The sequence below is a fragment of the Cynocephalus volans genome, chromosome 11 (genome assembly GCF_027409185.1).
Source record: "Cynocephalus volans isolate mCynVol1 chromosome 11, mCynVol1.pri, whole genome shotgun sequence".
NCBI classification, from domain to species: Eukaryota; Metazoa; Chordata; class Mammalia; order Dermoptera; family Cynocephalidae; genus Cynocephalus; species Cynocephalus volans.
In genome coordinates, this window is record NC_084470.1 from 56,240,027 (window position 1) to 56,528,384 (window position 288,358).

At 42.5% G+C, this 288,358-nt stretch overlaps 4 protein-coding genes, 1 long non-coding RNA gene and 1 other non-coding gene across 7 annotated transcripts; 2 read left to right on the forward strand and 4 right to left on the reverse strand.

The window, feature by feature from the left end:
- Positions 1 to 10,813: 10,813 nt before the first annotated feature.
- LOC134390385 (uncharacterized) lies at positions 10,814 to 29,963 on the reverse strand. The gene is made up of 3 exons (XR_010024858.1): positions 29,852 to 29,963; positions 12,375 to 12,524; positions 10,814 to 10,908 (listed from the first exon to the last, which is right to left on the reverse strand). It is a non-coding gene; the product is annotated as an uncharacterized LOC134390385 (long non-coding RNA).
- A 421-nt stretch (positions 29,964 to 30,384) lies between these two features.
- Positions 30,385 to 95,392, forward strand: LIMD1 (LIM domain containing 1). The gene is made up of 8 exons (XM_063114748.1): positions 30,385 to 32,465; positions 64,826 to 64,927; positions 84,289 to 84,356; positions 87,371 to 87,433; positions 92,456 to 92,586; positions 93,221 to 93,272; positions 93,802 to 93,870; positions 95,157 to 95,392. The coding sequence occupies exons 1-8, from the start codon at positions 31,067 to 31,069 to the stop codon at positions 95,292 to 95,294; spliced, it is 2,022 nt and encodes a 673-aa protein (XP_062970818.1). The 5' UTR covers positions 30,385 to 31,066; the 3' UTR covers positions 95,295 to 95,392.
- An 8,540-nt stretch (positions 95,393 to 103,932) lies between these two features.
- TRNAR-ACG (transfer RNA arginine (anticodon ACG)) lies at positions 103,933 to 104,005 on the reverse strand. Its single transcript has one exon. It is a non-coding gene; the product is annotated as a tRNA-Arg (tRNA).
- A 347-nt stretch (positions 104,006 to 104,352) lies between these two features.
- SACM1L (SAC1 like phosphatidylinositide phosphatase) lies at positions 104,353 to 174,899 on the forward strand. Of its 2 annotated transcripts, XM_063114524.1 has the most exons (20): positions 104,353 to 104,442; positions 132,237 to 132,334; positions 135,227 to 135,301; positions 136,622 to 136,749; positions 137,401 to 137,550; positions 140,207 to 140,266; positions 141,115 to 141,148; positions 146,926 to 147,027; positions 149,362 to 149,447; positions 150,237 to 150,323; positions 153,019 to 153,087; positions 162,203 to 162,282; positions 165,522 to 165,620; positions 168,065 to 168,203; positions 170,131 to 170,200; positions 170,323 to 170,395; positions 171,143 to 171,236; positions 171,353 to 171,445; positions 172,137 to 172,194; positions 174,478 to 174,899. In XM_063114524.1, the coding sequence occupies exons 1-20, from the start codon at positions 104,411 to 104,413 to the stop codon at positions 174,612 to 174,614; spliced, it is 1,764 nt and encodes a 587-aa protein (XP_062970594.1). In that variant the 5' UTR covers positions 104,353 to 104,410; the 3' UTR covers positions 174,615 to 174,899. The 2 variants fall into 2 exon arrangements, with proteins under 2 accessions (XP_062970594.1, XP_062970595.1); XM_063114525.1 differs by lacking the exons at positions 104,353 to 104,442; positions 136,622 to 136,749 and having other exon boundaries at positions 132,260 to 132,334.
- A 7,956-nt stretch (positions 174,900 to 182,855) lies between these two features.
- Positions 182,856 to 216,738, reverse strand: SLC6A20 (solute carrier family 6 member 20). Its single transcript, XM_063113386.1, has 11 exons — positions 216,618 to 216,738; positions 203,860 to 204,000; positions 202,013 to 202,104; positions 197,742 to 197,969; positions 195,095 to 195,205; positions 193,882 to 194,156; positions 192,748 to 192,910; positions 188,351 to 188,555; positions 186,527 to 186,686; positions 183,688 to 183,853; positions 182,856 to 183,005 (listed from the first exon to the last, which is right to left on the reverse strand). The coding sequence occupies exons 1-11, from the start codon at positions 216,736 to 216,738 to the stop codon at positions 182,856 to 182,858; spliced, it is 1,812 nt and encodes a 603-aa protein (XP_062969456.1).
- Positions 216,739 to 239,979: 23,241 nt separating this feature from the next.
- On the reverse strand, positions 239,980 to 257,418 carry LZTFL1 (leucine zipper transcription factor like 1). The gene is made up of 10 exons (XM_063114566.1): positions 257,287 to 257,418; positions 250,764 to 250,888; positions 248,784 to 248,978; positions 247,430 to 247,490; positions 246,079 to 246,150; positions 244,701 to 244,766; positions 244,537 to 244,614; positions 242,405 to 242,581; positions 241,487 to 241,590; positions 239,980 to 240,413 (listed from the first exon to the last, which is right to left on the reverse strand). The coding sequence occupies exons 1-10, from the start codon at positions 257,287 to 257,289 to the stop codon at positions 240,395 to 240,397; spliced, it is 900 nt and encodes a 299-aa protein (XP_062970636.1). The 5' UTR covers positions 257,290 to 257,418; the 3' UTR covers positions 239,980 to 240,394.
- Positions 257,419 to 288,358: the final 30,940 nt, after the last annotated feature.

Genomic DNA, 288,358 nt, shown 5'->3' on the forward strand with positions numbered 1-288,358 from the left:
TTATGCATATCTAGATGGAACTAAGGAACTCCCTTGAGGAAGAAAAGAGTCTTTAGACATTGTCTTCCCATCACAGAGATCTGGATAAGAGTGGAGGTGAGCAGCAGGTGACCCAGAGATGGCCTTCCTCACTGACCAACAGCACAATGGCACCAGGCTCGTATCACTTTGTAAATTTGTTTCCGATGTGAAATCAGCACATGTGCCCGAGTCGTAAGCCATATGTGATGAAAATCTGGGTGGATGGGTCACCCATTCTACAGGAAAAAGATGGTCCCCACGTCTGAATGATGGGTCCCTGGGAGTGGTTATGAGTTCCCCTGGCATGGGAAACAGAAGCAGATACAGCAAAATGATGCTCAAGTGAAATGGTAAGAAAATGGATTTTCTTTGGGGAGACAATAAAAACTAACGGGTGTCAATCTAAATAACAGAGAGGGGGCTCTCTAGAAGAAAATATGCAGGAGCAGCATTGCAACGGGAACATGCATGCCACAGTAAACTCTGTGTGTATTCAGGGAGGTTGAGACAAGGGGAAGTTTTTAAAGGCAAAATGAGGGGCTCACATAAGTAGTTTTGAGTCAATGATCCTTGGCTACGAGGGTCAACAGCAAGAGTGGCATCAGTCCAAGTGTGGACAGGCAGTTGCCAGACAATCATCCTTACAGAAATATTTTCTGTGTGGTGGCCTTCATGCAAGGCTGTGGTTTTTGCAGCGTCCTCTGTGATAGTTCTTGTTATCAGGCGTTATACATACTTGAGAACCCTCCCTTCAAGGCCTTCCCGGCTCCATTTGTCAGGACTTTAACACAAGTGCCTTCACTTTGCTTCTGACAACTGTCACAGGGGACTGATGGAGCTCTATGGCTTCAGAGGATGGGTGGGAGTGCGTCAGATGAAAACCAGGAGGTAGGGCTAAGCGGTGGGAACGTGCTCAGCATCTCTGAGGAACCAGAAGGCAAGTGTGACCATAACGAATAGTGGCTCAATAAACCACGTGAGGGAGTGAGTGAATAAGTGTTATCAAATGAAGAGAAGAGAGGCACACGGGCATAAAGATGGAGACTCAAATATTTCTTTATTAAAGAAGGAATAGTGAGACCTTCAATCAAGGCCAGAGATGCTGAGAATTTGTTTCCTGGGCTGCACCGTGGAAATTCAGTGTTCCTGGCCACAGAGAAAGCCTTCACTTTCCCAGGCACCGGCCTGTTCCTTAAAATAGGCTCAATGTGAGGTCTCTACATACAGGCTTGAAAGAGGGCAGAAGGGCACATTTTCCTGCCAAAGTGACCTAATGTCCCCCAGGATATGACAACCTCACTTTTGAGAGCATGCTTCAGTGTGGCCCCTCCCACCTCCTCACATAAACTTCATTTGTGAGAATGACCGCTGGGGGTGAAGGTTTAAACACTGTTTCTCACTGACTTTAGAATTGATCCAGAACCCTCAGCAAGGCCCTGAGGCTGCCACCCCTCCCTGGCCGACTCCCGCCAGGTGCTTTCAGCTCTGGGCTGGGGAGCCTCACCTGGGGCCTGCCTCAGTTCTTTCCCTCTTGACCTCCAACACATTCCTGGTTTAAATGTTGCCTCCTCACAGAGTTCCTCCCTCACTGCCCCTCTGCTCACCCGGGCCTGGCCCTCCTGCCCTCTTGCCCTCACAGGGCCGTGTCCATCCCTTCCCCAGCACTTCCTACAGCATGTGACATGCCTGCCATGCACCTGTCTCATGAGCCAGAGGCTCTGTGGGGTAGCCAGCACATGGGTAGTACCCAGCACACAGCACAGGGCCCTGCACCGAGTAGGTGCTCAATAAATATTTGTTGAGTGAATGAAATGTTATTGTAAAACTTCTCCAGATCTGTCTCACTGGAAGATTCTGAATATTCATGAAGGGGCTGGTTGAGGAAGGCTAAAGGACTGCCACGTGCCACTCCTGCCACTGCGCTGGGGTCTTGCATTCATTTCCTAGGGCTGCCTTAGCAAGGTACCTCAAACTGGGTGATCTAGTTAGCCTCTCAGTTCTGAAGGCCCAAAGTCCCAAGTCCAGGTTTTGTCAGGGTCATCCTCTCCTACAGTCATATTTTGGGGTGCCGTGTCCTGAGGACCAACACGTGGCATTCTTCTCTGTCTCTGTGTCTGCCTCTTGGTTTTATAGTAACACCAGTCATATTGGATTTAGGGCCCACCCTACTCCAGTATGACCTTTTGGGGTGGCATATTCTGGTCCTCTGGTAGGAGAACAGCATATGCCACCCCAAAATATGTCACCTTGGCATAAGAATTATTTTGAGCCAATTATTTTGAGAAAAAGCAGACACAGGCAAAGCTCTGAAAACAGAGCATACGTTTCCCTTTAGTAAGGGAAAGTTACATTTATAAAGGAAATCTCTGTAAGGGTGTCTCCCTTTCTGTACCAGGAAGAGAAGGGTGACTCTTGATCACAAGGGACACTCATCAGTGGAGAAGGCACTGACATATCTGCATAACAAACCTTACCCTTGTTTATCATCCTTTTCCTGGTCACCATCCCATAACTTGCCTCCCTCTCCCAGAAGCCTAAAACCCTTTTCCCTTTATCCTAAAATAGTATATAAGCCTACATTCTGAATACCCCTTTGAGTTACTCATCCCTGAGTTTCTCCCATGTGTATATGAGACATACTTGTTAATCAACTTACACTTGTTTTTCTCTTGTTAATCTGTCTTTTGTTAGAGACCCAGCTGAGAACCGAGAAGAGTTGGAGTGAGCAGGAATGAAACCATGTTGGGACCTAAAACCACATGGGCTCTAAAATATTTTTAAAAGACCCAGCTGTTTCCAGCATGCATTTCTCTGAGTTCCCTGTTTTCCCATGGTTATTTGATATTTTGAACCTTGGTTATGGGGCAAAATGGCATTATTTGCATAAATGTAAAGTTGTTTTCTAGCCAGCCTGAAGCTGCCGACTTGCAGCTGACACACCAAGGAAGACATCAATAAAGCTATGCTGATTCCACCCCTCCGGCTGTACCCTGAGATAACAGCAAGGACAGGGGCACAGACTAGGGGCCTTGGTGAGACCTTGCACCTGGCTCCTTGCACAGAGCCCCTGCAACTAACTCATGTCCCCCTCCCTCCTGCTTTTCATTTCCATTCCCTCAGCCCCCTCTTTAAAAACCCCTCATCAAATCTGAGTCAGGGAGATGGCTTCAGTCTGGCCATCCTTCTTCAGGTTTACCAGAGAGATGGGTTAGCCTAACATCTCTCCTCAGGTCATCTCCAATATTCCTGAATAAAAGCTGACTTCCATTTTCACCAACATTTGTGATTGAATTGTTTTTGAAAGGGGGCAGGCAACCAGATCTGTGCCTGGTAACAGAAGGGTAGAAGGAAAAGATTGATTTTTCCTTCCCGTACACCTCATCTTAACTAATTACATCTACAACACCCCTATTTCCGAATAAGGTCACATTCTGAGGCTCCAGAAGGACATGAAGTGGGGGGTACACTGCCTCACTGGGGGGTTCTGAATATTCATGAAGGGGCAGGTTGAAGGGGACCTTCAACCCAGTGCCGATCTCCAGCCGCTCTTTCTGCCGGTTTTGCTAACTTCCCGCCTGTGTTCCACCCCCTTCACTCCCCACGTCTCCTCAAGAAGGGATCTGATCAGTTATCCTTGCTGAGATGTAGGTGGCAACAGGACTTTCCAACCCATTTAGAAAAGTGAAGTCCTGTACCAATTTCTTGGTAAATGGTAAAATTACTCCAGTACCCCACCCTCCCTTCTTCCCTGGTTCCCTTCTCTGTTCTCTAATCTCACGGCACCCAGAATCCCTAGTGAAGGTTGACAAACATCAGGACGAGCAGAGGAGGAACTGCTGACCACACCCCAGTGCCCTTTAAGTTTTTCAGTGTGAAGTCGTGTGTGGCCTCGCGACCGAGCGTGGGAATCGTCAGCTCATTGAGACATCCATAATGGGGACACTCAGCTACTTGGACATGGATTAGGACAGCTGCAAACACAGGCCCGGCCCGTGTCAGCACTCTCCAGGGGGCAACACAAAGGCGTGGGTGTGATGAGCACCTCTTGGGAGGGCATCTGTGTCTCTTCAGAAGGGGATGGGGTGATGGCCCCAAATCCAGACAGGCATTGGCGTGAGACTGTGCACAAGGCTAACTTGCCTTCCAGGCAACAGACACTGGGCCTGTTTGCCATGCTCCCTTTCCTAAATTTCTGGAAGCTCCAGACCCTCTGAGAAGGAGATACCAAGATGAGAAGAAGTTTATTGGAGAACAAGCCTGTGTGGGAAAATGGGGAGGGAGATGGAGGAGGTTGCAGAACCCCGTGAAGGAGAGAATGAAGGAACGAGAGAAGGAAGGTCTCAGATTGCTGTTTGAGGGAGACCTTAGGTCAGAGCTGCCTGTTGGTGGAGTTACTCATCCCTGATTAACTGAGAGATTTACATATCTCTCAGGAACAGGCCTGCCTTATCCCTGCCACGTTCAGCCGTGGGCCTGGTGCAGCCACTGGGAGGCTTGGCCTCAGCGTGGATGGGGTGATGGATTCAGAGAGGAGCGTCTGGACCATCAGGCAATCCCCCTCCACAGTGGGAAATGGGAGGGCCTGCTGGTGGTCAAGAGGGCTGGGCTCAGTCCCCTCCCTGTTCTGCCATCAGCTCAGCCCCATCCAATCCCAGCTAGGTCAGCTCCCAAGTGGGTGGGGGCTATGGGAGGGATGCAGCTGTCCCCACCCAGGCCACTCTGCCTGCCTGGAGAGAAGGTGATCCAGGACAGATGACCCCACAGCAAATAGAGGGTCAGTAGGGCACTTTTGCATTTTGAGGGTTGGATGTCCTCAGAGGAAATCAAATCATGAAATCATCTTTGACACAAAAAGCCCATTTATTTTGACAAGGAAAAAAGTAGTGGCTCCAACCTGCTCTCAGATGTGGCAAGTGCCCTGTGGACATCTGCTCTGTCTTGTGCTCCATCCACAGCTCTGTGAGGGCATGGAGTGAGTCACTTCCATGTTTTTTGTTTGTCTTAACAAACCTAGAGAATTGTGAGTATTTTATAAAAGAATAGAACACCATGGTGTTGGAGTGAGCAGAACTGAAGCCATGTTGGGACCTAAAACCACATGGGCTACAGGAAAACTTTAAAAAGATACAGTATTTTTTTTTTTTTTGGCAGGCATTTCTCCGAGTTCCCTCTTTTCCCATGGATAGTTGATATTTTGAACCTTGGTTATGGGGCCAGATGACATTATTTACATGAATTTATAAAGTTGTTTTCTAGCCAGCCTGGAGCTGCAGACTTGCACGTACTATCCGCACGCTGGGAAACCAAGGAAGACATCAATAAAGCTCTGCTGATTCCACCCTTCCTGCGGGACCCTGAGAGAACATAGAGGACGGGAGCAGAAACCAGATGAGTCTTGGCGAGGCTGCACCTAGCCCCTTGAATGTCCCCCTCCCTCCTGATTTTCATTCCATTTCCTTGGCTCCTCTTTAAAACCTCCCTGAAACCCTAAAGCAGGGAGACAGTTCTAGTCGATCTCCTCAGGCTCCTGATAATAAACTTCCCACCTCATACCAACGTTTGGGACCGACGAGTCTTTCGGTCTTTCATTTCTGAGCGGAGAGCAGCCGGACCTGGATGCCGGTAACAATGGCAGCTGCAGTCTGTGTGCGCACCTTTAGAGGAGGAACGCTGGGGAGTATCCCAGACTCTTGGCCCTGCTCAGTAGTGTCGCTGAAACAGCAAAATTTAGGCTGGTTTTTTATTTTTCTTGTTGGCTGGCCGGTACAGGGATCGAACCCTGGACCTTGGTTTTATCAGCACCATGCTCTAGCCTACTGAGCTAAGATACATTCTGGCCAGCCCAGAATTTAGATTTAGAAGCCGTTTTCCCAGGGAGACAGGACTGAGAACATGTACGTTTGCTAGTCATTCTCCAGGCTCAGCTACTTGCTTCTCTGAAGCCCCAGGGAGGGTTGCTGCACTTGGTTTCTCTCCATGTTCCAGCTGAACGCCACTGTCTCAGCTCCCCAGTAGATCAGCCTTGCCACATTGACCGAGTGTGATACATAGCCTTGGCCTCAGGGCTACGTTTTTATCTTCTAAATGGTTGAGGCTTAGAAGAAGGGGAGGAGGGTGGACAGAAACATGTCAGCAGATGTGAAATCAGGCAGACAAAAATAAACAGCACTCTTGCTTCCTGTCTGTAGGGCTCACATTCTCTAAGTGGTGGGTCACTTCTCCTTGCAGGTAGCAGATGCGGAACTGCTTCACATCCAGATCCTCAGTTCACAGTTTCTCCAGGAACATCTAGGGTTTTCCTAAGGCTGCTCTCAAGTTGTGAGGAGCCTCTTGTAGCCCACGCCCCAACCATGTGGATTCATGAAAATGTCACAGGGACTATTTTCTTTTTGATGTTGCTTTACAAATGTAGCACAAATGTCCACAAGTCCTGTGGCCTGTTGGAGTCACCCATTTCTTTATTACCCAAATAATGTAGATCCAGCCACTAATCCCATGAAATCGGAAGAATTCATGCCCCTCTGTTGGGAAAATAGAATAGTTTGGTCAGGGCCCTCGCCTCGGGTCCAGTTGGGTGTGGTTTTAGCACATCCATTGTAAGCAAATTGTGTGTGTGTGTGTGTGTGTGTGTGTGTGTGTGTGTGTGCGCGCGCGCGCGCGCACGCATGTGCACCAATGTACCTTTTTAGTTTTGTTGCTATTCTTGTGTTCTGGTCTAGAGACCCAGCCTGGCATATGAAGGGTTTGTGACCCAGTCTGTGAATGGGCTTGAGGGGTCTGGGAGCTCCAGATCCAGCCCTAGCTCAGCAATTGGCCCAGTTGGTGTGGGATTACTGGCAGGTAAAAGAGCCCGACAACTGGCGTGGTCAAGTAGCTAGACAATTGGCATCACGAACCATTACAATTAAGAGCTCTACAATTGGCGCTGTCGGCAGGATTTCCGACATTAGCCATAGCATGGCTTTACACCCTCCCCACTGAAAATGGCCCTTTCAAGGCCACCAATGACCTTCGTGTTGCAAAGCCAATGACACTTTTCCACCCTGATCTTAATTCCACAGACACACTCTTTCCTCTCTTCTCCTCTTACCTCATGGCTGCTCTGCCTCAGCCTCATCTTCTGGCCCTTCCTTCTCTTTGAACTGTCTGGGGCTTAGTCCTGGGCATCCCTGTTCTCTAACTACAGTCTCTGCCCAGGTGAGAGCACTCAAGCCCTTGGCATCAAACCAATGGCTCCAAATCTCACGCCCGGGCAGACCTGCTCTCTGACCGCTCAGCTGGCTTCTTCACCTCTCCTCTTGGTTTTTCACTCCAACCCTGTTTCTCCCCAAATCTGTCCGTTTTTAGTAAATGGCCCATCACCTGTCACCCAACCCTCCCAGTTGCTCAAATGAAGAACTTATGAATTCTTCATTTCCCACACCTCCACCCACAATCTCTGTCTGTTCCACCTCCCAGGGCACCTCGAGTCCATCCACTGCTATCTGTCCCCAGTGTCACCTCCCTGATCTCAGCTCCAGTATCTTCCCTGTGCTATGACTACCTCTCCCCTTCTCAGCTGCCTCCCAGTGTGGTATAAGAGGAAATACATATTTGGTCTTTGTCCCCTGTTCCTGGCACAGAGCCCCTAAAATCCCTGGAATTACCTGAGTAGAAAAGTGTCTTTTGTTATTCATTTATAAGCCCCTTTCAACCATACTTAAGTATAGGCTAATAAGATGACTGGGTGGGGTGGGGTGGGGGGGCTGGATAGATAGCTTCAGGATAGAGGCTGGCTGCCAGAGAGACCAAGCAGTGATTAGAGTGTTGCAGTTTGCAGCCTAACTCCTGACCTCCAGGGAGGGGAGAGGGGTTGGAGACTGAGTTCAATGACCAATAGCCAATGATCTGATCAATCATGGCTATGTAACAGAACTGATACAGGAGGTGCTCAGTTTCCCTGGGCTCGGGTTTCAGGACACACATCTGGGTTTCCAGCCACTCCCTGAGGTCTCAGGTCCCCTCCTCTGAGCTCTGCCCTGGAGGACAGTTACAGTTGCAAGTTAGACCAATTTTCAGTACCAACAAGGGGAAAATGAGACCAAAAGGCACTGGCTTATGCAAATCAGGTGGCTGGGCATGCTCAATAGAGAACACAGAATATTCTTGAATATGGCTGGTTCATGTGATAAGGTCTGACCAATGAACATGCTCCAAGAAGAGACCAACGAACTGAGCATGTGCAAGACTAAATGTCACATAACTGGGAGCCAGCCCCTTAATTGAATATTCATTGCATAGAGAAACTATAAACACCGAATCCCAGCAGAAGGTGGGGTCATTGCTCACTTTCCTGGAGGAAACCTGCACTTTGCTGGCTGGAGTGTGTATATTTTAGTTTGTTATCAAACAGTTTTAGCAAGCAGCTGCTCACTCTCTTGAGCCAGCCTGTACTTTGTACTGAACTTTAAGTATGTTTTTTCTTGCTTTTGTGTTAGACTCGATGTCTATACCAAACTTGTTTTTGTGTTAAACTTGGTGTGGGCCCTGCTCAGTCTCTGGAGCATGCCACACTCTCTCTGTGGAACCTGTGTTTCTTATCTGTTATATTAAACTTGGTCTCACTTTCTATTGAGACTCTGTCCTTGAATTCTTTCCTGTGGTGGAGTCAAGAACCTGGTGAGAGAGCAGGTGGGTTGAGGCCGACTACCAGAGTCCCCTAGACCCTACCTCCAACATCAGAACCTCCATAAAAACCCCTGAACAGTGGGATTTGGAGAGCTTCTGGGTTGGGGAACATTTCATGTGCTGGGAGGGTGGTGTGCTCAGAGCGGGCATGGAGGCTCCATGCTGCCCACCCTACATACCTTGCCCTGTACATCTCTTCCACTTGGCTATTGCTGAGTTTTACCCTTTATAATAAACTGTTAAAACATAAGTAAAGTGTTTTCCTGAGTCCTATGAGTCATTCTAGCCAATACTTGAATCTGAGGAGAGGCTCATGGGAACCCCCAAATTGGTAGTCAAGTCAGACAGAAGTGTGGATAGCCAGGGACATGGGACTTGTAGCTGGTGTCTGAAGTGACGGCAGTCTTGTGGGACTGAGTCCTTAACTTGTAGGATCTGTGCTAAGTCTGGATAGTGTCAGAATTGAATCGGATTGCTGTGTTACATACAGGACCAGGTTCTTTGACTCCAAGTGTAATAGAAATTAACACAGAGTCAGTCAGTGCACACAAGCAAGGATTTTGCAGAGTTTATCCTGGGCACAAAGGAGGTAGTGCAAAGGGAGGTTTCCTCGAGCTGCTTCCCAAGGGGGAGGACGGAGAAAGTTTTAAAGGGGCTTGGGTGGGATGGGGTGACGTCTAAGCAGGTGGAGGTGGGGATTTCTTGGTGCTTGCGCACTTGGAGGTCATGCTTCTTCATGCATCTCATGTCTCATTAGCATGTTAAATCTCCACCCCTGGGCATGATTTTTAGTATTATAATGAGGGGGAAAGTTGGTGAAGGGTCAGTACTGGAGTCCGTCTTGGGACAGGCTGGTTTGGTCTGGTTCTCACAGCTGGGTCTTCTCCTTTGTGTAAACATCCTGTTCCCACATTCCTGTAAGACATTGCTTAAGATACATGGCTTAGCCCCTTCTCTTCATCTGGGTATGCGTTGGATTCCTATGGTTGGGAGGCAGCTTGCCTCAGCCCTTTGTAGTCAGGGGTGAGGGGAGCCCGAGTCTAGTTCCTATTCTGTCTCAGTTGGATACCCAGTTGGTGTTAGAGAATTGGAGAAATGCTTGGAAAAACCACACATTTGGTGTCAGACATCACAGCTGGCTTCCCCCTTGGCAGCTGTGAAATTTGTCAGAATTAAAATGAAGTCACTTATGCCAATCCCTAACAAAATGGAGTTGAGAGACCATAAAAGAGGGCTCTCATGCACACATGCCTACGTAAAAACTATTACAAACTATCTGAGAACCACAACCTTGCACAAAGGCTTCCATATCTTTACACAAAGAATACTTCTGCAAGGATGTCTGTCCAGTAACTGCCTGTCCAACCTTGGACAAATGCCACCCTTTTTTTTGACCCTTATAGCCAAGGATAATTATTTCAAAATAACTGTGGAGACAAGGGTGATGTCTGGAATCCGGTTGACATCGCCAATTGTAGCACTCTTAATCCTGTTCGTGATGCCAGTCGTAAAGCTAGGCAACCACGGCAATTGTCGGGCTCTTTTACCTGCTGGTAATCCTGCACTGACTAGGCCGATTGTTGAGCTAGGGCTGGGTCTGGAGCTCCCAGATCCCTCAAGCCCATTCATAGACTGGGTCACAAACCCTTCATATGCCAGTCTGGGTTGCCAGACCCCACACCCAACAGGCTGGGTCACCAGACCCCTTCACACAGGTCTATGAGCTAGGTCACCAGCCAAAAGGTCCTTGGAGCCATAGGTTGGAAAGCATGGCCACGCAGGGTGGACGCCCGAGGCAGACACCCACCTGCCTGCTTCACTCAAACTCCTCTCTCTCTCTCTCTCTCAAGAACACAAGAATAGCAACAAAACTAAAAAGACACATTGCGCACGCACGCACGCACACACACGCGCGCGCACACACACACACACACACACACACACACACACACACGATTTGCTTCCACCAACTGGACCCGAGGCGAAGGCCCTGACCAAACTATTCTATTTTCCCAACAATCCACCCCTTCAGGGTCCTCGTCATACAATCTATGTGTTCATAATCTTCTGTGATGTTCCCTTAGGGAGGATAAATGACCCTTACATTTACATACTACACATTCCATCCCAGTCCCAAAAGTCTTTAGCTTGTTGCGGCACCAACTCAAAAGTCCAAAGTCTCCTCTAAGACCAAAAGCAAAAGTCCTTCCAGCCGTGAACCTGTAAAGAGTCAAAAACAAGTTTATCTACTCTCAAGATACAGTGAGACAGACATTGGGTACACATTCCCATTCCAGAAGGGAGAAATAGAATGGAAAAATGGTCCCCAAACAAATCCGAAACCCAAACAGGGCAAATGTGAAGCACACTGGGGCACCTGGACCCCCAAAGCGTTGGGCAACCTTGTACCTACAGCTCCACCAGGTGCAGTCCATTGAGATGTCCTGTTGCCTGTGGCTTTTCCAGGCCAGCACTTCATGTTGCCAGCAGCCCCATGGTTCTGGGCTCCTGGTGGCAATCCCGCTATCCTGGCTCCACTAGACATTTCCTCAGTAGGGGTTGTCTGTGGGGACACTGACCCCACTTTTCTGCTCCTGCTCCATAGATGATCTCCACAGCAGCTCCACCCCTGCAGCAGGTCTCTGCCTGAGTTCCCAAACTTTTCCATGTATCTTCTGAAATCTAGATTGAGGCTGCCATGCCTCCACTGCTTTCACATACTGCTGGCCTGCAAACTTAACACAATGTGAATGCCACCAGGGTTTTTGTCTTTTTTCTTTGGAGGCGCTGAAGCAGGATTGCTCCAACCAGAGCAGCTGGGATGCAAGGAGCAGTTTGCCGAGGGCAATGACACCTCAGGTCTGTCCTCCCAGACAACTCAGTTCTCCTAGGATGGGAGGGGTGCTCTCCCGAACTTCTCAAATGCCCTCAGGGCCTGTGATGGGTGGGGCACCCTTCCAGACTTCTCAAATGCATTTATGGCTTTTTTCCCCATTGTCTTGGCTCTTAGCATCTGGCTGCCTCACCTTCAAGATAATGTCTTTAGCAAACAGTTTATCTGCTTCACTCTTGCATTATTCTCCCACTCTCTACTATTTTACCTCATGGCCAGGCTGCAAATTTTCCAAATCTTTATGCTCTGCCTCCCTTTTATATTCTGGCTTTTGAAGTACTTCAGTCAGCTCAGCTTACACCAGCTACTCACTCAGTCTCAGGCAATTTTGCAGCATTCACCCACAGTTCAAACAGCTGCATTTTCCCAGTCCATCAAGGAGTGGCTTCCCTGCCACTGTGCATGTCTGCAGCTATCCTGTAACTGCTGTCACAGAGACAGGCTCGTAGTAATGGAGACTAACTTTTCCACCTTTTCACCAGGTGAAAACATACTTGAAATTCTGCAGGGACACCCGTCCTTGGGTCATCTTGCCCATCTGCATGCAGCACTCTTTTCTCAGGTTTTACAAAACCCAGCTGGCCATTGGGTTTAAGTGGCACCCTCTGAGCTTTTTGTGTTCAGACAAAAGCAACATGCACTTACTGCATCGTCTCTAGAGCACGTTATACCATCCACCCCTAGGTCTCATAGTTGGAGCTGCCAGGGGCTCTCCCTGTTTCTGCTGCTTTACGTCTCAATTTCTCGTGCACAACAGGTTGTGCCTGGAGACGCATAGTTGCCCCCAACTCACCACTGGGTTGATTGTCTTCCCTGGTGTGATAGGCAGGAGTGGCAATTCACTGCATGTTGTCCTCCAGGACATTCATCCATGCTTCCAAGGACTCTGCTTTCTGCCGCAAGTCTCGATCAGTCTGCAGCACAGTGATCAGCAGCCAGGCTCCTGTCAGCAGAAAATTGGCCAGCAGGCACCACATGCTCAAGGACAGCCACATTTCCTCCCCTTCCCAAGGGGTTTTGCGCTGTAGTACCTGGTCTGTGCTGCCTTGCAGTACAGTGTGCAGCAACCAGATTCCAGTCAACAGGAAAGTGGCCATAGGGCAAGGCATATTCACAAGTAGCCACATTTCCTCCTTCTCCAGGGTCTTTTGGCTCCTGTACCTGCTCAGCATCCTGCCACAGACTATGCCAAATGTGGAGCCAAGGCTAAGGCCTGGAATCCTGTCAACATCACCAATTGTAGCACTCTTAATCCTGTTCATGATGCCAGTCCTAAAGCTAGGCAACCACACCAGTTGTTGGGCTCTTTTACCTGCTGGTAATCCTGCACTGACTGGGCCGATTGTTGAGCTAGGGCTGGGTCTGGAACTCCCAGACTCCTCAAGCCCATTCACAGACTGAATCACAAACCCTTCATACGCCAGGCTGGATCACCAGACCCCTTCATGCAGGTCTATGAGCTAGGTAACTGGCCAAAAGGTCCTTGGAGCCATAGGTTGGAAAGCATGGCTGTGTGGGGCAGATGCCCAAAGCAGATGCCCACCTGCCTGCTTCGCTCAAACTCCTCTCTCTCTCTCTAAAGAACACAAGAATAGCAACAAAACTAAAAAGATACATCGGCATGTATGAGCACTAACTACACACACACACACACACACACACACACAATTTGCTTACAAAGAATGCAGAACCACACCCAACTAGACCCGAGGTGAGGGCCCTGACCAAACTATTCTATTTTCCCAACACAACTTATATAACCTTCCTCATTTTGCCTTCCTTTGCCTCCCTGGATACACCTATGGCCCCCCATGGTTCACCATGGAATGTGTATTTCTGGATTTCAATTTCCTATCATTCATTCTCGAATAAACTCATTTATTTGGAGGGCCTCTCTCTCTGTTGTTATTTAGGTTGACACAGTCAATCCTACTCCCAAGTCCATTCTTAACATGGCAACCATGGCCATCTTTTCAGAGCTTAGCTCAGGTCATTTCCTTTCCTTCTCACTGATCCACAACGTCAAGCCCAGTAATGAGTGGTGAGACACCCCCTGCCTCAGCCCCTGCCCAGGTCAGCCCACCACCCCTACTATCCCAGTGCTCTCTGTACTCCAGCCACACGGGCCCTGCTTGCCCACAACTGAGATACTACCCTCCCTCTATAGGAATGCTCCTCCAGTGCCTGGGTGCCTGGCATGTCTCAAGCTTACATCTTCTCCTGCCCTATGTCACTTCCCTAAGAGGCTGCCAGAAAATCTCTATGATTCTCTTTTATGGAGACCTGTTAACTCCCCCTTTTCTTAATCTCCTTCTAGAACATGAGCAACATGATTGTGTTAGTGGTTGAGGGAGGGCTGTTTGTAACCAAAAGACTGATTGTTTTTCTAGGCCAAAGTGCCACCTGGCTTCTCTGTTAGCAACACAAAGAACTGGCTGAGCAATTAGATTAAATGACACTTGTTCTCTTGCGGCTACACATATCTCCTGCCAAATTCTTGGGTGGAGCCCAATGTCAGGAACACGTGCTTCTCTCCCAAAAGGCTACTTTGTGAGCTGAAGAGGAGCCATAAAAAATCCTATTCTTTCCCTTCCAGAGCAAATTTTAGGAGTCATGGCATTTCCTCTCTCTGGTTGTGTAGAATACTTAAGTGTTTGGAGCTCCTGCTTTAATGCAGGGCAATCCACCCCCTGCAGCGGTGATTGAGCTAGAAATGGTCGCCTGACTCAAGCTGGGCCAATCAGAGATCCTTCCCAGGAATGTGGATGTGGGACAGAAGAAGTAGAGTCAATCTTTGTATGAGTGCCTGGACTCTAACAGGCAGGACTTAGGAGTTCAAGATTGTCCCCATGCAGCCTGAGAAGCCAGTGCACCCCAACTGATCACCTTTCCTCATACTCCTGGCACCAGCTGTATTCCTGGCCTTGGGCTGCATGACACAAGCCCATTGTATTGGTCTATTTCTGTTGCTTATAACAGAATACCTGAAACTGGGTCATTTATAAGAAAACAGGTTTATTTATTACAGTTTGGGAGGCTGGGAAGTCCATGGTCCAGGGAACACATCTGGTGAGGGCCACCTTCTCTGTGGAAATGCTCTACGGGATCCTGTGGTAACCAGGGTGTCACATAGGAAGAATGAGATGAGCAAGAGAGAATTAACTATCTCACTCACTGTCCTTATAAAGCCATCAGAACCAGGCCCATTTCTCCATGAATGGATCAATCCTTTCCCAAGGGCACAGTCCTCACAATCTAATCACCTCTTACAGGTCCCACCTTTCAATTTCCATAATAGGATTTACCACCCTCTTAACACTGTTATAATGGAGATCAAGTTTCCAACACATGAACTTTTGGAGACCACATTTGACCCATAGCAGCCATATACTGTCATCAACTTCCTTTTTCCTTAAGCTAGGTTGAGATGGGCCCTGTCACTTTCAATCAAAAGGATCATAAATAATACAGAAAGGAAGTATTTGAAGACTCAGCCTATTGATGGTTAAATAATGGGGGCTACCTCTTTATGAAAAAACTTCCCCCTAGTCCAGCCTCTTTGGAACCAGACAGATCTGAGTTTGAATCCCAGTTTAGACCCAGTGTGATGATGGGCATGTTAGTCAACCTCTCTGAGACTCATACATGAAATGGGATAATAATGCCCACCAACACTCTGTAGGAGATAAAGGGTATAAAAACATCATAGGGGCTAGGCTGTTTCAACCAGCAGGATTTTCTGTTCCTCCAACTAAAGCTCACTATTTCCAGGCACCAGGTATATCTGGCAATAATATTAAAGGCCTTAAAGATGAGGCACATTCCTTTTGACTCAACATTGTTCCTGTAGTAATTTATCCCAAGGCAATAATCATATTGTGCTAAGACTTATGAACGTCAGTGTTCATTATGGCCAGGAATTGGAAACCAATCAATAGTAGGGGACTGGTTTTATAAATCATGGTGTGCCACTGCCATAAACCATGCTTTACATTAGTGGTTCTGAATCTTTTCTGGATCCCTTAGAAGATGTGCCAAAAACTACCAGCACCCTCTGGGAAAATGCTCATATATGATTTTTCACAAAATTTAGCAAATCATTCCAGAAATCTTAGTACCCTAACTCAACCATGGACCATAACTTTGAAAGAATTATCTAATAATATGTGCCCGTGTACTCAGTGAAATAATTATTGGAAGTGGAAGAAAATTACACTGCCAAGTAGTACGTACAATAGGATTATAACTTTGTAAAACAAAAACTGTACATACATCCATGTACAAATGCATGTGCGCACACACACACACACACAGACACACACACATACGGTGGCCATGGAAAAGTGCCACTCAGATCTCCCTCAGAGCACCTGCCAAGAGGAGCCAGCTGCAATACCTTCGTGATGAGCAGCAGCAGGGAAGCTGAAGCCACCTTCTCCCAGCAGCCCTGGCAGTGACTGAGCCTAGGGGGGTGCTAGGGCCTGGTCATTTCTGCCCAGTACAGGCTACTTCCCAGCAGTCTTTGCACTGGAGCTCCATGTTGGGTTGGCCAAAACTCTCCCATAGCTGCACTGCAGCCTGAGCTCCTCCTACCCGATCCTCCTCCGTACGCCCTCAGCATCTGCAGGCTGTAGGCTCTCCTGCCTAATTCTGCTCCCTCCACCCCTTTATTTCTCACAGGTGTTATCCCAAATAAACCACTCAGACCTTAACTCTGTCTTTGCTTTTGGTGACTGGCTTTGATTTTCTTCTATATATTTGCCATGCTTTCCAATTGTTGTCAACTAAAATGATACTATTTTTGGCATCAGAAAACATGTTTTCTTATACTTGAGATAAATATATATAAAGATCATATACTTATATTCAAATATGGTCTGCAAAATCGGAGCCCCATGGATCACAAAATGCATTTGCTTAGTGAAATTGGAGATCTCATTGACTTCCAACAGCTGATCTCACAAACAAGGCCTGGAGAATTTTTAGCAGCAGCAGCAGCAACAACAAAGCTTCCTAGAGGCACAGGACAGAATGCCAGTCTTGGACAGCCTGGATGAACCCTCTCTGTCCCACTGGGGTCCTTGTGTTCATGCTGCAAATCTTTCCCTCAGCCTGACCCAGCATGATAGATTCTCTTTCCAAGGACAGGGCTGGACAAAACGGATACATACTCTTTTAGGCTCCCTCTGTCCTAGACCCCAGGAAGACCAAGAGAGGTCTCAGCTGCTTTGATTTGTTGAGACTCCCGGTATATATGAAGATAAGTAAAATCAAAATGTAGTTCAAAATTTGTAGTGTATTTTATATTTTGGGTTTTTTTCTTGGTGGCTGGCCCTTATGGGGATTCAAACCCTTGACCTTGGTGTTATCAACACTATGTTCTAACCAACTGAGCTAACCGGCCAACCCTTGTGGTATATTTTAAATATTTACATTTTACAAGTGTATTAGTCCGTTTTGTGTTGCTATAACAGAATACCTGAGACTTGGTAATTTATAAAGAAAAGAGATTTATTTGGCTTATGATTCTGGGACAGCTGCATCTGGCATGGGCCTCAGGCTGCTTCTACTCATGGCGGAAAATGGCAGGGAGCCGGCGGGTACAAGCAGATCACATGGCGAGAGGAAGCAAGAGAGAGAGAGGGGCGGTGCCAGGGTCTTTAAACAACCAACTCTCACGGGAACTAATAGAGTAAGATCTCACTCAGGTTCCCCTCCCCCAGGAAGAGCATTAATCCATTCATGAAGGATCTGCACCCATGACTCAAAAACCTCCCAACACTGCCACATTGGGGATCAGATTTCCACATGAGTTTTGGCGGGGACAACACATCCAAGTTCTATCAACAAGCTGGTATGTTTAACACACCCACATTCATATAAAACTTCCATGTTCATAGCATGATTATAGAATTGAAAAAAAAATAACTTTCACTACACAATTCTGGCAGTGTGGCTCACAGTGGGATGCGGGTATGAAGTTGTGTAAGTGCAAGTCTCCCCCAGACCCTTTCCCCTGCCTTCAGGATAACCAGTCTTAACACTAAACTCTCAACATGATACTCCTTCAACATGATAAATAATTATTTAAAAATTTTAATTAGGAAATATTTGATACGTATAATTACATCACATATGTAGGTTGTGAAGCATAACATTAAAAATCATATTCAACTTAAGAAATGGAATATTCCCCTCATTGTTAAAGCTCATGTGTTCCCCTCTCCAGTAACACAAGGAGGTAACCAATACCTGAAGTTTATTTTTTACATCATTCCTTTATATTTCCTTATAGTTTTGCTTGTTTCTGAACTTTATAAAAAGTCTCTTGCTATAAGCAGTCTTCTGGGTCATTACGATGCACCCACAGTAATGCACAGAGTTCATAAAGTGGGTGAACGGAATATACACATATATTCACCCATTCTACCTTCTGTGGGCTTTGGGGCTGTCTGCAGGATTCTGCTATCACGCATGGGACTGCTATGAAAATTCTGTACCTGTCTCCTAGTACATAAACTTCCCTGGGGAGAGCTGCAGGAGTGAAACAGCTGGGCACGGTCTACACGCGTGCTCTGTAAGATGTCTGTTTCTGAAGTGGTCCAGCAGAGGAGGGGAGCCTTTTCTGCTTCCCATGCTCCACAACACCTGGTGTCATACGGCTCTGCGGTCAGTGCTCAGTTGGTAGTGTGTGCCGTGGGCATTTCCTCTCTCTCTATGCCAGTCCCAAAGGTGGGGCTGGGTGTTTAACTCCTGATGAGTCAGCTCCTGAGGCTGCTTTCTGGGACTTGTTAGAGGGCTGAAGGTTTAAAAGTGGGGTTCTTGGTGTCGAAAGGAGCTGGGTCTGCCTACCAGCTTCCCCACCAACAGGCTGTGCTACCTTAGGCAAATGACATGACCTCTCTGAACTTCAGTTTCTATAAAATGGGGGTAGCCCCTACCATGAGGGCTGTGGACAACTGACCAATTAGTAACTTGTAAAGTTCGAAGCACCATGCAGTGACTGTGGTTTTCTGTTCAACCCCTTTGTCTGCCTCTCATGGGTATCTCATCTCCAGGTTCTAGAACTGCCATATTTCTGCCCTCCTGACACTGACACCAGTTGTTCGTTTTGGCACATCTGAATTTTGATTGTTTCAAATGTCTTTGTCTTTTGTTTGTTTTGTTTTTGGCAGCTGGTCGGTGTCCGAACCTGTGACCTTGGTGTTACCAGCACCACGCTCTCCCAAGTGAGCTAACCGGCCAGCCCCGTTTTGTTTTGTTTTTGATGGATCAAAACAACTGCTCAAAGCAAGGATCAGTAGGGCAGAAGGAATCTTGTATAGCAAAGTCCTCTCTAGTTTTGCTGTCAGAGACGAAAGTCTGGTTCTGTCTGGTTCAGTGACATGGTTGATATGGGGCGTTTTTAAGCCCAAGTGACAAAGCTGGATTAGCAGAAGCTCTGCTAGCTGGTTCTATGTGGACATGACCTTGATAGAAGTGCTGGTCTGACGAAATGCAACTGCCTGACAAAGAGGGTGGGAATACAAGTCTTCTTTGTATGTTTTTTTTTGCTATCTGGGGGTTCCTAACTCATTCATAGAGGGGAGAGAGGAGGCATGGAAGGGACTGAGAATTGGTCTGAGCCAGTCCGTCCTGAGCTCAGGGCTTTACTGGCCATATCTCAAGGGAAAGGCGGATCTCACCACATATTCTAAAAACAGATGGAAGATTTATTTCAGTGACTTTTCAGAAAGAAAGAAATCCAGTAGTTCTGCAATGGCTTTGTTTTCTGACCTTCTTAGAGATTTGGAGAGGTCAATTTTCTTCATTAGCAGAGAAATCAGATTAAATCCCAGTGGGATACCTCTTCTCCCTGGCCAGACAGTTAAAATGAAAAGACAGATGATGTGAAGTGCTGGTAAGGATGTGGCCAGAATTCTCCTGCGCTGCTGGTGGGTGGAGCATAACCGTATCACCCCCTTGGAGCCCTGGTTGGCAGGGTCTGCACCTTGCACCTATCAATACCCTATGACCCAGGAATTCCACTCTCATGCCTACATTGGTTCACCAATGGGCCTGTCCTGGAATGTTCATAGCCCCACTATTCAAAATAGCTCCAAAGTGAGAACCACCCAAATGCCTGTACAGTGGAATACCAACATGTGGTTTACTCACACAATGGAATACAGCAATAAAAATGGACTCACTCTGATGACACCCAACAATGTAGATGAATCTCACAAACACCATGTTGAACAAAAGAAGACAGACCCAAAATAACACATACCGTGTGATTCCATTTATATGAAAAAGAGAAATAGGCAAAACTAATCTATGCTTTTGGAAGTCAGGATAGTGGTTATCCTTGGGAAAAATGGTAGGCCACGGGGGCTTCTAGAATGCTGGCCATGTTCTATTTCTTGATCTGGGTCCAAGTTAGAGGGGTGTTCAAGTGATGAAAATCAAACATACTATATCCTTTCTATATAACACATTTCTATCACAAATTTTAAAAAAAAGACATGGCTATTTCTTTCAGGTTGCACCCAATGGAGGTCAGTTTCGGTGGGAAATTCATGGATTTACAAACTTAGGTGCAGACAGGACCTCAGACATCACTCAGGACAGACAGCAGACATCCAGGTTTTAAATCCTCACTCTCCTGCTTACCAGCCATGTGTGCTTAGGCAATTAACCTCTCTGAATCTCCCTTTCTCCATTTGTAAAATGGAAGTAATAATGGGATTTATCTCAGAGAGCTGTTGTGAGGATTAAATGAGATAATGTGTGGCAAATGGTTAGTACTTGGTAAATATCAACTATTATCAGTGTTTTTATTATCTAATACAATATTCATTCATGGGCTAGCCGGTGAGCTAAGTTGATTAGAGCGTGGTGTCATAATACCAAGGTCAAGGGTTCAGATCCTCATACTGGACAGATGCCAGAAAAATGCATTCATTTATACAACAATAATGAGTAGAGCACTGTGCAGAGTAGACCACACAGACCTGGTCCTTGCCCTCACAGAGCCTATAGTCTAGTCCGGCCTCCATTAGGGCACATAGTGATGGAAACAGCAGACATGGTGTGGGAAAACAGCCTAAATAATTCATTGTCAAGAATAGCTTAACAAGGGTCGCTTGACTAACTTGTGGTGTGATAACCTCTGAAAGTGCACTTTCCCTATGGGGACTTCTCAAGAGGGTGGCTGTCAGCTTGTTCTTCTTACTTCCTGGTTCTTCTTCCTCCTCAGGACTTCTGGCGGGCCTTTTTTAAGGGCTTGTCCTGAACCCACCCCTTTCCACCACAGGGAAGGGAACAGTACATGCCTTATAAGGAAGTAATAAAACTTAGATGACATTTGGGAAGATTGTGCACTCCATAGTACTCAGCCAACGAGGAACTGGGGGAGAGACTTGCACACTAGGGAATAAATTGCTTGATGTAACCGTTTTGGGTGTGCCTGTTCCCATTCACAGACGCCCGGACCTTGCAAGGCTGTTATTAAAGTCTTGCTTCACTGTACCTCGTGTCTCTATGTCCATCCTTTGGCATTGGATGGGTGAGGTCATTTCTCAAAATGGTTCACATTTGAGCTTTGCAGGCAAGCATCCACTGATAAAACACACTCTGGAAGCAGCTCTGGGGGCTTCTGTAGCCAAGCAATTGCTCAGATCATTTTGTTATGAGAGGTGGTGTAGCTTAGAGCCAGGCTGCTTGGATTTAAGTCCCAGATCCACCACTTCCTAGCTGTGGAATATTAGGACAGTTCCTAACCTCCCTGTACCTGTTTCCTGATCTGTATGAAGGAGTGGATAACAGAATGTGCCTCATGAGTTGTTGGGAGGATTAAACACTGTAATTTGCAAAGTGTATAAAATGGTGCTGGGTGCAGAGTAGGTACTATGACATTGTTGATCTTGTTATGACCAATCAATGGTTCTGACACTGACCGCTGCTGAGATGGTAATCAGGGGAGAGCAAGGCAGACGTCCTTGGTGCCCATGAAGAAATCCAAGTCATTTCAGCAGCATTGTGAAGTTCTTGAGAATAAACCTAACTCATGGGTGTCTATCCTACAGCTATGCTTGCACAGGTGTGAAGTGGTTTATAAGTCATCCATTGCTACAGTATATGTAATAGCAAAAACAGGGAAGCAGCCTAGATGTCTGTCAATAGGAGCCTGGTTAAATAATTCATGACTCACCCAAAGGGAGAAATATTAGCCCTCAAAAAGAACAAGGCAGCTGCATGTGAAATGATGTGAAAAGATATCCAAGAATACTGTTAAGTGCAAAAAGCAAGGGGTAAGTACACTTTTACTTTCTGTGTTTAAAAAAAAAAAAGGAAGGTACACACCCATGTATTTTGGTAATTCGTGACAGTGGCTGGCTCTGGAGGAAGCACTGGTTGGCTGGGGCTCAGGGGTGGGAAGGATGGCTTCTTTTCAGCTCATTTGCACCTTTCGAATTTTAAGCTATATACATGTGTTATTAAAAAAAAAAAAAAAAGTAAGTCAGAGACTGGGGCCGATTCAGAAAGCAACACTCCAGTTCATTGTGTCCCGTTAATCATCTTTCCTGCTCTCTGAGCAGATGGCCCTGGGAGGGGCTGGCCCAGGGCCTGTGGGCAGCCTCCCTTCCCTGTGGGTGTGTGGGGAGCCCTGCAGGGCCTGTGGCCAGGCACATGCCTCCAGCTGGGTCTGCTTGTGTGGCTGAAGGGCTGGGGTGCAGGACTTGGACTGGCGAAGACAGTGGGCTCCAGCAGCCTGGCAGAGGCCACACATAGTGCAAGGTCATGGTCCTAATACCCGTGTCTGGCCTGGGCAGCTTTCCAGGCAGAAAATCATGAGACAAAGGCTCATTACAAGCACCAGGAAAGGGCCTTCATCGCACCTGCTTTTCTCCATTCATGAGGCAATTCCACAGGGAAACCTGGGGCCAGAGAAGCCCAATGTCCGGGAAACAGATCTGGAGGGGCCAGGCTTTCCTGGGCTGCTCTGGGCATCAGTGGGATGGAAAGAGCCCCAAGGGACCTTGGTTCTTAATTCTTCATCCATCTAGATGAAGTATAAAGATTCTTTTCAGAGCCCTCCTTGAAGTGGCCCTACATCTTTGAGACACACATAGCATTGTGTGCAGGGACATTTCCTATAGCCAAGCAAAAGCAACAGAAAGGCCCTTTCAGTTTATTGCAAAATAAGCAAGGCTGTGTCCCAACACAGGGGCTCTTTGCTTCATGAGTCCCTGCTAATTCATAATTCATAGGCTGCCTGAGCACTGTTTACTGTCCACTGTCTATTGGAGTAGGGTTTTTCAAATGCCCTTTAGTCAACAATTCTTTATACACACCTATATGAGAAATATATATGTATGCATGCAAATATTCTTAAGTCAAATATCTTTTACACATTCAAACACACACACACATTTATATGTAGTCATACTCTTGACTAAGCTATATCACGAATATTCCTTGAATATGATGTAGATCAAGTATTTGGTACAAGATAATCACAAGATCTACAGAAGGTTGGCAGAGACATCCAGAATTACAAATGTGATAATACAGCCTCCATTCTTTGTTTCTCCAAGTCTGGGTCACCATTAAGACCAATTAATTTTTTCTGCCTATAGATAGCTACACCTGTGCTCCCTTTTCTGGTGCAATTCATTCACTCATTTACCACACCTCTTGGAGGCCCCTACCATGTGACAGGCACTATTCTGGGTCCTAGGTTACTACAATTAACCAAATGGTCAGAGATTCATAGCCCTGTGAGATTTGCATTCTAGTGAAGAGAAAGCAAACAATGAAATGGATGTTTACTGTGTGTCTGGTAGGAACACGGATGGAGAGACAGGTGTTGGAAAGGACTTCCCAAGGAAGTGACGATTCAGTAGAGACCTGGGGACTGTAAGAGAGGGAGGCACGTGGATATCTGGGGGAGCAGGTTCTAGGCAGAGGAGATGGCAACTCCCTTGCCCACTCTAGATTCGTTGTCCTCGCTTGGCAAAGGCCAGCCCTGGTTAGACCCAACTCTCCACCTACTCCACACCCACATCTGTGCAGCTGAACCTCGGCTAGAGAAAAACCTGCCACAGTGCTGGCTGGCCTCACTGAAACTCATGCCCAGCATCTCGGGGTGGGGCACGGGGAGTGCAGGGAAGCCTCATGCTTGCCTGGGCCATTCACTCTTCCACTCCTCCAGACGGCCAGTTCCTAAGAGCAACTTTGCCAGCCTCACTGGCTAGCCTCCTTCCTTCCTAGTTCCCTGACAAAATCAAAGCGATCAGAAGAGCTACCACGCTGAGTCCAACACCTTATGTGCTCACCTACCTGATTCTTGCCCAAATCCTTCCTCCCTGTTACCATGGATGAAATGTGCATTGGAATCCTGGCCCTCTCTGCTACTCAAGGATGTCACTCCAGAAACTCTGTCCTCTCCCTCCTTCCTCAGCAAGGCTCCTCCCCCAGCCCGTACCTCACTGGATTGCTCCCATCAGCATTGAACATGCCCTGCCATCTCCCATATTTTAAAGAAATTACAAAACCCTGTCTTGATGGCACTCCTCCCGCTCCTCTGCTTTACCCAACACGACTCCTGGAAAGAGTTCTTTAGATGGCTGTCTCCCATGTGTTCTTCCTGTCTTTGCTCAGGTGTCACTTTCTCAGTGAGACCTTCTCTGATCTTTGTGTTTAAAATTGCATCCCTCCTTAGTCCTCTTCCCTGCTCCATTCTTCTCCATGGCTCTCATCCCCTTCTAATATATTCTATAAGGCATGTAGCTGTTTTGTTTACTGTTCACCCTCCCCATCTACACATGCTGGAATGGAAGTCCAAATAGGACAGGGGTGTTTATCTATTTCGCCGATTGCCACATTCCCATCACCTGGAAAGAAGGCCCAAGGGCATCACAGGTGCTCAGTGACATTTGTTCAGTGAGTAAATGAATGCATGGTAAGGGCAAGGGCAAGGAACAGTGAGGAAGTCAGTGTGGTTGGAGGTGGCAGAGGTGGCAAGGCCAGATCACACAGGGCCAAAGGGACGGTCTTATTGCAAGTGTGGTTCAGGACTGCTGGAGGGTTGGGAGCTGGTGAGGGACATGATCTAATTGATGTTACTAAGATTCTGGGCAGGTCGAGCTGAAAATTTCACATTCCATGAGTGTGTCCACGTGGCAGGCAGTTTTTACATCTATGTGCTTGTGAAAACGGACTCTAAGACTAAAGGAAAGCTGTACCTTGCTAATGGCACCTGTTACAGAGGCAGGGCCATGCGAGGGAATGATCACTGCCCTGGAATGGCTCCATGCTTTACTGGTTGATACGGACGGAATACTTCTTATGCACCTTCCCCCCCACTCCAATTCTTATGTTGAAATCCTACCCTCCAAGGTGATGGTATTAGAAGGTGTGGCCTTTGGGAGGTGACTCGGTCATGAGGGTGGCCCCTCATAAATGAGATTAGTATCCTTATAAAAGAGGCCTGTGAGAAGGGGCTGGCTGAGAAGTTGGTGGGGGACCTGGATGCACTGGCCTTTGATGGGCGAACCTACATCCAGTTCTCAGTGCTGTGGCAGAGAGCAAGAAGGTGCCGCAGAGCAGCAGCTCTGAATTGAGCCTGCGCACTGAGGCCACACGGGCTGGTGCTGTGCAGCGGCCAGGCCACGAGTGGGCGGACTACGTGGCGCTGGCCATCCTGGACTGTGCCCCCCTGTGCTGGTCAAGACCAACTGGTAGTTAAAGGTCAGAGTACACAGGGAGCAGAGAGAAGGTTCTCTTCAGGAGGGCAGCAAGGCCCCTGTGACTGGCTTCTCCCTGCTGGATACCATGCAGCTGGACAGAGACAGAGCCCTGTGGCTCTGGAGCCTGCAGAAACTGCCCCTGGGCCAGATCCTGCACAAGTCCCATGGCACAGGCTTCCTGGGCTGCCTGTGGGTCTGGTGGTGGGCCAGCACCCTCTGCACCTGCTGGAGGATGCTGTCACCAGGCCAGAGCTGCGGCCCTGCCCCACCACTTGAGCTGGCACTGGAACCCACCGCCCACTGCCCAACCTGCTGCAATTATTTTCTATTTTTGAAAACTTGTTACTTTTTGTTGGCTGGAGGGACTGCAGACCTGGCTTCCCTTCCTTCCAGGCAGCCATGCTGCAAGGACAAACCTGGTGACAAGTACTCTTGGGGTGATGTAGCCACGTGGAGGGCATGGGCCAGACTGCAGCCTCAGAATGTGCCCTCTGCCTCAGGGTGCCGAGTTGCCACCCTGTACACTGTGTGTCCCCCTGTGTCCACCTATGTTGGTCCCTTGTGTCCCCTGGCAGACCCTGCTCCCATGTCACCCACACTCCATGTGACGAGTCCTATGTCCCAGAGTGGGAAGGCACTGCTGGAGTTTGATGGGGCCCGTCCTCCATGCATGCCCCATTGGGCCTTTCTAGGTTTCCACCTGCACTGCTCCTCCCTCTTGTGTGTGCAGTGGGCTGCACAGCCTTACCCTTGGCCAGCCTGGACCCCAGGGCCAGCCCAGCCTGGGCCTCCTGTGCTAATACTGTGACTTAGGAACAATGTTACTGTGGGGCCGCACAGACCCTCCTCTTAGCTGTGTCCACCCATTCCAGGGTGCTGGTGAGCAGAGGCCAGGCCCAGCTCATCCAGGGTGCCCTGACCCTCAGCTGGCCCTGAATGCACCATGCCCTTCCCCTCCACAGCAGACCCCATGAACAGCCCCAAGAGAGAATGGCCACTATGGGTGCTGTGGCTGACGTCCATCCCCTGCCTTCCTGAGTGTCCAGCATTGATTTTATTTGACTTCTGGAGTGGTGGGGCTGTCGTCTTTCCTGTCCTGACCTGAGAGCAGCTGAGGGCGGCCTTGTAGCAAACCCTCACTCCAGTTCCAGCGTAACGGGTGACTATCCTTGTCTGAGAATGACCAGGGGCCAGCCTGACCACGTACGGTGAAGGGGTGGTACAGGGGTGCCAGAGATGACTGCAAAGCCAGAAATGCCTTAAATTGCAATGTCCCATTCAATCCCTTCACCTCCCAACCCCCAACCCAGTCCTCTTGGGAGCAAGACCAGATAAAGCTGGTAGGGGGGCTGCCCTGACCCTCCCCGTGCTGGGGCTGGTACCGGGGCTGGAGGGAGCCACATGGCGTCACCTTACTAACTCCAGTGAGTGTCTGTGTCAATCACCATGAAATTAAGTCTGAAAACTTAAAAAACAAACAAAAAACATAAAAGAGGCATGAGAGAGCTCAGTCACCCTTCCATAGCAAGAAGGCACCATCTGTGAACCAGAAAGCAGGCCCTCACCAGACACTGAATTGGTCGGCATCTCCACCCTGAACTTCCCAGCCTTCGGAACTGTTAGAAATAAATTTCTGTTGTTTATAAGCCACCCACTCTATGATATTCTGTTATCACAGCCCTAATGAACTAAGACACTGATAAAAATAGAACACTGAACATTTCTCATTGAACAAAACAAAACATTATTGGTAAACACTGAAACAAAACCATCCATACTCTGATAAAAATATTGGGGCTCGCTGGTTAGCTCAGTTGGTTAGAGCATGGCGCTAATAACAAGGTCTAGAGTTTGATCCCGAAAAAAAAAAAAAAAAGAGCTCTTCAGTATTTTGCTTTTTAAACAACTGGTGTGCAAGTATGAACACATTTTTTGAGATGTTAATGAACAGGTGTTTCCAAGCATATGAAAAAGACAAAACCTATATTAAATAACTATGGCTGGGATTCTAAATGTTGTGCACAGAATTTAAAAGATCTCTTTCTCTTAAGTCTTAAACAGCATCAGTAAAACATCCATGGCCTCCTGGCCATTTCTAGCCTTTCTAAGTACCCTTCATAGGGGCATAGTATTTGGTTTGATGTCCATGGGATACCACTTTTATAAGCTATTTTATAAAGCTGTAAGGTGCTCCACTGTAAGAGGGGACAAGCCAGTTGGGGCAGGAAATACAGGGACTGTGGATTCAGGTATGTGTTTAGTTGATGAAGATGGTGCAGCTGTTTCTAGACTGGCTGGGGGTGGGAGGGAGTAAAGTTCACAGCTCTGGAAGGCTGAACACTCCAGGTGCGCCAAGGTGGGGGGTGGCAGGAGGGTACCAAGGACTGTGGGCTGGGTGGGTGCTAAGCCTAGATGAAAAGAGAAGACTAATTTGTAAGAGGGCCTTGCTGGTGTCTGTGGCTCCTACACTAGGGTCCCAGTTGTCCTAACTGAACAGCCTAGATGCTGGCTCCAGGCTTGCTAGATGTTGCACAGGGATGGCCACATGTTCCCAGGACTTTGTCAGCTACAGGCAAAGTGGGCCACAGCCTTCCACTCTGACAGGTATACTCACCCCTATGTGTACCCAAGGCCATTGCCACAGTGCCTCATGGTTCCTAAAGTGTGGTCCTGAACTACCAGCATCATCATCACTTTGGTAACTTGTTAGGGGTACAAATTTTTAGTCCCCACCCTAGGCCTGATGAATTAGAAACTCTGGGGGTAGGGTCCTGCAACTAGTATTTTAACAAGCTTCCCAAGGAACTCTGATGCATGTTCAGGTTTAGGAATCACTGGTCTAGATCAGTTCTAGGTAACACTGCTCCTGCTTTTTCCAGAATCACACTTTGAGAACTACTTTTCTAAAAATTTCATAAGCAAATTACTCAGTTTATGAGTAAATCCAGTTATTGTATTAGTCCGTTTGTGTTGCTATAACACAAAGAACAGGCTTATTTGCTTATGATTCTGGGACAGCTGCATCTGGCATGGGCCTCAGGCTGCTTCTACTCATGGCAGAAAGCGGCAGGCAGCCGGCAAGTACAAGCAGATCACATAGCGAGAGGAAGCAAGAGAGAGAGGGGGAGATGCCAGGGTTTTTAAACAACCAGCTTTGGTGGGAACTAATAGAGTGAGAACTCACTCATTAATCCCCCCTCCCCCAGAGAGAGCATTAACCCTTTCATGAGGGATCGACCCCCATGACTCAAACAGCTCCCAACACTGTCACATTGGGGACCAGATTTCCACATGAGTTCTGGGAGGACAATACATCCAAACTCCATCATTAATTAATAACTATTACTGAACAACTAAGGGCTGTTTAATAATGATTACCTCTGATCAAGAGGATTGTGGGCAACTTTAAAAAATTTTGTATATATCTGTATTGTTCAAAGTTGTTATCATAAACATGTATTACTTTTGCAGATAAAACTAATTAAAAGTTTTTTTTTTTTTAAATGAAAATACTCATCCTAGTACAGTGCTTTACGGCACTGCTTCTCAGTCTTTATTGTGCAAACTCCCCAGGAATCTAGTTAAAAATTCAGATTCTGATTCAGTAGGTTGGGGGTGGGGCCTGAGATTCTGCATTTTCAACAAGCTCCCTAGTGATGTGGAGTATACTGGTACATGAACCACACTTCGGATTTACGGAATGCAAAGCACTTTTATGTATATTATCTTGTTTGTTCCTTGTTACAACCCTGGCAGATAGAAATTCACTAATAAACTTATTCAACCATTAAGTTCTATTATACTGGTTGGTACATCAGGCACTGGCTATACAATTATGGTCTAATGGGGTGGAAAACCAACCAAACAAAAAATGAATGTAAACAAATAAATTATTAAAATAGTTATCAGGTGAGTAGGAAATAAAGAGGGTGCTGAAAAAGAAAAACAGGGATAGCTCCTGGAAGGCCTCTAGTAGGAGGTGACTCCAGCAGGCATGGGAAAGATGAGCCAACGAGAAGTTCGGGGCAGGCTCTGGGCAGACACCAGAAAGCTCCTGCAGCTAGAGCACGGGCGTCGGGGGGGGGGGGGGTGTCCCTCAAATCAGGGAGGGGAGGCAGGTCCGTCAGGCCTGTCAGGCAGTGGTGGGGGGGGGGCTTTCAACCTAAATACAGGGTAAACGTTGAGGGTTTAAGCAGGAAGTGGCTGGTCTGGATTGCCTTAGGATCACTCTGGATGCTGTGTGGGAATTGAAACCTCTCCAGGGTCACCTCGCAGCTGGTGTAGGGAGTGCCGGGCCATGCGGGGGCGCCCAGGAGTCGCGCGGATCTACCTGGGGATCAGGAACCCCCATGTGAATAACGGGCCTACCAAGAGTCCGTGTTATTATTGCTGCACTGAGGACCTCAAACGCGCGCGCACTGGGGCATAACATGACTTTTTCCTTTTCCCCTTTCTCAGAGGAACTGGGCTCCCATCCACGCTTTGCTGGTCACATGGCATCTTAGACATTCCCCCCTCTCTGCCTCAGTTTCCCTACCTGTCCAAGAGGACGTTGGGCCAGCCACTGGTGACACACCAGATTTCCAATCGTACCTTTCGGGCAAGCCGAGCGTCGGGCACAGCCCGGGCATAGGCAGTTTCAAGCCGCACACAGGATCGGCTCTCCACCCTGGAAACTGAGGCATGGCGGGGCGAGGAGCGCACGCCCTCGAAACTTCGCGCAAACTTCAAGTGGCCTGACTCGGGCCCTCTCGCAGCCTACCCAGGCCGCCCGGTTGTCTCGGCGCGGAGGCCCCCGCCCAGCGCTGCCAGGGGTGGCGCCGGGTTGAGCGGGGAGCGGGGCGAACTCCGTCCCGTGCGGTACTCGCAGGCGGGCGGCAGTGGCGGCGAGGGACTCCCGCGCGATCCCGGTGCTAGAGCGCGGGTAGACGCGCGGGACACGCCTCCGGGCGCCGCAGCCCGGCCCGGATCCCGCCCGCGCGCTGACCCCGCCCCTCGGCCGCCCCCTCCGCCTCCGCCTCCGCCTCCCTGCGGCTCCGGGACGTGTCCGGCCGGCAGGCGAGCGGCGGGGACTGCTCCGGGCGCACTCACTTCCGCGTCCCGCCGATCTCCGGCCCGCGCGCGCCGAGCCGCCGCCGCCATCGGACAATGGGCCGCCGGCCCCGGCTGCCGTGACCTTCCTGCCGCGGCCCCGCCGCCCGTGCCCCCCGGATCGCGCTCCCTCCCCGCGCCGGCCAGGATCACAGCTCCGGGGCCCGAGGAAGCAGCGGGAGGATCGAACGCCCGGGACGTGCCTGCGCCTCCGGCCGGCGGCCTCTTCACTTTCCCGGCCGGCCGCGCTGGCTCTACCCGCCCCAGGCCAGCGGCTGCTGCCTTGGTGGGGAGTTCCGAGTTTGGTTGCTTCAGGAGGATGTAATTTTTCTTTTCTTTTTTGCCTCTTTTAACTTTTATGATTTGAAAAAGAGAAAAGAACTCCGCAGAGCAGGCCGGGGATAGCGAAGCGCCAGCAGCTGCCCCCACGTGGACACCCGGAGAGAAAAGGGAGTGAGAAGCAAACTTGACTCAGCTGGCCTTGAGGCTCAACTTCTGCTGGACTCTAAGTCCCGGGGTAATGACCCTCACGCTGGCCAGGTGGAAGTCTTTACCTGTCCTGAGTGGGACTTGAGTCCCTGCCTTTCCCAGTATCTCTCTCCGCCCCCCGCCCCCCCGCTCCCCTCAGCCTTTGGGCTAGGCCCAGACACCTGCCAGCAACATGGATAAGTATGACGACCTGGGCCTGGAAGCCAGTAAATTCATTGAGGACCTGAACATGTACGAGGCCTCTAAGGATGGGCTCTTCCGAGTGGACAAGGGTGCAGGCAATAACCCTGAATTTGAGGAAACACGCAGGGTGTTCGCCACCAAGATGGCTAAAATCCACCTCCAGCAGCAGCAACAGCTCCTGCAGGAGGAGACCCTGCCCAGGGGGAGCAGAGGCCCTACCAATGGTGGGGGCCGCCTGGGCCCACAGCCTCACCGGGAAGCTGGTGTGGGCAGCAAGCTGACCATGGATGGTGCTGCCAAGCCCCCTCTTGCTGCCTTGACAGTGGCACCTGGGGCAGCCACTGCCATCACTGCTGGACAGCCCTTGTACCCACCACAGGAGCAGAGGGCCAGGCCATATGTCCATGGCACAAAGCAGGACTGTGGTTCCAGGGATATCCCAGCGAGTTCTGAGATGTCTGCTTTCCACCAGTCGGGCCTCTGTGAGGATCCTTCCTGCCTCACTCACGGGGACTATTATGACAACCTCTCCTTGGCAAGCCCAAAGTGGGGAGATGAACCAGGAGCATCCCCCAGCATCAGCCTGGGTGTAGGGAGTGGGTGGCCCTGTGCCTCAGGGAGTGACCCACCACTGCCCATACGCTGCGGGGACCATCACCTGTACCAGCCGCAGGTCTCCCGGAGCGCCAGCAGGTCTTTTGAGAGTGGTCTTGGTAGCCAGGATGGTGGCCTTGGTGGCTGCAGCAGTGAGAAGCCAGCAGGCCTTTGGTCCACTGCCTCCTCCCAGCGGGTGAGCCCTGGCCTTCCTTCCCCAGGCTTGGAGAATGGTGCTCCAACACTGGGGCCTGCTCAGACCAGGACCCCTTCTATTGCAGCATCCCTGGCTCTGAGCTGCCCTAGTCAAGGAGCCCTTCCAAGAACAAACTCAGGGCTGGGGAATGAGGTTTCAGGCATGATGTCCAAACCCACTGTGGTGTCTCAACCCTGGTTCCAGGATGGGCCCAAATCTTACCTTTCTAGTTCTGCCCTGTCATTTACTTCAGCTGGCATGGACAGTTCACAGCCAAGAGTGGTCTCTGGGCTGGATCCTAAGCCTGGCTGTACAGACCTTGGCAGTGGTGCCAAGCTCAGCTCCACCAGCCTTGTCCATCCATTGGTGTCCACTCCGCCTGAGTTATCTTGCAAAGAGGGTCCCCCCGGCTGGTCCCCTGATGGTAGTCTGGGACCTGTGCTCCCAGAGAGCCCCAGCTCTCCCAGGGTGAGGTTGCCCTGCCAGACCCTTGTCCCGGGCCCTGAGCTCGGACCCTCAGCAGCCGAATTGAAATTAGAAGCCCTCACCCAACGTCTGGAGCGAGAGATGGATGCTCACCCGAAGGCTGATTACTTTGGTGAGTTAGAGGCTGATGGAGTTGCCCATGGTGGGGGTGATGGGTCCTGAGCTTGAGGGACATGATCTCCACTAGAGATGCTGTAACTCTCCTTGAGTGGCTTGCCTTTTTTTTTTTTTTTTTTTTTTTTTTTTTTTGGCTTTCTCTTTCAGCTGCTTTTCTGATTCAGAAACTGGAAAGCATCCCTGGGCAGAAAGCAGTTCTTGCAGCTGGGGGTTACCCAAGTGTGAAGGGTGCAGCAGGGTGGTATTGCTCATGACTGCTCTCAAAAAAGGGAAATGCTGTAACTGGATTTCAAGGGTTTCCAGTATGATTTTAGAGCCTGTCTCCACACATCCCTGAGCGTTCAGTATGTATTTGGTCAGGCAGGTCTGGCTATCTGATGACCAGTGGTCAGGGCAGGGATTCTCAACTTGTGTGTGTGTGTGAATGTAAATTCTTGTGTGCAGTTGCGAGAGGTGAAACATTGTCATGGAAGACGGTTATAGAGCAGTGGTTCTCAAAGTGCAGTTCCTGGACTAGCAGCATCCCCTCACCTGGGAACTGGTTAGAAATGGAAATTCTAGTGCCCCCTCCCAGACTACTGACTCAGAAACTCTGGCATGGGACCCGTGAGCAGCATTTTCATGAGCCAGCCAGGGGATCCTGATGTTCGGGGAGATTTGAGCCCTGCCGCCTAACAGCCCACGCCCGGTACCAGCCAGCAGCCAGGTTGTGCCACAGCCATGGCTTGGGATAGGATGGAAGATGTTCCTGAATGTTTTTTTCAAACTTGCAGGTTTTGTTTTATTCTCTTTTTTAAAACCACAAACTCTTAGAGACTGCTGGCTTCAATTTTTTTTCTCTGCACAGAGTTTGGAGGCAGCAAGAAGGTAGCTATATTCTTCTGTTGAGTAATGATTTAGGTGTCTCATAGGAGAGCTAGGTAGAAAGCCTGTTCTTAGAAGAGTCAGGTTTTTTTTCATTTTTCAGTTCTGGATAATTGGGGTCATGATTTCCCCATAGCCTGAGTCCCACTGGGGTAGCAGCTCTGCCAATTGCGGAGAGGGCAGGGCAGGGAAGACCCTGGGAGGGAAAGATGGCTGGCTTACAGCTTTCAGTCTACTCTCATTCTCCGTGAATGAGAATGAGTCTGTCCCGAGGTCCTCGGAGGGACAGGAGTCTGAGGCCCCTCGCCACTGGACATACTTAACCCATGGCGGCATTATGTTTTTGCTCCTCATTGGAACTGGCTCTTACCCCACAGCCAGCAGGCAGAGGTTTGGGTTACTGGTTATTGGTTTATTTTTTAAAGCATGTAACACCATCTTACTGTGAACTGTCCCTTCTCCTTTGCAATTCCCACCTTTGGAAGTAATATTTAGCTGGAGGTACTATGTGTCTTTTAAACTTTTGTTTAGTTTTCAATTTCTAGCTCATTGAACAACAAAACAGTGGTTGTATTTGTTCAGGGATGCAAGTTTACACCCCAGGCCAGAGCAGGGATATTAGCTAACACTATTCATTCATTCAACATACGAGGGTACTTATTTTTCCACAAACATATTGAAGTAGCCTTGTATATTTATCGAGCACTTATCTTGGGCTGTGCTCTGTTCTAGGCCTTGGGGATACCTAGTGAAGAGGACAGACAGAAACCTCTTCCTCCCTGGAACAGACAATGTAGTAGAAGGAGGCAGGAAATGGACAAAGTCAGCAAGCAAATACTAGGAGGGAAATAAGGTAGAGGAGTGGGCTGGAGCTGTGGGGCTGGGGGTGGCAGGGAGATTTCCTGTTTTAAATCTGGTGATCAGGGAGTGTCCCACTGAGAAGATGGCATTTGAACAAAGGCTTGAAGGAGGCCAAGGACTGGACCATTGTCCTTCCACGAAAGGGTGTTCTTAGCAACAAGAACGGAGACCCTGGGGTCTGGGTCTGTGCCTGCACTGTGATAGACCCTTGATACTGACTGTTCAATTTAGGGTCACAACAAGTCTAGGAAGCAGGTTCTGTTGTATGCCCATTTTGCTAAAGGGAAGACTGAACTGGAGTCTCACAGGTGGTACTGATGTTGCTGGGACTTGACCTGCCCGTTCAGCCTCATTGCCCTGCTTCTAACCACCATTTCCAAACTGCCTCACAAGCACAGATTGAAGACCTATTTTATTCATGTATTTCTATGTTTTTTTAATTGAGATGAAATTCACATAATATAAAATTAACCATTTTATTATTTATTTTTTAATTTAATGTTGTTTTTTTTTTGGCAGCTGGTTGGTACGGGGATCTGAACTCTTGACTGTGGTGTTATAACACCAGGCTCTAACCAACTGAGCTAAACAGTCAGCCAAAATTAACCATTTTAAAGTGAACAAGTCAGTGGTATCTAATACTTTCACAGTGTTGTACAACCACCACCTCTATCTAGTTGCAAAACATTTCCATCCCCCCAAAAGGAAACCCCGTACCCATAAAACAGTTGTTCCCTATTTCCTCTTCTCCCCCAGCCCCTGGCAATGACCAATCTGCATTCTGTTTTTATGTATTTACCTATGTGGGATATTTTATATAAATAGAACTATGTATTTCATTTCTTTTTTGATTAAGCATTACATTCGCATGTAGAAAATCAAAAGATACACGAGCACACGCAATGAAAACTGAGTCTCCGTCCTGCTTCTGGTCAAGTGTCCTGGGAATAATGAGCTATATGTGTGTGTCTGTCAGTTCCTGTGGTGGCATGCTTTCTCTGCTCTTTGCTCCCCACTGAACAGTGTGTCTTGGCAGCTCTTCTACATTAGCATGTGTTGGGTTGGCTCCATGTCACTGCTGTGGGTCATGCCCAGGTCACGTAAGCAGCCCTCACTGATGGACCTTTAGAATGTGCCCATCTGCAAGGCGTAGCCATAGATGTAGGCTAAACTCTCAAGAGTGGGATTGCGGGGCTGGGGGCTTTGTGTCCTTTAGATGTTGTGTAATTTCTCTCCGCTGAGCTCACACCAGGGACTGAGCTGTAGGAGAGGGTCTGCCCCACACCTGCTGTGGCAGCAGAGCTTGATCTGGTCTTTTGTGAGCACCCATGTAGCAAAGGAGGAAGTCCTTGCATCTGAGCATCCAGCAGTCTGGGCTTGGCCTGGCCCTGCCCTGGGACCTTGAATGGACTGTGTGCTCTTCTGGGCCGCACGTTGGTCATCTGCAGAACGAGGGGCTGGACCAGCGGGGGCTCACAGCCATGGATGCCCTTCCCTTCCCTAGATCTGGTATTACTGGAAAGATTTCGTCTACCCAGCACACTACATTTGCTAAATAATGGTTACTTTTTATTTCCAAATAGAACATTTAATAGTACAGGGCTTTTGCCAGAGAGAGTCAAAGTGATATAACAGTCACCATCGGAGTCAATGTAATTCTAGTCAAAATCAAAGAAAAGTAGATGTTTTGGTTAGTTAGCCTACGTCCCCTTCCTGGATCAAATAAAAGGTGACCCTTTGGGTGTTTGACATTGCGAAAGAGTGTGAATCCCTGTTAATCCCTGTTGCTCCTTTGAGAGCCCTTAGGGCTTGAAGATGCCTGGTTTCCAGTTATTGGTTAACTCATCACTGAGGACTCTTCTGGCACTTCATGGCGGTTTCTGTGGGCTTAGTAAGATAAGGTCCTAGGGAAGCATTGTTTCTTTCCCCTCTTCCTGCTGGGCCTACTTCCTTCTCCAGGACTCCTCCGTGGCCTCTTTGTGTCTTTCTGTCCCTGAGGAAAGAATTAAGGACACACTCTTGGCGCTGTTTGGGGAGTGTTGTTGGGTTGCTTGCCTTCCTAGGTGTTGCTAAGGGAAGACGCTGCCCGTGCAGCGTGGCTCCTGCTTCAGCACCACGGTCTGCACTGCAGCGGGGAGGCAGAAGGGCCTCGTGCCTTTTCTTTAGTTGTGCCCGGTCTTTTCCTCCACGGTGCTTTTTCTTCCTCACAGGGGTCCTCTCCTCCCTTCCTAAGGAAAAAGGACTCAAGTCAATCATCTGTCACAGGCTGGGCTTCCTGGGAAGCTGATTCTGAGACAGTTGAGTGTGCAGGGAGCGTATTCAAGAGTGTTCTTGGGAACACACCTGTGGAAAGAGGGGAAGGAAACAGGAGTGGGCCGAGGAGGGCTGAGCTGCAGGGAGCCCAGGAGCAGGAAGAGCCCTTCAGAGTCGCCCGAGTTGTGCTGACATGGCCTAGCCTTCATACTGCTCCATGGATCAGCCAGAGGATGTGGGCTGCCCTGTGATAGTAGTGGCCCTGGGCTCTGTGCAGCTGGGGCAATCCCTGCAGGGGATGACAGTGAGGACCACCTGCCGGCTGCACCTCAGCAGCTGCGCCACAGCTCCTTCAATGAAGGGAGATCTGGGCGGCCTTCGCAGTGTCTGCCATAGTCCCCCTTCTCGGGGCAGTAAGAGCATATGACTTCAGGTGTCATGGTTCTAATAATAGCTGCTGTTGAGTGCCTGAGATCTGCCAGGCGTTGGGTTAAGTGCTTTGTGGGCATTGTCATCATTTAACCTTCATGGCTGTTATGACACAGGCACCATTATTCTCTGCTTGCAATTGAGGAACTGAGGGAAGAAAGGTTAAGTGACTTGCTCAAGATCACACAGCTATGCGTGGTGGCACTTCTACACCAGTCTGACTACTTGCGTGGTGGGACTAGGTAGTCCCTCAGTCCTGAGCTGGAAGCCTTCTGTCTGCCCCTCCAGATTCACTCTCCATCCAAGTGCCATGGGGGGCAGCAGTGGGCTCCCTGCCCTTTCCAGACCTTCTTCACCCACATTCAGGACTCTGTACTTTTGTGTCCTTTGGACCCAAAGCCCCCATGCCCTCCCTTCCTGCTGTGATGGGTCTGAGTGATCAATCACTGCTGAAGCTCCCGCAGAAGAGGGCCACACTTGGCTGAGGAGGCTCTGCCAGACTCCGTTAGGCACCAGAGGGGTGAGAAGGCAAGAATAACTTGGTCCCAGGGTCTTCTTTACCCAGCAAGTGGATGGATGCCCTTGCCCCACCCACATGGACAGAAAGAGGCAGGCTTTGTCTTTAGTTTTCCTGTTTTTGGTGCATGTTCCTGCTGCAGTATTCTAACCCAGAAAGTTGCAGTGCAGATCCACCTAAGCCTGGGAGCCTGAAAACAGGTGTGACTTCTGGGAATGGCCCTGCCCCTGCCCCTGCCAGGGACCAGGGAGCCTGTCTCACCTAATTTCATTTTACTGGTAATGCCCGAGCCTAAATGAGCAGTTCAAACAAGGAACATGTAAACGTTCTGTCTGCTCCTTCCCATCTGAGAGTCTCCTAAACACACTGAGTGGCTCCTTATCTTCATGACCTTTTAGGCACTTATCAGACTTCGTTAGCAATAGGTGCTTGAAATATGGGGCTTAGTTCCAGCCTATATTGAAAAATTGAGCATTTTTTTTTTACATAAAAGGAAACAACATGGGCCAGTCCTGTAAAAGAGCCCCTTCAGAATTCTAGGACAGGACTCTGGCTGTGCATCCCCGAGGTCCCGGCTAGCCCCCCACCCCAAATAGCAGGCATTTCATTCAACCCAAACAAAGTAATGGAGTAGAAAAATTTGGTATAAGCTTCATTAGCCGTCTGGCTCTGTCCACTGGCGTGACGGAGTGTGATTACCTAGGAACTTCTACCAAAGTGCCTTTTGGAGACATCATGCCATAATTTGGACCTACTGAATCCAGGCTTCATTGATATGGAAGGACATTTCCGATCCTCCAGGTAACTTTTATAAATGATATCCAAGATTCCAACTCTGCCTGTCTAGTCCTGCAGCTGTACGGTCTCGGATATGGGGATGCCCAACCCTTTAGAAATCAGGCAGCCTATGTGTGTTTCTTAATGGACTGGGCAGTCTTTCCCTTGAAATTAAAAAGGCGTATATTTAAACTTTTTTATTGATATGTAATGTACATGTCATAGATGTTCATAGAGTGAACATAACCATCACCTGAGAAGCCCCCTGTACCCCCTACATCCCTCATCATCCTCCAGAGATCCCCAGTTCTGACTTCTAACAGCACAGCGAATTTTTGAGCTAGCATGTGATTTGAAGTAACTTTTAAAACCTTTTAAAAATGTAAAAACACATCATGGTGCTTCTAAGCGAGGCTTGGGCTGGGGACAGCAAGGAGTCGGTGGCTACTCAGCACGCCCTATAATGGTGGTGGCTCATGTGTGGCCAGTGGTCAGGGCTCAGACACCATTTTGGTCCTCTGTGTTCTCTGAAGGGACGTGACTTCATCACAAGCATTAGCCTCATCTCCACTGGCCACAAGCGTTTCCCTATAGCGATTTCAGGATGAAGAGGAAGCTCCCCAATTTCATTCACAGTGGTTCAGCTTGTCACTCAGTGGACAGATCAGCAAGACATGCACGTCAGGTCCCTGCCGTGTCCTCAGCATTGGGTGAGAAGGTCAGGCTCAAGCCTCGCTCTTGTGATGAAATCACACTTCTCTCACTGACCTTGGAGTCCTCACGTGCTCTGGCCATCCCTCCCATGCCCTTGCCTTGCCCCCTATGCTCCCATCATGCCAACCTCAGTGCAATGTCCTTCTGGCCAGCGTGATGCTGCTTGGGCCTGCCGATCCCCTTCCCGGTGGTCGGGTCTGCAGGAGCTATAGCCCTGGTGCAATCTGATGTGGGTTTCCCACGACACCTCCCTGTCCTGTCATGCTTTCTCTCTAGGGTCCTCCCTTCCCTGGGATGGTTTGTTTCTGCTCTGTTCCTTTGTCACCAGGAAAGAATGACTTATTTTTTTCCAACCAGTCCTCCTGCTTTCTTCATTAACAATCCAGAGCATGAAACTGATCTTTTGACATGGCCATTTTTGCCAGAGGTTTTTAAAAAAGTTATGTTTCTTTACATTTGTTGATTTATGTCTTCCACAAAGGAGACAGAATTGTGAAAGAAAAGCACACATTTGGGAGTCAGGAAATCAGATATTCTGGGCCTGATCCTTCCAACAGCCCAAGGTGTGATTTTGGGCAAGCCCCTCTGCCTCTACAGAGCCAAGATGACCTTTGAGGGCCCTTCCAGGCCCAAAGTTCTGTGACTGTCACATTGGGAATGAATCTAGTTAACCAAGTAACAAGGGACTGGCAGCATCATTGTTGGCCGTGGCAGAGAGCCTATTTATTAGTCCATTTCTGTTGCTTATAACAAAATACCCGGAACTGGGTGATTTATAAAGAAAACAAAATTTATTGCTTACAGTTTTGGAGGCTAGGAAGTCCAAAGTCCAGGGAACACACCTGGTGAGTGGTTTTGGTGGTGGCAGCAGTGACACAGAGTATCACATTGTGAAATGGTGGAGCAGAGAGAACAGAGAAAGACAGACTCTCTTTCTTCTTTTAAAGCCTTCAGAACCATGTCCCTGACCACCATTTTTAGTCCGCAAGGCTCCACCTTTCTGTTACCATAAAAGGACTTCTCACCCTCTTAACAGTCACAGTGGGGGCCAAGTTTCTAATACATAAAACTTGGCGGACACAATTCAAGCTTCAGTGAAATTTGGGGGGAACGTAATTCAATCCACTATAGCCTGGAAAGGTAGGGGCCAAGTGGTCTAGCCCTATCCCCTTTCCAGACCTCTACAGAATTAAAGAACAATTTTTATTTTCAGTTATGGTTGCATTTTCAATTGCAAATGGCAATTATTTTTATTTTAGATATTCTGGAAAAATACATATATTAAAAGAAGAAACATCAGTCACTCATGTGCCTCCACCCTTAGGATAATCAGTGTTCAGATTTTCTGCAGAAAGTTTCCAGTACAAAGTGGTGGCAGAGCCTATTGGTGATGCAGAATGTTTCATGAACTGTAATTCTTGGATCTCTGGCCAAATGTGGAATCATTTACTGAGCTAGAGGCAAATTTGCTCTGAAGAGTGTGTCTAATTAAAATGAAATTAGAAAGGACTGAAGGTCTCCTTTAAGAAACAGCCAAACATGTTGAGCCACTGGTATTGCAATGATCACCAACTCTAAAGGCCTTTTGAGGCTCTCATTCTAATTATAGTCGGCATCCTTAGTGCGGGGAATGGCTAGGAGCTTTAGTTTGTGGTGCTCACTGTCCTTGTTCTTACTGGCATGTCCCAGGCCTCCTCCATGGGCTTCTGTGGCGCCCTAGAGTATTGCAGGGTCTCAGGCCTGGTCACTCAAGTCAGGACAGTGGCCTCAAGCTCAGCACTGTCTGGGCCGGTCTTTCCCTTCTCTCTGCCCCATATCATGTGGGCTCAGTGCATGTCTGTTCAAGGAATGGAGGACTTCAGCTAGGGTGTGAAGCGGGAGGAGAAGGGATTTTTAGCTGGGGTTATGGCTATGAGATAGTTTGCTAAAATATGCTGTGCTGTTAGGTATTCTGTGCCTGGCAATTTTCTAAGCATCCACACGTATTAACTTGTTTAATCCTCTTGACAACCGTGTTTTGTTATCCCTATTTTACAGATGGGGAAACTGAGATATACAGATGTTAAGTAACCTGCCTGATACATTTATTAAGTAGTTTTGCTGAGTGTGGCTGCTGGGTTGGAGATCTTGACCACTGTGCTGTGCTGCCTCTCAGCTCCTGGGAGCGCAATGGCTTTCTGATAAAGGGAACTTCAGGGGGCACTGTGGCCACGAGTAGGTCAGGGCTGGGATCACCTGGTTCTCTGGTGGGGCCAGGGCTATGCAGGGAGCAACAAACAAGGCAGGTGAAGAGGTGCCTGAGCTGGCTGGAAGAGCTGGATCTGACTTTTGCAGCCCCGGGGTGACACTCAGGTTCCTCCTCTGTCCAGGAGCCTGTGACTGTATGAGTACCTTCCTGCCAGGCAGTGACACAGCCACAGAGGCACAGAGGCTCAGAGACACGTGGGCTGCTCAGTGGCCAGGCCCCTGGCTTCTTTTGTTCCTCGGAAGGGTGTGGGTTAGGGTGAGTGCTGCCAGCATGGGTAGAGGTGTGCCGGCCCACACTTCTCATGGGGGCAGCCAGGTTCAGTAGCAACCCCAGCCTGTATGCAGAGGTGCTAGGAGCAAATGTTGGTTGAAGCTTTGCTTAGAGTTCATCTGGCAAACTAAACAGAAACCTTACCCTAAAACAAAACAGTTCACCAAAATTTCCAAGGCACGTGAACGGCAGGATAGTACTTACCAGCGAATATTTGTACCTACTCCAGTTTTTGTTTTTCATTTTTCCCCTCAGAGGGAAACCAGCTGGACACAGGATCTCAGGGTCAGGAAGGTGGGAGACTTTCTGCTTGAGCATTTCAGAGGGAATACTTTAGGATCCACAGCCAGGTTATTTTTAAGTCTGGGGAGCTGTGAGTTTAGAGTTGGCTAAGTTCCTTTCTCATCTTTCCTGTTCTCTGTCTCTGTGTGTCCCAGGAGAGCAAGGACGGGTTACTCCCGGTTATTGCAACCTGGCTGGGAGCATATCAGAGGCCTGTATCTCCCTTAGACATGTGTTTGTAACATATAGAAAGTTCTGGAAGCCTGCCATTATCTGTCTGTCATTCAAGGGGAGGGAATTTGCGTTTGGCAGGAGGCTGCCCTGCAGCTCTTCTGGGAGGTGAAATGACCGAGGTACGTAGAAGACCTGGTGGACAAAGCATCCCCTTATGATGCAGGCCCTGAATCAGGCAGGCCCTGGGGCGCTAAGCATGTGACGCTAATTCCAGATAAGTCAATAGCAAATTTGTTTTTGTTGCCAATAGCCCTCTCTGAGCATAACAGCAGTTTCCCTGTTCTCCTGAGCCTCCCTATCAGCTGAGTTTATAGATTTCCTTTGAGCAGGGTAGAACCAAGTTGGCGTGTGTTTGTTCACATGACAGGGCCTGCCCTGAGGTTTTGCATGTGCTGAAATGTCTTCTGTTCCCTCCCGGCAGCTCAGTTTGCATTGCTTCCTGATGATGCAGTAAGGTATTGAATTTAGGAGGAGATGGATTTTGGGGCAGGCCAGCTGCCGGCTGTGGCTGGGCTCCAGGACCTTTGCTGACAGTTATCTTTACATTAACAGTGTGCAGGCAGCAGGGAGATCACGTCTCAGGCCTGATTGTGCTGCTTGCTGGCTGTGTGAGCTTGGGCACCTTGCTGCACTTTTCTGCCCTCAGTTTCCTCATCTTCTGGGGACTGAATATCCCGTGCTTATTATAATTCTGTTTCCTTTCCTGTGCATGCGAGCCTCAGAGTGAGTTTTGGACATGGGGCTGTTGGCTGGGAAGGAGAGGACTCTCAGTTCTGAGGGCTACAGTGGTTTGAAGCAGAACCTGCTTCAGACACCGTGTGTGTTTGTGTGTGTGTGTGTGTGTGTGTGTGTGTGTGTGTGTGTGTCACAGGCAAGAGCATCAGTTGAACTTGGAAGCTTTCCCTCGTTTGCTTGCAGAGGAACCAGCAAAAGAGCGGAGGAGCCTGCAGTAGGGAAGGTGTGAAAAACACATGTGCAGTAGCAGAGTTTGCATGGAAGCAAGTGAAGTCACACTGGCTGGGTGCCCTCCCAGATCAGCTCCATGTATGTTCGTTGTGGGCCTGCACGGGACCAGGCTGTGTGTTGACACCTGGGGCACTGGCTGAGTGAGACAGTTGCCTGTTCCTGGAGCACTAGGAGCCACTTCTTGCATTTCTCTAGTTCTTTACGGTGTCCTTTCAGTGGTTACCAGCACACAGTGAAGCAACATGCTCCTTGGAGTACTGAAGGGAGTTGCTGAGAGGTCCACTGCGGAGTTAGGAGGTGTGGGGGGCGAAGGCAGATCTGGGCTTCAGACTTTCCTGGACATTGCTCTTTTCACTACACTCTGGCCACCTCTAAGGTCTCATAAGCTGGCTTAGGACAGATTCCTGAAGCTGCACGTATTGGGTGGCTCCCTAGAAACAAACTCCAGGACAGAAGTTTGTGTGCAGATGATTTCTGAAGGATGTGCTCCCATGAGAGACTGGTCAGGGAGGGGGATGCTTTGCAGAGGGATCAGGAAGTAAAGGAGGGCCAGTCTCAGGCAAAGCTGCAGAGGAGCAGCTTCTACCTGCTTCCATGGAGAGCTCTGGAGTGTGAGCTGTACCCCAAGTTGTACAGGTCTGGCGACTTGGCCTCCACATTCTCCTGTGACTGGGGAGGTGCTTCCTTGGGTGACTTTGAGAAGGGCTTAATCTGCTTGTCCTTCCTCTGTGATGAAGATGCAGTTCTCCAAATCGACCTGCTCAGGTGGGGAGTCTCAGATGTGTTCATGAGGATTTTTTATGACTCGAAAATCACTTCAGTTACTGGCAAGGAGTTCACTGTCTCTTCAGTCTCTGGGATGAGTGTACCTTGCTTTCTAATTCACCCTTGCAGATGGGTCTTGATTCAGAACAGAACCAAGAATCCAGAGGTGGCTTTGCTCCAGGCCCAAACAAGTGGCTCGGATTGGGAGGGCCTGGATTGTCCATTGAGTGTATTGCCCACTGCCCCTTTCCTTAGCTGGCCGTCTCTGTCCTGGGTCCATCACTCCCCATCCTGAAGACCCCCTATCCCACTGTTGTCCAGTAAAAGTGGATTTTATTCAGACCCAAGACCTCAGACTAGGATACAGATGCCATCCCAGCTCATGGCTTGATGGTTTGCTAGAGTGTGTCGTGGGCCTTTATTGCCACCCCCAGTGATAATGTGTGCAATGGGCATGACCTGGGCAGCCAGCGAGTGGATGGAGGTGGCAGGCACTTCTGTGAATTGTCCTGGCAAGGTCCCTTCCGTGGGATCATCGTGTCCCCGTAAAGATGACTCTGAAATGCCCTTTTCCCACTAATAGTGCTTGGTTGTTCATTGGTCTCACTCATGAAATCAAAACTACATTCTTTTGGGGGAAAAAATTTAAGCTATTTGACAAAGTGGCACTTAAGAAATAAGGAAAATGAAGAAATAAAACCAAACACTGAATTAGTGATACTATTCAAAATATGAAACAGAGGACCTGGTGTTTGTAAGTTACTCATGAAGTATTTGTTGAATGAATGAGTTGTGTGTGTATTTATAATGTTACCCAATCAGAAGAAAAAAAATAAAATGTTTTGGTGGCAGTGCCACTATTTGCCCAGCAATAGTGGGCTGAGAAACCGTGGATGCTACACACATATTTTCACTCTAACTTGTGCCCGAAGGTAGTGTAACAGCCTGTGTTGATTTTGCTCAGACCCTGACCACCTGTCAGAGTTCTGAAGGATGAGCTTATTGGGTAATGACTTGCATGATATCGCCTGTGGCAGGCGGACCAGACATGGAGTGGAAGTTGAATGTTGGAAGTACTGGATCTCCACATTCTATAAACTTGGAGAAGTCCTGTTCCTTGCGGTAAAGCTGAGAGTTGACCACATTTTGAGGTGAAGGGAATTTCAGAGAGACAGCGTGTAACCTGGGTGAGTCTCTGTGTAGTTCCATGTCTTGCCTGGGTGGGTGGAGCTCCAGGGTTCAGAAGCTGGGGCTGTGGGTGTGAACCTTGAATGGGTCACAGTATTCCTGCTGGGTTCCATGGCTCTTACCTGCCCCTACCCCAGACCTTTTTACCCACCTCTGTGCATCACCACATCCAGAGAAAATAGTTCCAAGCCAGAATGATTCATTTCTTATCAGCTGTTATTGGGTACCTACTATGTACAAGAGACTGTATTAGGATTAGTGGGGTCTTCCTTTTATCACAGACATTTATGAGGTACTTCAAAAAAGTTTGTGGAAAAATAGAATTGAAAGATAATACAAATCTTTCCATGAAACTTTTGAAGTACCCTCATATTGTCTAGTTTCTCCTGCTGTGTGGGAGTGGGACTGCTGTTTATTTTGTTCACTATAGTATCACAGCGCCCAGAGCCCAGGCAGTGCTGACACACCGCAGGTGCCCAATAAGTACTTGTTGAACGAATGAACACCCTGGCCAAATGGTGGGAGGCAGATAATCCCTGATTTCCTCCTGAGCGTCAATGCTTTGAGCCGGGACACACACTCTGGGGTCAAGCCCTACCCCACACTCACGCGCCAGGGACACAGGGACACTGGGCTCACTGTCCACATCCCCCACCCTGAGCAGGAGTTACTCAGATGAGCTCTCCGATGTGGGTAGAAGGTGCCTTGGTAGCTGAGGGCTGTAGGGGTTGATACACCATGGTTTGTCTGAGTGGAAACTTTATGAAGTTCCAGTGACCAGGTCCTCAAAGTCCTGGGCAAGTTTGGGTGGGAGCAGGGAGACAGGCCATTGGGCACTCGTGGTCTTATCTGATAAGACCTTCATATTACACTAAATCAGGATTTGAGGAGCTGTCCGTGGAAATGAAAAGCCTCATAAGCATGTGGATTTTGGGTCTGCCACTAACATCCCTGTGCCTCAGTTTCCCCATCAGTAAAATGTGCATATGTTTGTTGTGAGGACTGAAGTAGCTAGTATATATCTAAGCTGTCCTATATGGGAGATGGGCCACATGTAGCTCTTAAGCACTTCAAAAGGTGGTTCGTCTGAACCGAGGTGTGCTGTAGGTGTGACGTACACTCTGGACTTGAAGACTTGGTATGGAAAAAAAGAATGTAAAATAGCTCCTTAATATTTTTATATTGATTCTGTGTTGAAATGGGACTATTTTGGATATATTGGGCTAAGCAAAATATATTATTAAAATTAGTTTCACCTGTTCTTACTTTTTAAGTGTGGCTTCTTGAAAATATAAAATCACACATGGCTAGCATTATTTTTTTGTTGGGCAGGACTGCATGTCATGAAACACTTAGAATAGGTTACGGCACATGGTGATCGCTTGCTGTATAAGCTCTTGCTGTTATTTTCTCAAAAGTATCAAAGCCTTTTTACCTTGTCCCATCTGAAAGCCAAGTCCGATTGATTTGTTCAGAACCACAAACGCTTAAACAAAAAAGGAGACCGATTTCATGACTGCCACCCCCCAAAGGAGCCCGTGAAGGCCGTGTGCTGGATGCCAGGGATGGCCAGACCGCTGGCACACAGCCTTAGAATGTGTGTGTTCTCAAGAGGAAGAAGGTGCGGTGGGGTCTGCAGCTGCTGTCTGCAACAGGGCACGATGGAGCAGCTGTCAGCTGTAGCTCAGCCAATTTCCTGGTACTTAAAAACACACTCAGTTTAGAGAGTATAGGCAGAGTGTCCAGAGGGACCACCCATCCCCTCAAGGTGGTTAGAGAAGTGAAAGACAGTGTTTCCGGTCCAGGGAGGCAGGCGGAAGGTTGTTCAGGATTTGGCTCAGCTGGGGTGCCTGTGCCCTGCCTCTTGGCCTGTGCCCTGGAGCCCTGGCCTGGGCATGGGTCTCCCCAGAGACGTGTGGGGAAGTGTGGTCACGTCAGAGGCAGGCTGGGGGGTGGCTTTCCAGGCAGCTTCCAAAGGCCTGTTTGTCTGAAGCTTTGCTCTCAGGGGCGGGGGCTTAAACAGAGGCCCTTTGTTGGCCAGCCACGGAGGTCAGTTTTAGAAGCTGTGAATGGTCCAGGGCTGGCAGCCCCTCCTCTGCCCATGGCCGGCGGTTGCCATCTGTCTGTGTTACCCAAGCCTGATGTGGGTGTGTGTGGGGCGGGGAGAGACAGTTCTGCCCAAGTTTACAGCCCCAGAGCAAAGGAAGTGGGGGGTAGGGGCGGAGCAGGAAGAAAGGAGACAATGCTGAGTAAATCAGTAGGGCTGCAGCCAGACAGGCAGTTGTCTGTGGGGTCTTTAACCTCTGCATGGGCTACTCAAGGGCAGACCGGTGCCATTGCTGACCCAGCGTGGAAGTCACTTAGTGTCACTTCTGCTGTGCTCTGTTGCTCTAAGTAGTCACAGGCCCTTCCATACACCCACATCTCCATGGGTATGTCTAGGAATTTATGGCTGTTTTAAAAGGGCTGTATTTGCATACAGTGAAATGTGTAGTTTGGTGAGTGCTAACACATGTAGGCACCCACGTAACCCATGCTCCTATCAAGATATACAATTAGCTCGGTTGCCTAATTAACTCGGTTGGTTAGAGCGCAGACTTATAACACCAAGGTCACGGGTTTGGGTCTCCACACCAGCCAGTTGCCAAAAATAAATAAATAAAAAGATATAGAACATTTCCATCCCCAGAAAGTTCCCTCATGCCTCTTCCCAGTTAGTGCACAACCCCAGGCAACCGCTATTGTGATTTTTTTCATCATTTATTAGTTTTGCCTATTCTGAAACATAATATAAATGAATTCATGTAGTATTCACATACAGTCGATTCTCATTATTTGCGGATTCCATATTTGCAAATCTGCCTACTTGCTAAAATTTATTTGTAACCCCAAAATCAACACTCATAGCACTTTTGTGATCATTCGGGGACATACACAGCATGGTGAAGGTCCCCTAACACGCACCTTCCTAGCTGTGGTCGAACATGGCGATGCTCTGCTTTGTTTCAGCTCTCGTGCTGTACACACGAGTCCTTTTCGTGGTCTGTTTAGTGCCAGGTCTTTTGCATTGTCATGCTTTTTGTTGGTAATTTCACTGTTTAAAATGGCCCCTAAGCATAGTGCTAAAGTGCTGTCTTGTGTTCCTAAGTGCAAGAAGGCTGTGATGTGCCTTACAGAGAAAATATGTGTGTTAGAGAAGCTTTGTTCAGGCTTGAATTACAGTGCTGTTGGCCGAGTGTTCAATGTTAATGAATCAACAATGTATATTAAATAAAGTGTCTTTAAACAGAAGCACACATACTAAAGGGTTACTTATTGATCAGTTGGTGAAAATGTTGTGGCCAGAGTCTCTCAGAAATGTAATCTGTATTTCTGCTGGGAGCGATGGTTCAGTATTCACTAAATCAGTATACTTGTCTATTTTACAGAACATAACTACTGCAAATAGTGAGAATCACCCATAGTACTCTTGTCTGGCTTATTTTCCTCAGGTAATGTCTGTGAAATTCATCAATGCTGTTGCATTGTTAATTGTGCTTTTTTTTTTTTTTTTTTTTTTTTTTTTTTACTGCCAACTAGTATTCCATTGTATGGACATACCAGTTTGTTTTCCCATTTCTCTATTGAGAAATGTTTGGTTTCTTTCAATTTTTGACAATTAGGAATAAGTCTGCTATGATTGTTTGTGTACAAGTGTGTGTGTATGGACATGTGCTTTTATTTCTCTTAGGTAAATAAATACCTAGGAGTGGAATTGCTAGACTGTATAGTAGGCCTATGTGTTACTTTTTCAGCAACTGCCAAAAAGTTTTTTAAAGTGGCTGTGCCATTTAATGTTCCCACCAGTGGTGTGTGGTGGTTCCTTTGATTCTTGGGGGCTCTGCTTTGCTCATGGCTTTCTAATGCACCTGCCCTCTGAGCTGGTGATGCTTTGCTGATACCCTTCCAATTTCTTTTTCTATTGAAATATTATCTTCACAATAGATTTTCATTCCTTTTATGATAGCTTCTGTGCTCTCCTAAGAGTTTAATTTTTTTTTACCAGCTTTCTCTATTATAGAAGTCTTCTGTGGTTTTTGCCATTTTAAAAAACTTAAACACAGCTAACTGTAGAAAAGTCAGAAAATAAGACAAACAAAAATAATAAAATTCACTCATTATTCTACTCTACGGATAATGACTGTTAAGGCAGACTTTTTTTATACATAGACATTTAATTTTTTTTTTTTTTCATAGACATTTAATTTTTAAGACTCAGTGAATTAAAATTAATTTTGTTGTAGAATTGGAGACTTTAGAAAGCTGTGACTATAGAGGGTATAGGGGAGTCAAAACTCTGTTTCCTCCTAGGGTGCCGGCTGGGCCTGAGAAGAAAATTAACATAAGATAAACAGGAGAAAAACATACCAGTTTAATAAAAGTTTTATGTGACACAGGAGCCCTCATAAGGAAATGAAGTCCCAAAGAAGTGGCAAAACTTAAAGCTATTGGGGCCAGCCCGTGGCTCACTCGGGAGAGTGTGGTGCTGATAACACCAAGGCCACGGGTTCGGATCCCATATAGGGATGGCCGGTTAGCTCACTGGGTGAGCGTGGTGCTGACAACACCAAGTCAAGGGTTAAGATCCCCTTACCGGTCATCTTTTAAAAAACAAACAAAAAAAAAAAACTTAAAGCTTTTGTATTAGGTTGAATAAGGAGAGGTAATTGTAGAAAAGTAACTAAATTATGCAGAGAGGCTAAAGGAAGGTAAGAATTATTTTAACAAGATTTGTTTGTACAGAATCTTCTCTGCTATGATCCCCCCATTGAAGAATGTTTCTTTTCTCCTGGTACAGGGAGGGCATCTTTTACACAGGAGTTTTTATCTCCTGTTTGCTGGAAGAAAAAGGGAAGATTAAGATGCCCTCTTAGCATCCGCTCTTTTTCAGGTGCCTCTAGCTCAAAGTAATCCTTATGTGAAAGTGGCATATTTGGGGATGGCCTATTCTGCCACCCTTCAAGGGCCTCTAGGGATAAAAATCAAAGTTCAGAAGCCAGTGAATGAAGCATTTTCCCTTTTAGTCGCTTGTTAGAAATGCCACTTCCATTTGGTTTCTGAAAGTTCCTGGGAGACTATGTGTCACCCTAGTTGCTGTCTTTATTTTTTGCTGGGACAGCCAGATTCTAATTTTATATGAGTAATTATTGAGTCAGAATTAGAGCTGGGCCCCCCTCCCCTCTCCTCCCAAAAGGAATCTCTTGCCAGCATCTTCCTGACAAACCCCTGTTCCTTCCCCTTGAACACTTTCACTCTCTCAAGGGGCAGCCACGATGAGTGTCAGTCGATTGTGATTGTTAGAAAGGTTTTCTTCCTAAAGATCGGACCCAGTCAGCAGTCAGATTGATACTATTAAAACAAAACCAGGTCACACCACTCCTGTGCTCAGAAAGAATCCTTCAGTGCCCACCCCCACCCCCATTCCTCACTCAGATTGGAGCCAAAGTCCTGGAAATAGCCTTGGAAGGCCCTGCCTTCCCCTCCCACCCCTCCACTGTTCTGATAACGGTGGCACCCAGTGTGTTCAGTGGCTGTGAGCTTCTTTCCCCAGGCAGGGGAGTTGCTCAGGCCCCTCCCTGAGAGATGTCTTGGTCCTCAAGATTCCCAGGAAAATCATGTCTGTGTGTGCATTGCAGAGAGCTCACTTTACAGATTTTAAGCGAGACTGTCTTAAAAAGTTGTTTCTGTCTTTTCTAAGAAAGGGCCTTGATGACTGCCCCGAGTTACACTCTCAGCCAGGCGTAGAACTGATGTTATAATATTTTTTGTGACATGAACCTGGCCCAGTCTCCCCAATTCTTTCCTGCCAAGCTCATGACCGCTTGTTAATGAGCCTTTTGAAGATGGGGAAACTAAGGTAAGAGCAATGAAGTAGCTTGTCCAAGGTCGCTGACCTGTAAGCGGTAGGACTGAGGAGGCTCACTTCCCAGGCTTTCTGTTTGTTCCAGGGAGAAGGTCGTGGGTGGGTGTGCTCTCCCAGGACGCTGACGTTGGAGACTCTCCGCACGCCTGGCTGGGTGCTGGCAGCAACGTCTTCTGCCCCTATCTCGCTGGGGAGGGGGAGGACGAGGGAGAGAAGGGCTGTCTGTCCGGAAACCTGAGAGAGTGCACACATTTCCCCTCAGCTTTAGGAGATTCTACCAGGAACTTTTCACCTTGTCTTTTTTTCCCTTCTCTGTCACACCCTTTTCCCTCTTTGATTAATGCATATTTAAAGCGTCTCTAAAATCAGCCTCATGTTGCTTCTGAGGAAAATTCAGGATTTTGTTTTTTTGGAAAAAAAAAATGGATTTTCATTCTTGTTCCTTTCTGGTTCCACAGTCAGCGGTGGCTGTGGGGAGGGGGTGTCTCACTGGGATGGGGGCTTCTCACTGCCCCTGGTCACTCACCCGAGAGCTTTTCGACATCACAGCAGTCACCTCTCTGCTGCCTGCTGGAGGGAGGCTGAGGGACTGCTGAATGGAGCTGTGGGAGCCAGAGCTGTGTGGGAAGGGGAGGGGCCAAGGGGCAGATTGTGGGCTTCATTCATTCATTCATTCATTCGTTCATCTGCTCACTCATCCAGCAGGCATTTGTTGAGCACCTACCGTGGGCTGGACATCTGCTCATGAAAAAGGTGTGGCAGAGTCCTCAAGGGCCTTGCTGTCCTGGGGGACAGTTACAACACCCAGAGGAGGAGTAAGGATGTGAGTGTGGGCCCAGAGGAGAGAGGTCAGTTCTAGAGCTGGGGGTTCCCCGCAGGAAGAACTCAGGCATGTGGGAGCCACTGTATTTGGAATGCAGGTGTCTGTGAGGAGAGTAGTTGATATCTTCATTAATTCACTGTCCTCAGGCCTGGAAGGAAACTAGGGAGGAAAACACCTTTGCTGGAAAGGAAGGGAAGGAAAGGAACTTGTGTTGGGTACTTCTGTGTGCCCTGAGCAGTGTTACCTCATCTCACCTAATCCTCAACCTTACCGCATGAAATGTGTATAATTTTACAACCTGTCTGATGGGTGAGAAAACGACGATGGTGCTCGAAGTGGGATGTGAACCCGGTATGTGTGCCCAAACCCACTCTTTGCAGTTCCCCTGCCAGAGAGAGGCTGTGAGCAGGGTAAAGAAGGTCTTGCCACTTGGAACCACCAAGACTGCTGGGTCACCCTCAGGCTCAGCAGGAGTGGACCCTGGTTCTGGAGCTGGCGATGCTGTAACTCCTGATCTACTCAGTGTTTACACAGCAGTGCTCATTTTGTGAAATACCATTTTGAGTCATAAACTTATGATATTTGGGCTTTTCTTTGTGTATGTTATACTTCACTAAACATTTTTTTTAAAAACAGCACTCTCCAGAAAAGGATAATGAGATAATGTTTTTAGAACTCTGTAAAATGTTTTAGCTGTTTTCCTTCTCATGTAAACTGGTTACCAATTGTGTGCATAATAAATGCTAGCTTTCTTTACGCTTGAGCTTAGGTTGCCAGATTTAACAAATAAAAATATAGGACACCCGGTTAAATTTGAATTTGAGATAAACAACAAATAATTTTTTAGTATAAATATGTACCATGCAGTATTTGGGACATACTTTACTAAAAGATATTTGTTTACTGAATTCAAATTTACATGGGACATATTTACACTAAAAAATTATTCATTGCTTGGCTGAAATTCAAATGTAACTGAGCATCCTGTATTTTATCTGGCAAACTTACTTTAATCTGAGAGTCGAAGGGAGAGAGAAATGCACTGAGCCTTATTTGAGAAATCAGAGGGTTCTGAGGCCAGATGGAAGAAAATAATCCAGGAGAGAAGTGGATTGGTGGCAGGCCATTGGGTGGGGGATTCTGATACGCTAGAGGGAAATTGAACCAATGTCGAGAAGGGGGTATGTGGAATAATCTGGCAGGAAAGGGAGCAGTGATATAAATGGCCTGCATAAGGGGTTTAAGACCCTTTCTGCTAGAGGTTGATATTTATTCTAGTAGTTTATGTTGATGCAAATCCTGGGAAACATGCACAATTGTGAGCCTCTCACACGGGAGAGTGCTGATAGAAGTGAGATAACTTGAGAAACTGGCTTCAAAATCTAGGAAAGTTTAAACAACAAAATAAATGATAGAAATCAGTTATAACCCAGAGAATAAAATAAATATCCATGAGTACTTACTGGTATAAATACATAAATGGGGAGAAGGGAAACTCTTGTACAGATTTTACTAGTAAAATATAGAAAGAATGGTGAAAATAGGTCACCGTTTAGAAAGACCACTGTAATAATTGTTTCAGGTGAGAAACATCAATGGATGCTGCATACTGGGCAAAAATATGATGAAGAACAGGATATTTATTCGATCTCGTAGTATTTCTTTATGAAGTTCTTATTCATTACAAAGAGGGAAAGAGTAACTTTATAGTGGAGAAACCTGACAGATACCAGCTTACCCAAGTGATCAAAGTTAACACAACCGGTTAATGGTTCCAGTCTGCATGTCAACATCATATACACCCTGACACAAGGTGTTGAGGTGGACATGTGATCACTGGGGTATTATGAAGGTAGTTTATCTTTACTGTAGAATATTCAAAAAATGCAGAAGAGTTTAAAGAATAGAATCAATATCATCCATAACCCTACTTCTTAGCAGTAACCATGGATAATAATTAACGTCCATCTTTGTGGTCATGTCTTTATGTATTTATTTAAAAAAAAAACACAAAGTTGAGAACAATGTAGTACATACTGCAGGGTGGTCCCCTCCCCCCTTTTTTCATTTAACATTTTATTATGAATATTTTTTATGTCATAAAATAACTCTAGAACGTGCAACTATTTAAAACTAAATTAAATTAACTAAAATTAACTAACATTAAAAATTTGCTTTCTTCGTTGCACCAGCCACATTTCCAGTGCTTGGCAGCCACTTGCACTATCATATTGAACACTGCAGATAGATTATTTTCAGTATCACAGGAAAAGTCCTATTGGACAGCGCTGCTCTAGAGAATGATTTTTTAAAGTCGTATAGTATTTACTTAACTTCTGCATTTGAGTATTACATTGTTTCCAATTTTCCATATTTAAGTGTTTTAATGTTTCGATGAGTTCTCTTGCACATTCTTTTTAAAAAAAAAAATAACAGCTTTATTGAGGTATAATTCACATACTGTAAATCCATCCTTTGAAAGTGTGCGATTCAGTGGGTTTTAGTATACTTACAGTGTTGTGCAGGGCTTGCTCCGGGATACTTCGAATTCCTATTTCCTCTGGAGAGTGGAGGGTGGGAATCATTCAGGCCAGGGAAGGTTAGTGCCCTCGGGCAAAAGGACACCTGCAAGTAGCCTGGCAGGACAAGCTCAAGCTTACAGTGATTATGAAATTGCTTTAGAAACTTCATTTCTCATTGCAATGAAGTAAGGCCATCACTGATTTTGAGGCCATGTGTGTTTTAATGGCAGAGTGAAGAAAGTAGACTGGCGCAATGACCCCACAGCCCAGAATGACCTTAAATACTTCCTTTGTGGCTTGGTGATGGCTTTACTCATTGACTCGGGAACTGCAGAGTGTGTGAGAGAGAGGGCAGAGGCAGGGGATGCCCAGCATACAAGGTAGGATGCAGAGTGTTGCATTGTCTGCATCCATGGTTCTCATCCTTGGCTGCATGTTAGAATCAACTGGGGAGCTTTGGCCCCACCCCCCACAATGGGAACCCGACTCTGGGTAATGCTGGACATCTGCACACTGATGCTGTACAGCCAGACTTGAGGAGTGGTCGTCTGATCTGCTCATTAGCTGCCCCTGGGGATTTTTATGAGCTTGTAGGGTGGCTAAGGAGTGGACTGTTGCTGGGATCATTGGTCCAGCTCTGCCTCAAGGGCTTGGCTCCTCTTCCAGAACCCGTTGACACCCAGAGCTGCCCAGAGCTGCCGAGGTGTATAGGCTGCAACCTTTGGCTGAGAGAGAGCCTTGCCCAACTTGTGCTGAATAACTCATGCAAACATGCCACAGGCAGGTCTCCCCCTTCCATCATCCCCACAAGTCTTGACTGGGCGCCCTGGCCCTTGCCTCAACCCTTTTTGCACACACCGTAGGTGGTTCATGTCTGCACCCCATAAGATGTCCAGTGGGGGTGGGGGACAGCTCCAAGAAGCCTCCAAGAGAGAAGTGGTCACCTGCACAGAGCCGAGGTATGGGCCCGGGGATGCAGGACCATGGTCATTGGCTGGTCTGATGGAGTCTTTATTTAAAACTTTTTTATCACAACAAAAGATGCTGACCTGGCCATCGCCCAGGCTGGCTGTGGATGCAGTTGAAGGAGGGCCACCAGGTCCCCAGGCTGGCTGTGGGCGGAAGAGAGGCTGGAATTCTGTTCCTGCCTTTGTGAGTGAGTGAGGAAGGTGCCATGGCCCTTAAACCAAATTTGTTTTTTGGCTTTGGGTGTGCAGGAGATAATTTAGTACCAATTTGTGATAACTTATTTCTTGTGGAGCGCTGCCCAGGCCAGGCGGGTTGTATCTGCATTTGATTGGTTACGCTGTGTTATTGGTTTTTAATGAATCTTCCTGGAACCACTGCAGGGGGCCGGCACATTCCAGGAGGCAGAGTGGGCTCTGTCCCACCCTAAACCATAGTGGTTTCCCTTTTGTCTGTTATGTATATTGTGGTTCCACTGCTACTTTTTTTGAGAGAAGTTTCTACCCATTTAAACAGTTTGAAAACCACTATTGTGCACAAAGAGAGTTAGACCAGCCTGATTTGTAGTTCACCAGTGCCATTAATATGGAGCCGAAACAAGGACAGCACTGATGGCAATAGTGATAATAAAATGTCAAATTCCCTCTAGAGTAAAAGTTTTTGTTTACTTCTGGGAGATGGAAAAGCTCTTTGGAAGGCCTGTTACGTTGCTTTGGCCTCTTAAAGGCCATTACATTACAACAAATCACAGTGTTAGCAGTGTTTGTACTTGGTACCCAGTTTTTCTTCCCTGGCACATGGAAGACTGTATATACAGCTCTGGACAGCTGCCCAAAGCCCTGGCCCACCCATCTGCAGCCTCCTGGATGATAGCCAGTCAACATGGGAGGGGCAAGTTGAGCGTGAGGCAGGCTCCCTGGCTTCCAGGAGGTTCTGCTTGAGAGTGGCCTCAGCAGACCTGGGCCACATCAGTCAGTGACAATCTTGGGGCCTCTCAGGGGGAAGCCTTGGCCCTGGAAAACTCTGCAGCCCTTGGTCAACCCTGCGTGCTGCCCTGAGTGTGCAGTCTCTCTTCCCAGGGGTCACTGCTGTCACATGAGCCATCCACATTGTGCATGTGCCTCTGGCTTTCCCATCTCTGTGCCTTCACTTACCTTTCTCCTGAGCCCAGAACACCCTCCCCTGACTCTGGCTTTTGAATGTGTTCTGTGCTTAGGTGGCATCTACTGTGTGTGAGGCACTCTGCTTTTCTTCTTTTTTGTGGGGATACTATAATGAGGTGGGTCTTCAAAAAGTTCACGGAAAGGTTAGTATTAACTTTTAATTCCATTTTTCCACAAACTTTTTGAAGAACCCCCTGCCCTCAGCAAGCTTATTTTTTGATAGATGAGAGGAGACGTCTACTGCTAGCCCTTCTTGGCAGAAAACCATAAGCCTCAAAAGAGAGGTGGGTGAAGTGCTTGAATAGTCCTCGGGGCTCATTGCCTCCTGTTGTTGATTTTTTTTTTTTGGTGGCTGGCCAGTTTGGGGATCAGAACCCTTGACCTTGGTGTTACAAGGTGGTGCTTTAACTAACCGAACTAACAGACAGCCCCTGTTGTACATCTTTTAAAATAGGAAGGTGTCCCTAGTCCTTGCCCTTTCCTGTGGGAATCTTACAGGTTTTAAAAGAATCTTGTGCAGTTACTTTTTTTTTTCTTTATTTTAATTTATCAATATACAATGAAGTTGATTTTCATGGCCCTTTACCAATTCCTCCTTTTCCCCCTACAGTTACATTGGAAGACAGTTTGGCAGTTTCTTACAAAACTAAACGTACATTTACCCTATGATCCAGCAATCATGTTCCATGGTATTTACCCAAATGAGTTGAAAACTTATGTCCACACAAAAACCTGCATGCAGACATTTATGTAGCTTTATCTTAATTAAGTGAGTAGATATAAACTGTGGTATATCCAGACAATGGAATATTAGTCAGCACTAAAAATAAATGAGCTGTCAAGCCATGAAAAGCCACGAAAGAACCTGAAACGCATACAAGTATCACTAACTGAAAGAAGCCAGCCTGAAAAGGTTAACACACTGTATGATTCCAGCCTTATGACATTCTGGAAAAGGCAAAACTATGGACACAGCAGAAGGATCAGTGGTTGCCAGAGGTTTAGGGGAAGCGAGGAATGAATAGGTGGAGCACAGAAGATTTTTAGGGCAGTGAAACTATTCCATATGATACTATAATGCTGCATAAATGTCATTATACATTTGTCAAAACCCATAGAATGTACAACACCAAGAGTGAACCCTCATGTAAACTGTGGACTTTGGGTGATAATGATGTGTCAATGTAGGTTCATCAGCTGTAACAAATGTACCACTTTGGTGGGAAATATTGACAGCAGGGGAGGTTGTGTGTCGGGGGGAGTTGGGGTATATGAGAATTCTCCATACTTGTATTTTCTGCTCAATTTTGCTGTGAACCTGAAACTGCTTTAAAAAGTATATTTTATTAAAAAAATACCAGAAGGTAATAAACCAAAATGATAAATGTCATGTTAAAAAAAAACACAACCCACCCTACTCTATTGACTACTAGTGGTCTTTCAAAAACCTACTCAGTTCCCCAAGCTCCTTGGATAATCCCATGAAGCAGATGCCCTTGGCACACACATGCTTTCTTCTGGGGTCCCTCCATGTCCAAGACCCCCATCTCTGTGGGGAGAGGGCTGGGCTTGGCCTCCATCTCAGAGCTGCAGGCAAGAAGCAGCTCTGTGTGCTGAGTGCTCTGGTATTTGTGGATTTGCTGGTGCCCAAAAAACATAAAGATGCTGAGTTTGGGGGATGAGCAGAGACCCTTATTTTCTTTTTCTTCTCCCTTACTCCCATAGCCCCTCTCGTAAGTGCAGTAGAGTGGACTAGAAAGGACACAGGTGTAGAGTCAGCCGGACTTTGGGCATTCTTAATCTTTGAACTTCAGTTTCCTCATCTGTAAAATGTTTTCTAGGGTTGTTATTAAATGAAGAAACACATGTAAATTGTCTATTATAGTGCTTGGCATGTAAGATATTTAATAAATGCCCATTCTGAAGATGGAGCAACAGGGACTGGATTAAATGCCTGCTGGAAACAACCAAAAATAAAAAATAGAAAAAGAATAGACAAAATATACAAACCAAAGGTTTTTAAGACACTGGATATCCAGCAAAGAAGGACAGTGATTCCTGAGAGACAGGAAGCAAACGAGGTGAGCCCTAGGATTGCCCCAGCTTATTGCCTGGAGAGAATTTCCAGGCCTTGGCACAGGCAGGGAGAAGAGAAGCAGAGCTCTGCAGGCTCCCTGAGTTGAAATGGAGCTGCGAGTCTGGGAAACCAGGTCAGCTAGAGTTTGTAGGACTCTAGCAAATTCTTTGCAAAGCAATTTCTGATAAAGGACTTGTATCCAGAATATATAAGGAGTTCTCAGTACTCAACAATGAGAAAAAAAATGGGCAAAAGATTTGAACAGACACTTCACTAAAAAAGGTATAGGATGGCAAATAAACACATGAAAAGATGCCCATGCACAACATTAGTTACTGGAGAAGTGAAAATTAAAACCGCAGTGAGATACCGCTATGTAACCTATTAGAATGGACAGAATTAAAAAGACTGTCCATACCAAGTGTTGGCAAAGATGTGGAGAAATCGGAACTGGTGGTTGGAATGTAAAATGACAGCACTTCTTAACAAACACAGCTGGCAGTTTCTTAAAAGTCAACCACACATCTATTAGAAGATCCAGCCATTCCACTGCTAGGTCTTTTCAAGAGAAAAGGAAATATACGCCTGTACAAACTCTTGTACGCAAATGTTGGTAGCAGCTTTATTTGTAATAGCCTAAAGCTGGAGACAACTCACACATGCGTGGCAGGTGAATGGATAAACTGTGGTACATCTGTACCGGGGAGTACTACATGGCCAGAAAAAGGAATAAACCCTTGACACACGCAGCAACACAGATGAATCCAGAATCATTATGCTGAGTGAAAGAAACCAGATAAAGAAAAGTACATACTCCAGGTTCCATTTATATAAACTCTAGAAAATACAAACTGATCTGTGATCTCTGATGACAGAAAGCAGATCAGTGGTTGCCTGGGGATGGGAGGAGGACGGCAGAAGGATTGCAAAGGCACGAGGACGTGTGAAATCTTTGGGGTGGTGGCTATGTCCACTGTCTTCATTGTGGTGAGGATGTCACAGGTGGATACAAATGTCAAAACTAATCTAATTGCACCCTTTAAAAACATGTGTTTATTTTACATCATTTAGACCTCGTTAAAGCCGTTTTAAAAAAAGATCACTCTGGCTACAGTTTGGAGAATGGATTAAAGGGCAGAACGTCTAATTGCAGGGAGAAAAAAGCCCATCCCTTCCTCTCCTGTCCTGTTTATTCCTTATTCCCTTCACTTTCCTCCTGGTTTTTGAGCTTGGATATGATAGTGATATGTGATGACATTTTCTTACTTTCCTCTTTTGGGCATTTCTTTAAAATCCTGTGGCATAGAGGACCTTGTGAAGGCAGGGGGTGTCTAGTAGCCTGTTCTTTTTCTTCTTGTGGAATGTGAGCCTCTCCTCAGCCTGGGCCACTCAGTGAACTTACAGCACAGGACTCCAGGTGAGATCTGGCAGCTCACCTGGTGGTAGTGGGGTAGGGTCTGGTTTCCGTGAGAGCTGGGCCAGAGTGTGGTCACCTTGCTCATCACCCCCTTGCTGGCATCTGGAGAGAGCCTGGCTCCTCCCGCCAAGTGACAGAGAAGCGTTTGTGGGTGAACAAGTACTTGCCTTTCTCATCAAAGGGCTGTCAGAAGGCACTCAGCCTCAGTGTCCCTGGCAGAAGGGCAGGAGGATCTGAGGGTCACTCGTCTATGTGGGAGAGCCCTTGTGGTTGAGGTCCTGGGCAGAAAGTGGGCCTTGTGTGTGTGGGACAAGGCAGAGTGGGAGGTGGGCCAGTGGGCAGTAGGAGATCCAGGACAGGGCTGGTCTTAGGTTCTGAATCCCTGAGCACGTAGTGTGTTGGGTGAGGAAGGAGTCCTGCCTCTCTGTGGGGGTCCCCTGTATATGGCAGGAATAGCCACAGCTACCAACCAGGCAGGGATAGCAGGATCTTTGATTTAGAACCTAGGCTCAGATTCCGTCTCTCAAACCCACCAGCTGTGCAGCCTTCAGCAAATTACAGGACCTTTTTAGAACTTGTGTTTTAGAAAGGAGATGGCAACAGCTCCTTCCCTGGGTGAAAACTCCCAGCCCAGGGTCTGGCCTATGTAGGTACATTGTTTCCTCGAGTGTGAAAATTGCTTTTTTCCCCCCTACCTTTTCTGCCCATGAAGTACTTTTCTTTCCGTTTACCACACTCCATAGGATGAAATATTTTCCTACCTGCTCAGCTTCCTATGTGATCCTCCTCACGCGGTAACTGATGGTTTTGAGCACAAGTGGCTTCCCTCTCGCTCTGCATCTGGTGGGTGATCAGAGCGGTGTGAAGGATGTCAGCAGCCCGGAGGACTCACTCCAGCTGCAGGCACAGAGAGAGAGAGGTGGAGGCTGAAGGCCACAGGCTTCGGAAGAGTGTTGCTGGATGGGTGCAGAGGAAGGAGGAAGGCCTTATGTTGAGAGATAAATTAGCAGGATGTCCAGGGAGGCCTGGGCTGGTGTCACAGTGTCCACTAGAAGATGCTGTCTATCCTGCCGTTTGCCTTATGAGCAGGGCTAGGAGAGGCTGTCGAATTTTATTCCCTAAACCCCAGCAAGATGAGTTCACTGTTCAGTCTGGGCCAGAGCGTTGCACTGGCTCATGAGATTCCTTTCACCTTTCCTTTTTGTTGAGCTGTCTTGGAGGCTCGTCCCCTTCATGTGTTCATCCTGTGGATGGGTGGAAAGGGGTGGTCACACCCCACTAGACTGTCAAGCCTCCTCTCTGCTCTGCTGTTTCCTGTGCTCTTGGCAGCTATCATTTCTACCATGGGTTAAGCAAAGAGCCGACAGTGATTAGCAGGGAGAAAGCGGTGTTGCCTTTGGGGGTGGTTATGCCACGTTCGTGAGCAGAATTATATTCGCCAGTGCATTGTTTTGACGTTACGTGCAGTCTGTTTGGAGTGTGCCTTGGTTGCTGCCTGACAAACTAGCTTTTGTTGCTTGTTGTAAAGGTTGAGTCAAGTCAACCAGGGGACTTGGGACAGGGTGGTCTGGAAGTGGACCTCAGCATGACCAAATGGTATAATTAATATCTTGCCATGGCCTGATATGTGATGTTTTCTAGAGAGATTTCTCCCCCGTCATCACATTTGAGTTATGCTGTAGCCAGTGTTCAGCAGACTTCCATGTGATCTGTTTCTCTGTATTTCTGTATGTATGCTGAGGGCACACTAAGCATACTTTGTCAATGTCTGGGGGTGTTCAGAGATGAATAAGACCCTGAACCTCTGTAAAAGGCACTTATGGGGGGACAGATGTGGGTGCCCAAGTTACAAGGGAGCGGGCACCAGGGAAGAAGTTGAGGAGGAAAGGGCTGTGTGAGGAGCCACGCGTGATGTGATTCAGCTCAGCAGTTCTTTGGGCGCTGTGGAGACCACAGTTAAGATACAGCTCCTACTCTGGAGGAGCTCACGGTTCATAGGAGAGGCAGGCAGCTGCCAGGCAACCAGTAACGTGCCATAGCATGGAGGTGCCATGTCCAGCGTGAACTTGTCACTGCCATCACTTCTAGTCCACTCGATCCCAAATGCCAGAAGCCCCACCTGACCTGGCTGGGTCCAGCGGCCACTTTCCTCTGGCTCTGAGTAGCAGCCATCAGCGCCACTGGTTTCCAGAGCGATGAGCCTGCTTCATGAGCCTTCCAGATGAGTGTTAATGACAGAACCCTGCCCTGCTCACGCTTTGCTGCTAGGTGGGTGCCGACAGCTCTGAGTGTGCCAGCAAAGGAATGCAGTTTACCCTGAATTGATGTGTTTCCTACCTTGAGAGCAGCTTAAGTTGTATGTAAAATCACTGGATAGGAAGAAATGCTGACGTCTCTGAATTACTCGATGCTTTCAGTTTCCTGGTGATGGGGGTTTTGAACTCTGAAACACAGTGCCTGTTGAGATTGATGTTTGCTAGTTACAGAAATGCCTGCTTTCCGGTAGTAGTCTCATTCTACTCACACATGCATGCACACATGCACACGTGCATTTCGTAGCCATCAGAGAGAAGATGGAAAGGAAGAGGCATGTGGGAACTTTCTGGGGTTGCTGGAAATATTCTATATCTTGATTTGGTTTTGTGTTACATAGGTCATTTGTCCAAACTCATTGAATGGTAGACTTATAATTTGTGTGTTTAACTATGAATTTTACCTGGAAAAAGTAAGTGTAAGCAAATAAATAATGAGCTCTCGGTATTGTATGGAGGCTGAAGTGTTTATGGGTGAAGTGGACTGCTGTCTGCAACTTACGTTGAAATGCATCAGAAATAAGATGGATTGTTGGACCGGTCAAGGGGCGGATAGCAAAATGTTAACAATTGTAGAACTGGGGTGGTGGGTATATAGGTATGTCCTGTATGATTCTTTCAACTTTTCTGCATGTTTGAAAATTTTCATAGTAAGATGTTAAAACAGAAGAAGAACTGCAAATAACCCATACTTGGGCTCTTTAGAGCTTTCCATGAATGCTCCCAACAGTCAGTTTTTTTGGCTGACACAGTACTGTTTGCACAGACTGCTTCACCCTGCTTCTTAGTGTTGGTGAGGGGCTGAGGGTCCTTGGTGCAGTGTTTTCTCCTTGTACCTGTTGGTGTGGGGCACATTTCACGTTAGTGTGGACTTCCTTTGATGGTGATGCAGTTTATCAGTTAAAGATGGAATGAACTCTGAAACACAGTGCTTTCTACTGTGACGGCAGAAAGCTGGGGATTTGCAGCCTGAGAACAGCCTGACATTGGAACCGGAGTTAGAATTAGAAAAAGATGCCTGAGCCCCTACTGACCAAAGGACACGAGCTAGTTACCCAGTTGGATGCTGGGGGAGCTCTTTTATGTTTATATCTATAAAGATGATTTTTCAAAAATTTTAACATGATACAATATATGTAAACATATTCAATTTTTTGAGAGTAGACTTTTTTGCATCTATAAAGTAACACCTGCTTTCTTGTAAGAATTTTTTTTAAAATACTAAATGTAAAGAAGTAAAACCAGCCATAATTTTACAACCTAAAGAAACCACTCTTTACATTTTGGTATATTTCCTCCCTGAATCTTTTTTTTATCTTATGCATTATCTACATAATTGTGCTGCCTTTGATTTGGCAGTAATGGGGGAGTTCTTTGGAAGGAGACTCCAATGCCTCCTTCATGTGGACTGGCCTAGAGCCGGGCTGCTGTTGTAGGGATTCTGGGCTGGCTAGACAGAGACTTCTGACTTAGTCATGGAGCCTAGGTGAGATCCTGGGAGGCTGGAACTTCTTAGAGATGTCATTTTATGTTGGAGCAACTTCTTGCTGAATGTGGCAACATTATCATCATCTTTATTATTTACATGCCTGTTAATTGAGCATTTCCCAAACGTGGGAGCCTGCACTAAGCTCTTTTCGTGTATCCCCTCATAGTAACCCTACAAGGGGGCTACTGTTGTCCCCATTTTATAGAAAAAAGCCTGACTTCAGAGAGTTTAAATAATCTGCTCTAGTCACATAGTACATTGTGGAGTCATACTTCAAGACCAGGTCTCCCAGTAGGCACTTTGTAGTTGAGGCAGAGGAACTCTTTAGAACTTTTTGGTTTACAAAGCAACCTTTTTTTAAGCACTGCTCCTGGGACCATGCCATGTGGATAGAACTAACCACCATTTCCTAATTAAGAAACTGACACTCAGGGAACTTACCAGGTTAACCCAAACTGCATGGGCAGTTGAGTGGGTAGGAGGCTCAGGGTTAGAACCTGCCTCTTCTAATTTCTGGCTCATCCTGTTGCCAGAAGGAGGGGAAGGAAGAGTGGAGAAGGCTGAGAGGAAGGCCTTAAGGACTTGAATGGACAGAGGGTGGGAGTAGGATATACCAGGCAGGGGGACCATCAGCAAAGGCTGAGAGCTGAGACCCAGTGGGGCTTGTTTGGGGGCGAGGGGCTTGTGGTGGAGGGGCAGGGGAGAGCACTGCCCTTGTAGTCTGACACACCTGGGGCTTGGGTCCTGATGCTTTTTATAAAAAGTGAGGATAATAAATCCTAGTTGGTGGTTCCCACTGAGGATTAAAGGAAATAATTTAGTTGAAATTGCCCGATTTACATGCTTGGCATATTATAGTCATGGTACAGCTTTTTTTGACTATGTCTTATAAACAGTGGAAGCCTTTGAAAGCTCTGGGCAAGGGAGTAGGTCAACCAAGCCAAGGCATTCTGAATATGACTATGGTGTTGTGGTGGACAGCGTGGGGCCAGAAATCCAGCCTCATGGCTTTTTCTGCAGTTGAAAGGACTCATAGCTGAAAGAGTGGTAGAGGGAGAGAGAGAGAAAGACATTTCAAAGGAATAATCCAAGGAGCTGGCCAGTTAGCTCAGTTGGTTAGAATGCAGCCTTGTAACACCAGGGTCACAGGTTCAGATCCCCATACTGGCCAGCTCAAAAAAAAAAGGAGTAATCAATGGGATTTGGTGACAGGCTAGTTATGGGAGGAATGGTGACTTGCTTTGCTCATTGGCTTTTTTATGACTCCATTTACACTGATTCCCTCCCGACTCACTGGTGTGTTCTTGCCTTTGCAGGAGCCTGTGTGAAATGCAGCAAAGGGGTGTTTGGGGCCAGCCAGGCCTGCCAGGCCATGGGGAACCTGTACCATGACACGTGCTTCACCTGTGCAGCCTGCAGTAAGTGAGAGAGGTGGGGCATGGGGGGGTGGGGGCAAAAGGATCATGGGGACTGAGAAAGAGAGGAGAGGGCAGATCATCTTTCCTGGAGACACTTGGCCTATGGCCCTCTATGGTCCCACAGAAAGGCAGGACAGCGTCCTTTAGAGCAGGATTTTTTTTACCACCAGCATAAAGCCAATCAGGGTAAGGTGACTTGCCACAAAGTACCAAAGATTGCCTGTGACTTTGGTGATAGGTTGAGTGGGTTCCAAATGATCCCTAATAACATCAGTTTGTAATGCATAGCAGAGGTCTTAGAAGATTAGCGGGGAAGTACTGGGATACACCACTAGTCTGCCTATTACCAGCTGTCTCCCCACTGCGGGAGCCAGCCAATAAAAGGTGTGGGGCGGGTCACTGCATAACTCCTTTACCCCCATCTCTGGTTTGGAGGCTGCTGTCTGAGCATGAGGTCAGAAACCTGGCAGGGGAGCTGCCACCATAATCCAGGGCTCCTGAATCCAGGCTCGCCTTGTACTTCCCCGTTTTTCTGGTTCTTCCTCCTATAATTTGTTTCCACCTAGCCAAGCAAAAAGAAGGGTGTATTCTTTGCTCTGTATCATATTTTGATTGTTGATAGAGAGAGCCTGGTTAATGTGTGTATAGCTAAGCATATATGTGCATGCATGTTTTCTATTTTCCCATTTCATTTATTAAAATAATCTAGCTTAAAGCATGAGATAAGGGCTGGCTGGTTAGTTCATTTGGTTAGAGTGTGGTGCTGATAACACTAAGGTCCAGGGTTCAATCCCTGTACCAGCCAGCTGCCAAAAAAAACCCCCACAAAAACTACCAACAACAAAATAAAAATTTTAAAACACCATATATATGGAATTAAAATTAGATTTATATATATGAGGGTACTTCAGAAAGTTTGTGGAAAATGGAATTAACAGATAATATGAATCTTCCCATGAACTTTTTGAAGACCCCAATGTACATATGTATGCATCTATATGTATATGGTGTATGTGTGTGTGTGTGTGTGTATATATATATATATCTGTAGGTATACACGCACATTTATTGGATTTTGTTGATACTGCATTAAAACATATTGTTGGCATCCTATCAAATTCACGTACATTTACAAGGCAAGGCCAAGGCCTGGCTGGTTTGACTAGTAAAGCTATAACAAGCTACTTCTAGGTTCAGGTGGTTTATTACTTACATAGACAGCAAAATAAGAATATGCCAAAGGTGCCAGCTTCCTGGGTCCTTGTCCCATACACCAAACAGGATGACACTAAAACAAAAGGGGCCGATGACTGCAGTGCAGGTTGTGGGATCCTGCCAAGCAATTTTGGACTGCAGCTGAGTGGTCTCAGAGTCCACGGTTCTGTTCTGAGGGGGCAGGCAGAAAGCCCCATACCTCAGTAGAGGTGAGAAACTGTCAGCTGACAGGCTCCCAGGGGAGACAGAGAGGTGAAGGGAGATGTCCTCACCTCCTTTTGTGTTCTGGAAGGCCACAAGGTGTTCCACCAAGACTTGGAAACCTTTGCCTATGTGGATATGTGCAAGTTCTCCTGGGTACCGTGGTGGGTTCCCCTATACAGATATGCCCATATCTCCACCCACTGACAAGAAGCAGTGATGGTTAGTTTCTTTTTAGCTGTGAGAACAACGCGACAACCAAAAAGAAAATTTTAAAGACAGAAACCTACTATGTTAGCATTGTAGCACGCTATTTTCACTTTCATATTTTCCTTTCCAGTTTTTATCCAAGTTTATATACTTTTTTTAGAGTTATGATCATGGTATATAAACAGTATTGTATCCTTTTTGGTTTAACGTCAAGTCATAAATTTGTAATAATTGTTTTAACAGTTACATGGTAATTGACTGAGCTGCACCACGGGTTTATGGCGTTTAGCTCATTTTGGGTTTGTGGGTGGTTACCTATGGCCCTGGTGATGTCTTTGTGCCTGCATCTTTTTTTCCCTCTGCTGAATTGTTTCCTTGGTGTTTGTTCCCAGAAGTAAGCATTGAGGAGGCAGCGTGTGGGCGCTGTGTGGTTTGTTAAAGTTCTCTTCTCTGGACGTGCTCCTCCGGCTGCCAGTGTTTGGTTGCCATGGAGACGTCTTGCGTGCTGTGGGTCTCCTTTCTCCCGCTGCGGGCTCTGCCCACCTGAGGTGGCCGTGCCCCATGCTGGACGCTCTCAGGAAGGTGTTGGCACACCCTGGAGTGGGAGGGAAGGTCGGTGGAAACGGCAGGAGCGGACTTGGCCAGTGGCCATGCACACTTGTGTGTCGAGTGGCCAGTCCGAGGAGGGGAAGCTGGTGCCCATGTGTGGCTGGAGAGAGGCGGAAGGAGAAGGAAGGAACAGTGCTCAGACTGTGGGGTCAGTGGAGTTCTCCTTGGCACCTTCCAGAAGAGACTGTGAGGGAGAAAGTAAGCAAGGGCCTGTGTCCTCATTCCAGGCAGTTTCAGATCTAAAAACGTGGTAGTTTGTTCATTTTGTAAAGAGTAAACAAATCCCATGTTGGAGTCAGGGTGAAGCCTGTTTGCCCTGTAAGTGTTCTCACAGTCTATCATTTTTTGACTGTATGAGTTGGAGAATGAATGGACTAGATAAGAGATGCCACATGCTCTCCTCCCCAGCAGCCCCTGGAACAGAGGGCGCCCAGGACGTGGGGGTGGGGGTTGGGAGGCAGCCAGGCCTGCGGCTGGTGGAAGTTACACCCAGTCCAGGCCTGAACTCAGAGGAAGGCGGCAGAGGGCTGGACCCGGCCCACTCAGGGGACAGCGCTGGGACGTGCAAGCCAAGGCTAGAGTTAATTTCAGTGTCATAACCTACCGCTCATATTCCTGGGTGGGGGAATGCACTGTGACCTGCCAGCCATACCTTAGAGGGCATAATAAGAATGAAACTAAGAATAATACCTTTTCTCATCCCACTTTCCAAAAACCAAACGCCCGTGCCCAGTAAAGATTGTGAATGAGTTTTATAGAGAAATCTCACTCATTTAGACCTAGTTGGGGGCAAGTCTGTCTGAGTTAGTGAAAAGCCTACATCTAGAGCACTCACAAAATGTCCTTTCGCTACTTGAGGTAAATAAAACAGTGAGAACTAGCCTCACGCGGTGGAACAGAGATTCTTAGTGAATGAGTAAGTGGTGACTGGCCGAGCAGTAAGTTCACATCTGGAGTGTGGGAGGGTTCTTGCCGGCTGTTTTGTTTTCTTACAAGGTCTAAATACTGCCTCTGAAATCCTTTCCTTTAAAAAAAATTATTATTTTTTTAAATTGACAATAATTGTGTGTATTTACAAGGTACAATGTGATCTTTTGATCCATGTATACATATAGAAAGATTCAGTCAAGCTAATTACCATATCCCTCCCCTCACCAACTTATCATTTTTTTGTGTGGTGAGAATGTTAAAAATCTATTTTTTCAGCAATTTTGAAATATACAATACATTATTATTAACTGTGGTCACCATGCAATGCAGTGGGTCACTAACACTTATTCCTGCAGCCTCACTGAAACTTTGTACCTTTTGATCAATAGTTCCCTTTCCCCATCCCACCCCGTCCCTGCCAGCTTCTAGTAATAACCTTTCTATTGTTTCTATATTGACTTTTTAGGTTCCACATATAAGAGAGATCATGCAGTATTTTTTTGTGCCTGGCTTATGTCGTGTAGCATAAAGTCCTTCACTTCCATCCATGTTGTCTCGAATGACAGGATTTCCTTCTTTTTTACAGCCTGAATAGTATTTCACTGTGTATATACATAACATTATCTTTATCTGTTCACCCGTTGATGGACACTTAGGTTAATTCCTCATCTTGGCTATTGTGAGTGATGCTGAAATGAACATGAAGTACAGAATCTCCTCAGCATACTGATTTAATTTCCTTTGGATATATACCCAGAAGTGGGATTGCTGGATCTTACGGTTCTGCTTTTAGTTTTCTTGAAGAATCTCCATGCTGTTTTCTAAAATGGCTGTACTAATTTACATTTCCACCAACAGTGTACATGGATTCCCTTTTCTCCACATCCTTGCCAATACTCGTTATCTCTTGTCTTTTTGATAATAGCCATTCTAACAGGTGTGGAGTGAAATCCTTTACCTTTTTCTTTTTTCTTTTTTGGTGGCTGGCCTCTTTACCTTTTTCATTTAGATTGTATATGACCTCGTCAACCCGGCCTTTGAAAATGCTCACTCATTCTCAATTAGAATCGAGCCTGAACTAGGGAGGTCTTCCTTTAATTCACGGCAGGCTTGCTTCCTTAAAACAGTCTTCGCAATATTTATGGGTTAAGTTTTCTAGCTTACTGTGGAACCCACACCACATAAGCCCTCCACCCACAGCAGCTCACTAAATCCTTGTAACAATCCAGTGAGTTCGGCATTATCATTACCCTCATTTTACAGATGTGCAGGGAGAGGCTTGGAGAGTTTAGTTTGCTTGTGGTTGGTTACATTGCTGTTAAGTAGTGTGCTTGGCACTTGAACCCAAGACCATATGGACCCACAGTGCTTGCTCTTAGCTACTGTATTAAATACCTTTGCTTAGAGACAGTACGTGACAAAGAAGGGAACCTGGCTCTGGGCTTGGGATTTTGCCTTGACCACTGGGTTTTCGGCTATCTTTGAGTTGTGAGTGCGGGGGAGTCACCTGGGACTTGGAATAGGGGATGTAGAATTCAGTAGTGGAGTAAGGGCTTTGATTGGAGGTTTGTTCCTTAAGGCCTTTGATCCCCGAATTTCTGAGCTGTTGAGGTGTCCTGATATTTCTCACTGTATTCAGCATTTATACATGGGCTGAGTAAGTCAGCTAGATGTAAGGAAAGAGCTAAAGGTCAAGAATGTGAGAAGGGAAGAGTGGGCAGATACTAGAGGAAATCAGTAGGTGAGGGAGAGACCAGGAAACAATGAAAATAGACTGGAGCTGGGCGAAGGGCTGGGCAGCTGGGAAGAGAGCAGAGGGGCAACTCTTATTTGGCATGTTATCAAAGGGTCTCTTGTGTTTGTCCCTAGCAAACCCAGTTCTGGTGCACTGGAACTGGGACCAGACTTGGTTTCCCAGGTCAGACTTTGTTGGTCCAATCAGGCCATGACATCCCTAACAGTGGGAGGACATCAGATTCTCCATGCCTATCACATGAAGTGACTCTTGTGGGGAGGAGTCTGAGGGATGTTGGACTGTACTGTAGAGGGCAACTTTGGTGTGACCTATGCCCTTATATTGCCATGTCTACCTTCCAAACACCTGATGTTGCACAAGCATGATTTTGGTTGGAAATCTGTACCTTTTCCCATCAGTGATCCCAGCCCAGGGGTGATACCTGGTGGTGCCCAGTGTGTCACCTGTCCCCTCAACTCTAAGGGGAGAATGACCATGGGCACTACACCCTATTTAGCATGAAGATGTTGCACCAGGTGCCTCATCTCAGAGCCAGAATCCTGGGTTTGGGGAGTAAGGTCTTTTTTGGAGGTCTGAACTTTATTCTGGCATCAGAGACCCTCCTCAGGTTTCCTTGGCTGTCTCGTCTTGCTGAGAGGACGCTTTCTTCCATCTGTCTCTCAAATGTTCTCTTAAATTCTGTCTCTAGCTCTGGCCCCTTCTGCTTCCTTCTCTCCCTTTCCTGCTTACTCCTCGCTTCTCCTTCTCCTTTCATCGACAGTTCTGTTGCACCGTCAGCTTGTCTGTGCCTGTAATGCCTGTGGTCATGTGAGACACTGTTTGGGAGTGTTGGCTCTGTCTTCTCACTTGCCCCCCCACCATGCTAACCTTCCATGGGAGGACGTGGGTCTCAGAGTGGTCATATAGCTGGGGCGCGGGAGATGGGAATCACACTCAGGTCCTGTGGCCTACAGTGTATGCTCTTGCCACCGCATCCACAGTGCTCAACCTTTACCATCAGCCACAGCCATGAGGAGCCTGTTACTGGGCAAACTCCAGGCTGCCTGCAGAGTTGCTGGTTCTGAGGTCTGTAGAGACAGGCTGAGGTGTGCACATGTGGGATGAGCATCCCAGGGGATCTGATGCAGGCGACTGGGAACTTGCCGGTGGCCCTGCAGTTGGCTTTGCCACCTACCACTCTTTACCGTCATTTGGCTGCACCATCCAGTACAGCAGCTACTGACCACATATGGCTTTTGAGCACTTGAAATACGGCTAGTGTGACTGAGGAACTGGATTTTTAATTTTATTTCGTTTTAATTAAAGTTTAAATTTAAATAGCCACATGTGGCTAGTGGCTACCATATTGGACAGTGCATATAGTCTCCAGTTCCTAAATCTTTTGTAACAAGAGTTCACTTAGTAAGAAATCATCAGTGAAATGTATTACTTTTCGTACTTTATACATCACATAGTCAATATCGTCACATTGTGAAAAATAGCCACATGGGAAAATAAATAGCCAAAAAAAAAAAAAAGTACACTGTACCTGCATAGACATTGTTTCTGCCTGGCTGTCATCACGGTGTATGTTTGCTCTTATGCCCTGCTTTTTCCACATAGACGTATATCATAGCCTTTCCCTCATTGCTCCATAGTCTTTATAACCATCTGCTGCAAAAGAGAAATACCACATGTCCTCACTCATAAGTAGGAGCTAAAAAAAAGAAATTAAAAAAAAAAAGGAAAGAAAGAAAGATATGAGGATCACAATAATACATTGAACTTTCAAAAGGAGAGAAAAGAACTGAGGTTACCAGAGGTGGGAAAGGGGGAAGAGGGTTAGTGAGAAATTGGTAAAGGGCCATAAAAGTGATTACATTGTATAATGTTGAATATAATATTTATCCTGATTAGAGCATCACATATTGCACACAGGTATCGATATTTAACACTGTACCCCACAGATATGTACAATCAATTGTTTCAATTAAAAAAAAAAAAGTGGTAGGGTCATGAGGGCGCTCACAGATTAATAAATTAATAGGCTAAAGAATTAATGTTTTATCATGGGATGGGTTCATTATCATGAGAATAGGTTTTTTATAAAAAAGCCAGTTTGTCCATCTCTCATAAGCCCCCTTTCCATGCAATGCCCTATGCTGCCTTGGGATCCTAGAGTTCCCACCAGCAAGACGGCCCTCATCAGATGCAACCCCTAGACCACAGACTTCCCAGCCTCCAGAACTGTAAAAAATAAATTTCTTTCTTTTTTTTATTTGGGTGGCTGGCTGGTCCAGGGATCTGAACCCATGACCTTGGTATGGCTGTGCTCTAACAAACTGAGCTAACAGGCCAGCCCCTTCATTCTTTAGAAGTTAAAAAATAATGATAATAATAACCATTTGCTGCATAAAATCTTGTTCACGTAATGACTCAAAACCAACAACCTTCCCACCAGTTAACATTTAAAGAGAAAGAGAACTCTTACCACATGAGCTCCTGACTCTTCACAGGGGCCCCTGTGGCTGGTTTTCAAGGACCAGCTACTCCTTTGGGGTACTGACCAGTCTGGAAGGCTGGCAAATACAGTGCTAGGGCAGGGGTGCAGTCCCTCCTCTGTGGTCAGGGCTGTGGGGACAGCTGTGCCTCCACACTAGCAGCAGCCCCTGCAGTGGTCACTGCTGGTGGCATTTGGATGTGGCAGGGTCCCAGGTGCCCTATTTTGGGTAGACCCTTTCTACCTCTTGTGTGGGTCACTGCTGTCCTCTCCTAAGTGGTCTGTGGTCCTGTTTGCTTCCCTGCCTACCTGTCCCTCCATCCTCACTGGTCTTGGAGCACAGCAGTGAGGAGGCCACTCCCCATGTCAGAGACCTTCGGCCGCTTCTTGCCTTGACATCGTAGTCCAATTCCTTCACTTGGTGTTTAATGTATTCCTTAAGCCAGTGCACCTCCCACTCCCAGCCCCGGAGTTGCACGGAACATCTCCTGCCCTCCGTACCCCTTTGCTTCGTCACCCCCCGGCTTCATCACCACCCAGGGAGGTATCACTCTCCCTTCAGTGTCCGCCATCACGGCTCCTCTGATCTTGGGTCTCACATACACCTTGTTTATTTACCTGTCTTATGGCATTTTAAATTATAATTAGATTGAAACTGTTTGCAGGGATCTGTGTCTCCTCCTAGATGGTCAGTTTCAGGAGAATGGGGACAGTGTTTAACTGCCCTTCATTTACCTCCTGCTTCTCTTTAGCACCTTTAGTGTAATTCTAGACACACAGTTAACACTGACAACATGTTGGAACAAATAAGGGTGGCGTTTACCTGGTACCTGGTACCCATTAGCTTCACTCCCTATTACTCAACCCCCTTCAGTGCTAAGCAACCACTAATATACTTTCTATCCCCTTAGATTTGCCTATTCTGGACATTTCATATAAATGGAATTATACGATATGTCTTTTTTAGTGTCTGGCTTCTTTCGTTCAGCATAATGTGTTCTAGGCTCATCCACGTTGTAGCCTAGTGTCAGTACTTTATTCCTTTTTATGGCTGAGTAATATCCATCTTGTGGGTACCCCTCACTTTGCTTATCCATTCAGCAGTTGGTGGATGCTTCTTTTTACTTTTTGACTATGATAAGTAATGGTGCTATGAACATTCCTGTACAAGTTTTTGTGTGAACATATCTTTTCAGTTCTCTGTGTAGATACCAGGAGTGGAATTGCTGGGTCATATGGTAACTCTATGTTTAACTTTTTCAGGAACTGTTTTCCAAAGCCGCTGCACCATTTTACATTCCCACCAATAGCGTGTGAGGGTCCCAGTGTCTCTACATCCTTGCCAACACTTGTGATTATTTAACTTTTTGGTTCTGACTATCCTATTGGGTGTAACTTGGATCTCAATGTAATTGTGATTTGCATTTCCCTAATGACTAATGATGCTGAGCATCTTTTCACGGGCTTATTGTGTGTCCTATTTAGAAAAAGTCCATTCAGATCCTTTGCCCATTTTAAAATTAGATTCTTAGATTATTGTTATTAGATGATCTTTAAATTAGATTACTTAAATTGGATTTTTATTATTGACTTTTAATAGTTCTTGATGCAGTCTACATATAAGTCTCTTATCAGGTATATGACTAGCAAACATTTTCTCCCGTTCTGTGAGCTTTCTTTTCTCTTTCTTGATGGTGTTACATGCAGCACAAAAGTTTTTAAATTTGATGCAGTGTAATTTATCTGTTTTTTCTTTTGTTGCTTGTGTTTTGGTGCTTTATGTTAGAAAACATTGGCTAACCCAAGGTCACAGAGATTCATGTCCATGTTTTCTTCTGAGTTTTAAAAACATTTAACAAGTAAGAAAATATTTGTGCATGCAGTTACCATTTCTGATCCTCTTCATTCCTTTGTTTAGATCCAGATTTTCATCTGGTACCATTTTCCTTTTGCTTAAAGGACTTCCTTTAACTTTTTTTTTTTTTTCAGTGTTGATCTGGTGATGAATTTTTTCAATTTTTGTATGTCTAAACTCATCTTTATTTCACTTTTGGTTTTAAAAAATATTATTTGCTGGGTATGTAATTCTAGGTTGATTGTTTTTTCTTTGAGTTCTTTAAAGATGTTTCACTGTTTTCTCGCTTGTATTGGTTTCAGTGAGAAATCTGACATCATCTTTATCTTTGTTTCTCTGTAACGTCTTTTTTCTCCAGCTACTTTTAAGATTTTCTTTTTATTATTGATTTTGAGAAATTTGGTTATGATGCCACTTGCTTTTCATGTTTCTAGTGCTTGGGGGTTTGTTGAACATCTTGGATCTGTAGGTTTTAATCTTCATCAAATCTGGAATAGCTTTTGATTATTATTGAAATTTTTCTGCTATACTGTCCCTCCCCTCTGCTTCAAGGAGTCCAGTTACCCCTTGTAAGGCATCTTGAAGTTGTCTCACAGCTCACTTACACTCTTTTCATTATTTCAAAAATTCTTTTCCTCTCTGTTTCATTTTGGACATTTTCTATTGCTATACCTTTAAATTCACTAACCTTTTCTCTGGCAATGTGCAATCTGCTGTTAATCTCACCCATTTTTTTTTTCTTTTTTTTTTTTTTTCACTGGCTGCTACAGAGATCGAACCCTGGATCTTGGTGTTATCAGCACCATGTTCTAACCAACTGAGTTAACTGGCCAGCCCCCCCAATGTATTTTTCATCTAAGACATTTTAGTTTTCATCTCTAGCATTCAATTTGGGCCTTTTAAATATCTTTCATGTCACTATTTAACTTTTTGGACATATGGAAAAGAGTAACAATAACTTTTAATGTCCTTCTCTGCTAAATCTGTGTTAGATCTGCATTGATTTTCACAGATGGATTATTCTTTTCCCTATGGATCATGTTTTCTTGCCTCTTTGCATGCCTGGTAATCTTTGATTGGATGCTAGACATTGTAAATTTTTACCTTGTTGAGTCTTGGATATTCTGTATTTTTAAAATCTTCTCAAGCTATGGTCTGGGATGCAGTTAATTTGAGTAACTTTGTGTCATTGAATTGGATAATAACTACAGATGGGGCTTGGATTTTATGTTTCATTTTTCTGCATTATTATATTTATTAATTTTTACTTCCTTTTTTAAAAAAGCTTTCTCATCATTGGGAAAACCATGCATTTTTTTACTTTTCAGGGAGGTATTTGGGAACTGAAAATTGTGGTGAAGTCTTAACCGTTATCATTTATTTTTCCAGAATAGGTTATAACTTGTTTTTATTTCTAGAGGGAAGGGAGAATTGTGAGTATTATTGCAAGTTTAGTTTTATTTGTCAGAGTAAATGGCTGGCCTCTCTTTGTGACATCCTCACTGGTGTTTCCTTCATTAAACTACATTGGCTTTATCAGATCCATTTTTCTCTTTTCAACTGAAGATGCCCTGAAGGCAAATATTAAGTATTCGTTTACTGCATTTACAGGAAGTATCTTTCTGGAGTAAATTCTCCTTGAATCTGTACATTTATCAGTCGATATTTTATAAACTCTTTTTGGAGTAGATTTTCTTTGAGTCTGTACATTTATAACTCGGTATTTTATACACTATTTTATAAACTATAGTAGGAAGTTAAAGAGCAACTTTGACTACCGTATTCCAAAACTCGGGTATATGTTTAGTGAGCATATCACCAGCTCTTTCCTGATGGGAGGAAGTCCTCTGCCGGAAGCAAGATGATCCTGAAACTAGAATTCTAAAGATGTAACACTGACACCTACCCCCCCAACGTTTTTATGTTTAATGCTAATTATCCAGGGATGGTCTAGGTCTTAGCACTTTTGTTTGACCAAGATAAATTACATCAAGTGGAATGCCTCTAACTATGCACTGCCATAAGAAGTGAGTGGGGACAGTGAAATTCATCCCCATTCAAGGGAGTGGACTGGAGATGATATTTGACTGGGAATGCTAAGAAATCCATTTTCTTCCCTGCAATGGCCTGAGTGTTTGTATCACCCCCAATTCATATGTTGAAACCTTAATCCCAATGTGATGGTATTTGGAGGTGAGATCTTTGGGAGGTAGTTAGGTCATGAGGGTAGAGTTCTCATGAATGGAATTAGTGCCCTTATAAGAAGAGGCCAGAGAGCTAGTTAGTTCTCTTTCCACCATGTGAGGACATGGCAAGAAGATAGCTTTCTGTAAATCAGGAATAAGGACCATGCTAAGAACCTGATCCTGTGGGCACCCTGATCTTAAACTTCCAGTCTCCAGAACTGTGAGAAACAAATGTTGTTTAAACCACACAGTTTATGATATTTTGTTCTAACAGCTCAAACTGTCAGAACATTTCCCGTAGTCTCAGAGATATTCCTTTTGGAACTGACAACAAGAGGGACAGTAATAGTGTGGTTGAAAGGCTGTTGACGAAAGACCACGGTTCGAATCCCAACTATTCTTACTTTAGCTACATGGGTAAGTTTGACTGACCTCTTTAGCTTTTGTTTCCCCGTTGGCAAAATGAGGATTTGGTAAAACTCTACCATAAAGTGATAAGTGAGGTTCAACTGCCTGCAGTGTGGGGTCATGTTATCGACACATTAAATGACCCAAGCCTGCTACCTCAATCTTTCTGGTCATGGCTGTGGTTTGGTGCCACCTAGTGGTGTTTGGATGTTCTAGCTTAAAAGTCAGTGAGGCTTCTGGATCTTGCACTTGATTGAATAGAACGTTCGGGACAGTGGCAGTGATTCTAGGAATTTCCAGGTTAGTTGGTGTCTGTTTCATTGGCCAGATCTGGAGTGACTCAGCCTGGAGAAAAACTTCTCTCTGCCCCACTGCTTCTCAAGACCAGGTTGCTTGCTGTTTCCTGCCTGGCCTCACCCTCCCCTCGAAGTCCCTTTTCTTCAAGGAAGCTCTACATTTTAGCCTGTCTCCACACCAATCAAGTTGTATCCAAATGGGTGACATCACAAGGTATCTTTACAGAATTGTTTGTGACACTTAATTGAGATATGAAATAAGTAAAGGGCCCAGTACATAGAAAGTGCTTTAAATTATGTAAATTCCCTTCTCCATTTCCTGGTAGGAGAGAGAAACTGGGTTCTGCATAGAAGTGTGCATTCACATGCATTGAATAATCCTGGGCAGCCTCGTGGCACAATGGAACAAGCATAGACTGAAGAGTCAGACAAACCCGGGTTTCCAACTTACCCTCTTACCCGGGTGAGCCTCTCTGAGCATGGATTTCCTCACATGTGAAATGAAGTCAGTAACAGTTAACTCATAAGTATCATGTTTTTTTGAAGAGAAAAGGACACTCAGAAAGTTGGGAGTAATCCCAGGGTGTGATTTCGAAGTATTCCCAAGAATAATCGATTGCTGTATCCTTGTGCTGCTCCATGATATTAACATGGGATGGATTTCATTTCTGCCTAACTCTTTGGTGACTCTTAGAGTAGGTGATGACTTTGAATGCAAAATGACCTTTGGACTTCTCTGTAAAAGGCATGTGGCAGTATAGGTGCAGAAAGCAGTGGCTCATGTTGCAATGACACATGCAGCAAGGTCTTCAAGCATTTCCTAAAATACATGAGAGCTCTGGATGTAGTACCTGAAACATGGAATCAACAGATGTTAGTTTTTTCTTCCGTTCTAACAAAATACAAACAAACAAATATGAACATGGTATCCAGTTTCTAAACTCAGGTGATCTTTTAAAACTGAAGTAAAAACTAAAGTGTGACTCTGGCAGAGCTAAGCCCTGCCCTTTCGGGTCTGTGGGGAAGTCCTTAATTTTTAAATTTTGGAATAAAGGAAAATCAGATATAATCTCTAAGCCCCTCTCTTGGTCTCTGGTGTCTGGGCTTGGGACTCCTCAGCTCAGGGGACTGGCAGCAAGAGGATTTGTCTAGCCAGCTGGGCAGTGTTTGAAATGATGAATCAAAGTAATATCTGCTCATTATTAAACTTTTGGAGAAATGCAGAAAAGTATAAAGAAACAAACAACTAGCAAACAAACTACCCCCCTCCATCATGCAGATACCAGTTATGGCCACTCAGAGGCATTGTCACGCGGCAGATTTCCTCTCCAGTCTTTTTTCTTTGAATTTCTTGTTTCCATAGTTGAGATACACATTTTTAAAATCTTGCTTTTTTATTTCTCACATTATAACATAGGGGTTTTCTTTTCTTTTTTTTCATAGCACGAGTGGCATTTTTTTATGACACAGACTCAGAAACAGATGTGGTAAAAGAATGATTTGTAATTGCCAAAATAACCAAAAAAAATCTTTGTTTATATTAAGCTGCCAGTTTGGATCTGAGTAAATATTTATCCACAGTTTTTATTCTTTCCCCAAGCTAAGTCCCAGATAGCCCCACTGAGTCAATGTTTATCATTTTGTACTCTCATCAGTAACCTACGAAAATAAGCAGTGACAGCAATCACAAAGACTTAAAAATCTTTGTTGATCTCATACGTTAAAAAGCTCTTGTTTAATTTGTGTTTCTTAGAATACTATAGGGTTCCATACTTTTGTATGTTTAATGATCTTCCGCTATGATTTTTGAAATAGAGGTAATCTGCCCCCTATTAAAACAAACAAAAAAAATTGGTTTTCAGCTCGGATTGCTTAGAACTTCCTAAACTCCATTCCGAAAACCAGAGTGTGCTGTTCTCCTTGCATTGGATCAGAAGCCTCAGTTCTCTGGGAAGTCCTGGGCCATTGCCTGGTGTCCCTCACTCTCTCTTGTGGCCCTACCCGCAACTGCAGCCCCCCTCCTTGCCTCGCATAAGAAATGGTTCATCCTGTGGGAAGTCCAGGAAGGGACAGCCAAGCAAGGAAACACCGCGGATGGGGCTGGACTTGGACTTTATTTGTGGCCAGTGTGTGGATTGCTTTCCTTTCTGGTTGTGCAGCTCCTCTTACGGTGGTCTGTGTCCTCGTCCTTGGTCCTGAGGAGGGACTGAGGGTTGAAGGTCAGCTCTCACCCAGGTGTCTAGTAGGGCCAAAGGTGGAAAAGTTACTCTTGTTAGTTCTCATTTTCTTTTCTAAAACTGGGGCTTTGGAATCCTTTTATAGAGAGGAAAGTTTAAGTAAGTAAAATAATTAAAATTAATTTCCATGGCTGTCAAGCGGGTTCTGTTTATGAACCCTGAACTCATTTAGCTGTAGATGGTCGTTCTTGTTATCTAGTTTAGCAGACTGAGGAAACACTTGTGAAGGTTCTAGGATGGGAACCATCTAGAAGAGAGGTAACTTCGAGGGAAGGACAGGAGAGCTAAAGAGTTGTAGCCTTCTACATATGCTCATTGCCCTTTCCACATTCCCCTACTTTATTAAAATTCGTTTTAGATTATAAAAATAATATATAGTCATTGCAAAAAAAAAAAAACTAATTAAAAATCACCTATTTCCTACACTCAAAGATAACGACTATTAACATATGATATACAGGTGATGTGTATGAGTATACATGATCGTATATGTGATGTGTATACCCACAACTAATGCACATGTACAAGTGCTTGTATACCTTCTTTAAAAGTATTTTAAATATTTTTCCATGTTATTAAGTCTTTTTTGAAAACACAGTCTTTTTTGTGGCTGCATAATATTCCAACGTGTATATATGCCATCATTTATTTAATAGGAATTGTAAATTTGGTTGTTGCTCATTTTTGATGAGCTGTTATAAATAATGCTGAGTTGAGAATCCTTTAAACAATCTAACTTTGATGATTTTCCTAGGATAAATTCCTGAAGTAGAATTTTGGGGTTAAAAAATAAATCTGAACTTTGTATATTCTGTTGATATTTAATACTAAGTTTTTCCTCAAAAAGCTTGTTGCAGTTTCTACTGTCCCCTGCAGAGTTTGAAAGTGTCTGTCTGTGTCATTATTAATGCTGAGTGTTACCATTCTTTTTAACCTTTGCCAGTCTGATAGGTAATGCATAGTATGTTATTTTAATTTGCAGTCTTTTTTAAATCATGGGAAAAGCTAAAGATTTTCTTTTATAGTTATCGGTCATTCATACTTATTTTGTGGTTTGTCTTTTTCCTTTCTATACCCATTTTTTATAGAGAGCCATTAATTGAGTTGTTTGTGTATTAGGGTTAAGTCCTTTTCTGTCACATAGTGTAGATGTTTCTCTGGTTTGTTATTGCCTTTTGGTTCATTGTGTTTTGCCTAAAGAAGTGTATGTGTGTGTGCATATTTTAAAAACTATAGGAAAGTACTATAGGAAATAACCTTTATTTACTTACCACCAGAATGCAAAGACATTTATATATGTTGTCACTTTGGCTCTGTATTTTTTTAATAAAGGAAATAAAATATAGATAAGTTGGGATCATCATGGTTCCCCTTGCCATCCTATCCTTTCCTTCCTTAGGGCAGCAATTATTATGAGTTGAGTGTGGCTCCTTCTGGTCCCACTTTTTCTATTGTTACCAATTAACAACTATCAGTGAAAACATACAGTGCTAGTTTGTGTGTATGCTTGGTTACATATACTCTAGACTATGATATCGATGTATCTCTGGGTAATTTGCCTTATTTGCATATCAGTATGTTTAGTTCAGTTAATAATGATATGTATATATCTAGTCCCTTCATTCTGGCTGCCGTGTAGTATCACATCCATTTAATGTTACTCCAGATTCTTCCTCAATTTGTTTATCGATTCATCTATCTTGGTGAACACTGAAGATGCTTCTAGTTTTTCTGTTAACAGTGTTGCCAACGTGCACCTCCTTGTGTGTATTTGGGGAGATCTTCTCCAGGAGCAACCTTAGGACTGTGTTGTGGGTTATGTAGATTTTCAGCTCTATTGGTCTTGACAAACTGTTTCCAAGTGATCATCCCAGTTGACACTCCCACCAACAGTGTGAAAGGTTTTCTCTCACCCCATACCTTCACCAAAACATGGTAGTGTCAGACTTAATTTTTGCCAATTTGTGGGAATGCAATAGAATCTCATCCTGGTTTTAATTTGCAAAATCCTGATTGCTAGTGGGATTGAACATCTTTTTATTGTATTATAGATATTATCAATCGCCTTGGTATTGTCCAAGGTTTAATAGGTCTTCCCTTCTATGCACTTTCTCTTTCTATCCTTTGCTCACTTTTTCCTATTGGGTTACTTATTTTTTTTTTTTTTTCATTGTACATGTATATGGGGTACCGTTTGTTGTCTCAATGCATGCATATATTGTATAATGATCTAATCAGAATAGTTAGTATATCTATCACCTAAACATTTATCATTTCTTTGTGGTTCTAACATTCAAGATTCTCTTTTCTGGCTATCTTGAAATACATGATACAATATTATTAGCTGTTGTCACTCTAGAGCACCAGAATTTATTTCTTTTTATCGAACTGTAACTTTGTAATGCTGTGTCTGTATACCAACCTTTCCCTGTCCCCCCTCCCACTTCCCTGCCTCTGGTAACCACTGTTCTACTATTTGTCTCTCTTTTTTTCTCTTTTTAATTTATTTTTCTTAATTGACTCATGGTAACTATATATTTATGGAGTGCAGTATGATATTTGGGTACAGTTAAACTGTATACAGTGATATCAGGGTGCTTAGTGTATCCATCATCTCAGACATTTGTCACTTCTTTGTGTTAGGAACATTTGATGTCATCTAAACAAGCTATTCAAAGATACACAGTAATTTGCTGTTAATTGTAGTCTCTTTATATTGTCGTAGAACAGTAGATCCCATTCTTCCTACGTCTACTATTTTGTATCCACTGGCCACTGTCTTCCCATTCCTCCTTCTTTTTCCCCCCACCAGTCTCTAGTAACCACTTGTCTACTCTCTGCTTCTGAGATCAACTGTTTTAGCTTCCACAGATGAGTGAGAACATGTGGTATTTCTCTTTCTATGTCTGGCTTATTTCACTTAACGTAATTTTCTCCAAGCTCGTCCATGTTGCTGCAAATGGCAGAATTTCATTCTTTTTTATGGCTGTGTAGTATTCCATTGCGTATATGTACCACATGTTCTTTATCCAGTCATCCGTTGAAGGACATTTAGGTTTGTTGCAAATCTTGGCTTTTGTGAATAGAGCTGTGATAAACATGGGAGTGCAGGTATCCCTTTGACATGTTGATTTGGGTTACTTTGTTGTTGGTGTTCTTTACATGTTTTCAATACCAATACCATGTTACATGTGTTGTATCCATCTTCTGATCCACGGCTTGCCTTTCCTTTTTTGTTCAACTTGGCATTTGTTGCACTCTTTCAGTCCTTTGCCAAGCCCTCCTAGTAGGACGCTGACTTGAGATTACAGAGTATTAAAAAGTTCTATAGGAACCAGCAGAAGGGTTGGGGAAGCATTGAGACAACACTAGCTCTGGCAGCAACAAACACCACAACAAAGAAGGGTCTGACCACTCACAGAAGGGCAGGGCCTTCCAGAAAAGTGAAGTAGGGAGGTGTGATGGGGGTGGTCACCAAGAGTCTCCGATGTTCCTTTCCTACCCTGAGCAGCCAGGAGTGGCCTGCAGTGCACGCTTCCGCCCCCATCTCCGTCACCTCCCCCATCTCCGTGGCTCTCTGCGTGGCCTCTCACCCCTGTCCTGTGAGCCTCTCCTTCCTCCTTGCTGAGAACAGTTTGGCTTTGCAACAGCTTTGTCAGTTAAATTTACGTTGTTTTTTTTTTGTACAGAAATTTAAATTTTTGATGTACTTATTAGTCTTTAACTTTATAAGATGTGCTTTTTATTTCTTACCTAAGAAATCTTTTCCTTGCCAAAGCCAGACTTTATTTCCTTATAATAAAAATTTTTAAAAAATAAAATACAATATAAAATATAAAACAAAAAATTTAAAAGCCTGTACTGATAACAATTTCTGTTTTTCACACAGATCTTTAATCCAGCTGGAGGGCTTTGTTTTTGTAGCTTGATTTATCTCTTTTTCTATGGCTTTTCCTCTGCACTGATGCTTTCAAGGGCCTCTCTGAGCTCCGGCGAGTCTCCCTTGACCTTGTCTTCTCCGATAGCCTGTGCCGCTTTGTCTGCTCTGGGCGTCATGAGGCAAAGGCAGTCAGTGTTTGTCCAAGGGACACATCTGTGTCTTGAGGACTGTTAATGTTGGTGACATTCATGATTTTGCTTTCCTGTCTGGACCCTGGCCCCAACGGGCTTGATTTCATTCAGTGCTGAGAATTCATTCAGTTTCTGAAACTCCCATGGAGTCTATTGAGGATGTTTTGATCCTGGCACTGGAAATGTTCTCAAATCTGTGAATGCTGCTGAGAAGTAGACCCAGGGACTCCCAGAAAGATGCTCCTGCTGACCTTGAACATGCAGCCCCCTTGTGTTTTTTCATAAGAGATGAAATGGGTTGGTACAGTATGTTTTTCTTGTCAATGTCTTAGCCTTATGGAAACTAGTTACATCTAAGGAGTTGGGGTGCTTTGAATTTTTCTCACTCTTAGACACCCCATTTAGATCAAGAGAAAACAAAAAGCATTATCCTTCCAACAATGTGTGTTTTCTACAGTTCAGGCAAAAATAAAGATGTGAAAGTAAGAGTTAACCAATTTATAGGACATCCCCTGGAGAGCATGTCAAAGGTGACTGTCCTAAATGCTTGTGGGAAACAGCAGCTTCATAGAACAATGTTGCCTGGCAACCCCACTCTTGTCATCCTGTCACCATCCTGTCACCAGCTTCTTTCTAAGCAGAGAGGTACTAGGAGGTGAGCATAGGATGATTTCCAAGTCAGCCCTGGGTCTTTCTGACAAATAGCACCTGCCAGGGGACCCTTCCTCCTGGCCTCAGCCTGCCCAGTGCCAGGGGCCACAGCATCTTTTAGTAACCGGAAACTGTGACAGATAGTTGGCATTTTTTGCATGTTTATTTCTGCTTTAAAAGATTTTGTCTTTCTTTTCACTGTTTTCACTACATATGAACATTTTTCTTTTTATTCTGCTCTTGTGTTTTTTTCTTAGGCCGAAAGCTGAGAGGAAAGGCATTTTATTTTGTCAATGGCAAAGTGTTTTGTGAGGAAGACTTCCTGGTGAGTATGTCACAGCCTCCCCTCCCCTGTCCTGGCCAGTCAGAGGGCAGAAGCCTGGAGAAGTCTGTGCCAGCATCATTTGGAAGCTGTACTGATGGAGAGAGGGGAGTTTCCTTCTGTAGGTGCATAGGGTTGGCCCATGTTCCTGAAGCAGATGATAAACTGCAGAGCTTTGTGCTTTGAAGGCACTGTAGGGTCACTTGGCCTGTCCTCTTGCTGCTTTCCCCAGTTCTGCCTCCTCCACCCATCTCTTAAGCCTCTGGACTTGGACCCTGCCTCTCTTTTCTTCTGCTGCCTACTATCCCTGGGAATCCAGCCTTTCCCATGGATTGAAAGCCCATCCATATGCCAATGACTCCCAATCTGAGCTCCAGCCTGATTGCACCTCTGAGGCCGACTGCTGGCATCTCACTGCCCACTGGACATGTCCCCGGGGCTGTCCCCCAGCCTGTCACATACCACTTGTCTGAGGCAGAGAACATCACCTTGCCTTTGGTCCTTGTCTCTGAGAACTGTGACCTTGGTTCCTTTTCAAACCCATGTCCTTCCCTGTCTCTGCCAGAAAGCAGCCAAGCATTGAGCTTTGTGCCATGTGTCTTCCATGGTTCTGCCCTAGTTTACACCTTCAGTGTGGCTCAGCTGGGCTGGTCTAACAGCCTCCCACACTGCCTGTGTGAGGAGGCCTGGTGCCTGCTCAGCCCAAGGTCCGTGCCCTGCCCTGCCTCAGCCACTGTGCAGTCTCACACCTGTACACCTCTGTGCCTTTGCTTGTGCCAGTTACCATGCTGCCATGGTAACTTTCTTGGCATGGATCACTCTGACAGCCTTCCTGTCCCTCCTGCCCCCACAATGGAGTGCCCTCCTCTGGCAGGGCAGTTGGTAGAGCAGCATGTCTGTTTACAAGTCCTTCTCCCATTGACTGCAAGCTCCTGGGGAGGAAAGAATGTGCTTCTTCACCTTGACACCTGTAGCTCCTGACTCACTGCCAAGGACAGAGTGGGTGCTCAGTTGAACTGACCCTGTCGTCTCAGGGATGAGGAATGTGAGACCCAGAGATGGGCTCGGGGCTGCTTCTCTGTGGACGTATGAAGCCCTTTTCTCCCTGTCTTCTCTTGGAGAAAAGCTGTATTTGGTTTTCATGGAGAGTTGATTCATTGTGAGTCTTGTTTGCCAGTAAAACAAGCAAATCCAAACTGGCTTAAGCAAAAAGGAAAATCATCCAGCACTGACTCGGGAGTCATTTTCTCTCCGGTTTTTGGCTTTGCCTCTCAGTGTTAGCTTCAGCCTCAGGCACTATGTGATAGCTAGATGTTGGCAGCACTCCAGAGTTTACATTCTCTCAGTTTTAAATCTGATGGGCAGAGTGCCCGTTTGTCTTTGAGAAGACCCTACAAAGGTCTCCTGGAGTCTCATTGGCTCCTGTTGGGTCACATGCCCACCTCTGGACAAAATCATTGGTGCTGGAGAAATGTAGGATTCTGATTGGCCAGGTCTGAGTCAGTGCCCAGCCTTGGCGCCAGCCTGAGTCAACCCCACAGGAATCATGGGAACCACAGGGTGGGAGTGTGGGAGCTGGACCCCAAATGAAAGTGAACCGTCACACCTAGAGTGGGGGTTGGACTGGGCAGCAGAAATCTCCATGACATGGGGTAGAGTTGCAGAAAGCTTCACTTTTCTTTTTTTCCACCTTCCTTTCCATTACGTTCACCCCCACCCCATTAGGTTGTGTTTGTAGTACATAAGCTCCTAGTATTTTCCAGTGTGTAGTATCAAGTATGTTTTCTGAAGAGTTTGTCATTTCTTTAAGACTTTGTGTGTGTGTGTGTGTGTGTGTGTGTGTGTTAGTCCATTTCTGTTGCTTGTAACAAAATACTTGGAACTGGGTGATTTATAAGAAAACAAAATTTATTGCTTACAGTTTTAGATGTTAGGAAATCCAAAGTCCAGACAACACATCTGGTGAGTCTTCCTTGGTGGTGGCTTTACAGCAATGCAGGGATCTCATACGGCAGATGGTGGAGCAGAGAGAGAGAGAGACTCTCATGCACTCTCCTTTTAAAGCCCTCAGAACCATGCCCCTGACCACCATTATTAATCCATTCACTACAGCATGGTCCTGCAGTCTAATCACCTCTTCAAGGCTCACCTTCAATTACCATAATAGGACTACCCACCCTCAACAGTTACAGTGGGAATTAAGCTTCTAATATATGAACTTTGGGGACACAATTCAATCGATCCACAGCTGTGTGTGTGTGTGTGTGTGTGTGTGTGTGTGTGTGTGTGTGTGTGTGTGTGTGTGTGTGTGTGTAAGGTAAAGTAAGGTAAAGTAGCTAATACTTATCAAGTTTCTTTGAAGCTAACTGTAAAAAGCATTAGCTTTTAACCAGAACCAGGTTTGAATTTTAATCCTGTCTTTACTCTTTTTAGGCTGTGTTACCTCGAGAAGTTCCTTTAAACTCTCTGAGCTCCCCTTTGCTTCCATTTGAAAGATGAAGATGATAATACATACCTTGCAGGATTGTTTTAAGGATTAGAGCTGTGGCCTCAAACTTGAACATGCGTCAGAGTCCCCTGAAGCGCTTGTGAAAACACAGATTGCTGGGCCACACCCCCTGAGTTTCCAATTCCGTAGGTCTGGGGTATGGTCCAAGAATTTGCATTTCTTATCTTACAAATTTCCAGATGATGCCAGGGAATCCCTGTTTGAGAACCACTTCTAGATTGAGGATTAAAGCTTCTCAAGCTATAGTCTCTTACATCAAACCTGGCACATTTTGGGTGCCCAGATACAGTCGTTGCTAGGGCAAGTGGTATTAGTACTTGTAATGGCTTTTGTGGCAAGGATATTCTATGACCCAGCACACACCTCTCTTGTCCTCAGGGGATATGACAGATACCTGCACAGAGTGACATGTCTTTCTGAGAAATTCCTTATAATCTTTGTGACTGGCAGAGAAGTGGTTGATTCATCTGCTGGCCCGGGTTTAACTTTTTTTCTCTTTCCTCTGCAGTACTCTGGTTTCCAGCAGTCTGCTGACAGGTGTTTTCTCTGTGGACATCTGATCATGGACATGGTGAGTAGAGCCAGCCAAATAAGATAATAGCATCTTGGGAGGAGGAGACATTCAGAGAAAAGAGAAATTAATAATTGAGAAGAGTGTTTCCTATCTTGATCTGTGGTTACCGTTGATTTTATTAAAAGAAGTCCCTATGCAATTCAGCTTGCTGGCACTAATAGAACCCCCCTTGTTGGTTTTTATTGGTATTAGCATCTTTTATTTTTTATTTTTTAAAAATTTTTTGGCAGCTGCCTGGTGTGGGAATCTGAACCGTGACCTTGGGGTTATAAGGCTACACTCTAACCAATTGAGCTAACCAGCCAGTCCCCTTGGTATTAGCATCTTTAACTGTCCAGACTGCATGATGTCATGTTTCTGATAATGCTTTCTCCTCCTCTGGGATGTTTGGATCACACTGGCTTCCCTCTGATTTCTCTGTGATCCTTGTGTCATGCCAAGGGAGGTGCCAAATGCAGCTTGTTTTTACTGCAGAAATCTCAGCTACCTTAGAGTAGAGTGCAGAAAGTTAGATGAACATCGTTGTTTCTGCACCCCCACCCCATGTTCTGGCCAGCTCAAGCCATTGCTAAGATGGGTTTTTGTGGCCTGTCATTAAGTCCCGAGACAGCAGAACAAAGACCAAATTTTATACATTCCATTCCTCGCTCAGCCACTGGCCTCAGTATCTTTATCTCTTCAGTGGGGACAACTTTTCCTTATAGAGTTAGGTTGTGAAGTTAATGAATACAGGGATTAAATTGTTCACCACCAGAAACAAACTTTTAAGAATATTTTTATTATACTGCTCAGAGAAAATGATTATATAACATACTTTTAGTTGGAAATAGTTAAATCCGTCTTTAAGCTGACCCGTTAATTCCATTGTGGAAAAGAGAATTGCTAATCATTGCTATTTTTTTCTTTTACCTTTTTATTGAGAAATAACTTATAGAGTAAAAGGTGAAAATCTTAAGTGTACAGCTGAATGAAGTTTTACATGTGCATATACCCATGTAACCACCACCCAGATCAAGATGTAGAACATTTCCTCCCACTCAAGACCCCCCTCCCACAAATGCAACCACTATTCCAGCTTGTATTGCCACAGATTCATTTTGCTGATTCTGAAACTTGATATAAATGCAATCATATAATATAGACTCTTTTGGGTCTGCCTTTTCTCACTTAGAAATATGTGTTTGAGATTCATCCACGTTGTTCCCTGTATTGGTAGTTCATTTATTTTTATTGCTAAGTAGAATTGCACTGAATGGATGTAGCACAGTATTCCTTCATTCTCCTGTTGATGGGGGTTTGGATGGTTTCCAGTTCGGGGCTATTTACGCATAAACCTGTACTCTTGTAAGTTTCTTTGATGGACATAAACACTGATTTCTGTTGGTTATATGCTAACATTTATAAAATAACAGTGAACCAGAGCCCTCCTTATTCATGAAGATTACCTGCTGTCATCCAGGCTTTGACAATCCATAGCAGAACTAAGCCCTATGAAGGCTATATCCTCATTAGCAACCAAGGCCTCTCTCCCTGGGAGGCTGGCAGGAGCCACATGCCCTCACTCCTACTTTCCCCAAGTGCCTGCCAGACTCTAGAGTTCCATTTCTTTAGCAGAATTTGTCCTTGTTTTAGAGTCCTTCTGACAAACCCACTGCATGTGAGGTCATTGTCTAAATTTATGAGTATGGGAGGGCCGACCTGTGGCTCACTTGGGAGAGTGTGGTGCTGATAAATTTATGAGTATGATTATACCCTATTCTTAGTACTGGTTGTCCTAAGACTTCTTCGGATCTCAGGGTATGTCATTTATCTATTGCTGCTTGACAAACCACCCCAAAACTTAATGGTTTAAGATGAGGGTGATTTATTATTTATTATGATACCATGGATCAGGAATTAGGTCAGGGCTTAGTGGGGTGATTCTTCTGCTCTGTGTGGCATTGGCTGGGTCACTTACTCAGCTTTGTTCAGCTGGTGGCACAGTTGAACTGGAACATCCAGGGCAACCTCTTACCCTCCAGGCCTCTCTCCCTATGGCTTCTAATAATTCAGTAGTCTAGTTCAGACTTCCTTACAGTAAGAGAGAGGAAGTGGAAGCTGCTGGTCTTTTTAAGTCCTTGACTTAGAATCTCAGAACATCATTTCTTCCTCATTCTGTTGATCAAAGAAAGTCACAAGGCTAATCCTGATTCAAGGGGAGAGGAAATATTCTCCATCTCTTGATGTGAGGGTTAGCCTGTGCATATACAGGAAGGGAAGGTGTTGATTTTTGGAGATGATTTCTACCATATGGGCTGATGCAAAGTTGAACCTCCAGTCTCAGGTCTTCTCTACTACTAGAGCACTTTTAGCAAATGACTGTCTGGTAATGACACCCACTTTTAAAGACATAATTAACTGCTGCCAAGAATTTTAATAATGCATGGAAAGATAAATTCAGATACCACTCGATTCTACAGCAGAACCCAAACTGTCCAATGCTTGGTATAAATTGTCTGTGTCTGCCTTTGTTTATAGAGGGGTATGCGTGGACTTGCAGGTTGAAACGGGGCATATTCCCACATAAAAATATTATTACAGCTAGGCTGAATGCAGCAAAATGGCATCTTTTTCCAACCTTACTTCAGGCACAGCATGGGTTAAATTTATTTAGGAGTCTATTTCTGCCAAGACAGCATTAGTATGGGGGTAAATGTATTCTATGGTCCAAATTGCCAAATGTACTTTGGAAGCCCAGCTGATTGTTCTTCCTATTTTGGCAGCTTATTGCAGATTAAGAGGGGCCTCAAAGGTAGTAAAACCCAAGAAGGAATGAGGAAGCTTGAAAGCTGAGCTTTCATAGGAAAGCTAGAATAGCACAAAGTTCTCCTCTTTACTGCTTGGCTGGAGTGTGTGCAGCATGGAATTAGCTTCCTGTGGGCTTCCAGTGGAAGGAGCTGGAACACAGCACATCTTTCCCACGGCTCTCACAATGTGCTGACAAGGCTTTCCTAGATTCTAAGTCCCCTTCCTTCAGCCTGTTCGAAGGCCTTCTGTGTGGCCCCCACTGCTGGATGCTGCCATTCTGTACATTCTCTGCAGCTGAGTGTTTTGGTGTGGCCTTGCTCATGTTGATCCCGTAGTTTAGCTGTTTGTGCTAAATTGCATGGTACAGGTAATTGCAGAAATGAATCTCCTATTGAGTCAGTGAAGATGCTTTCAACTGCAAATTATAGAAAAATTCAGACTTATTTAATTAATTAATTTATTTTTAAATTTTATTTTTTTCCAAAAATGATTTTATGAGGCTTAATGTTAAAGACATGTGTACAATAAAACCATATGTAGATAGATAGCTATACATAGATACACATGGAGATATAAATATATACAAATATATGGTAGATGGAAATATAAATATAAGAAAAATCTATGCTAATATATGTATCTTTTTATTTTTTATTAGCATATTCATTATAACAAGTCATACTTATTCTGTATGCCCCTTATCCAATCTCTCCCCATCCCCCTCTCCCCCCAGTAACCATAGATTTGTTCTCTCCTTCTGATAGATTAACTGTTTGTCTGTTGATTTGTTGCCTAGATGATCTGTCCAGTAATGAGAGAGGTTTGTTCAGGTCCCCCACTATTGTGGTATAGGAGATACTTCTTCTATTACTCTTCTGTTACTCTGGAGTATGCTTTATGGAGAGAGAGGACCTTTCTTTCTTTTCTTTTTTCTTTTTTTTTTTTTTTTGATTTCTGCAGGTGACTCTCCTTGTGTCAATGTGGTCAAGTGTCTAGAGTGCCATCTGCATGGTAGTTGTGACTACTGCTATAGCAACTGGCTGCTTTTGTGGCGGTCATAGCAATTGTGGTGGCTATGGTGGACTACCTGCATGGAAATGTTGTTTTTGGTGTGCTCTTTACCTGGTTGCAGCTGGATTTGGCTTCCCCTGTCTCCATGCCTCAGGACCCCTGTGGGGCCCAGACTTATTTTAACTTAAACCAATGATTCTCAAGTTTTAGCATTCCTCGAAATTACCTTATTAAAACACCAACTCCTGGGCCTTATCCCCAGAGTTTCTGATTAAGGAGGTTTGGGATGGGGTCTGAGAATGTGCATTTTTAACAAGATCCCAGGTGATGCTGATGCTGGCCCAGAGACCATACTTTGACTTAATATACTGACTTAATAGGAAGAATATTTTATTTCACCTAACAAGAGTTTGGAGGTGGGCAGTTCCATGGTGAGTTAATTCTTGTAGACATCACCAAGGATGTCCTTCCTTCTCTTCTCTGTCCTACCTTTTGTGTCTCAGCTCTGTCCTGGTTTCAGGATAGCTCTAGTGGTTTCAAGTATCACATCTAGACCAAATGACGCTGAGAGGAAGAAGGTTTGTAGGGATTTCCTTCATTATTTTTAAAAACAACAGCACTAACAAAAGGGCTTTGCTTGTTAGGCTTAGATGTGAGATGATCAGGGGTCAGGTCATGCCAAGAGTCAAAGCTGCATAGAAGGGGCACTCAAGAGGTGGAAGTGAAGAGGGGTTTTTCAAGTTCTGCCATTTCCATGTGGAATTTTCTTTAATTTTTCCATGTACTTGCTGCTTCCCAAATCTGGGATGGATCCTCTTGTGGCCCCACTTTGCCTCGTTTCTTGCTTTTCCTTCATGGATTTTGGGTGGAATTGGCCCAGCCCTATCCCAGCATATCTTTCTGGGAAAGAACTGTGAAAGAGTTTCCTGCTCTGGATAAGGGATTGGAAGGGAGGGCTCTAAATTCCCTCTAGCTTACAGATCTGTGAGAGGCTTAGGAAGTACAGCAGAAGTCCTCTTTGACCTCCTCCTGTTTATACATGTAAATAGATTAGCCTTTCCCACCCCCATCATCTCTTGACCTTCGTCCAAGTGAAACTCTGGGATGAGTGCTCCAGGCTGAGGGACATTCATGTGACACTCATGTGACATTCAGCCTGATGTGTTTCTTTCCCTTCCTTCCCTAAAATCCCAACTGGCCTCTCCTCCTTTACGCCCCCAGATCCTGCAGGCCCTGGGGAAGTCCTACCACCCTGGCTGTTTCCGCTGTGTCATCTGTAATGAGTGTTTGGACGGAGTGCCTTTCACTGTGGACTCAGAGAACAAGATCTACTGTGTCCGAGATTACCACAAGTAAGGAGGGATGGGAGCAGACAGGGACTGCATGTGTAAGCCACGCTGATCCCAGCAGAGTGAAAGGCAGAAACCAACTGGTGTGTATTTGCTAGCTGCTTGTACCATTCGTCCACAGTCCAGCAAGGGCTTAACAGGTTAGAGTGGTGCAGCGGGGGCCACAGGAGGTCAGCTGATATCAGTGTAGACAGGAACTGGCTAAAGAAACATGTTTGGTGACAAAACAGAACAATAAGCTATAATCAGATTCCTGGCTAGGCCTCAGGAGGAGTCACCAAGCCCTGTGGCTCCAGCTTTACCCCATGCCACAAGGCACCACGTCAGTGTTAGTTTCCACCACGCTCAGCTTGCCTGGGCCTGTACTCACCACCGTGAGGAGAGTGAACAAACAGGCCAGTCTCCATCCCTAGTACAGCGAGAGGCAGCTGGATGTCCTTGTTTCAGCTGGGGAGCAATCGCAAAGCATGCCGAGGCACATTCTGCAGAGGGAGGCAGGCTGGAGGGACACGCAGGGGAGGATGGGCAGGAGGCACCATGAGGACGGCTGCACGTAGGCTGCAGGTGCCAGGCTTTTGGGCGTACCTCCCAGGAGCAAGGCAAAGTACATTTCACTGCTTCTTCGTCTTTCCCCCAGGGTGCTGGCCCCCAAGTGTGCAGCCTGTGGGCTTCCCATCCTGCCACCTGAGGTAAGGTGCTTTTTCAGATGTGCTCCTGGGGTCCGCCTAGACACCAATATCTCCCTGGGGTAATTTACAAAATCTGTGTCCTGTCCTTACATCTTAAAATATGCTAAGATCTCAACTCTGAGATAGCATCCTCACCCTTTCTCATTGGCTTCACCAGCCCAATACCCTTCTTGTGCCTGTTTGTTTCTATAATCAGGTCAGACTCCCTTACTTGATACTAATTCTTAGATCAGAAGATGAGCAGAAAAGCTTGTCTTTTATTCATTGTTTTAAAAATAAATGTCCATGTAAGTCTTATTTTCAGTATTGACTCTGACATTCCAGACTGTAATAGGACTACTGTCCCTTCTACTTCCTCTCTCATCAGCAAATCTATTCTTTTTCCTGCAAGCACTGATTTTTATTCTTCTTCTGAGGCTTCCAACTTGTTACCCCAGGATTCTCTTCCCTCCCCACCTTATGGCATGTAGAACCTGATGGGTCCCCTAACTGGTCTCTTTCATGTGTTCTTGCTTTTCTTTGGTGCCAGGGCTCAGATGAGACCATCCGTGTCGTGTCTATGGACAGAGACTACCACGTGGAGTGTTACCACTGTGAGGTAGGCGCCTCCCTGCCCAGCCCCCAAAGGCCATGGTAAAAGACCAAGAGAAAAGCATACTGAGTTGACTAGGGCATGAGATGGTCAAAAGATTCTGGCAAGGGTCTTCCCTCCAGAGCTGATGTAGGAAAGGGGAGGAAGGCTGGTTTGGAGAGTAGGTAGGAAAAGATGCAGATGCTTGGGGTATAAAGGTCTTTACCATTTGTGCACAATTGGAGCTGTCCAGTCCTGAACCTCTCAGCTGCTCTCCCTGAAGTTGCATGGCGAGGAGCGTTGTGTGGAGGGTGGGTTTCAGGTCCTGTGTAAGGGTCAGATTGTCAGGCAGGTGTGTGATCTGGGTAGAGACTCTCTCCCCTCTAGTTTGTAGGCTTTTCTATCTGCCAGGAGCCCCTTTTTCAGCCAAGCCCCAGAAATCATGAAGAAACCCCTCTTGAAAACAGATACGTCAGCTGGGTGGTGTGAAGGTGGGTGGGGGCCCATCTGCCCCTTCTCTGCCCTTTGTCACCCGCAGGTTGAAGGAGCTGCTTACGCCCCATGACTGTCAGGAAAGCCAGGGGTGGGCCATCACCAGCCCTTGTGAAGAGTGCTCATGGGGTTTCTGCCACAATGAAGTGGATTCACCCATGAAAGGAGATTAGATTCATTTTGTGACTTTTTGGTGGTGAGAACAGGGGTTGTGCTGACATATAGATTGGTTCCACTGCCAACACTGAAGAAATAGGTGGGAATCATTGGGGGTTGTCCCTCAAGGGCCTAGAGAAAAAAGTGAAGACTCCACTGTCCTCTCCGCACATTCCCAGCCAGCACTGTCCAGTAGAAACAGAAGAGCCACAGATTCAAGTCATGTGTATCATTTTAAGTTTTCTGGTAGCCACATTTAAAAAGTTAAAAGAAGCAGGTGGGAATTAATTATTTTATTCAACCCAATATATCCAAAATGTTACTATTTCAACATCTTATCAACATAAAAAATTATACATGAAATATTCTTACATCCTGTTTTTGTCCTAAGCCTTGGAAATCTGATGTGGGTTTCTGCTGATAGCAGCACATCTTATTTCCTGCTAGCCCCATTTCAAGTGCCCCATAGTGACATGTGTCCAGTGGCTTCTGTATTGGACAGTACAGTCCAGGTCTCCACTGAGCAGGACCGTGTGTTTCTGCACTGGCATTTCCCACCTGTACAGAAACACGCGGCACCCTGTGATGATCTTGGGGACTGTGCCCTTCGCATCAGTCTTGCAGTCTTTTGTTTCACTTCATGGGGCATTTTTGCCTTCCCCCAGGACTGTGGACTGGAGCTCAATGATGAAGATGGTCATCGCTGCTACCCGCTGGAGGATCACCTGTTCTGCCACTCCTGCCATGTCAAGAGGCTGGAGAAAGGCCCCTCGCCTGCAGCCCTTCACCAGCACCACTTCTAGCCAGAGCGTCTTGTGGAGCTCAGAGCGGGATGAGGAGCCATGGCTGCACAAGGACGAGTCTGCCTGTTACTTCTGGTGGCCCCTGGTGTGGAATTGGGGCGGAGGAAGAGGAGGGGCGGGTGGGCGGGTTCCTGCGGGTATGTGTGGGTGACTTTCCTTTACCAGGGAGGTGGACAGTACCTGTCTGGTACATGTATCTTCTGAGCGCTTTTCTCCATTGCTGCACCCTCATCAGGTTACTCAGGAAGACGCTCCAGCACATGCGTGGCATATGACACAAGGTCACGTCGGTGCAACAGAACAAACCTCCTGTCCCCTCTGGGACCAGTTCATGCTTCAGAGGGAGAGGTTTGCGTTGAACGTATTTCACAGTATCCCCTGAAGAGACGGTTCAGTTGCTGATACATTCAACCCTTTCCCTTCCTTCAGGAAAAAATATCTGCACTCAACCCCCCTACCTCCTGCCCCTCACACCACATCACAGCATGGTGTAAGGCTTCTTTCCACCCCAGAGCTTCAGTTCTTCTATAGAGTGGTTTCAAATTTTAATTGCATTATGGCAAGAAAGAAGCTCTATCTAACATGTGCTCTGTATCCTAAGAATTTGCTTAGTAAGCCAGAGCCAGGATTTGAAATGAGAGGGAGCGTTCCCTCCTTGTACACCGACAGTGTGCTTTGTACCCCTGCAAATCCTTACTCCCCTAAAGGCAGCTGGGGCCCCAGCGGAGAATTGCCCTGTCTGAGTAAAGTGTGCTTTGGGAGAGCTTGGTGCAGGCACCAGGACTTTTTTGCCCACCTGTTTGTGTTGTTTTTCTCTGGAGCTCTCCAGTCTGTGACTTCGGAGCCACTCCTGCGAGGCAAGTCTCAGGATCGCATGTGGGGACATTTCTTGAGCCTGTTTTAGTTTATTTAATGATGGGCTTTTTGGAAGTCCTGCTCGCATACTGAGAGCTCCTTATAAGCGAAGAGAGTGTTTGTGTGTGTGAGATCTCTAAGCCAGCATGGGAGGGCATGCTTCAGAATAAGTTATTATATTCATTTCATAGGTTTCTGTCTTGCCCAATTCTTGGCACAGGCATTACGTTTGAAGAAACCAGTATAAGGTACACTGCTTTTGTCTGTTTTTTTAAAATTGCTTCCCTCTACTTTCAATATTCCACACATGAAAAATACCTCACAGAGCCTCACCAAATCACAGATGAAGGAGGAATTCGGCAGTCACTCTGGACTCAGATACCTTCCTCCGTGTGTTAGAAGTCACGGGCTTCACACAGGCCATACTGCAGCAGGTCAGGGCAGTGTGACCTTAACTAAAAGGTCAGCTGGGAATAGATCTGATTGAAATTCCTTACCGTTGCCTTATGCATCTCAGTATGCTGGCTTCTTGGGGTGGCATGGGCTAAGGGAGGGCCATGCTGGCAAGATTTCAAGACCACCTCTGCACCAAAGAGGCAAAATATGCCCTGTAAGTCATACTTCTGAGGCCGGAAGTCAATATCCCTTGGTATTTCAATTAGAAAAAGCTGCAAGAAAGAAAAAGACTGGCTGCCATTTGCCCTCTTGGCCTGTGGGGAGGGCTCCATGGCCCTGTCGCAGGAGGGCCAGGCTGTCTCACCACTGTCGACCAGGCTGGGACGTGGCAGCTGGCATCTGCACTCCACCGCCTCGCATTCCACCCAGAGCGAGAGGATTGGGCACTGGGGCTGTGGAGCACAGTCAGTGGAGCCCCTGGCTCATGTGAACTCAGACTTCTCACTGGGCCTGCCTCGTATGGTAGCCACTGCCTGTAAGAAGCACAGAATTGATGCCATGGATGGTCCATTTTTATGAATTTCATTGGAATACTTTGGCCAGATGTTACTTCAGCTGGGCTGTGTGCCTTCCTCTGTTCCTTTTCACACTCCTGCAAACCCATGGATGCACTGGGTTGGGGAAGTGAACGCTTGGGTTGGGCCTCTCCCTTCCTGTCAAGCATCCAGCTCAGCTTTGGCAAGGCTGGTGGTAAGTGAAGGCAGCCAGTATGTCTTAACCTGTCTTTGCCAGTGTAGGAACACTGGCCTTGCTGACACACCTTTGCTCCACTTTCAAGTCACACAGAGTGAAGAAAATTACGTTGGAGCTACCATCAGAGGTAGCAAGGGTTTGTTTGCAAATTGGATAATTAGTTAAATATGTGATTAATTTTTAAATGAATTTTTTAAAGTGGGTTCGATGGAGATGATTCAAATACATTTGCAGATATAACATTTTATGTTGTTGAGAAAGAACAATAAGGGAATTTCCAGATGTTCTAGAAATCCTAGCAGCGGACTTCTCTAGTTGTCAGTTTCCCTGGAGAGGGCACCGGGTAGGAATCTCAAATGAGTTTTGCTTCTCTCCCCTTGCACAAAAGCCATGAAAAGATTTTCACCTACCTGGTATTTTAAATGTTCTATAAATTTTAGCCAAATAGAACTGGAATGGGGTTGTATTTATGGGCACAAGGAAAACACAAGGAGCTGATAAACCAGGATGAATAAGTTTATTTTAAGAGTTAAAGCAAATAGCTGTTCCTGAGATTCCTGGACAACTCCTGGACTTTAGATAAAACAAGGAGGATTATGGCCTGATTCCAGACCCCAAAGCCAGCCTCCACCCTTCTCTCCTGCCTCATTTTACCCTTTAATTTTTTTCCACCATCTCCTAGTTTGTTTTTTTTTCCCCTTCCCCCTAGCTTGGGACATTCAAAAACTGCCTGGGTGGTCTGAGAAGAGCTGACAACTCAGGTTGGTTTGCTACATGAGGCTTCTCTCTCTTTCTCTCACTGATGTTATTCCTCCAGCTATCTTTTTGTAAAGAGTGGTTCTGTGGTTTATCTCTCACCACACAAGAGCATTCAGTCCTAACTGGGCACATGGCAGCAGGACGGGACTTTCCATTTCTCTGTGTGTAGAGAGTCTTCTGAGCTTCTGCTGTTGAGTACTGGGTGGCTGATGGAATGCTCAAGGAGTTCTGATCACCTTTACCCAGTCATCACCCTGTTTCCATGGGCTTTGGTTATACTTACAAAATGAAAAACAGAAGTGTTAAGATGAGAGAATTATTTAGAATTCATAACCCTTTGCAGTCCTTTAAAGGTGTGTGTAGAAGTGGGAGGTGTAATGGCTGCTATCCCCGTGCAAAGAAAATGTGTGACCTGACCCCAACTATTGTTGCTTGATGCCCTTGTCAAAACTGTGCCAGGAAACCAATTTTTTTTTTTTATCTCTCCTTTGTGCCAAGAATCAGTCCTAATTTCCCAGTTACTATTTGAAGTAACTTTTAAAAGTTATTTTAAAAAGTGAGTAAAATACATTAGCTATCTCTTGAGCCCAACAGATGTGGGAAGTCTCCATATAGTGTATGAAAATTCACTGTACAGGGAAACTATTTTCCTTTGTGTCTCTTTTACTATAAAATTTTTGAAAATTTTACTGTTACTATAAAAGTATTCAAAGTATTGTGACAATAAAGTTGCATTAATTTGTAGACTATTAAATTGCTGTCCAACATAATGATGTTTACTGGGTCTTGTGTATGTGTGGAGTAAACAGACAGTGCTTTTTGCTACTTGGATTTTGTCTTCTTTTAGAGCTCTGAATTTTTAAAGTAACACATGGATATCAAACCTGAGAAGGATCTGAGATTTAATAAAGCTAATAAATTAGTGTGCCATGGTTTCATGGATCCTGGCAGAAGTTATGAGACATGTAGGTCAGAGACAAAAGACAGTTTATTATTTACAGCAATAGCAGTGACCAAATTGCCAGCGTTTGCACTGGTTCCCTGAGCCCCAGTTCCTACTGGGCCCCATAAAGAAGGCCAGGTGATGCCTGCGTATGCAGTGGGCTGTGTTACAAGAGGAACCCCAAGCCTAAGGAATCCCAGTCTTTTATAAGGGGCAGTAAGCCTGCCTGACTTTTGCTCCAGAGAGAGATACTCTCAATCATCCACAACTGTTCACTACAGAAACATTCTTGAAAAGATAGCTGGAACTAAGGCAGTCGGTGCCTATGCTTACAAGATATATAAAAATGTGAGAGGCCTTGGAGAGTCATATCCCAAGAATTAGCAGTTTCTTTAAGACTTTTAAGGTCCTGCCACAGTGGTAATCATTTTATCTCTTTCCCTTCTGTGCACATGTTACTGTTTTATTCTTTTGAGGTTATAACCAAAGAATCCCAGAAGTGAGCAGCCCTTTAGGTCTGAGGCAACCAGCCATGTGCAGGAAGGTGGAACTTGCAGGATAATAGGGCCTAGTGTGTGGTTAGAGCCCTGGGGGTGGGAAGATGGTGTAGCTACTTGCCATTCAGCACTCCATGGGCTTGTTCCATGCTTCCCTTTAGTTCACATGGCTGCCAGGTCTGATGTGCCAAGGCCACGGAAAGCCGAGAGTGATGGTGCTGATTCTAATGGTGCCTTATACCAAAATAAAACACCTTTTTTTCTCTTAGAAGCTAGTCTGACTTTAAAAACATGGGCTGCTGTTTTCTTGTAACCATGATGCTACAAGGGATGAGAATGTAGTTGGGGAAAGAGGTGGTCTGGGGCTGTGGTAGGCTGTTAAACCGGCTTTCTGGGGGAAAAAGTTAAAAGCCCTGATATGGAGTGTTTGCTGATTTCTATGATGTAAACACTCCTGCCATGGCCAATTTAAAGCTACCAATATGACATCCCGGATCTGCAGTTGGGAAGAGATGACTCAGTCATAAGCAAGCAAGAGCTGACCTCTGGCATCTGGGTCATTTGGGGCTGAAGCAGTGGGGAAATATGGTCTGGTTCTAAGCTCCATGATTGAAGCAGGAGCAGCAGTGATATCTGACCTATATCGTGTGCTGCTCACCATGTACCAGATGTTCTAAGGACCACATGTTCTTCATCACCCCTCATTTTACAGACAACGGAGACACAGAAGAGTGAAGTAACTTTTCAAACAGTAGGTACTCAGAAAATAGAGCTGGAATTCCATCCCAGGCTGTCTCATCCAGAGGGGGCTGTCTTGACCACTCTACCACTTTGGCTACTGGGGGCAATAACTTTTCCTTCAGTATATTTACTCATTGAAGCTACATAATAGGAAGCAAACAAACAAAAACCTTGTCATGAACCTTACCACTGCTCTCTGTTGGAGTTGATTTGGTTCCCTAGTGCTACTATAACAAATTACTACAAACTTGGTGGCTTAAAATAACACATTTATTATATAGTTCTGTGTCTAAAAGGCTAAAATCAAGGTTGTCAGAAGAGCCACATTCCTTCCAGAAGTGCTAGGGGAACATCCATCCATTCCTTGTCCCTTTTCATCTTCCAGAGGCTGCCCACATTCCTTGGCTAGTGGCTGCATCATTCTGACTCTGCTTCTGTTGTCACACCTCTCTGACCCTCCTGCTGTCTTCATATAAGGACCCTTGTGATTACATTAGGCCCATCCAGATAATCCAGAATAACCTCCCCATCTTGTGATCCTTAATCACATCTGAAAAGCCCATCTTGCCTTGTAGGATCAAATTTTCACAGGTTCTAGGGAATAGGACATCTTTGGCAGGGCGGGGGGGGGGGTTGTTATTCAGTCTACCACAGACTCCAACAAACTTTTTTGGGGGTGGCAATGAAAGAATATCCCTAGGATATTAGGTGCCTTTTCTTCAAGCATTGCTAAAAGTGGGGTTTGCATTTTCCTTGGATTGAAAACAAATGCTTCATACATAAAAGAGATTGGAACCTCCGACTCCGGGTGTAAAAAAAAATCAAAGTACGTCATACCCTGTGGGAGAAAAAGAAGCCAGAGAGGTCTGGCCCAGGAGACATTCACAGGTATGTGACAGCCCCAGATGTATGACACTTCCAGAAGCCCTGCTTATGTGGAGACCCCCACGTACATAAGGCGGCCTGAGGCACTACCACCATTTGGTTATATGCATGTCCTTCCAACCAATCCAAGTCCTCAGGGACAGCATCTATGGGCCCTGCATTGCCCATGGGACCTGGCCCACAGCAGGCCCATGACAGAGTGGAGAGTGAGAGAACACACTCAATCTAGAGACTCACAACAGACAAAATGGATCAAAGGTCTGCAAGTCAGAGCCAGACATAAAAGTGGGCTATACAGATCATTTGGATAGTGCTAACAAGCTTCATCTGCAGCTTGGATTGTCTCTATGGGAAGACCCTGGCAGATTTTGTAAAAAATTATATTTTATTTACATAAGTAACATAATTTCACTATAGGAAAAATGGCTCAAGATATCAATATTACTCATCCTTGGGTGATTTCTTATCCTGAATTTTGCCTGGCTTAGAATCTGATTCTGGTTTGTTTGGCCTTTAAAGCCCCAGAATGCCTGTTTCTGCCTGGATTACTATTGTTTTTTAGTCTAAGGCCTTTGTTTACAAAGGCCTTGGTTTATATTCCCCAACTAGTAAAGAAAGGCCAAACTTTGCATCTCTTAGTTGCTTTTGCATGGTGACATGTTCATAGAGCCAGGGTGGGAGCTCTCTGCAGGATGGTGGCTGTTTAGCTGGAAGCATTGTTTTATTGAAGGCTTATGAGACAGGCTGCAACTTAAACCCCCATCTCATTAGAGGGGGCAAGAGCCCGGAGCTGGTAAGTAGAAGCATCAACAGGACTAGAGATGTCATCTTCTGATTGCTAATTAGCAGGGGTTAGGCGGTGAGTAGCATATGTGACCATCATCCATGCCCAGGCAGGGAATTGGTCCTGAGCCCACTCATGTGGTACCCTCTGGGGTACAGTAAGCACAGAGGACAGGGCGACTTCGGGGTCAAGAGACCTGACTCAGGTTCTAACTAAGGCTTCACCACTTAATTGCTCAATAACCTTAAGCAAATTTAATTCCCTCATCTGTAAAATGGCGACAAGAACTGAATTTATCTTACATTGTTGTAGGATTGATCAAATTCATCCAAGTAAAGGACTTAGAGCAGTACCTGGCATGAAGAAATTGCGTAATAAACGTGACAGGTTTTAAGACTGCATTGATCTTTATATTGGGATGATCGACAAGATAAATTACAAATAAATGGAAAAAACAATACAAGCACAAAACAGTTTGAAAAAAGCACATATGTAATAGGAAAAAACAAAATATTAGCAAATCTGAGTACATAAAAGTGAAAAACACTCTAGGTTAAAAAATATTACAAGGAAAAGGAAAACGATAACCTGGAAAAAAGATTGCAATGTATTTGATAGCCAAGAGTTAACATCCTTAATATACTAAAAAGCCAAATTTGTAAGAAAAAAAATTGAATAGATCAAGAAAAAATATAGACATCCATTTTTCAATTATAAAACTGGCAAAGAAGTTATAATTAAATTTATAATATCCAGTGTTGGTTAGCATGCATGGAAACAGATGCTAATCAGAAAGTGTGTATTGGTTTAATTTTTTGGAAGGCAATTTGAAAATATGTACCAAATGTCTTAAAAATGTTCAGAAAATGGACCTTAAAGATGTCCACCTGGTCATTCCACATCTAGAAACTTATAAGACAGAAATAATTCAACACAGCATCATTTTAAAAAAGTGTTAAACTGGCAACAACCCAATTTCCAACATAAGGATATGGTTAACATATCTAGTTCTCTTATAGAATATCTTCAAAGAATATTTAATGACCTTAAATCCCAGACAAAAAGCTAAAGGAGATAAAATGAGAACATAAACCCATTCCTGGTTCAACTCCAATTTGGAAAAATAAATATGTAAGTATGTCCACATTAAAAAGTGCGGAAGAAAAAAAGTCTATAAGGAAAAAAATTATGATGCTCATAGTAATGATCTCGGGATGGAAGTTCACGTTATTTTTATTCTCCATAATTTTCTGTATTTTACAAATTTCCTATAATTTCCTTGGGGGAGAAAAACATTACATTGGAAAAATTAATTGATCGACTGAGCCATTAATGGACAGTGTCCGATGACTCAAAATTCCCCGGGTTCGAGTCCCCCGTCGGCCGCAGACTTTCAGGCCTTCTCAGGTCTCCGAGCTGGGCACCTGTTAAAATGAGGTACACTATAGTAGATCACCTGGCGTCGTCTTACTGTAAAAGTACCCATGTTTTAAGGTTTCCCGATGGAACTTTGGGGCCCGGTTGGCTTCGGAGCCGGACGTCAAAAAGGCCCAGGCCCGCGCACTTCGCGGGCCCCACCACCGCGGCCGCGCTGCCGCGTTTCCTTCCAGCGGCGGGGCAGACCCCGAGCCCGCCCCGTCTGGGTCAACTGGCACACGCCGCTTCTCTCGTCAGTGCGCGGGTTCCTGCTCCACGGAGAAGGCCGGGACTGCTGCCTGAATGCGCTCTGCGTCATCGGGTGGCTAACCGCCGGCCACAGCACGCCCCCCACTCCAGACTGCCGCCTTCCCAGGTGTTTTCCTAAATGTACCCCATTTACAGAGTCTCCTCGTGGTCATGATTAACAATTGGGCCCTTCGCAATTTGCACAGCATCTCGGACAACTCCGGGTTCCAAACACAGCTTAAAAGATGACACTTGGGGCAGAGTAGCATTAAAATTCGTGGTATCTAATCACACTCTAGCCATGATCCTTTCCAAGGAGGCCTTGCTATGTCCAACCGGGAGGTGGCAAAACGTACACCACGAGCCAGCCAGGAGTCGAACCTAGAATCTTCTGATCCGTAGTCAGACGCGTTATCCATTGCGCCACTGGCCCCGTGCTGGTAAGCCTCCACTGCGATGGCTCATCACCCTTGCGCAGTTTCCACACGCTTCCGGACACCAACACCCGCTGTTTCTGCCCCTGCGCCGGTCGCCGTGGCGCTGGCGCACAGTTCCTGGTGCTCCGCCTCTCCCCCGCAGACATGGCCCACCAATCCGCAGTCGTGACGTCACGGCGCTCTTCAGGGCGCTCCGACCCTCCGCGTCGGACGGCGCCTTTCGCATTCTCTAGCTCCTGCACTAGTTTGTCCGCGGCCGCCTCCCGTTCGCTCCCGTTCTCTCTTGCGGGGCGGGGAGAGGGGTGGGACGAGGCCAGACGCTGCGGCCACTGTGCCAGGGTAACCGGTAACGCAGTAGCGGAGGTGGCCGGGCGGACGGAAAGAGGAGGTTGTGGTGCAGGATGGCGGCGACGACGTATGAGCGGCTGAAGCTGTGAGTCCCGGCGGCCGGAGGCCGTTGACAGAAAGGGCCTGAGGGCCGGCAGGTGCGGGCCACCGGCCTCGGGGAGGGTTCCTGAGTCCCGGGGCGGCGGGTCGAGTGTGTGAACCCTCGAACTTCCCGTCTTCCTTTCCCGGCGCTGTCGCCCCAAGGCCCCGTCGGAGTAGCCACAGGCCCAGGAGCGACGGTGTCACCGGCCTTCCTCCCCCCAGCTTGGCCTCTACGCCCACGGCGGGGGAGCGGAGCTGCAGACTGGCTTCCAGGGAGCGGGGGTCAGCGGCATGATGCAGCCCTTCAGGTCACGCTCTTCCCCTCTATTTTTTGGAAAGGTGCCGCTAAATTTATTCTCAAAGCTTCGTAGAGAAAATGAAGTTTTCTCTTATTTAATAGATCCATAGCAGCACTTTAGGCTTTACACACAAATCAGCAAACCTTTCTCTTGGTTACACTGTATCTGGGCATGGAAGCCTGCATCACCAGTCTTTAGGGTGCAGAAGAAATTTGAAGTATAGTCAGTACTCTGAAGGTTCTGAAGGAATTTACTTCGGTTTAAATTTTATACAGCTCCCGCGTAAAGCAGGTTCTTTCGTCTCTGTTGACAGCCAGAGGCTAGTGTCTAGAATTTTGGCACTGCAAATGAACTTCTTGGTAAATCCAAGTTCTTGAGCTTTTGAGAGATAGGCTCTGGTTGTTAGAATTGTAAAGGACGTGTTTGTAAGGCCTTTGGCCTGTCCCGGATAAATAACAACATGAATTCATTTCCCTTAGTATTACTTACCATCAGCATCTCCATTTTTCTCGTCTGTGAATAACTTTGTTTTACCTACTTTGTATTTAATGTGAAACAGCCTCTAAGTAGTCTGAAAATCTGGTGGCCATATCTGAGAGTGTCTTTGGCAGCAGAAGTTAATGTAATTTTGGGGAAGCTTATCTATCCCTATGTAAGTTAAAATATCTTGGTACTTAGACATATAGGCATCACATTTCCTTTGCAGGGAAATGACATCAAAATGTGGCTTTTGCACTTCTTACACTCCCCAGAACCTCAATCATTAATAACTTTAGTCATTAATAACACTGAAAGTTTCAGTGTAAAGTTATGGGTGCAAAATTTGGGAGAGAAGTCGTGTATACCTCACATGATATATTTTGCAAAAAAAAGGTAACTTTTTCTACAGTTCACCGTTTTTGCCACTTCTGTTTGCTGTAATTCTCTTTGAAAACTCCAGTTACACACTTCCCTCCGCATTTTCCTCTTCAGCTTTCCTTGTTCTCCCCCCAGTTCCCCTTTGCAAGGTGTTCACCGTGTTGGTGAAAGAGTTGAAGTGAAGTCTCTCTGGCTAGGTTGCCAATGCATGTGTGCTCTGCTGGCTAATTAGGTTATTGTTGTCTATGTGATAGGCACTGAAGGGTTTAATGTGATTCTACACCAGATCTCAAATGTGTTTAAGCAGTATGGAGCCTTGGCTTGATGTAGCTCAGTGTTAGGTTACAGGATGCAGTTGAATTTTCCTGTGGCAAAAATTGAATAGGATGGAGAACTGAGAATCACAATGATTGTTTTTGAGCTACCAAAGCACTAAAATTTCAACAGTTCAGACCTCAAAACAAACAACCTTCTATATCCATAAAACAGAAAGGAAATTTGGCCCTTATGTGGTGAGAATGATGCTTTTGTCTTGATTTTCGTGAGAAGTGGAAACTATAAATTTGGGAGAAGAAGTAAATCTGTGGTTATGTGAAAGTCATCGTATAATTTGTCAGTCCTTAACTTTTTTTTTTTTCATTGAGACAATGCTTTTTTTTTTTTGGTTTTTGTTTTGCTGGCGGGTACAGGGATCAAACCCTGGGCCTCGGTGCTATAACCCACCAACTGAAAAAAACTTTTGAGTGCTTCTGTAAATGTGAAGATACAACTTTTTTGCAACTTTGTTTTTCTTTACCAAGGGGTTTTTGAGTTGGAATCTCTGTTTTTGTTCCTTCCTTTTTAGCCCTTCCTGTTCTAAGGCCTGCTGTTCAAGGTTTTTAAGTAGGGCCTCTGCCCTAGGAACATTCTTTTTTGGATGCATTTGAAGGTGGAATTGGTTTCTGACCCATATAAGAATTGTTAGGATATAGTAGCTATTTTTAATACTTGCCTAGAGATGCGTTTTAAGAAAGATTCATACAAAAGAGATAGTTTGATTATTTTATTACAAAAGTATTGCTATAGGATTTATTTAAGTGTTGAAATGTTTGGGATTTTAAATAATAATTTGTTCTACATTATGCCATACTTTTTCTCCAGTCCATCTCTGCCCTGCTAAAGTTCACCTTCCTAGTGCTCTGGTTTCATTCTCTGCTTTCCTGTTTACAATTTTTAATTCCATCTTATTAACCCGTAAGGTCAAGCTCACATTTTTTAGCCATCTATATAGTCTAGTCTCTTCATAATCTCTTCAGTGCTTTTTTTCCCCATTCTGCCAGAATTGGCTCACCCAATTTTGGCTTCAAACTTGGTCTTATTTATTTAGATCCTTCTACTCAGAATGCCTTCTTTTTTCTTCTCTCCTCTCTTTAGCTGATCACAATCCTAGTATAGCCAAGACGTCTCTGGCTTTTTAAAGTCAGAACAGACTTGGGTTTACCACATCTTAACCTTGCTACTTGCTTTGTGTCCTGGGCATGGAACTTAACCTCTCTGAATCAGGTTTTTTGTTTTGTTTTGTTTTTTGTCTGGTACAGGAGTCCAAATCCTTGACCTTGGTGGTGTTAAACCACACTCTAACCAACTGAACTAACCGACCAGCCCTGAATTGGTTTTTCACCTGTAAAATGAGAATGTTAGTACTTCATAGGATTATTCTAAGGTTTGAAAGAGAGTGTAGATGAAGTACCTGGTGTACCTCACAGATACCTTCCCTGAGGAAGCCTTTTCTTTCCACATCTTTCCCTTCACTGAGCTCCTGCAACAGTCTTTAAAGCCAAACATGAGAAATTACTGTCACAGGGATTAGACACCAAATGTCCATATGATTTACACATTCTGTTTCTTAGGATTTACATACAATGCATTTACTGTCTCATGAACAAGAGGACTGAAAGCTAGAATTATCCATCTATAGTTCTGTTTGAGCCACTAATTTTGCCACCTAGAAATGATGAACTCATTATGTATACTTTGTTCCTCCAACCAGGTTGCATATATCTAGGATGTATTAGAAACACCTTAACATTTATTTCTTCTCTAGTCCTCCTCAGTTCATTGCATAAAGCCTTGTGTAAAGCAGCTCCTCAATGAATCACCTGAGTAAATGAAAGGAACTTTCCAGTACAGACCACCTGCCAGCACTTTATAAAGAACATGGTCTGGGATAATTTGCAATGTATTCTTTTGAAGATGTAGCAACTTAAGTTTTTTATGTATATTATTGTCTTCTCAATGCCTCTTTGAAGTCGTAGGTTGGTATGTATCCTCTGTCCTTGTTGAAGACGTCAAATAATTGCTTTTAGCCACACAGTCAGATAAAACAGCCAAGCCATGGCAGAGCTGGTCTTGGAACACAGCTGGTCCATAGTCCAGCGGTCTTTCCATTGCACTGCATCATTCTAATTACCTTTTTCTTCTTTTATGGGATTGCTCTTGCCTTAGTCATCAGACATGCCAGGTATAGAAATGAGTCACTTATAATTGAAAATAGTTAACATATCTCTATGGACTTTTAATGTGGAAAACAATATTGATTTGCTCAGAATTTAAAATTCATACATTTTGAACTTATAGGCAGTTCTAAATATCTTGTGTTGCTACTCCTTTTTGCTTTTTAAATCATTTGTGTAAGCATGGATAATGTCAGACAATAACAAATTCGAAATTGCAAACAATTAGGACAAGAATGCATTATTGGATACATTTACAGTGTTTTTTATTCTTTAAAAATTTGGCTGAAACTAGGTGTAATGTAGGGAATCCTTTAGATACTCAATCAGGCTGAAGCTTGCCTCTGAAGAAATACTGTTTCCTCACTCAGGAAGTTGCCTTTCTTAAGAGATTCTCATAGTTGGGTGGTCAGTCAGGGCAGATATGATGTAACCCTGAGAACAAATGTAAACTAAGTTACAATGTGAAGACATATGTAGATTATTCACACAGCTCTCAGTGCAGGCAAGGGTATAGGGTGCTAAGATTATCTTGGTGAATGTGGGCACAGACAGTATGGGTATCCATACATACAAGCATGGGTGGGAGTTCAGGCTAGAGAGCCTAGGTTAGTGCTAGACTGTATCAGATCACTTGGTGTGCTTGTTTTAAATGCATATTCCAGGGCCCCACATTAGGCCTACTGAGTGAAAATCTCTGGGGGTGGGGCCTAGGAATCTGCAAGTTTAACTATCTGTATCCTGGTTGTTCTCATGCACTCCAAAAGGTATATTAGGGCTGGGTGCAGCTGAGTGAGGACCAGAGCATGCTGGTGGAAGAGCATTCTTTGGAGGGCCTGGGGATCTGGAAGATGGTGCTGTGGATGAGAACTTCGCATTAGGTGAGTGTAGACCTGGTACTATGAAGAAGTCTGGTTGTTAGAGAGAATGGGTTTTAGGGTATACAGGGAATAGGAAATAGGTGGGACCTCTGGTTTTGAGGAAGACAATGGAATTGAAATGAATTGGCTTACAGAAACACCAGCTGGTTTGTGGGTTGGGTTGGGCCCCTGGGGTGTCTGTGATGAATCTGGGTTGTAGGAGAGGCACCCAAGGAGGGGCTCAGTAAGGGGAACACTGCTGGAACCTAAAAGGAGGGTGAATGAGAAGTGGTGGGAGTGCCTTCTGCCTATGGGTGTATTAGGCTTGGAGAACCCTTCTTGACTGTTTGAGGTCTTACTTTTTGCTAACCAAACCTAGTAAAGTGTTACGCCTGTGTCTTTTGAATCAGAAATGTATTAAGTTTGATCATTAACTGTAGAGGGTTAGAAATCTTGATTCCTATTATTAGATAGGGTTTTTAGGTAATGCATGTATGGGACAGAAGTCCTTAGATAGGAGGCAAGAGCCTACAGCTAGGGGGCAAGAGCCCACCAAGTCAATTCTAATCAAGTATATGTTGATTCTCAGCTGATTTTTAGTATAGGGTTTTTAGGTAATGCATGTATGGGACAAAAGTCCTTGGATAGGAGGCAAAAGCCTACAGTTAGGGGGCAAGAGCCCACCAAATCAACTCTAATCACTGTTTAGGTAAGGGATTGTATACACTGATTGTTAATATAATGGGTTCATTGGAAGATTTTGTGAGAAGGAAGCTCACACGGGTCTAAAGCCTTTAATGTGAATGAGAGAACTGAAGCAAAATAGGGATTGTTTTGAGGGCAATAACCCTTAATACAACAAAACTTAAATGATGGGAAAATATGTAAGTTAAGATTTCCAAGGACGTTCTGCTAGATTAGTTAGTACATAGGGGTTCCACATTTTGCTTTAAGCTGTTTCGTTGAGTTTCTCAAGAATTTAGGCACCTTAATGATTATCTTATTTTTCTTTTGCATGTCACATAGCTTAGATTTATGACTCTTTTGATGGTATATTGTTTAAATTATTTTGAACCATACATGCTTGGATAAAGATTGTTACATAGCCAATTTCTTTATGTTCTTACTATGATTGATTAACCATTTGTTCTTTTCCTGTAATTTTCTTGTCTTTACAATAAAAACTGAAACAAAAAACAACTCGGGGCTGTACCCAGTTTCTCCTTCTAACAGAGGAGTTGCTGAGGTGCAGTCCCTTCAGGCTTCTCATCACATTCATGTTGCTTTGAGTAATCTTTTTGTGTCTCTGTTATGCAACAAGAAATGTAACAATAGACACCTTGATTTAATTTTTTATGTAAGATTTTTGAGGAAATATGTTCTTGCTACATTTTTATGACTTGCCAATGACCATGCTCCAATACAAGTAAGAATTTTATTTTTTTTAAAATTGTGGTAAAATACACATAACATAAAAGTTATCATCTTAATCTTTTTAATTAATTAGTTTTAAAATTTTGATTTATCAATATACAGTGTAGTTGATTTTCATGTCCCTTTACCAATTGCTCCTTTTCCTCCCTCCCTCTCATCGCTGCCCCCCCCCATCAACATCATATCTGTTCACTTGTCATAATAAGTTCAAGGAATTGTTGTGATTGTTGTGCTTTCCTTTTTTTTCCCTCCCATTTATTTATAGTTTGTATATTTATTTATTTATTTATATTAGCTCCCACAAATAAATGAGAACATGCGGTATTTCTCTTTCTGTTCCTGGCTTATTTCTCTTAGTATAATTTTCTCTAAGTCCATCCATGTTGCTGTAAATGGTAGTATTTCATTTTTTTAGAGTGGCATAGTATTCCATTGTGTAGATATACCACATTTTCCTTATCCACTCATCTAATGATGGGCATTTAAGCTGATTCCAACTCTTGGCTATGTAAATAGGGCTGCAACAAACATGGGAGTACAGGTATCCCTTCAACTTGATGATTTCCATTCCTCTGGGTATATACTCAGCAGTGGAATAGCTGGGTCATATGGTAGATCTATCTGTAATTGTTTGAGGAACCTCCATGCCGTTTTCCATAAAGGCTGTGCCATTTTGCAGTCCTACCAACAGTGTAGGAAGGTTCCTTTTTCTCCACATCTTTGCCAGCATTTGTCATTCTTGGTCTTTTGGATATTAGCCATCCTAACTGGAGTGAGATGGTATATCAGAGTGGTTTTGATTTGCATTTCCCGAATGATGAGTGAAGTTGAGCATTCTTTCATGTGTCTGTTGGCCATTTGTATATCTTCCTTTGAGAAATGCCTATTCATCTCCTTTGCCCATTTTTTAATTGGGTTACTTGTTTTTTTGCTTTTAAGTTGTTTGAGTTCCTTGTATATTCTGGTTATTAATCCTTTGTCAGATGTATATTTTGCAAATTTTTTCTCCCACTTTGTTGGTTGTCTTTTCACTCTGTTAGTTGTTTCTTTTGCTGTGCAGAAGCTTTTTAGTTTGATATAATCCCATTTGTTTATTTTTCCTTTGGTTGCCTGTGCTTTTGGGGTTGTATTCATAAAGTCTGTACCCAATCCTACTTCCTGGAGTGTTTCTCCTATGTTTTCTTTAAGGCGTTTCATTGTTTCCGGATGTATATTTAATTCTTTAATCCATTTTGAGTTGATTTTTGTGTATGGTGAGAGGTACGGGTCTAGTTTCATTCTCCTACATATGAATGTCCAATTTTCCCAGCACCATTTACTGAAGAGGCAGTCTCTTCCCCAGTGTCTAGTCTTGATGTCTTTGTTGAAGATCAAATGGCTGTAGATGAATGGGTTGATTTCTGGATTCTCTATTCTGTTCCATTGGTCTGTGTGTCTGTTTTTATGCCAGTACCATGCTGTTTTGGTTTCTATAGCTTTGTGGTACAGTTTAAAGTCAGATAGTGTTATGCTTCTGGCTTTATTTTTTTTTGCTCATAATTGCTTTGGCTATTTATGGTCTTTTGTTATTCCATATGAATGTTATGATTGTTTTTTCCAATTCTGAGAAAAATGTCCCTGGAATTTTGGTGGGGACTGCATTGAATCTGTAGATCATTTTGGGTAGTATGGACATTTTCACAATGTTAATTCTTCCAATCCAAGAGTGTGGGATATCTTTCCATCTTCTTGTGTCCTCTTTAATTTCTCTCAACAGTGGTTTGTAGTTCTCATCATAGAGATTTTTCACATCCTTGGCTTAATTTATTCCTAGGTATTTTATTTTTGTTGACTATTGTAAATGGGCTAGCTTTCTTGATTTCTTTTTCTGCTAGTTCATTGTTGGAGTATAGAAGGGCTACTGATTTTTGCATGTTGGTTTTGTATCTTGCAACTTTGCTGAAATCGTTTATTAACTCTAAGAGTTTTTTTGTAGAGTCTTTAGGCTGTTCTGTATATAGGTTCATATCATCTGCAAACAGGGACAGTTTGACTTCATCTTTTCCAGTCTGGATGCCCTTTATTTCTTTCCCTTCCCTGATTGCTCTGGCTAGTACTTCTAACACTGTGTTGAATAAGAGTGGCAAGAGTGGACATCCTTTACTTGTTCCTGTTCTTAAGGGAAAAGCTTTTCAATTTTTCCCTGTTCAGGATGATATTGGCAGTAGGTTTGTCATATATGGCTTTAATTGTGTTGAGATGCTTTCCTTCTGTACCCAGTTTATAGAGAGTCTTTATCATGAATGAATGTTGAATTTTGTCAAATGCTTTTTCAGCATCTATAGAGATGATCATATGGTTTTTTTTTTTTTTTTTTTAAATTTTATTTTGTCGATATACATTGTGGCTGATTATTGCTCCCCATCACCAAAACCTCCCTCCCTTCTCCCTCCCCCCTCCCCCCCAACAATGTCCTTTCTGTTTGCTTGTTGTATCAACTTCAAATAATTGTGGTTGTTATATCTTCTTCCCCCCCCCGTTTGTGTGTGTGTGTGTGTGTGTGTGAATTTATATATTAATTTTTAGCTCCCACCAATAAGTGAGAACATGTGGTATTTCTCTTTCTGTGCCTGACTTGTTTCACTTAATATAATTCTCTCAAGTTCCATCCATGTTGTTGCAAATGGCAGTATTTCATTCGTTTTTATAGCTGAGTAGTATTCCATTGTGTAGATGTACCACATTTTCTGTATCCACTCATCTGATGATGGACATTTGGGCTGGTTCCAACTCTTGGCTATTGTAAAGAGTGCTGCGATTAACGTTGGGGAACAGGTATACCTTCAACTTGATGATTTCCATTCCTCTGGGTATATTCCCAACAGTGGGATAGCTGGGTCGTATGGTAGATCTATCTGCAATTGTTTGAGGAACCTCCATACCATTTTCCATAGAGGCTGCACCATTTTGCAGTCCTACCAACAATGTATGAGAGTTCCTTTTTCTCCGCAGCCTCGCCAGCAATTATCGTTCACAGTCTTTTGGATTTTAGCCATCCCAACTGAAGTTAGATGGTATCTCAATGTGGTTTTGATTTGCATTTCCCGGATGCAGAGTGATGTTGAGCATTTTTTCATATGTCTGTTAGCCATTTGTATATCTTCCTTAGAGAAATGCCTACTTAGCTCTTTTGCCCATTTTTTAATTGGGTTGCTTGTTTTCTTCTTGTACAGTTGTTTGAGTTCCTTATATATTCTGGATATTAATCCTTTGTCAGATATATATTTTGCAAATATTTTCTCCCATTCTGTTGGTTGTCTTTTAACTCTGTTAATTGTTTCTTTTGCTGTGCAGAAGCTTTTTAGTTTGATATAATCCCATTTGTTTATTTTTCCTTTGGTTGCCCGTGCTTTTGGGGTCGTATTCATGAAGTCTGTGCCCAGTCCTATTTCCTGAAGTGTTTCTCCTATGTTTTCTTTAAGAAGTTTTATTGTTTCAGGGTGTATATTTAAATCCTTAATCCATTTTGAGTTGATTTTAGTATACGGCGAGAGGTATGGATGTAGTTTCATTCTCCTGCATATGGATATCCAGTTATCCCAGCACCATTTGCTGAAGAGGCAGTCCCTTCCCCAGTGAATAGGCTTGGTGCCTTTGTCAAAGATCAGCTGACAGTAAGTGTGTGGGTTGATTTCTGGATTCTCTATTCTATTCCATTGGTCAGTGTGTCTGTTTTTATGCCAGTACCATACTGTTTTGGTTATTGTAGCTTTGTAGTATAGCTTAAAGTCAGGTAGTGTTATGCCTCCAGCTTTATTTTTTTGGCTCAGCATTGCTTTGGCTATGCGTGGTCTTTTATTGTTCCATATAAATGTCTGGATAGTTTTTTCCATTTCTGAGAAAAATGTCTTTGGAATTTTGATGGGGATTGCATTGAATTTGTATATCACTTTGGGTAGTATGGACATTTTCACTATGTTGATTCTTCCAATCCAAGAGCATGGGATATCTTTCCATCTTCTTGTATCCTCTCTAATTTCTCTCAGCAGTGGTTTGTAGTTCTCATTATAGAGATTTTTCACCTCCTTGGTTAACTCAATTCCTAAGTATTTTATTTTTTTGGTGGCTATTGTAAATGGGCAGGCTTTCTTGATTTCTCTTTCTGCATGTTCACTATTGGAGAAAAGAAATGCTACTGATTTTTGTGTGTTGATTTTGTATCCTGCAACTGTGCTGAAATCATTTATCAATTCCAACAGTTTTTTTGTAGAGGTTTTAGGCTGTTCGATATATAGGATCATGTCATCTGCAAACAGGGACAGTTTGACTTCCTCTTTTCCAATCTGGATGCCCTTTATTTCCTTCTCTTCTCTGATCGCTCTGGCTAGTACTTCCAACACTATGTTGAATAGGAGTGGTGAGAGTGGGCATCCTTGTCTAGTGCCTGTTCTTAAAGGAAAAGCTTTCAGCTTTTCCCCATTCAGGATGATATTGGCAGTGGATTTGTCATATATGGCTTTAATTATGTTGCGATACTTTCCCTCTATACCTAACTTATAGAGGGTCTTTGTCATGAATGAGTGCTGAACTTTATCAAATGCTTTTTCAGCATCTATAGAGATGATCATATGGTCCTTGTGTTTGAGTTTACTAATATGGTGTATCACATTTATTGATTTGCGTATGTTGAACCAACCTTGCATCCCTGGGATGAATCCCACTTGATCGTGATGAATAATTTTACGTATGTGTTGCTGTATTCTGTTTGCTAGTAATTTAGTGAGGATTTTTGCATCTATATTCATCAAGGATATTGGCCTGTAGTTTTCTTTTTTGGTTATATCTTTACCTGGTTTTGGTATCAGGATGATGTTTGCTTCATAGAATGAGTTTGGGAGATTTGCGTCCATTTCAATCTTTTGGAGTAGTTTGTAAAGAATCGGTGTCAATTCCTGTTTGAATGTTTGGTAAAATTCTGCTGTGAATCCATCTGGTCCTGGGCTTTTCTTTGTTGGGAGCCTTCTGATAACAGCTTCAATCTCCTTTATTGTTATTGGTCTGTTCAAATTTTCTACGTCTTCACGGTTCAGTTTTGGGAGCTTGTGTGTGTCCAGAAATTTATCCATTTCCTCCAGATTTTCAAATTTGTTGGCATATAGTTGTTTATACTAGTCTCGAATGATTCCTTGTATTTCAGATGAATCAGTTGTAATATCGCCTTTTTCATTTCTAATTTTTGTTATTTGAGTCTTCTCTCTTCTTTTTTTTGTTAGCCATGCTAATGGTTTGTCAATTTTATTTATCTTTTCAAAAAACCAACTTTTTGATTCATTGATCTTTTGAATTGTTTTTTGGTTTTCAATTTCATTCAGTTCTGCTCTGATCTTAATGATTTCTTTCCGTCTGCTAACTTTAGGTTTGGATTGTTCTTGTTTTTCTAGTTCTTTAAGGTGAAGTGTTAGGTTGTTCACTTGCCATCATTCTATTCTTCTGAAGTGAGCGTTTAATGCAGTAAATTTTCCCCTCAATACTACTTTTGCAGTATCCCACAGGTTTTGGTATGATGTATCATTGTTTTCATTAGTTTCAAGAAATTTTTTGATTTCCTGCTTGATTTCTTCTTGGACCCATATGTCATTAAGTAGAATGCTGTTTAATTTCCATGTGTTTGTATAGTTTCCAGAGTTTCGTTTGTTATTAATTTCTAGTTTTAATCCATTGTGGTCTGAGAAGATACATGGCATAATTCCAATTTTTTTGAATTTATTGAGACTTGATTTGTGACCTAATATGTGATCTATCCTGGAGAATGATCCATGTGCTGATGAGAAAAATGAATATTCTGAGGTTGTTGGGTGGAATGTTCTGTAGATATCTGCCAATTCCAATTAGTCTAGAGTCTTGTTTAGATCTTGTGTTTCTCTACTGATTCTTTGCCTAGATGATCTGTCTAATATTGACAGTGGGGTGTTCAGGTCCCCTGCTATTATGGTATTAGTGTCTATTTCCTTCTTTAGGTCTAATAGAGTTTGTTTTATAAATCTGGCTGCTCCAACATTGGGTGCATACATATTTATGATTGTTATGTCTTCTTGATGGATCAGTCCTTTTATCATTAAGTAGTGTCCCTCATTGTCTCTTTTTATGGTTTTTAGTTTAAAGTCTATTTTGTCAGATATAAGAATAGCTACTCCAGCTCGTTTTTCTTTTCTGTTTGCATGGTAAATCTTTTTCCATCCTTTCACTCTTAGTCTGTGTGAATCTTTATGGGTGAGGTGGGTCTCTTGTAGGCAGCATATAGTTGGGTCTTGCTTTTTGATCCAGTCAGCCAGTCTGTGTCTTTTGATTGGGGAATTTAAGCCTTTTACATTAAGAGTTGTTATTGAAAGGTGTTGATTTATTCCTAGCATTTTATTGGTTGTTTGGTTGTCTTAGGTGTCTTTTGTTCCTTGCTTTCTGATTTACTGTTTGTTTTCTGTGTTTATTGGTTCCTTAGGTTGTAGATAGTGCGTTTGTTAGCTTGTTTTCTCTTCATGAATGCCATTTTTATTATACTAGCGGGTTTAGATTTTTCTTGGGTTTTTATGGCAGTGGTAGTTATTTTTCAGGAACCAAACCCAGTACTCCCTTGAGGATTTCTTGTAAGGGTGGTCGTGTGGTAGTGAACTCCCGCAGTTTTTGTTTGTCTGAGAAATATACTATTTGCCCCTCATTTCGGAAGGATAGCCTTGCAGGGTAGAATATTCTTGGCTGGCAATCTTTGTCTTTTAGTATTTTGAAAATATCATCCCATTCCTTTCTAGCTTTTAGGGTTTGTGATGAAAAGTCTGATGTTAACCTGATTGGGGCTCCCTTATAGGTGATTTGACGCTTCTCTCTTGCAGCTTTTAAGATTCTCTCTTTGTCTCTGAGTTTTGCCAATTTGAGTATGACATGTCTTGGAGAAGATCTTTTTGGGTTGAATACATTTGGAGATCGTTGAGCTTCCTGGATCTGAAGATCTGTGATTTTTCCTATACCTGGGAAGTTTTCTGCCACTATTTTGTTGAATATGTTTTCAATGGAATCTCCATTTTCCTCCCCTTCTGGAATACCCATGACTCGGATATTTGATCGCTTATGGTTGTCTGATATCTCTCTCAGATTTTCTTCAATGTCTTTGATTCTTTTTTCTTTATTTTTGTCTGCTTGTGTTATTTCAAACAGCCCATCTTCAAGTTCAGAGGTTCTCTCTTCAACTTCGACAAGCCTGCTGGTTAAACTCTCCGTTGTGTTTTTTATTTCGTTGAATAACTTGTTCAGTTCAGCAAGTTCTGCTACATTTTTTTTCAGGACATTGATTTCCTTGTACATTTCCTCTTTCAGATCCTGTATACTTTTCCTCATTTCATCATGATGTCTAGCCGAGTTTTCTTGTATCTCATTCAGTTTCCTTAGAATTATCACTCGAAATTCCTTGTCAGTTATTTCAAAGGCTTCTTGTTCTATAGGATCTAGAGTTTGAGATTTATTAACTTTTGGTGGTGTACTTTCTTGATTTTTTGTATTTCTGGTATCTTTTTTTTGGTGTTTATTCATTGTTGCAGGGGGTTTCACAGTCCACCGGTTTGAGACTAATGACTAACTAGGATGTTGCTGTGGTTGCCAATTTCGTATGGCTCCCTCCGTGACTGCTCAGTTGGCCTCTAGTGCCTTGTGTGTGTGGTTGCCTCGGTTCTTGGGCTTCTCCGGGGAGCCACCTTTCTGGTCAGCTTGGACTCTGCTGGGCTGGTGGATCACGTACCACAGGGTGTGTGATCTCTGTTGAGCTTTCACTTCCTGTGCAGGACTTCTCCCTGTTCCGTGTGCTCTGGTCCAGGCTGTTAGATCGTGCAGTGGCGACCCCACCGGGTGTGTGGTTTCTGTCGAGTCTCCGCCTCCCTGGCCGCACGTCTCCCCACTCTGTGCGCACTGTGCTGGGCTGGGGCGTGTCTTCTGCACCCCTCGTCTATCAGCTGGGCCTTCAAGACCCTGCTCGGCACCACCTCGCGGAGGAAGTCTACCAGGTTTCTGCTAGGCACAGACGACCGGTCTCTCTGGGTGCCTTTGTAGCACTATGTAGATCTTTCTCGGGTCTTGTTCACCTTTGTATCCCCCCAGTATAAACCGAGTCTAGTGCCCACCTGCAGCCAGCTCTCTGGCAGGTTTAAGCAGACCTGGGAACTCTCCTCCCACACTATTCCCAACCAGAAATTCGTTAGGCTTTTTTCCAAACTGGTGGCCGCAGAGATGGTATCTGCCTCCCAGTAACAGGAAGTTTACCTGGGGCCGGAGTCCAGGGTGTGGTGGAGTGACAGTCGGCCCGCCCGTACTTCCTTGCCCTCCCGAGACTGGCCGGGGATGCCCCACGCCACCAGCCCCGCCAGAGAACCGCGGAGGGAGTAGGAGCGGAGGCCGGTCTGCAGGCTCCGGAAAGCCCCGCGCCAGGCCAAGCAAGTGGGAGGGCTCAGTGATGGCGGAGCAGGGCGGAGCTGCCCGCACCTGGGAAAATGGAGGCAGCACCGGGGCGGTGAGTGGCCTGGTGGTGCAGGCGGGAGCCGCGTGGGCATCCACCCCCCGAACAGAGCTGTGCCAGGGATCACTCACAGTGCTGTGCCAGGTCGGGTGCTCTCTCTGTCTCTGGTTTGCCGCCTTTCCCAGTTCTCGGCCGTTGCCGCCTCGGGCTGTTCAGTTGCGGCGCGGCTCGGGTGCTCCCAGGAATCTTCTTTAATGCCGGCCTGAAACCTCGAATCCTGAATAGGGCCGCTGGCCGCCTTCAGCGCGGCCCCGGCCTCCGGGATCCTGTCTGCATCCACAGCAGCCCTGGCGCCGCGTTCCCTGTTTTGAGACTCGCTTTTGCAGCTAAGAAACAGTTCTTTTCCTGCTCCACACTTCAAAGCTGTTGCCTGTAAATGAGGCAGCCTTTCCTGCCGGGGGTAAAGTGGCGGTCACCCCCCACGACCGGCCAGCAGCAGCAGTCCTCCCTTAAGAGATGGCGAGAGGAAGGTCCACAAGATTCCCGGCTGCCTGAGGCCCAGTGGCCACCTTTTCCACCTCAGCTACTCCGCGCCAGCTGCCGCCGCAGCCGCCATCTTGAAAACCCCCACAATCTCGATCATATGGTTTTTGTCTTTGATTTTATTGATTTGGTGTATCACATTTATTGATTTGCATATGTTGAACCAACCTTGCATCCCTGGGATGAATCCCACTTGATCATGGTGTGTGATTTTATGTATGTGTTGCTGTATTCTATTTGCTAGTATTTTATTGAGGATTTTTGCATCTATATTCATCAAAGATATTGGCCTGTAGTTTTCTTTTTTTGTTGTATCTTTGTCTGGTTTTGGTATCAGGGTGATGTTTGCCTTATAGAATGAGTTTGTGAAAATGGCCTCTGTTTCATTTTTTTGGAATAATTTGTAGAAAATTGGGATTAATTCTTCTTTAAGGGTTTGGTAGAATTCTGCAGTGAAACAATCCCGTCCTGGGCTTTTCTTTGTCAGGAGACTGCTGATAATAGCTTCAATCTCTTTGATTGCTATAGATTTTCTGTGTCTTCCTGGCTCAGTCTTGGTAGTTTGTGTGTGTCCAAATATTTATCCATTTCCTCCAGATTTTCAAATTTGTTGGCGTGTAGTTTATAGTAGTCTGTAATGATTCTTTGTATTTCTGATGCATCAGTTGTTATATCAACATTTTCATTTCTAATTTTTGTTATTTGTGTTTTCTCTCTTCTTTTTTTGATTAGCCTTGCTAATGGTTTGTCAATTTTATTTATCTTTTCAAAAAACGATCTTTTTGTATCATTGGTCTGTTGTATCTTTTTTGGGTTTCTATTTCATTTACTTCTGCTCTGATCTTAAGTTTGTTTCTGCCTACTAACTTTGGGTTTGAATTGTTCTTGTTTTACTAATTCTTTAAGGTGAAGTGTTAGGTTCTTTACTGGCCAGCTTTCCATTCTCCTGAAGTAAGCATTTAATGCATTAAATTTCCCCCTTAGTACTGCTTTTGCATTATCTCACAGGTTTTGGTTTGATGTGTCATTATTTTCATTAGTTTCAATAAATTTTTTGATTTCGTCTTTAATTTCTTCTTGAACCCATATGTCATTAAGTAGAATATTATTTAATTTCCATGTATTTGTGTAGTTTCCATAGTTTCATTTGTTATTGATTTCCAGTTTTAATCCATTGTGGTCTGAAAAAATACATGGAATAATTCCAGTTTTTTTGAATTTGTTGAGACTTGATTTGTGCCCTAACATGGTCTATCCTGGAGAGTATTCTATGTGTTGATGAGAAGAATGAATATTCTGAGGTTGTTGGATGAAATGTTCTGTAGATATCTGCCTAGTCCAGTTGGTCTAAAGTGTTGTTTAGATCTTGTTTTTCTCATTGATTTTTTGCCTAGATGATGATCTGTTCAATATAGAGAATGGGGTGTTCAGTTCCCCTACTGTAATGGTATGTCTGTCTCTTTAGGTCTAATAGGTTTTGCTTTATAAATCTGGCTGCTCTGATGTTGGGTGCATATATATTTATGATTGTCCTCTTGTTGAATAGATCCTTTTATCATTATATAGTGGCCTTGCTTATCTTTTTTTAATGGTTTTTGGTTTAAAGTCTATTTTATCTGATATAAGAATGCCTATTCCAGCTCATTTTTCATTTCTATTTGCTTGGTATATCTTTTGATGTGTGTCTTTACAGGTGAGGTGATTCTCTTGAAGGCTGCATATTGTTGGGTCCATCTTTTTAATCCAATCAGTCAGTCTGTCTTTTGAGTGGGGAATTCAATCCTTTTACATTGAGTTATTATTGAAAGGTGCTGATTTACTCCTGGCATTTTATTGATTTTTGTTTGGATGTATTAAATATATTTTGTTCCTTTTTTTCTGATTTACTGTTTGTCTTCTATGTTTGATGGTTTCTTGGGGTGGTAGATAAACTTTTTTTTTCTCTCTCTCTCTATTGTTAGCATTTTTATTTTGCTGGTGGGTTTTGTTCTTTCTTGAGTATTCATGGTAGTGATGGTTGTTTTTCAGGTACCAGAGCCAGTACTCCCTTGAGAATTTCTCGTAAGGCTGGTTGTGTGGTAGTGAACTCCCACAGTTTTTGTTTGTCTGGGAAAAATACTATTTGATCTTCGTTTGGAAGGATAGCCTTGCTGGGTAAAATATTCTTGGCTGGCAATTTTTGTCTTTTAGTGTTTTGAATATATCATCCCATTCTCTTCTGGCTTTTAGGGTTTCTGATGAAAAGTCTGATGTTAGTCTGATAGGGGCTCCCTTATAGGTGACTTGACACTTCTCTCTTGCAGCTTTTAGGATTCTCTTTTTGTCTGAGTTTTTCCAGTTTGACTATAACATGTCTCGGAGAGGACCTTTTTGGATTGAATATGTTTGAGGATCTTTGAGCTTCCTGAATATGAAGATCTGTATCTCTCCCTGTACCTGGGAAGTTTTCTACTATTATGACATTGAATATGTTTTTAATGCCATTTCCTTTTTAGTCCCTTTCTGGAATACCCATAATTCGGATGTTTGAGTGCTTAAGGTTGTCTGTTATCTCTCTTAGATTTTCTTCAATTTTTTAAATTCCTTTTTCTTTTTTTGTTTGTCTGCCTGTGTTATTTTGAACAGGCCATCTTCAAGGTCAGAAATTCTCTCTTCTGCTTGTTCTAGCCTGCTGGTTAAGCTCTCTGTTATGTTTTTATTTCGTTGAATGAATCCTTCAGCTCCTCAAGCTCTGCTACATTCTTTTTCAGAGCACTGATTTCTTTGTACATTTCCTCTTTCAGGTCCTGTATACTTTTTCTCATTTCGTTGTGTTGTCTAACTGAGTCTTCTTGTATCTCATTTAGTTTCTTTATTCCTTGTCAGTCATTTGATGCACTTCCTGTTCTATAGGATCTAGAATTTGAGAGCTGTTATATTCCTTTGGTGGTGGTGTACTTTCTTGGTTTTTCATATTTCTAGTATCTCTCCATTGGTGTTTAGTCATTATGGCAGAGGCTTTCACGATCCACTTGTTCCACCCTGGTGTCTGCAGCAGTGGCAGGAGTTTTGCTGTCACTCAGCTGCCTCTTGCTGCCTTGAGGTCTGGGGATCATTGGTTCGGGCCTCGAGGGAGCAGGGACTCGCCTGGCCTGGATCCCACGGGAGCTGCGAATGGGAGCTGTGCCTCAGGGCCTGGCCTGGATCTCACGGGGGCTGCCTGGTTGGAGCTGCTGCCTTGGGGTCACCTTGGGGTCGTCAGTTCAGGCCTCTAGGGGGCAGGGACTCGCCTGGCCCAGGTCCCGCGGGGGCTGCCCCTTAATCATTTTTAAGTGTATAGTTCAGTGGCATTAAATACATTCACATTATTGTGTAACCATTGCCACCATCCCTCTCCAGAACTCTTTTATCAGCTTGCAAAACTTAAACTCTTTACCATTTATTAAACGACTTCCTATTTCTCTATCCCCACAGCCCCAGGCAATAACTGTTCTGCTTTCTGTCTCTGAATTTGACTATTCTAGGTGCCTCATATAAATGGAATGATATAGTATTTGTTTGTGACTGGTTTATTTCATTAGCATAATGTCCTCAACGTTTATCCATGTTGTATCATGTGTCAGAATTTCTTCCTTTTTAAGTCTGAATAATATTCTGTTATATATATCTATATATCTATATATATAGATATATATAACATTTTGTTTATCCATACATCTGTTGATAGACATTTAGGTTGCTTCCATGTTTTTGGCTATAAATAATGCTGCTATGAACTTGGGTGTACAGGTATCTCTTTGAGACCCTGATTTCAATTAATTTGAGTACATACCCAATGGGGAGTTGCTGGATCATATGGTAATTTTAGTTTTAGTTTTTTGAGAAATTGCCATACTGTTCTCATAGAGGCTATACCACTTTACATTCTCAGCAGCAATGCAGCAGGGTTACAGTCTTTCCACATCCTCACCAATATTTGCTGCTTTTTCCCCCCTTCTTGATAACAGCCATTTTAATAGGTTTGTGGTTGTCTAGTAGTAATATATTTGAAGTGTGTCAATGTTACTTATTGTTGTTTGTCAGAATTTTGAAGAGGTCAGTTGTTGCCTGAAATAGATGTGAATGTTACATGGGGGATAAGAGTATGTTTTCTGACACTAGCAAATCATAATGCCAACACTGAAAGAAAATAAAAATGTCTGGTGTTTATATTATAATTAAGTATATTAGTTATCTTAAAATTTAACAAGGTAATTTTTAAAAAGTGCTCTGAAGAGCTATTGAATCCCAGATGGCTGTAAGATTACATGCATTTGTATTAAGTATAACAGCCAAAATTGCCTTTGTTGAATTTAACTTTTATTCCTCTATGATTTCTTTTTCTTTTTTATTCCAGACTTGGGCAGTAATCCTTAAAATCACAACAGTCAACTGAATGAAGGCAGTCAAAATAGGAAGCAATTATTATTTAAGCATTATGCTATTTTGTTATATCTTCCATAATATGTGTCATCTTACCAGAAACCAGAAACCAGAACTCTGTGTAGATATTGAATACCCTTGTCTTAAAAGAAACTTAGTAGTAGTCTTGTTCAGGTAGACTTAATAGTTAATTGGATTCTGATCACCTCAACAGTTATTTGTATAGGAACAGAGCTCTTTTTAGTGTACAGTACACTAGTCCCCACTTATCCTCAGGGAAACATGTTCCAAGACCCCCAGTGGGTGCCTGAAACCGTGTATAGTACTGAACTTTATGTTTTTTCCTATGCATACATACCTATGATAAAGTTTAGTTTGTAAGTTCGTCACAGTAAGAGATTAACAATAATAAAATAGAACATTGTAGTAATATACTATAATAAAAGTTCTTTGAATGTGGTGTCTCTCTCTCTCAAAATAGGGTATTGTATGTACTTACCTATTTTCAGACTGTGGTTGCCCGTGGGTAACTAAAACTATGGATAATACAACTGCATGACTTTGAACCATGGCACTCTGTTATCAACAGCATGGTTAATGACCAAATAATCTTCTTGGATGGTATTTTTTTTGCCTTAACTTCTACACTCTATTTCCTAAAATAAATGTGAGTTTTTTGGAAATGAAGAACATGCACTAATTGAGAGCCATTCTTTTTGCAGTAGGGAGAGGATTTTTTCCTAAATTTTTGATTATCATTGAGTTTTTTGTCTTGGTTTTATGTATTTATTACCTTCAGAACTCAGTATAACCTATTGATTCTGGTTAATTTTGAAAAACTCCAGGTGGAACATGGCTTCAGTGACACTTTGTAAAATTCCAGTCAGAGAACACACTGTTCCCTCTTTCTCTTCAAACCCAGTTTAAAACTTTACCCGTCAAGATCTTTTCTTAGCTGGGAGAAAGAAAAGCTGTGTTTAAAATTCTCTTTACTCTGTCACTGAGCCAAAGAAAACATTAGCTAAAGACTATATGTATAAAGAAAAACAATATAGGTATTTGCTGACTAACCATGCTATATTTTCTAAGAAAATTGATTGTACTTCTGCTGTCTTCTTGTGTGAGAAATACCAAGGAGAATTGAAAAAGCTAAGAGTCCTGATTTGCAGAGACTTGGTGGCCTGTTTGGTGAAGATTAAAAACAAAACAAAACAATAAAACCATATACACCATCAAAAATTATACAACTGAATGTATACTCAATTGTTTTTGACTAGAGAATTGAAGTTGATTTCACTACCTTTTGAAGTGAAGACTGTGGAGCATAAAACTTACAGAATAAAATTTACTACATAAAACAGATATACTTCAGATCAATATTAAGGCCAATTAAAGAGTGGTGGGAAGTGAAAAGAGGGAAAGGAGAAGAGGAGGACAGCAAAGACATAAGTAGGTGTCTGATTGGGATGACACCTGCTGTTATGATTAGTGGGATTCTTAGTCATTACAGTTACTGTCCTTAGGCATGTGGATTAGCTTGCAATCACTATTCATATCTTCATGGCTTCGGTTCTTAAGCCTAGAGAGATCATGTTCGGTGACATTATCTGAATAGTCTGGTGGCAGCACCAACAACTTAGATTCCACCAGCATCTCTGAGAGGTAAGTTCAAGCAAAGGCCTCAGGGCTTTTAAGCTGGAACTTTCTCCCTTGATCCATAATTACTTCATTTTTGTATTTCATTATTTTAATACTTTTTTTGAACTTAATTTTTATTTCAATCTCATACATGTATGTGGTTTAAAAGTAAACAGTATACTATGCTTACAACAACAGAGTGCACTCTTCTGCACTTCCAGTTCCCACTGTTGGAGAGGCATCTACTTTTAACTGTTAAAGCAACTTCTGGTATTTTGCTCTTTATTTCTAAACAACATGTTCATAGTGCTGTTTTCTGACTTTTTTTTTGTTTTAGTTGTGTGATGACTTCCTACTCCAGAAGGTGAAGATTTAGCTTTTATACCTCCCTCTTTTCCTCTTTTCTCAATGTAGTTATAGTAAGATATTCAGTGTTCATAGTGCTATGGTTATGTAGATGTGGTTCAAATGAAACCACATAGTATATCATAATTACATTTTTTTATAAAGATATTTTGTCTTCCCTGGAATTTAAAAATGCCTTCGTTCTTTTTATTTTCTTTGTTATTTGTACCTATTGCTAATTAATCTTTAATCTCTCTGACAGCAATAAAGCTCTCAAATATGTCAGGTAACTATCAATTTATTTTTTTCTCTGAGACTTAATTCTGGAAGCCTACTCTCCTCCTGCTTTAATCTGGGCTGGTTATTCTTTAGGCCTGTTGCATTGCTATTGTCTTGGGACCTCTCTTCAGCATGAGCATCATCATGAGAATTCCTTTCACTTCTCTCTTGTTTTGGATTCCAAGTCTAACTCTTGATTTACTTCTTCATTTTGGTGGAAAACACTCTTCCTTCTTTCTAAGAAAGAGTGAAAGAAAGAGAGGCATCTTTTGAGACATCATGTATTTGAAAATGTTTTCATTCTGCCCTCACACTTGTTTGTTAAGTGTGGCTAGGTATAGAATTCTCGATTGGTAATTATTACCCTTCAGAATTTTAAAGACCTTGCTTTTGTGTTGCTATTGAAAAATCCAATATTGTGGCCGTTGAATACTTCAGTGCTTTCTCTTTATTTTATTTTATTTTATTTTCCTGAAAACTTTAGAATTATCTCTGTATGGTGTTTTGAAATTTTATGCTTACTGTGCCTATGCATGTCTGTGTGTTCCCCTTTTATTTGATGAGTCTTTTCAGTCTGGAAATTTGTCCTGTGGTCTGAGATTTTTTTTTTTTTTTTGCTCTATTTCTTTGATAGTGTCTTTCTTTCTTTTCTTTCTTTCTTTTTTTTTTCTATTGTGTATTCTTCTGGAATTCCTGCTAAATGGATGCTGAACATCTTGGATCATGCCTTTCTTTCCTTTTTTTTCCCTCCCTCCCTCCCTTCCTTCCTTCCTTCCTTCGTGCTTTCCTGTTTTGCAGCTCTTTTCATTCTGTTTTCAAGGAAAATTCTTTATCTTCCAACCCTTCTGTTAAATTTTCAAATTATTATTTATGCTACCAGTCCAAGAACACATTCTTCATGCTCTCTCTTTTTTTTTTTTTGTAACACCCTGTTCTTGTTTCGTAAATGCAGTGTCTTCTCTGAGGCTATCGGTTATAAATGTGTTTTGAAGTTATATTCTGTTCTCAGCATACTTTATTTACCCAAAATTATTTTTCTGTTTGTTTTGGTCTCTGTCTCTCCTGTGGAACCTTTTCTCAAATATCCAGTGATCCTTGGTTGTCATTCCATCTTTTAAGAATGAGGCACTAAAAAAACTGATTGAAAGATCTGTTTGTGGGTTGGAACTTATCAGTTAGTGGTTCTTAATGTACCGTGATTGTGCAAGAACTCAGATCTTTCATTGGGGGCCCCTAAATATAGGCAGTTTCAAGTATTTTCTTCTTGGGCCAATCAGTTTCTTCAGAGACAGTCTTCAAAGCTCCTATGGATGTTGGGGGAGTGAGATGATATAGGCTTGGCTGCCACCATTCCAGGAGCCTGGCAGAGGAAGACAATTGGATGGTTTTACCAATTTGCAAGCAGACCTAACTCCACTTGGCTCTCTCACCCTGGTCCTCAGCTGTACCTGGAGTCCAGAGACTGTCTTGTCAAACCATTCTAAATCCCAGAGTCAGGGACGGCAGGTGCCTTGACACTGTGGGTTTGGATGGGGATCTTATTGCTCGTCATACAAACTTCGAGCTGCTTCACACCCCCCTTTAAGTGAGTCTCACTGCTTTACCCCCCATTTGCCGCCATTTCCTCACAGGCCCTGCCCCAAATCATTACTACCTTTTCCTTCTAGTTCTTGAAGATTTTTAGCATTCACTTGCTGAATTTTGCTTAATTTATTGGCTCTCACTTCATAGACAATTAGATTCTGTAGTTACTGAGATAATTAGTCCACTGCCAAGCACTTTTCCCTTTCTAGACCTGCATTTCAGTGGCTAACATCTTCCCACAACCTGCACCTCTCCAGATTCTGTCTTCTGAAAGAAGAACAAGATTTTATTATGTGGAGAGTTTTCATTCTTGGAAATTTATTTTATTGTACCTAAAAATTTTAATTTGTTGATCTTCTCATTTCAAATGTGTCTATCCAGACTTGGAATTGTCATATATTGTATTTCTTTTTAGAAGAAAATTCATTTTTTAACTTTGTAATTTTAAAGATCTTAAGCATGTAGTGAGGTCATTAGCTTTGACTGTGATTATTAAGACTGTAACAATTAGTAAAGGACTAGTTGTATATCTGTATTTATTTTTGTATACAATTTGAAGTCCTAATCTAAGGTATATATATTTATCATTGTTCCGACACCCTTCCAAATTAGTTTTAAATGCCAGGTTGGGAAAAACTTTTTAAGTCCTGTAATGGGTTTTTTTTTTTTTTTTCTGTGAGTGTGTGTGTGAGAGTGTGACTTTTTACAGTAAATACTTTGTCACTGACTGAAATGTACCTATTAAGTTACACACAAAAACTTGTGTATGGAAATGAGTGTGACTTTTCAATTCATTGATTTCATTCAAATAATTTATTTTCATTATAGAAGTTTTACAAGTGAGAAGTTTATTTTTATTGAAACATAATTGATAATACATATTTTGGGGATTCTGTTGACATACGTTGATCAAATCAATATTATTAGTACGTATATTGTCACAAATCATACTTATTCTTTATGCCCCTTGTCCATCTCTCCCCATCCCCTTCTCCCTCCGACCTCCTACTACTGATAACCCTAGATTTCTTTTCTCTCTCTGAAAGATTAACAGTTACTCTGTTGATTTGTTGCCTAGATGATCTATCCAATGAGGAAAGGTGTGTTCAGGTCTCCCAATATAATTATAGAGCAGATGCTGCTTCTGTCACTCTGGAATGGGCTTTGTGGAGAGAGGCATCCTGTTCTTTTCTTTGGTCTCTACTAGTGACTCTTCTTGTGTCGTTGCACTCCAGTGGCTGGCGGACCATCTGCATGGTGGTTTTGACATCTGGCCACTTTTGCGGCAGCTGTGGTTACTGTGGTGGCTGTGGTGGGCCACCCACATGGAGGTGATGTTTTTGGCATGACCCTTGGTGTTGGCAGTGTAGCTGGTTGTGGTGAGGGGTCCGTTCCCCAGCACGATGCCCCAGGCCCAAGTGAGAAGTTTAAATGCTAAATATAAGAAGGGTGAGCTATTGAGGACAAGCTATATGCATTTCTCTATTGGCTGCTTATTTATTTAGCTTTGTGTTAAGCTTTGTGTTTTTATGCATTGTATAAAAAAGTGGAGGAATTTTATTTCTGAGATTGTATGTTGAATACTCATCTTTTTATATTAATAATAACATTAGTTATTGAAGAAGTAACGCCATTTATCTGGAGAAATAAATTGTAGTAACTCTCAAAATACAGCTCTGAACTTAGAAGAATGTAGGCTTCTGAGCAGTATGAAGAAAATGGATATAATAAATCCCATGGACTTTATTGTGTGGTCAAAACTGTGTAGCCCTGCTCACACCTTGTCAGAGACCTGTTAACTTTGTCTTAGATGTAAAACTAAATGGAGCCAAGGGAGCAGTGTTGATGAATTATTAGGAGACTAAAGACAGCAGAAGAGTAAAAACAGCATTAAAACCTAGTGGTCTGAGGTCATGGAGTCTAAGTGCTGGGCATATCGCATGTGTTCGCTCATTTATTCTTACCTATCAGTTGTCTCATTTTAGTGGAGAGAAAGCTGAGCCTGTGGCAGGGAATGAGATCCTTCCCTCAACTGAATGTTTCCATACCTAGTGTTTGGGTTTCTAAGTGACAAAACTTTTTAAAAATCTTTTTTGATGGAAAATTTTTAAATTTTATTAAACCAAGTCTTGTATTTATTTCTTAAACAAAGAATAAATAACAGTGTTTTCTTGACTGACCAGGGTCTATTTCGAACACAAAGTTATCTGTGCCATCCTGGCAAAGGGTGATGTCTTCAAGTTCTAGTAATATAGTGTGGTGAAAAAATTACAGGTTTTAGACTCTTGCAAACTTGGTTTGAATACCAACCACATGCCTACCATCAGTGAGTCCCTGAACAAACCACTGAACTTCCTGGTTCAACTTTCCCTGTATTTTACCACCCACCTCCTAGTCCCTAGTGCTTGTGTAATGATTATACAATGCTGATAGACTGAAGTAGTCTTTTTGTTGTTGTTTTTAATAATTTAAAGCTAAATAGTCTGGAAGTACTTTGTATTTCTTTTATTTTGTTTCAGTACCTCTTACTTTGTTTTTTAAAATTGCTTTATTCAAGTTTAGTTGACATACCACAAACAGCATATATTTAAATGTACAGTCTGATAAATTTTGACATATCTTTACACCTATGAAATCATCGCCAGTATTAAGATAGTGCACACCTCCATCACCTCAAAAAGTTTCCTTATGCCTGTAATCCCTCCTTTTTCTCCCTCCCTGCCCAGATTACACATATATATACGGTAAGATCCAGCCGTCTCACTTCTAAGTGGAAGATAAATGAATGCGTATGTCTGCCTTAAGACTTGTACAAGAATGTTCATAGGACCTTATTTATTTATTTTTATGGCTGGCCGGTATGGGGATCTGAATTGGTGACCTTGAGTTTATGAGGCTGCGCTCTAACCAACTGAGCTAACCAGACAGCCCTAGAACCTTTATTCATTGTAATCCCAAACTGGGAACAACCCGAATATCCATCAAAAGTGAATGGATAAACAAATTGTGACATGTCCACACAATGGAATATTATTCAGTAATAAAAAGGAATGAACTATTATATTTAGTTTGAATTGAAGACTGCCATATTTGAAGCAGATTTGCCTTCTTGTATTTTTCTTCATATTGATTTTCATTCTCTTAGCATACACCCCAAAATGAACGAAACTAGCCTGATATTAAGTTAGTTACGGATGAACTATAAAAGGACAAAGTTATATTTGGATAATTGAGTTGATTATTCAACTCAGTTTATAGTCAAAAATCATCGATACGGTTTGTTTTACTACAGCATATGTTTCTATAACACCAAATAGCTTATACACAATTGGTAAATAGGAAATGATGTCAGTGATGTTTGTGTGGGTTTGCATAAGATTTTTCATAGGCAAGGTACTCCCCAGAATACTGGAAGTAGAATTAAAAAGGAAAGGAAAAAGCCCTCAGATTGGCTGCTGCACAGACAAATTCTTTTAAGTCTGTTTTATGAACAATACAGATGCATTTTTGGAAAAAAATAAAGGTTCCTATACTCAGCTGCCCTTCTCGGCCTTGCTCAGCCCCTGGAGGGTTGTACTTCCCCCTGTGCCTACCTTAATAACAGCCTTGATCAATGGCTTAATGTTCTACTTCATTCTGCATTATTTTAATGCCTGCAAGTCTGCATTTTCACTTTGTTGTTTCTGCTTATTTTTCTTATTTCCTGAGTCATTCTGTAACCATGCTGAGTTGCTTGCCTGTACTATCCAAGTTATCTCTTAAGGAACCAACAACTGTTATTTTTGATAGACTCTGGTTACAAAGTTGCATAAAATTTGAGTAGTTTGTCCCAACCCTACTTTTACCCCTTTTATTTTTTTTATTTTGCAGAATGAGAAGTTTTCGTCAGGAATACATTTTGTGGTTTTTCTAATAACAACAACAAAAACACCTGAGTATAATTTATTTTAAACAATTTCCTAGAATTGTTTTATTAAAATTGCATTTTCTAGTATTTTTAGCTAATACTTATATCTTGCTTACTATGTGTCAAGTGGAGTTCTAAGTGCTTACCAAAGATTAGCTCATTTAATCCTCACAACAGTGCTATGTGGTGAGTCTGGTATTATACTTGTTTTACAGATGAAGAAATAGGAAGAACAGAGAGGATGAGTAACTTGCCTTAGTTACTTTAGACACACAAGCACAGGTAGTGCAGTTCTATGGACTGTGCTCTTGCTATGCTACATTGCCTCCTGCCTGGTGTTGAATATAATAAATTAGATTTGATTATGATTTTGTTTCATAAGTCAAATCGATGGTTTTAGAAAAACTGTGTCTGCATTAAATATAAGAGGATACTTCAAAAAGTTCATGCAAGGACTTGTATTATCTTTTAATTCTATTATTCCACAAACTTTTTGAAGTACTGTCATAAGAGGGAAAAGAGTTGCAGTGAACTCATGAAGACAGCAACTTAACAACTTCATCTTTGTAGAAGCTGGGAAAATAATGTTGAATTTAAACCCTTTTGTAATTGTTACAGTAAATAGTTTTTTAGAATTTTTCATTTCATTTGGTTTAGGTATTTATGCTTTTAAATTTCTTCTTAGGCATATCACACCTGAAAAATTTTATGTGGAAGCTTGTGATGATGGAGCAGATGATGTGCTTACCATTGACCGTGTGTCCACAGAGGTTACCCTCGCAGGTATTTTAGACGAGATCGGGCGCGTTCAGGGTGGTATGGCCGTAGACCTCGCAGGTATTTTATAGCCAGATTTAGAAGTGTCTGAGAAAGATTTTATAAGTGAATTGCAATAACTAAAATAAATTACTCAGAGGTATGTCAGTGTGTGGGTCTCTGAGTGCCTTCATATTAAAATTTTCATTCTTGCTACCTTATTTAATTTTTATACGTTAATTTTATGCTATCTCCTTTTTATGAAAAAGAGAAATGATCTTGGAAAATTTAGGCAGCACTTAATTGTTTGTAAGTATTTAAAAATATAATGATTTCTTTCTTTGTATTTGGTTTAGATGTCTAAGCTGCTTTCCAGCTCTAAGAATTAAGGTATTTGAGTGTGAAAAAGTTGTTTCAGTTTTAAGTGTACGGAATTTTACCAGCTTCTTTTATTATTCTTTTGAAACTTTTCATGACTGTGAGGCTAATTTATTTTTTATTTTTTATTTTTATTTTTATTTTTTTATTTTGAGGCTAATTTAATAAATGAAAAATAGAATATACTTTACTGACTAAAACTTTTAAGCATTTCAGGCAAAAGATGTTCTAAGCTTTATCTACCTACCCAGTTATATTTTAGTTTTACTTCTCTGGGCTGTGAAAAACATTTTTTTTTTCCAATTGTGTGGAACACTCTTGTTCTGAATAAATTAATGTGAAAAATTTTTGCTGACAAATTAATATAGTATGTGGTATCTCATTTAGAATTCCACTTTTCATTTATTTAAAAATTTCAGTTCACCTTGAGATAGTTCTGTATTTGTTTTTTCCTTTAAAAATAATATTTGAATAACGATAGAGTAGACATTCGGTAAATATCTTTTCAGTGGACAAAATGAAACATATTTTCAGTGGGATAGTAAAGTGTAAGAAAAGTATGGCTATTGTGTGAGGCACCAAAAGTAGGCAAATATAGAGAGACAGAAAGTAAAATAGTGGTTAACAGGGGCTTGCAGGTAGAGTGGAATGGAGAGTTACTGTTTAAAGCATGTAGAATTCCAGTTTGGGATGATGAAAAAGTTACAGAGATGTATACTGGTGATGGTTGCACAACAATGTGAATGTACTCAGTGACTCTGATTTGTACGCTTGAAGATAATTAAAATGGTAAATTAAAAAAAAAAAAGAAAGAAAAGAATGGCTATTAAATTTCCATTTCCTTGGTTATCTGGCTTTTGTGGTAAGTATCATATATAATTTTCCTTTGATCAAATGGAATTAAAGCCCTGTTTTAGTTTGATAATGTGGCATTCCCTATTTGTCTGATGCTTGGTGGCTGCTCTCTCAAGATAGCTGATTAGTTTTAACCAGTTTTGATATAGTTCTGAAGTTTAAATACACTTCTTTTTTTTATGCCATATTGATACATCCTAGTGTCTTATAAGAGCTTTAGTATGGGTTTATTTTCAGTTATTTTTGACCTTTCTGTGACATTTTATTTGTAGGTATAGATTGCAGCCCCATTTGAATAGACTGAAAGCTAAAGGTTGTGAATAGTTTGGCTGTAAAGATGATGATACCAAGCAGTCATCAGTAGACACGTGATGAAATACTTTGACCCAAAGTCATTGATGATGAGGGGCCGACTCGCTGACAATTTTCTCAGCTAGTTTCTTTTTACCATGAGGAATGCAAACTATGGCCTCGGAAAGAGGAATTTTTTTCTTCCATGGAAAGCTAATGTGTATTCTCAGAATTACCACAGTTTTATTGCTGCAATTAATGTGACTTAAAGCTCTATCAATAGTACATTTAAGTTTATCAGATAATTTCAGTATATTCAGAATTTTCTCTGAGCTTTTCACTACTAGCATTCCTATTTATCTTGTTAGTTAATTGTGGCATAGCATTACTAAGTAAATTGAATTATTAAGAGAAACAGAAGTGAATTTTAGACCTTAATCAGAATTACTTTATTCAGAATTAATTATTCAGAATAACAGAATTACGGTAATGACTGCCTTTGAGAACGAGTGCTTGGGTTTGTAGCAGTGTTTCTCAAATGAGTTTCAGGATGATAATAAGCTGTAACTGAAAGGAAAGTTTTAAACCCCATAGGTTCAGGAAACCTTGGATTAAACAGTGGAACAGCTTCCTTTTACTGTAGGCCTTCTCAGAGCCTTTATTCTCCTAATGTGAGTTGTGATTCTTTCTCCAGGAGAGGGAATAGAGGAGTTTGGGATGCAGCAAAATAAATTTGACTGTGGGACTCTCCCTCTTCCCTTTTTGACGTTGTTTTCTAAGCTAGAGTTCCACAAAATGTTTTTTATAATGTAAGGTACTATTTTATTAATAAGGGCATTATTGATAAAATCAGGGTTAATGAGGATGCCGCCCTGCATACCTGTATAAATTGCTGTTAGACACAAGGAGGAGGCTTTTCCTTCCCCCTTCTTCCCGTGGATCTTTGCCTCCATTCCCATTTTCTTAAATGTAGATGGGCACGTCTTTTTTTGCATTCTGTTAGTTGAATGTTAGGATTAAAATCTTGTCTTAGACGCTCACTTTCTCTAATTCTCTTTAAGGGGTGAGTACTTAGTTTCTGACAAGCAGTGGAATAAATTTGGTTAAAAATTGACAGTAGAAATAACCCATGATTCACCTAATGAGGAAGCCGAAGCATATTACTTTTGGCACCATATTCTAGATGGGCTGAGTCCTTTCCTTTATATGTAACATGGACATCTTAATTTTATGTTCTGCCAAAATTGAGGTCCAACATTAATGAAGGAATATTGCTTTCTTAGAACAAATCATACAGATTACTTTAGTTTGAGTAACTATTGAAATCAAACTAAATTTCCATTTCTATTGGTCAGCTTTTACTATATGATTTTTCTCCCCCCCCGCCTTTTAAAGTCAAGAAAGATGTTCCTCCTTCAGCTGTCACAAGACCAATATTTGGTATACTGGGCACAATTCATCTGGTGGCAGGTAAGACAAAATAAGCTAAGATGGGCAAAGAAAATAATTAAATTGACAATATTAGAGTATAAGATGAAGGCGTAGGCATACTTCATATTATGGTTTAGAGAATAAATTTCTAGTTTAGATATTTGTTGTTAATTTCTAAGAGTTATATCCCCCAAATGGTTAAATTTATTATCCTGAGGTTTTTTTTTTTTTCAAAAAAAGGTTAAGTATTTGGTTTTATTTTAACTATAGCTGAAATCTCCAGTCACCTAGACATTTTTCATATTTCAAGAGTATTTAAATAAAAAGTTTAATGCATTGATGGATTAATGTATTCTGCACTTTCAATTCTATAGTGATATGACATAGTGCGTGTTAGAGGATGTTTCTTGGTTCTGCGTTATTAAGAAGCTGATTTTTGTTTACTTAAACTTTATTTCATTGAACTGTTTTTTGGCTTTTTCAGGGTGGCTGACCATAGTATGGGGATTTGAGCCCATTACCTCAGTGTTATAAGGCCGTGCTCTAACCAGCTGAGCTAACTGGCCAGCCTCATTGAACTTTCTTTAGAATTCCTCTTATTTTAGGCACTGTGCTAGATGCTTGTTATAAAAGATGAAAGTCCCTTTTGTCCTTCAGTTCACAGTCTAGTGAAAGAGACATATAAGTAGCAAATTACTGCAGTGCAATGTGACAAGTTCTAGGAAAGAGAGGTACATAGGAAAACGTCCAGGGAAGTACTTGTGGGTAGATCATTGAACAGACCTTAAGAATTGATTTATGGAGAAAGAGTTACTCTGTTTTATTTGTGGAAGGAGGAGGTGGCCAGGATCAGGAGTGGTGTATTGTGTATGGTACTGTGATGACTCCTTGATTCGTAACCATCACCCATGTAATATTGCAGTAACCTGTTATACTGCCCCAGCTCATTCTCTACCATTTAGAATAACATAAAAGACATAGCAGTGGTGTAGATGGACATCGACCTGCAGTGGTCAGATCTCATGACCTATGATGCTTTAAGCTGTGTTCTGTATGCCTTGGGGGTGACAGCAGAGAGAAAGAGAAGTATTTTCTGTCTCCACTTTCCACCTGCTAAGATGACTCCTTGGTTACCAAAAGATTTTGCTTTTATCTTTTTGAGAAAAAATTTAAAAAATAATATGCTGATCTTTCTAATCATAAATTGTAAGATTGCTTAAAAAAAACAGGGCCATTATCTGAGTAGCTCAATACAATCTCATTCTGCTAGCCTTTAAAATTTAAACAATAAGGACTGTTACTTTTGGCTTTCATGTTGCCTTTTTTATATTTATGTGTGTTTGGCTTTGCTTTTTGCAGGTAATTATCTTATTGTCATTACCAAAAAGACAAAAATAGGAGAATTTTTCAATCATGTAATCTGGAAAGCAACAGATTTTGATGTCCTTTCTTATAAGAAGACAATGTTGCACTTAACTGATATTCAGGTAAGAACTGGAAGCAGTTATTAATTGCAAAACACAAAGAAGTACCGTGGAGCAGGGGGTTGCAGAATACAGAAAATGATGGATTTCTTTAAGTCTAATTATTTAAGCAACCTAGAGAGTAAGACCACTCTACCTATTTTTATACCTAGCTATAAAAAATATTTTAAAAATATTATTTGTGTTTTATTGTTCTTGGTTTGTTATTTATTCTCTGTGTTACTGGGCCCTTCATGATTTTATGTGTTTCATTTGTCAAATGAGGATAGTTATGCCAACCTAGCAGGGTTGTTGTGACAATTAAAGAGAATCTATGGAAAGTGTCTGGCACATCATAACCTAAGGTGATGATGTTTTGTTAAAACGACTCTTCTGCCCATTAGAGTAAAAATTGTGACGGATACCAAAGGGAAGGAGTCCTACACAATCAAGTCATATAATACTACCCTACAATATTTATTGAGCATCTTCTGTGTGTTAGGAGCTGTTGTAGGTCCCAGGGAAATGGTGAGCGTACCCCTCTCTGGCCCAGTCCTTCTGTCAGTGGTATTTAACAGGGCAAGACTTAAGGGTTTTTATTTTCACTCTTTTCTCATGCCAACAAATTCCTTTTCAACTATAACATATACTGATATTTTTCCCCTTTGTTTACAGTTACAAGATAATAAAACTTTCTTAGCAATGATAAACCATGTCCTGAGTATGGATGGATTTTACTTTTCAACGACATATGATTTGACCCATACTTTGCAGCGGCTGTCTAATACTAGTCCAGAATTCCAAGAAATGAGTCTCCTGGAGAGGGTAAACTTGATCTTTGGTTATTTTTATTATTTTTATTTATTTTTAGGTATTTTTTAAAAGGGACACGTCTCTATTTTATCCATTAAAATTTACATTGATTTTTCTCAATCCTGGCTGTATTAGGATAATGCATGGGGCTTTGAAAGCCTTTCATATTTCAAATATACATCACAATTCTAAATTGATTCCCTGGAATTTGTATATGTACACAGACAGGATTGAAAACCACTGATGTAGATATTCATAAATTTGTTGAAACACACATATAGTTAATTAGAGGAAAACCATTTAGAATTTGTATTTTTGCATAAATATTACTAGGCTATCAAGTGCTATCTCTCAGGTGTCAAATCTTCCAACTTACATTGCATTCATTTGTAATTTCTTAGCTCTCAGTGTTCCTAGTGTACTAGTTCCATTACCAACATGATTAGGCTTATAAAATTAATGTTCTAACAGTTGATATTCTTTCTGCACTGATTTATTTATAATTTTCATAACTAGATAAGTAACAATTGATTTAATAACTTGGAAAATATCTCTTTAAGTTTTTTGGTGTTTTTGCTTTTTTTTTTTTTTTTTAAAAATGAGTGTATCTTTAAAACTAGGCCTCAAGTGATCTCTACTTAAAGTTTCTGCTCTTCAGAAACCCAGATAATTACTGCTTTTTTTTTTTTTTTTTTTTAAATTAAAAAATCTTAGATGTGTTTAGGGGGCAGATGGAATTTAACAGGTTGCTACTTGTTACCTATTAGGTTGGACCATATGAAATTGCTAGTAATTAATCTTTTTTGACCAATAAAAACGATAATTTCATATAGTTTAACCTCAGTATTTTAGATGACTGGCTGTTTGGGGCAAGATTTTATACTCTAATCTAGTAAAATTATAGGTAGGCTTTTATGTAAGTTTAGATGTAGGCTAACCAATCAAGACATTTGGCTTTTAACTACAAAGAGAAGGTTGGTTTTAAAAGCAGTTGCTGCATTCTCCATTTGTTTATCAAATGTCTCTCAAATGCCTGCTATGTGCCAAACACTGTACTAGCCACTGGGGGCCCAGAATGAAAAGCCGTGGCCTCTACCTTGTGGGAACCTACAGTCTCCTGGGGAATCAAAAGTCCAAGGAATGACAAAACAAGACATGATTGCTGAATGGAGACATGTACCAAAGTATGGTGGGATCCTGAAGAAAGGAGGGTCTCACTCTGCCTGGAAGTGTCAGGGATGACTTTACAAAGGAAGGTAACTTTGGAGCTGAGACTTAATGATGAGTAGGCCTTGTTGGTCAGGTGACAGTGGGAGAGGGAGGGTTCCAGGCAGAGGCGGTAGCAATATTAGGCTAAGCTGAAAAAGCCATCTCATCTGTTGGGATGGGATGGGAAATTTTTGTCAGCTAATCAAAAGTCAGTTCAAGTTAACGTAAGGAATCATAAAAGTAATAAATGAAACATATTATTTAAACATTTTAACTTAAAACATAGAATTTTGTATTGACTGATTAGTACTTTTATGTAGGGCCACAGGCTTTTCTTTGATTTTTGATTCCTTTAGTTATTCTAAATTGTCTTTCATAGGTAAATTACATCAGTAAGGCTTTTTGGTTGAGTCTTTTTATAGACTTTGACATTTACAGAACAGTCTGTATAAGTGCAGAATCCTGTAGATTTTTACTGTGTTTCTCTAATCTTTTTTAGTTGCCATTCCCACTCCTAATTCAGCAGCAATTTTGTTTTAGCAACTTGCCTCTTATCAAGTTATATTCCAAATTATTCAACTTTATAGAAACGGGTTCATTTTTAGTCATATTTCATGGATTTATAAAATATTTGGTTAAATTATGTAATGATGAATAACAAGTATGACTGGCACAAACCAATTGGAAACACACACCTGAATCTCAGGAAGTGAGATTCAGCTGATTATGGCCGAGTGCAAGAGCCATTTCCTGTGACTTTACGGGTAGGAGTGGGAGGAGTGTGGTTCAGTTGGTATGCTTTATAAAGAGACTGGAGAGAATTGGTTAATCTACTGAGCCATTTAAGTAGAGATTGTTGTGGGGGCTTCTTCTGTATTTATAGATCAAAAGTCAGAGTGGCCAGAAATGAGATCAGAGTTAAGTAGGGGCTGCTAGATTCCAGGACTTGTTAGGCCATGCAAAGATTTGGTTCTTTAGAATGACAGTCATTGAAGAATTTGGAGCAGATAGGAGACAGGGCATGCTAGAGAACTCTGGCAGCATCATGGAGGAACAAGTAGGCAGGGCTAACACCAAAACTTAAAGCAAGGGAAGCTGTTTTAGTAGTTAGGATGGAGTCCATTGTTGGTCAAGGATAGTGGGAATAGAAATGTAGAAAAGAGGATAGATTTTTGAAGGAGATTTAGTACTTGATGATTGGTTAAATGTAAGGGAAAGAAAGACCCTGAGAGGACTCCCAGGTTTCTGTCTGACCTGAGGCAATGAGCAGGAATACCTGGAGGAGGGACAGATTTGACAGGGAGGAGGGACAGATTTGACGGGGAGGTGTGTTCTATTCAGAGCATGTCAAAGAAACCTGCTTCTAGCCACCAGAGGGAGACATTGATTGGTGTAGTTTTCTTCTGTAGAAAATCAACTTAGCAGGAGATATTTTATTAAATTTCAAAACTTCTCTTAGGCAGATCAGCGGTTTGTATGGAATGGTCATCTTCTAAGAGAACTTTCTGCTCAGCCAGAGGTAATGTGTGCTGCTTATTTCTTATAGTCCAAGTTTTAATTGAATACAAATTATAAAACAACTACCTAATCACCAAGGATTTTGATAAATAATTCTAATTTAACTGTTTATAACTTACAAACTTTGATCAGGTCTATTCTCTCACATCATTCTATGTTAAAGACATCTAATTATTTTACTCTGAACTTCTATAGAAGTCTTAAGTAAAAATACATTACTTTCTCTAACTAAAAGAGATTGAATGGGTGTTGGTTGATGAATAATGGAGAAGTGAGGGGTCAGGGCTAAGTCCCTAGGCTTAGTGGAGAGCTCTACATTTATCTTCCTATGGTGATGTGACTCCCTTCAGTCACCCAGGAGAGACATACATAGTTGCCACCATCTTCTGTCCTTTGTTTACACAAGTGAACTACAGACAAGGACACTCAGCTAGGGAAACATAGTATATTGAATCTAGCTAAATAGATTTATCTAATTGCTTTATTTCTTGTCATTTGCTATGCTTTTTTTGGAAAAGTAGTTTGAGCTGCAAACAATTAGCATGGGATATCTTTTCCCTGGAGGAGTGAAGTTTTGTAGGCAAGGACTGAAAAGGAGGTAAACATTCTGAAACTTCATGTAGTTTCATTAGTGTTCCAAAATCTGTGAATATTTAAGCCTAAATGATTGTAACACACACTTAATGTTACATTAGAAAAATATCTTTAAAATTAAAAGTTACAAATAAGCTTACTATCTTGTTATGTTTCTATATTACCTCCCTGTGTATACGTATCTTTAATGTAATGCTGCTTTTTATTTATTTATTTTTAAAGTATATTGATTCTAAATATATATCTCCATTTCAGGTCCATCGGTTTGCTCTTCCAGTGTTACATGGCTGTATCCTTGCATAATATTACTCTTTAGTGTCTGTCAGTCTTTATTTAAATTTTATTATAAGGTAGATTTAGAGACTGTCTCAAATATTGCATGAGCAGAATATTTCAGAATTAGTAGAAATTGCTGTTAATAAAAAAATCAAACTCGTTTATGTAAAATCTTAGAATATTGATTGTAAGTGACCATTTAAAAAAAAAAAGAATAAATTACTCAGATCAAATTATTCTTTCTCTGTTCATGAGTCCTGGGGCTGGTGATTTAAAGAGAAGGAATAAGTATACTGTATTTTGCCTTTATTTGATGCTGTCTTGCATCTTACACAAGAGTAGTTTGAACCTGGCTGCTAAGTGAAAACCTTTCTTAGTAATTAAAAAAGTTAAACTCAGGAACTAGGGTGACCAGCAACTTGGAGAGGAATATAACGGTTAAAAATTTTATTTACTGGTTGAAATAGTGACAGAAAAGTGAAAATAGATGGAGTACAAAGAATAATGCTTAGTGGTGGGGAAATCATAGTACAATTGCAAAATGAGTGATGATTATCTAATTGTAGGTTCATTTAAAAAACATATCCTAAACATCATAATAAAAATAGGGAAGCAAAGTGAGGTGGCTCTTGAAGTATAAGCACAATATATGCTGATGAGTGCCTATAATCAGGACTGTGCCCTGCAGAAACTGAGGTGACATCTTTCTATCAAGTACCCTGAGAAGCTTATTAACACAATAATCTATGATTTATTTATTCATTATATTAATATGATTTCATTAAAATATTTTGCTTGTTACACTTAAAAGCAAAAACGTAGTGGGGGAAACATTTCCCACAGTTGTGGGGGAATAAAAATCAGAAAGATTTCAGATAAAAACTCTTTGTTTATTCCTCTCCACCCACTCCCTCCCCTCCATGTAGAGCTTTCCAAGTTCTCCTAAGGATAAAATAAGAACAAATGTGTTCAGGTAGTAAGGATTTGAGCCAACTGTTTTTTGGTTTTTTTTAAATGAGATTGTGACTAGACAAATAATATCAAGTGAGATTATAGAACTTTTTTTTCTAGGCAGTTTTAGAAACAGTTTACCCATTTAGCATTAAAGCTTTATTTATTTATTATTATTATTATTATCAATAGTAATTTTATTCTGCTTTGTATTTTAAGTGGGCCTGATAGGTATTGTCATTACTCCAGCTTTCATCAAATTTACTTGGTGAAAGAACTATATGGACATACTTTAGATGAGCTTTTGTGTAATGTATTATTGACTAGAAATATAGTCACATGTTTCACATGTATACAGAGAGATCAGCAAATACAAAGGCCCCATGGCAAGAGCATGACTGGGGCAGAGAGAGTAGAAAGAGAGGGGTGGGAGCTGTGTTCTGGGAGGTAGGTGGGCCCAGATTACTCAGGGTCTTATAGGCCATGGGAAGGACTATGTCTTTTACTTTAACTGTGATGAGAAGCTGTTGGGGGGATTTGAGTAGAAGACTGGCATAAGACAGGATCACTCTGCCTGTGGCGTAGAGAATAGGCCAAAGATGAGCACACGTGGATACAAGGAACAAGGAACCTGGTTACAGTCATCCAGGTGAGAAGTGATGATGTCTAGGACCAAGATGGTAGCAGTGATGGTGGTGAGAAATGGTTAGATTTTAGGTAAGTTTTGAAGGCAGAGCTAATAGCATTTTCTGACAGATTGTGTGTGGTGTATGAAAGAGAGGAATTTAGTATGACTCTAAGGTTGTTGGCCAGAATAAGTGGAAGGAAGCCATCCACTGAGGTGGGTAAGAGTCTGGAGGTGGAAAGGAGGCAGAAGAGTGTCTGGAGTTCCATTTGGACATGTTAAGCTGAGATTTTTATAGATATCCAGATAAAGATGTCAGGAAGGCAGTTAGATATATGAGACTGGAGTTCAGGGGAGAAGTCCCTGATGGAGACATAAATTTGAGAGTCCTCAGGGTATAATAGTATTTAAAGCCTTGAAGCTGGATGTGATTGTCAAAGGAAGGAATGTATATAGAGAAGAGAAAAGGTCTGGAGAAAGAGAGAAGACAACCTGAGTTGGGGTTCTAGGTAGTAAAAAATGTTAGAGCCACAGACAGTAGGCTTCAGGGAGGATGAAAGACTTCTGAAGTGACAGAACCAAAGTGAGTGAGCTGAAAAGGTGGGTCACATGATTACACCAAGATTTAGAAGTTAGGGAAATTAAGATGAACCAGCAAAGACCAGTGAGGAAGGTGCAAACTAACCAGTGAGTGTAGTGTCCCAGCAGCAAATGAAGATGTTTTCAACAAGAGGGTTTAACTGGCTGATATGCTGCTGGTTGGTTAAATGTGATGACTATTGCAGAAGGAGGTTGTGTTCTTCCTCCTCAATTGAGGGAGGGACACTTCTAAATGCTGATGAGAAAGAATTTGGTGAAGGGGTAAATTGGTGAAGGTGCATGCTGGAGTGGATGTCTCTGAGTGTGTTGTAGGGTTGGGGGTCTAGTGTACAAGTTGAGGGCCTGGCATGGGCAGCTCATCCACCATCGTAGAAGGGAAACAGATATGTGGATGCAGGTGGGTGTATAAATGTAGTGGGAGCATGTGGAGGGCTTTTATTTTCACAGTTAAATAGGAAGTGAAGTCATCAGCTGTGAGTGGAGGCACGAGTGTTAGAGGCTGAGGAGAAGTGTGAGATGGACATCCTGGAGAGTGGCAGTAGGTGGCCCTGGAAGTAACTCATTGATAAAAGACTAAAAGTAAATACATTTACATTTTTCAAATTATCTCACGATGAGGGGATTCATCGTTTTTATTTGTCCCTTGTTCCTTCAGTGCTTTCTGGATTCTCTAAAATGTTTATATATGTATTTGTCTTGTAATCAGAAGAAAATGATTTATATTCTCTGCTAGATTTATCTTTTAAGGACAGGCTCATGTCTCACAATAGATAAAATCCCTAGTGCTATAGATTTCAAAGGAGAGTGAATTGGGAGCTCAAGTCTGATGATACCAGACTTGAGTAACAGAGAGGGGTGAATCATTAGCACCTCATATTGCTAGTGTTATTTGGTACCACTGTTTTGAAAATTACTTGGCATTCTCTTGTTAATTTGCCAGCACTTCTATGCATACCCAATACATTCTTACCAGGAAGTATTTACAAGAATATTCACAGCATCATGTTAGAGCAAAACTAAGAACACTACAACTTCTGTCAGCAGCAGAACTAGGTCTTTTGTGGTATGGTCCTTATAGATTGTGCACAACAATGAAGAGGAATGAACTATTGCTTGATGCAGTATAAGGGTGAATCACAGGAACTTATGGGGAGAAAAAAAGGGCTTGAAGTTTATAAGGAGTGTGCTGCCATTTTTATAGAACTCAAAAGCAAGCTGTGTTTTTAAGTCATGATTACATGTGATGAGACTAAAAAGACAGGAGAATGGTGTCTACGAACCTGAGAACATGTTATTTCTGGGCAAGAAGGCAGTTGGATGGAATGGGGAAGGAACAGGTAAATAGACTCAGGGTTTCGACACTGTTCTGAAGTTTGGATGGTAGGTTCATAGATATTTATTTTATTATGCCATTATGCTTTATAATGGATGAATCAAATTATATTAAGAAAAAATGTTACCTGTGGAAAATAACCATAGGGCAAATCTAAATAAATGAGGAAGGAAAAAAGGTAAGACTATTGAAACAATAAAACAAATCTGTCTTGCTATCATATCTCCCTTCCTTGCCAGTGTGGCAAACAGTTAAAAACCAGGCAATATAAAATGTTGGTGAAGATAAGAAGCCAAAGTAATTCTCAAAACAAGTTGACATTTCCTGATATGAACAGATGATGTATATACTCTGTGACCCAGCAGTACTGCTTCTTAGAGCCACTTCCACATGTCTGTGTACAGAGATATTTTTGTAGCACTGTTTAAGATAACAAAAACTGGAAACAACCTACATGTCCATGGACAGTGGAATGGATTAATAAAGTGTAGTATATTCATACAGTGGATAATTATACAGTTATAGCAGTGAATGATCCTCATGAACATAATGTTGAACAAATAAGCAAGCCAAAAGAATACATACAGAATAATTGCTTTTATGTTAAAAAAAAAAAAAAAAAAAAAAAGGTCAAAAACTGTTCAAACTAAACAACAAATTGTTTAGTGATAAAACTAGAAAGAAAAGCAAGAGAAAGATGAACTAAGGGTTAGTGGTTACTTCTTGGAGGATGTAAGGGAGTCTGATGGAGAGGAGCTCCAGGTGCTTCAAAGATATGGGTGGATACACAGGGGGCGAGGTGTGTGTGTGTAATGTTTTTTTATTATGACCAAATATATTTTACATAAAATTTGCCATTTTAGCCATTTTTAAGTGTACAATTCAGTGAGTGGCATTAATTACATTCACAATGTTGTGCAACCAGCATCACTATTTTCAAAACATTTCCATCACCCCCATCAGAGATTCTGTACCCGTTAAGCAATAACTCACCAATACATTTATACCCATCATGTATTCTTTTCTGTTTATTATTTTTCATAATAAAAAACACTATTTAACAGGAAAGGTATGCTAATTCCAAAGGCTTCTGCAAATGCTTTACTGTGGTAATGAAATGGAGAGGTCAGCCTTTAGAATTTCCAGGCATATATATATGATTCTCCATCACTGAATGGTAGCGAATATCATGTAGCAGATACTGTTCCCAGCACTTAGGTGTATTAGTCCATGTCTGTTGCTTATAACAAAATACCTGCAACTGGGTGAAGAAAAAATTTATTGCTTACAGTTTCTGAGCCTGGGAAGTCCAAAGACCATCTGGTGGTGGTGACAGATGCAGGGGACTCATTACAAGGTGGTGGAAACAGAGAGAGCAGCAGAGAAAAAGACAGACTCTCTTCCTTGAAATCCCTCAGAACCACGCCCCTGACCACCATTTTTAATCCATTCACTACTGCACATTCCTGCAATCCAATCACCCCTCCAAGACTCCATCTTTGAATTACCGTAGTAGGATTTCCCACCCTCTTAACAGTCACAGTAGTGGCTAAGTTTCTAATACATAAAACTTGGGGGATGCAACTCAAGCCTGAATGAGTTTTGGGGGACATAATTCAGTCCACTATGTTAGGGAAATAATTTTATATTAAGGAAAGCTTTTGGGGAGCTACAGTCTTTTTTTCATATTTGGTTTTACTTTTTCTGTTTCAGAAAAAGTAGAGGTTAAAGTTTCTGTATCTAGGTTATCTTTGTTTAATTTAGTCTGATCTGTAAATCTTCATATGTTTACCAACTGTTATGACTAATTTATATTTTTAATTATGCATGTGATGTACTTCAGATTTTTCTTCAACTGCAGTAGCCTAGCCTTTCCCCCCACCCCCGTCCTTTTTCCATTTCTTATTTGAAGGTTAATCTATTTTAAATTTATATGTTTTTCATTCAGAGTAGGTTGTTTGGTAATGTGGTTAACAATTCTTTACTTTTAATGGTTGAGGATATCAAGGAAAGGAAAGCATATTATTTAAATAGAAACACTATAGCGAACTGCTTGAACATACTGTTTATTTGTCATTATAGGGTATTGACTTGATAAAACTTCACAGTAGAAGATTACAGTACCAAAGGCTTGTGAATATTCATGAAGAACCCAAAAGATTTCCATATCTTTGTTCTTTTTTCTCTTAAAGACAATTTATTAGGGTAAATAGATACAAATTGAATTATAAATAGTACATATGATTTCTATATATGTTGTATTTGCCTTAATGTAGTTAAGTTATTACTATGCATTCGTGCTCTATTAATGGAAAGTACTTTGATTGGATTCTCATCTCAAGGAGGAGTTGTTTTAGAGCTGGTGTGCGCTATTATGTAAGAGGTAAGATTAGTTTCCGTCAGCATGATTCAGTATTGAAGGGTCATATCTATCACTAATTAATGTTTTGTCTTACAGTGACATGAACGTAACCTTTTGTATTTTATTTGTGTTTGTTATCATTTGATAGCCTTGATAAATATTTATCTCCTGCTTTGTTATAATAATTAGGTAGGTCTTTTGTGCTTTACTGCAGTTACTGTAATTACATTGTAAATGTTAATGTGACACCATAAGCTGCTTCTTACTGCTTGAGAAGGAACTGATCATGTTGTTTCCTGGATAACTGAAAGCACAACTAAACTCAGTGTAGTTTTTGATAACCTGAACTCATATCAGAAAGTATTTTCTTCTATTGCTTTTGGTTTCTCTGCATGCATAAAGATAGACATTTGATTTTATGTTTACTTTGTAAACATTTACATTTTAGCATTTATTCTCTAGGCTTTGTTTTAGCAACATGCTAATTGCTCAAACCAAGCTTTTGAATTCTGTATTAAAGGTCACTATCATTATGAAAAGGAATTTCTCCAGCCTTTCTTTTTTTTTTTCCCCTTTTGACCAGAATATATCAGAATAAAATCCTACGGGCCATTAAAAATCATAGAAATTTTGGGCCTGGAAGTTGTAGAGATTATTTGGTTAATCTCTCTCATTATAGATGATACAGCAGAAGAAGAAAGACATTGAGTGGGTGACCAGGCCAAGATCACAGAACCAAAATTAAACTTAGCAACTCCCTTGTAACTAGATTTTCTTGGATAAAAACATATTTTTTAATTAAGTTTTTAGAACAGGTAATGCATTTACATATTCCAAAAATTAAAAAGTATTTTTAAAATACAGTAAAAAATATTCCCCATTTCTGACCTCATCTGTTTGGTCCTTACCCCCCTACTAGCTAATCAAACATTAGTTTCTTGTTTATCTTTCTGGATAATTTTTATGCTATTACACGTATGCATTTTTCTCTTATGGACAATGATTATATTCTATGCACATTTTTCTGCACCTTGGTTTTGTTTTTCTTAATATATTTTGGAAATTTTTTAATAAAAATCTCTCTCTTTGTCTCTCTTTAGAATAATAACATATTGTTTTTAATAGGAATTATGGAAGGAAACAGGGATAGCCTGTGCTTCTGACAAGTAATCTTAGAAATTATTGAGAAGTCATGGCGTTGTTGACTTGACTTAATAACTTTGTCCCCTTCTGGTGATGTATTAACAAAAACACTGATACCTCGCACACACTTCAAAATGTTATATTTGTGAAATATGCAGTACTTCAAAAAGTTCATGGAAAAATGAAATTAAAAGATACTAATCTTTCCTTGAACTTTTTGAAGACCCCTCTTCTGTCACATAGAAAGGACACTAAGAAATATTTAGGACAGTTAAAAATCCATTGATTTCTTTCTGATAACTTGGTAATTTGGGTCAGGGACTAGCTTGAATGTTGTCTTTGCTTAGCAAGCTTTTCTTAGTAAAAATGATCATGTAAACAGATTTGTAAAGGAATGCCTCAGATATATGAAAGGACTAACCAGCATCAAGACTCTGTAAACTCTTTAGAGCAGTGCTTTTCAAACTAGATTTTATGGGCATATTCATGGAGTTACAGAAGTTCTAGTGTCATGTACAGTTTTTGTGTTTTTATTTTGATAATTAAAATCAATATAAACATCTGTTGGAGACCATTTGCATTATTATAACTAAGTACTTTAACGTATTGCTCACATTTGCATTTAATATGGTGTTAGTATAATCACTTAAATTGATAGTTTAACTTTCAGAATAATATTTTTTAAACTAGGATCTATGGACATGCTCTCATGGGTCTTTGAGAATTTTTTTTCTTTATAAGAAGTCTCAAGTTTGAGAAACACTTTTAAAGGAATTTTGTATCTGTAAACAATTGATGTATTAAATAGCAACCAACTTAATCTATTTATTAATAGGCCTCTAATATTCCTTGTTAATCCTGTTTAAATGAGTGAGCTTCTATTAGTTTTCTGCCTACTTGTTTGAATTTTATTTTATTTTATTTTATTTTATTTTTTTTTTGTCTTTTTCGTGACCAGCACTCAGTCAGTGAGTGCACCGGCCATTCCTATATAGGATCCGAACCCGCGGCGGGAGCATTGCCGCGCTCCCAGCGCTGCACTCTCCCGAGTGCGCCACAGGCTCGGCCCTGAATTTTATTTTTTTATAAGTACTTTTCCACTAATTTGAACTGACTTAATTACCTCCAAGTTGACCTGAATTAGTGAGTTTCTGATGTTTTTCTCATGTAATAAATACTAAAAATAAAAATTTTTAATTTTTTTAAATTTAGGAATTGATTCTGAAGGCCATGCAGCTAACTTTGTAGAAACAGAACAAATTGTACACTACAATGGGAGCAAGGCTTCATTTGTACAGGCAAGTTAATATGTCTTTTAGATCGCCAGCCACTTGGCCTGTTGTGCTTAGAACATAATTTTCTATCATGTTATTGAAATTTCCTTTTCCTCCCTTCCCCTCCTTTCTTAGCTAACATCTTTGTCTTTAGTATGAAAAAATGCACTCCAAAAAAGGGTAGTCCATTAATCTGGCACTGACCTGCTGACATATCCCATCCTTAAATTAAAACCCAAAAGGAGAAAGTAAGTTGGGAGGTATGAGAGTTATGGAAATGGAGCCATCTGTCTATTTAATTCTGTAGACTTATTCAGGGCAGTGATAGGACAAACTAATGGCTTATGATTGACTTTACCTGCCTTGCACTTCACAGTGAGATAACGCCTCTTTTTTGTTGCATCCTTATGGAGTTGTGGATCACTTGCTGCTACAGAGCATTAGTGGCTAAACATATTCATTTGAGAATGAATAAAGCAATTTTCTAAGTTTTTCATAATGCCAAATTATATAGCAGACATAACTTGTTAATTTTTACTCGAAGATAAGTTGATTTGTTTTAGGATATAAGATAAATACAGTACTGTCTACTAAACAAGTGCTACGTATGTAAAATTGAAAGGAGAAGTTCTTTCTAAGTGTATTCCCATAAAATGTGAACTTTAGGAGCAAGTGCATGTGGACGTCTTTCATGGTTGGTTTTATTATTTTTTTCCTTTGCAAGGTCATTAATATACATACTTCTGACAAGAAGTAAGTTGAGAAAAATAAGTTTGTGTGTGTTTCTTTTCACATTTCTGTCTTTTCTTTTAGACTCGAGGATCAATACCTATTTTCTGGTCCCAAAGACCAAACCTCAAGTATAAACCACTGCCACAGATCAACAAAGTTGCAAATCATGTGTGTATCTTCCATTCTTTTTTCATTGGCTAAAATAGAAGTTTATTGGCATTATACTTTACATATAGAGAATGTATTTATTCCCCATACGTCAGAATTCAATAACTTTGAGGTCTTTCACCTTGATTCTGGCATACAATGAACCTCTAAACCAAAAGGCTGCATAGATGGCATGTTAGAAATGTGGAAAAACACCCTCCTCCCAGAAGCAGGCAAGAGAGCAATGCTTGGGGTCCTAGGCAGGAGCTGAGGGTGGTCACCTTGGCCTGGAAGCAGGTAAGAGAGCACACCGAACAAACCACTTCCATGTGAGTGGCCCACCACAGCCACCACCACAGCCATGACTGCCACAAAAACAGCTCAACTCCACAGCAGTAGCCACATCCACTGTGCAGGTAGCCTGCCGGATACTCAACTTCATAGTCACAAGGAGAATCACCAGTGGAGACTGAAAAAAGAAGAGGACATCTCTCTCCTCAAAGCCCACTCCATAGTAATAGAAGAAGCAACTGCTCTATCATGACCAAATATCAAAGTAGAAATACAAAAATCCAAGAAAACATGGCACCACCAAAAGAATACAGAAATTGTCAAATACTAGACCCTATAGAGCAGGAAACCCTTGAAATGATGGAAAAGGAATTCCAAGCGATAGTCTTAAGGAAACTCTCTGGCTTGGGTTGAATGTACCCCCCAAAACTTAGTTCACTCTGTTGACAGTGTAAAGAGAGTGGGAAGTCCTATTATGATAACTGAAAAGTGGGGCCTTGAAGAGGTGATTAGATTGTAGGACCATGCTGTAGCTGAATGCATTAAAAATGGTGGTCATGGGCATGGTTCTGAGACCTTTAAAAGAAGAGAGAGGAGAGTCAGTCTGTCTTTGTGCTCCACTATTTTCTGCCATGAGAGACCCCTGCATTGCTGTAAAAGCCTCCACCAAAGGCAATTCACCAGATATGTTCCCTGGACTTTGGACTTCCTAGGCTCTGAAACTGTAAGCAATAAATTTCACTTTCTTTATTAATTAACCAGTTCCAGATATTTTGTTATAAGTGACAGAAATGGACTAACACACTCACTGAGATAGAAGACTCAGACAACATAATGAAACAAGAAAAATATCCAGGATATGAAAGAGGAAATTTATACAGAAATTAATACCTTAAAAAAGAATGTAGCGGAACTCATGGAACTGAAAGATTCACTTGGTGAAATAAAAAACACGACCAATAGCTTAAGTAGCAGGCTAGAACAAGCAAAGAAAGAATTTATCTTGAAGGTAGTCTTTTTGAAATAACCCAGGTGGACCAAAAAAAAGGAAAAATTTTGAAGAATGAAGAAAATCTAAGAGCTAGCAGACAACCTTAAGCACACAAACGTTTGAATCATGGGTGTTCCAGAAGGGAAGGAGAAAGGAAAAGGCATGGAAAACCTATTCAGTGAAATAATGATGAAAACTTCAGAGGTATAGGGAGAAACATGTACCTTCAGATACAGGAGGCTCAAGTATCCCCAAACAGATTCAACCCAAAATGATACTCTCCAAGACACATTATAGTCAAACTGGCAAAAATCAGACAGAGAGAATCTTAAAAGAAACAAGAGAAAAACATCATCACCTATAAGTCTCTACCAGACTAACAGCAGACTTCTCAACAGAGCTCTACAGACCAGAAGAAAAAGAAAAACACTGCCAGCCAAGATACTATATAGCAAAGCTATCCTAAAATGAGGGGGAAATAGTGTATTTGCCAGACAAACAAAAACTGTGAGAGTTCACCACTGCGCTATCAGTCCTACAAGAAATCCTCAAGGAAATCCTGCATCTGAAATTCAAAAAATGATAACCACTACCACAAATACACAAGAACAAAACCCACTGGTAGAACAAAAATGCAAACGAGAAAGAGAAAGAAACTAAATCTTAACCACCATAAAAAAATATAATGACAATGTAATAATGCTCCTTCTTTATTTCTGATTTTAGTAATTTCAGTCTTCTCCCTTTTTTTCTTGGTCAGTCTAGATAAAGGTTTGGAAATTTTGTTGATCCTTTTAAATTAACTTTTGGTTTTGTTGATTTTCTGTATTGTTTATTTAGGAGAGTGTTGTTTAATTTCCACACATTCGTGAATTTTCTGAATTTCCTTCTATTATTGTAGTCAGAGGACATATTTTCTATGATCTTAGTCCTAAACCTTGTTTGTGTCTTAAAAAGAAACATGGAAAGGGCCAGTCCCATGGCTTTCTCAGGAGAGTGCGGTGCTGGTAGCGCCAAGGCCACAGGTTCGGATCCTATATAGGGATGGCCTGTGTGCTCACTGGCTGAGCGTGGTGCAGACGACACCGTGCCGAGGGTTGAGATCCTCTTACCAGTCAAAAAAAAAAAAAAGAAACATGGAAAAACAAACTGTGATTGAATATTATTGCAAATACACTTGTAGTTTTGAGTGATCTCAGTAAGATTTGCAACTTTGTGCTGTTTAGAGTACTTGGAATAATAATATTACAGCTCAGAGTAAAATGGCTTATTATTACTATATACTACATGGTATTTAGAATATCTATGTGACATGACATGCTGACATCATTCTCTTGAATATACAAGTAGGACATTTAAGGAGGTATTTTTAAAATATTGCAAATATATGTGTAATGTAATCTGGTAAAGTATCTAACCTTTTTTTCCCTCTAGATGGATGGTTTCCAAAGGCATTTTGATTCACAAGTAATTATTTATGGAAAACAAGTCATAATCAATCTGGTATGTTTTTTTTTTTTTAATACGTTATAATTGTACATATTTATGAGGCACAATTTGATGTTTTAATACATAATGTATAATGATCAAATCAGGGTATTTGGCGTATTCATCACCTCATGCATTTATCATTTCTTTATGGTGAGAACATTCAAAAGCTTCTCTTTTAGCTACTTGTAATATATGATACGTTGCTATTAACCATCCTCAAATTATTGTGTAATAGAACACCAGAACTTATTCTTCCTGTCTAATTGTAACCTTGTACAGTTGACCAACCTCTTCCCATACTCTCCTCGGCCCTCTCCTCTCCAGTCTCTGGTAACCACTGTTCTACTCTGCTTCTGTGATATCACTGTTTCTTTTCTTTTTTTTTAGCTTCCAGATATGAATGAGATCATGTGGTATTAGTCTTTCTGTACTGGTTGATTTCAATTAACACGATGTCCTTCATGTCCATGCATGTTGTTACAATTAACAGGATTTTTATTCTTTTCTTTGGGCTGAATAGTGTTCCATTGTGTATATATGCCACATTTTCTTTGTCCATTCATCTGTTGTTGGAAAGTTGGGATGATTCCATATCTAGGCTATTGTAAATAATTCTGCAGTAAACATGGGAGTACAAATATTTCTTCAACATACTGATTTTGTTTCCTTTAGGTATGTACCCAGTAAGGGCTGGCCAGTTAGCCCAGGTGGTTTGAGCTCAGCCTTGTAACACCAAGGTCTCGGGTTCGGATCCCCATCCTAGCCAGCTACCAAAAAAAAAATAAAAAAAATAAAATCCTTGATATGTACCCAGTAGTGAGATTGCTGGGTCATATGGTAGTTTATTTTTAATTTTTTGAGGAGCCTCCATACTGTTTTCCATAGTGGCTATTCTAATTTACAATCTCACAGACAGTATGTGAATGTTCACTTTTCTCCAAATCTTCAGCAGCACTTGTTTTCTTTTGTCTTTTTGATAATAGCCATTCTAACTGGAGTGAGGTGATATCTCATTGTGGTTTTAATTTGCATTTTCCTGATGGTTAGTGATGTAGAGCAATTTTTCATGTACCTTTTGGCTATTTGAATGTCTTTTGAAAAATGTCTATTAAAAGTTTTTGCCCATTTTTTAATCAGGTTATTATTGTTGTTTTGTTTTTTTGTTCTGTTCTTTTGCTGTTAAATATTTTATATATTGTGGATAATGCTCCCATGCCAGATCTGTAGTTTGCAAATATTTTTTTTCCATTCTGTAGGTTGTCCCATTCTGTTCATTCCTTCCTTTGCTGTGCAAAAGCTTTTTAGTTTGTTGTAATCCCATTTGTCTGTCTTTGCTTTTGTTGACTGATTGTTCTGGCTAGGACTACCAGTGCTATGCTTAATAGGAGTAATTAAAGTGGACATGCTTGTGTTGTTCCTGATCTTAGAGGAAAAGCTTTGAGCTTTTTCCTGGTCAGTATGATGTTTCCTGTTTGGGTTTGTCATATATGGTCTTTATTGTGTTGAGGTACATACCTTCTATACTTAATTTGTTGAGAGTTTTTATCATAAAGTGAGGTTGAATTTTGTCAGATGCTTTTCCTGTGTCTACTGAAAGGATCATATGATTTTTCCCTTTATTCTGTTCATGTGATTTATCACACTTAATGATTTGCATATGTTGACACATCCTGGCATCCCTGGGATGAATCCACCTTGATCCCACTGACTAATCTTTTTGATGTGCTGTTGAATTTGCTGAAAATTTTTGCATCTATGTTCATCATGGATATTGGTCTATAGTTTTCTTTTTTTGTTGTGTTCATTCCTGGTTTGGGAATCAGGGTAATGCTGGCCTCATAAAATGAGTTTGGGAGTATTCCCTCCTCTTCAATTTTCTGGAATAGTTTAGGAGAATCAGTATTAGTTCTTGCTTAAATGTTTAGTATAATTTAATGAAGTCATCAGATCTTGGGTTTTTTTTGGTGGAAGGCTTTTTACCATTGATTTAATTTACCTGTACTGATGAGTTTTACACTTTTACATGTTTTCATTGTTGTCCTTTTGTTTCCAGTTGTAGCACTCTCTTAAGCATTTATCATAAGGCCATTCTAGTGGTGATGAATTTCCTCAGTTTTTGCTTGTCTGGGCAGGTTTTTATTTCTCTATTTCTGAAGGATAGCTTTGCTGATTATAATATTCTTGACTGACAGTTTTTTTCTTTCAGCATTTTGAATGTATCATCTCATTGTCTTCTGGCCTGCAAGGTTTCTGCTGAGAAGTCTACTGATAGTCTAATAGGAAATCCATTATATATTCATAGTTTGGAGATATTGCAGGGTTAATTCTAGACCATTTCAATGGAGCAAATATCGTAATAAAGCAAGTCAGTCACATGAGTTTTTTGGTTTCCCAGAACATTTAAAAGTTATGTTTATACTTTACTGTAGTGTATTAAATGTACAATAGAATTATACTTTTAAAAATGTATATACCTCAGTTAAAAAATAAGTTTTTGCTAAAAAATGCTAACAATCATCTGAGCCTTCAGCAATTTGTAATCTTTTGCTCATGGATGATCTTGCTTCAGTGCTGATAGCCACTGGCTGAATGCCTCAATGTTGATGGCTAAATTTGTTTAAAAAAAAAAAAATTAAAAAGCAATATCTGCAAAGTGCCAAAAAGTGAAGTGTGGTAAAATGAAGTATTCCTGTATGTGGCTTAACATTTTTCTCTTGCAGAATTTAGAATTCTCTTTGTCTTTGAATTTTGACTGTTTGATTGTAATGTGTCTTGGTGAGGATTTTTGGGGATTGAATCTATTGAGGACCTTTGAGCTTCCTGGTTCTAGAAATCCATATCTCTCCCAATACTGGAAGTTTTCAGCTGTTATTTTGTTAAACAGGTTTTTGGTGCCTTCATTTCTTCTTCCTCTGGGGCTCCTATAATATAAAGATTTGTTCGCTTAATGGTGTCCCATAGTCCTCAAGGGTTGTCTCATTCTTTTTTATTCTTATTTCTTTTTTTTTCCCCCTTCTGACTGGGTTATTTCAGAAGACCTGTGTTCAGGTTCAGAAATCCTTTCTTCTACTTGATTTAGTCTGATGTTGAAGCTCTCAATTGTATTTTTTGTTTTTTTATTGTATTCTTCAGTTCCAAGATTTCTATTTGGGTCTTTTTTTATGACATGTATCTTTTTATTGAATTTATCTTTCAGATCATAAATTGTTTTCCTGATTTCATTGAATCATTTGCATTATCTTGTAACTCACTGAGTTTTCTTAAGTTCTTTATTTTGAATTCCCTTTCAGGGATTTTGTAAATATTCTTTTCTTTGGGGTCTTTTACTGGTGACTTACTGTGTTCCTTTAGGGGTGTCACATTTCCTTGCTTATTCATGTTTCTTATGTTACAATGAAGCAATTGCTTTGATTTTGTGGAGCAGTTTTTGAAGGATTAGGCTTTTTCCTATATAGATGGGTCCTAAGGTGTCGGTTGAAAATGGGTTGGTTTTGGTTGTCGGTGTATTCAGTAGTGTGGTCTCCATGAACATTATTGATGTCTGTGATTGTCTCAGTAGGCTAGGCTGTGGGAGTTTGTGACAGCAGTAGTGCGGCTTTGCTGGGGGGTGGGAGCACCGGATTGCTTGTTGGGCCTGGTGCATGTGGGTGCACTGGAGTGGCAGGCTATTTTGTAGCCTCTCTGGGAGCATGGGGCTGTCACCAGGTTGGCTGCCCAGCCAGGGGTGGGTGTGGTGTGGCTATGCAGGGCTCGAATAGATATGGTGGAGCTGCTTCCAGGTTGGTTGTTGGGCTTGGTAACTTCACAGGGCTCCCTTTGGTAGGGCATAGCTGCCTCCTGGCTAGCTGTCAGGTTGGGGTGGGCCAGGCAGCTGTGCCAGTCACGCCACTCACCTTTTGGTGGGGTGGGTTTAATTTACCTTTGGGCCAGCTGTCAGGTTGAGAGTGGGTGAGCCTGAGCCGGATGGCTGCTGGGAAGCTTTTTGTCTCGGCGGTCTGCCTATTCCCCTGGGGCAAAGGGGTGCCTCCTGGGTTTAGATGTTGGGGTCTCAGTTGTTTCTCTGACCCTAGGCCCTGGGCAGCCAGTGTACTGGTCCTACAGGCACTCATTTGATTATAGTGGAATGACAGCAGGGCCTCGGGATGGAGGAAGCCAGAGGCTACTTGCAGGATTCACTCCAGTTGTGGGTCTGGTTTCGAGATGGTGCCATGCCATAGTAGCTTAGGTTGTGGGTATAGGTAGGGAATGTCAAAGGGGTTCCTGTCCTGGAGCAGTACAGCTACGCAGACTCCTGGCCTCTGTCCATACTGGATTCTAGGCCTCTTAAGACTAGGGACCTTACTGTACTAATGAGTGCTGGTATCAGTGATGGTGACCAGCACGGGTCTCCAGTTACCATTCCTCCATAAGAAGTCCCTTCTGGCTCCGAATTGATCTCAGTGGGGGAGACAGTGTGGCTAAGGAAGGGTGCCTCACTCCCTTCTCTTTGGTGCTGTCTGGGCTTCTATGCTTCATAGGGATTTTGTTGCTTCCCTGTTGCTCTCCAGTGTACTTCCTCAGTCACTCCACTCAAAATATAGTTATTTGTTGTTTTCAGACCTTTTTGTGGGAGTACGAGCACTAGGCAACTCGCGTTGGCCATTTTGATGACGTAATCTGATATTTTTCTCACACGTTTCTTCAGGAAAACAAAACAAACACCTTTTTTTTTTTATCATAACAGAAAATTTACTATTTAAACCATTTTAAAGTGTGCACTTCAGTAGCATTAAGTATTTCATAACATTGTGCAACCATCATCACTGTCCATTTCGATAATTTTTCGTCGTACCAAACAGAAACTCTGTACCTATTAAACAATAAATTCTCATTACTGCCCTCCTCACAGCCCCTGGTAATTCTTTTCCTTTCTGTCTTTCTGAACTTGCCTTATTCCACTTAGTATAATGTTTTTAAGGCTCATCTATATTGTAGTATGTATTGGAATTTTATTCCTTTATAAGACTGAATAACATTTCATTGTATGTATATACGACATTTTATTTATCCATTCATCCATCAATGGACTTTTGGGTTGTTTCTACCTTTTGGCTATTGTGAGTAATGCTGCTATGAACCTGGGTGTGCAAGTATCTATTTGAGTTCCTGTTTTCAATTATTTTAGTTTTATACCTAAATGTGGAATATCTGGATCATATGGTGATTCTGTGTTTAACTTTTTGAGGAACCACAATTCTGTTTTCCACAATGGCTGTACTATTTTACATTCCCATTGGTAATGTACCAGGGTTCCAGTTTCTATATATCATAGCTAACACTTGTTATTTTCTCTGTTTTTTGAGAATAGCCATCCTTGTGGGTCTGGAGTAGTGTCTCATAGTGGTTTTGATTTACATTTATCTAATGACTAGTGGTGTTGAGCATCTTTTCATGTGCTTATTGGCCATTTGTGTATCTTCTTTGAAGAAATGTCTTTGTAAATCCTTTGCCCATTTTTAAATTAGATTGTTTGTTTTTGTGTTGTTGAGTTGTAGTTTTGGTATATTGTATTTTTGTTTTCATTTTTCTTAAGTACTTTCTAATTTCTCTGTGGTTTCTTCCTTGATCCAATGACTGTTTAAGAACATGTTGTTTAGTTTCCATGTATTTGTGAAATTTCTAGTTTTCCTTCTGTTACTGATTTTTAGCTTCATTCCATTGTGATTGGAAAATATATTTTGTGTGATTTTAGTTAAAAACTTTTTAAAGACTTGTTTTGTGGCCTATCATATAGTTTGTTTTGGACAATGTTCATGTGCACTTGCAAAAAATGTATATTATGCTGTTATTGGCTGAAGTGTTCTGTATATGTCTGTTGGGTCTAATTGGTTTATGGTGTTCAGATTTTCGGTTTTCTTATTGATACTCTGATTGTTCTGTCTGTTATTGAAAGTGAGATATTGAAGTTTCCAACTATTATTGTAGAATTTTTTATTTCTGGCTCTGATGGTTTGTTGCATATATGTTTATAATTGTTATATCTTCTTGGTGAATTGACCCTTCTATCAATAAATAATGTTCTTCTTTATCTCTTGTAATAGTTTTTCCTTAGAGTACAGATAGTCCCTGACTTACAATAGTTGGACTTAAAATTTTTTGACTTTGCAATTGTGTGAAAGAGATACTATTCAGTTTACTCAACTTATGATACAGATATAACATGATAGAGGTATGACTGGATAAACCTATAATAAGTTGAAAATATGATCATAAGTTGAAAACACACTATTGATTTACTATATTTTTAACTTATGATGGGTTTACCGGATGAAACCCCATCGTAAGTTGAGGAGTATCCGTATATTTTGTTTGAAACTAGTATTGCTACTCCAGTTCTCTTTGATTGCTATTTGCACAGAATATCTTTCTTCATATTTACACTTTTTAACTTATGTGTGTCTTTAAATCTAGTGTGAATGTCTTAGAGAAAGCATATACTTGGATCATGTTTTTCATTTTGCCAATCTGTTTTTTTTAATTGAAGAGTTAATCCATTTACATTTAAAATAATTACTGGTAAGGAGGGATTTCTTCAGCTAACTTACTATTTGTTTTCCATATCTCTTACAGCTTTTTATTCCTTATTTTCTTCATTAATGTCTTCTTTGTATGTTTGGCTGTATTTTGTTTTTTGGGTTTTTGTTTGTTTGTTTGTTTGTTTGTAGTGATCCATTTTGATTACCTTCTCATTTCTTTTTGTGTTATTCTATAGCTATTTCTTTTGTGGTTACCATGAAGATTACATATAACATCCTAAAGTTATAATTATCTAATTTGAATTGATACCAACTTTACTTCAATTGCATGTAAAAACTCTCCTCCTATAAAACTTTGTCCCTCTCTTTTATGTTATTGATATTACAAATTGCATCTTTATACATTCTGTATCCAATAACAGATTTCTGAATTTTTTTATTTATTTGACTTTTAAATCCTGCAGAAAATAAAAAGTGGAGTCACAGACCAAGATTACAGTGATACTGGCTTTTATATTTGCCCTTGTATTTACCTTTAATGAAGATCTTTATATCTCTCTGTGGCTTCATGTTATTGTGTAGCATTCTTTCACTTCAACCTAAAGGACTCCTTGTACCATTTCTTGTAGGTCAGATCTAGAGATAATGAACTCCCTCAGGTTTTGTTTATCTAGGAATATCTTATTTTCTCCCTTATTTTTAAAGGTCAGTTTTTCTGGATATAGAGTTCTTGGCTATAGAACTCCCTCCATCTTCTGACCTCCAAGAATTCTGATGAGAAATCAATAGATAATTCTGTTGAGAATCGCTTGTTGAGTCTCTTCTCTCTTGATGCTTTCAAGATTCTCTCTCTCTCTCTTTTTTTTTTTCAGTCATGTGATTATAATGTTTTCTGTGAGGGTCTCTTTACATTCATCCTCCTTGGAGTTCAGTGCACTTTTTGGATTTGAAGATTCATGTCTTTCATCAGATTTGGAGAGTTTTTGATCATTGTTTTCTTTAGATAATCTCTTTACCCCTTTTTCTCTCTTTTCTCCTTCTGGGACTCCCATAATACATAGGTTGCCTGCTTGACTGTGTCCCATAAATCCCACAGGCTGTATTCACTTTTCTTTATTCTTTTTTCTTTCTGTTTCTCAGACTTGGTTATTTTAAATTTTTATCTTCAGGTTCACAGCTTATTTTTTCTACCTGCTCAAATCTGCTGTTGAACTTCTCTACAAAATTTTTCATTTCAGTTATTATGCTTTTAAGCTCCATAATTATTGTTTGGTTCCTTTCAATAATTTCTTTCTTCTTCTTGGTATTCTCATTTTGTTCATGTATTGTTTTCTTGATTTCCTTTAGTTATTTGACTAACTTTTCCCTTAGTTCTTTGAGCATATTTAAGATAGTTGTTTTTAAGTCTTTGTCTAGCAAGTTTAGTGTCTTGGCTTCTGCCCGGATAGTTTTGTCAATTTATTTTTTTCCTTCAAATGAGCCATATTTTCCTATTTGTGTGCCTGTGATTTTTTTTTTTTTTTGGTTGAACAATTGATTATTATAATTTGGTAACTCTGGAAGTCACAGTTTCCCCCTTTCCAAGAGTTTGCTTTTTTTTATGGCTTTGTTTTGTTTTTTGGTTGTTAAATGTCATAGTAATCTGTTTGTTTTGAGACATTTCCAAACTATTTTTGCAAAGACTGTTTCTTGTCATGTATGCTCACTGAAGCCTCTGTTTCTTTTACTTATGTTTGGATAATGTTTTGATAAATTTCAGTTAATTCCAGGAACTGAAATAAAAAACTAACAACAACAGCAACAACAAAAACACACAAAAATGAGAGAACAACCCTATCTCCCGTTCTTTGCAGGCTGGCTCTGTGGTGGTGTATTCTTTTATGATTAGCCAGGCGTGTCCCAAGCCTAGGGCCCAGTCTGAGGTGAAGACTTAGGGTCTTCTCGGGATTTTTCTGAGCATGCATCTTACCTGGATGTGTTGGTGGCTTTCTAAACTCCTCCATATACTTGGCTGCTTTTGAATGTCCTAACTTCACAAAGACTTTCACCCAGCTGCTTCTCCAGGCTTTAGATAACCTACTGTATGTCCCAGAATCTCTTCTCTCAGGCATTTATTGGTTATCATTCTATTTTACATTTACTAGCATTGTCCAACATTTTTCTTGCCTGTGTTCAGTGTTACTCAAGACAGAGATGAGTGAGTTAGTCCTTCAGGTTAGAATAGATATACAGAATTATTTGCAAATAAGGTCTGGTTTGCTTCCTCTAGTTAGGTGAGGGGAACTGAGAACAGGTTACTTCTACTTAAGATTAAAATTGTCACCACTCTGAGGAGGAGATGGGCTAAAGATGAATAAAGACACCATAAAACTTTCCTTCGGTTTTAAGGTGGCGTTTTCCTGATTAGACATTTGGTGGGTTGCCATAAACCTTTGATGGTTTTCCAGAGCTCCTACAAAGTTGGTTCAGACAGGTTTTACTTAGCTTTTTGTTTTGTTTTGTTTGATGTTTCTTTAGGGGAACAAGGGATTAGAGCTTCCTAATATGCTGTTTTTCTGATGTCACTGCTCCTTTTAAGTAAACTGAAAGCTATAGTGTTTAATTTTTTACAGGTTAACCAGAAGGGCTCAGAGAAGCCACTTGAACAGACATTTGCAACAATGGTGTCTTCCTTGGGAAGTGGAATGATCAGGTAACTCACTAGAAGTCTATTTCTGGTCTTTTCAGATCAGATGTGCACTTACGTATATGCGTGGGTACATAGAACTCACTAGATATGTTATATTTCGACTTGCATTTTTTTCAGTACTAGATCAAAGCATGATTTTTTTGTTGGCTTGAAATTTTCTCTGGCATAATTTATGTTGCTGAATAACTTTTTTTAACCTTCAAGTTTTAATTTGAGCTTAGTCCCTGATTAAAATCTCCTCATAGAAGCTTTGTCTCCCTGTGAGGCTTTGTGAGGCTACAGCTGTTAGGTCACAAATTTCAATTCCTTGTGATTGTTTTGTGTGGACTCTGAGGTCTTGACCACCACATGAACTGGAGCACTTTAGCTGTTGCATGGTGGCCTTATTTGGAGCAGCAACTTTGCCTCTCCTATAAGTCACCAGGCAACAATTGCAAACTCTGTGTAGCCTTGTGTAAAGACAGAGATCCGAAAACATCAAAAACATCCATTGTGAAAAGGTGCAAAGTAATGAGTCAGCCCATTTGAAGCTTTCTGCAGCAGGAAATTGGGATGGAAGGTGGAGGTATACTATGGTAAAACATGGTCACAGGCATTTGGGAAACTTTCCACCCAAATTGTATTGGTTTATCAGGGGAGAAACCCTTTTAACCTATGGAAAATTTCAAACATATGCAGAGCTAGAATAATATAATGAATCTTTGGGGAAGAATTTAAGTCTTTCTTGTCCAATTCAAAAGCCCTAGAAAATTAATCAGATCCTGACTCCATCTACACTTCCACCTTCTCACAGTGGAACTTGCCAAAACACACTTCAGGTGACTCAGAGAAGGTAGTCCTAACCAGGGTGTGCCTCAGAATCCTAGTATTAACTTACTCAGAATATACCTTCAGATCTGAAAAATCAACTCTCTGAGATTGGAGTCCATCATATATGTACTGGAAAATGTTCATTTTATGTACACCTCTTGTTAGGATAGTCTGCCCAAGAGGGTTTCCATAGGTATGCTTTGCCTCTAGAGTTGTCTCGAGGAATTTGGAGTTTTTTAGCAGTAGCTAACATTGAGAACTTGATGCATAAATTAGAGTCTAAAGTTATGCCCTTTCTATTCAGGAAACTTGGAGGGCACCTATTGCTAAAGAGTGAGCAATCCAAAACTATTGTTATTTCCCTCCTATGAGCTCTAACGACCACTAAACAGAGGAGCATATTTGAATACAAGTGTATTTGAATTTTTTTTTTTTTTACTTAATAAATATGTATTCTGGCAGGGGAAAAAAGTCAGTGTGTTGATTTATGTCTGAGGTCAAGTAGTAGATTTGTTACTGTCTTTAAGATATCTATTGGACTGATTAGCTTTTTAGTTTTTTAACCAGTTTTTACTATGAGGAAATTAAGTTGTTGAATTGGTGAATGGCAGAAAGAGAAAAGTCACATATGGTCATACTACTGAGGAGTGGTGGGATGCATTAGCAATGGAAGGTTATTCATTTGGAAACTGGGTGGGAAAAAATGAGATGTGCAAGAGGATGTGTCTTATGGATTTCTTCTAGAACTTGGAAAGTAGAACTGCTTGGCTCTTGGGTTTAAAAGTAAAATAATATATTTAAAATAATTTATCACCAAGTATAAGTATATAACTCATTCTTAGATGATATAAATGTGATTTAGAACAAGGATACAAGCTTAAGAATCCAAATGTATTTAGGTTTTAGTAAGTTACTTAAATTTTTTGTTTGTTTGGTATTTAATTTTGTTATGTTAAGAACTCTTAACATGAGATCCATCTTCGTAACAGATTTTTAAATGTACAATACAGTATTGTTAACTATATTTATAATGTCATACAGTACGTTTCTAGAACTTTTATTTTGCTTAACTGAAACTTTATGTCTGCTTAAATTCTGTAAACAAATCTAAAGTTATCACCTTTAGTCAGAGCACTCCAAAAATAACTGTCATACTGCCACTTTTATTGGAGTTGCCTTTGAAAATGCTTTCACCCACTCCCTATCTTCCCAAAGTTGTCAGCCTCTCAGTTGGCTTTGATTTTTGAACTAATTTCTAAGGTTACCATTCTCACCTGAGATATCCATTGAGATGTGGTAGGCTTTCTTTATGTGCTAGAAGCCCACACTCTTGATGTCCCTTCATTTGGTTGGAGTCGAGGAAGTCACAAGAGAGCAGACACTTCATCTGAATTTTCACGCAGCAGATGAGAACATAATGTCCTTCCAATCCTCCTACTGTATGACTTGTCTTGATTCCTGAGAAGGAAGTTGGGCAGAAGTGGAATATTCATATGAGACTCTTATAGCCATGGCGCTCAGGTTCTCTGCTGTCTTTCTTCCTTCCTTAACTTTCAGGACTTAATGATTTTTTTCCCCCTTTCCAAGGGCAACTTTTTCAGCTCATGGTAGGACACCTTCACTGTTAGGTATCTTCTAACTTTTAGAATTGTGCCTCTTAAATATTAGATAACTGAAGACAACTCATTATAGATTGACAAACAAGAAAATTATCTCTTCTACAGATATGTACGATGTATAGATACGGACAAAGGAAAGTGAATTTTTTGTTAACATGGTCATAATTAACCACAATGGGGACTACTGCCTCTGTACTTCTCCCAAACCCTAGCACACAACAGACAACCAAACTAATCCTCATTAGACTGAATTTTCACCATTTTGAGCACATTAATCAATTTGAAAAACAATAAAAAGAGACCCTATTCTTTACTCATGGGGATAGAGAATAGATACATGCTAGCCAGTCGGTTGGAGTAGGTCTTCACAGTGCATACCTTATTGCTGTACTTGAGCCTACTTCACTAGCATTTGCTATGCCTTGCCTCCACTTCTCTCTGAGGGCCCCGAGGAGAGCATGTGAAGATAGGTGTGTGTGTGTTTTTGTTTTTGTTTTTATTTATATATATATATGTATATATATATATATATATATATATATATAATGTTCACACATTTTTTTATATATATTCACATATATGTTTACACATATAATATGTATATATATTTTTTCCTTTGATAGGCATGAGCATGAGAAGGTGGGGTATGTGTGTGTAGAATATGTAGTGGTAAACCCAGAGTGAAGGAGGCTCCAGTGTTCTCAAGAATTATGTGTGCTGTGATATAGAAGAAAATGAGCTTATGGAGGTATTATTAATAGAAGGAAAATGAATGGTCTCTGGTCAGTTTCTGAATAGCTTTTCTTTTGGTAGATATATCGCCTTTGACTTCCATAAGGAATGTGGAAAGATGAGATGGGATCGACTAAGTATTTTATTGGATCAGGTAGCAGAAACACAAGATGAATTAAGGTAAGCTATATTATTTACTTATGGAGATGGGGGAAAGAGGTGTGTGTATATATCAATCATATTTATTATGCATTATCTAGTAGACTTACAAATACAGTTCACTGGGTTGCCAGTGCTTATCTATACTTTTATTATTTTTAATTTTATTAGAAAGATAAAACTTGGTTTGAAAATATTTTAAAATTCTTAAAAATAACCCAAGGCTGGGTATTTTCATATTTCGTAAATTATTTTTTATACATTTACAAATTTTAATCTTGTTGAACTTGATTTACTACTGTTTTATATTTAGTTGTTTTCACTAAACAGTCTATCACAGGTATTTTGTTATTAGTCTACGTAGTCTTTGTAATGATAGTGTTTAATGGCTTTTTTATTTCATTGTGTTGTAACATAGTTTTAATTAAAGGCATTCTTTCACATTGAGCATCTGGTTCATTTCCTTTTCCTACCATGAAAGACTGTGTTGCAGCAAATCACTCTGGGTATATATATTTTTTACTTCTGTTAAATTATTTTCTAAAAAAAATTTCTTCAGAGTAAGATTAATAAATCAAAATGTCTGATGTACTTTTTTTTATGTGTTTACTATAGTATTTCTGGCATCTGTTCATAGATTTACTGTAATCTATGCATACGTCAGTCTTATTTTAAAGCCAGAAAAAGGAATCTGGAAACCATTCTATCATTTTGTTCTGCCTCTGTGTGATAGTTTGAAACCTGGTGATCCACTTGTACTTTTTAATTTTAGTTATACAATAATGTAGTAAAACCTCTCCAATACACATTTGCTCGGTTTTTTAAAACATATAATTTTTATATTAAGTAATCAACTGCAGTTATTTACATTTGCTTCTTTTTTCTGTGAGGTTTTGTCACAAACATAGTAAAGGGAGATTGACCTATAAAGTTATTGGGCTATTAGAGAAAACATTGGTTGAGCCTGACAGGTTGTGGAGGGGATAGTTCCTTGTATTCACCCATTGATTACTGCAATATAAAAGTGTAAGAAAGTGGAGGATTGACAGCAGAATCTGAGTTCATTGCCATTCACTGTGCTGCACAGGGCCAGTAGAACTGTCACCAGTGACTTTAATATGATCTCTTGAGACATTTTTTCCAGGTAGTTTTGAGGTGGTGGAAAGAATCTGGACTTTGGAGTCTGATCCATCTTGGTTTGAATCTCAGTTTACATCTCATTAGCCGTGTGACCCAGGGGCCAGTTAGGTATTTTCAAGCTTTAGTTTCTCCATTTGTGAAGTGGAGATAACAATACCTACTTCATAGACTTATTGTATGGTTTAAGAAATAACATTTATAACATAGATCTCGTATTTATTTTGTAAGTACTTATGGGATGCCAGCATATACACATGCACATGTATGTACACCAACTCTGGATGAACCTCACCAATTCTGCGTGAACCTCATGCAGATTTTCCATCTGAACACATTCTTCTAGGTCCTTATTCCTGAGGTTATGCTTTTCTTCAGCCCTTGATGAATCTATTGTATTTCTTCCTTCCTTTTGGATTTTGGGGAATAATTTCAATAATTTAATATTATCTAGTATTCATTATATACTTTGTCCCATACATTCTGTAAGCACTTTATGTGCATTATTTGTTATTTCATTCAGACCTTAGAACAGCCTAATGGTTGTGCCCTAACCTCCATTTTGTGGATGAAAAAATTATTATTTAAAATTATAGAGCTAGTAAATCGCCTAAGGTGCTAAGGCTAGCAAAGAGTGTTTGCTGCCAGAGTCCATGCTCTTAACCACCACACTGTGTGTTGTCAAATGTTCAAGTTCATGGGATTATGTAAGGAGTTTGAAAACACAGAAACTGATAACCATGATTGGCTGCAATGCAGACATCTGGGTGGTTAAGGGGGGAAAGGGAAAATGATTTGTCAAATAATACCCTATTGTGCTTTATAAGTTTTGCACTATTTGCATATTTTACCCATTAAAAAAAAATATTCAACCCTTGTTTCAAGATTCTGATTCAGTTGAGCTCAAGGCCAAGAATCTTCAATAAACAACCCAGAGGATTCTGATGCGGATAGTACAGGGACCATTCTGATATATAGGGACATAGTGGGAATAATTATGTTACAGGAAACTCTTTTCTGGCCTTTGGAAACATGATTGATGTCCATAGCAACCTTTACAATCCTCCTAACTGTACTTTTCCACATCATTTGGATGAGATTACTTCTGATATTACTGCCCTTTTTTTGGATGGGGGCTATCTGTCCTTGCCATTCAAACCTCTGTTTGGTCTAGGATAATCAAATATGCCTGACCTCATATTCCTGTCTGACCTGTTAATTTACAGCCTTTGATAATGTCACTGAAATGAGATCCATGTAATAAGAGGTATGTCCTTAGTAGATTTGACCTATTTTGGTATGAGAGTGTTTATGCAAATATGTTTCAGTTATTTTCTAGTGGACTCTGCTGGCAAGGTGATGACCAACCAGGAAGGTGTGTTCCGAAGCAATTGCATGGATTGCTTAGATAGAACCAATGTGATCCAGAGTTTGTTAGCTCGTCGTTCACTTCAGGCCCAGCTTCAGGTATGAATTCTTTTTTTTAACTGAAAAACAATATGGCAAAATTAAACTTCATCTTTAAAAACCAATAACAAAAAAATTCACATTGTCCCACCCTAACCCAACTCTTTATTTTTGTGTCTTGACACGTGGATGTGCACATTTTCTGTAACTATTGCCAGTATGTGTATACACAATTTTTAATTTTGCCATTTTCCTTTAGCATTTATGTAATTATAGTTTTTAACAGTTGTATTGTTGTACTATAATTAGCCATTTAGGTTGCTACCTTTTTGGCTTATAAATAAATCTGGAGAGACTATGTATATATTATTATGAACTTGAATATTTCCTCTGGGCTAATTCCTAGAAAAAGAAAACCTGGGTTAAGTAGAATAAATATATTACTTTCCACAAGGGTCATACCAATTTACACTCACACCAGCAATGAATAAGTGAATCTATTTTATTGAACTCTTGCTAGCATTAGATTTTTTTTGTTTGAAATGGGTTTTGTTTTGTTTTGTTTTCTGTTTTAATAGTACAAAATAGTACCTCAAGGTTGTTTTCATTTGCATCTCTTATTACTGGCAAGGGATATTAACTCTCAGGTAAAGTTTCTAATATAGCTTTGCTTTACCATTATGATTGTGCTAATAAGAAAAATAGATATAAATATTTTCTGTTTATATTTGGAATTAAAAATATGTAGAGCCCTGATTTCTAAATCACACTGGCATATGTTGTGAGGGGCAAACAAAAGGTATCCCAAATGGTTTCCTACCTAGACAGTTAGTAAGCATTCACCTTTATTTCTGACAATTTTATGATATCCAGGTGGAAATAATGGAAGTAAAATACCTCATTTAGAATGACTTCCTCTTGGATATGTAACATATGCCAAAAGAGTGATTTCTCTGTTTGAGCAGGCTCTAATTTGTATTATACTATGTCCTTGTCAGGCTATTGGATATATTTCAGAGTGTATTTTTCAGTAGAAACAATATTAGGAATGGTTTGGTTCCATGGATGATGAGAAACCTATTTACCTAGGTCTGTAATCTGTATTTAATTATTTTACCTGCTACATATAGTATTATGAAACCTAACCAAACTTGAGAGAGTCTTTGGGCAGGAACCTCTCTAGCAGAATTGCCAGCTAGTATGGGGACTCCTAATTGTGCCTTTCCCCCTCCAGTGAGGGCAGAGTTTTTACCCAGCTAACGATATTGAAGGTGGCTCCTGTGCTGTGTTCAAGGGTGGGAATGACCCATTCTGAGGAAGAGTAGTGAGGTGTCATCTGCTATGAGCAGTGAAGATAGTGATTCTGAGAGAGTTGATAGTCTGAGACAAAGGCCAAGGCAGGGGTCCCTAATCTGTGGTCAGTGAACCCTGAAGGGGAGACTATAGAGGGGATTCAGGGGGCCTAGCATTCCCCCTGAGATTATATGCAAAGCGCTGTATGTGCGTGTAGTTTGTGGGAAGGTAGACATGTAGTGTTCATCAGATTCTCAATAGAGAGTAATATTGGGGTGACCTGGGTGAGGAAGTCTGGGGATGGTGAATTGTGAGGAGGGCAGAAGGGGCCAAGGCAGTGGAAGGTTGGGGGTGGGAGGGAAGGAGAGAAGTAGTGGCTGGAATGCTGCAGCAGCTTTCGCTCTCCCTCCTGCCCCTCTCTCTGAGTATAGTCCTGCCACTATCTTTGTGGTGCTGGAGCTCAAGGGAATGGGGGAGCTGCAGGTCAAAGGAGCCTCCAGGAAAGGCTTTGTAGTCGGCCCTGGATGGGAGAAGGCTATGGTGAGCTAGGACCCTCTGTGTACATTGGACACATTTCTGGCCTGCATCTACCAGCCAGGAAACATGTGGTATGATTTGGAGACTGTCTGCTTTATCTTAAATCATGTCTGCTGAAATCTATTACACATAAATATGGGTATGGTTCTTATTCCAGAGACTAGGAGTTTTGCATGTGGGACAAAAGCTTGAAGAACAAGATAAATTTGAGAAGATTTACAAAAATGGTAGGTAATTTCTTTAATAGAGGCAAAGTTGCTCAATTTTTGAAATAAATTAATAGTTTGGATTTAGAACTTTGGTTGTCATTTTAATCATTATCAGATGGTCTTTTTTACTTTTTTCACAGCCTGGGCTGACAACGCAAATGCTTGTGCCAAACAGTATGCGGGAACTGGTGCCTTGAAGACTGACTTTACCAGGTAAGACACACTTTTAAAATAGCACCCTGCATTAGTGGTTCACAGTCCTGGTGCTTTTTAGAATCACCTGGGCAGCTTTCAGACAACAGCAACAACAGCAGCGAAACACCAGTGCCTGGGCTTCACTTGGGACCCATCAAGTCAGGATTACTAAGAGATGAGGCCCAGGCACTGGTGGGTTCTTAGCCTCCCTCAGGGATTCTGATGTACAGGGAGGGTTGGGAACACACTCTGCAGTCTGCTCAAACCTTACTGTGCACCTGAACTACTAGTCTGATTCAGCAGGTCTGGGGCAGGGCCTGAGATCTGTACTTCTGAAAAGCACCGAGGTGATGCTGATGCTTCTTTCAGGGACCACACTGGGTAATGAGGAGTTAGAACATTTTGAATTTGTTACAAATGCAGTTGGGTCTTATTCTGCTATATGGATTCCTTGGAAGCAAAATAAGATTTCTAGTCTCTTTGCTGTTTCATACCACTTAACCTAAACTGTGTTTCTCTTCATATATCTTGTCTTTGCAACTGGAACTGAGCATTTTTCCTTTGTTCCTACTTTGGTAATATTTTAGAAAGAGGATACATATTTCTTGGACCTGCTGATTTCTAGTGAAGTGTCTCTATATGTTCAGGGATGATTTAAAAAATCTTTGTAACTCACCTATTTCCATATCATATACTTATTGGCCATAAAACTGTGAGAATTTAGTATGCAAGTCTATAACTTAAGACTTAACCTCTTTTACTCAGAACTGGGAAGAGAACTCAGTTGGGACTTATAATGGATGGCTGGAACTCACTGATACGATATTACAAGAACAACTTCTCTGATGGATTTAGACAGGTAAGTTTTTATTTGATGCTTTTTTGGTCATTAGGTGGTTATATCTTTGCATTATTTCTCAATAATGTGATCACACTCAGTTTGGGGAATTATTAATTTCCTTCTTTTTATTCTAGGATTCCATAGACTTATTTCTTGGAAACTATTCAGTGGATGAATTAGAATCTCATAGTCCTTTAAGTGTTCCAAGGGATTGGAAATTCCTGGCTGTAAGAAACCTTTATGTTGTTTAAGTTGTTTAAAGCATTGTGTCTGAAGATGTAGATGGTGCCAGACCCCCTAGATTTAAAACATATGTTGCTCTAAATGAAATATAAATACTTAAGTTTCCCCCAGAAAGATCAGGGCAAGAAGTAAAATAACTTTGGAGGCATTTGGTTTTTTTCCCTCACACTCTCACGCATCCATTTTGAGAACATATAAGCCAAGGGAATGTGGAAGACATGTCATATTAGGAAGACTTAGCTCTTATGTTCAGGGAATTGCTGGAGACAAACTTGTGACATGGAAGGCAAAGTACGTTTTTGTCACTTCTCTTTTACTCCTCGGTTCACCAGACTTTACAGTAGCCTCTCTGTAGTCTCATTCTAGGGGGCAGTGTGCCCTGGAATGGAAAGGAGGCCTAGTGTCCTGGGTTCTCATCTGGACAACCTCCCTCCACTTTGCACTCCTTGGTTTGAAGCAAAATCATGCTTTCTCAGATCTTATAACTTAACCAGTCTAAAGACTTGGGCAAAGTGATTGAACCCCTAAGTAATGGTGTTTTGTTGAAAGAAAGATATTGTGTATAGCTTGCAGGAGAGTTTTATTCTTTTTCCAAGCAAAGCATACTCAGCTGATTTTGTAGCCATTGACTTAACATTCTTAAACGATGGTGTCTCTTTCCATTCTCTTTTCCAGTTGCCTATCATCATGGTTGTTGCCTTTTCTATGTGCATTATCTGTTTGCTTATGGCTGGTAAGTCTGCTCTTATTTTACATTCTTACACTTATTTCTTCGAATATTGAACTTTCTTGTACAACTTCTTGAGTTTTTAAGTCCATTTCAGTACTTGATGTTTCCCTATTAAATTTAATGAGTAAAATGGCATGGATGAGATTAGTTCTTAGATGTGACAGGAAGAAAATATATACCTAGTAGTTTGATCCTTGGTGGTAGTGGTGGTTGTTTTTTTGTACTTAAGATATTGAAAACATTTTTTTCTTATTCCCAAAATAATACATAGTAATTATAGAAAAATACATCTTCAAAAAAGAAGAAAATGTTATTTATCATCCTGCTAACCATTCTTAACATTTTGATGTTTTAATCTTTGTGTGTGTGATTATTTTTCAAAAATGAGGTATGCATTTTTGTAATCTTTTTCCACTGAGCAGTATGAATATTGTTCCATGTTCTTCATTTTTAGTGGCTGCAAAGTGTCCCATTTATGGATATATATAGTTTAACCAGCCCACTTATTGTTGAACAAATGAATGTTATTAGTGAATTAAGACATTACTTATCATTAAATTTTAATAGATTGAAAGTAAAATTGCTTGAAAACCTGAGCTGACAAGGTCTTCACTGGTTTTCTTTTTTCTCTTCATATTTTCCCTATGTTACTAAGTTAATAGGCATTTAATGTAAAGTGAGAAGAGTACAGTCTCCATTAAGGAATGTCCTTTGCTTTGGGGATTTGAGTCTATGACTTGATTGTGCTGTACCTTTGAGGTTCAAGCTTAGACAATGTAGAAGAACAGGCACCCTATTTATTATAGTTAACAAATTTTTTCTGTAAGGAGTCAGATAATAAATATTTTTCTCTTTACGAATTGCATTGTGATCTCTTCTGCACATTTTTTGTTTTTGTTTTAATACCCTTTTAAAAATGTTAAAACCATTCTTAGTTCAGAGTACAAATTGAAGGCACAGGAATTGCCTGTGGTGTAACCACGGGTCTTGCATGCAGGAAGAAAGAGGACAGAACCAGTCAGCCTGTGCTGATTTTTTCAGCATGGTTCCTCAGACCCAAAACTGGTGTTGTTCACTCCCTGGGTCTCTGACTTCTTTCTTTAAAACATCTCCTAGTGGATGCCATTTTCTGGGAGCCACTCCACCGTTAAATTAGTTAGTTCTGTTGTTTTGACTATACCCACATTTACCTAAAGAACTTCTAGGGGGATGGGAAAGTCAAGACCAAGAGCTCAGCCTGAATAAAAGGACGATTCCTTTGAGGAGTGTTCAACAGAGTGAGTTTATAAGAAACTGCCTTTCTTCTGTTGTCCAAGAAGAATTTTAAAACTCAGTGCAGTGAAAAGGAGCATTTTTACAAACTTGGATATATTTTTGAGTAAAAAGAGATTGGATGCTGTGGATAGTAACATCTCATGTTAGTTGATTGTTGTGAAATAATGAACTTTGTGATGTTTGGGTATGATAATATCTGATTTTGAGCCCCTGCTGTGGTTTTTAAGAGAATAGAAAGCAAATTCAGCATGATCTCTGACACAATTTGTTAGGAAAGAGTCTAGACTCTGGTTTTCTTTCCCTGGTGTGCTTTCTTTACTGGGTACTGACCTCTGGACCTGTTCTCCATCTGCAAATGAGGCTAGTACTATTGCAGAAGAGAAGTGACACTAAGTTCATCTATTAAAGCAGTAAAACAAAGTAGATTTTGCCTGCTGGCTTGCTGAAGTCCAGACTGAAAAAATGCATATCAACAGAGTTGTGCTAAATATGTTATTAGAATATGTCACTGAGTTTTGTTTTATGTACTTGACTTTAATACATAACTGTTCTGAAGCATGTATATTTTGTAAAATTTATTTTTTGTGTAGGTATTTTGATAGTAGCTCTGAACTGTTATAAAACTGTGAAACTGTTAGTAATAGTTTTTTATAATATTTAAATATATAATGTTAAAATTATTATTTGCATAATATAATATGAAATAGTTTTAGTCCAGTGGTTCTCAAAGTATATATGGCCTCTGGATCAGTAGCATCAGCATCATCTGGGAACTTGTTAGAAATGCAGATTCTTGGGGCCCAGCAATTGCTTTATTGAGCCCAGAAGAGGATTCTAGTGCTAGCCAGAGTTTGAGAACCACTGGTTTAAACCTTAAGCAGTGCTTATGCTTTTCCTGTGGGTGTGCTAGTATACTTTAATGTTGTTAAGAAGTGCTAAACAGCTGAAAGCTGGATCTGTTATCAACAAATGATTTTTATGTATCAACTTTTTGTTTTTTAATATCAACAGGTGATACTTGGACAGAAACACTGGCCTATGTGCTCTTCTGGGGAGTTGCAAGCATCGGAACGTTTTTTATTATTCTTTACAATGGCAAAGATTTTGTTGATGCTCCCAGATTGGTCCAGAAAGAAAAGATAGACTGAATTTGTGTTTGTGGAAAGCGGCTTGGCTTGGAAGATTCCATTATGCAGAACTGGAGTCTTTACTGACCTGCTTTCCACATCAGCCTGTGGTCTTTTAAAGCCTTTATCTGAAGTACATCTTGTGCTCTTTATTTGGTGATGACTTAGGATTGATCTGATGTTACTGCCGTGATGATCTCTTCACTATTGGGACAGTTATATTTATAATTTGAAGCTATTCTATAATTAAAATATAACCTGAATTCAGCTCACAGGATGGAAGGAATTTATTCATTGTCAATTTAATCAGCTGTTGCAAAATAAGTAATATATTTTAAAAATCTAGCTTCTTTCATTATTTAAAAACAGTAAAATTATTTTTCTAGCTCATTTTCATTATTGTCATTGTAGAAGGAGTCACTGTTAGCAAGCATAGTTTTTCATACATCTTTGGACTTTTCTTAAAAGTTTAATGATATGCTAACCTCTACTATTTAATAAAATGTAAGTCTCTTACAGATGTCAAGTAGTTTCACAAGACGGTCTGTGGCTTCACAGTGGGGAAGAGGAGAATGGGGTCTGGGGTTCTTTGAAGTTTCTGTGGACTGCCTGTCTCATGACTTCAGTAAGCTTGAACTGCTGCTGTGTACCAGCAGTTTAAGTATGATGACAGGGTTCAGATATACTTTATTATCTTTTTTAAAAGGTGTAAATGGAATCAAAGAATGTAAAGTTTATCTCTTCTGCTAAAGGTCCAAAGCCACCTCTGTTTTTAAGGATTGCCTCAGTGTGGAAAATACCCTTGGCTGGTCAGCTACTTCCTCCTGTACATTTTGGTTTCTTTGGGACTCACTCATCAGAACATGCAGGCCTCTGAGAGGGTCTTGTGCTAGATTTGATATCAAACTCGGGGGAAACAGCTGCTTTTCCATGCATGGTACTATTGATGCTTTTAATTCTGTCAAGGTTTTTGTTGGCTATCAATAAATGTGTCTAAAACTTAGTGCTTCCAGGTAATTATAGTTCTCCAAATCAAGGACCAACTTAAATTTTAATTTATGTGCAAAAACAAACCTGAAATATATGCTTCAGAAGCTGTGCATAATTCTGATTGTAAGTCAGATCATATATGCAAATTGTAATTATGAAGTTTAAATATTAGAACAGAATGTAAGGTAGTATAATTGCCACTATTTTAAAACAATTCAATTAAACACTGTTACAATATTTCAGTGTTGTGCTTGAAAATATGTAGTTTTTTTTCCTAATAGTAGTAATACCTTATGTTGTTCTTAAATATTTCCAAAAGCGCCTTTATTTCAACATTACCTTTATTTCAACATTATGTTTTATAAACAATAAGAGTTGTTGCTTTTAGAAACTCTAAAGGAAATAATAGCTGGAAAAACCCTCTGTAGCTTAAAATCAGTCATTAAAACTCACAATAGGGTAAGTAAATAGAGCCACCTATTCTTAACATGTAAATAAGCAAAATTTGTTCCAAAGATAGAATATTGAAACTTGGTTTATGTCTACTGTAATATAGTATTCAGTTGCTACTGGGCATTTCACATCATTAAGGACTTATGTCAGCAACTACAACAAAGACCAAATCTGAGATGTTAATGTGGCTGCTTTGCAGGGAATGGACTAATATTGGTGTGTAGATCTTAAGGTATCAATGTTTCAGAACCCTGCAATGATTTTATTTCTGAATTCATGTACTGTACATCCATAAGTGAAAATAAAATGTCATATTCTTTTCTAACTACTGTTGGTGGTGTTCCTGTACTTTACCTTGAGAATGATGGTTTTATTTTTTATCTTAGAATTTTAAAAATCATGCAAAGCAATGCACGGTCATTATAGAGAAATTAGACAATGTAAGTAAGCAGGAAAATCAGTAGTTTCTGAAATCTTACTTTTCAGTTATGATCACTCAAGATTTAGTTATAGATAAAACCTGGAAAATATTTAGTAAAATATAATGTCCATATAAAGGCATCCCCCACCTGCAAATTGTAATTTGTTTTTCAAAATGATATAGTTCTCAACTGATAAGTTGGAAAATATTGCTTATTAGGAAATGTTGTCTTCTGACCATAGGAAGATGTCAGTGAGCATGCGGGAAATACTGGTATAAACAACTTGGTGCCCAGGAGGTCTTCGCTCGTGGGAAGTGAGATAAAATTCCTTGGAAATTGCTTCCAGGATATATAGTTATCCAGGACAAATTATGGTAAATCTTTAAAACATTATCTTTTCTTAATTCCCTTTTCCAGTTTCTTTTTTAGTGAAATAATTTCAGTAAAACTTGGTAGTTAATTTGAAAATTAATTAGGTGCCCACTGTGCTACCAACCAGGGACTGCAGGGGATGTGAGAGAAGATGTATCACCTGTGAATGGCCTTAGTGTATTAGTTATCTATCACTGTGTAACATATTACCCCATAATTTAGTGGCTTAAAACAACTTATGTATTCATATTTTTTATCTCACACTTCCTGTGTGTCATGGGGACATGGTTTGGTTCTGTCCTCTGCTTCAGGGTCTCCCACAAGGGTGTGATCACAGTTCACCTGGGGCAGGATTCACTTTCAAGATCTTTGTGGTTAATTACTTGAAGTTGATACGACAAGCAAACAGAAAGGACGTTGGGGGGGAAGGGGGGAGGGAGAAGGGAGGGAGGTTTTGGTGATGGGGAGCAATAATCAGCCAAAATGTATATCAACAAAATAAAATTAAAAAAAAAAAAAAAAGATCTTTGTGGTTGTTGGCAGGATTCAGTTCCTCAGGTGCTGTTGGACTGATCCTCCTTGCTGGCTGTTGGTACCCTCAGTTATTTGCCATTTGAGTCTCTCTAGCATGGTAGCTTGGTTCATGAAATCTAGCAAGAGAGAGAGTCTGCTAACCAGATGGAAGTCAGTTTTTTATAACCTAATCTAAGGAGTATTATCCCATCACTTTTATCATATTCGGTGCAGGTGAAGAAGTTGTTAGATCCAGCTCATTCAAGAGGAGGAGATTACACAAGAGCATGAATTACCGGGAGGTGGGGATCTTTGGGGGCTATCTTAGAAGTCTGCCTACCGCAGTGGGTAAAGAGAAGAATACAAAGGGGAGGTACAGAGCTAGTGCTGGAAGGAATCATGTGGGTTCCTGGAGGAGATGGGGTTTATGCTAGGACCAAAGTGTTCTTGTTTCTGGTTATTTAATGCTGCATAGCAAATTAGCAAAAAGAGAGAGGAAGAAAGGGAAGGAAGGGTGAGAGAAGGGGCACAAAGACACAGCAGGTATGCTGTGAACTCTCCATCCAGCGCAGCTACTTGAGTTCCCCTGACCCAAGGCACAGCTCATGCTGCTGTTATCCTTAATTCCTGGCTACCTTCCCTTGTTTGGAGGAAGTGCTGGTAAAGGTGCCTTGCTTACAGGAGTTCAATACCCCAGCTCAACCTAATGCTTTACTTTTTCTTTCCTTATGCTTTTGGGCACCTGTAGCACAGTCAGGGAGAATGGAAACTGCATCTGGGAGCCCATGTTCTCCTGCCCAGTGCCATCTATACATCTTCCCAGAGAGGTTACCACTAGCCTTACTTTCCGACACGTTTCCTTGCATTTCTTCGTAGTTTAGTACATAGTATCCCTAGATAAGTGTTTAGTTTTGCTTGTTTCTGAAGTTTATAAAAATGGTGTCATTCTATATGCATCCTACAGCTTGCCTTTGAACTCAGTGTTGTTTCTAAGATTCATCCATGTTAATGATTATAGCTGTAGTCCATTCCTGTTGACTTGTTTACACTGAATTATACAATACAATATATGTATTCATTTGGATTTATTGATGACTATATCACAATTCATTTTTTTTCCTGTCTCATGTTAATGTATATTTTGGTGATTTCTGGCTGTTTGCTCTTGCTCTCAGTACTGCTATGAGCATTGTATATGTCTCCCAGCTTACACGGGAAAGTGTTTTTCAATGGTGTATGCCCAGTGGTAGAATTATGAACCTGAAATATGCAAGATAACATGACATTATTTTCACAATTAGTTGTGCCGTTTATATTTCAACCAGTTCCACATTACCACCAATGGTTGGCCTTATCAGACTTCCTAACTTTTTAATCCAGTAGATATAAAATGTTATCTCATTCTGGCATTTCTCTGATCACTAATGACATTGAGCATCTTTTTATAGTTTTGTTTTGGTTTTGGTCATCTGTGTTTCCTGTTCTGTGCATGTTGAGGTTTTTTGTGAGTTTCTGTTAGATTGTCCTTATTGATTTGTTAAAATTCTTTATATTCTGGAGAATAATTATTTGTTGATCATGTGCTTACTACAGTACCTTCTCCAATCTGTCCTCCACAGGTCATGCCAGCCCTCACATTGAACCCTCAGTGGCATTCTGTTGCTCTTCAAAGAAAATCCAAGCTCCTTGCCATGGCCCGAGGTGATCTGGCCCCTGCCCACTCCTCCAAGCTCACCTCCCATCACTTTCCTCATCCTTCCAACCACAGGCCTCCTCTCTGCTCTTCCTGCCTCAGGGTCTTTGCACTTGCTGTCACCTCTTCCTGGATGGACCTTCTAGGAATATCAATGACTAGTTCACTCTTCTTCAAATTTCACTTCATGAAGCTCCTCCTTGACCACTTGATTAAAGTACTGTCCCTCTAACACTGTAACATTGGCTCATTTATTTCCTTCTTAGAAATGATCACAGCTTGTAATCACTTCATTTATTCTGTCTCTCATTGTCTCTTCTTTTCCAGCATGTAAGTGCTGTAAAGGCCAGAGTATGTCTATCCTGTTCACCACTGTCCCGAGCGCGTACCCAAGGACTGCTTTGTAATATACCAGTTGGGTAATCTCAAAAAAGGCCTGTACTCTGCAGGTGTGTGGGCAATAGTCAAAAGTGAATCACATGTAAGAGACTGGTCAAGAAATTCTGGTTAAGGATTTTCTATTTGTAGATGCACTTTTTGCCTTGCGGACGGATGTGTAAATCTTTTATTTATTTTCTTCCCTTGAATGATGTACGGTAGAAAACATGGGTTAGTTAATTCTGTGCCCTAGCTTTTCTATCAAGTGGGAACAGCCATAAATTATTTTTTCCGTGTAAAGTAACTCATACAAAAATCAAATACAATAGTTCACACACTCTTTCCCCTCAGGAGAGCTTCTGAGGTCACATTCAAACCTATTGTGGTTTCACATGGCCCTGGCCAGAGAGATGCTGAGGGATGCAGACTGACCAGAACACTCTCAGAAGGGTAGGGAAGACTCTGCAGCAATTCAGAAGAGCTCATATTCTATTTTAAATCCAGCAAATTAGAAATATTTTTTCCTAATTTTCCTTATGGAATCTAACCCTCATCTCTTCGTGGTAGACTTTATCCGCAGTGTTGCTGCAGCTTCACTGGTTATGTAAGGAGGGAAACGCGGGAAAAGGTGATAGAAAAAACAGACTGGATGATTCTTCCCTTCATCTTCCACCTTTTCAAAATCAGCTTGTGTGTTTACATGAGGAGCAAACTTGTGTCACGAGAGGTCTTAAACTGTAACCATTAAATGACAAAAAAAAAAAAAAAAAAGCAAAAAAACAACTATACATAAACTTGCTTAGGGTTTTATTTATGATTAACAATTGCTAAAAAAAACCCAAATATTTTCCTCCTTGATTTCTTGGAGCTAAGGGTCATTATATTTCCAGTATAAATAGAAAGCTTTCCAGAGTTCATGATCTGGTCATAATGTACAGTTAAGTGTACAGGGATAAAATGTCCCCTTTTCTCTTAGCTTATCGGCACGTTGAGTGGATAAATGTCAGAATGACCACTTTTATGTAGTACCTAAGAAATAGCAAATAATCTTTTTGAGATAGGATTTATTACTGGCTCAAGCGGATTACTGAGGAATGTTGTTCTACTTTTCATGAAGTTCACAGGAACCAGAATAAAACTGAACTCAGATTTGAGACGTTTTCATCTGGAGCCCATCGTTCTATTAACAGCGGTACTTCATCTTTCTGATTTCCATGAGCAAATGTTCCATCCAAGTAACTTTTCCATATAATTGGAAATGCTCAAAAATAATTTTTGGTGTAAATATTCCTAATGTACCACCCATTTTCCTTCTTTCTTAAATGGGGCCTGGCTCTCAGATTTGGCTGCACATATGAGTCACCTAGGAAGTTTTAAAAACAACTGAGGCCCAGGTCTTACCCCCCTGAGGGCATGGCTGGGGCATCTGGAGTTTGAAATGCTCCCAAGTTGTTGCAGTGAGCATTGAGGTGGGGAAATAGAGTAACTGTGAACAAGCTAGGACAACACTGATTTTTTTTCACTGCTGAGGATACCTGGTATTCAGGACTTAAGCACTGGACTGATGACTGGCCCCAGGATGGGAAGGCCCCATGTTGTAAGACAGTGACCACGTGTGGGGGTTGAAAGGAGGGTACAGATCTTTAAGGATTCAGGAACAGACTCTGCTGCGTGTTTGCCATCGAATGTGCTTACTCTTTAAGCTTTGTTATTTGAGGTTTTTCAACATTAAAGAAAAATCTGATGAGAAATCAGAGCACTAAATATTTAGAATAAATAAATGCCAGTTTATGCATTTGAAAGGTAAGTGATCTTTTTATAACTGGACATCAGGTGAAGCTGGAGGCATTGATAAGATGGCAACTCAAGACAGAAGAAGACTTTTCTAATGACCATTTTCTGCTATAGAGAAGTTTACAGATGAAAAAGTTTTTTTAAAAAATGACATCTCTGGGCCGGCCCGTGGCTCCCTCAGGAGAGTGCAGTGATGATAACACCAAGGCCATGGGTTCGGATCCCATATAGGGATGGCCGGTTTGCTCACTGGCTGAGTGTGGTGCTAACAGCACCAAGCCAAGGGTTAAGATCCCCTTACCGGTCAAAAAAAAAAAAAAAAAAAAAAAAAATGACATCTCTGGATGATGTCCCAAGTTAATGTTTGTGTCTTCAAAGATGTCTATACAAATACACCCAAAGAAACTTTCCTGAATTCCATGATCTCAATGAAGCACAAGATGTTATAGAGCAGGAAGGGGCCCTCTCACTTTAGGGGTAACCTCAACCTGCTTTACTGCAATAAAAAAAAAGGAAGACAAATTCGCATGTTGACTAATGCTATCTCATAAGTATGGTGTGTCTTCAGTTATAAGATGCTCTGAATTATATACATTTTAGAAAACTTTCCTATGTATAGATAAATAATTTAAAATTGATTGTTAATGATGTTTGTGACCTTTATAGAGCTGGCCATGATATCCAAGTATAACATTAAGTCTATGAGAAAGTTATATTCACTTCCAGTGCCTTTCCCAATATACTAAGACACCACAGGCAGGGGTGTCTGCACATACTCATGTAGTTTTGGGTTGCAAACTGGTTAGGGCAATTTTTGTAGAGAGGGCTGGTCCTGGACCCATTGTGAAAGACCTTAGATTAGAGAAAGGTGACCCCCTCTGGAGTTCCAAAGCAAAAGTCTTTTTTTTATGACCAGTCAATCCTATTAGCATTTAAAGAGTGAAAAGGGAACACACAAATTGCACATGCACTATGACTAAAAGAAAAAAATTAATTTCACACCAATGACATTCAAATATGCAGTCTCAGGCACTTCAAAACTCCTCAAACTGATCCAAAAGCGATCGCCCTCTAATATTTTGGTGTCTCTTCAGTAAAAAACCAAATTGCTTAAATTTGGTCCCATAAAAATTAGAGTCAGGCTGGAAGGGCTGGGGAACGCGGGGAGGGGAAGTGGTGGATTAACGGGTACCAAGCTCTGCTGTCCTAAGTGAATCAAGGTACGGTATATGCATGTATTGAAACAACACAACCTACCTCACAAATACATACAAATAAATGTTTAAAAAAGTTATAGTCAAATTTCAGCTCACAATGTGCCTTAATTCTAGGGCTTTCCTAGAATCAAGGCAGCAATTATCTTCAAGGCTGGCTTTAACAGTCTCCCCCCCTCAATGATGAGGCAGCACCGTGGTCTCGACCTGCGACCTTCGACCTTCATAGGGCAGGCAGAGGGGAGGAAGGGTGGCTTCATGAAGAGTGTGTTTCCTCTCAGGGGAGTCTTCTTCCTCCAACCCTTCCTGATTCTTCTTTAGAGACTCAGGAAGTTGACAGGCTGAGTACTTCTCGCTTAACTATTTTTCAAAGCAGCTCAGGAGGCTCTACCTGTAAATGTAGCTGGGAAACAGCGAGCGGCTGACTTGGTGCTCAGCCTACGAGGGCTGTGCCACCCCTCTTGAGGCGTCGCATGATGAAAACCCCCAGGGCCACCAGGGGAATGCACATGATGGAGGTGGCCACAAGCAGCCCAATGATGGCCAGTGCGTAGACGGGGTAATCCCTGGTCACCAGCTGGCCCTGGGGGGAGAAACTGAGCGTCAGCAGAGAGACCCTTCCCAGGCAGAGCCTTGGGAGAGCAGTGCCCCAGGCCTCAGGCCCCCGAAGTTGGTGGGAAGAGAGCATGTGGGCTGGGAACCCTTACACCTGGGCCACCCTGCCCCCTCAGCTCACTGGCAAGCATGCCGGTAATCTAGTTCCCCTCATCTTTCTTGTCCATGTACCAGGAATAACAGCACCTACTTCAGCCAGTGTGTGCAGAGCTATTATTTGGAGCTACCCATAAAGAATAATCTCAAGAATAATAATGTGCCTATGTTTGAGGCCCCTTTCAAGGCACCTACATGGAACTTTCTGTGATGATAGAAATGTTCTAGATCAGTGCTGCCCAATACGGTGGCCACCAGACACCGGTGGCTGAGGAGAGGTGTGCTGCCCAGGAGGCGGGAAATAGCGCCTCTGCAGCGAGCCCTCCTCAGCTTCCAGGGGAGGGGTCTTCCAGGAAGCGCTGAGGGTCTCTTACTCTCCTCACTGCAGCACACATTTAAAACTATCCTGGACTGTAATTTTTAAGTACCTTGGTGATGTTTCCCTGTTGTGACAAACACACCATGGAAATAACTCCTTGGTTTCAGAAAACTAAGGGCCCATGCTCATGAGTGACCTAGGGGCCCAGCACCAGCCCTGCAGAGACAGCAGCTACCTGGGTGGCGTCCCAGGCTTGGTACTGCAGAGTGCCCTTGAGGACGTAGTCGCTCAGGTAGAAGATAAAGAGGCTGATGATCAGCAGCGGGCTCACGATGGCCCACATGGCCTTCCAGTACCAGTTGACAGCTTGGCCAGTCATGGCCTTCAGGTCACTTTCAAATCTATGTGGAAAACAGGGAAAGTCTGGATGACGTGTGCTGCTCGAGGTCAGGGGTCCAGCCTACACATCCCTATTGGCTCAGGAAGACTGATGTTTGCACATGAGCACTGGGCCCCCCTCTGATATCTTCCCAGGAGAGGGGGTTTGGGGGTTGGGAGGGGAGAAGAGCTGAGGCTGCCCAAGAGGGGTGACAAAGTGACCACTCCACAGGTAGGCAGATATCAGAGACATGTTCTGGGTGCCGGCCCTCAGATGAAGGCTGCTGGGGTAGACCAGAAGGGCAGCTCCCAGGAATGGCAAGAGAAGGGGAACGCCTGTCAAGCCAGTTCTCAAACACAGGGGCCCTACAGCAGCTTTGCCCTTCCCCTCCCACCCTGCTGCCTAGCAGTGACTCTACTACCCATTAGAAATGCTCCCAGAGCAGAATCACTTCATCCCTGAAGACCAGAGCAGGCTTTCTGGAACAGAGGGAAATGCAAACCTCAGGCTGAAAGGACCTTAGCCCCGGTCTGTCAAAGCTGGCCTAGAGAAGCCAGAGCAGTGATTCCCAAACACAGTTGCCCACAGACCACCATCACGATTTCCATCATGTCTGCGCACTGTCTTTTTTCTTTAAATTGATTCTTTTACGTAAGTTTAGCAATAGCACAATAGTGTTCATTTTATCATGGATTTCACGGGCTAATCATATATTTTTCAAATACACACACGTGAATATGAAAAGTGTCTTCAGCACTTTGGGAGATGCTGGCCCAGACAGTCTCCCCATTTCACAGGGGAAGAGATGGAGGCCCAGGCTGTGACTCGACTTGCCCCAGGGTACCTGGCAGTGGCAGACCAGGCCCAGAACCTGGACTGGCATCCTGCCTCCAGTGCAGAGGCAGCCTTGGCAGGAGGCGCTGGGGCAGGGTGGTGCATGGCTGTCACCAGCTGCAATCGCAGCCACCTGCCTTCCTTGGGCCCGTTGCATGTCCCCGGTGTCCCTATAAGGCTGTGTGGAGACTACTACCTGCCCTTGCTGCTGCCAACTTCACCGGACTCTAGGCTCTAGGCCACAAAGTCTCCAGTAGACACATGAACACCTGGGGCTTTCAAAACTATGCAGGTCAGAAAGTGTTGGGGGTCCTCTTGTCTCTTCACAGCACCCCTCCCCCAAACATTTCTGGATAGAGAATATAGTAAAGATCCAGCTGCAGAAGAGCCGCAGGACACTGCTGCTAGTGGTCACTAGATGGCGTTGTCCCCTAAGCAAGCAGAGGACCCTTCTCCTGGCCTCACCAGATCAGCCCCTTACAAAATCTCCCTCGTCACCTCCCGCCACCCCCTTTTGGTGGACCTGCGTCCCCCACTCCCCCTCGTGACTGCCAGTGGGCCCAAGGTTCTGTCCCTCTCTCCCCAGCCTTCTCTTTCTACCCTGACTCACTCACTCTCTCAGGTGACCAATTTCTTTCTCCCCCTAGACTGGCCAATTTTTCCCACTTCACTGGTGTTTTCCTGGTTTCAGCAATGAGAGTCCACGTCCAAGAAACCCTCGGTCATGGAGTAACAGGGAGAGTTAGTCACCCTAACACTAGTGTCCTCAAAACATTAGTAGCTGGGGGTGGCGGTGAGGGGACAGTGGAGGATAAAAAGGCCTGCAAATTGTAACTTCTCTTTGAGATTCACAGCTGTCTTGAAGACCCTGAGAAGCTCTGCAGGAAAGACAATGATATGATTTTGTTGAACTTACGTCCTTAAATTAATTGATCGTGGAAGACGCTTCAGCCTGGTGCAGGACCCCAGCCCTTCCAGGGACACGGTGGGAAATGCCGCTTAAGGGACTGCCCACCTCCCAGAGTGTCGAGCTGGTCTCCCTCCCCAGCCCCTGGCCAGTGTGGAGGGTCAGAAAAAACTGGGGCAGAGGGAAGGAAAACAAGTTGGCACTGCCCGCTAATCCAGGCTCATATTTGAGCGGCGCTTCCCAGGCTGTAGTGGGCCTGGGAACCCTTGGACATGTTATTACAACACAGGATCTGATTCCATGGGCCTGGGTGGCCCAGACTCTGCAGTTCCATCACACTCCCTGCTGCTGCCGTGGCCGTGGCTGCTTTGGGGACCACAGTTATTGTAACAAGGCTCACCAGACCAGTGGTTCTCAAAGTGTGGTCCCCACACTCACCTGGGTACTTGTCAGAAAGGTGAATTCTAGGGCCTTACCACAGACCTACTTAATCAGAGCCTCTGGTGGGAGGCCCCGCAGCCCCCGGTGGTTCCAATGCACACTCTGGTTTGACAGCCGTGCACCCCATCACCTGGGGAGGATTGAGACATTCCAGGGCTGTGCTGGGCACCAGGACTGAGAACCTGCCTACATTAGGAATTTGCCACATTTTTTAAGGAGTAGGTTTTCTAAGAGGTAAGTTTGGTCAGGGTTCTTGAAAAATACCGATGTTGGCTCATCACCAGAGTATCTAGTGCTGGGAGACACGATTCCCTGCCCCAGTGAGCTGCGGGGGGTCCAGTGGAGTCAACTGGCAAATGTCCTATGACAGAGTAAAACTACAGGACACGAGAGAGGAGATACTGGTTGGAGGCAAAGGGAGGGCGGAAGGAAGGCAGAGGATCGGCTGAGACCCGAGGGCGGAGAAGCAGCGGTGGAGAGCGCGCCGGGCCCAGGGAAGAAGCGCCTCCTCACCTCCTCAGCCCGTACACGTAGCTCACCGACACTGTCTCCACCAGGACGATGAGCAGCAGGGACAGCGTGGCTGCGTAGTCGTTGAATATGTCAAACCAGTAGCTGCCAGCCTCCGTGGTGAACAGCAGGCCGACGGCACAGTTGATGAGGCACACCACACCTGGGGGCCACGAGACAACCTGCTTACCCGCCTGAGCCTCCCCCGCCTGTCCATCCAGTGTTGTACGGGGCAGCTGGAGCCACAGACCCTCAGGGGACTTTGGCCAATTGGTTCCTCCACCTAGGTTGGAAGAGCTGTCATGGTTTGGCCTCTCTGAAGGTGTGTGCCGTGTGTGGAGGGTGCAGGGGATGCAAAGGTGTCCCCAGGAGTGTCAGCAGGAGTTGTGGACATTAATTCACTGAATTGTCCTGCAGGGGTGGGGGCACCAAGCTCAATGGAAAAGCAAAAAAGTGGTGGGCACTTTCTCTCAGGAAACTCGTGAAGGCTGTGGGTCTGCTGATGCTGTTCGTCCCAACGACTCAGCCCCAGAGCTCATGGGAAGTGAGTCGGGGAGGAGACTTGAACATGGGGTGCCCCCATCAGGGCTTCCGAGAGGTGACTCGTATCCAACAAGAAGGGGGTGGAGGGGAAGAAGCTGTTTACCCAGGTCCTACTGCTTGCCAGGCACCTGCCATGCATTGGCTCCTAAGACTCTGAGGCAGGTATCAGGAGCCTCCTTTCACAGATGGCGGAGCCAAGGCTTAGAGATGTCGAGTAAGTCCCCCACAGCCCCTGGCCCACTAGTGCCAGAGTCAGGATTCTGACACTGGCCCTTCAGCCTCTAGAACCTGGGCTTTTGTGCCACACTCCTTTGGCTACCTCCCTCGTACACCCCATGAAGTGATTGAATCCAAAGCTCCCACCTGCCCTTCCCACTGCCACACCACAGACTGCCAACCTCCAAGTCCCACTGCCATCCTGACGGTGACACACATGGGAGCTGGGTTGATTCATCCTGGATGTGGAGGAGTGGGGCCACCAAAGGCCGAGGTGCTGGCCACAGGCTTCTCAGGACACTGCCTGGTTGGAATGAAGCAGGTGGGTGGTGGGTGGAACTCTGAGGACTATGAGTGGCTCCTTCCCTAACAACCCAAATGTCCATAGAGAGCAGAACAGATAAAGAAATCTGGTATGTGGTCTTATAGTGCATTATTGCACAGCCAGGAAAAGGGACAGGGCATTGCTGCTTGCAACAGCTTGGGTGGCTCTCACAGACAGATTTGAGTGAACAAAGACACAAGGAGATTTCATTTACATGTGCTCCAAGAATAGGAAAAAACCCTCAAATGTAGAAGTCAGAATAGATGTGACCTCTGGGGGTGCATATGGCCAGAGAAGGCGGGGGAGGAGCTCTTGGGGGTGTGGGAAATGTTCTGCATCTTCTAGGTGGGGTGGTTACTAGGGTGGATACATCTACAAAATTCATTGTGTTTGTACTGAAGATATGTACACTTTATAATCATAACATCAATTAAAACAAATAAAAACAAAAGCAGGTTCTCTCCTAGCCTGGAAAGCTTTGCGTGCCATGTTGGTGAATTTGGCCTTTCCCCTAGGTTGGGGTGGCCTCATTTCCCTGTGATGTGGAGAACGAAATGCACGGGGTGAATCACAGAGTCCACGTCCCTGACTGCGAGGAGAAGCTGGTGGCACGACCGTGGCGAGGTTGCCGCAGCCCTCTGTGGCCACCTCAGCAAGCGCGCAGCACCTGAGAACGCTCGTGGGCTGCTCACCCCACGTCCCAGCCTCCCTGCCCTGCCTCCTCAGGGGACTGGCCCACTGACCTGAGATGACCTCCTTGGGCAGGTGGCTGGAAATGACTCTGCTGTCAGTCAGAGGGGTGAGGATGGCCGCCGTGTTCCCCAGCATGCTCCCAATGCCCAGCATCAGCAGCATGAAGAAGTACAGCACCGACCACAGCTGGGACACCTCCATGTTTTTAATGGCCTCGGTGTAGACGATGAAAGACAGGCCACTGCCCTGGACGGCCTGCCCATGGTGAGAAGACACCAGTTACACACAGAGGTGACTCACAGTCTCCTTAAACACACCCAGAGCTAAGCAACGTTGGCCGCTTTGGGCCTGGCCATGAGAAGCCACATCCTGAGGTTGGATCTTCCATCTGCAGACCAGCTCCCCAGGCACACCCGGGCTTTACGGAAATAGGGGCTGCCAGGAGCCCATAGATGCAAAGTATGTAGAGAACTTGCAGTCACCTCAAAAAACTGAGTCCTCCCCTCCCTCCCCAACTTATGCAAATCCTGTTTGGATAATTTCAGCTTCCAATGTCATGACTGACTAGGTGTTTTGAGACCCTGGTGGCTGGCACTGATGGAGGTGGTAGGGAGCTGGCTGGGCCAGCAGGCAATCAGGAGGGGCAGGGGTGTCAGCAGCCAGACCCTCGTGCTGGTGACAATGTTGTGGAGATACTCAACTGTGGAAACTGAGCCTGGAACTCCTGCTTAAAGACAAATCCCTTGAGGGGTCTGGAAGGGGCTATGGGTTGGGGTGCTCCCTAGCTACCAGCAGAAGAAGCAAAAGCAAACCTTCTCTGGGGTAAAGTTCCCCAATTTAGACCCACAGGGTCTAAATGAGTGAAACGTCACTGTGAGTGAAGAGTCAGCAGGACTAAGAAGTAACATTTAGAACACCCTTCCCCAAGGTGGCAGATGCTAAATTGTCAGATTCAGAATTGCTATGGACTGAAAGTGACCCCCCAAAATTCATATGTTGAAACCTTGATCCCCAACGTGACTGTATCTGGAGACAGAGTCTTTAGGAGGTAATTAAGGTTAAATGAGGTTATAAAGGTGGGGCCCTAATTTGATAGGACGGTGGACTCATAAGAAGGGGAAGAGGGAGACAGCTCTCTCTCCATCATGTGTGACACAGTGAGAAGATGGCTGTCTATGAACCAGGAAGCAGGACCTCACCAAAAACTAAACACTGCTGGACCTTGATCTTGGCCTTCCTAGCCTCTAGAACTGTGAGAAATAAATTTCTGTTGTTTAAGCCACCCAGTCTGTGGTATTTTGTTATGACAGCCTGATCAGACTACTGTAAGAATACAGACTAGATCAATGGCATATGCCAATAAGGCATAGTCAGCCTCAGTTGCAAACAGTAATGAAGTGATCGCTTGTAGAGAATGTAAAAACAATAAAAAATCTACTACATGAGCTAGCAGTTCTAACCAGTGTTAGTGACAAAATACTCTTCCCCACCAGGGTGGGCCACTGTCATTCTCCTGCCCACAGCCACCACTGGAACAGCTATGTATGGAGTGTTTACAGAAATAAAAGATAAAATAAAAAAATAAACATGTAGCAAAAAGCTGTTGGACTGAACAAGTCAATATGTGGGGGGGGGGGAGTGTCTAAAAATAAAAAATACAGTTATTGAATTAAAAAGCTCAATTGACAGTTAAATACCAGATTAGATGCAGTTGAAGAGAGAATTAGTGAACTGAGATCTATATCCAGGAATGAATCCATAAAGAAAAAAAAAGGTAAGAAATTGGGAAAAATAAAGAGAGGTTAAGAGACCTGTAGGATAGGATGAGAAGGTCTAACATAGGTCTTAATGAAGTTATAAAAAAAGAAAAGAGAAGCAGAGGCAATGATTAAGAGATAATAGGTATAAATTTTTCAAAATTGGTAAGAAACATGGATCCACAGATCCAGGAAGCCCAACCACACCCAAGCCTAGACTGAATAAATAAAAATACATTCATGCTTAGATTGCACAGGCCAAAGACAGAGGGAAAATCATGACAGAAATCAGAGAGCAGAAAAACTGCTCGCTTACAAAGAATGAAAGAAAATTTCAACAGCAACAGTGGAAGGCAGAATCACATGGCAAATACCTTCAATGTGTTGAGAGAAAATAACTGTTAACCTAGAATTTTCTACTCAGGAGAAAAACGTCTTTAAAAAATGGGAGCCAAAAAAATTAAAATTAAAATTAAACAAAAGGGGCTAAATATAGACATTTACATACAAACAAAACCTGAGAAAATTTACCATAAAGAAATCTGCTCTAAGGGAAGGTATTTTAAGGGAAGAAACCCCCAAAGACAGCTGGGATGTAAAAAGGTATGGTGGACAAATAAAAGGGAAAATGTGTAGGTAAACACAAACACTGTCTGATAAAATAACAATAGCGTCCAACTGATGGGTTTAAAAAGACGGAACTGGATCAATCATATTTAATAGTTTAAGGAAGAGATGAATTGGAAGTGTCTGAAAGCCCTTGTGCTATTTGGAAGGGAAGTTAAAATATTATCTAAAGTTAGTCTTTCTTATGTCAAATATGCACAGGAAAATTTCAAGAAGAGAAATCAAGTATCCAAATTCCAAACAGTAGGGAATAAAGTGGAATGAGGAGAGAAAAAGAACAAACCACAGGGGGAAAAAAAAGTCTAAATAAATCAGTAACCACACACTATAATTCTTGGACATAGAGCTAAGCTCAAAAGTGAGTGAGGAAAACTCCCAGGAGCCAAAACCAAAAAGGAAACTTGAAGCACTGAACAGGTGCTGAATGGGATCTAGGCCTTGAAGGCTGGGGTTGGGGACCGGGAGTCTGATACCTGCCCAGGGAGGGAAGGTCATACCACAGGCCTGTGTAAGCAGAAAGCCAAGGCTGAGCAACCAGGAGGAACAGTGCTGTCTCACCCATGAAATGACCTAGAATGGCTCCACTCACGAAACAAAGTGCCAAAAATCCCAACCAGCCAAACAGAAAATACCAGCTTCCAAAGCAATGTGCTAGCAATCAGAGCCATGGGCCCTTCCTGCTCTCTATTACTGAAAAATATTCTCTAGAAACATTCTCTAGAAGTAGTCTCCAGAAGTATTTACATTAAATATCTGAATTGGACAAATATGCCCACTATTACTTCCACTTCCATTGTGCTGGAAGTCCTAGCGAATACAATAAGAAAATGCAAAATTGTATCTGCAGGTGATAATATAGTTTACATGGAAAACTGAAGCAAATCTATAGAAGAATATGAGAATTAATAAGAGAATTCATTGAGGTTGCAAGATACAAGATCAATATACAAAAACATTTAGCTTTCTTTTGTGACAAAAATAAACAATCATAGGGGGAAAAGAAGACACCATTCACAGCAACAGTAAAACAATAAGGTAATATAAATCTAATAAAAGATGTGCCAAGATATTCATGGGGAAAATTTGCTGAAAAATACAAAGGAAGACCTGAGTGAATGAGAGAAAGCATGTTCCTGAATCAAAAGTTACAATCCAAAAGATATTAATTCTCCCCAAATTACATTATAAAATCAATGCAATCTTAATAAAAATTCCCTAAGGGATTTTTTCCAAATAAAACTTGTCAAACTGATCTTGAAATTAATGTGAAATAAAATAAAGATCCCAGCATGACAAAGATAACTCTGCAAAGTATAAATGATTTTAGTAGCAAAATTCTGCTAAAAAAACAAACAAACCGAAATGTCTATTAGTAAGGAAATGGGTAAATAAATTGTGATATATATATGTAATGGAATAAAATGTAGCATTTAAAATCAATGAATAAAATTCCACATATATTATTACGAACAGATCTCAAAATCAAAATGTTGAATGAGAAAAATATCTTCCGGGACCACTATGTCCATTTAAAAACTGCCAACAAAACAATAATATTTTTTAAGAATACATAGATGGGCAATAAAAAATGTAAAAATTAAGGTTCTTTCCTTTGGTGAGTGTAGGGAAAACTTGGGGCAAGTAACAGAGGGGACTTTAACTTTGTCCCTGAAACATTCTTTTCTTTCATATAAAAAAATCTGAACCCAAAATGACAAAGTGTTTCCAATTGTTCATTCTGAGTGGTCGATATAAGCATTTGTTATATTATTTTCTGTACTTTCCTATATTTTTAAAACTTAAAAAGAGCAAAGGAAAAGGAAGAAAGGGTACAGAGAACCCAAAGGACCTTGAAATAACGAGGATCCAGAGCAGCTCCTGGGGAGAGTGGTGGTCAGGTCTCCCTTCTCTGAGTTGCAGGGAAAATAATTGACCCTCGATTTTCATGGACTGTGCATCTCTCCAAAGTCAGCAGCTCTCATAGGTTCCTATGAAGTGTGTGAAGAGAAGCAAGCCCATGATCTAGCCCATGACCTTGCCCTCGACCTTGCCCGCGACCTTACCGTGCCTAGCTCCGATTCCAAGCTGCAGTTTCTAATTTGTGGGAACACCTCACTGTATTTGCTTGGGTAGGTTGATGCGAGGTGGCCCTTCACCTCCTCCAGGTTGCTGGCTGTCAAAGAGCCTTCTTCAAGGTCAAAATAATTGGTCAGCAACAGAATCACCCTGTAGAGCAGACCATCAGATTGACCTTCACTGATAAGATAGGCCGCTGTCCCCAAAACCTCTCAGAAGCTTGGGCGCAAGGGCTGCTTTCCTGTCAGCCTCTTTTGATGAGGTGAGAAGAGCGAATCTGTTGATTGGTGACCCTTTTTTTAAAGGACAGGGTAATTTTGAATGGCTTTGAAGAAGCCTTAGATGTGGACCGTGATGACAATAGGGATCAAACCTCCACAGCGAGGCTATTTTAACCTCTGGACCAGCGTAGTCCATGAGAACTTTCTGTGATGGTGGAAATGTTCTATATCTGTGCTGTCCAATTTGGTACCCACTAGCCACATGTGGCAAATGAGCACTTGAATGTAGCTAGTGCAACTGAGAAACGGATTTAAACTAATTTTTTAAAAAATGTAAATCTAGGTCGGCTGGTTAGCTTAGCCGGTTAGAACAGTGTTGTAACACACAGGTCGAGGGTTCAGGCTGCAAAAAAAAAAAGAAGTAAATCTATTTAAATACAAAATATTTAGATGTAAATGAAGTTATTTAAATGTAAGTTACTTTATATTTAAATTTGTAACTAGCCACTTGTGGCTAGTGACTAGCACACCTTCTGAATATGTTCTTGTATTTTGGGTAAGGGGCTACAGAAAGTAAACTCAGTAATCGCTATGCCTCAGCTAGATAGAGCTCGGTTACTTTCGAGGTAGGGGAGATGGGGCAGAAGAAACTAAAATTTGTTTGTTGAATGCCCTGTTATCTAAGTGCTTTGAACACCTTAAACCAACCTCAGCCTATGGGGCAGACATGACTTGCCACTGGTGGGGGCGGAGACCAAATTTGAATCCTAGAAGAGGACTCCAAACTGGTGCTCTCTACCCCGCCCTTGACTTCTTGGCATCCGCCTCTTCCCGGCTGCCCCTTTCGCTCAGAGCTCCGGGGACTCACCTCCCGGACTCAGTGGGACAGCCCAGGCTTACTTGTTCAAGCAGTCTTCGTAGTTGAAGGTGGCCTTGAAGCCGTAGATGGAGAAGGTCACGATGCTGGCAAATATGGAGGTGCTGCTGTTGATGAGGGCCACGATGATGGCATGCTTCTGGCAGTTGCTGGAGAGCTCATTGTAGCTGGCGAAGGCAATCAGGCTGCCGAACCCCAGGCCAAGTGAGAAGAAGATCTGGGTGGCTGCGTTGATCCAGGCCCTGGGGTCGGCCAGCTGCTTGACCTGGAAGGCCAGCAGGGACAGGGCTGATGAACCCTGGGCCAGCACCCCAAATTCTCAGACCCACAAAGGGAAGGAGGCCGAGAGAGGGGAAGGAACTTGCCTAAAGTACACAGCCAGCTAGGGGCAGGCTGGAGCCCAGCTCTCCTGGCTCCTAGCCTGCACCCTGCCCATTCCCCAGCAGATGAAACACATGGCATTCCTCATGTCAAATCCTCCACAGCACTTTACCCACAGGAGGTGTGCTATTGAACACTGTAGAGTAAAATAATTCAAAACATGTCAGTCCTCTGATTCACAAGCCAGGCACTGCACAGGCCTGGGCATTCAGAGATGGAAGTGATGTGACCTGGCCAGGCGGCAGAGGTCTAGGTCTGCAATGAATCCCAGCACTGATGTCAGGGAGCCTTTGGAATGTGGGGGGCATTTTTGTGGATGCTATAGTCACTTTGTTCCTGGGACTAGATGTGCTGAATGGAGAATCTGTCCCACTCCAAAGGATGGCACCAACCCCCCAACCCAATGAGCACTGCCTGTGGGTGCCTGGAGAGGGGATGGATTGGGAAGGGATCATGAAAAACCCCGTAGGGACAGGGGTGTGTGGCAACATGTGAGCAGCCAAGGGAAATGACTGGAGCCACGCTTGTGCTGAACATTGCAGTGAACAGTGTGGAAGGGGATGGGGGAGCTTGGGCAGGAAGCCAGAAGGGAGCTGGGCAGCTGTCAGTCAGGGGGCAGTGAGCACAGGGACAAGGGGCTGGAAGAAAGATATAATTAACAGGGCCTGGGACTAGCTGGCTGAGGAGGGGATCCAGGCCGACAGGTGATCCACAGCCCTCATCACAGTCTCGTGGGCTCAGCCAGCCTCCCTGGTACAGCTTTCACCCACCCTCCATCTTCGCATTTGTACCCACCCCAGAAGGTGGCAGGATGAGTGGGAGGCGCCCTCGGGCCCCCTTTCCTCCAGCCTGTACCTTGGGAGTGAACATGTACATCAGGCCGTTGGTGGCTCCATGGAGCGTGAGGCCCCTGACCAGGTAGATGATGAGCACACAGTAGGGCAGCAACGCGGTGAAGTACACCACCTGTGGGCCAGAGGGCACAGTCAGTTCCCGGAGGGGGCCCCGCAAGGCCGCGCCACACTGGGGTGTCTGGGCTGTGTTCTCCAGCTGCTGACAGCTACAGGAGGCATTGATATTCCTGTAGACAGGGTTTGAGTTTGGGCTGGAGAAGAGGGTGGTGGGCTGCGGCTGCCCATGTCCAGAACCACCAGGAAAGCTATTACTCAGGAGGGGAAAGAAATGGGTGCCGAGGCTCTGCCCTCCACCCTCCCTTCAAACCTACCACATTCCGGAAGGGACAGGAGGCTTCCCAAAGACATATACCCATCACATTAGCATTTTGAAATTGCTAGATCAGGAAATCAGCTTGAAAAGAAAATATGGGCAATCCAGTTCTGAGCCCGAAGAAAACGGTAGCCCGCAGAGCATGTGTGAGTCTCTACCTGGTCAAATTCAGCTCTGAGCTTCCTAGTGGCCTAAGCAAAGCGGGAAGCACAATCACTTACGTGTTTTATATTGTCTCTAAAAGAGAAAAAAAAAAAAAAAATCAGGGCCTTGGGGAGGAACAGGCTTCCCCCAGGACTGGGGCCTGAGAGAAGATTGGCCATGAATGCTCAAAGGAAAAGTAGTGAGCTGTAGCGCAGGGGACAATGTCCCCATAATAAACACAATAGGAAATTCAATGAATCTGATTTTGATGGCAACCTCATAAAAGGGCTTTACAATAACACATAAATGGAATTTCTTGTCAACCAAATCTTCTATCGACATGAATCATAAGTTTAATGTTTTATCTTCAGTTTTCATGGTAGCTTTGGCAGTAGCCTCTCATACTCTGGGTAACTGTAACTTTTACAAAGCCTTTTACAAAGTAGAGACTTCAAGTGCATGCAGGCCCACCCAGGACTGGATTTTTTTTCGGTAAGTAAATACCTACATGCCAGAGCCTCATTTGGAAAGCAAATAAATATGTTGCAAATTGTTTTTTGTGTTTACTGCAAAGTTTGAGTCCTCCTGTGAGAAATACAGCTGGTGACCCTTGTCCAGATGGGTTTGAATTGCATTTGGCTTTCCATTCCCACTGAGGCATGGCACCATTTTCCTGTAAATTTCCAAGGCCACCAGGGTGTCACTCTGTGCCCTCTCACCCTGGGGATGGCAGGCAGAATGTGGGGTGTGTTTCTTATCACTGCTTCTTAGCTGAGGTTGTTGTAACTTGAGAAGAGTCATAAATCCAGCCACGATCTTACACAAGGTGGAGATGGATAAGTGGAAAGACAGGGCAACTGGCCAGTGATCTGAAGGAACTCAAGGGATAATGGGAAGAGGGGGAACCAATGTCCATAACAGTTAGAGGACACTTAGGGCATGCCCCTGGAATTTTCCTCCATCCCCCCAGGTGAGCAAACGTCCTGGAAGCTCTCTGGAGTCCCAACCAACATGGTTCACTTCTCTCCTATCAAGTGGCAGAATTGCTGGACACGTGATCCAGCCTAACGTACTGGGAGAAACCAAGGAAACCATTTCTGACCAATCTACAAAAATTCTGGAAGGAAGAAAAGGAGATTCCAACACAGGAGGCCAGGAAATAGTATATAGTCTTTAATAAAATTAATAAAAAAAAATTAATCTCCTAAAAACAGAGCTTTTGGGACACTTCTATCATGAGGAGGGGTGTGGCTTAAGCAGAGGAAATAGAGGGTAAGAATAAATAAGTTTTCATGGCATGCCATGCATCATTTAACACATTTAGAAGTGATCTGGAAAGGGATGATGCCGTTAAATCTCCAAGTCTGCAGATGTTGCCCTCAGACCTTTTGAGTCACACTCATAATAATCTGGCAAAGATAAATTACAGAAGCATTTTTTTTATGAGCGTGAGAGCATCAGCCAAGCTGTACAATGGGACTGAGTGACTTGCAGCAGGTACAAGCTCTCCCAAGGAAAGAGCACCTGAGTCCCTCAGCTCAGCCAGCGGACAGGGTTCTTTAAAGGCTAAGATGCTGGCCATCACAGGGGCTTGGAAACCAAACTAAAATGTCTTGCCAGGCATGATACCGGGGTTGTCACACGGTACCTGGATTCCATGGGTAGTCCTGGTCCAATGCCTCAAGGTAAACACGGTGGGGCTGGGGGAGGCGACTCAGGGAGTCAAGAGGTGAGGACAGGTGGGCTCTTAGGATTTTCAGCAGGGAAAAGCTGGAACTGGTTAAATCACAAGAGGTATGGAGAGAACAAACAGGAGGTGGCTCACCAAACCGAGACTCTGGGAAGTCCTTGGGTAAAGCTGGGCTCTGTCCTGACTGTGCTCTCGCTAGCTGTGCCCTTGGGCAGGTCACTTGACCTCTCTAAGCTTCAGGGATCATGAAGTCTACCGTGAAGTGCTGTCGCAAGAATGAGACAACATGGGTGCCCAACCCACGGTGAAGCTACTATGAGGAGTGACTGGGTATGAGGCGGGGCATGCTCGAGACAGGTGGCAGGTGAGGCAAACACACAGAGCTCCCCTGGCCGCCCGCCTGCCCGCCAGCACCAGGCCCTCTGTGTCCTGCTGTCCCACCTTGCCAGTAGACTCAGTGCCCCGCAGGATGCACAGATACACCACGAGCCAGGCCAGGATGAGGCACAGTGCCAGCTCCCACTGCACACCCCCGTTCTCCTGGATGGACGGCGAGATGTTGAGGGTCTTCCTGTACCAGAAGTACTGCGTCGAGGAAGCCTTCTCACACTCCTCGTCGTAGCCTGTGTGGTTACCATTCAGGGGGCAGACGGACCATGGCAGTGGATCCTATGGGGTCGGAACCAGCATTACACAGAGAGGTAAAGGTGGAGACCAAAGGTGGAGGTGGTGGAAGGTGGCCCTGATAGGAGAGAAGGGGACTGGTCCCGAGAGGGCAGGCCATGGAACTCCTGAGGGCAAACAGGGAATTGGAGAGGAGCACAGGGGCACAGGGGAGACATGGTGGGGGTTGGAGGAGGGGCTGTCATCTCAGTGCAATTCTACATGTCTTCCTCAAGGACTACTGAACTCTGTTGTGGTTCTGAGAGACTGAACGTCAAATGGACAATGGCCAGACCGGCTATGACAATCGAACTCTGACCCACAACCCCTACAGCAACCAGCCCAGGAGCTCAAACCACAGCCTCTGCAGCACTGGCCCAGAATGGTCAGGTCTTGGTCAATGACTGATAGATTCACTATATTGCCAACTCAGGACCAACCAAAGAAAGTTAAATATTCTCCCCTAACCAATCACATAGGATGTCACGTTTCTGCTTAGCCTGCCCACAGCTTCCCCATGCTGACACCCTCCCAGCAGGGCTCACCTGAAGCCTTCTCTCTCTTTCCCACTCCCCCGCCTGCCTTGGAATCTCTGCCAAACTCAAGTGATGTTGCTGATTCCTTTGCTACATCAAGCTCTGAATAAATAGCCTCTGCTTGATCTCATTTGGGTGGGCTTTGTTGATTTCCACAAGTCCCTAGCAAGTCCTGGGATGAACAGGACTCAGGTTCTGCCCTCACTAACTGGTGGTGGAGACACATTTCCAAGAATGGATCCTGGGTTCAGAAGCTCAGGTGAGACCCCCACAACAACCTCGCCCTTCCGAACCAAAGAGAACATGGTACTGGTGACTTCCTTTGAGCTTGAGTCAAGCTATACCTGCAGCAGTTAGACTCCAGGACTTTGTAGGTGGAGCCAGTAAGACCCTCTTCTGTTTAAATTAGTTTCAACTGGGTTCTCTGCCACTTATGAACAAAGGAGCCTAAATGGTGCATGTACAAGGACCATGACCAGGGTCAAGTGCTAAACAGAGGTACTGAGCTGGGAGGAAGGGGAGGAAAAATTAATTTCGACTTAGGGGTAGGATATGCCAACACTACTCTGCCAAGACCAGCCCCATGTTGGTCAGTTTGGCATGTATCTGAGTTCTATGTGCTCAGATTTCATTAGACAAAAAGGCCGCACTAACAAAAACAAGTTTGACCCCTTCCCCCATTAGGCAGGCAGCTGGAGCCTCCAATATTTCATAGGAAACAGAACCGAGGCCCAGTGGCATTACTTGATGTCATGGCTACTCTAGCAGTGAGTAGCTGGAGCCCAGGTCTACATGCCGAGACAGTGTGTGGGACCCGTGCACGGCACCCTGGCTCCAGAGCCACCCTTGCTTGCTGGAATGAGGGAGCTGGTTTCTAGCTTTGACCCGGATATTTCCAAAGATGGCCACCAACAATCCGCCCCCCCCGGCCCCGTGTGACATGCAGTTTCTCCCATCCGGAGGTGGCGCCTCCTGCCCCGCCCTGTGAAGCCGGACTGGCCTGCAACTTGCTGTGACCAGAAGAAAGCGGCAAGGAGGTGCTGTGTGTCTTCTGGCCTAGGCCTCCCGAGCCCTTGTAGCTGTCCTTTCCACCCTCCTGGAAAGCAGCTGACATGTGCAGATATTTGAGCTAGACTCCTCAATGGTGAGGCCACACAGAGGGAACTGATGTGCCCAGTGATGGTCAGCACTAAGTTCCAGTCTGGTGAGACGGGCCCTTGTGGACCTGGAGCCTAGTCAAGCGCCTCAGCTGACATCCCCTTGGGCCATTTGCACAGCCCATGTGAGACTAACCTGGGTCCATTCACTGGGCTATCTGCTGGTGCCAGCCCAGCCCAGCCCAGCCCGGCTCCCAACCTTGGCTACAGGACTATCATTGTGGTGAGGGTAGGGGATGCCCAGGCCGCATCCCTAGTGACTGTGATTTCACATGTTTGGGGTGGGGGCTGGGCATCAGATGTTTTAAAGCTCCCCGCAGTGTGCAGGCAGGACAAAGGAGCTTTAGAGTCTATAAGAGCTTGCTAAAGGAACAAATTCCCAGTCCGTCCTCCCTCACCCTGCTCTGAATCAGCAGGTGAGGACAAGGATCTCTGTATCTGCATTTGTAACAGCTCAGGTGCTCCTGCTGGGAAGGGCCCCAGCTGGAGGCTGAAAAACCAGACCTGGAGTAGGATGAACAGGAGCACAGACTCTGAAGCCAGGAGCCGGTGTCCCATCCCACCAGCTACAAGCTACTTGACTCCCCTCTACCTCAGGTACTCAGTACACACAGCCTCATGGAATGGTTGCGATAATTACATGAGTGAATCCTTCTAAAGTGCTGGGACTATGCCTGGTCCAGAGCAAGTAGAAGCGAATGTCTGCTGTTGCTATTATCATCATTATTGTGTGGCTACGGAGGAGCGCTCCAAAGCAGAGGGATTGAGAGAAGTCCATGGACCTGTACAGGACAGGATGAATGAACATTGGAGTAATTTTCAGTAAACACTGGCCTCCACACTTCTGAGGATTAGAAAAAGGTGCACCTTTCTTGAGATACTTTATTTTCACCTTTGGAAGATGGTCAAATTATTATGATTTTGTTAGAACAAGACTTGTTGGTTCTACCTTTGGAAACTTGTCTTAATAAGCAGACAAACCTATAATGCCTAGCAAACCTTTAGTTGGGGGCTGCCATTGTGCAGTGCACAACCTGCCTAACCAGACATGGCAGGCCTGCACCGAAGAGGGGAAACAGTCCCCAGGCTTTAGAGGAGCTGTCCAGTTTCCACCCAGAAGACCGGGGAGAGGCAGAGTTATGGCCAGTCTTCATGGAACTCTAGGTTGAGCAAGGGAGAGGATGAAGGACTGCATCTAAGTTCAGGGCAGAGAGTTCTTCCTGTCAGGGATGTGTGCAACAGGGCAGCCTGGATGGGGCTTGTTGGGAAGCCAGAGTGGGGTATGGACGTAGCACATTGCTAATGTAGATGCCAAGTCAACATTATTGGAGTCATTCACCAAGTGTTCCTTAGGGCCACAGAGATTCGAGGTTATGCCCAGGTACTCCAGAGGCCCACAAATTGGGGTCAGTCAGTCTATGGCCAGCCCTGCCTCGCTTTAGGACCTCAGGGACAGGTGTGTCCCATGCAGGCCTGGCTTGGTGGCAAAGGGTAGGGCATTGGCCTCGTTATCCCGTCTCCTCCTCCTCTTTTCCTGTCTGGGAAGAGGCCAAGATGGTGGCTCCTGGAAGGCAAATGGGGACAGTGGGGAGTGGGGTCCCTGAGAGCAAAAGGACAGGAGCTGACAAAAAGAAATGAACATGGGCAGTGGAGAGGAAAGTTCCTTTCGCCATGGACACGAAGGCCGGCTCTTGGTGTGAGATGGGGCTCTCTCTTCCCTGCAATTTCCAGCCCCTTCCACATTTTCTACAATGAATGTCAACTATAGTTATAATCAGAAAAATACTGTTTCAAATGTTTCTCTTTAGCAATAACCTTACTGTGTTACAGAGTGACAACAGTCCTTCTACAACAACTTTGGGGTCTACAGGAAAAAGAAAAGGCTACGCTTGAAGTCAGAAACCTGGAAGGACAAGTGACCATGGCAGGAAGGGGAGGAGGGGACGGGGGTGGCCGAGGAAAGGCCGCTGCTGTCTTGCTGCGTTGGTGCAATCTTTCCCATCAGTCCTCTCTACAGATTTTCTCCTGGGCCCACTATGCAGTGGTACTTAATGTTTTGGGGGTCATATCCTTCGAGAGAATCCAATGAACACCGTGGACGTGCTTGCCAGAAACGTGCTCACACACGCACGTGCACACAGACCCTCAATACGCCTGCACAACCTGGCTTACAGTGTAAGGGTCTGTGGATCCCAGGTTCAGAAGTCCTCTGCTCAGTCTGGGGCATGCTGCTTCCCTCCAGCCCTTTGCACCACTTGCTGGCTCCCCCTGAAATTGTCACCCTTTCCCCCAGGTGGGTGGCCCTGCCTTCCTCTCCCTTTCTCCTGCTCCTATTCTGGCGCAGGCTCCGACTCACCTGGAAGGACTGAAAGAGGTACCAGAAGGCCCAGGTGTTGATGACGTTGTAGTACACGGTGAGGAAGAAGGAGACCACCATGCTGGCCACGCCTGCGAGGGACAGAGGGCAGTGCTGAGGACGGCCCCTCCCCACTGCACCTGGACCAGGCAGCGGTGGCCCCATCCAGTGCGGCCCAGGACATGCCTGCAGGGACTGCCCAGGGACAGCAAAACCTCCCCTCACTGGGCTTTTGTGAGTGTTAAATGTGACCAGGCACCTTGAGCTCTTCCTAAGGGTTGTTTCTTTCCCCCCACCTCTCTCCTCATCTTCTGGGACATGAGGCCGATGACATTTTTCTGAGATCTAAGTGCCAGGTACTGTGCTAAGAACTTTCTGTGCCTTTGGTCCTCACAACAGTATTATCCCCATTTCACAGAGGAGAAAATAGAGCCATGGGGCTTGCCCAAGACTGCCCAGCTGGTAAGTGTCAGAACTAGGATTCCAACCGCACATGGCAAGCACTTGGTCTCTGCCGCACTCCAACCTTGTGCCGGATATGACAGGAGTGAGGTTGAGACACCTGGTCCACTCCCTGCCCTGTGGTGACAGGGAGCAAGGGTGTGAGCAGAGGTGTGGGGAGTAGAGGGCATGGGGCTGCCCCTGATCTGGGCAGGTGGGTGAGGGGTCCAGGGCGGGCCTGGGAGCAGAGAGGGCTGGCCGCCAGTGGGGCTCTGGAGCTGGCCCACACTGCCCTCAAGAGTCCACCTCTTCCCAGTCCCACATGCTGAGACGTCCTGTTAGTAGTTTGAAATTAACCATAGTGTGGGATATTTAGAGCGCAGGTGTTAGCAAATGCTACAACCCAGGGCTTCCCCTACCCCCACCCCACTCTGAGAGACTGGAGTAAACATTTACCAGCACCCCCTGGTTGGCACGAACATCTGGTATCTTTGTTACACAGCAAATGCTGCCTCTGAGAAGCCCTCTGTGATTGCTTACTCAGGCAGATTGTAAAAACCACATACTTCCCTGTTAACAATTAACCAATTAATAGCTATTCAAGATGAGGATGCAGTTTGGGTTTGGAGATGATTTGTGAGGCCCTGGGACCCATTTCTTCTGCATGTGAGACTAGGTCATGTTCAAGCTTACACCCTCCTTGCTCTGCTTTCCTGTCCGCCTTCCTTTTGGGGGCGGTAGGGGTGAGCAGAACAGGCCACAGCCACTGCTGGTCAGTGTTCTTGGGAGGGCAGGTGAGCAATGTCCAGGAGGTGCTCAGGGACCCCAGCTCGAGGTAACACAGGAGAGGCACGATATGAAGCAGCGCCTCCTGCTGTCCACATGAGCCTCCGCTTCTGCACACTGGAGGGATTCATGGCACCCGCCGCCTCTCAGTGGTGCGGCGAAGATGAAATGAGCTCATGCACATATGGCGCATAGGCTAGCAGCCCCCACATAGCAGATGCTTACCAAAAGAGAGCCGTGAGTGAGCAGGGAGCAGTTACATGAATTCCCAGAAGGGCTGTTATCTAGGACTTTGAGTACAGCTCCCACATCAGGCAGCTATTTCTCTCACTCACATGACCACGCTGAGGCCCAGGAGAGAAGCAATGCGGTATCCATCCCCCAGGGTGTGCAGCCTCCAGATCTCACTGCCTGCGGGTAAGAAACCCAGCCCCTCCCAACCATGCTCCATGGCTCCCCCTCCTGGGCCATCCATCTGCCCCAGTCAAGGGCTCTCTCTTGGGCCTTACGCTTCCCCGAGACCCAGCAGCTTTGTTGATGGTTCCCACCCTGACCCCTATGCTGCCCAGGATCAGAATGGGGTCTGTGGGCAGGACAGACCTGGAGAGGGCCCCACGTACCGACACCACTGAGGTAAGGGCTGACAGTCCTCCAGGCGCCGATGCTGCCCTGCCGCATACGCTGCCCCACTGCCAGTTCCAGGTACAGGAGCGGCATTCCCTCCACGAAGAGCATGATGAGGTAGGGGACCAGGAAACTACCTGTGGGTGTCCAGAGCTGAGAGCAGGGCCATCAGCAATGGCCCACCCAACCTCTGTGCACACGACCATCCACCACTCCTCCTGTCTTCCCACTTAGCCTCCGTCTTCTGCCTGCACATCTCTCACCTTTCCATGCACCCACCTGTCACTCCTCTCATCCATTTGTCTACCATCCATCCATCCATCCATCCTTCCTCCCATCCATCCATCCTTCTATCCGTTTATCTTTCTACTCAACCATATGTCTGTCTGTCTGTCCATCCATCCCTGGATGACATGCAGCCACATCAGTTGTTGAAATCTTTATATGCTCCCACCCCGGGAGGTAAACTGCTAATGTCCCAAGCTTCTTGAATGCCTTCCTCAATGCCTCCACTGCCCCAGGCCCTCTGTCAGAACCTCCATTCCATCTTCTATTTCAGCAACTAATTAATGGTTGATCAGAGCCAGAACCACTGAGTTGTTAAGTACGTTGGAACTTAACTCACCCCTGAATCCATCCCTCAGCTGTTCCCCTCTAGGCACCTTCTTTGGTCTTTACGCATACCCCTGATGATGCCCCAGAGGAGGCAGTGTATGAAACAGCCATTTACCAAGCACTTACTCTGGGCCAGGCCCTGAGCTGGCTGTGGGATGGGAGAGTAGCAACCCTGCCCCTGCCTTTGAGGGGTCACCTGTGCAGAGGAATTTCAGCTGCCCCATAATTGTCTAGGGCCACACAGTGTCAGGGGCTTGGTGTGGGGAGGCAAGAAGGTCCCCAATAGACAGAGCTCCAGGCCATCCCCTTTCACAGAGCATCTCTATGTGTATCTGTTTATATAGGAGCCTGCAGGCAGAAATTTCACTTTTAAAAAGGGTCCTGTGACTAATAAAAATTTCAAACCCACTGATTCCCAAGGAACCATCTGCAGACAAGTGCCCTTGGTGATGGTAGGGAGGCAGGGAGTGTGACTAGAGCTACAGAAGCCCTCCCCACTGCCAGACACACAGACAGAGGTGGGCAGCCTATGGCAGGGCCACCTGCCCCACTACATCTGCCCCACAGACGGCTGACCCCCTGCTTCTCCTACTGGTCACACCCCCCGCAGCAGCCCCTCAGCCATCCCTCCCTCAGCTCGTGGCTCCTTGGCAGTGGACTTGAAAAAGGTCCAGTGGGAGAGGAGGGCAGGACTTCTGATTAAAATAAAACCCAGATACTACAGCTGTAGGGATTAAGGGCTGGTTACAGAGAGAACTGGTTCTCAGGTGTTAAGGTAAACAACAAACTATACATGATTAAATAATATTTAAGATTTACTAAAATGCCTTTGTTGTAATACATGCTGTCCTATAGCCCACTTTTTTCCCCCAATGCTATGTCACAAGCGCTCTCCCAATCACACATGACCTTTGCATCACCCCTTCAATAGCTGCATAACAATCCATTCTGAAAGTGAGCCCAGAAGGCATTTAATTGATCGCTGGATGCTCAGGTTGTTTCCAGTTTTATGCCATCGCAAACAAAGCTGTGGGACAAAGCCTGGCCCACTTGCTTGGTTATTTCCTCAGGAAACAAATCCCAGAAGTAGAATGGCTGGGAGAAAGACCAAGCGGAGCCTCTGTGGCCACAGCACAGAGAGAAAGGCAGGAGCCCTGTGCACAGAGAGTCCCATGTCACCTGGCTTGGCATGCTCAGCCTTGTCCTTCTGCTCATGTCGGGGCCTAGAACTGACCCTGCCCTCTCATATCTGGACTCTGCTGTGAAGATTCCTCTGCACCACGCTCCCCTCCTGCCCTGCAGAAACCTGTTTCAGCACTTTGCCAGATTCCCCTCAATATCAAAGGAGTCTCAGAGGCCATCAGTGGCTCCCACCCATGACATACCTGATAATAAAGGTCGTGTTCACACAACCTGCCCGGGGAGCAACATCCAAACCTTCATTGGTTATAAGATAATCTCATTTTCATCCAAGATGTTAAACAGTAACCACACAAGGCCTGGCAAGGTCCACAGACAGCTTGTCTCTTTGACAAGGCCTGCCTGCCTGCCCAGTGCCCGTGGGTAGGGTGGAAACCTAGGCCTGGTGCCAAGATGGGGATATGGGGCCCTTCAGTGCTGCCCATCAACAATGTCTGTCACTCTTTCCCCAACCATTCAAATAAACACACAATCCAGGGGAATTTGCTCTGCAATCATTTTTTCAACAAATGATACTAGATCAATTGAACATCCATATGCAGAAAAAATGAACTTCAACCCATACCTCACATTTTATACCAAAAAAAAAAAAATCTCAAAATGGACCATAGACCTATATGTACAACCAAAAGTTACAAAACTTACAGAGGAAAACATAAGAGAAAATCTCTATGGTCTTGGGTTAGGTAAAGATTTCTTAGATACAACACCAAAAGCTTATGTGTAGGAAAAAATATTGATAAATTGGACTTCATTAAAAACTTATGCTCTGTGAAAGCCACTGTTAAGAGAATAAAAAGACAAACTACAGACTGGGAGAAAATATTTGCAAATCACATATCTGAGAAAGACAGTATCAAGAATACATAATTCTCAAAACAATAACATGAAAACAAAGAACACATTCAAAAAATGTACAAAAAATTTGAACAAACATTTCACAAAAGAATATATATGAATGACAAATTAGCCCATGAAAAGATGTTCAACATCAGTGTTCATCAGGAAAATGCAAATTCAGACCTCAATGAGATGCCAGCACACACCTATTAGAATGGCTGAAATGAAAAATACTGGCAATACCAAGGGCTGGGGAGGATCTGGAAAAAATCCCATATGTTGTTGGGGAGACTTAAAATGGTGCAGCTGCTTTGGAAAGCAGTTTTACAATTTCTTATAAAGTTAAGCATACACTTAATGTATGACCCAGCAATTATATTCCCAGGTACAGTTGAAATAAACTTATGTTTATATATAAATAAAAAAACTTTCACATAGAAACCTATTCATAAATGTTTATAGCAGCTCTATCCATAGTTGCCAAAAAGTGGAAACAACCTAATTGTCCTTCACTGGGTGAATGAATAACCGGACCCTGCCACACAATGGAATACTATTCAGCCAATAAAAAGGAGCAAACTACTGATACTCTCAACATGTGGATAAATCTCAAAATCATTATGCTAAGTGAAAGATGATGGATTCAAAAGGCTACACACTGTATGATTCCATTCATATGACATTCTGGAAAGGCAAAACTTATAGTAATAGAAAACAGATCTGTGGTGGCTGGGGGCAGGGCAGTCGGGAGGGATTGACTACAAAGGGCAAGATTGTTGCAGTAATGATACAACTGCATGCATGTGTCAAAACTCACACAACTGTATACCAAAAAAAGTTAATTTTTCTGCATGCCAATATATCTCAATAAAAGAAAAAATTTGTTTTGCAATCAGTTTGAAAACAGGTCTACTAACCAACCCTCTTCCAACTGGACTGCTCCCCATGCTTGTCTGCGGTAAAAATTCTGGTGCTGGCTCTGTGCAAAGAGACCCTGGCGTCAGAGAGAGGTAGACAGGCCCGCAAAGGGGTGCATTTGTTCCTGTGAATCCTGATGGGGCACATGTGGTACATTACATCGGCCACACATTCTTCACTGCTCCTCCCACGAAGAGGTGGCATCTATTTCCCACCCTGTGAATGTGGGCTGGTCTTGGGACTTGCTTTCTCCAATAGAATGTGGCAAAAAGTATGCCACGTGGTGCCCAGGGCCCAGGCCTCAGGGTGCCCTGCAGCTTCACCTTCGTCCTCCTGTAGCGTGGCCCTGAGACTGCTGTGTGCACATCCGGTCCGAGCTCCAGAGGAGGGGGCATGTGGAGGACGGCCTGGGCCCGGCCAACTCTGCCAACTGCCAGGAGTGTGAGGGACCTTCAGTCACGTGAGCAAGACCAGAGGCAGCAGAGGAATTGCAACCCACAGAACTGTGAGAAATCATTACTGCTGTTTGAAGCTTTAAGCCACTACTTTTTCTTTGTACCTCTCAATACTCCAGTATGTATTTCCAGAAAACAAGGGCATGAAATTAGCAAAATCAGGAAATTAACACTGATAAAGTACTATTATTTTACCTGTGGACTTTTTGAATTTTTACCAATTGTCCCACTGATGTCCTTTTTCCGGTTTAGGATCGAGCTGACAATCACACATGACCTCTAGTTGTCATGTTTCTTTAGTCTCCTTTATTCTGATACAGCTCCTTAGACTTTTTTTGTCTTTAATGACCTTGATACTTTGGAAGAGTACCAGCCAATGATTTCATGGAATGTCCCTCAGTTTGAGTTTTGGCAGAAACACTAAAGTGATTTTGTGCCCTTGTCCAGAGGCACAAGATGTCAGTTTGTCCCATTCTTGGCGATGTTAACTTTGCTCCCTTGGTTAAGGTGGTGTCTATAAGTTTCTCTGCTAAAAGTTAGTATTTCCCCTTTGAAATGAAGGAGTGTCTTGTAGGAGATATTTTGAGACTAGGTAACTATCCTATTTCTCAATACTTTTGCCCACTAGTTTTAGCATCCATTGATTATTCTTGCCTGAAACAATTATTACCACGTTGGTTGCCAAATGGCAATTTTCTAATTCCATCATTCCTTCTAAATTCTGAAGTTTTCCAGAGGATCGTCATGCAGAAGCAGATAACTGAGGCACACATTGAGGCCTGTGTTAATATTCCCGCTGTGGGTAAGTCTGCATTACCCTGGGTCAGTGGGATGCTGCAGTCACAGAATCGCTGGGAAGATGCAAAGCCAGCCCTCGGCCTGGTTAATTCTAACCCATCACCACCTCCCAGCATCCCGTCATATCTCCACAGCACTCTCCTCCATGCTGGTCTTGCGTTCACCCTACAGTTGCTCCCCGCGGTTTATCCTCAGACCATGTCATGCTCTGCCTCCCCCACCCCTCACCCTCCCACCTGGGCAGACCCTCTGGCTTTTCCCTACACCTGGAATCAAATCCACATGTCCCCCGGCCTCTGGGGTCGTGGGGAACAGGCTCCTGCCCTCCTCTCAAAGCTGCTCGCCCCACGCTGCAGTCGCACTGCCCTTCCCACACTAGTCCCATCTCAGCACCTTCTCCTGCACTGTCCCCTTTGCCCAGCATGCTTTCTCCCTTCTTTCAGTTTTCTGCCCAAACATGGCTTCCTGGGAGTAGCCTTCCCTGTTTGCCCTCACTAAAAGAGCCCTGGACCCCTCTAACACCTTAGCTGCTGGACTTGCCTTCAGAGCAGTTAGTTACCTGTGGAACAGTGCTAGAATTTGGTTTGTTTACCTGGTGCCTGTTTCTCCACCAGCATGAAGCTCTTGCTCCCTGCTCTGCTCAGGGCAGCACTGGGCAGGGAGCTGGAGCTCCCTTGTTCTGCCTGGCTCAGAGATGATCTTTAGCTCCCAGCAAAGAGCCCGGCAGAGTAGGTGTCCAATAAATGTTTTTGGAATGACTGACTGATGGTAAATGATTCTACAGTGATGGTTCTTCTGGGGTAAACAGGTCATGAGGTTATTACCAGGGAGAGATGATGGAAAGGTCTGGTAAATTTCGTCATGTTGCTAAAAACAGTGGGTTTTTTAAAAAAAATTCACGTAAAACTACTTACAATTCTGACTTTACTTTGTGTCTGTATTAGGTAAGATGTACATTGGGCAAGTCTGCATGGTCCGACACCTCCCTCAGAAAGGAGGAGCAATCAGAGAAAAGTATTTGGACCTATGAATGTACACTGTAGATCAAAGTAAAAGGACCACTTTAAGGCATCAGAGCAAATGTCTTCCTCTGAAATAGATTTTCTCTGAGAAACAGAAGAACGTTGTTCAAAATTTCCAGAACAGTCTAAGAGTCAAGAGAACACTGTGTTTAAGGAATAGCATCAGACAATGATAAAGACGACCAACTAAGAAGAAAAAATATGACGGTTGAATTTAAAGCCCAGTGGAGGCAATAATACAGTGAAAATCACAATGTTAAGAAATTATTCCACAGCCCAGAGGAAAAGGATAAAGAGATGAAAATGATAAGAGAAGAGACACAGACAGAAAGCTCAGCATTTACTCCATCCCTAGAACCGAGGGGCTGAGAACACTGCAGACACGACAGCTGGAACATGCTCAGTAACGCTTCTACAAGGCATCTTCCTGGCGCGCGTGTTGAAAGGGCTCACTACTGCTAGCTAAAATTCAGGAAAACATATGTCATACCTAGACATATAGCCAGCGAATTTTTTCGAAGTTATAAGATTCATAGAATACCGTATCAACTTATATAATATTTTAGGTATCCAGGATACCTAGGAACTAATAAAAAATCAAATTGGCTGCAGAGTTCTCCTTACAGAAAGGAAAATCTGAAAACAATACAAAAGCATCTGTAGAATATTGAATAAAAAAGATTGTAGACCCTTTATGTGGCTACAAAGGAAAGATATTCTCAGACATGCTCAGAAAATGAACTACCTATTTACTATTCCTTGCTGATGAAAAAATTACTCGCTGAGGAACTGCAGCCAAACAGTGTTGGATCAAAATAAAGAATTCAAATGTGGAGTTGTGTTATAAAAGAACTAACTCGTGGCAAACAGAAGTAAAACAGAATTAAGTCTAAAAATAACGCTGTTCATATCATTGTAAAATAATACAAATGAAAAATATAATTCTTGAATGAGAAGAAAAATAATATGTATAGTAAAATAGTCATCATCATGTGTCCCAAATCCCAGATTATATCACCAATAATTGTTAAGTAGAATGGGTGTGAGCAAAGAACCAAGATGATAAGTGAGCTAAATTTTTCAACTTTCATAGGATGAAATCAACAGGGAACATTTTGTTCTTGACACTGATAAAGACAATGTGTACTTTTTCCCAAAACTTTAACTACTAGTAGAATAAAAGTAGGACTTATAACTTCTAAATCACTCATGTTGTACATTTCTGTATTTTCCAGAATTTCTACCATGAACACTTCCTTCTCTTCACTCATCCCCTTCCATCTTGGCTTTCTCCCCAAAGTTTCCCATTTGGAGTCAAACCCAGTCAAACCCAGTTTGTTTCCACTTGGAAACAAACAAAGACATAGGTGAGAAAAATTAAAGTCATCCTTATGCTTCCTAACCCCCCTTGGTCTAAAGTGTCTAAAATTCCTCTGCTGCCTGTTCCCTCCTCTCTTTGTCCACCCCCTCTGGAGCATCAATGATTCACCAGCCACACATCCCCTCCGTGGCCTCCAGCCTGGCAATCTCTGCAAACCCCTGCTTAAGATCCTGGTTTTGCCATCAGAGTCAAGTTCCATCTTCTTAGCCTGTTACTCAAGACCCTGCAGACACACTGACTCCTTCCTCACCTCCAGCTTCCCCTCCTGCCAGTGCTCTGCAAACTGCCTCCTGCTCCCCGCCCCACCCCGCTGCCATATATCACAGCCTCATAGTTTCTGGCCGTTCCCCTCAAGTGCACACTCTTCCGTGCTTTCTGCATGCACAGTTTCTTCCACCTGGAATGTTTTACCCCTAACTCTACCTGAGGAGCTTTGATTCATCTGTCAAGGCCTAGATTAAATGTTGCCATTGCCAGAAGGCTTTCTGGAATGCTTTCTGGATTCTCTAGGGCAGTCAGTCCTTCTTTTCGAATTATTTGAATAAAGCCTCTGAATGGCCCTTTGTTAAAGCCTTTCCTGCTCTGTGTCTAAGGAACGTCTCGTATTTGCACCCCTGCCCCCCTTAAGGGTAATCGCCATCTCTCTAAACTCCCCTTCAGTTTAGTCCCTAGTTTGTAGCAGATACTCAGTGAATATTTATTGAATGACTTAATTAAATGACTATAAGGTTTATGTTATTTATTGTTTAACTGTTCTTTGCTCCTTCCTATTTATGAGAAGATATAAGATAGTGGCTCTCAACCCAGGCTTCACAGTAGAAGCACCTGAGGAACTTTAAAACTCCCGATGCTCAGGCTACACCCAAGACCAACCCAATCAGGCTTTCTGCGGGTGGGACACAGGCACCAGTATTTTTTAAAGCTCCTGGGTGATTCTGACATGCAGAAGAGCAGAGGCTTCTCCACCAGCAGGTGGGTACTGCATTCTGACTGGTCGATGGGTCACTTATCCTCCCCACTGAGTGGGGGGTGAGATGTGTCAGACCCAGCAGTGCATGCATAGGAGGGATGGCTTTATCCTAGGGGCCCAAGAAGGGTTGCATGGAAGAGGTCGCCTTTAATTTAGGGAGGAGGAATTTTCCTGGGGAGGATGAGGAGCATTGAGTATGCCAGGCAGGGCGAGGACACTAGCCTCTGGGAAGAGCAGAGGCTAGTAGGAGGACATTGGAGACACACAAGCCCTTGGCCAGGCCCCCCTCCAATGTTGAGGTGAAGCCATGGCTGAGCGTCACATCTGAGCCATGGGTGGCGGTGCCCCTGAGCTATGACAATTCTGACTCAGGAGTCCTGGGAAAAGACCTGGACATCTGAGGCAGCCTCTCCTGAGAAAGCCCTGACTTGGTCACAGAAGTGAATTGAGCCCCATCTACTCCTCCAGAAGCCACCTTGCCTTCTCCGAACTTGTTTCTCATCCTTAAACGGGGTGACAGGACTGACCCACGAGCATTGTGAAAATTAAATTGAATGCCTGCAGAAAGCGCTCCAACTGTGTTCATGCTGGGAGCCCACTAGAGTGGTTGTTACCAGGATTGATCTGGAAATGCTGGGGTGAGAAGCAGATATGGCCTCTCAAGGGTGATATTTCCTGACTGCTGGGGCCAGCATCTTGAGCTCACTTTGGAAATTACGTGTGTTTGATACTTTACAACCTCTGAAATTCAGGTTGTGTCCCACCCAGGAGTACTGTAGAAACAGCATGAACCTGAATGCATGCACACTTGCACACGTGCACACACGTATACACACAAGCAAACTTTACAAGTGAATGACATACTGCTGTCTACCCGTTCATCCAGGGACTGACCTGATGTGGATCAGCTGGGTGCTGGCCTGCAGAGCTGTGGCCACCAAGAAACCTGCTTCAATGGTGTGGTAGGCTGGCTCAGACCAGCTCACAATAGCCAACTGTCCCCACTTCTGGGACAACACATTGGCAGTCTGAAACTGACCAGGGTGGAAGTATTCACACCATGGTAATCAGTAAATGCTATGAATTAGGTCCTGCTCCCTGCTGCAAAAGCCACTGTCGTGCCCCCAACAGCTAGTGGCCTTGGGGCACACAAGCAATCCTGACGCTTTCTCTAAAGTGTGGTCCTTGGACCAGCAGTAGCAGCCTGGCTCAGTAGCTTGTTAGAAACACAGAATCCTGCTCTCCCCTGCAGGCCTCTGGATCAGACTCTCTGGGAGCGGGATCCAGCGATCTATAGTTTCTCAAGAGCCTTAGGTTTGAGATGCAACCCTCTAAGCAATTTGGGGTTAGCAGAGTAAAAGGGGCTGGAAGAGCTGGCCCCTGTCAAAGAGGAGGGCTTTGGGGGAAGTGGAAAAATCCAGTCTGAGAGTGTCATTGTCCCACAGCATAGTCAGGTACCCTCTGATTTCCCCCTTTATTGTTCAAATATCATATAGAGAAGATTTAAGAAAAACAAAATCCATATTTCCACCAGCCACACAACTGTTCTCATTTCTCCATGTTTCTTCCATGCATACATTTATATAACATAAATTGCAGGTGTATCTGTTTTTTTACATGTTAGTACGCACATCCCTAATTTCCTCCTGGCAACCACTGCCTTAAACTTTGACATGGTTGCCCCAGACCTGACTTTTTCAAAAAGAGTTTTTATAAAGCGCCTTCTGCTGCCTTTTATTTTTTTTTCTAGTACAGGCGGCTGGTGCTGCTGAACAGAAGAGGTTGGAAACTGGAATGTAATCTCCAGAATTAACATTCCTCGTGCTGGGCCTGGCCCGGAGAGCAGGAAGGAGACAAGCCTCCCAAGCCACGGGCAGTCTCATGTGAAGGAGCACAGATCCCCTAATCTGTTTTATTCTGGGAAGTATTTTGGCACAGCTGGGCTCTGTGGTTTATAAACAAGCTCTTTGTTAGCTGGAGGTGTTTACAGCTCTGTTTAGAAGGCAGTTCTGGAAACTTTCATGATGCAGTTGCTTTACCCTTTACCTTTAGGTAAAGGATGGGTTTGTAAATTGCCTGGGTTTGGGGCAACATAAATCACTATTAACAGGTGACTGTGCTGTGCAGCAAAAAGGTTTGGGAAAACCACCAGCATCCCTATCTCAATTACACTGCAGCTTTTCATCACAGACCTTGCTCGTTAACAAATACTTAAGAGGACCCTACTTTGACTTCACCACATCACAGAGATTGGGCTGGTGGGGAGACAGAGAAACTCTAGAACCATGTGTAGTTCTTCTGACCAAGTGCTCATTTGGTCTGTAGTGGGAAGAGTGAGAGACAGCTACCAAGAGACGTAACATTTGGCCTTGCCTTGAGAGAAGAGTGGGAGTTCTCCAGACCCACAACAGCATCCCAGGTGGAGGAAATATCTTCTATAAATATTCGAGGCAGAGACATAGGCATTCATGGACAGAGAGCTGCTCAGAAGAGTTGAGAGGAGGACTGAAGATGAGGTGGAAATAATGGGCAGGTGTTAGTTAAGCGGTCAAGAGCCTGCTGGGCCAGGTAAGTTGTTTGGTCTATATTCTGTAGACACTTGCCTGAGAGGGCGCCACCCACCTGACCTACATTCCCCCCATTCCCAGTCATCCATACATTCATCCCCCTATCCACTAATTCATGCATCTACCAGGCCACCACATCCTCTGCCCAGCATCCATCCATCTACCTGTCCATTCATCCAGACTCAGTATTCTCTGTACCATGCACAATATTTCTTCTTGTTTCTTTTTCCCAGGTCCTGAAGGTCTTGAGGTTTCCCTAGCAACTCCTTGATGTATATTCTACTTCAGAACTACCCAACCCCACCTGCACTCACCTGCAGACTGTTCAGGTGATGGTGTTGTTATAAACAAGGAATTAAATAGTCATGAGATACGGAGGCTTACCTGGCCTAATGGTTGCAAAAAAACCCAGGATGAAAGTATCACGGGTAGGTGTATTAAGCACAGAATGATGTGGAACTCTCATTCTGACAAATAATTCTTTTGAAAGTCAGTTATGAAGCTGTTAGAGCATATGGCAACACATGTCCTCATAATTATGGTGAATTTATGCACTTTAAATTTTAAAAAAAGAATCAGAGAATTAAGAACATGCTACTTTAAAAAAAACAACTCTATGGATTAACCTTTTGTTGAGTTGTTTTTGAGCTAGTGGGGGTGAAGGGATGGGGGAGCAGTGTTTAGGTCTTGGTCTCCTCAAATGGGTTTAATTTTGTAAATTTTTTTTTTTTTTTGTCGTTTTTTCGTGACCGGCACTCAGCCAGTGAGTGCACCGGTCATTCCTATATAGGATCCGAACCCGCGGCGGGAGCGTCGCCGCGCTCCCAGCGCAGCACTTTACCGAGTGCGCCACGGGCTCGGCAAATTTTGTAAATTTTTTGGTCTAACATCTTCAACTGTCCTTTATGGTGAAAAAACCATGCTAATTATAGAAGACACAGACACACACACTACAAGGTAAACAAAAATGACCCAAAGATAACGATCGTTAACGTACTGGTGTATTTTTTCCCTACTCTTTTCTGTGCATATTTTTAAACATAACTGTTTAAAATTTTTCTATTCGTTTTATACAGCTTTGAATCTTGCTTCTCACTCCACTTAATATATGATACGAGAAAACAGTCATCAAACATTTTCGAAAACACCACCTTAATGGCTGTAAAGAGCACTGTGGCACAGGTGCTCCATAATTTATCCAACCAATCCCGTTCAGTTGAGGGCTTAGCAAGTTTCCAGTGTTGTGCTCTTATGCGAAGATGGTGACTGTCCTATTTTCCACCTTCTTTGAGACCTCTGATTTCCTTCAGATAGAATTCTAGAAGTAAAACAACTGAGAAAAACACTTGTTTTTAATGCTGAGACTGAAATCGCTCTCGCCACACTGCCTTCCACAGGGACACCGGCCTTCGGCGAGCTTCTCAGGCACGTCATGGGAGGTTCCCGGCTCTCTGCAACGCTAAGGGAGCGCGCCGTGAGCGCACCGTCGTCTGTCTGGTCCCTGAGCGTGAGTGAGGCTTCAGAAGAAAAAGTTGTAAAACAAAACACAAGAAAAAACAGGCACGGAATGATGTGCCTTTCTTGCCGTCTATGGTTCCAAGCCCAAACTAATCTTTTCTATAAAAAATGTAAAGAAATGGCTCGGGATCCTTTTAACACGAGTTTAAACCATGCTGCCGCAGATTAACGTTTCGGATCTGAAAAGTTGTTTAACAAGTTTCTGTTGAGGAAGACAATTCCCTACTGGCTTCCTAAAACATAACGTCTACTCACTAAAAGTCAGAACACGGCCACGTCTCTCTCCTCCCGAAGGAGGCACACAGCGACCCCCGCGCCTCCTGCCGCTCACAAGCCGGGTGTGGGCGGGGGCTCGGCCGCCCCTGGGTCGGGCTCAGCCGCTGCAGACGGCTCGGCTGGGCGGCGGGATGGGGCCCCGGCTCCGACTCCCGGCTCGAGCTGACTCCTCCCGCCCCGGCGCCCGCACTCACCCCCGCCGTACAGCTGGCACAGGTAGGGGAAGCGCCACACGTTGCCCAGGCCCACGGCGTAGGAGATGCAGGCGAGCAGGAACTGCAGCGGGTTGGACCACTGCGGCCGCTCTTTCTCCATGGCCCCGGACTCGGCGCGCTCGGGCGCCCCGCACGGGTGTGAGGGCGCGCGGCCGCCTGGAGCGCCGTCCCGCTCCGCCTCGGCCGGGGTGGCCCTGCGCCGCCGCGCGCCCGCCTTTTAATTGCTAATCTTATTAACGGCGCGCCCGTCGGAGGGGCGAGGCTGGTAAATGGATGACGGCGAGCCCCACCCCGCTTCGCCGCGGTGGCGGGGACGGCGGCTGAGATTGCGGGGCACAGGATGGCGCCCCACCCCCACCCGACCCTCACCCACCCCCACCCCCACCCCGGGGTCTGCGCGACGGTGGTGCCTGCTGCTGCGGAGCTCCTTAGAGTAGTCACGCTCCTTCAGCCACCTACCCATCGTTTATCGCGTGCCTGCTGTGTGCCCAGCATCGTCTGGGGACACGGCTATGAACACCACCAACATCCCCAACCCTCGTGGAGCTGACATTCTGGTAAAGGGAAACGCTTAAATTGGACTGGGTGAAATGGCCCATTTTCAACTATTTCTGACCTGCAGAAAGGACAATTCCATATGGTTCCATGCAGTCCATGTATAAGGCCGATAGACGCAAGGACAACTAAGGCAAAGTAACCTGGTTAGCAGTTCCGGGAGGTGGTCAGGGAGAGCTTCCCAGAGACCAGAAGAAGTGAGGGACCTCTCTCCTCTCGCTGCGTGGAGGAAAAGCAACCACGCAATCCAGTTTCCCTCCATCTGCTCAGCAGCCCAGTAGTGCGTGTCTGCTGTGCCCGCACGAGAATCAGGTTTTGAACAACTGCTGCTGGAGACTCTACTGTTCAGCCCAGTCTAAGGGCCAGAGATTCTGATTCCTTAGGCCAGGATTGGGTCCTAAGAAACCTCATATTCCTACCAGTCCCGCATCATGATTTGGTTGAAGGTGGTTTGGGTTTGTATTCCATCTCTGCCAGTAACTTAGCTGTGACCTTGGACAAGACACTTAACTTCTCTGAGCCTCTGTAGTGGGAACAAACATCTCCCCCCTTCCCTCACCCCCCCTAAGGAAGGCCCCACGTGAGAATTAATTGAGAACTTAGCTTTCTACCTGGCACATAGTAAGTGCTCCATAAAGAGGCCATTATTATTGTAAGTCCCCAATAGGCTGAATGAATGAATGGGTAACACGTTAAATAAGTTAATATTAATGACATACTTTGAACAGTGCCAGGCACCTAGTAACAGATAAGAAAATGCTAAATAAATAAAAAGAAATGGAAAGGAGAGTTGCTAATGGAAATCTTACTTGAAATCAAAATGAAATCAGCACTCTGGGACAGTTCCTAGTTGGACTTTCCCTGGAGTTCCTGCCTGGCTGGCGGCAAAGGAGAAAGGTGGGTGCGGTGAGGGAGGTGCAGGCTTCCTCAGACATACTACCTGTCCAGGGACTTTGTACCTCCAAAAGGCAAAGCAGAAAAAAAGCTGGCTTCAGTCACCATAGGTTAGTTTTGCCCACTTTGACCTTTATGAAAATGGAATCATACGGTATGTGCTATTTTGTGCCTGCCCTCATTTGTTTACCAGTGTTTGTGGGATTCATTCGTGTTCTAGTGTGTAGTTGCAGGTTGTTCTTTCTCAATGCTGTTGTATGGTAGTCCATGGTGTAAATACACTCCAGTATACTACTGATGGACATTTGTGTTGCTCCAGTTTGGGGCTATCATAAATAGAGCGGTAATGAATATTCTAGTGCATGTCTTTCGGTGGATGCAGGCACCACCGAACTTCTGGGCCACAGGGTAGGTGTGTGTTCAGCTTTAGTAGATATGGCCAAACTGTTTTCCAGAGTGGTAGCACCAGTTTACACTTCCTTTAGCGTTTCGGTAGCTCTGCATCTTCTCTAACACTTGTCATTCTGTTTTTCAAGTTCTACCCAGTCTTGTGGGTGTGTGGTGATAGTTCACTGTGTCTTTTAATTTTAATTTCCCTGATGGCTAATAAGGCTGCCTACTTTCCATATACTAATTGGGCCATCTAGATATCTTTTTTCATGAAGTGCCTGTTGAAGTCTTTTGTTAGTTTTTAATTGTGTTGTCTGTCTTTTTCTACTGATTTTTAGCTTTTTATATATTCTGGATATGGGCCCCATGTCAGTTTTAAGTATTACAAATTTTTTCTCTCAGTCTGTGGGTTGCTTTTTTATTCGATCAGTGGTACCTTCTGATGAAGAACAGTTCGTTAACAGAGTCCAATTTGTCAATCTTTTCTTTAGGTGTTCTTTAGTGTTTTCTTCCTTGTGTCCTTTTAAAGAAATATCTTCATTATCAACTCCAAGGTCATGAAGATATTCCTGAGAATTTAAATCCATGGCAAAATAACTCTCAGCCATCCATAGATAGGGCTTCCCTCCCCGCCCACCCCCAGCAATAGCAGTTGCCAGAGTACCAGCATTTTCTTGTGCTGGGTCCCTGAGCTCCAATTCCACAAGGCTGCTTTTTAATGTTGTTGAAAGGTTTAGACAGAAGGCATGTTGCTGCCTCCAGCTATCTGTTTGTATGTTTTTGTTCTCATGTGAGTTTTCCCTAGAGGGCACCTGGCTACCTCAGTAAGATGCCCTGGAACATGAGGCTGCCTGGAGTTTTTTGGTTGGGTGGAGGCAGGGCACCTTTTTCATTCCCTACCCCAGGGATCAGGCCAGTCTCCCTCCATTTGCATGCTACACTCCCTGGTAGCCGTCCAGTATGTGAGGTCCTGTGTGGGAGCTTTGGGCAACACCAAGAATTGCCTGGATAACTCAATCACAAGACTAAGTAAATGCAAATGGGCAGATGCTCAGGGCTCCTGGTAATGTCAGCGTGCCTTCCTGAAACCCATCTGATAGCTCTAATCTGACAAGGCCAAGTGCGGTGCTGCTGGGGCTGCTAGGGTGGAGAGAACAGGCCTGAGAAGAGTGAGTGGGCTTCCACGGGGAGTGAGTGAGACAGAGGGTAGAGATTAGCAGTGGGCTGATAAGTGTTTGACCACCAGTTCTCTGCAGAAAAAGCTCTGATTTGTAGTGTTTGCCAGTTTCTGTGGTGTAAATACTCCCACGATGGCCAGTTCCAAGCTACCAACACGATGTCCCTGAACATGGAGCTGGGGAGAGACATGCAGTAGCATGCCATTATACTGAATTTCCATCACACAGATGCAATAGACATAGCCTCAAGAGCATATAAAATAGTAACGTATAGTAAACGATTAAGAAGTGATGAGTTTTGAGTATTTATTACCTTTTTAAAATAATTTATTCAATTGCTAGTTTATAAACTTGATTGTTACTAATGGCTGTGTTCAAGAATTGGCTCACAGAATTTCTGAAAATTTACCAGTTGGCTCTCAAGAGCCTGTAGGTGCTGGCTCCAGCACCCCCAGGAACTGGACACTGGGAACTGGGGAAGCAACTTCTGCATGGCAGGGGCAAAGGGGGTGAATTCATCTCTTAAAGGTGTTTGGTGCCCCAGGGCAGTAGGGTTTTCAGCTAAGCTGAGCCCCACCCTGAGTGCTCTGTGGTGGGGCTTCACCTGCCTATATGGAAGAAACCTTCCTGTGAACCATGGAATGACCTGTCTGGTCTCACTGCATCTCATGTCTATCAGGTCACAATTCCCTGCAGTATAGAAGGCCAGCATACCTTAGTTATCTGATTTCTGGAAGAGGTGGAGAAATTGGGCATGGCCCCAACTCAGTTGCATGGGTGTGGGCCATGGGCCCTGTGTCAGGGCTCCAGATTCTTACCTCACCATCTATGAAGGTTACCTATGAAGATCACACAGCTTTCAATAATTTGCTCACCCTAGTGATTCGATTGTTACTTAACCACCATCAGTGGCTCCCGTTCCCCACAAGATAAAGTCCAAACTCCTTATCCTAGTTTGTGAGGCCCCAAGGAATTTTTTTTTTAATTGGGCCCCGAGGAATTTGACCCTTGCACACCTAGGTTCCAGGAGAAGCTAGACTTTCCACCTTTTGGAAAATGCTGTGCATTTTTATACTTCTGAGCAGTCCCTCAGCCAGGAACACCTTCTGCCTTCTCAGCCCAAGAGAATCCTATTCATTCTTCCTGACCCAGATGAAATATTCCCCTTTATAAGAAGCCCCAGCATCCCATCCCCAGCTGGAATATCTTGCTCCCTCTCCCCTGCCTTCAAGCCCTGGGCATGTATCTGGTGTCTAACACTTACAGTACTGTGTTGTCATGAAGAATGCATTGTGTGTGCCCCATCTGGGCTATGGCTGGTATCATGTCTTAGTCACCCTTTTCTCCCTAGTTCCAGGTACATGGTTGAATCTCAATAAAAGTTATTTGATAAATGAAAAACCTGCTGCAGACTCTGAGCACTTAACTATAGTGTAAGTTCATCCTTGTTCCTAGTTTCAACAGCACTCAGATATCTGCATTTCAGAATGTTTCTTCACCACATTCAAGTTTTTATTGCACATCTGCTATGTGTCAGGAGTCTGCTAGGCTCAGGGATTCGAGGCACAACCTCTGGACATGACTGTCCTCCTGTCCGTGCTGCCCAAGGTACCTGCTCACTCTCCTTGGGAAGCACAAAGACACACACAGGGCAAATGGGAGTGTAGAAGCTACCAGAGGGAGATTCTGCAAAGGAAATGCTGATGCTGCTAGGGTGACTGGCCTAGCTCAGGTGGTAAAGGGGAGGATCCTCCCAAGAGCCTGGGGAGCCCCTGCCTCAGGGCTCTGTGTGTGTGCGTGCGTATGTGTGCATGTGCGTGCATGTGTGCATGTGTGTGTGTGCATGTGGTGCCGAGGAGTAGGCGTGTCCCATCCCTTTTTCTTGAGACCTGGGACTCTTGGCTGCAAGTGGAGCTTCTGGCCTCAGAGCCCTGGAATCTTAGAGCCGTAAAGCCCCTTCAGGTGGTGCTCCTCAAGTATCACTGTGCCCATGAATCCCCTTGGGGGTCTTGCTAAAATGCAGATCCTGGCTCAGTAGGTCCAGGATGATGCCTGTGATTCTGCATTTCCCAAAAGCTCCCAGGGGATGCTGGTGCTGCTGGTCCAAGGCTCTAATCCCAAATCAAATCCATCAGTATTTCCAGACTCCAGATATCTTTGCCATTTTTGCGAACCACAATTTTTACTGTATTTGTGACCCACATTGATTGTTATTGATAATTTTCCTTTAAATTGGTTCACTTTTTCACTTAACTACATTTAAAATGAAACTTTTTATCACTACCATATATGTAAAGCTAGTGTTTTTCTAATGCATTTTAAGATAAATTGACAAATATTAAAAATTTTAAATGTCTGTCTCTGGTGCCACCTCAAACCACCTTCTGTACTCCCCAGTGGTAGATGCCCCACATTGGGTACCATGGACCTTACCCACAAACTGTGCCCACAAAGCCCTAGAATTACAAGGATGTATCTGTGGGATTGTGCCCAGAGCTGTGCCATGGGGAGGTGGGAGCCCAACCAGAGTACACTACCACGATATCTTTATATATTGTATTTCTGTGTAGAATTTTATTTGGCAAAATAGTTAAGGTCTCAAAAATTACCCACTATTTTAAGGAGAGGGGCTTGGAGTTTGCTGTCCAATATCATACCCACTGGCCACGTGTGGATACTTTACATTAATTAAAATAAAATAAACTATTCATTTCCTCAGCCATATATGCTGCATTTCAAAAGCAAGATAGCCACATGTGGCCAGTGGCTACTGTGCAGGACAGTGCAGCTATAGAACATCTCCTTCACTGTAGAAGGCTCCATTTGAGTCCTGGCTTGTGGGGGCTGGGATTCAGCAGTAATTCCGGCCACGGAGCTTTACCCCTCTGGGCCTGAACTGTGGGCAGCTGCTTGGGATAAAGCAGTGCCCTACGCGCTGTCCTGTTGTACCCAGAAGAGGAAAGATGAGAACGTCCTTCTCTCCTCTCCTCCACCTCTCACGATGCTGAGTCCCTGGTCACCGTCTCGGGCTTCCCAGGACCGTGGCACCTCATCCTCTTGCAGGGAGGCCAGATGTGCCAAAGGGGCTCCATCCCTTGAAACCACTCCAGCTGCACAATGGGAAATGCCAGGATTCTCTTTGGGACCCCAGCCCCCGGCTCCTCTTGTTGCTTTTCTAGTCTCTCGGGCCCCAGAATCTGCTCTCCGCCCCACTGGGCCGCCTCTGGCCTGCCTGTTTCCCCAGTGCCTCCCTCTCTGGCCTGGACCTCATGGTGGGCCAGTTCCACGTATCTCCCTCTTTGCCCCCTGCTCCTTTTGCTCTTTCTGAGTCCTGTCCCACCCAAACTCCAGGGTTTCTGGGTTCCCCAAAATGCCATTAGGAGCTTCTGGAAAAAATCTCACAAAGCTGACTGTACCTGCTGCAAGCACAGGTTGTGAGACCTCAGCAGGGCCTTGCTGTTGCTTGCTCCTTTGTGATCCATCTCTCGTTGAGGTTCTGTCTTGTGGCCCTGGGCCAAGGTTCCAAATCTTCTCTGTGTGGCTCAAACCTTTCTTCCTGTACCCCTTGTCCCTCTGATGACTTAACAAAAGTCCTGAGAACCCCACAGAGAGCCAAAGGGAGCTCCCTCCAAGCTGGGCCTCTGCCTGAAATTCTCTTTCCCTTCCAGTTGCTCTGAGCCTGTCACTCCCTCCTGGTGCTTCGGCATCTTTCCCTCCAGTCATCCCTCTCTCCCTGGCATTGTTGATAGCTTTTCTTTTCCTTTCCTTTCCCCCTTCCCTTTCTTTCTCACTTTCTCTCTCTTTTTTTCTTGTTTGTGTAAAGACATTCCTTGCCTTGGTTCCTCAGCATATCATTTGCCCCCTTACCTCTTATAAAGGAGTCATGTGGCACCTAGACCTAAATTATAATGACTCTGCTCTGTCAAATATACCCAGACATGACCCATCCTTTCTTTTCTCCTTGGACCCTTCTTCCTAGCTAAGCTCCCTCCAGTGCCAGGAGTGTGTGTGCCTTCAACTTCCCCCATGTCTTCACATGCCCAGGTTGACACCAGGTATATAGTAATTTCTGTATAAAGATTAGCTGACTTGACCTAAGGATATTAATATTGCTAGGAATGGAGATATTTGGAAGATTATATCCATGAGTAGTAAAAAAGACATATTAACTCTAGTCCATTTTTTTTTTTTCATAATGAAACATAATACACATGCAGAAAATCACACAAAAAAATCGACACCTCAACAAATTATCATCTCCCTCAGGTCAAGAAAGGCATTGCTAACACCCCAAAAGTCCCCTCACCTACCTACCTGTGCTTCTCACATCTTGACCTTTTCCCTGCAAAAGTAACCACTATGCCGACAGTCCCTTTCTTGCTTTCCTGTGTGGCTTTACCTCTTAAGCATGAATCCCTAAACACTATACTTTAGTTTTATCTGTATTTGAACCTTATGTTATGGAAAAATATAGTGGTCATTCTTTGATGTCTGACTTCTTTTGCCTCACATTGTTTTTTGTTGTTGTTGTTGCTGTTTCATCTAAATTGGTATTGTAGCTATAGGTTTTTCCCCCACACTCTTATATTCCATATATAACTACAAATTATCCATTTATTATTGATGGACATTTGGATTATTTACAGTTTTTGGCTTTTATGAAGAATGCTGCTAGGAACATTCTGGTACATGTGTGTCCCGGTATACATGTGCAAGTACTTCTATGTATTTTCAACTTTGGTAGATGATCTTTAAAGTGGTTGTATCAATTCATTTATATATATATATATATACATATATATATATATATATCAATACCCCCACATCATTCTGAGAGTTCTAGTTGTTTTATATTCCTGCACAGTCTGATGAAGGCAAAAAAAAAAAAAAAAGGGTGAGGGGAGTTATTAAAAATTCAGGACAAATAGAAAGCACAAAGTAGGATAGGAGAAATAAGTCCAAATGTATCAGTAATTACAATAAATATAAATGGATTAAATGAACTATATGAAAGACAGGGACTATAATGACTGTAATAAAAAATTCACATATACAGTTACATGCTATTTATAAGAGACATACCAACATAAACTTCAGAAAAATTTACAGCAAAATGATGAAAAGGATATACCAGGAAAATGCTATCGAAAGAAAGCCAGGGATAGCTGTATTATATCAGACAAAAGAGACTTTAAATCAAAAAGTGTTATTAGTGATAGAAAGGACATCTATCACCAGAAAGATAACATTTTCAAAATGAATACAATGAGTATGATAGCTTCAAAAAACAAGAAGAAAAAAGTGACAGGACTACAAGGAGAAATTGGCATCATGATGGAAATTTCTGCAGTCTTCTCTCCATTACTGATAAAGGAGAAAATAGAAAGAACAGGGAATAAAAACCAGTAATACAGATTATTAGACTAAGAACCCACTGGAACTCCTAGAAATGAAAAATGTAATAATAGAAATTAAAAACTCAGCAAATGGGTTTAAAAGTGGATTAGACATAGCTAAGGAGAGATTTGATAAATTCCAGGGTATGTCAGAAAAAAAAATATCTGGCCCATTGCACAGAAAGATAAAGAGGCAAAAATATGAAAAAAGTTAAGATATATAGATAAGGTGTATAGGACAATAAAGTCTAATATATGCTTACCTAGAATTCTAGAAGGAGAAGACAGTGAGAGACTAGGACAGAGCAATATTTTGAGTACTAAGAGCTCAACATTTTCCACAACAGATCCATGAAGCCCAATGAATCCTATGTAGGATAAAAAAAAGTAATACACATCTAGATGCATCATGATCATGCTCCAGAACCTCATGGTGAGGACGGTGAGGCTCTTCATCCATGACAAAGGTCTTGCTGCAGAGGATTGTTTATTTTGTGGCATTTTGAAAAAAATAGAAAGGTAGAACTTAAATCTCCGACAGGAAGAATAGCATATAACTTAGAAGGTGGTAAGAGCTAAAATGTTCTAAGGAGGTGAACTACTTTAGACGTTGTGAAAGTATGCAAAACTTTCAAGGAGATGTCCCAAAGTGTCTCCTATAGCTATCCAGAATCTCATCAGGGTTTATGTATTGCATTTGGTTGTTATGAATAGAGCTGCCTTTAGGACAGTTTTTCAACCTTTTTATTTTCATGGCATTGACTTACTGAAGAGACCAAGCTAAATTATTCAAATTGCATAATGTCCTACATTCAGGATTTCTCTGATTATTTCATTGTGGAGTCATTTAACACAGGCTTTTTTCCCCTTGTAATTTGCAGAGAATGTGTTCAATTTAGTCTTTATATGGCACACATGCATACACACGCACACATACACATATGAATACTCATATGTTTCATAGCATTGTATATGCACTCGGGCAATTAACTGTATTTGTTATTTATGGAATTTTGAAAGAAAAAAAGAGTGCATAACCTCTCTGAGTTTATATTTCGCATTTGCCAAATGGGGCACATTATGCAATTTGAATAATTAGCCTGGTCTCTTCAGTAAGTCAATGCCATGAAAATAAAAAGGTTGAAAAACTGTTCTAAAAGCAGCTCTATTCATAACAACCCGATGTAACCAAATGAAGAATGTACTGACCTTCTCCACTGAATATTTCCAAGCAATTTAGAATATCTGGCAAATCTAATAGGAGGCAGAGAGCACCCAGGACAGGGAAGAATTGCTGGCCAGAACTAAAAATAAGGTAGCCGCACAGAACTGGGACTATGTTGGCAGCTGCAGGTTGTGGCTCTGTTTCTGGCCCTGCTTCTGCGTGAGACATGACAAAAACTAATGGGATACAAGTGACTTTAATGGCAGTCTTAAAAATAAGAAAAAGGAAAGTGAAAAGAAGTCTAAGGCTTGAAAGCAAATAAGACAACCTAAAATAATGTAGGGAAATGCTAAAATAAATATTTGAATTTATACTTTGCCAGTATATACTGGTAAAAATTCAGGACTTCCTGAGACTCAGAGTAAGGCTAAAAAAAAAAAAAAAAAAAAAAAAAAGCAATATACCGTGTCCTTTTGTCCATATGCCCACCACCTCCAAAGGACAAGAGAGTAATCTGAGTGGATTTTCTGTGAGTTGATGCTTATGTTGTCTGAATTAACAGTTTGGGTAAAACAACACACATCATTAAGAAAAGCTCAAATGGAACAAACAGGCATTTTTCAGGTCAGAGAGAACAGATGCAGAAATGAGCTTATTTAGAAAACATTGTGGCTTCTCACCATGACCACTCAGCTGATCACCTGTGCTAAGTAAGATTCAGCCACATGCTATGAAAACAACAGGCCCAGAGAGCAGTGATAAATCCTTCCACATTTTTTGTTGGTCTTGGCTAAGTTTATTCCTTCACCTCAAATATTTTTGCTGGGAACAAGCAATCAAGACCAACTTGAAGGCATAATCTGGTGGAGAAAAACAGATGGAGCACTGTGAAAATATTTTCAAGGGTCAGAGTAAACCTGGGGCCACACTGTCTTAATTAGTGACCCCCAAGGAATTTCACTATGTCCTGCTGTGCTGTTTTGTGCTTGTTCTATCATTTCACAACAGGAGAAGCCCTGTGAATTTCACTCTGCCAGGAAACACACATGCTCTGTTCCACAAGCTAGATAGTTCAAGTTATGTTTGATTTCTTTCACCCTTCAATACTCAAAATGTGGTCTATGGACAAGCACTGGGGAGCTGTGAGAAATGCAGACCCTCAGGCCCCTCCCAAATCTCTTTAATCAGAACCTACATTTTAAAAAGACCCCTAAGGGATTTGTAGGTATGTTAATGTCTCAGGAGCACACTGCATTTTTAAACAACTGCATATCAGGATCAGCTGTGGAGCTTTTAAAACACAGATGCATGAGTCTCAGTGAAAACTGTACTTGGCAGAGTCTCTTGAATGTTTGGCTTCTAGAAGCTGCCATGACGGCTGGCAGGGACTATCTTTTTCCAGCAGCGTTAAGAGTCCTACCGCTCATTTTATTAACATTTATAGATCTCCCTGCTGAATTCCCTTCCATTTTCCATTATCCCCAATCCCCTTGTCCAGTAAGGGGATCGCAACCCTCGGCAGTGTTGTCAGCACCACGCTCAGCCAGTGAGCGCACCGGCCATCCCCATACAGGATCCGAACCCACGGCCGGCGCTATCAGCACCACACTCTCCCGAGTGAGCCATGGGGCCGGCTCTATGGTCCACTTCTGCCTGCTCTTTTCCACTTTTTAAATTTCTTCTCTAAAACACATTCAGAGTCAATAGGAAAAGGTCTTAAAGATACTTTTGTTATACAGGCAACAAAAATTTCTCCTCATGAACTTGAGGAGCCTCAAACCTTTTCCCTGCTTGCCAAGGTGCCACATTGTCTGGAAATAGCTCAGAGCCGTCTGGGGGTGGTTTTGCTAACTCTGTTCCCTGCTCTATTACAGGGAAGTGCACGCTTCCAAAACTTCCCTACTGACCTTGTTTCCACTTCCAAATATCTAACCTGCCCCAAACTATATTTTATCATTGTCTGCCATGGTTTTTCATTTGTGCAGTACTTTTTTGTATTATAACATATAGCATGTCTATGGAAAAGTGCATAAATGTGCCTAGTTTAACAAATAACCATAAAGCAAGTGCCCATGTAGCCACCACCCAGGTGAAGAAATTAAACATTTCCAGCTCTCAGCAGCACACCCCAACCCCAGCCCTTTCCAGTCCTTCAACCCCTCCCTGTTCCACCAGAGATTACCACTATTCTAACTTTTATAATAAATATTTCTTAGCTTTTCTTTATGATTTTACTACCTATCTTCACACCCTGAAAAAATGTAGCTCAGGTTTTGCCTGGTTTTGAACTTTACATAAATGAAATCATAATGTGTCTTTTTCATGTTTTCTTTTGTTTGACATCCTATTTGTGGAACATGTCCATGTTATGTGTAGCTATAATATAGCATTTTCATTACTATAGATGGTCAATTTTATAAATACAGCATTTGGGAATTTTCAGTAGAACAGACTTTGTATGATTCAGTCTATTGAACTTTGTTGAGACTTGGTACAGCGTGTGACTCATTTTCGTAAATATTCTGTATGTGCTTAAAAAGAAAGTGGATGTTGCAGTTTGGGGGAGCAGAGTTTTATTTATTAGGCCAAACTTGCCACTGTACTGTACCTATCTTCTATATCCTTAACTGATTTTTTTGTCTGCTTGTTCTACCTGTCACTGAGAAAAGTGTGTTAAAACCTTCCACTGTGATTGTGCATTTGTCTATTTCGTTTTAGTTATGTCAATTTCCACTTTATAGAATTTGAAGCTATTAGGAGCAATCGAACTTTAAATTGCTAAAATTGATAGTAATAATAATTTATAACAACATAAATTCCTGGATGATTAAAACCTTTATTGTATGGAGTGATTCCCCAGCAACCCCCACGTGGCTAAATCCAGTGGTCAGTTGTCAGGCCTCCTCTTCCTTGACCGAAGTAACCATTCCTTCCTCCTGACGTGCTTTCCCCAGCCTGCTTCTAGGGAGGACACTCTTGGTTTTCCTTCTGTCTCACTGGCCGCTGCTTTTCAGTTTCCTTTGCTGGTTCTTCCTCTTCTCCCAGATCTCATGCAGCTGGAGCACCCCAGGGCTTCTCACTTACATTCCCTCTTTGGTGTCTCTACCTCTTTCTTGGTTTAAAAACTCTCTATACTGATAATTCCCAATGTTGTGCCTCTGTCCAGACCACACTTCAGAGGTCTAGCCTTGCATGTTTGACGCCTCCCCAACACCCCCATTTGGGTGTCTGAGAGGCATCTCAGACCTGTCTACAACAGAATTCCTGATTTTTGCTCCACACCTCTTCCCAAACCTGCTCTTTGTCTCTGTTGATACCAGTTCTAACCTAGCAGTTCCTCAGCCCCAAACTAAAACCCCTGGAGACATCATTGAGTCCTCTCTCTCAAGGATGCTGATATTCTGATATTTTATTAGTTTTGCCTTCAAAATATATCCAGAACAAAAACTCTGATATGCTGCTGGTGGGAGTGTAAATTGGCAACTTGGAAAACTTTTGGGCAGTATCCTTTAATGTTGAATATTATGCTATGATCCACCATGCACTCCTAGACATACATATCTACACCAAAAGATCCACACCAGATGTTTATTGTAGCATTCTCTATACTAGCCCCAAACCGGACAAACCCCAAGTGTCCAGCAACAGTATAATGGACAAATTATGTAATATTCACGCAAGGGGACACTGTACAGCAATGAAAATGAACAAGCAATTGCTACATGCAATAACAGGGATGCATCTCACAAGCACAGTGTTGAAAGAAGCCAGACACAGTAGAGTATATACCGTATAATTCCATGTATATAAAGTTCAACAACTGTTAAGGCAAATTGCAGGTGCTAGAAGTCGGGTGATCGGTTACCTGTGGACGGAGATGGGCCCTGGGAGGGAGCACAGGAGGCTTCTGGGGATGCAGATAATGGGCGATTCTTCATCTGGGGCGCTAGTTAAGCAGAGTGTTCACTTTGTGAAAATATTTGGAGCTGTACACTTATGATTTGTGTACTTTGCTGTAAGTTTTACTTAAACTGGGAAAAACAAACAAACAAACAAACAAAACCCAGCCTTAACCTTAACCCTTACCACCTCCATGCTCCTATCTTGGTCAAAGCCATTACCACTTCTCACCTGAATGACTCTTTAGTCGCCCCTGCTCCCAGTCTTGCCCGAGGACAGTCTATTCTTAATACAGCCACAGAGTAGTCCTTTTTAATATTATTAGGTTTTATCATTCTATGGCTCACAACCCTGCAATGGCTTCTCATTTCCTCCAGAGGAAAATCCCAAATCTTTGCAGTAGCCCTCACTGGCATGATTCAGAATCATGGCTCCTTGCTGTCTTTCAACATGCCTGGGTCACTCCCATCCACGTCCTTTGCCCTGCTGTTCCCTTGTTTTGGGGTTCTCTTCCCCCACAGCTGACTCCTCACTGCCTTTGCTCAATGTCTTCTCGATGAGGCCTATCTGATCACCCTACTGAAGTTGCATCCAACATCCCTCCAGCATTCTTGAACTCCTAATTCTACTCTATTATTATTATTATTATTATTATTACCACCATAGCACTTTCTTTTTCTAACATACTGGAGGGAATTGAATGGTAGCTGCCCAAAAGGTATGTCTACCCAGAACCTATGAATGTGATCTTATTTGGGAAAAGGGTCTTTGCAAATGTAATTAAGTTAAAGTTCTCGAGATGCTATCATCCTGGATTAGGGCAGGCACTAAATCCAATGACAAGAGGAGAAAGTGATGTAACAACAGAGGTAGAGACTGAAGTTATGCATTGTAAGCCAAGGAATGGCAAAGATTGCCAGCAGCCACCAGAGCTGTGAGAGAGGCCTGGAAGAGATTCTCCCTCAGAGCCTCCAGAAGGAACCAGCTCTGCCAACACCCTGATTTAAGACTTCTGGAACTGTGAGAGTAAATTCTGCTGTTTTTAGCCACCAAGTTTATGGTTATTTGTTACACAAGCCATAGGAAACTAACACACATACTATATAATTTATTTATTACTATTTATTATTTTCTGTATTCTCTTACTGTAAGCTCCAAAAGGGCACAAATTATTATTTTGTTCATGATGTATTTCAAATACCAGGGCCTGACACACAGTAGGCACTCAAGCCTAAAAGATATTTGATTTTATTTATGAAGTTTAGTAAATATTGGTTAAAACACATTTGGCCCTCTGTATCTGTGAGTTCCATATCCATAGGTCCAACCAACCATGGATCAAAAATATTTAAAAAATTTAAAAAATACAATAAAAAATACAAATAAAAAAACCAATGTAGTATAACAACTATTTACAAAGCACTGTATTAGGTATTAATAAGTACTCTAGAGATGATTTAAAGTCTACAGGAGGATGTGCATAGGTTATATGCAAATACTATGCCATTTTGTATAAGGAACTTAAGCATCCTTGGATTATGGTATCCATAGGGGGTCCTGGAATGGATCACCCATGGATACTGAGGGATGACTATTTTTTAAGATTTAGTTGAATAGATAAACAAATTGTAATATATCCATACACTATAGTCCTATTCAACAGTAAAAAGAATGAACTACTGATATGCACACCAATATGAATCAATCTTAAATACATTTTGCTAGGTGAAAAAAGCCGGCTATAAAACAGAACATACTGTATGATTTCATCATATGAATTCTAGAAGAGGCAAATCTAAGCTATCATGAAAGAGAAGAGGTCAGTGGTTGCTCAGGGGCCAGGGTCAGGGAGACTGACCGCAAAGGGGCCTGCAGGAACTTTTTGGGGTGATGAAAATGTCCTGTATCTTGAATGTGGTGGTGGTTACATGGGTATCTACATTTGCCAAAACTCAACAAACTGTACCCTCAAAATGGGTGTGTGTTATTGTGTGTAAATTATACCTCCATAAGGTGATAAACTAAGGTGGTTTATTTACTTAGAATAATAATTATATAAAACAATTACACTATGTACCCTGGAGCAGGTCTGAAGATGTTATTTTAGAATCCAATATTATGTGGCAAGAATGTACAGTACAAGGAAGCAGAAGATATAAAACCGAAACAACAGAAAACAGTCACTGATTCCTGGGAGCTATACCAAGGCTTCACACCCAAGAAGACGCTGCTAACACCGTCCACGTTGTAGACCACGAAACAGCTTCTCCCTTGCTGCGTTGAGCCCCTCGAACCCGGATCAGCAGCCTCAGGCATGAGAGGAAAGCTCTGCTGGGTCAACAGGGCAGGGTGTCCTGGGGGTACTGGTAGTTGTTCATTATCTCCACCCACCCCACCCCTGCTGCTCACTCTGTCTCTCCTTTCCTTTAAGATGTGCTTAATTCTGATGAAATGTCATTGATTTTACTTGTGAAGTAAATACTGGTTAAAGTACTCAAAGGTTTCATTGAATATGATCAGAGATCAATTTTTTTAAAAAAAGTTAACTAGTTATTGGCTCAGAAATACTGTTGGTGACTTCCAAATAACAGATGTTTTACAAGGAAGGAAAATTCCAGACCAATCTCTCTCATCAATATGAATGTGAAAACCTTCAATATTATGTCAGCTAACTGGAATCAGCAAGATATAAAGAGGACAGTTCACAACTGTCTTAGGTCAGGACCTCAGGAAGCAGACTCTGAGGCAGAGATTGTGTTCAGGACATCGATTAGGGAGCAGCACCTTACAGGTGTTGTAAAGGATGTGAGGGCAGCAGGACTGGGCAGGCCCAAAGAAATGGCTCTCGACCCTGTGGGGACTTCTGAAGATGGGACACACTTCAGTACTGTCTCCTTAGGGCAAGAGAGCTGGGCCTTATACTTTTATGCTGACTGTTGTTGGATGCAGCCACCCTGAAACAGAGCACTTGGGAGAACGTGGTCAAGGTGGTTCTCTCCAGCTGGGTAGTCCTCAAAGGGTAGACAGTGGGGGACTGGCTGCCAGCAGCTGTTCCAGTAGCTGGGGCCATCCATAGTCCTCTGCTTCTGAGCAAAGATTACTGAGCAAACAGCAGCAGCCAAGGCAAGGCCAAGGCCAGGCTGAGTCAGACGGTAAAAGACACATGAGCTGCTTTGAGATTCAGGCAGTTTATTACTTACATAGATAAGGAAAAGAGAGAGTAAGCCAAACGTGCCAGACCCCTGGGTCTTTCTCCCACATACCAAAACGACCCCACCTAATCAAAAGGAGCAGGGTGACTACAACACATGTTATGGGATACCCTGTTTCGGAGGAGCCAAGACTAGACTGCAGCTGAGTGGTTTTGTATTCTGCAGATCTATCCTGAGCTCTTCAGAACCTTATCAGAGCCCTCCCAGGAGAGATAGGGAGGCAGTGGGAAATGGCCTCAGGCAGCCCCTCACAAGTCTCCCATCCTCTTATGTTCTGGGGCAATCACAAGGGGTTCTGCTAATCTAAACTAATTTAGATTAGCTGGGATTCAACCCTTGTCTGCATGGCCCATGTGCTGAGATTGAGCCATTTTCCTACAGCACCCATCACAACAACCAAGTGCAATATTTCAGGACTCTAAGGATAGTCTAACATTAAAAATTAAATATCATATTTCACAACATTAACAGAAAAAAAAGAGAAAAATTATGTCATCTCAATAGATGCAGAAAAGGCATTTGGCAAAATTCAACAACTATTTATAATTTTTATAAAAGCTCTTAGCAAACTAGGAATAGAAAAGAACTTCCTGAATCTGATGCAGAATATTGCAATTATTATCTATTTGGTAAAATATTTAAAGCATTCTCCCTGAGATTGGGAATGAGGGCAGGATGCCCTCTACCACTCTATTCGACATTGTACTAGAGGTCCTAGCCAGTGCAATAAGATAAGAGAAATAAATAAAAAGCATACACTCTCACTCATCCAGAATTATTTACCTGGAAACCTCAACTATCTGAAATAAAGCTGATAACCTAGAAGGTTAACATTCTCTTATAAAGCAATTTAAAAAGGTCCTGGAGCTGCCAAGATGCCACAAAGCCTATGTACACACTTCATGCATAGAGTAGTCCCTTAAGCCCTCATCCTGAGGCTACATATAATCTTAATAAGCTTTTTTATTCTTTATTTTCCAAGCCCGTACAACATTAGAAATGGCAACAGATATTGGCACACTGACCAAAACCATAGTGTTAGCTACCAGCCTAATAGGAAAGGACATGGGTAAACCATAAAAAAGCATATACAGCAGTTCAAAAAAACAGTGTTTACAAACCACTTATTGAAGAGGCAAACAGCTCTCCACACCTCTGCAGCCCTTGAGAGTGGTGCAATATAGGACAATCATTGATACTTGTAACAATGACATTGAGTCATCAGGAAAAATAAAATTATGCTTATGACTCACTGCTTAAGAATGCAGAAAATTATGTTCTATATTAAAGATTTTTAATAGCTAATTTTAAAGGAATTTTGATCATTTATTTGGAGAAACTTTAGTATTAGGAAATTAATTTATAGGTAATATCTAATTTATTTTTTACAAGCACCCAAGGTTTTTCATGGCTTAAGCAGTACTTGGACAGGAAGCAGAAGTTCAATTTCACAAACATTTGAGTTGAGCACCTGCTGTGGGCCTGATACTTGAGTCACAGCGACAGGGTCTTGACCAGGTACTCAGTCCAGGGATGTTCTTTCAGAGCTGTTTTAGGGATGATCTAAAGGCAGCTGTAGCTTGGCCATGTGAACGTCCTGGGCTGAAAATGCCAAGTAGGGCTTGTGATTTCTTCTAGTTTGAATTGCCCTTTGATGAGTGAGTATTGAAAGCAAGCAAATATTCACTACATTTGCTCTACTATCTCCTCAGTTCATTGTGGGACTACATGCTATTGACGTCCCACCCACATCCCCTTATCCTAGTCTGGAGGGTGGCCTGCAGAAGGTTCTCTGTGTCTCTTTGCCTGGGCCCCTTTCCTGGCCATAGGACTATGCTCAGCCCAGGCACAACAGGTGCTGGGAGTTAACATCCCAAGAGCAACCTTTACCCTGATACTAGGAATACTGCTCCGACCATTTACTAGGTCACTCAGAAGGCTGCCAGTTTTAAGTGGACAGAGTCAAACAGGCTCTGTAGCTCTCCATGGTTCAGGTTGTAGTGCAGCTGTCCTGCCACTTGAGCCACATATCCCAAAAGATCTACAGTGCAAGAGGCATCTGTGATAAACATGCTGACAAGCCACAATTGGTGTTGTGGTGCAGAAATTACTAGGCTTCTGGAATGAGGCAGCAGAGAACTATTATACTTTGAAAAGCAGCTCCTGGCATTTGACTGGGCCCTAGGAGAGACTGAGTTATCCATCATGAGCTGAGTCTTGCAGAACTACTATGTCGTAAGGTCAGGCAGGCACATCACCAATCCATAATAAAAATATTTTTTATTTAAGAATGTCCAGAGGGCACAAGCAAATTGCACAAACAGGTGGTCTAGATCTCCATGTTATTGCACTAATACATCTTCCTCAGTTCACACCTAAGGCAACAGAGAAGGAAAAAAGCCTAGATTTGGTAAATTAATGAGTCAGCTCACTATCCAGGTACAAGCCCAAAATAGTTTACTGCTGTTCTACAGTCCCATTCAGAGGCTTAAAGACAGTGTTGGGTGGAAATCCTCCCAGTGGGCAGAACTTTAAGCAGTACACTGATCAACTTGGTGTGGAAGGAGAAGAGGTTAGAGGTAAGAATATACGTAGACTCCTGGGCATGGTGAATGGTTTGACTGGAGGGCCAGGGTTCTAACCTATTAGCAGTATAAATCTGTGCTGAGACCCTGATACAGTGTTAGCATTCTAGGAGGACAATTAGCCAATTTGTTACAAGTTGATTATACTGGGCCTTTTCCACTCTGGAAGGGGCAGTGACTCATCTTTACTCGAACTGTGCGGATTTGCCTCATCTGTCGACCATGCCTTTGCCAGTACCATTACCTGAGGGCTTATGTGGTATCTTGCATAGTATCGTCTCAGACCAAGGGATCCACATGAAGGTCAAAGAAAGGTAACAGGGGCCGACTCCGTGGCTCACTCGGGAGAGTGCAGCGCTGGGAGTGCAGCAGCGCTCTGGCCGCGGGTTCGGATCCTATGTAGGGATGGCCGGTGTGCTCACTGGCTGAGCGCAGGAGGGTTGCGATCCCCTTACTGATCACAAAAAAAAAAAAAAAAAAAAAAAGAAATGCAACAGTGGGCTCATGGACACAAGGTCTACTGGTCTTATCATATACTGTATAATCTGGAAACTGCCAGCTGATTAAATGTTACAGGAGATGATGCCTTGTGGGGCAGTGCTGTCCTTCAAGGTATGGTATATTCATTGAACCAACAGCCAGACTACACAGTTTTGGGAACCAAGTGGTGTAAGGAGTGGCTTCTCTCACCATCATTTTGTACCTCAGCTTGGGATTCTGTGCTCCCTGATTCTGCCACTATAAGCTCTGTTGATTAGGGTTCCTGGTCCCCAGAGGTTCCATCAATAGGCACTGTAAGAGTTCCACTTAACCCAAAGCTATGGCTACTGCTTGCTCATTTTGGGGTTCTTTGGGTCAGTAGACCAGCAGGCAAAGGGTAACTGCGCCTAATCAGCAAAAGGAGCTAAGGTTGTTGCTACATAACGGGGCAGGAAGGATTCATAGGGGTGCTTCTTGGTGATACTTGGGGATAATGGGAAATTTCACAACTAAAGCATGACACGGGCAAAATGATCCTGGGCCCAGACTCCTAAGAGAAGAAGGTCTGGGTCATCCCACTAGGCAAGCAATGCTGACCAAGAGAAGTGCTGGTTGAGGGTGAGGAGAAATCTAGAATAGGTGCGGGAGAGAGAGATGATAAATGTTAATTATGGCTTCAGGTCCAGTCTGCAACCATGAGGACTATAGCTTGTCATTGCTATCTAACCTTTTTGTTGATGTTTTCCTTTTTTTATTCATTGTTTTTTAAAAAAAACTTTGACCAGCCACTATCCTTGTGGCATAGTGGACTTAACATGGGACACAAGCTGATATAGGTGGAACAGGGGTGAACAGGAGATGCTGGTGGTTGCTTCAATATATCTCCTTGATTTACGCCCAGAGGTTTTCCTTTAATTGAGATACAATTCACACATAAAGTTCACCCTTTTAATGTATACAATTCAGTGGTTTTTAGTATATTACAAAGTTGTACAACCGTCACCACTAATTCCAGAACATTTCATTCCCTCAAAGAGAAACCCAGTGCCCGTTAACAGTCACTCCCCTTTACTCCTGAGTTTGCTGGCCGGCAGCTCCCATACGTGTCTTCCCAAGTCCCTTTGCCTGTGGGCACGCTCTGGCTCTGCGCGAGCTTGTTCCTTGTGCAGAGCAGGCTGGATATGGCAAGGAATGAATACCTCAGGACTGACACTCAACCAGAGAGGGGAGGGAAGTGTGCACGATGCCCCTCAGTGGAAGACTTGACAGGTGTTTTCCATAGTGTCTCAGAGGGTCCCCAGCAGCATTGAGCCCCACTTGCCCATAGTGCTGACTCTTTCAATCTGTCTCCATTCCTCAGTTTCTCACAGGATTTTCTGGAATCGCTTCCCAAATAAACTATTTGACCCAAATCCTTATCCTAGGATCTGTATTTGGGAGAACCCAACTGAAAGATTTGCTTACATGAGAGAAATAATATCTTGAATTTCTAATGGCAATGTTTTAGAACATAGACATTTACACATAAATAGAGAGAAATCATTAATGTCAAATTTTTGCAACCCAATATATCTAAAAGCACCAAGCATTTAAAATTTAAACATCTGTATAAATCCTTTTCAGTTAATCAGAATGGAAATAACAGAGGCTTTATCAAGTAGGATTACATATTCAATGTACAGCAATATTTCCCTTATAGTGAGTTTTATAAGACATAAGCAAATGATAATTTAAACATTTAATATAGACTCAAAATGTACATAATGATAAAAACTAAACACTTAAATGTCAAACAGAAGAGATTAATAACAAAAACCCTTTATATTTTATTTTTGTCAACAAGAAGTCTGTATTTAGCAGGAGCCTTGAATTTTTAAATAAAACCAGAGCTGCATTATGATAGCCACCAATGTCTATACAGCTTAGCACATTAAAAGTTTAATCGAGGCTTGAATCAATGTTCTTAGAAATCTGAAATATATAGACTAAAAAGGCTTTCTTTCTCAGTTAAATGAGATAAATCTTAAAGCTGGGAAACTACTTAAAAAAAATAACTTAAAGCTGAATTTTGTTGAGTATGAGTTTAAAAAAACCAAAAACCAAAAAACAGTGACAAAACCAGAAGCACTAAAATGTGTTTATATGTGTGAATCATTTTGATGCATGTCAAAGAATATAATATTTGTTTATCTTAACACTGGGCATAGTCAGGTTTTAAGGTTTCAGAAATACTTTTGAATTTATTACTGAACAACTGGAACATCTTATACAGAATATTTCAAAGTTGTTACCAAAAAACTAGTTGCAACTGTACCTAGCAGTTTAGGTTCTGAACATACCTTCTTTCCCTACTGCCATCAAACTGAGAAAGGTATAGGGAGAAAAGAATTAAATGATTTCTTAAGGACATACTTGCCAGTTAGTCAATAGTTCTGCTTCTGAATTATGTAGAACATCCTGGTCCACAAATAATGGAATGGATTTCCAGAGACAGTATCAATTTTGGGCTAAAGAAATACAGGGTGACACTGAAGCCCTCAGCAAAAGCTCTAAAATGACATAGAAGCTAATGAATGACCTAAATATGGAGAGGTAGGTGAGGAAATAATATGTAGTAAATGCTGGCTTGTTATTGGAATTTTTTCTCTCCTTTCTCTAATTCATTCATCTTTTTCAGACCGCCTTCTATGTCCTTTGGGGAGGAAATTATCTTACCCTTTTTCATTTGTTCCTTCAATATGTTCCTTCAATACAGCCTACAAGAAGAACAATTAATTCAAGGCTAATATTAAGAGCTTGAATAAAAATAATAATGAGCTTTATGCTGGGTTCTCTTCTCTGTGAATAAAATCTTCATTTGTAAGAGTGAGCTCTCTTAGATGGTGTTCATTTTAGAGTTTGACACTCTTGCTTTTGGAAGTGGGAAAAATTACTAAATATTACTGTGTGAAAACTAAGTGCTCTCCTCCTGAGGTATTACTGCTTTATGGACTTTATCCTTACAGAATAGCACTGCATTACACAACTACAGGTCTGACGCCCAATTTCTAACGATTTTATTCAAAATCACCTGAGAAAAAGCAGGCCCAATGGAAATATAATTAAAACCTCTTGAAAATGCAATTACTGTCGATGCACATAAACTATAATTAAAAGTCCAATCTGAGGTCTGGTAACTGGTTTTATGTTGAGTGTACATCTTTTTTAAAGTGTTCTTATTTAACATGTAATTTACATGAGTATCCTGGAAACAAGTATAAAAATTACATTTATTTTAAGTCCAGATACTTTCTAAACTGAGGAAGTACAGGATGGCTCTGACTTCTCCATCAATCATCCAGACTCACGATAAGTCATGCTACAAAACATGTCTGAACCTCCTCTGATAAACAGTAAGAGACGAAAGTGAATTGAATCCTCACGTTTACTGCTGTTCATTTTCCTTAAAATTGGTAAAAATGCTGCCTTATACTAGATAGTATTCACATCTTCAAAGAATTCATTCATACATCTTTTGATGATCAAACAGAGTAAATGAATTCAGATTTCATTTTTAGAAGTAAAAATAAGGTCTATTCATAATAACTATCTTTAATAACTATTATTTATTTTTACCCTTGGGGAATGCACAAGCATAGACACTGTCAGCATCTTTAACATTTATTAAAAAGATACACTCTTTATACTAATGCAAAAGGATAAGACTCTTCTTCCCACTCCAAAAATCTCTTCTTTATTGTAAAGAATTCTTCACTGCATTCAAACTAAGACTCTGGAGCACTCGGCAGCGAGGTGTTTGGGATGACTGGCCAGAATCACTTGTTTTTCTCTCTTCTCAATTAGACAACTGAAAATAGGAACTTTAGTTCTAAATATTAGAAGCAAAGTCTAAATATTAGAAAAATAAGGAGAGAGAATAATGCAAAATGCTTCCAAAAACATGAGGTGAGAGACATCATCTATGTTCATGTTGTGGCAGGTTCAGATGAAATCTTCAGTTTTTAATCTTCAGGTTCATATCTGAAGATATAAATTAAGAGCACAGTGTCATAATACTTTTTGTTGTTGTTGCTGTCATCATAATTACATACTAATTGCAATTAGTATACTTGAAGCACCTCCAGTGACTAAGCCAGTATATATTTTTCACTTAAAATTACTGCTATGGTAGAAGTCAGATACATTCAAGGCATCATGACGGTGACTCAGAGGGGATTACTGTATCAGGTGGGAGGATGGACCAGATAACGTCTAAGACTCCAAGTCTCTATATTCAGCATTTAGATCTGTGATTAGCTTAGTATAACTATCTCAATTGTCAGATCGACACAAATAGCTGATATGACTATGTGAGTAAAGGGTTAACAAACCCCCTTCTCTAAAGACAAATTTGATCTTGAATTTACTTTATAGCTCTGTTCCCCTGGAACTCTGATAAAGGTAAAATGTCAACTGAGTTTCTAGGTAAAACCTCTGATGACAAAAATGACCGCAATTGGTAGACTATACCTGCGCAGGAAGACTGTGAACAAGCCATAAATACAAGGCGGGAGCCACAGCTTTAGGTTTCCGTCTGTGCAGTGAGTTCTTATAACTGGACGTGTCCCTAACTGAGCATTATGTAACTGCTACAAGAGATACCAATCCTACGTACCATGGACTTCTAAGCCAAGCTGGCTAAGGCACCCATCTGCGTGGATCTCATCCTCTCCAACCTAGATTGTCACTTGAGGGCACAGTAAGACCAGCTCTTGAACTGCTGTGAGGAAACCACTGAGGAGAAATGCCTAATGCTGCTCTGTGAGCTTGCTGTGTTTCCTGTCCGATATCTTGCTGAGTGAATCCATTGCCAAGAGTAGCTTATTGTAGTTGTGTGTGAGTCTAACGGTCTAGCTGAACCTAAAAAGAAGACTGGGAAAGCCTTACAAATAAGGCCAGGCTGAAGCTTCTTTGCTTTCCTCACACTAAGGTTTCTAGACTAAATGACTGTGCAATTACCAGCCTAACCTCTCTAGACACAAGCTTAGATTAACAGAAAACAAATATCAGCCCAGCGGGAAGATAAATCTGAAGGCGGGCTCAGCGTAGCTTACTTGGCCAGTCTTTTCCTCAGGTCTTTGATTTGGTTGTTCTTCTTGTTAAGAATCTCTTTCATGTTTCGATAAGCTGCGGTTTGTTGAAATTTCTTCTCTAATTCCTGCTTAGTGAAAAATGTCAGCCCATTACTAAGAAATAGTTAAGGAAAAAAATAACAAATGTGATGAAAATATATATATTTTTTGTTCTAACTTTACAATATTTTGCTTTTGTTATTTTCTAATTTCCTTTCAAATCATAATTATGTAAAATTAAGACTACTCAAACTTTAAAAACATTCTTTCAAATGAGAAGCCAATAAAATTGTAACATTTTCCCAAGTACAATGTTTGCAAATAACTCAAGCATACTATGCCATAGACATGGGGAATCTATTTGAATATTAAACTAATATTCAGGGAAAATAAGCATGATATTTTTCCAAATCCCAAAGTAGTGTCAGTATTTTAGGGAGGAGGATTTTTAATTTTGTTAAATTTCAGCTCCCATATTCTTAAGAGTCAAATCCCTAAAGTAAAGAATCTAGCTCTGTGCATAACACTTCATATAAGTTGTAAAAAAGGTATAGAAATCCTTAAAAAAGAAAGTCACCCCTCCCTCTGCCAGGCAGTAGGAGGAACAAGCAGCAGAGCAACACAGGGGTGCAGCATGGGTGTGGGCTGCCTGTAGAGGAGCATTTACCACACCAGAGCAGAGAAGCTTTCTTATTTCATCATAGACACTTTAGTACCGAAAATGGAACCAGTGCCCATTAATGATAAATCTTTAAAACATATATTGGCTAATACCTTGAGAAAAAATAATCTGAATTTGCAGTTGTCTAATGTTTGTCTTAGTCACATTTGTTTCTCTATACTGTGTGTATCAGTTAATTGGACGTGAACAGACAAATCCCTTAAACACTATCTTCTGACCTTTTCAGCCATGCTCAGCTGCTCCTGAACCCTGAGTAGGTCATGCTTGGCTGTTGCTAGATTCTCCTCCAGGGACTTCTGGTTTTCTGTCTTGTCATTAAGTGTCTTCTGAAACTCATTCTTTAAAGCAGCAACTGTGTTTTCCAAGTCACTCAAGTCTCGGGCCTTTATAATATCCTATGAAAAATAAATATGTGAACATAATTTTATGTTGACATTTTAAATACTAACTGCTTTAGAATGGTGATTCAACATCGTAGGATATCAAAGAAATGATACTGTGTGCTGTGTGTGCACGCCAGCCTCCCTCGCTAGCATGGGTAAATGCTAGCCCCTTCAGGGTTGCCAGCAGGCACCCAGTGTGCAGTGTCTGCACACTGAAGACCCTCAGTAGTCACTGGATTCCAAATATATAAAATACGATTTTCCCAGTCTGAGAGAAATGGGAGAGAGGTGAGATCCTAAAGTTGACAGTGTTGTATGGACCAGAGTTGGGATGGCAATTAGGTTTCATTTTGACAAATCAAGTTAAGAAAATACTGATGAAGAATTTTGAATTCTTCAAAATGATTGAGATGGAAAGAATAATAAAATTAATACAATTTATATCAAAAACTTAATAGACATGTTTTAGCTATTATTTACAAGAAAATATGAGGGCATAATTAATGATAACTGGTTATATGGTTTTCTAAATTTATAAGATTTTCACTTTTTTATATTAATGAGATATGCACATTTTGGTATAGACAACTGCAGCATAATAAAGCAGCTAAATCTTGTTTTTGACTGGATAAAATTGATGATAGAGAAAAGAGTTGTATTACTATGACAGGAAAATGGTCTATAATTGCTAAATATGCAGATGAAGCAGTACTTTCAACAAAATAAAAAATTCTTGCTCATTTTTAAAATCTGGTCTTTAAAAAGATTTTATTTCATTGCAACTAGTGAGGGCATGTGTCCATTTTGCTTTTGTGTGCAAATCTTAGAGTAAAATTGGAACAAAGCCCAAAATGGCTTTTAAACAAATGCATCATCCAAAAATGTCTGCAATTGTTTTACTTTTGAGAAATTATAGGGCTGTTCTGAAACATTCAGCTCTCTGTTTTGTTAATCTATGGTCCCTGGCATATAAATGGTTGAAAATCACATACATCTTCTTTTGGTTTTTTTAGCCATATAAGAATTATCCTCCTATTCTAAAAATATCTACAGATGAAATGGTACAATGTGTGAGATTTGCTTCAGAAAATCATGAGAGGAGGGAAAGAAAGTAGAGATGGAGACGAAACCAGACCGGCCATGCAATGATGACTGGGAAAGCTGAGTGATCAGGATGGGGGTTCATTATACCACTCTCTCTACTTTTGTATGTTTCAAATTTTTCACAGAAAAATGTTTAACAAAAACCTAATGAAATAGACTTTGGGATTGTTTATAGATATTTACAATGACAGTACAACCAGAAGAAAAGCCAGTGGTGCACTGAAAATTTACCCAGCTGGCCCCACTCACATGAAATCATGTTACAGCATCTGTACTCAATGGAAAGGCCACAGGAGACAACCGTGCACACTATGACTTCCAGCAGGCAGAGAGACATTCAGTCATGACACTCAGATATGCTCGAAGAACTACAACACTAGATTTCACTGTACTACACAGAGCTGCTAAATATAGATGGATCTGAAGATTCATAATGAGTAAATTCATTCTACTTTGTCACTCATCAAAGGCAAACTTAAGTAATGTTCAGTATTAAAAAACCCCAATACAAATCAATTAACTAAAAACTTTTCCTTTCTTCATTTCCTTTTTTTCCCATTGTAATTAGACATCACAATGAAAGGGCAATAAATTGAAGAATATCTTGCGTTTCACTGAAATCCCAGGACACATGAGGCACGTGAACTGTGTATCTGCCCCCTCTGACCTGGAGGAAGGATGGAGGGAAGGGCACTGGTTCTCACCTGGCCTTTCTTGGGCAAAGATGTCCCAATGCAGAACAACAGTGGCATTTATCTCAGGGAGTGGCAGGGAGAAGGGTGTAATGAACAGTGTCTAAGACTTAAGTTTATAACTTTATTCTGTTTAGAATGTGTGAAAAAGACAGCTAAAACTTGTGTCACCTTTTGATTTCCTTGATCAAGCTGTAAATCTTGCAGTGCTCTTTCTAGTTTTGACTTCTCATCCAATGCATTTGTAGCCTATAATCAAATTTAAACAAAACACATTCAGTATTTAATTTGTAGGTAGCTCTTTCAATAATTTTGTTTAAGGATTTCTCAGTTACCTGTATTTCAATGGTCTTCAGCCTTGACTTCAATTTCTCATTCTCTTCTTGAAGTCTTAAAATTTCCTATGTCAATAAATTCAAGATTTATTTTAACAAAATATTGTAATGCTTGAAATTAGTACTTGTTTCACTTAAATTTTTAATTTTTAAATTAAATTTAAATTATCTAATAGTCCCCAAATCCACATGCCCTGGTTATTCGTAATATCCCAATTTTGCCCAGTCCATCAGCCTCAATACTGTTAGTCAGCTTTGCCTCTAAGATTTCTAGTTCTTTCTCTTTCAGTCTCTCAGACACACATTTCCTCTTTCAGCCCTCTGTTCTCAGACTTTTTCCAAAGTCCCCCTGCCCTGCTATCTCTCAGCTAGCTGGCCTGCAATTCCTGGGTCCATTCTCAGCCTCCACTGCACACTATTTCCACTTATCCTGGAAACACCATCTTCACCATTTCAGTGCCCTGTGCTCAAGCCCCCAAATGGTTCTGACTGAGCAGAGGCCAAACACCTTTGCTCTTATGCAGCCAACACGAGAGTCACTTATCAGTATAGTCTTATTTCTCACTATGCTCCAACACACACATTGGCCCAGTCAGAGAGCACTGAGCTCTGCTGCGAGTCATGCCACTCTCTGTCTGCCTCTGGCCACTGCCCATTCTGTTCCACTGCCCCACATGCCCCTTCTCTTCCCTCTGACAATTTAATCTGTCTTGACCTTCAAGGCCCAGCCCAGGTGTCATCTTATCTAAGATCCTGTTCTTATCATTTCTCATCTACACGAAACTGCTTCTTCTCTGCTACCCTGTGACGCCCGTGGCACACAGGAAAGAATTCTCCTGTCTCTTTCTAGAATATTAGTTCTGTCTTCCCAATGAAGTTATTACTTTTTGAGAACAAGGACTAGGTATTACACTGCATTTTTTATTTCTAAAAACACTTAGCATAATATTAAGACTATAGGAGTCACAGTATTTATTTGTATACTGAGAAATAATTTATTTGTATACTGATAAATAATTTTTATAAACTTCTTTTAAAAACCTTCATTGTATAAAAATATTTATTTGTATACTGATATGTTTATAAACTTCTTTTTAAAAATCTCCATTGTTATCACAGATCACAAACTTCAAATGTCCATCAATAAACTCAGTCCAAAGTTCCATGCTCTTTCCTTTACCATGAAAACATGTGATCAAGAACTGCTTCAGACTTTCTAGAAGATCAGTATGCCCTCTTCTGGCCCACTGGGCACCATTAGGTAAAACTACTGTGCCAGACCAAAGTCTGAGTCAACCTCTTTCCACCTTTGTTTCTCTACCCTAGAGCTGTTCAGACAATGAGAGGTTTTCCTTTTTCAAAATGATGACTACATTACCTTATTGAGGAGTTCTGCTGTTCCACCTTCATTAAGTGGAACAAGTTTTGTCTTTATGACATCTATGATGGGCTGAAACAAAATTAAAAAAGCAAATTAAAATCAACACAGAATAAAGCATGTACATATATAATCATTGAACACCTGCACTTTCTAAGTGGAAGACACTGTATATAAACATATCCGCTGGGATGTCAGTTCCACAGGTGTGGAGATTTTTGTTGGTTTTGTATTCTGTTACATCCCAGTGCCTAGGACATGCCTGACCCACAGTACCCAATACATGTTAGAGATAAAAATGAAACCCATCCTCCTCATATCTTTTATTTATTTATTTGTTTGCTGGTTTATGCATGGTGGCTGGCCAGTGTGGTGATCCAAACCCTTGATCTCGGTGTTACAAGGCTGAACTCTAACCAACTGAGCTAACCGGCCAGCGTGGCCCCCCCATATCTTTTTTAAAAATACAGATGGAAGGGAAAGGGGGGAAGAAGGGAGGGAGGGAAGGATGGAAGGAGCTCAAAGCCAGACCTGATATAGATCCTACCATCTAGGAACCGGGATTTTAATCAGTGGGAGCTAAAACAGAGATTTCTGCATGAACTTCAGACTCTGAAAATAACTGTAATATTGGTGAGGATTTAGGCAGCTACCCTACAGATGAAGAATAACTTGGCACAAATATTCTGGAAGTTTAGCAATACATATTAAAAACAAAAGAACCTTAGCCAGAAATATGTCCCAAAGGAATAATTGGAAAATGTTTTGTATGTGTATGTACAAGGATTTACCTCAGCAGTATTTAACTATCCAACAATGGAATATTTATGGTGCTTCTATAAAATGGAATGGTAAATGTTCACTGCAAATAATGCAAATGATTAAAAAGAGAAGTAGGGAAATAGGAAATTACTGGTATAATCTCTACTTGACAGATGAGGAAAATGAGACTTGGCCATCTCAGGTAACCTGCTCAGGGTCACATGGCTAGGGAGTGACAGTGCCAGGATGGATACTCAGGTCTGGCTGACCCCAAAGCCTGTGCTCCGCAACATCTGACGGAGAGTTTACATGACTGGTATTCTGACTTGACAGCAGTGTGTGTGTGTGTCTGTGTGTCTGTGTGTGTGCCCTACATGTATGTGTGTGTAGGTTATAATACACAAAAGTTTTTCATAGTATCTTCCAAAACTTCTTTTGCCTGAAAATCTGAGAGGCAATTTTTGAATTCTATTCTCAAATTGAATGCTTTTCCTTGAAAGTTCTCATCTGGATCTTGGAATGTTTTGAGTGATTTCAGGATTTTAAATACTGGTTATTAAGACATGGAATTAGAATGACCAAAAATTACCTTTTTATTTGAAGACGTAAATTCTGCTTTTTCAAATTCTGCAACTTGTTCTAATAATTCTCTGGAAGACAAAAACAAATATTAAAAATTATTCATTTAAAATAGGTTTGTATCACACATAAGAATAAAATCACCAGTACCAACCTATTACATGCCAGAGAGAACAGAGCAAGATGGATAAAACTTTACCACATTAAAAATACTTAGTTACAAATGGTTGAGAATCCAACTGCACAAACTCAAATTTGAATCATCCACATGAACTAGTATTTTTCACCTACTAGGCGCACAATGTATATTGCTAGAAATAAACTACAATGTTAATACAATGAGTGAAATTTGTAGTCAACTCTATTTCTGAGGTCCTGTGAGGAGATGGCTCTATTACGTAATATACATTGTTAGCTACTAGGTATTCAAGGAAGACAAACTGATTTTTAATAGAGTAGCTGTAGAAAAAATGAAATTAGTCCACAGTATCTACTGAAAAAGAGTATCACACATTCCCAGGAAAGACTTGGTGTGGGATAAGCTGCCTAATGGCTGGCAAAGGTAAATGAGAGCTGACTGTATACAAGCTCACAGCGACCGGCAGTGACGGCTAGCCTCACCTTCCTCAGACATCAGCTTCTCAGAGTTTTCTAACCAGCCACCTAGTGACTGTTGCAGAAGTTAAATGATTTTCCTTTCCTGCCTGTAGGCTGTCCTTGCTGTTCAATACTCTCCACGTGACCCAACATGCTGCGACTGTGCTTAGAGAGCAGTTGACAGGGCTTGGCAGTCAGTCCTTCCCGATTTCTAGCATACCTTTTCTCCGAATGACTTTCAACTTCAATTTTACCGTATTTTTTTGAAATTAATGAGCTCTTTGGTATTGTTGACTATAAACTTTTTTTACATTTTATGTTTCCTATTTAAAGATGATAAATACATAATTTTAAATGTAATTACTTAGAATTAAACTTCCAATGCTACTAGTCTGAATTGATGGTATTTATTATATTTGAATTAATTTTTCAACTGTGTCATAATCTTTGTTTCTTAGTTGACCTATCTATAAAGACCGATTGTAGTACTGACCAAGCTAACAAAGATGCTGTAATGAATAATTAGCCTGAAAAGGAACTTCATAAATCTCAAAAGCCTTTATGATATCCTGCTACAGTAGAAACAGAGAATTTTAAAAGGATGTTGAGAAGTACCTAAGAGATCACACAGTGACTGGATGCCTTACTGCTACACTTCCCAACTTTTCTCACTCTCCAGCCCCAAGAAAAGCAGCAAAGACCTTCACTAACTTTGAAGATTATGCTTGGCCCTCTATTGTCACAAATGCAGGTATGAATGTTGTTACCTGTTTTCAAGTTCAGAGATGTCTGTCTGTAGCTTAAGGTACCACTTTTCAGCTTGAGAAAACAGCTGCCGCAGGAGTAGCACATTGGTGTAGGCAGTGTTGATGAGCTCAGACTCTACCTCGCTATGAACCACAGTCTGCAACCCGTTCAGGACTTCGGAGACTTCATCTATGGTGAAGGTCTCCTCCACCAACCTGAAAAAACAACCGTGATCCCAAGCTTGAGAAATAACAAAAACAATTTACAAAATACAACAACATTAAGAAACCCACATTCCATGTCATCTAAGGGATTAAAGGATTACAGTGAAAATCTCTCTGGGAACTATTTTCTTTATTAATAAAACAGAAAATATTTAAACTCTATTTTTGATACAGAAACAATTAAATTGTGGTTAATTCTTCAAATGTGCACATCCTTTAATGCAGCTAAATGCTCAGAAACATTCCCCAAACCATCCTCTACTTTTTTCTTTAATTTTTCAGTATTAAATGTTTTTTACTTCAATCTCCACTAAAATTAGTCTTATCACATCTACTAATTTCAAAAGTCACCTGGAAGGTGTAGTTTCTTCTATTATTTCTCCAGCATTTTAATAATTGTATGAACTATTCACATGTTGGTAAATGCCTGTGAGAAATAAATGTAATTATATACTGTTTCTCTTAGCATTCTTGAGACCCAAAAGAAAAAAAGCTTAACTTAAAGCTCCACTGACTACTCCACAAAAATGAACATCATCAACACAGGCATTAACAATCTGTTCTCACACAGAGAATGTTTGGGTCAGAAGGGAACTTTAGAGCCATCTTCTTCAATCCCCTATCTTTACAGATAGGAACACAGGCTTGGAGGGTGAAGGTGACTTGCTTGCAGTCCCACTGGGGATGACTAAACCCCACGATTATTTTCAGCAATCTCAGCAACATGCCCCAAAGCTTCTGTGTGCCTCCTACTTTCACTGACAGCTTCACAGTAACGCAGTCCTCTCCTCTTCCTGCTTCTGCCCTCCAAAGTCCCTTATCCATCAGACTCTCAGATAAAAGCAACTGCCCCAACCTCAGCTTTATCTTCTTCCTCTCTTCCAAAAGTACATAATCAAACAAGATCTCGTTTCACTAAAGTCTTATAGTTATACTCAAGCTAACAGTATTTGACTTATGATTCTTGAACATTTTGTCTAGCCAGAATATACCTGCTCTAAAAAAATAAAACTTTAACTATTTTTTATAAAAGTCCTTATTAAATATATTAATAATCTCTCTATATTCTTAAACAGAACATACCATGTTCTCACCAATTAAATTGTTGCTTTCATCTGCTGGGGGGCTAGGAAACCAGACTATCAGATTAGTTTAATGGGTTGAACAGATAACGGTCTAAGGCTGGTGGCCTCTACTACTGAGCAAAGTTCATGGCTTTAGGACAGTGGCACCTCACTTGGAGGTATTTTTCACTTATGTCTACTTAATATTTAATTATCTTCCATTATTGGTCCAATCAAATTAATTATCTCTTGCTACAAATCAACTAACAATTTTGGTACTAGTCACATGTTTTTCACGATTTCCTGCTATTTTCCCATCTCCTAATTCTTCAGTATGAACTACATAGGTGTTTTCTCACTAATTGCCACGTCTTGTGGCTCTAATCTTTCAATTAATAACTCAAGTAAAGTTCTGGAATCTTCAATACGGCAAGCCAATCATTAACCCACAAGTCCTTAGCAATTTCCTGATTAAACTTTGCTATCCCATAATTATCATCATGTGCATGTCTGATAATAGATTCATTGCTCCCACTACAATCTAATTTCTTGGGTTTCATATATCCACCAGGCTTAGTGTAGCTGCTCGCAGTGAGTAACTGCTCATGATAATCCCAGGAACAGTTTGTTATGTCCTCTGCTACAGCATCCCCACATTGGCTACCAGAAAGGATCCACGTTCCCATTTGGTTTTCTTAGAGTCCTCTGGTACCTGCTCTCCTTGAGGTCTTGGAAGCAGGAATCTACAGTTTTGAGTCTCAAGCCTCTCTTTGAACGAGCAAAACGCATATAATTAATAACTTCATTTTGATGGTGCTCATTTAGGCCCAACTCTGCCTGAAAAAGAGAGGAGTAATTTAATTGTTAAGTCTTTAAGATTTGATAAAAGAACCAACAATGAAAATATACAGGATATTCTATGCTACGGACTGCTAGATGTCCATCGAATTCTGTTTTTCCCTTCTTTCTGGCGGCATGGCTGCCCGGCTAGATGATACTTCCAGCCCTCCTTGCAGTCAAGTGTGGCCCCGTGACTACTTGCAGCAATGGATGTGAGCAGAACAGATATTGGCTATTTCCAAAGCCTGGGCCTTAAGATATCGGGTACACCTTTGCCACTCCCTCTTCTCTGGAACCTGGAAGAGGTGGTGAATCAGTGGAACTATGCAGACAACATCAATGCCCAGGGGTTGGGGGAGCACAAGATGAAAGGGACCTGTGTTTCTAACTCATGGAACAGCACTGACCCACTCGCCTGAGATGAACAGTGAGATGGCTGTTAAGTGAGAGAGAAATAAACTTCTGTATTCTTTAAGCCACTGTTTTTAGGGGTCTCTATTACAGCAACTTAACCTAACTCCATCAAATACAGCTTTAAAAAGTATACTTGGTTTGGAAATGGCCATTAATTTGTCTTTATTTTAAACCAGATGAAAGCTTGACAGATATTTAAGAGGCAAGCCCAAGAACGCAGGACTGTCAAAGAGTAGAACAGGTCAACTAAAAGCAAGGCTTCAGCCATGTTACTTGGAGTTGTAATTAAGAAGTTGCTGATGTACTTTACCAAAGCAATTTGAGTAGCATATGCATTTAAGGACTAGATGACAGAACGGAGATAGCAAGAATAAAAGGGAAGTGAGAGGGAAACCTATATGCTACACAAATGCAATGTGTTTTAGTTGCATATGTACCTGACTTGTGACTAACGAGACGTTTCCTCTAGGCATTTTTTTAAAAAAACAACTGAACACCTACATTAGAGACAATGTTATCTCTTATATACAAATCAATATGGGTGAGAATATCCCAATTTGGAAATACAGTCACATTTCACTTAACTATGAGGATACATTCGGAGAAATTTGTTGTTAGGTGATTTCATCACTGTGTGAACATCATAAAGTGTACTTACACAAATCTAGATGGTATAGCCTACTACACACCTAGCCAATTGCTCTGACCATCATCATATATGCGGTACATCATTCACCGAAATGTCATCATGCAACTTTATCTCAAAACAATGTAGCAAACAAAACAAATAAACCACAAATTCTCAATCATTCTTGTCTGTGGTATTAAAGCTATACTCTTCAGTCCTTAAGACCCCCCAAACTCTTTCTCTAAACCTGTTTCCCAGGATTCTACTATATGAACACTCTTCTTTAGCCAGCCTAGACTGCCCATCAGCCCTGAATCATGACTTAAAATGTCCTGCCTTGACTTTCACTCATGTTACCCTTATCTTTGCCTAAAAGTAGCTCTCCACTTCTATTCAAACATCTGAATCCTACCCAGTGGTGTGCTGGTACAGTTTAACAACAGGCTTTCTGGGTAGGGGACCCTGATGTGTAGCCCTTGCTGATTTCCATGATGTAAATACTTCCACTATCGCCAATTTCAAGCTGCCAATATAACGCCACTGAATGCAGAGGTGAGAAGAAATGCACACAACTGGCTTTCACTAACCACTACACGCAAGTTCCACCACATCACTGAATTCCTACCCACTGTTCAAGGACTGTTTTACCTACTCTATGACACCTCCCAATGTACCCTCAGTGACTCTATAGTTATGCCTTCCTCCAAAAATTAGCATATATCATGTCTGCTACTTATTTGGCACCACCAAAGACTGATTTCTACTTAGTGTTAAGGTGGTACTTCATTCTTTTTTTCAGATGTTGCTCCTCCAACTAGATGGTAAGTTCCATGAGGGCATGAATTATGACACCTGGCACAGTGCCTCGTGAAGAGTGGGTGGTCAATTCATACGTGTTAATTACTTTTTCTCCTGTCAAGGAGAGTTAAGATTGTCCGAGGACCAAGAAGAAAAAAATTACTCAAAGTGAGAAGGATGAACTTTGGGACTAAGGACAGAAAAGTTCCTAGACTGCAATGGATGGGAGTGAAAAAAGGGAGCAGAAAGCTGAGTTCAATAGGAGAAACAGCATCAGCCTAGGAAATGGCTATTCACAACCTTTGCTTCCACATGTATAGTACATGTACATAGGTCAAATCACTAAAGAGTTGTTACTCCGGCCCATCTACCAAATGACCTGGAAAGCTGCTAGTTTTGAGTGGGGCTCAGAATAGGAGAAGGCTCTGCAGCAGGTCCAGGCTGCCATGCAAACTGCTGAGCCCCTTGGGCTGTATGATAGCGCAGACTCAATGGTCCCTGAGGTGTCAGTGGCAGATAGGGATGCTGTCTAGAGCCTTTGGCGTGCCCGTAGAGGTGAGTCACAGTGGAGACCCTTAGGATTTTGGAGCAAGGCCCCATCATCCGCAGATAATTACTCTCCTTTTTCGAGACAGCTGTTGACCTGCTATTGGGCCTTAGCAGAAACTGAACGCTTGACTATGGGTAACCAAGTTACCATGCAAGTTGAGCTGCCCATCATGAACTGGGTGTTATCTGACCAGCAAGCCATATGGTTGGGCGTGCACTGTAGCGCTCCATCATCAAATGGAAGTGGTATATATGTGATCGGGCCCAAGCAGGTGCTGAAGGCAGAAGTAACTTACATGAAGAAGTGGCCCAAATGCCCATGATTCCTACTCCTGCTACACTGCCTTTTCTCCCTCAGCCTGCACCTATGGCCTCATGGGGGGGTACCCTATGATCAATTGACAGAGGAAGAGAAGATTAGCGCCTGGTTCTGTGCAATATGCAGGAACCACCCAAAAGTAGACAGCTGCAGCACTACAGCCCCTTTCTGGGACATCCTTGAAGGACATTGGTGAGGAGAAATCTTCGCAATGGGCAGAACTTCAGGCAGTGAATCTGGTTGTGCACTTTGCTTGGAAGGAGAAACGGCCAGATGTGCAATTATATACTGATTCATGGGCTGTAGCCAATAGTTTGGCCAGATGTTCAGGAACTCAGAAGAAACATGGTTGGAAAGCTGGTGACAAGGAAATGTGGGCGAAGAAGTGTGTGGATAGACATCTCCGAGAGAGCAAAGGACGTAAAGATATTTGTTTCCCATGTGAATGCCCACCAAAGGGTAACCTCAGCAGAGGAGGAGTTTAATATAATCAGGTGGACAGGATGAGCCATTCTGTAGATACTAGTCAGCCTCTTTCTCCAACCACCCATCACTGCCCAGTGGGCTCATGAACAAAGTGCCATGGTAGCAGAGATGGAAGTTATGCATGGGCTCAGCAACATGGACTTCCATTCACCAAGGCCAACCTGGTGACAGCTACTGCTAAGTGTCCAATCTGTCAGCAGCAGATTCCAACACTGAACCCCCAATATGGCACCATTCACCAGGGTGATCAGCCAGCTATCTGGTGGCAGGTTGATTACAATGAACTGCTTCCATCATGGAAGGGGCAGCATTTTGTCCTTACAGGAATAGACACTTACTCTGGATGGGGATTTACCTTCCCCACGTGCAACACTGCTGCCAAAATGACCATCCATGGTCTCACAGAATGCCTTATTCACCATCATGCTATTCCACACAGCATTTCTTCTGGCCAAGGAACTCACTTCACAGCCAAAGAAGTGTGGCAATGGGCTCATGCTCATAGAATTCACTGGTCTTACCATGTTCCCCATCATCCTGAAGCAGCAGGCTTGATAGAATGGTGGAATGGCCTTTTGAGGTCACAGTTACAGCACCAGCTAGTTGATAATATCCTGCAGGGATGGGGCAAAGTTCTCCAGACGAGAAATACAAAATACATCCGTATTTTGTATTCTGTAAAACAGTACCCAATAAATGGTACTGTTTCTCCCATAGCCAGGACTCACAGGTCCAGGAAACAAGGGGTGGAAATGGGAGTGGCACCACTCATCATTACCCCTCATGACCCACTAGCAAAATTTTTGCTTCTGTTACTGAGACTTTATGTTCTGCTGGCCTAGAGGTCTTAGTTCCAGAGGGAGGTATGTTTCCACCAGGAGACACAACAATGAACTGGAAGTTAAGGCTGACAATTGGCCACTTTGGGCTCCTTGCCTCTGAGTCAATAGGCTAAGAAAGGAGTTATGGGGTTGGCTTGGGTTATTGATCTGGACTACTAAGGGGAAGTTGGACTACTATTCCAAATGGAGGTAAGGAAGATTATGTCTGACACAGGAGATCTCTTAGTACTACACATGCCCTGTGATTAAGGTCAATGGGAAATTACAGCAATCCCATCCAGGCAAGACTACAAACAGCCCAGACTCTTCAAGGAGGAAGGTTTGGGTCACTCTGCTGGGTAAAGAACCACAACTAGCTAAGGTGCTTGCTGAAGGCAAAGGGAACACAGAATGGGTAGAAGAAGAAAGTAGTTATAAATAACAGCTACAACCACATGACCAGTTACAGAAATGAGGACTGTAATTATCCTCCCTATTTTGTCAAGAATATGTCTGTGTGTGTATATTACATATATTAAGCATTTATCTTTGTTTTTGTTCCTCTTATTCTTTGTCCTGTAACATAAGATTTATTGACTTTATATCAGTATTTAAATATTTTTAACTTTACATCATAGTATTTACAGTTAAGTCATGGGACATCGGGAGAAGGCCCTCACCAGATGTGTTCCCTGGACTGTGGACTTCCCAGACTCCCAAACTGTAAGAAATAAATTTCATTTCTTTATAAATTACCCAGTTTCAGGTATTTTGTCATAAGCAACAGAAACCTAATACAGAGAGGAAATGGAATAGAGGAAATGTGACAAAGCACTGGATTAAAAACCAGGTTTAAGTCTAGCTATGCAACTACCAACCTGTGTAACTGTTACCAGCTCAAGTCACTTAACTTCACTGGCATCACCTTTACCATCTGTTAAATGAGGTAGCTATAAATGATCAGCTGTAAAATGTTTAGAAACTATGGAAGGTAACCAAATGGGGAAATCAGAATTTGTTTGAATTTTGTTGCAGAAATTCTCTATTAAAAATTGTAAATGGGAGCTGAAAACACATAACAAGGAATCCTACCAGAGCATTACCAACCTAGTGTCTCAAAACTGTGCCTTAAAGTGTGTGGGGGTGGGGGTGGGGATGCTAGAAGAGAAGGGGTTAATGTACCAGAAATGGTTCCCTGTTCCTGACCATGCCCACAAATCCATACACAGTTTTACTATGAGAAGTACAAGGAAGAAAATGTAATGATAAAAATGAGCACAATCTAAGAAAACCTATCATATACTGACTGCTTTAGCAAGTTCTGCGCTTTGTTTTACATGCATTACTTCATTTATCATTTTAACAACCCCAGTGTAGTTCTTATCTGCAATTTACTAATAAAGAACCTAAGTTTGACTCCAGAGTGTCGGTTGTTAACCAAATTGACAGAAAGGAATGACAGCTGATAGAACAGAAAGTAACATATCAATTTTTTTGACATCACCATCATCATTTTTTCAACTCATTTTCACTGTTTTAGGGAAATCAAGAGAATGAGTGGGACAGGTTCTAAGCTCAAAAAGGGTAGGGAACGCTCTGTTTTGTTCACAGCTGTATACTCAGCTCTGAGACAATGTTTGGAATACAGTGAGGGCCAAAATAGGAATTCTGGTTGCTGAGGAATCTCGGTAGTCCATTTAAGTGGCGCTCTCAACCCACTTTCTGAATACTTCAATACTACGTACTGTTCTAAGTATGATTGCTGTTTAAGCTGGCATGCTATTAACCGCTGGAGGTCCTAGTGGTCTTTTCTGAACAGGTCAAAACAAAGAAAAGGTCACCCAAATTTCCTCAGCTGTAAAATGGAGTGCTTGGATTCTTTAAGTCGCTTCCACATCACAAAGTTGGATTCAATTAACTACAGAGAGTGAATTCGTTCTCCCTCCTCGGCTCGTTAACGTGTAACTTTACGCTGCCAAAGGCGTGTGTGCGTCCGCGCGCGCATGTGTGAAAACTTGGAGCTTGGACTAGAGTGCGAACCTGCCCCGCGCCTTTAGCTGGCAGCGCTTCCGTCTGGCTCTCTTCACGCGCCACCTGAGAACTGCGACTTGGCCCGGGCACCCCCCAGGCAGGAGCGAGGAACGAAGCGATGTGGTGTAGCGAGGCTGCTAGGAGAGGGCTTCACCCAGGATTATCCCGCAGGGGCGTGGGCCGAGGTCGACCGAACCTCCCGCGCCGGCGCACCCTCCCTTTCTCGGGAGGCCCGGGAGCGGGGTTCCTCAGGCCCGCTGAGGACAGGCCATCATTCCGGGCCCACCCGCTCAGCGTCTCCAGCCCCGGCCGCTGTTCTCTCCTCGGCGCCAGCGGGTCGGCTACTCACCATGGCGGCGGACGGGAGCTGGCAGCCTAAAGGAGCGGGAGAGGCCAGGCAGACCCTTGCCACGCTGTGACCACCAAGAGTGGATGGAGCGCCGAAGCAGCGGAGGAAGGGGAGGTTGCTTGGAAGCCTCCGGTTGCTAATGGGAACGGAGGCACGTGGGCCTACAGCTATGCACTTTCATTGGTCCTCATGATCACGTGACAGGAAGTGCCGTGTGACTGGCCGACCGCCGCATGCGCATTGGCTTCCAAAGGCGGAGGTCCCACCTTTTCACGCCACGCTAACTTTGGGGACCCGACTGCTGTTGCCAATGGTAACGGGAAGGGCGAGGCCGCCTGAAGTCCCCAACACGCTTGCGCGCCTCTGGGAGTCCGAGTCTGGATTGCCGGAAAGGGCTCGTCAGGCACTTCCCGCGGCCTTGGCGCCCCCAACCGTGGCTTAGAGGGCGGCCTTGGCGCCCCCAACCGTGGCTTAGAGGGCAGATTCCAGACCTTGAACCGGTCTCATGGGGCGTCGGGCGGGCGCGGCCCAGACGTACTTTTTCTCTCCAGTTGTTCCTACCTGAGCGTAAAGGTGGCTGAGACAGGCCAACAACACAGGCGCTTCCAGGTTCCTAGATAAGAGCTTCGAACGATCTCTCCCCGACTCATTATTATTTTATTATTTTCTCATATATTGCTGCTAAAAGTCTCTAGCACCCTTTCCCTTTAAATAAATTGCAAAAACTATCGGTTTTCTCAAAGCACAGTGCATTTCAAAAGTTTCATTATGCCTGGAATCACTAGGGAAGCTTGTTGAACAATAGCTTCCCTGGCCTCACCCTTGGAAATTCTTATTCAAGAAGTCAATCTTGGGTTCTTGGAATCTTCAGATTTTACTGACGTTCCAGGAGGCATCACGAGCCACTCTTTAAGAAACACTGTCTTAGAAAAGACAAAGGTGTAGGACGAGATAGATTATTGCAAATACCAGGGGCTCAGAGTTCTTCAGTCATGATCCAGAGATGATGTGCAGGCAATTGCCCATGGAAGGATCTCGAGCCTCAGGGACAAGAACAGCAGACAGGCTTCTGTGTGTAACCTGGAACACTCCAAGGCATGGAAGGATGGTCTGGGGCCTTGGATTGGCTATGCTCAACTTCACCTTTGGTCAGGCTCCCTGCCCTTGGCCCCGCAATGGCATCTAGGCAGAATCTCTGTCTCCTTGCAAGGTCCATAAGGACAGGTTCTCTCAGCTCCCCCATAGTGACTCTCCTCCAAGCTCAAAATTTCTGTTTACCATGCCACTTTTCACATTTCTGTTCAGTGAGTGTTTGTTGAATTGGTAACAATGGTTGCCATTGTTTAGTGCCTACTATGGGCTAGATACATTTCATTCCTATAGTAAATTCTCACAGTATTTGGTTCTTATTTCAGTAGACACCCATTGTATTCACGTAGTGAGGTCACTTTAACAGTTGTTGTGGATGCAAGATACAGAAGGAATTTCATAAAAACTTTTATGACGTACAACAGAGTTGGTCATCAGTTTGCACTGCTGAAGAAACAAGTGTATTTTTACACAGGCAAAATCCTGTGCTTACTAAGTGTTATTAATTCAGGGGGAACAAAGGAGTGGGTGTATAATGCAAATATTTCGTTTGTGAAGATGTTTGTGGCTTGGGGATTTTTTAAAGTTGTTCTGTTAAACTGCATCAGCTAGTTATTTTACTTTAAAATTCTATTTTAATCTAAAACCTTCTGTACCAAGGAGGTTATAATATCACTGTTTGCCAATCTACCCAACAGAGTTGAATGTTGTTGCATAAGCTATCTAAATAGTGTCAGCAAATATGAACATGTATTTTCAGTCTTAAATTGATGAATTTGGCTCATGAAAAGGATGAACTTGTACTTCTGGTTGTTTACAAACTTAGGTTGATCACCAAAGCAAACAATTCAAGCTGCAAGGGAAAGAAGCTCAACCCTACTTTAACAGTGAGCTTCTTAGGATTTCTCTATTTTTTTTTTTTTTTAAGTTACTGTGACAATTTTTAAAAATGTGTGTGTGTGTAAATTTGGAAGGTTTGGATGGGAGGCACACACACAAGGCCATTTTGTGCCTTTTAGCAGAGTTTAACATAAGTAAAACAAAGATGAATTCTTTTTATATTATTATGAAATGATACTCATAAGTTTCTAAGTTACCTGTCATAATACTAAGATTTTCAATACAGGGTGTTTGCAACCTAGATTTGGCGAAAGGAGGAATGGAAGGTGGTCATGGTCTTCATAGGGTGTTGACACATTCCACTCATTCTGCTACTATTTACAGAACCTCTGTTGTGTGCAAGGCTCTGTGGCCATGATAGTGAAGCTGAGGGGAAAATCTGAAAAGCAGAAGGACTCAGAAAGCCCCAGCTGTCCCCACTCTATAAATCTTTGTGTGAAGTGAGTGGACTAATGTGAGGCTTTACTTAAGTAAAAAGAGGAAATGATAAAGAAAATGATTAAATAAAAAATAATGCCAGCGATACATAGAAAAAGCAAAAATCTTGAAGGTGGTATGGGAAAGAGGAAAGTTTGAGAAACACTGAACTGCTAGTAGGTGGGAACATGGCTCGGGGAAAATCATTTTGGAGGATTATCTCGAAGCCAGAATCTTTGGAGTATGGTTTCGTGCATGTAACTCTACCAGGGTTCTCTTTAAATTCCCCCATCTTGCCTAGTTACAACTGAGAAAGTAGCCAAGACTTTAAAAAGGCAAGAGTCCAGGATTAAAGGAATCTTTATAGAAGCTATGGTATTTGAGTAGGTCTCCAGTAGGCAAGAGGCTATTTTCAGTTGGTTTCAAAACACATTAGTGACCAACAGAGTATTGGAGGGTGCTGACAAATTAGATTAGTGGAATCACTATCACATGCATTAAAGGAGGTCAGGCAAGGAAGTGGTTCACCATAAAATACAACTCCCTTTAAGATTATGTGGATGATGGCAATTACTTAGCCCAAAGTATAGATTAGTTTCACTGATAAATCTCCATACATTAACAACACCCCAAAGGAAACAAACACTAAAACCATCAAAAAGGTGAAGTCTACCTCAAAAAATGTTAGGGATTGGTTGTGGGGAGTACCATATTGTGGAGTACAAGAAAAATGGATTGTAAAGATGATAATATGCACCAAATCCTTATTCCACACCCCATGTCCACATATACATTTGTGTTAAACCCACAAACTCAGTCCTTGCATTCAGCAACTGTTCATAAAAAGCTGAACACTTGAAAGAGACTGTGGGGAAGGGAACAGTGAGCAAGATGAGATTGGTCCTTTCAAAAGTGGTCAAGGGAAAATGCAAGTTTGTAAAACAACCTTAAACAGTAAGTGGTACGGGAGTTTAAAGAAGGGAACAGTCACCTGTACTGAGGGTGAAGAGGAGAGGTTCAGAAAAGTCTTCCAGAAGGCAGTGGAATTTGGGGTAGGCCTTAAAAAGTGTGTGGAAGAGTTGTGTCTGAGTAAGATGATTGTTGGAGAGAGAGGTTCTCCTGAACAAGGACAAATGTTTGCCTGCACTGGCAATGTAATGGTGTTCACCAATTGCATCTCTTCTTAGAAAATGGAAAGAAAGACTTAAATTTGCTTAGGAAGTTTTGCCTACAAAGGTGGGGCTGTATAGTCCCTTTGGAAGAGCTGAATAGCCGCATGCAAGCTGTGTTCGTGAATGGGAAAATAGATTGAAGGCAAAGGAAATATCATTCTTAGCCAGTTTATTCACATTTGTTTTCCCCACTTCTGCATTTCAAGCTCCTTGAAGGAAAGACTCTTTATTATATGATCAGCCTGAGACCTGAGCAAAGGCTGAGTCAAAATAAGCTCTGAGCAATGCCTGCAGAACTGAATTGAAGATAAACAGGAACATCACAACAAACATTTGTGAGTTCCTGCTGGGTTTAGACGCTGTGTTTGTGGGATGCTTTTGGCCCTGGGCATACCTTTTCTTGGAAAGTATATATGATATTGAACATGTTCAACTATACCTATTTCCTATATTAAATATAATTTTGAGATGGTTCATATAACTTTTGTGTTTCAGAATGAATTATTTGGTTCTTGTGATTTAGTCTTTATGTTTTTATATAAATAAGAATTTAATTCTAGTCAACCAGTTGACTTAGTGCCACATTTTGAAGATATCCCATAGAACAATTACTAATTTATACTTTGTGATTTTTTTTTTTTTTTTTTTTTTTTTGTATTTTGAACCCAATGCATTTATATTTAAGATCTCAAACATTTTTATAGGAGTTAGGCCCTGTGTCTAAAGTGCCTACTGGATGTTGGGAGAACAAAGATGATTGAAACAGATCCTTGCTTTCAAGGCTCCTGTCTCCTAGGAGGGACAGACCCATTAGAAGGTGATATCAACATAATGTGGTCATCTTTTGGGAAACCAGATAAGAGGCACTTAGCTCAACACAGAACTTCAGGGAAAGCTTTGAGGAAGATCCCTTCATTGAATCTTGAGGGATTAGCAAGAGTTAGCCTGGGAAATCAGGGTAGAAAGGGCAGAGAGAACATAAACCAAGGTATGGATAACTGGAACAGGCCTGTATGTGAATTCCTAACAGATCCCAAGAGCTTAAATGTTAGGTTAGCATCGACTTTTAGCAGTTGATGTTGCCAAAATATCATTGTTTTCCTAAAAACATTGATGAATAAGTCATGAACAGAAAAACAACTACCTTTACAGGGAAAAAATAACACACTAAAAACCAAGGTGATATAGAGAAAAACTATTTATCTAGTTACTGCTACCATCGAGGCTAAGACACCCATCTAAGGCACTGGTGTTAAGCTAAGTGGAGGATATGTTTCTAGTAGTGGAGGGAATTTGTCTGACTTCCACCTGGTCAGCCTGCAGAGCTCACCCAGCACTGTCAAACAGAAACGTGGTCGAGATATCTTTATTAAGTCATCCACAAACAAGGCTGTAGAGGATAACTTCAAAGAACTAACACACAGAGAATAGATACTTTGTGTTTGGAATTAAAGATAAGCGGTTCTTAACTGTTCTTGTCTCATATAATTTGATCTTATATCTCCTCCAACAAAGCTCTTGTTTTTTACCCTGCTGCTGCTTGGCCTCCGTCAATTACATCTTATCTGATATAATTTTTTTATTTAAAAATAGTGAAACCTGGGCATAAACCAGAAGATAGCACAAACTTTAATATCTGCATCTATAGGACAGAAACAGTTTTGCACTTTAAAAGCTTTAAAGTAAAGTATGAATTCCTACATTTGTTTTGTGTGAGAGAAACCATTAAAGCCATGGAGCTAGTTTTTTTACTAGGATCTCTGCTTGTATTCACATAAGAGATTTCTATCTGTGTGTTTAGAGTTTGTCTATGGCCCGTTATATTTTTTACTTAGAATTTACAGTATTGTGAAGACTTTCTCTTTCAAACTGGATATATAATTTAAAACCTTCTACAATCTGAGTAATTATAGCTGTCATTTATTGTATACTTACTGTATTCCAGTAACACATGCTTTATGTTTAATAAGCAATGTTTAATATTATCCTCAAACAACCTTATGAGATAAATACTATGATTGTTCTTATTTTTGAAGGGAGAAAATGGGGGCTTAGTGAGTGCAGGTAACTTTTGCAAGGTTGTGTGGCTAGTTGATTGAATGGCTGGGACATACGTGAAGACGTAGAGGCCAGCAGCCAGATATGCAGTCTCCCCAGTCCCTGCAGAATGGACAGCCTCAGTCCAATTTTCACACTCCCGGCAGCACAGCCATGCTGGAGTAGCAGTACACTTTCACCTGGAAGCTCCACGTGGACCATTTCATCCTTCTGTCCACTCTCTGATGCCCTGATTCCCAAACCCCTTGATCCACATTTGATCATTTCACGGTGCCAAAGGTGCCTGATAGAAATCCTAATCAGCACTTCCTCTCCAGCTTCCTCTGTGCCTCGTGGAAGTCACATTCTATTCCTTGATGTCCTGAGATCCTCGGCTTTTTCCTTGAACACTCTTCACCCAGGAGGAAGCTTCCTTCTCTCCACTCTCCTCCTCTCAACACACAGACCGGTGGGAGCTGGTAGTCTGTGCCTGCTTCACAGTCACATATGACCCTTGAGCTAAGCTCCTCTCAACAAGCCCTCCTCCAACGAAGCTCTTGTTTTTTACCCTGCTGCTGCCTGTCCTCCATCAACCATCTCACAGCCAGATCAATCACTCATTCAATCAGTCGTGAGGACTTGTGACCTCAACATGTGACCTGGCTCCACCCTGTCTTGCCATCCCTGATGGATGACCCATATAGCCCTCCTTTGTCATGGCTATATGTGCCGTTCTCTAGCATCCTTTAGCTCCACTTCGCTTCAGGACCTACTCCGTTCCCCACACCCCATCATAGCCAGGAGCTGCCCCGTGGCATTGCTGAAGTCTTGAGCTCAGAAACGCTCCTCTCTGATCAGCAACTCCATCTCCCTCCCTACCCTTTATCCTTGCTTCTGACTTGATTGTGACCTAGCCATGATCCTTGATATTTTCTCCTGGTCCATCAGCCCTTCCCCTTGACTCATTCAGTGTGGTCCCACATCAGGATCTTCACACAATCGTTCAACCATGAGAAGTTTCTATTTCTCACCAGATGACTCTGTTACAACACCAGCTTGATCAATTCCAACCTTAAATTCTTCCAGCCATCCATTTGTTTGTTCTTGCTCCAAAACTAGAAAAGTCACGTAACTAAACTGTTATTGGCTTCATAAAAACTTTATGAGTTTTTTACCCCAATTTCCCCCCTCCCCCCGCCCCCAGCCTTTTCAGTTGCGTAGCGATTGTGGGTCAGCTCCTGTTCCACTTCACCCAAGTGGCTGTCTCCTAATGTTCTTCTAGCCCCGAAGCATCCTCCCTCTTCTTCAGTCCCAACATATGACTCCCCCCTACTTTTTTAGAAAGGTAAACTCCCTTGATGTCCCTGAACTTCTGCTCAAAGCAAGTACCTTTATCTATAAGTGAGGAAATATTTAAAGATATTAACACTCAGTATTGGCTAGGGCACAAGGGAAAAAGCACTCTTAAAAAACTGCTGGCGGAAGGATGAAGTAGTATGTCTTTTTGGAGAACAATCTGGAAATTGCTATCAAAACTGAAAATGTACACACCCTTTGACCCAGCAATTTTCCTTCACTTCTAAGAACTTATTTAAGAAAAAACAAGACCACAAAGCTATGTGTACAGAGATGTTTACAGCGGCTTTCTTGATGTGGTAAAAATGTTGAGATACTTTAAATGTTCCTATTATGGGGGAATGACTAAATAAATTATGGTGCAATAAAAACGTAATTTTCTGCAGCTGACAAAAAGAATGAGGAAGAATCCATGTATGCTGACATGTAAAGACATCTGTAATATATAATGAAATGAAAAAATCAAGTTGGAGAATAGTAGTCATAGTAACATCCCATTTTCATACATATGCATATAGACAAATTTGGAAAGGTAAAGCAATTACATTTCTTCACACCAAATCTAGAAGTGGGTAGTAGAGAGGCGATAGGCATGGCAGGTGGTTGATCTCTACTTTATACATGCCTGTAATTTGAGTTTCTTTATTAAGCAGGTATTACTTTTATAATTCAGTGATATAAAGAGAAAATAAAATAAAGGCAAAACAAAAACACCCTTTGTTACATTTACTATTGTTTTAGGTGCTCGCCACAATCAAGGCACCTTCTTTCTGACAGCCAGGACTCATTTTTGTTCTCTTTGAATCAGAAATTAGACAGAAATTTCAGGTTGCCAGGAGACCTAGATGGAGAACACTCAAAGGAAAGAGCCCTTTCCTCTTCGTTCCAAACACGGTTGCCAACATTTAGGTGTTTTCACTTCGGTTGCAGCCAACTATGTTTAGCCCCTTTTTCTCCAGGTGGCTGAGCAGACCCAGGCCTTCCACACTGGAGGTGGGGTAGGTGGAGCAGACATAAGGACTTTCCTTGTGGTTGATTAATTGTTTCATAACCTCTCTCATGACCTATCTTTGAACAGGAATGCTTGGCTTTGGTGAGGTCCTGTCAAAATTTCTTTTTCTGATTTGAATTAGGTTCACTGGGTAGGTCCCATTCAGATATTTAATAGCAACATTAAACAAGAAGCCTCCATATATTTTTCTGAGGGACACAAAGATACATCACACACAGACATTCTAAGCATTACACTTATTTTCTTTGCTGCACTATGGGAAGTATCTTTTTTTGGGAAAGGTCCATATAAATTTTGGTGTGACTTACTTTGAGAACAATGATTTTTAATCATGGTTTATTATTAATTTTTTCCCCCAGATACAGGGGCAAAATTATTAAATGCATACTAAGAATCAGGGGGCTACAAAGAGAATCTAAATTCTCATCTTGTCCTCTAGAACACCCATGTACCTTCTTCCCTTCTCGCCCTTCTGATTCTCAGGAAGAGCTCTTGTCCAAGGTCAACTGTGATCCACTTCTCATCTAAGCCCTTCCACATCTGCCAGGACCCAGCTCCATCAATTATCACTTTTTGGCGGGGGAGGGGGGGCTCCAATATCTTTATTCTCTTCCTTTCTCTTTGATCTTTCCTCAGTTTAAAGTCATGCTCAAGTCTCCTCCACATTAAAAAAAGACACAAAACAATGACAGACATAAACCCCAAATCAACCCTCCTTTGTTCAAACCTTTCCTATAATCAGCTGCCCTAACTTGCTCCTTCTCTATATTACTAAACTCCTTAAGTGTGTAGCCAAGGAGTGACTCCGGTGACTGCTTGCTTCTCAAAAGCCATCAAGTGACTTCCTGGTTGCAAATTGAATGCCTTGTCTTAGTCAGTTTAGTGGCACTTTACCCTGTGGACCCTCTCCTTTACACTTGGCTTTTGCTACTCTGCTCTCTCCTTTCTGTTCCTTCTTGCTGCCTATGGTTGGCTTCTCTGCTGCTTACCCCTGAAAATTGGTGTCCCTTGGAAGATTCTCTGCAGCTGCTTTGTCTCACCACTGTGTCCTCCATGTCTGTGTAATTTCACTCATTCCCATGTTTTCATCTGTCATGTATGAAGAGGACCGTCAGATCTACATCTCCAACCCATGCTTCTCAATTGCACACCCAATTTATATTTGCAAGTGCTCACAGCTTCTCCACCTGGGTGTCTCAAAAATGACTTAAATTCAACACATCCAAAGAGAGCTCATAACCCACCAGTGCAACTTGGTCTTGTGTCACCACCAACCATTTTATCACCATCCACCAGCAAGATGATTCAGAGTCATCTATGAGTCCTCCTTTATCTCCAGCTGTTTCCAGCACTTCCTGAAATTATATCTCCTGAAATTACTCAAAATCAGCACCCCCCTTCTTTATTCTGAGAGAAACTCCCCTGGTCCCATTCCTCTTAACTGGAATAATAACAAAAAAGCAATATCAAAAACAACCAAATCTTAATTCTGATATATCTAAAGCACTTGTCAGTTCCCCTGCTGGAACTCAGGCCAGCTTCATGGAAATGTTGCTGAAGGGTGGGTGGGCAGGGTGTAAATTGATGGATATTCCCTGCCTTCCCTATGAAATGAGAGTTCAAAATGAGAATTCAGTTGCATCTTGGAAAATTAAGAGAATGGTTCTTTCACACCTGACTTTGCGGACTATTACACCAACCTAGAAGTTAATAACATTAACAAAATTGCCCAATGGACTAAAACTCATTTTTAAATATTTAAAATAAAAATAATTTTTAAAAATACCTGCTAGAGGTATTACTGAGAAGATAGGCTGAAAGACCATTTTTAAAATCGATTTTATTTCTCAGAGCAGTTTTGGTTCATAACGAAATTGAGAGGAAGGTACAGAGATTTCCTATATGCCCCTGCCTTATACACACACAGCCTCTCCCATTATCAACATCCCCCAGTACAGTGGTACATTAATTAGAATTGATGGACCTACATTGACACACCGTTATCACCCAGACAATTACTTACATTAGCCATTTGTTTTTAATCTTTTTTTTCTGACATGTAAAGAAAAAAAGTGTTTTATGATTTTCCAAATTGGTAAATTATAATGATCATTTTATAAAGGAAGTGGTAGGTTTGAATGCCTGCTAATTTTACATTTTTCTTGAGAAATGGATTAAATCAATTTACCATAATTTTTTTTAGAGCCTTCTTAGGGATCTCACACTTTTACACATTCCATTTTCAGAAAGAAAATACAGACTGATCTATATCCCTTCCCAAGAACAAGTATATGAACAGCAGATTAAAAATAAATGCTACCATTCTTAGTTCTTTTGAACAATTCTCAGTGTGTATTGTCAAGAAAAAGAACCTCATGTTCCACAACAAAATTATTTTGTGTTGCTCTTCTTTACTCTGAAAGATTCTGTGAGGTTTGTACTCGAAAGTACTTTAGCCAAAATGGGAATTAGCCCTTCAACATGACCTCCAAGGTCAAGGGAAGATTTGGGGGACTCTAGTGTACAGAACCGCTGGGGTAAACATGGTAACAGAGAAGCATTCAAAGTGTTTGGACACTGGTGTTCAACTAAATAGTGCACTTGCTTGCGTTTTCACCTAGTGTCATAGAAATAATTTATTAATACCCTGATTTCTTTTTTTTTATCTTTTGTTAAAGTTAAAATCACATGCTATATTTTGTAAACTGTACTCATATGCTATGTATACTATAAAAACATAAACTAAAAATGAGTAACCTCAATTTTTAAAAAATGGAAATCTTGAGAGATTAAGAAGCTATATACATAACTGCTTTGAAAGTGTCTTTGTTTAGATCCAAAAGAAAAGGATAGTGAACTTTGTTAAATCTGGACTTATATTATATCTCATCACCAAAAAGTTGAGTCTGTCTTTACTAAAAAGAGCAAAGGGTTGTCCTGTAATGTCGTTATTAAAAAAGATAATTCTAAGAATTGTTGACTTGAACCTTGGGGTTGCAAATGTTTGTTATGAGATGTTTACCACAGAAATCGGTGTTTGTTCACTTAAAATTTGTTAGTCGTGGTTTTCAGGGGAAGTTGTTTTAATTCACCAACCTTGTGATTAACCTACTGACGGTGAACTCACTGGCTTCTAGGAAGCTCTCCAAGACACGGGGACATAGTTGGAGGTATTGCTCCTTGTAAAAATTATATTATAGGTAAAGGTAAAAATGACTCTAACAGTTGAATTTAAAAACAGAATGCGTGATCTTGATTTCCTGGACAGTGCTATTGATGATACTATACTCAGGGCAGAAATGGGAACTAATCTCTTCCTGTTTCTTTCTTTCTTTTTTTTTTTTTTTAATTTGCTGTGCAAAGATGAGTTTTCATGTTATAATCAACCTAAAGGTCTGGTCTCAGTTTTCTACTCCATTCATACCTATCAGAAAGATGTCTGACTCTCCCAGGTCTCTCATTTATTCTGGCACTTGTGTCTTTCACCAACAAAATATACCAATGGACTAGTTTTCTCCTTTTCAAATGGCAGAAAGAATGAAGAAATGAATGTGGATCTTTCACAGAGAACATTACATGGAATACTTAAGAGTGTAAAGAATTGAAATAAAATTCACTTCATTTTTGAAAAATAAGAATTTGGGAAATTTGAAATGGAAGGACATTAATTATATATTAATCACAGAATATGGCCCTAATAGTCTCTGATGATGACAGTATGATAATGAACAGCCACTTTTATTTTAAGAGAGAAAATAAAGGCTTAATGTAGATTTTAAAATTTGTTACTAAAAGTAATAATTTATTTGAGAAATTATGCCAAGGGGATGAAAGAAGTGTGTCTACGAGTGTATGTGTGTGTGCCTGTATGTGTATACGGGTGTGTTTGTGTGTATATGCATGCACATGAATGTATGGGGATATGTGTATGTGCGTATGTTAGTGGAGAAGAGCAGAAATGAAAAGAACTTTGGAATCCTAAAATAATTCATAATGGATGGGCATTTATCCTAATAAAATAGGTGGTAAAATAGTAATATCAGCAAATGTGAGAAGTCTACCTTTAACATAAAAGGGTTGTGAGGTTCACTTTGGAAGTTTTCTTTGCCTGAAATTAATCTTTATTATTTTATATTTTGTCAAAATAATTAGGCCGGGCTCATATGTTTCAGTAAAAGCCACTGTATTGGATTGAATTATGTCCCCCCAAAACTCTCTGAAGCTCAAATTGAGTTTTACATATTAGAAACTTGGCCCCGACTGTGACTGTTAAGAGAGTGGGAAATCCTATCATGGTAATAGAAAGGTGGGATCGTGAAGAGGTGATTGGATTGTAGGACCGTGCGGTCATGAATGCATTAATAATGGTGTTCAAGGGCCTGGTTCTGAGGGCTTTAAAAGAAGAGGAGAGTCTGTCTGTCTCTCTCTCTCTCTCTGCTCTTTCTGCTTCCACCATCTTGCAGTGTGAGAGACCCGTGGGTCCCTGTCACCGTCGCCAGATGGACTTTGGACTTCACAGCCTTAGAAACTGTAAAGAATAAATTTTGTTTTTCTTTACAATTACCCTGTTCCGTGTATTTTGTTGTAGGCAACACAAAACAAACTAATACAGCCACTATGCGACTTTTAGAGCACATGGAACATACAAAGTCATCTTGAAAACAGATCACAGAGACCTGACAGGGCTCCAGGTGGATATTTGGAGTGAAGAAAAAGGTCACATTCTTTCACCTAGTCTCAAAAAGGGCAAGCATAACAAGGAAACTCAGCTCAAGGGGTTTACCAAGTGGTTGAACGAGTGACAATATGGGAACCAGTTTTGTCTCTTCCCATCTTAATTTTTAAGATACTTTTTTTTTCTTCTGCTGCTGCTGGGAGAGATTTTTGGTTCAAGTCTTCTCACTGGCTTCTGGTCCAGTCCATTGCCAACATGTTTCTGCTTGACTTCCAATTGGACATATTTCTTTTGGGTCCTTTATTTGGTATTGTTTTTAGAGAAGATAAGAAAAACAAAAAGTACCCCTGTTCAGCACAGGGCCCAAGTACACTGGCCTTGTATGAATGTGCTTAATCAGGAGGCAGGGATGGCTTTCAGGAAAGTAGAGAGGGCCTGGGAGTGGCATTTATTTCAAGCTGCCTAATGTCAGTACAAAGACTGCATGTGGGTATTACAGCTATTTTGAAAGAACATGAAGAAACAAAAAGCAAAAAAAAAAAAAAAAAAAAAAAATCCAAACAAACCCAAAAAAGCCCACCCACCCTTTAGAGATCGCGACTTGAGAGGGCAAAAGTTCAAGAAAGGATTTATTTTTAATGTTAAAAGAGAAGATGAACTGTGAGTAAAATTGTGAGCAATGATTAAAATGCAAAAAAGCTCAGGCAGCCCGGAGGTTCTGTTCAGTTTGCTGAGTGTTTGTATTTTCTGAGCCAGAAGCCACCCTACCTGCTTTATTCCTAAAAGGTGCTTCTAATTGGCTGCTAACCTAAAATAAAAACCATTTATTACAACTTTAATGTGGGCAGAGGAGGGGTAGGAGGTCTGTTTTTAAAAAAGTCCTATGAGTAGGTTGACCTTGACAAAGAGTGCATTGTATTTGCAAAGGTGTGTGTATGAGTGCGCATGTGTTCTCGTGTCTGCTTATTTGCAGACACAAGGGGCAAAATCACGGATAAGCAGGACCATGGTGGAGACCATATACTAGTACTATTGGCATTTTATTACAAGCTAAAGCATGTAAAACTCACTTGAGGTCTACTACTTTCTTAGGCTTCGTGAATTATATCTCTCAGTGTAACTAACTGGAAAACTGTACTCATCTCTTACCTAAAAGAGAAATCTATTTCTAGAAGCTGAAAGCTGTGAGGGATGTTTATGTCATTTATTAAAATAACTTATCCTGTGGAAAACTGAGGTCCAAAAAAGCCATGTGGCTTGCCTAAGGTACCAAGCCACTGATGAAGTATTTTATACTCTCCTTGGTGGTTATTATCATTATCATTGTAATGCAGTTCATTTTCTTGAGAAAATAAAAATCATACATGGCCAGCTATGAAATTTTGGCAATCAATTTCATCTATTTGTTCCTTAAATGTATACTGAGCACCTCATATATGTGTCAGTCACCATCTTAGGCTCTGATGTCACAATGGCGAGGAAAACAGACATGGTCTCTGCTCTTGTGGGGAAAGGTGAGTCAAACCTGTGCGAACTGATTCTACATATTTTGCTCTTCCTTTGAAGAAACTTAGAAACTAATTTTAGCCTCTGCATCCTCCATTTGTAACAGCCAGGAGTATGTGGACCAGCCCAGAAGGCGCTCAGCCTCTACTGGAGGGGAGCGAGCCTTGGCCATGCACGAGGTGAGGAGCTGGGCTGCGGTGGCTTCTCTCTACATGGGTCTGTCCCCAGGGAAGAGACCAGGAGTGACACAGGACAAAGTCAAAGTGCAACGTGCAGGACCACACAGGGTGTGGAGGAGACAGGACTCTGCACCCACACCCTCTTCCGCAGCTATTTTAACAATGACAAAACAACGACGATGATGAGGATGACATGTGGTCTCTTCAGTGTTTCTTTCACAAACAGTGCCGGGGAAACAATGACTGCCTGCGGGAACCATCTAAGATGGGTTCCGACCCTCCTGCTTTACAATCCATGTGGTCAAGAAAGAAAGACTAGACTGGGTTCTTGCTGCAAGTAACACAAAACACTTTTTTAATTTTTTTTATTTTTTTTATTTTTGCAGAAAATTTTATTGACTTGTTACATTCTTGTTAAAGAAAATTAAATTTCTATTTATTTACCAACCTTTTAACCTTTAACCCATTGATTATACCTTCACAGAATTGATCCTGTTTTAATAAACAGTATAAAACTTCTTCCTATTCTCTTGCAAAAAAGAAAAATTTTCCACTTTTTATCAGTTATGGTAGATTCTTGGCTTTTTTCTGACATCGCAAAGGTTAACATTTTTTTTTTTTTTTTTTGCATTTAATTTTTTTAAATTTTTTTTTATTTTTTAAATTTTATTTTTTAAAATTAACACAAAACACTTTTTAATGGCTTTTGTGGTTTGGAAGCATCTTGGAGTATGGGCCGATCAACTAGCTTTTGACACTGTTTATGAGTGTATCCATGCCTCATTGGTACTATTGCTGACAGTCAGTGAAGAGACGCAGCACAGGCTCGCAGCCTCCCTTCAGATACACATTTGGAGTTGTCCAGTATCTTGATGATGCTGGGAGAACACAGATGTAAATAACAATGAAAATAATTTGTTAGCCTATCTCACCATTGTTCCTCTCTCCAGAATGCCTGACTATTATATTTGGAACCACACTTGTTTTGAAACTTTGTTTTAAATTAAAATCAGTTTTGGTTGCATTGGTTTCTGGAGAGAACAGTATTATTATGAGACCCAAAAATAATTCAATACAAACATACCTGTTGAATGTATGCAAATTCATGAGTCCGTAATGATATTCAAAAAAGAGAAAGCCAGAAGAAATTCATTTGAGGCAGCTAGTGTCAACTCCTTATTTTGACACTATATAATTTAAGGAAAAGTACATTTAATGTCTTTCAAGTAGGAATTCCATTTCAAGGTAACCAAGTAGCTGCAGTTGACAAGATAAAGCTCTATTTTACAGAAGAATGCCAACTAACTGTGGAAGGACGATAGACTTAGAAAATCATAATCTCGCAACTCCTGATGAGAATGTAGATCCAGGCAAGGACTATCAACTTGTGTTAAAGACACTCATTACTGATAAGCTGCAAAAAACCCAAACCAAACCCACACAAGACACTCATTAGGTGAATAGTTAATGGGACCTGAATATTCGTAGGGTGCCAAAGTAACGCTACTATGATATGGTTCCGGTCACTGGGGGAAAACTAGAACTGTACAACAGATGAGCAGACTGCCATCGCACTAATCTAATGGTTGATCTTAGCATCGGGAATAGTGGGACAACCAGATATTCCACGTCTCCCGGGGTCATGCATTCTGATGTCACAGAACCACCTGTGGTGCAGTCTAGCCAAGACGTTTAACTGGGGTCTAATCAACCTGTAGATGTAACTTCCGGGAAATACAGAGGGAAGAGGAACAAGCTAACTGATACCGCCGGCAAGCAAGGTGGGGTCTCTGTAGGCCACTGGCCAGTGGCTGCAGTAAGAAGATATGCATGAAGAAAGAGACTGGAGCCTAAATTAAAAGACTGAGAGAGGACGTAACCAGGTGCAATGCGTGGTCTGGGACTGGCTTTTGATTTGAACAAAGGAGCTAGAAAGGACATTTGGGGAGAACATTTGGTGAATTTGAGTAATATGCTGGATATTGGATGATGTTAAAGAATGACTATTGATTCTAGAGGTGATAATGTTACTTTTTGCTAAGAAGAAAGTTCTTTTCTTTTTTTGGAAATTCATTTTGAGGTACTTAGAGGGTAATGTCATAATGTCTCATTTGTTCCTCACACATGACACATAGCTGGACATTATGTATGAAATGGAATGTGAGGTTCAGGTCCGCTGTGGAAAGGCTAGACATAAGTAGATGCTTAACCTACCATACCTGTCAGGGACTAGCAAGTAATGTGTAATTACAAATTGCTATCACATACTGAGTAAAAATTTAGTACAACATTTTCTAAAGACTGAAGTCTGAGAGTAAAGAGTGAAAAAGAGTAGCATAAAGTATTCAGTTCAAAATATTGAGAAATGCATTGCCGTGGGAATATAGGTTAAAAAAAATTGTAAGATGTAATACATGACCTAATTTCAGTATTGCCACTGGAACCTAATTGCCACTTCTCATAACGGATGCTTTTTATAACTTTTCTTCATTGAGTGCTACTAAAGATTTTCATCTATTAGTAAAACTCTATCAACCATAGGGGAATGGTTAGATAAATTACTGTACGTCCACATTGGAAATATTAAGTCATTAAGGTTCGGATTGAATTTAACATTTGGATTAATATTTAATAACATGAAAACATGTTTATAATCTAACGTTCAGTGCAGGGTATTCAACTATCTTATGATATCATTCTAACTTTATGTAAGTGTGAACAATTTAGCCCCCAGATAATTTCTGAGAGAAAGATAAAGAGGTACCATTTAATGTAGTCTTAATACCATTGATTGTTAAAAGAAAATAAAAGACAGGGGAAAAAATACACTTGGAGAGACAGTAAAAAATTGTCGAACTGACCAAGCATGGCTTACATTATTGTTTGCTTTAAATAAGTGAATAGGTTTTCTCACCACATTTGGCAGATGTGGTAAATTTTCTGACATGATAAAAACTAACTCCTCATTTTACTCATCTCCAAAGCTGAAAGTTGAAGAGGTGAAGCCCTTTTGCCCTTCTCAGAATGACTAACCTCAAGAGTGCCTTCTCACCACCGAGACCAGACTGAGAGCCCGAAAAGGCAATTCTGCTCTGACAAACACGAACCAAGCGTAAACCTGACACGATGGGATAGCTGTCAAGCCTTTTGGCATCCGTTAAATTTTGACCACTCCAGAAGGGTGGCCAAGCCCGTGGTGCTCCCAGAAGACCCAAATCACCTGAAAGAAACCCAATCCTTCCCCACGGGCCGCCTTTTCTCAGTTATGAAAAGAAAATGGTGCTTCACCAATTTGACAATTTAAAATTAAACTTTAAATTTAATTAAAAATTTTGAAGAGACCTGCCTCTTTCACAGGAGAGGTAAATAAAATTCTAACCACATTAAAAACACCCTTTCCCTCTGATTATTCAATAACCAGTGTCCTACTTCAAGTAGAATACTCAGCAACAATTCATGAGACTGAGGTAGAGCTCCATGCACTGGCAGGGAAAGATCTCCCAGCTGCGTCATTCAGTGAGTGAAGGCAGAGTTAGAGGAGCAGAGCTCATAGAATCCCATTTACACACACGTGCACGTGCAAGCACACACACACATGCAATGAAAGATGAACACACACCAAACTTTTCATGATAAATATGTATGAGGAACTAGCAAAGTGATGGAATAAAAGGGAACTTTCACTTTTTTACTCTATATATTTCTGAATTTTTGAATGTTCTCCTTACAATAGCAGGTAACATTCATTTATTTCTTATGTAATTTTAAAAAAGAAGGAAAGATGAACTCATACACTACTGGCAGAAATGTAAAAAGGGTACAGTCATTTGGTAGTTCCTCAAAAAGTTAAACATAAAGTTACTATATGACCAGCCATCCTACTCCTAGGTATTTACTCAAGAGAAAAAGAAATATATGTCCACAAAAAGACTTGAACATGAACGTTTATAGCAGCATTATCTGTAATAACCAAAAACTGAAAGCAACCAAAATGTCTACCAACCACTGAATGGATAACGAACTGCGGTATGAGCCACATGATTGCATACTATTCACCAGTAATCAGGAGCAGCAACTGCCACACACAACCTGGCTGAATCTCAAAATAATGATGCTGAATGAGAGAAGACAGACAGAAAGCAGTGCATACTATATATTTCAATTTATATAAAATTCTATAAGGCAAACCTATCATGACAGAAAGCCGATCAGTAGTTAAATGAAGCTTGGGGGGATAACAAACGGGCACAAGGACACTTTTGGGAGTGACGGACACGTCCACTACCTTCGCTGTGGTGGTGATTTCATGGATGTGAATTATAGCACTATTTATCCAAGTATGTGCTTTAAATATGTGTGACTTATTGTACTAATTATACCTCAGTAATCTATTTCAAAAAGTAATACATGTTTAATATAGAACATTTTGAAATAACGTAAGAATGAAGAAGAAAAATAGAAAGAATGCTTACTCCCTTGCAAAGACAATTGCTAACATTTTGGGGCTTTTTCTTCCAAGATATTTTCATGTCCACCAGATTGTCAGCTGTACCAGGGCAAGTCTGCCTGATTCGCCAGCTGTATTCTCAGAACTATGCTAGAAAAGCAGATGTGGGATAACTAAGTATGAATCAACAAATGAATGTATAAATAGCCTACCCTCTTCATTTCATTTGATATCATTAGGGCTTTTTCATGTTGTTAAAAATTCTTTGCAAACATGTTAAGGCTGTACACCATTCCATTGTGTGGATGTACAGTAATTGATTTTAGAGTTGGGTCATTTACAGTTTTTCAATACAATCAATAGTGCTGTGATATTCTGTGTTGTGTACAAATCTTTGCATGTATCACAGAAGACTTGTGTATACCATGGGGCAATTCCAAAACAATTAACGGATCCAAGTAAGTAGGTTAACAACTTAATTTTACATTGCACAGATAAAAATAAAATAAGACAGTTAAATTTCCCATCTTGACAGGGTGACAACAGTGCTCATGGCTGCACTGGGCAGAGAGTAAACCTGTAGCGATGGGCACGTGTGGGCCACTCTTGTGCCAGAACTGTCCGTCGCTCCCTCTAAATTCCCACAATTCAGGTTTTTTCCTTGGGACCTGCCAGTTTAAACACGTTAGCCTTGCTTGAAGAATCTTTGGGATGGATAGGAATTAAGTGATAAGATCTGAAGTTTACTCTGTTACTATTTAGCACGGCTTTAGAAAACTCATCTTAGCCAAAGACAAATGTCAGCCCTATTGGAATGGATTCCAGGTTCTGGCCCTGCACAGCTCTGGTGACGAGAAGGGTTCAAGAGGAGCAATTTTCTTTCAAGTGGATTTTCCCCAGCTTTCCTCCGATCTTCACGGTTGCGCAAGTGAAACTGGTTGAAACCACTAGCTTCATAGAGTTGTGGTAGCAAACCATAAATCATTCTGGGTTCCCTAAGAAGTTTTGTAAACCTTAGAAAATCAGATGGCTCCTAACAGAGCTGTTCAATTAAATGGTTTTGGTGTGGAGTTTTTACCAAGTTCTGGTTCTAGATTCTCAGCATTTGGCAGAAATGTGTAGTGAGTTACACACTCACACACACAAAGCTTTTGTTCATGTAGGTTAACAAAGAGAAAGATGAATATGTAAATATATATTGACTCAGAATATCTGCAAATTTAGTTTTATTTAAAAGGCAACCTTCCATTTTATAGCCAAGGAAGCTGAGGCTTAACAAAATCGAGTGACTTGTCCAAACCCCCAGTTAGTAAGTGGCAAGAGGGATAAATCCAGCAATCTCTTATTCTAAAGTATGTACATAATTTATCTGATAATGTAATGATAGTAACAACTGACATTTTCCTGCATACTACAGCTCACAAGGCCTCTGGTCCATTGTCTCAGCAGCCCTTATGTCCTTCTCTCTTCAGAAGGCTACCATGAGGCAGGCCTTCTCTGCACACCTCCCAAACCTGGAAATAAGATTGTCCCCTGATGTCCTGCTATTTGAAGTGTGGTCCTGGCCCAGCATCATGGGCATTGCCTGAAAACTTCTTAGAAATGCTGACTCTCAGGCTCTACCCCAAACCTGCTGACTCAGAGTCTGTATTTTAACAAGATTCCCACGTTAAAGTTTGAAAAGCACTTGCACAAAGTCAGCCTGCAAATGCACACATGACGTCCAGAGCCGAGACACACAGAGTCACTGAGAGACAGAGCATCCCTCAGGCCAGCAGGTCTTGTGTGGCACTGATTGAAAGAAGTGTGTGTGCATGGGAACAGGGGCTGGTCAGGCAGGCAGGACTACACAATGGGGTGTCACAAAGGTCACTGCTGGTAGGCAGTGATGGAGGACATTGGCTAGGTCATTGGCAAGGTCAGTCCTGCCGTGCAAGGGATGCATCAGGCATCCAGGCCTGAGGACACTGTACATTTATCATGGGAAACCCTTGAGATAGTTCATTTGTATTGTTCAAGCTTCATGAAGAACTGTGTAGAAGACAGGAAAAAGAAGATGGTGTGTCTGCCAGGTGTCAGTTTAAAGCTCCTCTTCATTTACAAATCATGTTTGCTTGCTCTTTTATGCTTCTCCTGGAAAACATGGCCAATGTCTCAATGAAGTAAGTTATCAGATGCCACTCTGGGCCACAAGTTCTGCCCTCCCCTGCCTGTGATGGGACAGGGCCATAAGAAGGAGCATACCTCCTCTGGTTCCCCTCTGACTGTTAAAGGAATGTGGGTACGTCTGAGCCCACAGTCACTCATATCATTGATGAGCCCCTCCGTTGTGGAAAGTGTCTGGAAACAGTATGGGTAATGTCTGGAGATGGCTTGGCATGGCCTTGGTAAGGATTAATTAGTTTCTGTCTTTTTAGAGTCCTAAAATCCCCATCTTACTAAAATAAAAACAAATTTGGGTGTGTGTGGTCCAGAGAGAAGAGGGCACTCCAAAGTCTGCGAGAACCTAAGATGACGTTTACATCATGAGCTAACCCCTGGCCTAAAAGTGTTTCCTCCAGGATTATAATTTGGCTTCTCCAGTGGGTCCGCCCATGGAGAGAGTGTGTGGTTATACAAATAAAAGTACTCGAGTCCCCATGATGTCTGTTTTTTGCATTTTCCTCCAGATCTCCATGTCTTTTTATAATACAGCACTGTCTCGTTAAATGAAGGATATACATGAGAAGATCGTAATGAAGATGTTCCTTAAGGTGACTTCTGCCAGACCAGCACCTTCTTGGTGCGCTGCTCTCTCCCTAGTGCCTCCTCTGAAGCTCAGTCTGGCAGGAAGGACAGGGCAGCATGTTACAAGGATGATCACGAGGCCACACGGGAAGCTGTGGGGTTTGGGGTCAGGAAACCAGGTGCCTAGCTGTTAGACTACGCACACAGACCCAGGCACCACCACCAAGTCAGGTGTCTCTTGTTTTCAGCAGCTCTGAAATTCTGAGTTGACAATCAGATGGCACGGAAGCCTGGAAACTAAGTTATCAGCTAATCAGAAAGGCCTGCTTGGATGTGGTTTAGACATCCTGAAAGGTAGCACAGTGTGGCATAGGGTGGAAAGTGCTATCCCCTGGATGAGTTATGGCGTCTGTGTCTATGTGTGTGTGCATGTGCACGTGTGTGTTGGTGGTTGAACACAGAGAACTTATCTTTGTTCTTAACAATCAGATGAACAATGAGAGTTTGACAGCTGGGATGATTTTATAATAACTTTCTAAAGAGAAGTAATCATATATTTTACAAAGTCTACTTCACACCCAGGACAAGTTATAGATTTTGTGATGGTATTCAACAGATGGAAACACATTAGGATCCTAAACTGTTTAATGTTAATTACACAAATGTGCAACTTATTCTTGATACACTCTCATAGTAAAATACAGTCATCCCTCAGTATCCATGGGGGATTGTATTTTGCTACGAGACTGTATTCAAGAATAAATCGTGTAATGGAGGACACCCCTCCAGTACCAAAATTCGCGACGCTCAAGTCCCTGAAATCCAATGGCGTAGTATTTGCCTATAACCTATGCACATCCTCCTGTATACTTTAAATCATCTCTAGAGTACTTATGGTACATAATACGATGTAACTGTTATGTAAATAGTTGTTATACTGTATTATTTTTTATTTGTATGATTTTTATTGTTGTATTGTTATTTTATTTTTTTCTGAACATTTTTGGTTTGTGATTGGTTGAATTGCAGATGCAGAACTCATAGATAAAGAGGGCCAGCTGCATTCAGTGATTACTGACAAAGCTAAACTCCTTGACTACCTGACTTCTTCCTGGAGAAAGCACTGTGGCCAATTGCATAGGAATCCTTCCAAAGCCCTTTCTCTGCAATTATAGACATACATATGTTCGTAGACAAATAGATAATGTCGTTTTGGTGTTTTGTTTCTATCAGAAATGTCATTATATTAAACATATCATCTAGAATTTGCTTCGTTCATTCAGAAACATTCCTTGAGGATCTTTCCACGTTAGTAGGTGTAGATCCACTTCACTCTTTTTAACTGCAGTAGAGTATTTCATAGAATGACTGTACCATCCCTTATATAATCGTTGTCTTCCTGATGGACATGTAGGTAGTTTTCCATCCTCACCAGCATAAACAATGCTGCTGTGATCTTTGTGCAATGCAGTTTTGAGGAGATGCATGCATATTTCTCTAAAGGGGATACCAGAATGGAATTGCTGTGACACAGGGATGCAGACTTTATATTTAAACAGACACTGCCTGTCATTCCCGCCCAATATGACTGAAGCAAATTTCACACTCTTGGGAGTGGGTTAGAGTTCTTGATTCCCCACCCCAACATTTGATATTAAACTCGTAACAAATTGCTTTTTTGAAGGGTGAAAATATTGTTCTTGTTTAACATGCATTTTCCTAATTAGTAGTTAGAGCATCTTTTCAGTTGTTTCTTTCCCTCATCTGGGAACTGCCTCTTTATACTTGTGCACATTTTAAAATTTGGATTTGTGTGTGTGTGTGTGTGTGTGTGTGTGTGTGTGTGAGAGAGAGAGGAGAACTTCCTTTGTAAGAGAAATTACAAAAAGCAAGTAGTAACATACTAGACAATTTTCTTTATTAAGAAAGTCACAAAACCATCTGTTTGCATAGAAATGGAGAAGAAAGGTTGTGGTGTGTGTATATGTGTATGTTTTTTTCCACAGCACCACTTTAACACCCACACACCTTTAGCAAATGGAGTGAAGCCCCCAAAGATTGTAACGGCAAAGATGAAAGACAAAGAGAAGTAAGGCAGTTCTACCAGATGCTTAATAACAAGAAGGGCAATTTCCAACCAACATCTGAAATCCGGCTTCTGGATTCTGCAGAAGGGTTTGTTTGCAATCCCAGGGCCAACTCTTTTCCATAAAAATCCTCTCTATTGCTTCAGTTTGGGATTTGGGCTGGTGCTTATCAGTTGCCCATCTGCGGAAGTGATGTAAGCCTGTCGCCCTCGCCTGAGGTTATCTGAGGGTCTCATCGCTCGCTGGTGCTGACAGAGACAGAAGAGCAACCAGGTGGTAGCAAGGAGTGGCGGCCCAGGCTCATTGAATCATCCTCAACCACAGCAGAACTTATCTCCCAAGAGCATCTCCAGTAAGAAAGCTGAAGTCTGGGGGCTTGACAGAATGGGGTACTTATGGGGTGCCAAGGGTCTGAGGAGGTCCATGCTCTCTGCAGTGGGTTCTGACGTCTGTGGATGAAGCCGTGGAGCAAACACAAGGATAAACCGCAAAGATGGGGTGTGGTGTGGATTAAAGAGCTGAATGTGTGGCCCATACCCCTTAAGCTTCTGTTTTAAAATATCATCTAGCAGATTGGCTAGGGAAGGGCTCAAGCCAATTTTAGGCAACAGTTTTGGGGTAGGTTGTGTTTTCCATCCTTTGTGAAAGGGGCTAGTAGGCTGAAACTATCACTGAGGAGATGCTAATTTGTGAGCCCAGGTGAGATTTGCAACAAACAAACCCAAGAATAGAACAGGGGATGGACTGGCAAGCATCAGGACTTCCTGGAAGGCTTGTCAAAGCACAGATTACTGGGCCCCCTTCCCAGAGTTTCTGATTCAGTAGGTTTGAGGCACCCTACAGCTCGAACATGTTTCCAGGTGATGCTGATGCTGCTGGTCTGGGGAACACACTTTGAGAACCACTGGGCTAGAGATAACTTGCCAGAGGAAGCTTTAATTGGGGAGAAAACAGATGGTGGGTGCTTTTGTAAACAGCTTGTGGCTGTGGCCTTTTAGGCTGCTGGGGCAGGGGATTGCAGAGAATCAGAGAAAACTCTGAGAAATGCTTTTATGGCAATGTTTGCAGATGGCGGCTGAGGAATGACGTCTGCCCAAGAAGCTTCTAAATGCAAGTGAGGGTGAAGTGCGGTGTGATGTCTTATAAAAAACCACTCTAACCTAAGCTGAAGGCCAGGACAGGCTTAAGCTGTGGTGGAGAGTCAGTATTAGTGAAAAAGGGACCACATTCTACCCAGGTATTTATTTTTTAAACTGTTAGAAACTTGTAAAATCAAAGTAATAAATAACATGCACATGGCTAAACAAAGGCCAAACAATACTTTAAAAGCTTAAAACAAGAAACTCCTATTTCTTGTCCCAATATCCCCACTCCCGGTCCTATTCCCCAAATCAATCCTTCAGGTTTCTCAAACTTTACTGAGTACATGAATCCCCTGGGGATCTTGTTAAATGTAGATCTGACTCAGAGAGTCTGGGGCAGGACCTGAAATTCTGCATTTCTAACAAGCTCCCAGGTGATGCTGGTGTTGGTCTCTGGGCCATGCTTTATACTGGAAGATTTTAAATCAGTCTTTATGTGTTTTCATAATCAGTTTTAGACATTGTTCATTATACCAGCCTCACTCACCTTCCCATCTTTACCATATAGTTTTATTTGGTATTTTTATCAATATTAGCAAACAGTGTTATAGTGACAGTAAAATTGTTCACTGCGGAGCCAAGTAATAAACTGTTATTACAATTTGTTTCTTATACAGTCTTTTCTTTTTCTTGGTGTTTCTAATTGTCTTCCTTTTCTTCTTACAATATCTTGCTCCTAATAATCCTGTTTCCCCTGTTTCCAAAAAGCTCCCCTTACCAGATATTCTATGAAGTCCTTCCCTCCCTAGAAGACCTCCCTCCCCTCACTCACTTTACTCCTTCCCCAGATTCAAACAAAAAAAACTTCTTGCTGCCCCTGAACATTCCTGAAGCTGTTTACTCCTCCTAGGACATCATCTCCTCCCTCCTGTAATTTCCTCCCCACAGGCTTACATACAACCTGTTGAAGTATTACCCACTGCTCAAATTGTAACACGGCTTTTTGAAGCCATCTAGCTCCCCTACCCCCATCAGTGGAGAAGTCGCTTTTTGCTTCCCTTTCTCTCTTACTCCTGCATGGCACGTGTGCACGTGCGCACACACGTGGGTATGTACACAGACAGCGGCCCCATCCACTCACTGATTCTACAAGGATTGATCAAGGGTACTCCACATGCCTGAGATGTTTCTGCTTTTCTCTCTCCACCTCCTCCCCCTTTCTTGTTATTAATCTCTCCCACCTTCATTCTTCATTAATATTCCCTTTTCTTCCTCCTCCTATTTCCTTATTTTAGGAAGCATATTTCTCCAAGGATCCAAATCTATTTCATGAAATTACAGCCACTGAAAAAATCATCATGCTTTCAGTGGCCATTTGGAGGTGGGAGGTGACAGGATGAGCATTTGGATGTTATGCTTATGCTACATTGCTCTCCCGTGTGCCTGCTAAGTCCTTTATCTAATGTATATCTGTCCTACAGGTCTGTGTGCAGGATGTGGACATTTTGCTATGGGGAGTGTATTTTTTATAACTTCTTCTTAAGGGTCACTCTTTCCCAGGTCCTTTTCATACTTCAGCTGTGAGCATAAATGTCACCTCCTCAGGGAGGCCTTCCCTGTCCCTCCATCTGAAGTGGTTCTACCCCTTGCCATCCCGCCACCAGCCACCCTCTATCACATCACCTGTGTGGTAGATTAATTTCAGTGATGTCTCCAATTAATAGTCTTCCTCTATCTGTACCCTTTGAAATGGACTTTGCAGTTCTTCCCATGGAGAGGGAGTCTGTTTCTGCACCTCTTGAATCTGGGCTGACCTTGTGACTTGCTTTGACGAAAGAGTGATGGTGCACCAGTTCTGAACCCAGACCTTGAGAGGCCTTGCGCATGCCTGCTCTCTTCAGAACCTTATTATCACCATGTGTACAAACCCAGGCTAGCCAGCTGGAGGAGGATGGGAAACACGCAGAGCAGAGCTATGGCCATCTTAGACAGCTATCCCCTCCTCAGCTTGCTAGGTGACCACACACACCTGGGTTAGCAGGCCCAGGTGAGATCAGCTAAGTTTAGTTGAGACCAAAAGAACTGCCCAGCAGAGCCCAGCTTAAATTGCAACTAATAGAATCATGAGCTAATTAAATAATTGTTGTTTAAAACTATTAAGTTTTGGAGTAGTTTGGTATGTAGCAGTAGCTAACTGACACACCCTGCTTATTTTCTTTAGAGCCCATATTACTATCTAATGTTATATTATGTATTTGTTTACTGTCTCTCTCTCTCTCCCTTTGAATGTGAGCTCTATCAGAGTATGCCCCTTGCTTGTTTTGTTCATTACTGTATTCCCAGCACTTAGAATAGTGTCTGGTCATAGTAGGTGCTAAATCAGTTTTGAGTTTTGGGTAAATGAATGAATGAATGAACACCCTATTTGCAAAGACAATGTGTTGCTGTGTGTGTGGAGAAAATCTAACAACTGAGGTAGTAAAACCAGAACAGAATTTTGAATTAGGCCTGGGTTCAAATCCTGACTCTACCAATTACTAGCTGTGTGACCTTGGAAAAATCTCTTGACTTCTCTGAGCTTCAATTTCATTGTCTGTACAACATTGATAAGAAAATAATACGTACCTCTTATGGTTGTTGTGAAGATTAAGCATTTGAAAATCATATTGCAAATTGTGAAATATTATACCAAAGCTATTTGTTGTTTTTAGTTTGACCCAAAGAAAAAGACTTTTTATTCTTCCACTTCTCGATTTGCTGGGTGAAGAAATGCCCTAATGTAAAATTTTAAATTTGTGGAACAAAGTGGCTCCTTGGAGGATGTGGATTAGAGGTGGGAAGGGGAAGAGAAAAGTTCATGGCCTTTAAAATTAGTCCCACTAAGATTTGAATCCCAGCTACCACTACTGTGTGATCTTAGGAAATTCATTTAGCTGCCCAAACACTCAGATTCCTTATCTTTAAAAAGGATGCTCTCTCTGTATTAGTCTGCATTACAGTGTATTAGTCCATCTTCTGCTGTTTATGACAGAATATCTGAAACCGATAATTTATAAGAAACAGAATTTATCTTTTACAGTTCTAGAGGCTGGGAAGTCCAAGGTCAAGGGACACATCTGGCGAGTGCCTTCTTCTTGGTGGGAACTCTCTACAGGGTCCTGTGGTGACTGGGGGTATCACACTGCGAAGAGGGGGGAGGATCATTTCCACACGCTTTCTTCCTCTCCTCAGAAAGCACCCCTCCCCCATCTACTCTCTGATAACTCATTAAACCATTAACCCGTTAATCTATGAATGGATTAATCCATTCGTGAGGGCATAGTCCTCATGATCCAATCACCTCTTAAAGGCCCACTTTTCAAATATCATATTGTAGATTAAGTTCCAACATGAGTTTTGGAGGGGACAAACATTGAAACCACAGCATAGACTTATTATGGGATTTAAATAAGATGAGGTTTGTATAGCTCTTGGCACACACTAAGTGCTCAGGATATTTATTTATTTTCTCTTTTCCTGGAGAAGCGTGGGGATCACAGCCAAGAGGAGACCAAGGTTCTTTATGCTCAGGGATACAGAAGAGAAAGCCCTGAGACAGCCCTCAGGGGCCTTGGAACTTTTAAGAAGTTTTGTTAGAAAGGGGAACCAAGAGCAAGATAGCGAGACAAGCCTTTGATCTGGTTGAATTTGAATGGTGTTCCTGCATTGGCCACTTATTGGATTTCTCTGTAGTGTTTAGAAACGAAATATTTTAACCAAAAAAAGGACCTCGTAAGTGCTAAACTCTCAGATAGCAACCCTGTGAGCAACTCTAGGGAAAAGATATTAGTGTCTCTGTTTTACAAAAGAGGAAACTGAGGCTGAGACAAAAGCCACCCTGTAAGTAAGTGTAGAGCTGGACAGACCCCAGATATAATCATAACATCATGATAACACACTGTAATACAAAGTACCTCTCCCTGAGCATTTACTATGTGCCAGGCACTGGCTTATCTTTCCTATATTAGCTCTTTTTCCTCTCACAGCAACCCTTGGAAGGGGGTAGTATCATCCTATTTTACAGATAAGGAAAATATCTTGCCCAGGGTCACATAGTAAGGGGCAGTGTTGACACCAAGGCCCAAGATCCTGGCACTGTTCCGCCTTAGCCATTCCTAGGGGTGGGGGTGGGAGTGGGAAAAGTTTGAGAAATTGGGTAGACAGTAGGAACCTTAAAACAGAAAGAGAAATGAGCTGAACCTTTGAGGCCAATGCGAAGGAAGGATGGATCATGCTGGAGTAGTTGCAGGACTGAGGAGTGGAAGGGGAACTAAGCCCCCAGCCTGCCCCCAAGCCTCTCTTCAAAGCCCGGGCACAAGACATCAGAGATGGAAGCCAGGACAGCGGTTGTCAGAAAAGAGTCTTCATCAATGTATGTCAGAGAGAGGGAAAAGCATGGGGCTCCCAACTCCCACAGCCTGAGAGACATTGAATAAGATACTTGGCACTATTGAAAAATGACTCCAAGTTTAAAAGATATCAGTCTTCTTTGCTGCGGGGCTTCTCAGAATCTTCGAGAGGCTTCTTTGCCTTTTTCTCAAATAATCTCCTTTTGCTGGATACCTACCCACATTCTGGGCTGCAGAACTCAGTTTGGCAAGACTGCTAGATGTTGTTTTTTTTGGCATACTTTTTCCAAATGTGGTTGATATTGAAAACTGGGCTGTTATTTCTAAGATGGAACTCTCTCAGCAATCCAAAGCCTGTAATGGAGTCTTTTTTTTTTAAAGCATAAATAAATGTATTTGTTTATCAATAATAATAATTGTATATATTTATGGGGTACAATGTGATGTTTTGCTATATGTATACATTGTAGAAGGGTTAAATTAAGCTAATTAACATATCCATTACCTCACCTCCTTATTTTTTTGTGGTGAGAACGTTTCAAATCTACTTTTTTAGCAGTTTTGAAATATACAAGACATTATGAGCTATGGTCACCATGCTGTGCAATAGATCACTAACACTAATGGGGTCTTAATTCCTGTTTCTGCTGCCTCCCCTCCACCTCCTCAGCAAGCTCCATTAGCACCTGTGGGCTTGAGCAGGTGCGTGACTGTAAGGAGGAAGTGCCAGCCTGGAAGCCTCAGGCCAACTGCTCACACCACAGACCTTTACTCTGGTCCTACACTGTAGGGACCTGACCTTTTGATGTGGCTGTTTTGATATGGCCATTTTGAAACTGAGGATATTTTCACACAGCTATTTTGATGCTATGGAAATTTTCTGACTTTTGAAAACATCAGCCATTGTACTTTCAGCTTTCAAAAAAATTATCAAGGATCAATGCATCCCTGAGCCAGGGGCAGGGCAAGGGTCAGCGCCATGGAGAAGGCAGGGCAGGGTGAAGCTGTGGGATGGGGTCCATTTTTATGTACATTTTATTTACATTTCTTATAGGAAAAACAAGAGTTAACCATTTAACGGTCTAATTTTTAGGGTCACAAAAAGCCCCCAAAGTAAAAAAGCCTGTCAGTAATTGAGAGAGTGTGGCATTAGTGAAAGAGCAGACACATAGATCAATGGAATGAAATAGAGAGTTCGGAAACAGACCTGCATAAATATAGTCAACTGATCTTTAAAAAAGAAGCAAAGACAATGCAATGGAGAAAAGATAGTCTTCTCAACAAATGGTGCTGGAACAACTGGACATCCACATGAAAGAAATGAATCTAGAAACAACCCTTATACCCTTCACGAAAATTAACTCAAAATGGATAACAGATCTGAATGTAAAACACAAAACTATAAAACTCCTAGGAGATAACATAGGAGAAAATCTAGATGACCTTGGGTTTGGCAATGATTTTTTAGACACAACACCAAAGGCACAATCCATGAAAGAAATAATTGATAAGTTGGACTTCATTAAAATTAAAAACTTCTGCTCTGTGAAAGACACTGTCAAGAGAATGAAAAGACAAACCCCAGACTGGGAGAAAATATTTGCAAAAGACATTTCTGATAAAAGATTATTATACAACATATACCAAGAACTCTTAAAACTCAACAATAAGAAAATGAACAAATTTCATTAAGAAATGAGCAAAAGACCTGAACAGACACCTCACTGAAGAAGATATACAGATGCAAAATTAACCAATATGAAAGGATGTTCAACATCTTATGTCATTAGGTAATTGCAAATTAAAACAACGAGATAGTATTACACACCTATTAGAATGGTCAAAATCCAAAACAGACATCACCAAATGCTGACAGCGATGTGGAGCAACAGGAACTCTCATTTGTTACTGGTGGGAATGCAAAATGGTACGGCCACTTTGGAAAACAGTTTGGCAGCTTCTTACAAAACCAAATGCATTCTTACCATATGATCCAGC

Excerpts from the sequence above, each read along its gene's own strand:
- LIMD1 (XM_063114748.1), top strand. The coding sequence starts at position 31,067 with ATGGATAAGTATGACGACCTGGGCCTGGAAGCCAGTAAATTCATTGAG. Across the intron at positions 92,587-93,220 it reads TGTGTCCGAGATTACCACAA|GGTGCTGGCCCCCAAGTGTG; the intron begins GTAAGGAGGGAT and ends TCTTTCCCCCAG. Across the intron at positions 93,871-95,156 it reads TGGAGTGTTACCACTGTGAG|GACTGTGGACTGGAGCTCAA; the intron begins GTAGGCGCCTCC and ends GCCTTCCCCCAG.
- SACM1L (XM_063114524.1), top strand. The coding sequence starts at position 104,411 with ATGGCGGCGACGACGTATGAGCGGCTGAAGCT. Across the intron at positions 104,443-132,236 it reads ACGTATGAGCGGCTGAAGCT|GCATATCACACCTGAAAAAT; the intron begins GTGAGTCCCGGC and ends ATTTCTTCTTAG. Across the intron at positions 150,324-153,018 it reads TCAACAAAGTTGCAAATCAT|ATGGATGGTTTCCAAAGGCA; the intron begins GTGTGTATCTTC and ends TTTTCCCTCTAG.
- SLC6A20 (XM_063113386.1), bottom strand. The coding sequence starts at position 216,738 with ATGGAGAAAGAGCGGCCGCAGTGGTCCAACCCGCTGCAGTTCCTGCTC. Across the intron at positions 195,206-197,741 it reads GCACTGAGTCTACTGGCAAG|GTGGTGTACTTCACCGCGTT; the intron begins GTGGGACAGCAG and ends TCTGGCCCACAG. Across the intron at positions 188,556-192,747 it reads TGGAATCGGAGCTAGGCACG|GCCGTCCAGGGCAGTGGCCT; the intron begins GTAAGGTCGCGG and ends CACCATGGGCAG.
- LZTFL1 (XM_063114566.1), bottom strand. Across the intron at positions 247,491-248,783 it reads ATCTCTGAACTTGAAAACAG|AGAATTATTAGAACAAGTTG; the intron begins GTAACAACATTC and ends TTTGTCTTCCAG. Across the intron at positions 244,767-246,078 it reads CAGCAGAACTCCTCAATAAG|GAAATTTTAAGACTTCAAGA; the intron begins GTAATGTAGTCA and ends TTATTGACATAG.